The 247669-nt window shown below is 32.4% G+C and overlaps 13 protein-coding genes across 33 annotated transcripts; 5 read left to right on the top strand and 8 right to left on the bottom strand.

Moving 5' to 3' along the window:
* The first annotated feature begins 6452 nt into the window (after positions 1 to 6452).
* On the top strand, positions 6453 to 9451 carry LOC148611956 (uncharacterized). Its single transcript, XM_088592994.1, has 3 exons — positions 6453 to 6611; positions 8330 to 8531; positions 9321 to 9451. The coding sequence occupies exons 1-2, from the start codon at positions 6593 to 6595 to the stop codon at positions 8518 to 8520; spliced, it is 210 nt and encodes a 69-aa protein (XP_088449120.1). The 5' UTR covers positions 6453 to 6592; the 3' UTR covers positions 8521 to 8531; positions 9321 to 9451.
* Positions 9452 to 13848: 4397 nt separating this feature from the next.
* LOC148611955 (uncharacterized) lies at positions 13849 to 19894 on the top strand. Its single transcript, XM_088592993.1, has 5 exons — positions 13849 to 13956; positions 16337 to 16383; positions 16775 to 16917; positions 19020 to 19187; positions 19826 to 19894. The coding sequence occupies exons 2-5, from the start codon at positions 16340 to 16342 to the stop codon at positions 19885 to 19887; spliced, it is 417 nt and encodes a 138-aa protein (XP_088449119.1). The 5' UTR covers positions 13849 to 13956; positions 16337 to 16339; the 3' UTR covers positions 19888 to 19894.
* Positions 19895 to 20590: 696 nt separating this feature from the next.
* On the bottom strand, positions 20591 to 23936 carry LOC148611954 (uncharacterized). Of its 2 annotated transcripts, none has more exons than XM_088592992.1 (5): positions 23804 to 23936; positions 23127 to 23173; positions 21930 to 22075; positions 21209 to 21376; positions 20591 to 20683 (listed from the first exon to the last, which is right to left on the bottom strand). In XM_088592992.1, exons 1-5 carry the CDS (start codon positions 23810 to 23812, stop codon positions 20622 to 20624), a joined length of 432 nt encoding a protein of 143 aa, XP_088449118.1. In that variant the 5' UTR covers positions 23813 to 23936; the 3' UTR covers positions 20591 to 20621. The 2 variants fall into 2 exon arrangements, with proteins under 2 accessions (XP_088449118.1, XP_088449117.1); XM_088592991.1 differs by lacking the exon at positions 23804 to 23936 and adding an exon at positions 23602 to 23729.
* Positions 23937 to 25143: 1207 nt separating this feature from the next.
* On the bottom strand, positions 25144 to 32848 carry LOC148611953 (uncharacterized). The gene is made up of 5 exons (XM_088592990.1): positions 32731 to 32848; positions 32408 to 32448; positions 31401 to 31519; positions 29617 to 29784; positions 25144 to 25341 (listed from the first exon to the last, which is right to left on the bottom strand). Exons 1-5 carry the CDS (start codon positions 32731 to 32733, stop codon positions 25226 to 25228), a joined length of 447 nt encoding a protein of 148 aa, XP_088449116.1. The 5' UTR covers positions 32734 to 32848; the 3' UTR covers positions 25144 to 25225.
* A 1316-nt stretch (positions 32849 to 34164) lies between these two features.
* On the top strand, positions 34165 to 74658 carry LOC148611952 (GTPase-activating protein and VPS9 domain-containing protein 1-like). Of its 4 annotated transcripts, none has more exons than XM_088592986.1 (20): positions 34165 to 34195; positions 41339 to 42491; positions 46665 to 46799; positions 49867 to 50071; positions 50450 to 50692; positions 52531 to 52845; positions 53084 to 53229; positions 53763 to 53867; positions 54763 to 54853; positions 56009 to 57096; positions 57891 to 57987; positions 58554 to 58592; positions 59275 to 59334; positions 59500 to 59920; positions 62515 to 62649; positions 64286 to 64409; positions 66266 to 66332; positions 67770 to 67884; positions 69080 to 69218; positions 71209 to 74658. In XM_088592986.1, exons 2-20 carry the CDS (start codon positions 41379 to 41381, stop codon positions 71479 to 71481), a joined length of 4911 nt encoding a protein of 1636 aa, XP_088449112.1. In that variant the 5' UTR covers positions 34165 to 34195; positions 41339 to 41378; the 3' UTR covers positions 71482 to 74658. The 4 variants fall into 4 exon arrangements, with proteins under 4 accessions (XP_088449112.1, XP_088449115.1, XP_088449111.1 ...); XM_088592989.1 differs by having other exon boundaries at positions 34183 to 34259; positions 57894 to 57987; XM_088592985.1 differs by having other exon boundaries at positions 34183 to 34259.
* Positions 74659 to 84224: 9566 nt separating this feature from the next.
* Positions 84225 to 102451, bottom strand: LOC148611951 (uncharacterized). Its single transcript, XM_088592984.1, has 9 exons — positions 102136 to 102451; positions 93547 to 93855; positions 92709 to 92854; positions 92039 to 92162; positions 91394 to 91504; positions 89183 to 89347; positions 88796 to 88900; positions 87235 to 87307; positions 84225 to 86140 (listed from the first exon to the last, which is right to left on the bottom strand). The coding sequence occupies exons 1-9, from the start codon at positions 102179 to 102181 to the stop codon at positions 85498 to 85500; spliced, it is 1722 nt and encodes a 573-aa protein (XP_088449110.1). The 5' UTR covers positions 102182 to 102451; the 3' UTR covers positions 84225 to 85497.
* A 16042-nt stretch (positions 102452 to 118493) lies between these two features.
* Positions 118494 to 120965, bottom strand: LOC148611950 (uncharacterized). Its single transcript, XM_088595344.1, has one exon. The coding sequence runs from the start codon at positions 120963 to 120965 to the stop codon at positions 118494 to 118496; it is 2472 nt and encodes an 823-aa protein (XP_088451470.1).
* Positions 120966 to 120974: 9 nt separating this feature from the next.
* Positions 120975 to 123218, bottom strand: LOC148611949 (uncharacterized). The gene has a single exon (XM_088595343.1). The coding sequence runs from the start codon at positions 123216 to 123218 to the stop codon at positions 120975 to 120977; it is 2244 nt and encodes a 747-aa protein (XP_088451469.1).
* A 3287-nt stretch (positions 123219 to 126505) lies between these two features.
* Positions 126506 to 130864, top strand: LOC148611948 (uncharacterized). The gene is made up of 2 exons (XM_088592983.1): positions 126506 to 126590; positions 127917 to 130864. Exon 2 carries the CDS (start codon positions 127925 to 127927, stop codon positions 129788 to 129790), a length of 1866 nt encoding a protein of 621 aa, XP_088449109.1. The 5' UTR covers positions 126506 to 126590; positions 127917 to 127924; the 3' UTR covers positions 129791 to 130864.
* A 3640-nt stretch (positions 130865 to 134504) lies between these two features.
* On the bottom strand, positions 134505 to 140086 carry LOC148611947 (uncharacterized). Its single transcript, XM_088592982.1, has 2 exons — positions 139575 to 140086; positions 134505 to 139356 (listed from the first exon to the last, which is right to left on the bottom strand). The coding sequence occupies exons 1-2, from the start codon at positions 139777 to 139779 to the stop codon at positions 137957 to 137959; spliced, it is 1605 nt and encodes a 534-aa protein (XP_088449108.1). The 5' UTR covers positions 139780 to 140086; the 3' UTR covers positions 134505 to 137956.
* Positions 140087 to 143267: 3181 nt separating this feature from the next.
* Positions 143268 to 187579, top strand: LOC148611946 (spectrin alpha chain-like). Of its 16 annotated transcripts, none has more exons than XM_088592971.1 (57): positions 143268 to 143408; positions 148250 to 148507; positions 149014 to 149139; positions 150119 to 150259; positions 150675 to 150758; positions 150954 to 151058; positions 152985 to 153076; positions 153533 to 153677; positions 153909 to 154025; positions 154498 to 154671; positions 155085 to 155186; positions 155486 to 155623; positions 156149 to 156337; positions 156538 to 156693; positions 156980 to 157122; positions 157392 to 157566; positions 159444 to 159461; positions 160918 to 160986; positions 161307 to 161550; positions 162011 to 162201; positions 162529 to 162678; positions 162974 to 163066; positions 163345 to 163362; positions 164120 to 164254; positions 164881 to 165026; positions 165759 to 165957; positions 166207 to 166314; positions 166623 to 166714; positions 167124 to 167268; positions 168179 to 168295; positions 168507 to 168571; positions 168851 to 168950; positions 169924 to 169992; positions 172117 to 172265; positions 172813 to 173002; positions 173291 to 173394; positions 173785 to 173947; positions 174476 to 174560; positions 175590 to 175774; positions 176023 to 176127; positions 176500 to 176609; positions 177113 to 177211; positions 177442 to 177562; positions 178051 to 178172; positions 178543 to 178774; positions 179201 to 179437; positions 180329 to 180465; positions 180787 to 180976; positions 181278 to 181457; positions 182377 to 182489; positions 183048 to 183065; positions 184179 to 184328; positions 184880 to 184981; positions 185455 to 185508; positions 185778 to 185924; positions 186260 to 186407; positions 186960 to 187579. In XM_088592971.1, the coding sequence occupies exons 2-57, from the start codon at positions 148262 to 148264 to the stop codon at positions 187083 to 187085; spliced, it is 7359 nt and encodes a 2452-aa protein (XP_088449097.1). In that variant the 5' UTR covers positions 143268 to 143408; positions 148250 to 148261; the 3' UTR covers positions 187086 to 187579. The 16 variants fall into 16 exon arrangements, with proteins under 16 accessions (XP_088449097.1, XP_088449090.1, XP_088449094.1 ...); XM_088592964.1 differs by having other exon boundaries at positions 169867 to 169992; XM_088592980.1 differs by lacking the exon at positions 143268 to 143408 and adding an exon at positions 147243 to 147405 and having other exon boundaries at positions 148254 to 148507; positions 169867 to 169992; positions 186960 to 187577.
* Positions 187580 to 206522: 18943 nt separating this feature from the next.
* LOC148611945 (uncharacterized) lies at positions 206523 to 207580 on the bottom strand. Its single transcript, XM_088595341.1, has 2 exons — positions 207488 to 207580; positions 206523 to 206926 (listed from the first exon to the last, which is right to left on the bottom strand). Exons 1-2 carry the CDS (start codon positions 207540 to 207542, stop codon positions 206523 to 206525), a joined length of 459 nt encoding a protein of 152 aa, XP_088451467.1. The 5' UTR covers positions 207543 to 207580.
* A 10963-nt stretch (positions 207581 to 218543) lies between these two features.
* LOC148611944 (uncharacterized) lies at positions 218544 to 241582 on the bottom strand. 2 transcript variants are annotated; one of them, XM_088592962.1, is made up of 6 exons: positions 241389 to 241582; positions 225208 to 225290; positions 224372 to 224677; positions 223342 to 223650; positions 221954 to 222211; positions 218544 to 220493 (listed from the first exon to the last, which is right to left on the bottom strand). In XM_088592962.1, exons 2-6 carry the CDS (start codon positions 225254 to 225256, stop codon positions 220150 to 220152), a joined length of 1266 nt encoding a protein of 421 aa, XP_088449088.1. In that variant the 5' UTR covers positions 225257 to 225290; positions 241389 to 241582; the 3' UTR covers positions 218544 to 220149. The 2 variants fall into 2 exon arrangements, with proteins under 2 accessions (XP_088449088.1, XP_088449089.1); XM_088592963.1 differs by lacking the exon at positions 241389 to 241582 and adding an exon at positions 240946 to 241035.
* Positions 241583 to 247669: the final 6087 nt, after the last annotated feature.

The raw sequence follows: 247669 nt of genomic DNA, 5'->3' as shown, positions 1-247669 counted from the left end.
GAGGGGTGTCCAGTGAAATAAAGTAATGTCCTTGGGACGCGAGTGGACATATGAGCCATGACATTACACATACACGATAAGCACTTGTTCCTAAAATCCAAACTTCCACACCGACCCTAGACCTTTATCAAATACCCTATATCACGCCCATAGACCTATACCCTATATCACATCCCTAGACCTGTATCACATACCATATATCACACCCTTGGCCATATATCATATTGTGTATCACACCCCTAGACTTATATTGCATACCATATATCACACCCTAGACATCTCATACTGTATAGCACACCCCTAGACCCATATTAAATTCTATATCACACCCCTAGAACTCAATTGCCATCTGTATATCACCACCCCTAGATTTATATTGCATACTGTATATCCAACCCCTAAACCTATTTCAAGTACCGTACATATCACACCCACAGACATATATTGCATACCTTATATCACACCCTTAGACCTATATCCCATACCTTATATCACACCCTAGACCTATATCGCATACTGTATGGCACACCCATGGACCTATATAGCATTCTCTAAATCATACCCATAGACCTACATATCATGATGGCATACCCTATATCACACCCCTTGAGATATATTGCATACCATATGTCACACCTTGCACAGAACACAACTGAAGTACATTTTGTATTGATAAAATACAAGAAAGAATAAACATGACATGCAAAAATCTGTATGATATGCAGTATCAGCCCTCGACCTATATCACTCCGTGGGACAGTGGACCTTGAGTTGATATAGGAGTGTCTTGTTGATACTGCATGGGATACAGATTTAGGCATGTACTATTCAGTATGGAATTTAAAGAAATAGTAATACAATGTACATGTGTATTATATCCATGTAAGTCATAACTGATTATCTATATGGTTCTTTTTTTGTACATTGTCAAGATATACCAGACACATTTATGTAGAATGCAGATCTTAAAGTAAGAAACAGGATTTTCAAGAAAGACAGAGTCAATTATGTTAGTTATTCTATGTCCATGAAAGTGCATTGAAAATGTGTTGGATATCAAGGCTACCAAAAGTAGACCTTTTCTAAGAGCTGATTTTCATGGACATTCTTACATGTACAATGTACTAGGTAAGTGTTGAAGGTATACATTATTTATTCATATACTTTGTCTGTACACAGTTATTAAAAATTTTCAAAACTGGTGATAGGAATGCTGTATATTGCTAGTGTAGAACAGTGTAGTCATATTTCTTAGCAAAATTTGCAGTTCACATTTGTATGTCTGTGAACAAGAAAGTTACACTGAAAAATATATTTGCATGTACTATGGTTACTGGCATATGCAGTACAATATCAATTAAAGATTTCATACATGAAATTATGATATTTGTAATATAGTAATACATGTATCTAATTTGTTTTCTACTTTACAATGTGACACAGAGATTTTGAAATGGGGGTCCAAACTTCATTATAAATCAGCAGGTAGCTAAAATCATATATGGAAGAAGCCCTAAAGCAATATCCTAACAAGTTTTCCATTTTCTGTATTTAGAAAGTTTTTGTTTGGTAAATGAAATGACTTTAATTTATTGTTCTAGTTCTAAACTCATCACTTAAAAACACTTTTTATGATCTATCTGGTTATGAAGGGATGTTGTTTTAACAATGACAGGTGAAAAGTAACCCGTTCTACTCTTACTTATATTACCTGTTATTAATAGTTATTGAAACATAGATGTGCTCATGAGATACGCTGAACATTTTTTATATACTATATTAACATTTTTAATGTAGGACAAAACTATGAATAATGACAGAAATATTGTTTGCAAAATTTCAATCCACCAGTATTGATCACTGTGGGAATATTGACCAGGTTGTTTAAAAATCAGTAAAAACCTGGGACTGTTATAACCACCCAATCTTTATTTTTGCCTGATTTGCACAAAATTATATGTACATGTAACAATATTTCCCAACAAGAGGAGGTTTCTCCATATCATATGGTTAAAATACATATATATTTTCATGAATTTACATTGTAACATTTTGCACATATCAGACACTTACGATTTTTTCCCTTGATTTCTTTTCAGTGGTTATCACTTGGAAGTTTCACTAGATGATGTGAGAAGAAAGCAAAAGTAAAACACATCATTTCTGTGCTGGGACACTGTTTAGGCATGAAGAAAAGTTCATGATACTCAAGTGCTGGTACATGTAGTGTAGTATGAAGCAGCTGTGAATGTATATGTCAACATCTCTTAATAAAAAACTATAAAAACATTAAGCCTGATTTCTTAGCACTTATATATTTGTAAAACATAAGAGTTACTTGTATTGTAATCTTATACATATTTGTGAAACAATCATGTAGAAAAAAATTCTACTTCAAAGTGAGCACAAACAAGGGAAAGTTTTTGCTCATTTTTCCCTTGACATTAGGCCTTTGTTCAACTTCCTCCAGTCTGCGGGATTCATTTCTACTTCATGCATCTCCAAACTGAAATTTCAAGGTATGGATCCATTCTTTCTTTCAAAATTCATCGAATATTGATAGTCAGTGATTCTCAGGGGAATTCATATTATGCAAGAAATGCTGATTTAAGTGTTAGGAAATTTGAGGACATCAACGTACGTGTATAGCCGGGAATACCAAAAACAATACAAAAGAAGGTCCAAATATATATTGATAAACGAACTGTAAAAATATACACTGCGTTTGAACAAATGATTTTTCTTTAAAAGGACTAAGTTTTGATCGGGTTATTTAGCTTACAATTTGGTTACATGAATATTTTTGATTACTATGAGGTCTTCCTTGACTCAGTGCCTCAGCACTGATTTTTACTGTGTTTGTTTAGTCGTTTGGCTTGCGAAACTCAATCAGACAATTCGCTTTCTAGCTTGGTTGGGATACTGTAAGTTAGAAAAGTTTCTGGCTTAAAAGGTTTATTTACACTGCAAGCGTTCGCCCACGACGCAAAACCCTTTTATACTACCAGAAACTTCGTCTCCTGGGCCACAGTTGACGTTTCTTGCTCTACGGCCTTATGAGGTCCATCTTAAATTACTAGAATTCACCCAAAATAAATGAAACTAATCATAACTAATTTTCCATTTGTTCGCCTCTTTTAGGTCGCCAGGGGCGTAGCTGCCTATATGCAAATACGCAGTTGCGTACTTTCGGAAAAGTAACAAAAATAAAAACACACATTTTAAAGATGAAATAAAGGTTTTATGCAATGACAAATCCTTTTTAATACATAATGATACTCCAATATACACCATAAAGTAATCCGCGATATCAAAACCATCAAATGTTGAAATTTTGTACTTTTCTGCGACCCCCCCCCCCCACAAGACCACTCGCCGTAATTTTGCGTACAACTAAAACAGGCCTAGCTACGCCCCTGGTCGCTGACCCAAATCTGTATTAGTAAAGTATTATTATCGACTATGGTCATAAAACCATGTTTGTCATTCTCCCTCTTATACAATTTTGTTTATTTATCCCCGAGGAATATGATGTCCTGTCACTACATGTTAACCTCTTAAGACCATATAAAGATAATTTAGGTAGATTTTGAATACATACATCTCTCTTGATAAAGAAAGCTACATCCACCCTTATAACTTTAAATCAATAAAATGCAGATAAAAAGCCTAAACTGTTAATAATGTTATTTCACAACTATATTTCCTTTTGTTACAAGTTTAAAGTTTGAGTTAATTATTATTCGGTGATGTCAATTGACCTACGCAGCCAAAATAGTAACGGACTTAATACAGATGAGGAAAAATACGTCCATTCAACATCCGCATTACGTATGTTTTACGGATAAAAAGGTCACATCTGTAATACGTCCGTTTAATAATATCCGTTTTACGGATATAATTTTCAAAGTATTCACGTCCGTAAAACGTCCGTAGTATTACGTCAATGTAACGGGGGAAAAACTCGCATCTGTTCTGTACGGATGCTTTACGGATGTTTTAGAATATAATTCCTTATTATTAGTAAGGACAATAAAACGCGTTAAAAATGCACCATAGCTACCTTATTTCTCACCACTGAATATGTTACTGTTTATTACATACTTACATTTTGTAAATACTTCTAGAAGAATGTGTTTCCAATCAACTCATTCTACCTTTGGTTGTTTTTGAAAAGCGTTTTCTTTCTTTCTTTCTTTTCTTTTCTTTTCTTTTTTTTTTTTTTTTTTTTTTTTTTTGATTTGCCGTTTAATTTTTCATTTTGTTTCTCCAATGACCTAGTGACTTTCTAGATAGGGAATAGAAACAATCCAGAAACTATAGTAAAAAGTTGGTATGCATAATTATAGCATTCTAGAACTGCAGTTCAGTGTGAACCCAGGAGAGACAAACAGGTTACCCTACAACAACTGACAAAGTAACCTTTAAATATATTTAACGTAATATTCCCAGGTTTGAAGACAATCCTTAATTCATTCTCACAAATCTAACGTTTGTCACAAAAATAAGGTACTTTTAAAAGTAGTTTAAAGTGATATTTTATCTAGAAATACCTGTGGTCAAGGTGAAAAAAACACAGGAAATGGGTCAAGATATTTTCTATTGACAATACAGACAATCATTTCAATCAATAACTCCATAGAACGGGAATGTTTTTGACCTATTTGTTCACTCAGGTATAATTGGGGCGTGTGACATTCTTCGTGTTCCGGAATAATTTGGATTGACCAGGAGAATGTAGTGCGATGTGTCATTATCTAATAGGATGCTGATGAGAATTATACATAATCATTGAGACGGAATACGTGCTTGAAACCGATAATGTAGAAGCTTATTAAACATGCTGTGACATAATAACAATTATTTAATTAATTATAGATCAATTCTATTGAAAAAAAAAGTTGGAAAAGGTCATGTCAAACTCTTAGACCTGAACTTTATTTCAAACTCTAGTGCCGAGCTGAGCTGTTGAAAAATGAATTTTGTATTGAGAGTTTTATGCTTATTTATTGATTTTAAAAATATCGGCAAAAAATTAAAAAAATAATGAAGCGTCAGTATTGGGATGATTCAACTTGATACGTCAAAATTCCAAATCATTTCCTCAGTTAACGTGAACACCTTATAATAAACAGAGACCATCTACACACTGAATAAAAAAAAATTCACATAAAAACTGAAGATAAAGGCAACAAGAAGTCACAGAAAAAAGGCCCGTTTATCATTTATTTTTGCTACTTCAAGGAAAATCTTGTCAAAGTAGCCCATTTACACATTCAAAGTAGTTTAAATCCATCAAATGGACGGGAAATGAACCTGCTATTTTTTATCTGCCTTCCGAAAACTATCTAAGTCCGTCAAAGTTTACAGGATAAAAAAAGAAATTTGATGGAAAAACGGGACTTTAATCTAGATTTGATTCAGGAATGAAAAATGCCGTTTTGGGTATATCTTCCATTTATGCGTTTTAAATAATAGAAATATCGGATAATAAGGTTTCTACAAAAAAAAAAACACCCCAAATACACAAAAAACAAACAAACAAAATAACAGATTTGCATTTTTTTTTACATTGCTCAAAGAGATGCAACATTTAAGTTATATCATCACTGAAACAAGACAAATAGTTATATAAAACAAAACAAAACAAAAACAGTACAAAACAAAGAAGTAAAACAAACCAAACACAATTTTTAGAATAAAATCAGAACTACAATGGAAGTTGGAAGGCAATCTAATATTTATTTTCTTTCTTAAGCAGACAATAGACCCTTTTGTGCTAACGTTGGGGTAGTTGACGAGCTCAATATATACTTCCGCGAGGAAAATTCTTTTGTTCTACCCAAGCCCTACCTCGCTGAAGTGTATATTGAGCAATCTCACCAGCTTACCACAAAAGGGTCTATTTTTACCTAAAACGTCTACGTTTTTGACCATTAATATTTATTATGGTAGAATATTGACAGACACGTAGTTGCCGTTAGGCAAAAAAGCTTTTGCCCGCACTTAATTTTGCCATTTTTTGTTTGTTTTTCTTTTTAGATCAAATACATCCAGGAGAGGCATAACTGATGCTCTAAAACGCTATCTCCGCGGAGCTTCGTCGTGATTTTGCCTACACTTCAATTTGGCCTCAGCTACGCGCCTGATTGAGTGGTGTATAGAAAACAATTAATGATGTTGCTCATCTTAACTCAATAAATCAGCTTGACATCGAGTCAGGTGACATATAAATTAAAGATAATGGACTAAGTCAATTCATATGCACACAGTTGTTACCCAACGGTCACATGGCATTGCATTGTTTATATTAAACATATATGGCCTCAAGACACAACCTTAACATATGAATATTAATCTTGGTCGCTTATTTGTCAACAAACCTGTAAGCCAGAAGTTCAAGACCAGTTTGCACACAGTGTTTGCACACGACACTGGTTCATCATGGCGCGAAACAGAAAGGTCCTTAAGTTTTTGCACACGACAGATTTCGATATATTTTAATATAAACGCAGCGTACAACGCCTAATATTCATACATTTGTCTTGAAATCCGCATTGAAACTCTGTTGATATTTTTTACCCATTCAAAGATGTCTTCTACTGCTACTGGTAAGTGATTCATATATCATTTATATGCTTTAATTTCCCTTGTATTTTCCCAGCTGTTTAGAAACGTCGTGTAACATCTTAAAAAATAAAAAAAATCATTACAAAAAGTAGTTTTTGTATAAGTATTCATTAGTTCTAAACGAACAATTTCTGTGTTATTGAATTAATATGCATCTTCGGGGAATCAATTTATAGTCTTAGCTGAAATGTCAATGGCGATAACAGTAAACGCTGAGCAAGTCTGATTATAGGAAGGCTCATTAAGACCTGCTTTCTTTATGAAAGCGGACTCACAATACTTGCCAGACGCGAAACAAAAGTTTTACATCGTTTACACCGTGATGGTTACTTGTTAGTCTTTAAAGTTAAAGAGCAAACACAAACAGTTGGACAATCTTTTTACTTAAGACGGATACTAAACTCTTATCAGGGCACATTAATTAAATTTCCAATGCAAGTTAAGGATAAATCCCTACTCAAATCTCGAAAAAAGTAAAGATTTTAAGTATTAATTCACTTTTAATGGTTTCATAATACATTTTTTTTGTATTTTGTTTTTATGGCGGGAGATATTTTTGGAATTTTGCTTCGGGCGGAACATGTCAGTAATATGTTTATTGGACAGCATCGTGATCATGTGTCTGTATGTTTTCTTACATCTATTAAGGATAATATTTTACTCTTCTAAAGCCTTTAATATTCAGTAAAATTATTTAAGTATATCTACATCCGGAGAATAGTGTTATTGAAGTGTAAGCCTGATTAAGTACTAATTTCTGAAATACGTACACTTTCTATATCAAAGTTTACGTGTTCGCTCTTAAGTGAATGTTTGTAAGAATCAGGCAAAATGGGAAAATTCTGGAACATGCACGCCAAAAGCCCACTGATCTGACAATGTTATGTCACTCAAGGATACCTTCCATATTTGAACAGACCATTATTTAATCTCTGCATCATTTGCCCAGAAATTTCAATAGGATGTTAGAAAAATAAGGTTTTTGACGGAGTTATCTGCTCTTGAAATGTTTATTTTCAGTGCATTTCAATGAAATTGTAACTCAGTGGTCCAGCATGACATTGAAAACCTTGTCTTTTTTCCTTGAATCTGATGGTGCAAACAGTCAAATGACGATATAAAAATGGTGTTTTTTTTCATACCATGTTTCTCCCAATAGCTGATTCTTACAAAGACTGATACTTAAACCTTTTTAAAAATATTTTTTGAATAATGTTCAAATGATAATCTCATCATCTATTCTATTCTTTATATTACCAAATGCTATACGGCCTATATGTTCAGTTGCAATATAGCAGACATGAAATTTTTATCGCATATATGTAAATTAAGCGTAAATACAATATAATAAACTGCCTAGTACTTGGCGTCACAAATAGTGGTCAATTTTTTTAATGAAAATCATTTCCTATTCTAAAGTCTTTATGAATATTTTTAAAGGTTGCACAACTGTCAGTTTTATATACAGCTGCAATAATTTGTGAATTCCACCCCCCCCCAAAAAAAAAAGGTTGATAAGCATCTTTTTATGAAATGGTCGATATGAAGAAATCAACATTGACACTTGCGTAAACCTACACTTTCAATTTGCAAGATCTTGTTGGTTGGTTCATTTTGTTAATCTCGTCCTTTAGTTGCTTTTTGTCATTTCATTTGTTTTTATTTGTTATGTATGCACCATGACATTTCTGCTCCACAGGAACCCCTTGTTGTGAGACTAATGAGACTGGAGGTTGTGGATGTGGTGATAACTGCAAATGTGGAACCAGTTGTACTCAGATGAAGAATCAGGGGTGTAACTGTACATCCGGGGGACAGTGCTCATGTGGATCGAACTGTAACTGTTCCACATCATGTCCATGTGGATCTGGATGCGGAAAAAGGTCGTAGCATCTCAATTGGTACGTTTTATAGAGTACAGAGTCCTTTAATAAAATAACCTTTCGTCTTTCACCATGCACTGAAATTCCAATTTCAGTCTGACAGGAAGTGAGTATGGACCTTTACTGGTTCGTATCTTCGAGACGGACACAATGTATCCGTTTATAGCTGACATCTTGTTAAATTATGACGAAAAATAAATCATAGACTCGCCTGACCAGTGCTGGATAAATTTCCGTAATGTTTTAGTTTCTCCGCAACTATGCCGTTAAGTTAAAGAAGACAGACTTAGTGAGAAGAAAGAGCTAACTTGCTTACGACCTCTGTAAATTACCAAATCAGGTCATCACTTATTCAGTGCTCGATAATAAGGGTAAAATTGAAGACGGTAACGTTAGAAAATTTTACAGTTTGTTATATTTATTTACAATATTCATTTTGATGATAAATAAGCAATGTTTTCACTTTTCACAGTTACTGGTATTTACCTGTTATAGACAAAGAGAGGCTATGTGAAATTAATATTATCTGAGCTTTCAATCATGTTTATATTTGAATATGATAAAAAAAAAAAGCACTAAGATATAAAGACAATTACGCTTCTTTTTAGGAAGTATTTATTATCGAGCACCAGTCGTTATGAACACTGTTCAGGGAAGTCTAGATGATATAAAACTTTAAAGGGCATCAAAATATTTGTTTGAATTTTCCGAGCCCCTTCAAAATTAAATGGCCGTCCCCTTAAATGAATATGCATTTAATACGAATCAATTTGTTCTATTCTTATACGAACCTTTTTTGTTTTTCAGATGAATGTTTAGTGTTTGAGGCAGCTATCGAAGATACATTTTTTCGTGTGAACTACATTATACAGACTGTTAGTATTATTTATAAAGTTATACGAAATCATAAAACAATAAAAACTATAACAAATGAAAAACGTTTTGTTTTCTATGTCGCAAAAACCATTAACGTATTTTGGGCCTGAATTCGTATCATTTCTTTCTGAATAGTGAACATCTATGTTTCTCCTCTGGTCCACCCTTTTCTCTTTGCATTTCATGTACTTGTATATGATGGCAATGCTATCTTTGAAATGGGAATTGGATGCTATCTACCAACGGCCAATTTATGTAGACTACTCTATGGCACAGATAGTGAAGAATTCGCCCCATATAGAATTTTTTTGCAAACTTTTATAGGTTGAAAAATATTTACATTAGAACCAAAAATCCACACATTTTCCAAAAAAAAAAAGGTCAGTGCAGCGTTGTCAAGTAAGGAGGTAGACCTAGAATAAGGGACAACTCTTTAAATCAGTGATTTGCTTGTATCTTATTCAATTTCACCAAAGCCTATCTAGCTTTCATTTGAAACGGAATGAAATCAGTCCAAGTTACTTTGATGCTTACACGAAATTGATGTAAAATGCTGACTAAAAACGTTCCAATGATTTGTATGAGTTGTGTCCCTTACCCGAGGCCTACCTTCTTCATCCAGGGTTTAAAACTAGCGAGATCACTGTTTCTAAGTATTCACTTTTGAGACTTTTTGCTTCCATCGGAGTAAAACACTTTCCCCAGATATTACCTTTTACTATAAAGGCGAAAAAAAAAATTAAATCAAAGACTGAAGTCTTCAAAGTCGCTAATCGTCAAATATTCAATGCCACTGATTTTGGCTTGCTTTCAACATCCGAAATGGCACGCATGCGATGTGCTCTAAAATCTGGTGACTTCCGCTAGAATCTTTATTCCCTTATTATAATTACTCTTTCGTTTTAAACCACGATGACCCGAATGTTTTTTAAACAACTGGTTACTACGAAGTTCGATAACCGATCATTTCATCTTTTAAGTAAACGTCCCGTTCTCATACAAGCAAAAATCAAACGTAGAACACCCGTGTATGATATTTGAGAGGTACATTTTGATCTCATATGAAGCTAGAACTATGAAGCCATGACGGTAAATACAGCACCGATCAGCAGCTTATTGTGCAGTAGTAATATATAATTTTGCTAATGATAGGCGAATGTAAATTATTGAAATGCCGCTAACAATATTAGGGACTCAAAAGCGACATTACTATAAGAAAATAACGTTCCTGATGCATTTACTTGGTCTAAAAAAAACGTTTGAATTACAAATTGCCGTATTTCTGTTAAAAACATTTGTGACTAACTTGAAAAAATGGCAATTTTCAGATTTGAACATTTGGCAATAAAACAGTTTAGTTTCTTTGTCGTGCCGCTAAATAATTATGATATATTTTCTAACAATTATTATATCGCACACAGTACAATACGTACACGTTTCTTAAATTACTTAACATTACATATTTCAGCAGATTTTGTTGATAATGTTGACGATAAATTCGTTTCCGACACACCTACAATGATTCTCATAAATAGGAGTGTAAGCTTTTTCCGAAGGTCTGACTGTTAACATTATTAAAAGCTAAAGTAAGTTTACAATGAAATTATCAAAATAGAGCTATGACTTCCATTCGTTTCTCATGTAATAAGAATCCTTGTGCTATAGACAAATTGTGATATTTTAACAAAAATCAGACTTTTTTCAAATACAGAACGTAAATGACCAACCTGTATATGAACATGTTATCATAGTAAGGTTTTCTTTCCGTTCATGACAACGTAAAAATGAGAGAAGTTTTAAGTAATTGAAGGCGATGGACCTAAGGTAAGGGACACAACCCTTATAAATCATAGGGATGTTTGTATTCAGCATTTTACATCAATCTCATGTAAGCACCAAAGTAAATTGGATTGATTTCATTCTGTTTCAAATGAAAGCTTGACAGGCTTTGGTGATCGAAATTGATTATGATACAAACATATCACTGATTTCAAGAGTTATGTCCCTTACCCTAGGTGTACCTCCTGAGTACATGACCAACAGTTGCGTTTCATATTTGTACAAAACACTGCATAAGACAACCAGGATAAGGCATTATATACACATTCTAACCTATAGGTCTACTTAACTCGGACTTTAGCATATTAGAAGAGAAGAAAAACATTATTATACAATGCCCAAAGCAATGTCCGAAGTTCATTTTACTCCAGTACTACTCTGCAAATTTAGCTTTGCACAATGGCATCATATCCAACAGTTTTTATACAGAGCAGACCCAATGTAACATCAAGAATAAGTATTAGACATTTTCCAATAAAATACTTTTATTTTATATCTAGAGGCTCTAAAGATCCTGAATCGCTCACCTACCTCTGTAAGCAACTTCTATTTTTGTACAAGCAGCAATGATTTTTCTAGAATGAAAATTCAAAATGCCCGTACTTAAGTAACAATCATATCAATTTTTATTATGTTCTGTCCAGAAGTTTCTGAGAATTTTTTTTATTAAAAAGAAACATCATTAAGAATAGCGAAAAAAAGTGGAAAAATTCCAACATGGCTTGACAGACTAACACTAATATATCTCATTATGTTAAACATATTTACCACACGTCAGAATTCGGCTAAACTTACTAACGGTTTTGAAGACATATGCGAAAAACTTCTATATGACCCCATGTTCTATTTTTAGTAATGGCGGCCATGGTTTTTTTACGGATCAAAGATCACTACATCAATTCTGTGCACGATACCGTAAGGAACATTCAAACAAAGTTTGGTTTTAATTGGTCCAATAGTTTCAGAGAAGAAGAGTCCAAAAGAAATAACATTTAAGATAGCGAGAAAGCGTCGAAAAAATCCAACATGGCGCGACAGATTAACACGAAAATTTGATCACAGATAGATCTCATCATGCTGAACAATGATAATTAATTCAGAATAAGGCTGTACCTAACGTTTTTGGTGTACCTAACTTTTTTTTTTTTTTTTTTTTTTTTTTTTTTTTTTAGATATATGGAGAAAAAACCTCTGTCTGACCCTATGTTCTATTTGAAGGAACTGCGGTCATGTTTTTTTCAACAGATCAAAAATGCTAACATCAGTTCTACAGTTCTATAAACAATTCCCTAAGGAACATTCAAACCAAGTTTGGTTCCAATTAGTCCAGTAGTTTTAGGGGAGAAAAGTTTTATAGAAATAACATGAAAAATAGCGGAAAAAAAACACACACACGAAAAAGACCAGATAGATCTCATTATGCTGAACACTCTTACCCATGTCCGAATTTGGCTTAACTCAACCGTTTTTGAAAAATATACGAAAAAAACTTCTGTCTGACTCCTATGATTTATATTTAGTAACAGCGCCCATATTATTGGACGGATAAAAAATCCCCATATCAGTTCTATGCAGAATACCCTAAGGAGCATAAAATACCAAGTTTAATTTCTAATTGGTCGAGTTGTTTCAGAGGAGAAGAGGAAATTTGTTAACGACGACGGACGACGACGACAATCGACGCCAAGTGGCGGCAATAGCTCACCTAGTTTGAATAAACAAATATATTTTAACTTGAATGGATCCGCGAGTTGTCCATGTAGATATATAATACATATAGTTGGCGAATATCTCCTTAAATACAGATCGTTTTTATCATCAGTCGTAATACATCATCGACAAAGCTAAGAAAAATCACTACAGAAACAAATACATTTGCGCATGAGAAAGTTCAAAGGCTGGATGTAGGCTACAATACAGAAAGTAACACGCACAGAAGTTCTCAGTATTTCAATGCATTTAGGATAAACTTGAGAATATTTCAGATAAAGAACAAAGTTAAACAAGTAACCAGTCCTCAAATATCCTAAACATTGTGTTCCATAGTTTGTATATAAAATACTGAAATCTGTTATTTGAAACCCTTATTTGTTTTAAAATTTTGTGAATTTTGTGCATTTTGGAGCTAGATCTGGACTAAACATAGCCTGGAACCAGTTTTTGTGGTCGACATCTCCTTTTAAAAATCTGTGGAACAGCGCTTGCTGCAGTAAAAAGTAGTTAAAATGATGAAAATTCTTAAGCTTTATACTGATGATAAAAAACCTAGCAGAAATCGTAGAAAATTAAACCCTTTGTCTTTATCTTAAAAGAGCTTGGTACACAGTTTACATAAGCAGGCGGAGTTTCGTATTGGCTATAACATGGGTGAACAATAGCGTATGATACCTTTATCCCCGATATTAATATACAACACATAGCAATAAAAACTGGGATTTTACATTTAAAAAAACAAAACAAAACAAAACAAAACAAAACAAAAGCAAAAACAAAAACAAAAACAAAAACAAAAACAAAAACAAAAACAAAAACAAAAACAAAAAACAAAAACAAAAACAAAAACAAAAAAACGCCAATAAGCTCACCCTAACACAAGCATTTTTTTCTGTGATAACATTACTATAATTATGAAATACTAGTTACCGAGTCCCTATAGGCCAGGTTGTCACCATTTTCTTCTTATCTTATCATTGTTAAGGCACTATAAAGTTTGGTTCTACTAGAGAAAGTAAGTGCACATTTCTGTCAATATTGTCATGTTCTGTTTATTTAAAGATAAGAATGTTAGACATTGCACATTGCGACTTAGGGTACGCCCCGTGCATGGAGATTCTTGTTACCGATTTTGTTTCTCGAGTTTTTCTTGTATAGTAGTGAATTAAATTTATAAATATGGAAGAATGTCCAATTTTACTTGTAACGTTACTGAAAAGTCGACAAAGATCACAAGATGCCTCAGGTTTACGAAAGAAAATATTGAACTAAATGAATTATTATGCTGTTTGTTGAAATTCATTTTTAATGATTTTTCGTTATATGGTATAAGGTCGAATACTTCTGTTAGGCAGACTCACGTGGAATATTCATGCTCTCAATATTCGTATCATGCGATGTGCCCATGCTTTAAACTATTGGTGATAAGATTTCAAAAAAGTTTTACGAACTACGCACTGAAAAAAATGCGTTAATTTTGTCACTTATAAGTTGTTTAATGGATTAAAAAAAAATAGTATACTAACAAGACATTAGTATCAACGTAGACAATTAAGTAGCTGTCTTTGGAAGAATCATGTAAAATCAAAAAATGTGATACATCTAAAAAAAAAAGTCTGCATAATATGTACTAATTCATACCAATCTGTCTGTTTTTATGAGATAATCAAAATTGAATATCCAATAGATTCTATTGTATTTAAGTGTCATTTACAGAGTTATCTCCCTTAATTTTGAATTCTACCTTACGTTCTATGTAAACTCAGTAATTTGTCGATGAGTAATTTGGCCACTAATTTTTTAGCTGAAGTGTGATATTTATTCGGCTATTTTACCTCCAATGTTATGTACATGTATAAATCGATTGGCAATTTTATTCCTCATAAGTAAAAAAAAAGCCCTAAAATTAAAAGATAAAATTCTGTTAAAAAATAATAACAACCAGATATACTTTTTCTCAACAAATGTATGCCAAAATAATTTCGAAAAAAGCACAACATCAAGAGCAGGATGTAAACATGTTGAAAGGTATTGGAGAATTGGAAAACTGTGTGTACGATGTGCCCGTGCTTTATAATTGGCAACGACTTTTTTTTAAATACAACTATGCACTAAAGAAATGCGTCAATTTTGTCACATAAAGATTATTTATAAATGTAAAACTTGGTTTTTCCAACAACAGTGCTCCCGTTGAGTCTATGTTGAGGTCCCTCCTTTCATCTTTGAATATGCATTATTGTCTAGGCAGAGGTATTTTAATGCAACGACAATTACATATTGAGAGAAATGAAAGCACTCTTCTAAGCAGAAACCCATAATGCTTCGGCATAACATGAGGACACTCTTACAAGATACTTATTATTAGCTTTTTGGAATTGAATCGATATTTTAAACTGTCGTTTGCTCTTCCTGAAATCATTCCTTCAAACTAAACATCTCTTTGTGCGTGGTAACATTTTTTTTAATATAAAACTTTTTTGTTTGTTTCTGATTTTTTACATGCTTTTTTAAAGAATGACACAGTTCATGTTTTTATCTCGAGATTTTAGAATTGAAATGTACAATTATTTAACTGCCGTTCAGAACAATGTTTGAGGAGATTAATAATTGATAAAATATTAGAACAATACTTTATCACCTTAAATCGAGCTAATTATATTGTAACGGGACTCTTCTGTATGTGCTAGTTTCTCAGTGAAAATGACCAGTTAACACTTTGTAATCTGACTAAGAAAACAGGAATACCAATCTAACCATATAATTAATGTGTGTTATTCTTTTAATAAATAATGGAAAATGTTCGAACATTCACTAGTGTATTCGCTTTCCTAGATTTTACGTGTCTATATCAACTATTTATATTCAGACTAAATAACCTTATTAAGACACCCTGTTGTGTAGTACGTTCGTGCACTGGGCTCTGTAACTGTAACACTGTGTAAATGAAAACTCTTTTTAGAAAAACAGTTTATTTGACCAAGTACAAAGCCTTTGATATAAAACAATGGTGCATATCGCTTATAAATGCATAACGCTTAATAACTTCAAAATTAACCTGTATGACAATGCAACTGGAAGTGACTTACTAACACCCTAAACGTTTGTTCACTGCGCCATAATTGTCGCTAAATACTAAATGTCTACTGAATTGACCAATCATTGCGACGATTTTTACTCATGTGCTATTAACTCAATCTCGTTTTCAAACACATTAAGCATATGTAAATACAGAGACTCAACAGTTAACGGTAAAACACTGAGCTCAGCTCACTACTATTTATATCCATAACGAAATCATATTAATGATAATCACGTGATAATAGCAAAACCACGTGTACATGTAAACAGATTAAAGTCACTTCCATTACATTATATACATTAAAATTGTCTTCCAGGAAATGCTTAAAAGGATCACTATTTTAATGCTGATGGCGGCCTGCACGTAAGTCAATATGTTCTTGCAGTGTAGTTCATGATCATTATACAACTACTGTATATATATTATACAGGATTTTAAGCCAACAAACCGACATCTGAACGGTATTAGATTTTGGTAGCCGAAAAAAATATTGGACACACTACAAGTCGAATGACAATAATAAAACTGGTGTATATTTATTTTTTGGTCAACTGAATATTCATGAGGAACGTTATAATTATTACTTATGTTATTCTTCGACTGTTTTTAGAGTAATTTTGCTGTTTATTCAATATAATGCACTAGTATACAAGTATTAGCTTATTCCAAATCGAATGTGAGGATTGTTATGATGACACTATATTAATTTGAATTTCAAATGTAAAATAAACCACAATTGTTGTCTTTTTGATAGAGGTATAGCCAACTGTAACCTTGGAAGTACCTTGGAGGATAGTGATCAGGCTAGAATCCTATTCCATCTAGCAGACAACAATACAGACTACATATTGAATATGAATGAAATGCATTCTGTATTTCTGGAATTTGACATTAATGGTATATATACTATAGGGTTATTAAATGGTTATTTTCATCTTAATCCTGTATTATGTCCAAGTACAGTCGTATTGGGTTGAGATCACGTGTATTGGCCCGAGGCGAAGCCGAGGGCCAATACAAGTGGTCGAAACCCAATACGACTGTACGAGGACATAATACAGGATTAATATGAAAATAACCATTTTATGATCCCTTTATTAACTGATGACTTAAAATAACAGGAGTTATCTGTACAAACCTTTAAATACAGCTCAGTATGACATATTTCCTAGTGAAGACTGTAACACTCCAGATCTCGTGATGCATTTATTCACCCCAACTGTTCTTTTCTATATAGATCTATATTAATATACCAAGTTTGCTGATACCTTCTCAAATTAGGTTTTTAATGCATTCTTTAGCTTTTCCCACGAATTTTATTAATGTGTAGATCATTATACAGTTTTGATTTTTTGTGTGTTTCGAATAAAAGCGATAGTTATGGTCTATTCCACATAACACTGCAAATTTATAGTCAGTTTTTGGCAAACAAAATTCTATAGTCTGTTTCAAACAAAATGGCGGACAAGTTTAACTTTTATACAGGGCCAGAATTAATACAGGGCATGTGCCCTGTATTAAATTAATACAGGACAATTGCCCTGTAAAAATTATGGTTGCTAAAACCTCCTGTTGTATTAAAGGGGCAATTTACATTGTATTTTAAGTCACCAGTTAATAAAATTAACTAATCAACTTCTTCAATCCCACAAAAAGTACACTTTAAATGAGTAAAGTGGAGATGAATGTTTTTCACTAAGGTTACGTAAAAATAATGCTTTTTAGCTCATTTGGCCCAAGAGAGTTATTGCCATCACTTGGCATCCGTCGTCTTCGTAAAATTTTCTTCAAACATTTTCTTCTCTGAAACTACTTGATAGATCTTAATAAAAATTGACATGATGTTTCTTAAGTAATCCTGCAAAAAAAGTGCTTTTGGATATTTGATCCTTTAAAACATGGCAGCTATATCTATTTATAGAAAGTAGGGGAGGGAGTAAAAGTGTTTATTTCAAAGTACATCTAAAATAAACCATGCCATATATAGCATAAAATGAAAATGACTGTCCGCCTTTAGCTTGAGGACATCTATATAAGTCTACATTGGGTGGAACCTTCTTAGATTTATTGCCCTCGAAAGACGAAAAATTGGCTTTTTTGCAATATTGGGCTCATATCTTGAAAACCAAAAATAGATAGAAAAAAAACTTTCAAAATATTGAATGATCATTACGATAAGGCCTACAAAAGTCGCCATTGGGTCGAATTTGTCATTGCTCTTGAAAAGCGAGAAATTACTTTCTTGCAGTTTTGGCCAATATCTTGAAAACCGTAATAAATAGATAATAAATATAGAAAAAAAATCATTGATTAAATGATCCTTACAAAAGTCTCAATTTGGTTAAAGTTGTTAGACGGTTTTTTTGTTAGAATAATTGCCTGGCAAGAAGAAAAATGTACCCGGTTAGCGATTCTAGCTCACGAGAGCTTTTTGTTATGAGATTGCCATACTTGCATTATATATATTTGTATTTAGTACTTTAGACCTGCGAGGAGGCGATTCCGTGCTCAACAAGTAACATACGTGGTATGATATTGCTTTATTTTAAAGTGGAAGCCAGTCCAGTTAATGCAGAACATTGTTTTCATGTTGCAGTAATACTTTACGTGTAAACATATATTTTAAAGAAATACGCGCATGTAGTATATATGCGCATTGGCGATTCTAAATACTAAACATCGGGCAGATTTTGAGCCTTCACTTGCAAAGGACGAATATAGGACTTAATAATACAACATGGTCATTGAAAAAATACAATAATTCTTAGTAACGCGAGTGTTCATACTTGGAGACAGAATAAAGATGTCATTGTTGTGAAGAGATTGAACATATATTCGTTCTCTTGGTGGGAACCGACACACCATATACCAAATCGTAATTGCAGCCATTTTAAAATTTTGATTTCGAGTGGAACTATTTTATTGACGAGAAACTAAAAGCCAATCCTAAGTTGATACTTCCTAGTTTTTGAACTATATATTTTTTTTCGTTTTTAAAGGAAACGGGCAGATAACAGCAGAAGAGTTTATACAGGATTGGCTAAATGATAAATTAGGATCTGCTTTGGAAGCTTTTACTATCTTTAATCACCTTGATGTGGACCGGAGTGGTTTTATCAGTGAAAATCCAGATGTGCCCTTCATATTCAAGTTTTTCGATAGAGACTGTAAGTTTTGTGCGAATGATTGACCCTCAACAGAGAGTCTGTGATATGCAGATTGTTTCTGTATTTGTGTACGTCCGTCTGTCTCCTCGCTAACATCTTAATTCAAGGTTTGCCTACGTTATTTTTGTAAAAGGATCATACTGCATCGCGAAACTTAATGCACATGCCTCTTCTGCTTATGAACTTTCTTTAACAAACATGTATGGAAATGAACAATGTACATATATCACTACGACATATTACTTTGATCAGCTCTCAGTCTTGATTTTACTTCCTTTATCTTGTATGATCAAAATTTATTTAGTTCGAAATGAAAAATAAACCTCAAACAGGGGCGGGTCCAGCCACTTTGAAAAGGAGGGGTGCTAGCCGGGGTTCCTCAGTAAAGTGGGATGCAAGGACATCATTTGCCATTTTTTGTCAATTTTACACATGTAAATGACAAATTTTCCAAGAAAAGGGGGGGTGTACTACCCCCTCCCCATGGATCCGCCACTGTCGAACAATTATATATGATTGATGAAATTGTCTTCTTCAAATAAGCTATACACTTTTAAAATGTACCTTTCGAATTTATTCACAGTCTATGAATAGTATTTCAATGTCATGTTGATGCTAATATTGTTTTGCTTTTTTAGACAATGGACAAATAAGTCAAGCTGAATTCGTTGTACAGTGGATAAAAATAAAAAGTTCGTAATAAATGACATTTGTAACATTTAACATAATTAAACCAACGAGCATGACTTTAGTCAGACATTAAAACGTTTCTTCATTTATCATCAGGTAGTGGATAAACATAGTATGATGTGCCAACCATCGAAAGTGCAATTTGACTATTTGTACTATCAGAATCAAGACAAGATTTTTCATATTATATTCGTAAGAGTTTTGATATCATTTAAATATTTTACTAGAAGTGAACATTTCTAGGGCAAATTGTCCAAAACTTCAATTTTTTAACTTTCTAACGAAAAGTTTCAAAAAAAAAAAAGTCACATGATGCAGAAATCAAATAGTGGTCACTTTCAATAGAGACGACTTCTATGAGTGAAATGTTTAAGTTTTTTTGCGATTTTGCCTGATTCTTAGAAAGACTTGCACTTAATGGCCAAATCACATGTCCCCATATGCACTGTCCACAAAATACTCGGTTTGTGCCTCTGTATTCTGACAATTTTGTAAAGCTGTTATATTTGCCACATAATTAAAAAGCCGGATAACTCTTGCATTATTGTAAATATGCGTTTGTGAAATAATGTTGTTACATTTTTCGAGACTCTTCATGAAAACAAAAGTTCAGCTTCGGGTCACTTGAAACTTAAATATCTTAATTGAAAGTGACCTAATATTTTATATTAAATTAAAATACACACACACACACAAAAAAGATTGAACCTGTATCCAATTTAGTTTTTATTACACAACAGCACCTCACGAGAGGCCCATACTAATCCATACGATAACAAACTCCATCTGACTTATTCTACCGTCATCTGCAATAAAAAAGATGTTTTAGTGGAAAAATAAAAAAAAAACAATAAAAAAATCTTTACCACGAAAAGTGACATGAGACAGGAAACAGGAAACGTAAGAAGCAAACAAGTAAATTCATGTATATAGACTCATTTTCATTAATTTATAAAAACTCGCATAAAAGACGTCGTTGTGCATGGAAACAAATCTATGCCTAAAGTTTGGAGTTATTTGTTTCTATCCCTCTTGCAAACAAAAAGAAAACTTTTCACGATCGGATGAATTCGGTTTTTTAATCATGTGGCAAATATAACAGCTTTACAAAATTTTATATCATCCAAGAGGCGATATTAAAACTGGTATTGAACATGACATTAAGTATTTAGTAAATACACTGGGCATCCAGTTACAACGACATCTCAGGAACGTTCTCAAAAAATATCTCACACTTAGATCATATTTATAATTTTCAGCAAGATAAGATATATTTGCACAGTAAAACTGTATATCCGCGATTGTACTTTCTTTAAACATATAACACTCACGGTCATTGTCAAAATAGTAGAACACCCGGAACATGTCGGGAACCTCCGTGACAACACCATCTTGGTCAGTATCCAAGTGATGATAGAAATTACCCGCCACTAGTAAGTCTCCGAGTTGTCGGTCCTTCCAGATGTATATAAATTCGTCTTTTTCGATTTCCCCATCGTCTTAAAGCATATAACAGGGACAAATATTGTAAGGTTCGACAAAACGAATTAACAGAAAATAAAACAATATACCTGTCAATGCAACAGACTACAGTGTACAATCAGTAAAACATAGCAACAGAAAGAGTAAGAAAGTATCAGCTTTATGTCCAACTCGAATTCAACTCAGAGGAGACTGGATAAAAGATTTGTAAAATTGTATAAATTGATACCAAGTTGAGTATGTAACAAATTTCACGAGAGAATCGCTCGAGTTAAACAGTTTAGTCGTTTTTTTTTGTTTTTTTGTTTTTGGCAAATATAACAAAGATGGATATGGTGAATAAGTCGAAGAGGCAACAACCCCACTGGGATGAAAAATATCAGTTCAAAGCCACCCATGAGTCTTCAATGAACAATGAGGAAACCATCATACTACAACAAACTATGATCAATTGATCAATTGTATAAAAGGGCTTAACTATCGCAAGCGTCAGTGGCTTCACCAAATGACGAAAAACCTCATTTCCTACAATGGACATCGAGTTCCATTCTATTATAAAGTACTACTCACCGTTTAAATCAAAAGTTGCAACAATGTCTTTCAGTTCATCTGCTGTAATATATCCATCGTTAGTTCGATTCCTCTCTGCCGCCTCAAATATCAATCTTGCTTCCGGGCTATCTTGAAATGCTGGCCTGCCAGGATGACTGATAGTTCTACAAATCAAAACAAGCCTTTAATCGAAATTTTAATAAACATTTCGGAGTTTAAAGTGGAAAGCGTGCAAATTTCAGATAATGAAACTTGAATAACTCGCATAAGCACATAAACAAAGAAACAAACATAAACAGCCCCCCCCCCTCCGAAAAAAAAGAAACTAACAAACAAAACAACCACACCAAACAAACAAAAAAAACAAAAACAAAAACAAAAACAAAAACAAAACAAACAAACAAAAACAAAACAAGTTAAAACAACTGTCTTATTGTTTTATTCTTTTGTCATTTTATCTAGATGTATAAAAACTTCTTTGGAAGTTAAATAGTCATAAACAAGCGCTTACTTCATACAGATAACTTACAAATGATGGAAATATTATGTACACTGGAGAACAGTGTGGAGTAACCTTAATGTAAATAGTTAAAACTTTCATATTCCCACAAGGATGACAGGGATAACCAGAATTGCTGTGACCAAAGCTCACTTGTTTATACCCCACCAACCGAGAAACCATATCTATAGGGAATGTAAAATTCATTGAGATACGGAAACAAACCAAAAAAGAAATAAAACAGAAGAAGCACAATGGAATCAAATGATACAGAATCTGTGAAGTTTAATCAAATTCATCAGAAGATGGTGTCCCTAGGTCGACCAATCACAAAGTCAAAGTTATGCAACAGAAAACCTCAAAAGTCATTTAGACGGAAGAACAAAATAGCAGCTGCACAATTGCATTATGTGATAGAATTTGTGAAAGTTCTATCAAAATCCAGTCACCGGTTTTGGAGAGTTTGCTGAATAGAAGATGCCTTTGGTCGACCAATCACAAAGTCAATGTTATCCATCAGGAAACCCAAAAAGTCATTTAGAAGGAAGAACAAAATAGGAGGTGCACTATATCATCATCATAAAGAATGTGTGAACGTTTTACCAAAGTATGTAGTGGTTTCATAGGAAAGTTTACCTTGGTCGACCATTTACAAACCGCCTTCGCAAGAGGGGGTACTATAACAATGAAGAAGCTTTACATGGCACATTTATTACCTTGTCAACGTCAGACAGAATACAACAGCGCCGAAGAACATGTACCCCTGCAATACATTAAAAAAATAATTAGGTATATCTTATATTTTCATATTAAAGAAATCAGGGGCGGATCCAGACACTGGGAATAGAAGGGGTGCGGTGCCAGCCGGGGTCAGTCAGAAAAAAATGAATGCTAGGACATTCTTTGTCATTTTTTTGCCAATTTTAAACATGAAAATGGCAGATTTTCCAATAAAAAGGAGGAATGCTAACCTCATACACTCTCCCCTGGATCCCTCACTGGAAATTCAAAGTAAGCAATAAAAACATGTAATTTGAATTCTAGAATTAAATATTAGTTTGTATTTAAGATTCTAAAACCACATAATGGTTATCTAACTGAGGTATTTTGAACGACTGTTTATCTTTCATGTCAATAACTAGATGTTTTAAAATCTGAAGCATCACAAAAAACAATGAAAACATTGCGTACATTCAACAAGTTTTTTTTCTTGAAACTTGAAAAGGATTCCCCGCATGAAATAGTGTCAAAGAAACCGAACGGTAGGAAACCGAAAATCATATTGAATTTCGCAATAAATCGCAACAGAATTGACGTAGGAGTTTGACCCTTCAAACAGGTCATAAGTAATTTGTGATGTACAGCACCCTATTGTTTATATCAGTATACTTACAACAGACATCTTTCTCCGATTTGGCACTTTAGGAAGTACTTAAGTTGATAGTCAGATTGTGGGAACGTCACAGTTGTTCGGCATGGTCAGTGTGTAGACATATCCCGTTGTCTGGCAGATAAAATAAATGCACTCTTCACACTTAATAGGGGTTTTCCAGGTTTTCAGTACTTTGCATATTTGTTTTGTTTGATTTAAGTGAAGAACATGCCTGTGAATTCTAAGATTGTAAATTATTCCTTTTTACAGTATATGATGCTTGTCCTTCTTGACGAAACAAACAAAAAGACATTCCAAACCAAAACCACCATCGTTGTTAGGGCACACAAAAATACTACATGCTCGTCGAGCAACTTAAGTCGTGGGAAAGTGCATGCACATGTTAATGTATCCATATAACCAAATTCAACCAAGCTTTAGATAATCATTCATAATTTTCTTTCCTTCTTGAACACTCTAAATATTGTTTAAAATATGATGTATTTTGTATTTCAATAAATGAGGTGTTTGTCAACCACCATACTCTGACATGTTAACAAGGGAGTGTCATACCTATCTCACGAAAGTAGACATGGAGTCGACTCAATATTAAATGGCCTATAACACATTGGAACATTCGGAGCTAGCTCTAAGTACGGCGTGGACGCCCATGATCAACATGATTACTTTTCTCTGTTGTAATGCATAAACTGAATAAAATGTTAAAAAAAGTACAATACAGAAGGCCAAATGCCTTTCCAGTGTGCCTTATTAGCATGGGCCCGACCATTCAAATGTTAGAGAGTAATTGACTTTTGAAAGCTTGATATATCCAGTTTGACTGGTTAGTCAGTCAGGGATGGATCCAGACACGTTGAAAAGGAGAGTTAGCGTGCCAGCCATGGTTTCCTGAGAAAAAGGGGGTGCTAGGACATCATTTGCCATTTTTGGCCAATTTCATCCATGAAAACCGTATTTTCAAATAAACAGGAGGGGTGCCAACCCCTTACAACACTTGGATCAACTTGTAATGGCCTTGTATTGCGTTTAATTTGGAATGCGCTTAGAATAGTATAATGTATGTGTATTCTCTTTATTGGTTTCTTTTGTCTTTAAACAAATAAATTTGGAATATGATAGATCTTGGGAGCACCAGGAAAGGAAATTAATTCGACAAATATCGAAATTGATCATTTGTAGAGCTCAGTCATATATCTAAATTTTTAACACACTATTTCGCCTTAAGTGAACATTAACAGTAGAAGAAAGTCTTTTGGAACACGTCAGATAGACCCATAGTGATGACATGGTCTTAATGAATTATTGGCCTTGATCAGATAAAAATAGTAAGTGAATACGAACAAGTTTGTATTTTTTATTTCACAACTCCATATCGACAATTTCGGCTTTCCTTTTATGTTACACGCAACATTAATGTCATACTCAAAAAGTTGATGTTGCCTGTGTTGAGTTATCGATTTGTACGTTAACAACTTGTCCCTGTAACTTTACTTCTCCCCATCCAGTTAAAAATTCGTTGACGCTTACTTGCCCATCAGCTGAAATAAAAACAGTCTTGAATTTGTGTGTGCCAGCTACATTTGTATCGATCAGAAATTGAAAAAAAAAGTTCTACATATACAAAAATTGTAATAGAATAAATAATCACACACAAAAGAAAATAACAAATGAAAATCAAACAAACGAAATACAAAACAAAACAAACCCACAAACAAAAACAAAAAAAGTGACACTTTACGTTTTTTTTTTTTTTAGAGTAGACAGTTAAACGAAATGTTTCTTTCAGTTCATTTCAACGAAAGTTATATTTGGCGGACAGTTAATTATAGTGCCAGTGGCAGATCACTTTTCATCGTAGCTAAAGTAATTAATGCCTTATCCCGTAATGACCCAAAGGGACAGGACGGGCTTTCAAAAAAAGATCTTTATACATATAAAGGAACATGTTTTGAAGCCCTCATTTCTTTGGTGAAAAGCGGCATATCTATTGTTTAGCAGCACATTGAGTACTGCAAGATGTCTGTTTTTTTCGTAGATTATGTAGTATATATCATAACTTATTTTAATCATTACTAAGTATAATACCATTAGTACGTGTGCTGAGATAACCCCCGTGCACCCCCACACACTCATTTACCATAATATGATTTTCAGGTATCCTATACTGCCCGTAAACGAATAGTTTTTTAGCCCCTTGCAGGTCCGGGTGTTAAAAGAATAGGCCTGCAGCAGCGCTAAGCTTGTCGTAAAAGGGGACTAAATAGTGCTCAGAACCCTAGCCGGGGGCTAGGGCGCTCTGCCCACAGAGCAACTGGGATGTGTGCCCCAGGTGGTGGAATGGGGTACCCCTGGCGTGTTACATGCTGGGGTTGTCAGGGTATAATACGGAAAACCTGACCGCAAACCATAGTGGTGCACTGTGTTGGGAAAGATGCCACGTTCCTCGCACGTTAAAGAACTCTACTGTGGTATTCTCCCGGAGTAGGAACCATAGGGCTCCGCCACAGGAGGCTAAATTGTCCTACCCTATCCAACTCTCCCTATTTCCAGTGGCAATCAAAATTTGTCGACCCCATTGTCCTTGTGTTCCATCCCTTTTCATTTCATCATCATTTCATGTTCATTTTATCATCAATTTCATGGTCATCGTCTGAATATAGCTGAAATATTGCTGCTCGGACGTTAAACCCCAACAAACAAACAAAAACGAATCTTTTTGTCGCCAAAAAAAAAAAATTAAAACAAACTGAAGCATTTTTGTATTTTCTATTTTTTTGGGGGCAAAAATCCATTTTTTAAGTTGATTGTTCGAACTACTTCTTTCTACAAAATAAAGTAAATTAACACATATGTATCATCATGCAGCCAAAGGTCTCAGCTTTAAAATTGTACCAAGAAAGTTGTGTACACTTGGGGTTTTGTTGTGAAATTAAAATAAAAAAACATATACCCCTACCCCACCGAAATATCGCTTGAATTGGCTATTTTCGTAGTCCGAATTTATCAAAAAAGCGAAAAATGGGATTTTCGATTTTTCCGTAAAAAAGTCACATATATTCGACTCTACAAGTTGTTGCTCAACAAACACTTCTCAAATTTGGTATCATTCGATAGATAATTCAATTTTCTACATAAATTAATCACGGAAACTAGTTATCATAAAGAATTTTCAAAAAATGTTAAAAAAATACTATCCCCACCCGTATAAAACTGGTCTCAGTATCAAACAGAATCCTCATTCACAGCATACCGACACCGATAATTAAGATAATGATGCACCAAACATATCTTATTAATTCAGGCGTTTAAATTTTCTTTTTGGGGGTTACAATTTCTGTAAAATCGTAAAGAAAGAAATTTTCAGAATTTCAGAATTTCTTCTATATCCCCGTCATTTCCATTTTTTTCAGAATCCCGTAGTTTAAACAAGCTTGTGTGTGATAAGTATATTGATATAGTTTCTTAGCTTTCAAATGAGCCCAAGTAATAAATATTTGAACTTTTGCAAGTCAAGTGATGTGAATTAGACATGTTGGGTACTTGTGTTTTAATTATCGATATATCCAACATATCTTCTAATTTCAGGGGCGTGTTATTCAGTTTCAATGTGACAATAATGCATTTTTCATAAAAAGAGGAATTTTCAGAATTTAAAATTTTCTCCCATTTCACCTATAGTTGGCAATCTTTTTTATTTAAAATACCGTACTTCAAACAAGATTTTGCATATTCAGATACAATGACAAAGGCGCGTACTTTTCAGTTTCAGTGTGACAATAATGAGATTTTTATAGTAGCAGAATTTTCGGAATTTCATATTTTCTTCCATTTCCCCTGTAATAGGCATTTTTTTCAAGTACCCTACTTCAAACAAGCTTTTGTATATTCAAACACATTTATGTAGCATCTTACCTTTCCAAAAGACAAGGCAAAATGCATAATTAAACATATTCCAGGACATTTGGGCGAAAGAATGGTACCCCTACCAACTTAAATCGGCCCCGAATGTGAAAGGAAATGACCATTTATAGCATACACGAACTGTACACAATGTCTTTCTGGCATTTATTATGGAGATATTCTTGTATCAATCATATTGTCGAGTAAATATGTTTACATTGTCCCGAAGACAACAAAATATTAAATAAGGGAAATGTAAGAAAACAGATTATCACGCATTTTAGTAATACGTAAATTATATATTTTTGTTTAAAATATCAGTTTTAACATGATTTGACTTTATTTGTTTTCGTTATTTTTATACATATAAGGTTTTAAAGAAGAAACTACGATGATGTATCCAACACCATTTTTAAAAAAATGTTTATCTACCACATACGAATTGTGGGTTTTCACTGAAAGTTTAGTGAGTATAGGGTACTATTCTTTCGACTTCATGTCCTGGAATACGTTAAATTATGCATTGTCTTGGGGTTTGGATAGGTGCCAATTACCGGTGAAATGTAAGAAAACATGAAATTCCGAAAATTCCCCTTTTTATGAAAAACTCATTTTTGTCATATTGAAACTGAAAAATACGCGCCTGAAATGAACAGGTACGATGGATACCCCGGTACATCGATAATCAAAACACAAGTACTAAACTTGTTTTTTTAACATCGATTTTATGCTAAAAATTAACATTTGGGTTAATGTTGAGGTACTTTTTTCATGGGTAGGTGGTGGCAATTTTCCACCTATTTTGACTTGGAAAAGTTCAAATATTTATTTCTTAGGCTCATTTGGAAACCAAGATACTATATTAATGTACCATAATGGAAATAACGGGGGATATAGATGAAATTCTGAAATTCTGAAAAATTCCCTCTCTTCGATTTCATAGTATTTGTCAAACAACAAGGAAAATCTAAGCGCCTGAATTGATCAGATATGTTTGAAACATCATTATGTTAATTATGAATGCTTAAAATTTGAGTTCTACGGTGTCAATAGGTTGTGAATGAGAACTATTTGATACTGAGAACAGTTTTCACGGGGTAAGGGTAATATTTTTAACATTTGATGAAAATTCTTTCTTGAATATTAGTTTTTCATGGTTAATTTGAGTGGAAAATTGAATTATCTATCAAATGACATCAAATTTGAGACGTGTTAATTGAGCAATAACTTGTAGAGTCGAATTTATCTGAGTTTTTACGGAAAAAATCGAAAATCCCATTTTGCATTTGTGGATAAATTCTTACTACGAAAATCACTAAAATTCATCAAAAGAACCCCAGAAATATTAATTGTGGTAATACTAAACAGAAAATATCGAATGAGCTTTTTTTTACTGAAGCATTAATATTCTAGGGGTTTTGACATGGTAAAAATATGTCAATTTAAGCGATTTTTCGGTGGGGTATGGGTACATTTTTTCATTTTACCCCAAAATCCTATAAGTGTTACTGCATCTTTCTTGGGGCCACTGTAAAGCTGAGCCATTGGGCTACATAATGATACCTAAATGTGTTTAGTTTGTTCAAACATGCTGTTCCAGGAAGACTTGGACACTCAAACAGTTGAGTCATAAAAATCATGGCTATTTGACCCAGTGGAGTACAAATATAGGCTTATACTGAAAGAATCCGCGAATATTTGTTGGCGACAAATTGATTCGGTAAGGGGAGGTATAAGGTACCTTAAAATCACCATGAAGTTGGTGAGTGGGGGGTGCACGGTGGACCCTCCACGCCCATGGACTACATGTTTTTAAAGATATGGTACGGTGCCAGCGGTACTTGTCGCTACGCCCTAAAATTGCATGTTAACTATGATATTATCAATGGTCACTGTTAATTTACGCTTCTTACAATCCTTATCAAAGAATGTGAATATCCCCGGAAGATCTTTGTCATTTATCACGTTGTCGTCGTTAACGTCTGCACTGAGGAACAAAGCGTTGGCCTCGTTTTGATTACCCAATGAAAATGTTGTCACCCAGTCAGTTGAAAACTCTGTGCTAGTTATGTTCTTGTCATCTGCAATATCATAGCACTAGATAAACTGTTGTAAATAAGAAAGAAAAACAACGTTTCTTTTCTACATAATAAAAGCACAGTCACAAAGGCAAAGGCTTTTTTTCTCGTGTTGCTTTTATGATTGAGTGCTATAAACAAAGTATATATATTTATTCTCAATAATCAAAAGTGCATGATATAGAGATGCATAAAGATAATACGTATATTTACATACAAATTTACAAATGGATTGAAAATATGCGCGGTTATTCCACTCACATTTAAAGTATGACACCAATTTAAAGAAAATTTCAGTTTCTTTATACCGTTTTACTTTAACTGGCAAGGTGTTGTAGAATAATGAACCATTTAATATTTGTTTTTGTTAATTTCCCTCTAATATCTTAAAAACGATGGCTTAGACCATTGCGTTATGTTTGTGTAACATTAACTGGTTGGTGTATTTGATACCATGTACTTGTCTTAAGGCGACCCCATGATTCCTCATTTTTTCAAAATTCTACACGAGATTTAAGTGAACTACAAAAATACCATCTTTAAAAAGAACACATCTAGTACCCAAGGCATTATTACATCGACCTCCGACCTATTTGCTAAAAAATATAAATTATATGTCCTAATAAAGTGCTTATCGGAGTGCAGCATGATACGACCACCACATGTGAACACTGTTCCTTGGGTAAGGGTGGAAACATATATCAATTTTTTTTGCCACAGTTAAGCATCGGGACTAACATTTCAATATGGACACAACAACTAGTTTGGACACAATAAAGCACAAAATTTGAAATTTTAAAAGTGAAATAAAATACTAAAAAAGTTGTCTTTTAGGGCATGCATGGCCCCCTTTGACCTCTTATTACTAAAAAATATTTAGAGGTATCTGAATTTGAAATTTGAAAATAAAAAAAAGTTGTCGATCTTTCCGGACGTGACCCCCTTCGACATTTCCTTACTTAAAAATGATATTAGGTTTCTGAAATGTGATCGAAAGATAAAGGAGACAGCGATTTTCATAAAAAGTTTAAAAAAAAATTTCAAAAATCGTACCCAAATTAATAAGAAATCTATTTTTTTTGTGTGTTACCCTCTTTGATCCCTTATTACTCGAAAACCTGACTCTACTTCAAAAACGCAGTTAGGGATTTTTATACGGAATCAAACATTGTTTTTTCCTTATTTCAAAATCGGACGAAAAATTTAAAAAGCTATTTTTTGTGTTGCTTAAGTTCGTACTCCTTTAACTCAGAAACAGTTATTGTTAAAACTGTTATAACATAATTTCAAAAGGAACACATTGATATCTGAATAATCAAAATCGAATTAATTATTTTTTCTTTTAATTTAATATTTACCCCCCCCCTTCCTCTTTAGCACCTTATTTTCAAAAGGGGTTGACAAAAAAACCCAAAACCGTACAGCCCTCCGTCATTTCAAAAAGATCGAATAAGTTTTACTAAAGTTATATCGTAAATAAACGAAAATTCACTTAAAAAACGACAGGGTGTTACCCATTACATAACCATTATTTTGCGGTCGCACAAAAACCAGTCGTAGAATACAACATATAAACGCTGCCTCAGGGGCTGTAAAACTTTTCTAAAAAAAATACTAGCTATTGATGTCGAACAATAAGTAAACGGCATCCAGTTCTTTCCGTGTCAAGCTCCCGTCATGGTCTTTATCGGCCTTGTCAAATAAAATCACTTCTCTCTGTGGTTCGGAATCTGAAATTCTAGAGAACAAACTGCAATATGCATAGATGAATAACCTCTCAGTGAATGGTATAATTTTTTTTTCAATATTACATGTAACAGTAACTAATGCGTTGGTCCGTAGGACGAAGACAACGTGTAGTGCACGAATATAAATATCTCCATTTTAATATGAAATCAGCACTATTTTAGTTGCTTTAAATCATCAATTCGAACACAATTTATTTTAGCAATTTTCATTTATTTTTTTGATATCCAAAGCCAAGACCGAACAAGTACTGTAGCTTTTTTTTCCGTGTGTTCAATTGTCTATACATATTTATTCAAACAGGCGTGAAGAGGAACGTTTTGCCAATTTAGGGCGATCATCGACTCAATTGTAAAAATATACAAACATGATTGAAATATACGCTTAGTAGATATAATAAGGGTAAGTTATTGACAATTGCAGAAAGAGTTTAACAAAGTTCTGTGGCGGATCCAGAAGGGGTGCAAGGGGTTGGACACCCTTTTTGTTAGAAAAATTGTCATTTTCATGTGTAAAATTGATAAAATTGGCAAATAATGTACTAGCACCCCTTTGTCTGAGGAACCCCGGCTGGCACCCCTCCTTTTCAAAGTGTCTGGATCCGCTCCTGAAATTTTATATTGTGTATGCAAGGAGCAGACCTAATTTAGTCGCTCGCCCGCCAGTCCGTCTTTCTACACATCCTACAAAAACTCATCATTTTTCCCACATATTGTGACATTTTGATTCAATGTAAGTCTTCATTGAAGAAAGATCACTTTCGTTTTTTTCGTTGTTTTCGATTTTTTTCCAAGTATTAGACTTTCAACATCGAACCGAAGGGCGCGAGCGTATTATTCGTTTAATTATTACCGGCTCAGAGGTGTTATTTGTTACTTACACGTCTGATACGAGAAAAATTAACAGAATTGTCAGCTTCATCTGTGAAAAAAAATATCAAAAATTATGATTGAAGTAAAGGATACAATTTAAGGTTTACTTGTCTTTCCTTTAAAGAAAAAAACTAAGCTAATTCAGCCTGCCCTGTGAATTTCCTCGTTGTTCATTGAAAACCAATGGCTAACATTTTCATCCCAGTGAGGTTTTTGTCTCTTTGAAATATACACCATACCTGTTCTCGTTATAATTATGTTAGTTTTTGAATCGGAAGGTGTTCGGCACTTGTAAAAAAATTGCAATTAAATTAAAGAAAAAAAATCTCACCATTAAATACGTCTTATATCTGGAATGCTCGATGTATAAGTATGTGCGAGGTTATCTTTTGAGACCCCAAATTATGTCATAGAGTCCTGATGTTATCAGCTAGACTTGCACGTCAATCTTTATACATGCATGCTTCAAGTAGTTCCCATTGTTTTATACTTGGTTTACTCTACGCGCACCCCCCACCCCCCCCAAAAAAAAAACAATTTAAAGTCCCAAAAACCATATGAAACTAGATAACTTATATACGAAAGCCCATTGCCATTGAGCTCATTTTCGTAGACTAAAACATTTTTTTTAGTCTACGAAAATGAAAATGGGCTTATGTACTTATATGATGGGTTGAGTTTGAGATTCGGAGAAATTGTCGGAAATGAGTGATTATTATGGTTTTTTTTTACTATTTCGCAAAATTGTATTACAAATTGGACATGAAATATAATATTCTAAATCCATGTAGTATTTGTTGATTACGTTATTTCTTCTGGCATTATCAATGTACATGCAGATTAATTTATTCGGTTGAAAGTACATGAATTAAAGGATGATGGTCTAGACCTGTAAAACTTCCGAACTGTTACCAAAGCCAAATTGTTGTTTTTGCATATTGATATTATATTTTCAAGGTGTCTGTTATTTTTCAATCAAATAAATCTGGGACTTTGTATTAAATTCAACAGAAATGTGCTTCGTTTATTGTATGACCTACTATGCTCATGCAGCCTCTTTGGCCCTCTTTATTTTGAAAGAGTTATCAAGGGAACCAAGGTTATAGCGGTAATCAAAAGAATGTAATTCAGGGACAAAGACCAGACATGGAAAACAGACATACACAACAAAGAACAAAAAGTAACTAAGATCATACATACAAAGTAACAAAAGCAAATGAGCAACTCGGACTCCTCTAAAACATGGGAGCATGGATCAGGTGCACCGGTAATAAATTCAACAGAAATGTGCTTCGTTTATTGTATAACCTACTATGCTCATGCAGCCTCTTTGGCCCTCTTTATTTTGAAGGTGTACTTCGTTTAATAATTTAGAATTATTGCTAAGCATGACTTTGCTAGTTAGTGTTATACGCACATTGCTATACATTGTGCTTGAAATTGTCCTCATCATCAACATCAACAAAAGAAACATTTCAAATTTATTAAAGTGTGGTTTTCTGGCTATTTAATGAATAGCAAAACAAATTTAATGCACCACTCATCTGAATCTTGGTCAATATTGTAGTCAATATATTGCTCTTTAGATAGTTAACTATTTTAGCTCTCACGAGGAAATACGCCCACAAACAGTGACACTAGACAGGAATGAGTATTAGACCTTGTAATTTTAATTGAATCATCATTTACTGCAAAATCGGTTCTCCTACAGAGTGGAGGAAACATAGTAAAAATAAGAATGACTTATTCCCCTTCTTATACTTCCGTTCATGCGTAGTTGACTGTAAATAAGAAAGGTAAGGGTGACTTCTGTTGCAGAAGCTCGATAATATTGTTTTATGTCATGCTGAAACATTGTCAGTGAGTAAATTGTTGATTTGCTTGGTCTCACATTTTGACAGAATGATTTGGCGTTGATAGATTAATAGAAAAGCATCACAAACACCAAATATCTGGTAATTAGTGAAGTGTTACGTGTTTTTGGTGTAGTGGGAGTGATTTGTTGAACACAACTGTTCTATGATTCACGTGCACGTTAATTGAATGGTCAGATTTTATTTTTACATATCAAGTTGATAACTTGAATATATATTGATCCTGTTCATAGGTAGATAAAAGGACCATTTATAAAATTAGTTCAATTAATTCTTTTGATTTTTACTAGTCCGAATTTTCTCTGACCCTGCAACCCGACATATCAATATCCAAATAAAAAAGAGGAGGGTTGCCAGGTCAGAGGAAATTCGGACTAGTTTTTTACATATTCAGTGAAGTACTTGAGAGGCCTTTTGGCAAAGTGTTACCCCAACCCTCCCCTTTACCTACATGCAAGGACCACAGGAAAAAGGAAAGGCATTGTGGTTTCAAAGCCCTTCCAAAGTTAATACTGAGACTCTCTGACTCATATTTTTATATAGACATGCCATTTTCCTAGCTACAAAAACAGTTTAAATAGAGGTACAGTACATGTACAATGTACTTTCATTATTACATTTTGATTGTAACTATTTTTTAAAAAATATTAGTAATTATATATGATGGACATGAATTTGACTTAGCATGACCAGCCAGGCAGTGAAGTTATCATGTTAATGAAATTTTCTTGTTAATTTTTCATAATTAAATAATAAATTGAGAGCTGAAACCTGACTATGCTTCCCATATGTTAGAATTGTACTTTAATTATAGCAGTGAATTTGGTGGTGACACTTGTCCAAAAATATACTTCCATGTGCATATGTATCACATTTAATACCATATGACTCATGACGTTACCCTTTTAGAACAAGTTTAATTAAAATTAAAATGTTTATATTTTATGCATGGAAGTTAAAAAATGAGCTACATGTAAATCATAACTTTTTGGGGTTTTTGGTCCTTCTGGATACACATTCTGATGTGTAAGATTGAACTTTTTACATTTTCTGCATACAGTAAAGTAAATGAAATTCACATTCTAAGATTTTGAATTCGTCCAGTCTCAATCTTAAATGAAAATATTGATTTCACAATATTTTACAGAATGTAACTCCTGGCAAGTGTACAAGTATAGAGGATTTGTCAATAAATTTAATATGAACCTGTTTATTTTTATTGGTTTTGGATGATTTTATTTGATTACCTATAAGGGTCTTGTGCTGAAGCTTCCTTGTGTCATAAATCTTTTTGACCTAAAATTACCAGAAAAGCTCCCTTAAACTCACCTAGGGTCACCTATTGTGTACTTTGTATTATGTCAAACTCAATATTTAATTTCAAATTCTGTCAGACAAAAGAAATTCAATTATATATCAACTATTGTCAAAATCATCAAGGTTTTCCATGGATAAAAATTTTAACCGTGGTGGAAAATTTTACAGCACAATTTTTGCTGATGCAGTTGCATACAATTTTCCATTTTACCGTTTTTGAATTTGTAAGAATGATGTTTATTTCATAAGTGCATTCTTCCCCAACCTTTTTCTAGTTATTGTAACTTTCTTTTTTTAGCATTAAAAAAATATCATGTAAATAAATTACTCTGGCCTTAAAAAATATGTTGCCAGAAATACATGTAGTGAGTCAGTATTTGATGGGTTTCTCAGGCAGAAAATTATTTAAGGCAGAGAATGGAAAAAGTTAATCGTGGTTGATGACAATTTAACCATGGCGGCCTGCCATTATGAAACAGCTCATGGAGAACCCTGAGTCATACACCTGCATGTCAATTGCAAGTTTACATTTGTATCACAGGTCACTGAACCCTTTAAAGATATAAGAAGCTGCTAACACTTTCTCTAGGTCATAGTTAAGTCTACTAGACTTGTTAATTAATAATTAATTAACCCAGCAGTGGTGAAAGAGCAGTACACATTGTCAGTATTTTATTTGTACAAATGTACCCTCAAGTTCTAAAAAATAATGTGCAAAACAGTTGTGGTTTCATCATGGGGATTTATGCCTAACAAAAATTAAAAGCTGACAGAAAACAAAAAGAATTTAAGTTTTCTAACTTTCTAAACATGATTATTGCACCCATACACAGATCAGTGGACTACTCTGCATCATAATACAAGCTATAATTTTTTTTAGATTAGCATTTTAATATATATTAATTGAGCGTTACTTAGGATTTTCATTTATGCATTAATTAGGTCATGATGAAAACACTAATAAATAATTCTAACTTTATCTTAGCACTAATCTGATGAGAAAATGTTTGTTACACTTGTAACTAAATGTACTATATTTTTATAATTATTGACATTAATAAATTGATAATGTTTGTGTCATGTCTCCTTTAACCAAAAAAAAAGGACAAAAATTCTAGGGAATAATTCATAAGCTAAATTTTCCAATGAATTAGTTTTCAAAATTTTGTGAAATTGCCCTCTTTTCAAATGACCCACATTGAGATCAAGTAACTTTAAGTGCATTTTGTGCTTAGATTTCAACAAAATTAATTCTTTCTATTCTGTTGATATGCTAATTTTAGTCCATTTTATTTGGTACTACATGTATTTGTATAAAGGTATGACACTGTAAACACTTGGTTTTTGCACACAATAACTTGAATATTAGTTTGTTTTTTATCTTAATAAAATTTTATAACAATGTTCCAAACATCAAAAGGAAGGTCTGAATGTTGTTTTTTTTGTTTTGTTTTGGAAGGGGGTATTGCCCAAAATTTTTTGGAATTATGGGCTAGAAAGGGGACTTATACAACAAGCATTTCATAGAACTTAAGTACTGGTATTACTCCAGTTAAAGCAGTTATTGCTGAATTTGTTGAGAAGTTCCACCATATTATATACTAAAGTGGTCAGACTGGGATTGATTTTGGGGTTATTCCATGGTCCAATTCAAAATTAGGGGACTCAAAGAGGCCAGAAACAAGCATTTTCCTTATTTCTGGATGTTAACTTGGGTAAAAGGGAATTGATCTTTTTTTTAAATTGCACCACAGGGGCTATATTCTTAAAGCAAGGTTGGGATAAATTTGAGGTTGTGACTAGTTATATTGTATTTAGGAATAATGGACCAAAAGGGGCCACTTTGATTCTGGGTAAACTCTTATCCTGTGTCAAATGACTCTTATCCCAATGTGATTCCAAATTCCAAATTCAAAGCTGTATAAAGTTTGAATGCCAAACTGTATAGCGGTCAACCTTTGTGGTTGTATAAAGCTGCACCATTTGAAGCATTTTTTCAGGTTGGTCTAAATCTGAGTTCAAAACATGACAAAATTGTTTGATTTTTTTTTACAATATTGAATCATGGACAGTATTAAGATTTGGACTAACAAATAAAAAAAAATATTACATTATGCATTCTTTGTCAGAAACTGGCTGTGTCAAGTAAATAATCAAATTCAATTTTAGAGATATTTCAAACTTGTGAATGTAGTGCCATAGAATATTTGATTTCTTTTGGTGTAATGATGAAAGTGGTAGACCTCTCTAAATGTTATCACATATTTGGATAATGGATATGGTGAATATGAATACATACATGTTCATGTACATGTATGTATAGATGCCAAGATACTATCAAAAAGAATACACTTGTACAATGTACATGTAGTGTGTTAACAAAATGTGAATTCAACTAATTCAGTGTTTCCTGCAGCTTTTGAAATGGACAGGGTGATCCAGGTACAATGTGAAAAAGGACGCTCTACTGTGTAGCATTTGGAGGTGACTTTGAAAGCACATCTAGCAAGCATAAAGGTATATTTAGGAAAAATTAATAGAAAAAGGGTAGGGCTTATGAAGCATTTAAAGAATGGCAGCAGGGATTGAATTTCAGATTTTTTCCACTAAGCTTAATTTAGCAAGTACTGAAAATTTACACTCGCTAAATTTATTTTTTTTGGGGTTATTTACCTATATTACTAAATAGAATTCCAATGGCAAATTTTAGCAAGTGGAAAAAATTTCTACTAGCAAAATGAAATTTCAACTTGCATTTAGCAAGTATTTCCCCTTAAATTCGATCACTGGGCAGGGTGCCTTTGTCCTCTAAAACCGGTTTGTTGGGAACATTACAATAATGCTATGATGATTTCAGAGTTGGCGAGACTGTCTAAACTGTGGCCAGTCCTACATCTTAAGCTTCATCCCAGGACCCATGTGATTTCTGTTACTTTGCTGTGATACACACGACTTTCAAAATATCTTTTTTTCTCTCCATAAAATTTTGATTTTTCCCTAAAATTTTGAGCATTTTTTTCCTTTTGGCAATTACTTGAAGCCCCAGTTTATTGTACTGATTACAGCATCTTTGACATGTATACTGACATCCTGATTGGGGATATACAAAACATGTTTTACATAAGAGGAAGTCAAATTTTAGAATATTGTGAGGAAATATTTATAGGTTAATCATTGAAAAATGTTTTTGTTTATAATACATATAGTATTACAGAAGAAATGTATTGTAGATGCAGGAAGTGATCATGTCTTGTGAATAGGTCAAAAATACATATATTGCAATAGCGTGCTTTGTGACATGTATAGTAAAGCACATTCTATGATTGCACATTAGTCCTCATGTGTACAGAATTAATTAAGACTTTAATTGGATTTGGCTTATTGATTTCTTTTATTTGAGTATAATTTATTTTGGAATCTTGAACTTCCTACATATTTGATTCTAATGCTGCTGATGAGCGGTTACTCCTTGAAATGTTTACAGCATACAGAAATTTTGTAATGTTTTTGGTTTTTTTATTGAACTGCTAAAGTTTACTTGTATTTTGTTTTTTGATTATGAGGAGTGACTTGTGATTGTCCATTCCTCATTTGTTTTTGTTACTTTGTATGCATTATTTTAGTTACTTGATGTTCTTTGTCGTGTATGTCTGTTTTCTATGTTTGGTCGTAGTCCCTGGATTACTTTTTTTTTGATTTCCGCTAGAACCTTGGTTCCTTTGATTACTCTTTCAGATAAAGAGATCACACATTGTTCTGTTATGCAGTGTACATGTACATGTATAAGGTTCATAATAATGCACTAAATGTCAGGGATAAAGTTTAAGCTTGCTAAAATAAGTGTACATGTATTGTTATGAATATTTTTATATCATTCAAATAAGGAATAAAAGAGAGCACATAATGATACTTTCCTCAATGGAAAATGATCTGATAGTGACAGCTGTGATTCTGTATCATCTTTTGTAGCATTTGATTATAATGTACATGGATGTAGTGTTATAATTATCTCTTAATGGAGGCAATAAAAATGTTATAACCAGATTTTTTTACCAGTATTTATCATGACTTTTTTTATGAGAAAGAATATTAAACAAGTTAGGTGTACTCTGTTATTCTTCTTTACTATTGATATCATTTGCCTTAAATTACCTCCAATGTAATGAAAGTATCCCAGTTTACTTAAAGAATGGGAAAAAATAAACCCGAATAAGATCAGTTATTGTAAACATACTACATGTAATTTTTGCAGTGTACCAGTACTTATTTTTTGCTATTTTTGCGTTGGATGGAAGAAGACAAAAAAAAACAGATTTTTAATACTGTATAATGCTAATCGTTAATTTTATATTGCGAAAATTGATACCCGTGAATATATTTACTTAACAGAATCTGTGAAAATTAGCAACCGTGAAAATTAGTAGGTTTACAGTATTTCTCTGTTGATAAATGTAGTTAAAGAGCTGGATAATATGTTTTTGTTCACAATTACACCGGTTTATGACATGTCTTTTTCTTGTTATCCTCTATAAATATTGATAGTTTTAACTACAAGTAGAAATTCAAAATTTCCCGATTAAAAAAAATTGACTCATACTTTCCTCAAGTAACAGGAGATGGTCCCACCATGAAGTAGTTTTGAAAAAGAGCTAATAATGTCACTGACAAATATAGGTCTTGGTCAATTTATTTTTTGATACATGTACTTGTACTTTGTCCTTATCAAATGTCTTTGTTGTTTTTTTTAAACCACTTGGAATGACACAAAGGTTGTTGTTGTTCGATCTTTCTATTTTAAGAAGAGATCATTTAATGCTCTGTATCTTAGATATTAAATCTTGTACATCGATGATGGGGCTATTACCTTCAGTGGCTTTATCGATCTACCTTTTAATTTGGATGAAAACTAGATTGATACATTGTATCTGACAATATTGATTTTATGAAGGTCAGGTTTTGTTGATTAAAGGCTATCTTACATCAGTGATCATTTAATGATAAGTTTGTTTATTATGTTAAGATTAATCATAAAATGTGCAGATACATGTATCTTTTATAAATGAATTTTCTTGTAAATTTAGATGTGCATGTATATGAAGATGTGCATATATGTGCATTGTCAGGTTTCTTAAGGAGTAAGGGAACAACATGCTTCTGAGATTCTGACCATTGTAAATGCACATCATTTTAGTATTCGGTGAACCTTCCAATGCTCATATTTCATGACCCATTGATATACATTGTAAATCTTGAGAAATATTGACCATTCACTCATTCATTGAAAATGCTACAAAAATATTTTGATATGATTTTGTACAACAAATATACATTGTATGTTGGTCATATAAACAATATACAATGTAGATCCACCTATTACAAGGATTTTAAGGTAACTGTAAAGAGAAGTCTGTTAATGCATTGGCTCTTCTTAGTTGAAGTTTACATTACATTGTAGGAAATTGATTGACGTGGTCTAAGGTGAATGTCAACAGACTGAAGTCTTGGGAGTTTTATATAAAATGTAGCTACATGTATTTAGCAAAAAGTTCATGATCCTGAAGGGTCTATGATAGCATGGACTATTTGGTTGTGGCCAAAAATTATCTTGAAAAAAGCATAGATGAGGTCCATTGAAATTTTTTGGCAACCAGCTGGTTCATACATTGTAATTCTACCTGAAGAATTATAAACTATTTGTGAAAAAAACTAATACTTTACTGTGTACATTAAACTTTTTTTTTTCTTCAGGCATTCAAGATGTAAGAAATCATAACAAAACTTAGTAACAATGACTTTGCCATCAGATCTGGTGGAATTAGCCCACCATTTAAAGCAGGAGAGTCTTTTTGTTAGTGCTCAGAGATTAAATATACACAAAACGTTTGAGGATGTTCGAAAATCTTCTGACGATCTCTTCCATCAGTCATGGATTGCCCGACAACAGCGATCATGTATGTACAAGTTGCTATTTGCTTCCAATATATCACCCAAAGATGTTTGTAGTACCAACAATCATTTAGAATGGACTAGTTTTGTTGATGGATACAAATACTTAGGGTATCAGGATACCAAGTATGGAGAATTCCTCAAGTTTTTACGGGACAATCCTGTTTATTTGGCTAACTGTATGGAAAATGGGGAAAAGTCGGGTGCAGAAAATTCACAAGATGTACTAAAAACAGTAGTGTCTGCTATATTTGGAAATGTGATACTACCAGAGGATGAGCACCTAGCATTGCAGATGCTAAAGTCATTAGCAGAACTACAATTAACAGACACTGATGATCCAAGGCGTATAATCAGGAAAGGGACGTGTGGTTTCCGACTGATGTTTCTGCAATTATTTGACTGTTTGTTTTCTGCACGCTTGTTTCTTACAGCAGCCCTACATGAAGCTGTGATGAAATTGATGATGGAGGACGAATGGTTCTACGATATTGACTCTAGTAAAGCTTTAGTAAGATTCCCTTCAGCTGAACGACTTAAACGTTTTGGAGCCGAGGGAACACAACAATACCAGGAAAAATGTCAAGAGTACAGGAAGTTCATTGTAGATAAACTTGTGATATTAACCAATAGATTCATTGTGGCATTAAAAAACAATATGCACTGTTTTCCTCCAGCCCTGGGGTGGTTGATATCCCAGGTCTACCATATTTTATTGAAGACGGGTAAACTAGACATTGACAAGATACGTGTAATATGTGTAGACTTAGTTTTCACTTTGTTTGTTTGTCCAGCAATTTGTGATCCAGAACCTTATGGTATAACTTCAGACATACATATCAGTCACATAGCTAGACATAACTTAATGCAGATAGCTCAGATTATACAGGTGTTGGCAGTGTCCCAGTGGGAAGAAGATTCTAAAGAAAAAGACTTGTATGAAAGATTTGAAAAGGTAAAAATCACTAACTGACACTTCTTGTTGAACTTTTATAGATTTTCTGCCATATAATGATATGGTGCTCTTGTCCTTGCCTTGTTGTAGTTGTCTGTAGACACTTGATCATAAATATTTTTTCAGGAAGGATCTTAAGGACAAAAAAAGAGGCTGGTATTGTTTTTGTGTTTTTTTTGGCCTCAACTGTTTTGGAATTAAAAGCCAAACAAAGAGCAGACTGGGATCAATCTACATGTATCAGATGTTAATTTTAGAAAATTAACCTTCATTTTTCAATTAGCCAACCAATGTAACTTTGATTGCCAGGGTGCTAGTGCTAGTTTCTTACATGTATGTCTAACTTCAACTTTTAAAGTTCTAGAATCTTGTCAAACATTTAGCCACAATCCAAAATACGAGCTGTGTCAACTTCAAACATTGTTTCCATACTTGTCTAAACTGTTCAATGTTAGAAGTTGCAACTTTTACGGTCCTATCACGATGCACCTTGGGAAACATTTCATTTTTTGTCTTTTCACAATATTACAATGTACATGTATATATCCCCACTCAATAAGTGGTTTATTGGAACTGCCTTGTCTGTCTGTCATTCATTCTGACCATCCAAATTTCATTGCAATTTTCATAGCTTCTAATAGATGGATTAGTTATAAATTTCGTTACAGTTAAATAACTGCAGATAACATGTAACAGTCTTAAATGCAAGAAGGAAAAGGTTAGCCACAGTTAATTGATAATTACCACATAATGTACTTTTAAAACACAAAAAGTTAAACAAATTAAATAGTCCTTTATTATTGACCAACATGCCTTGTTCTGTAGGAAATATATAAATTATAACATCTTTGCCGGGACATGTAGACATGTAGTTTGTGTATGTTAATTGTTTCATTAACTGTTGAAGTACATTTTTGTATAGTTCCACTAAGATTCGTGCAAAAGTAGACAAATAGTGATTCATGCATACTGTTTTTTTTGCACAAAAATATTTTGAACAAGATATTATTTGAATTTGGTATTATTTTGGATGTAAGAAAATAAGAAAAGAAAATATTTATAAAACTAACCCCTACTAAGGGAGTTAGTCTGGTCGTCATAACTACGGAGGTTAGTTAGTTTTCCTTGCATTATGTTATTGGACTAACCCTACCCTTTAGCTATGAAGACATGACTACCCCCTTTAAATAAGGGTTAGTTTTACAAATTATTTTTTTGTCATGTTCTATGGTCCAAAGTAATTCCAGCTTCAAATAATACATGTATCTTGTTTTTGGCAGAATGCATTTTGGAATACTGAATAAGTATTTTTTACAAAAGAAAGTTGGGTTAAATGTAATTTTAGTTTAATTTTACTATTGTACAGAAAGAGACATATCATGAATGATCACTGACATGGTGGTACACCACTCTGTTGGTGGAAACCCACAAATTTTTTATCCAAATTGATACAGTTGTACTTCCTAATTTTTCTTAAAATTTTGACTAAGGTTATGCCCAACAACTTCCAAAAAGAATTTGTAAGAAATCTTAAGAAATGCTAATGTTATTGACTACCACTCTCAGAGTGGTGTACTATTATGTCGGCGATCAGTCACAGTATGTCTCTTTCTGTACTGTACTATATAAACATTGTATGAAATTTTTTACATCATTTTATACTATAATCAGTTAAAATTATCTTACAATATATGTAGAAATTTGAGATAAACATTGTTAAATACATCTAGGCTGCCTAAGATTAAGCTTAAATATATGTAGGTAAAGAAGAACCCTCTGCATAATTTTAGACAGGCTTACATGTTTATTTTAAGTGTAAGTACTTGTAAGAATCAGGCAAAATGGGTAAAATCAGTAACGTGCATGTCAAAACCCCACTGATCTGACAGTTTAATTTCACTCAAAGATGCTTTCTCTATTTGAAAAGACCATTTGATCTGTGCATCACTGGATTTGCTCAGAATTTTTTCAATGGAATTTTAAACTTTTTTATTTCACTAAGAGGCTCCACATGGAGCATAGTAGTACAAAATAAACATATATACAATTATGAACAATGTTGAACATAATGAATGAACACAACAGGAAGGTAATACCATTTGAATAAAGACATCACTATATTAATAAATTTGGCAAGGCCTATTATAGTAAATTTATCTTCACAATTCATTATTTCCCTATAGCTAATAGTATTTGGACTGTCAGTTATGTATTTTGGCAAGAATTTACATCTTTCAGAAAATTGAGGGCTTTGACAGAGTTATCTGCCCTTGAAATGTTCATTTTAAGTGCTTTCCAATGAAAATATAGCTCAATTTACCAAAATGATAGCCCCGTGCAGGTCCGGGTGTTAAAAGAATAGGCCTGCAGCAGCGCTAAGCTTGTCGTATAAGGCGACTAAATAGTGCTCAGAAACCTAGCCGGGGGCTAGGCGCTCTGCCCACAGAGCAACTGGGATGTGTGCCCCAGGTGGTGGAATGGGGTACCCCTGGCGTGTTGCATGCTGGGGTTGTCAGGCTATAATACGGAAAACCTGACCGCAAACCATAGTGGTGCACCGTGTTGGGAAAGATACCACGTTCCTGGCACGTTAAAGAACCCTGCTGTGGTATTCGATAGGAGTAGGAACCTTTGCGCTCCACCACAGGAGGCTAAATTGCCCAACCTTACCCACCACCCCCCCTTTTTCCAGTGGCAATCAAAATTTGTCGACCCTTTTATCCTTGTGACCCATCCTTTTTTTTTTCCATTTCATTTTCATTTTGTCATCCATTTCATGTTCATCGTCTGAATATAGCTGAAATATTGCTGCTCGGACGTTAAAACCCAACAACAAACAACAAACAAACCAAAATGATATGGAAAATCTTGTCTTTTTTCCTTGATGGTGCAAATAGTCATGTGAAACTTTCAAAATGGTAGTTTTTTTCATACCATGTTTCACCTACTGCCTGATTCTTACAAAGACTGGCACTTTGTAATAATATGGAAAGTGACAGAATATATAGGACAGATGTATAAACCAAAATTTCTAGATTATTTAAAATGAGCACTTACACCATATACAGTATACTTATTAATACCATAGCTTGATACTGAAGTGTTACACCGAGAAAATGGTCCGAATAACAGGTCATGTCTATATCTTATAATAGATAGTATTGCTTTACAAGAAAAAAAATTATTCTTATACTTGTACATGTAATGTGTAAGTGCTTATGTACTTGTGCGTTATAAAGAAATTATTATGACCATACAGGAAGTACATGTACGATGAGTAAAGCGAGTGACATTTACAAATATAGACATTTCTAATGTATTTCATTCTATAGATAGGGTCTAAAGAGTGTCTGTAACCATTCTACATGTCAGTGATTTTGTTCCTTGTTTTAAAAGCAGCCCCAACTCTTTATTTTTGGGAAATTTTTGCCGTATTTTCAACACATCGGGAAATAAGGTACAGGGGACAGAAAAGCATCATATGCCTATCTGGAACTGAAAACCGATACTGAACTGACAAATATGTACTCCCAATATTCATTAGGTTACGACTTGCCAAAAAAAAAAAAAAAATCCTCAGAAGTGAACAAAGTACTGGGCCTAGAAATCATCTCTCGAGGAACATTTCACTGGCTTCTTGACCTGGTTTAAAAAAATTATTCCAGACAAATGTCAAATGGGAATTTTCCTCTCTTCCTGAAAAATATTTTTCAACATTTTGAGAAAAGCCTCCAGGGGAAACAGCAGATATTCGGCTGCAATAAAAGGTTAACAAAATCACTGTGTGTACATTTACTTCATTCTTTAACTTTAAAAGTAACAGTTTAAATTATAATTTTAACATTCTTGAAAATTTATTCATGATTTAAATGTGTTGATAAGATTTTTGAAACCTGATGTAGTTCTTTTGTTTCATATGATTTCATTCTTCACAACTAACTTTTTCAGTTCACTGGCCCGAAATACATTTTACAGAAATTTTACTATAATGACTTTTGGCCTGTAGTAGTTAATTTTACAGGCCCACCTCCATTTTACTTCCATTTTGACAAGACTTGGGCCTCGGACTACTGCTTAATAGTGAAGACTGGATTACGTCTTCAGGTAAGATTTACATGACTGTTTTGGACATGTGGTATCTCGCTTATTTTGTTTTGTTCTTTGTATTTTCAGGGTTGTGTTTCGTCATTACTTGACTCCATTTTAGAGACATGTAGTGCTGAGTTACCTAACTATAACCAGGGTAACAGACTGGAAATTTTGTCTCGGTCATCAGCCTTGATTACAGTGTCACAACTTAATACACTGGTAAGTTCTGGAACTATGAAAATATGTCTTTTACATTTTGATTATGAACTGCCAGGAGGAGAGCTGTTTGTTTGTCTGTCTGTTTGTTCATTCTATCTTAGATTTAAATCAAAGCTGTTGTTTCTGAAGTGATAGGATCATGTCATCATAAAAGCTTTCAAAGATATTATGATTTAGAATGGATATTGTGGGACTAAGTCTGATTACACCATCAGAAAAATACACATGCATGTATTCAAGATATCTATCCAGTTAGTTTTGAAGTCTCATACAGTACACCCAGAGAAGAAGGATGAATCTCTTACTTTCATTTCGGTGTCCGGTGGATCAAAGAGTTTTGCAGAGTCCACTCCTAAAATACTCCAAATGATTTCTCCCATCTGGGTGTATTTTATTGCCTTTTTGGGAGTATTTTGGAGTCACTCCAAGTATTTCATTACCTTGTGTATTGTAATAATGTTCACCTGACAGGTTAGACAGGATGTAGGTGGTACTTCGAAGGATAATCAAGGCAATAAAAAACTGCCAACTGGAAGTATTTTATTGCCTTTTGGAAGAAGTATGCCAAGATCACTCTAGGATTTTTATGGCATTTTGGGGAATTTCCAGGAGTCACTTCAAAAAGTGACTCCGAAATGGGAATTTGAGAATCTGTACTCTTTGGGTGTACTGTATTTTCTTAGGCATGTTGGGGGAGGGAAAAAATGGGTTTAATGAACTGATTAAAGATGTTAAATTCATGTCACAAGATTTTGGAGTGCTCCTGTGTTTACAGAACGGGTAAAATTAGGAAATACAAACTGGCAGTCCAGACCATATTTTTGTTCAATAATTTCTGTATGACTAATGTTCAACTAAATTTCATCCAAAATTGTGGTAGCCAAGCTCAAAATCTAGTAGCCATGGGCTAATGGGAAACTACTAATTTTTATTTCTGTTGAAGTATCCGTTAGGTGTCATATATTCTTCAGTTGAACTTAATTGGTCTGCCCAATATGGTATTATAAATAATACTCAGTCATAATGTGTTAATGATAAACCAAGTTTGGAGCTTTCATAGTAATTGACAATTAATCACTTCATTATGTGTATAATTAGAGAGTGAATGGATTTTATCCTGAGTTCAAGGTGATAAATGTAGAAAATTTATGTATGTAAAATTTATAAGGATATGAATATGATAAGTATTGATTCATGACCAGGATGTGAATTCATTTAATTACTCTAACATTATCCTTTGTTTTAAGTAGGATGCTTAATATGTATGTTCTGATTCATTAAATATGTAGTTAATGTGCTTTTTATGACATAATTGTTGTTTTAACTAGAGTATAATGGTACTCCATTATAGTCCAGCAGGTCAAGGTTACTCCAGGAGTGATTTTATAGGGGATATTAATTATCATGATTATAGCATTTCTTTTATCTATTTAGCAGAATAAAAGCAGTCATGTCTTACAAAACTGATTTTTACCTGTGTTACCAAATTTGATTAATTTTTTCCTACTTTGATATCTTAAGGACACTACAGTACTCTAGGAAATTGGTAACTTACTCTGTAGTTTTTTTATTGGCTTAGTGTTTGTCATGTTTATTATATATATATTGAAGACACTGATTGTGACAAATATATGACAGTGACACAGGTCAAGAAATTGTCCATTTGGCAAAAGTCTTTCCTGATATCTTAAGTAATTGTGATCACTTGATTGTCAGTCTGTATAAAACTTTGTTTTGAATTTTGTTTTTAACATAGTTCAGAATGAATTCAAGGCTGTAACTTTTTTGGGTTTTATATTGATATACTCAGAAAGGGAAGTAAAAAACTAAATAATGGTTTAAAAAATAATAAATTTTGAATGATTTCAGCAGTAGAAATTCTGGATAAAAAATTGAAAGAGAACGAGACTTACATTCCCTATTGTAATAAACTGTGTTTGTGGTGTTACTTTTTCATCTTTTTAGATAGACTTGTTATTTGGCATGTGGGTATACAAAATCAATATAATGTATACATAATGCATACTGGTTTAGTGAAATTTAATCTTTATCTTTGACCTTGAGGTCAATTTTTGACTTTTTGATGCACACAATAACATTATACTCTAGTTAAAACAACATCATGTGCTATAAGTAACTCCATCAATGTATTTTAAAAAATAATTTAAATTTCATGTTATACTTAATGACTTTACAATTTTTTCTTGCATGCTATATTGAATTGTTCATAGTTTCCTGTTTGTTGTCTTAAAAACCCCTTTTAAATTTTATTGTCTTAAAAACCCCCTTTTAAAAACCCTTTTTAATCTTATTTCATTATGATGGTGATACAAAATATATTGTTTTATCTAAAAACAGAGGTTCAATTTTACTTCAAGAGATGAAGGTCTTTGATTTTCCAAGTTTCAAATTAATGTTCCATTTTAAGACAATTGTAAGTCCCCACCCCATTAAAGTGACAAGGAAAAGGTTAAAGGTCTTGTTCCTAGGTAGATGTAAATAAAATTTCAATAGTTTCCTGGATCAGAAATTGAGGCTCTCGAACCTTCGACCAACACTAATTTGAATCCTTATCTAAAGTAGACTGTTACAATTTGCTTAAATTAACATGTCAGTGGTAAACTTTTAATTAGAAATTTTATCTTCCCATGGAATCTAGTATCCTTTCAAGGAAGAAAAAAGTCACTTTGAATATTATCTATATTTATTGCAAAACTATATAAATCTGATTAGGCACGGACCGTTTTCTTCTCGAGAGGGGGCCTGGGATTTTTTTTTTTGGCAAGCAGCAGCTGAAGGTAGAATATTTATATTTATTTTAAAACCTTCATTGATAAGTAAAGCGAGGAATCATTTTTTCTGCCCATGGCTGAGTGAAAATTTTTTCTTGCTCAAATTTGGAATAATTTAATATTTTCAAAAAAATCCCAGGTCCCCTCAGTTTAAAAATGGTTGATGCCTTACTTGTGAATATCTCTGGCTTGAGCAATAACTTTAAGATCTAATCTTTGAAGTAACTGGTAGTGCACTCCATCTGTCATTTAAAAATATTTTTTTCCATTTTCAGGTTAATTTCTTTCGGCATATTGTAACCAACAGTGAGGATGACTCTCCTGAGAGGAAACAACTTGAAGAAGTTCTAAGTGGATTACCCTCTACTCTAAGTAATGCATCACAAAATGGTCAGATGGAGAGTCAAATGGGGACTCCTCCAGGGACTCCATCAGGACAGAGAAAAACTGAGAAAAAGAAGGACAAGGATTCCAGCAAAGGTTTGGATATTTTAAATGCAGATATGAAATTTTATCTATAATACTTGTGAACAGTCATGTGAAGCTTCTTTGGTATATTTCAAAAGAGTGTATTACCATAACATGATGGCAGAGACATTGGAGGTTTGAATTATTTTTATACATGTCAGTTTAACCATGAATCGTTTATCAGGTGTTATACGAAATTTAAGCAAGTGCATAAAGTATTGCTATAAAGACCATTGACTGTGTAAAAGAATCCTGACAAGAAGACATCAAAAACTCTTCATTCATGCAGAAAAGAAGAACTGATAATAAACATCTAATGCTATTGTCACATATTTATGATTTACATATATATATACTTTGATGAGTTAAATATTTGTATATTAAATGCAGGGAAGAAATTCAGAGATGAGAGCTCTTCTGGTCCCACTCCAGTAGAAGATGTCATTGTTATCTCACTTGGTAATGATATAGAGTGTCCAGGGATGTTGTCTGAACAGAAAGTGTTGTCATGGGAGCAGGAAAACAAACGAAGGAAAGTGACCTATAATGAGGAGATGGTAAACTATGTGGCAAGTGTGGAGCCAGGGGAGAAAAGGACTAGGTTCTCCTTGTCACATGATCAGGAGTCTATTGGTATGGATTAAAGCAGCTTGTTAACTTGTCATGCAATCTTACTCCTTTTTAGCTCACCTGGCCGTAGGCCATGTGAGCTATTGCCATCACTTGGTGTCAGTCGTCGTCGTTAACAATTTCTTCAAACATCTTCTCTGAAACTACTGAATAGATTTGCATGAAACTTATAATGACTGTTCCTTAGAGTATCCTGCACAAAATGACTGTTTGGATTTTTGATCGGTTAAAAAACATGGCAGCTGTTACTAAAAATAGAACATAGGGGTCAGACAGCAGATTTTTGCATATATCTTCAAAACCGTTAGGTTTAGCTAAATTCTGACACAGGTGAAAGTATTCAGCATGATGAGATCTATCTGTGGTAAAATTTTGGTGAAATCTGTTGGAGTAATTGCCTTTTTGGGCATTTTTTGCAGTTTTTGATGTTATTACTTTCAAACATATTCTCCTCAGAAACTACTCTACAGAATTCAATGAAAGTTGGTATTTTTGTTTTTTTAGGGTATCCTTAACAAAATGACAGTTTGGATTTTTGATGGCTTAAAAAACATTGCCACCTTTACTAAAAATAGAACATAGGGGTTATACAGTAGTTTACTGCATATATCTCCAAAACCGTAAGGTTTGGCCAATATCTTTCAATTGCTGAAATATCCTTATTATAAGGCCTTCAAGTCTCCAGGGATCAAAGTTGTCAGACGACTCCATGTAAGGGTTATTGCCTTTGAGAGGTGAAAAATGACTTTTTCTTATACTGTTTTCAGCCTATATCTTGAAAAGTATGATAGCCAAAAGAAACTTTCAATTGCTGAAATGATTCTTATTATAAGGCCTACAAAGGGCTTCAGGGAACAAAGTTGTCAGTTGATTCCATATGAGAGTTATTGCCCTTGAAAGGCAAAAAAATTATGTTTTTTGCAGTTTTCAATCAATATCTTGAAAACTATAATAGATAAATGAAACTTTCCATTGATGAAATGATCCTCATGATAAGTCCTACCAAGGTCTTCAATGAGTCAAAATTGTAGGACATCTTCTTGTTAGATTTATTGCCCTTGAAAGGCAAAAATTTAACAGATGAGCGATTCAGGCTCCTGGGAGCCTTTTGTATGAAATTCAATTAAATTGAATTCAATTGAAATTAAAACTGACCCTGCATTGCTCCATATGTTATGATATATGGAATATAAGATCACAGAAAGAGTGCTAAGGGTTTGCATGGGTGTTCTTCTCATTTAATTAATTCATAGTTTATATGGCTTTAGTAATTAAATTAAAATTCAAGAGGAACAACTTTACAAATGAATATATATTGCAATGTTCTACCTGAACAGCCTAACTGTATCGCTGTATTATGAAACTGACTATATACAAATTATTATTGTGACTTGAAGTAAGTCATTTGCTGTAATTTGATAAGGTTAAAAAAAACCCATGTTTTTCTGCATCAGTAAATTGAAGTAAATTTATTCAAAATTTGTTGTATAAGGACAATAAATAACTTTACACCGACTTTCCCTGAGATGTGTTTATAGATTGAATACTGTAGAATTGTTAATTTTCACAGTGTACTAATTTCACTATTTTTGCGGTGAACATAAAAAGGCGAAATAAGTACCCATGAAATTGATTTGTAATATATATGAGGCTTATCATTTTTTCAATCTATGAGATTTGATACCCGCAAATATGTTCACTTGACAGAATCTATGAAAATTAGCAACCACAAAAATATATAGGTTTACAGTATATGGGCGATCGCTTGAAAGGGAAGTGCCACAAATTTCTGATAAATATGAAACTTCTGATTTTACAAATGACTTATTTGTTTTCAACAGGTAATACAAGTGACCTAGTTGAAGCAATTTCTGAAGGAGCCTCCAGTCATTCTGTTGGTTCTGTTGATCTGGAGAATGATGACGACCCTGATGATAACTTCTCTGACATGATCTCAGCTAATGTGAGTGGGCGTGGTACCCCTAACATCAGTGGTAGGGACACACCCCCTTCACCGGCTGGTAGTGTAGAAGCCCCTGTTGAGCCTGCAGAGAATATCCAACCAATACAGCTTCCAGTTACTGTACCTAAGACCAATAGAGTGGATGTGACTGAACGGTTTGGGAAGTTTGAAATCAAGAATGATATTGTACCAGGTAAATGGATTAAGTAAGGTTATTCTAGGGCCTGTAACTATCACTTTTATGTTATCTTGTTAATTTTTCTTTAAGTCATGTGAAAAAGCCTATAATGGAATTAAAATACAGATAATTAGCTTTTGTTGTATATACCATGTGAAATGGATGGTTTTAAGAAATGTAATAGGAAATGCTATTATACTAATATGTATCTATATATAATTGAGAAACTATCATAGGCTCTGTCTAATTTAAGGAGATGATTTGAGGTCAATAGTCAGTGATACCTGGAGTACAGATGTACTCGCAAGTGATTCAGAACCTCCTGAACAAAACCAGTACGATAGATTAGAGGAGATAGGGGAAGAAATAGTCAGACAGAGCTTACTGGCCAGGAACGAGGTAAGTCAAGGGGAAGAAATAGTAAGACAGAGCTTAATGGTCGGGATTGAGGTAAGTCAGGGGAAGAAATAGTTAAGATAGAGCTTACTGGCCTGGAGTGAGATAAGTTAAAGAAAGAATCAGTCATACAGAACTTACTGGCTGGGAATGACGTAAGTTAATGACAAAGCTTACTGGCTAAAAATGAGGTAAGTTTATGACAAAACTTACCAGCTAAGAATAAGGTTTGTTAATGACGAAGTTTTCTAGCTAAGAATGAGGTAAGTTAAAGATATAAGAATAATACAGACTTTACTGGCTAGGAATAAGGTAAGTTTGTAAAGACAGGAAAGTAAAGTGTGGTTATACGTAAAAAAAGCTGCCTTTAAAAGTAAAAAAATGTTTTAATAGATGTGATTGTCAAGATATATGGAGTGCTACAATGCTTGTAATCAAAAGTCAAAGTTCGTGCATTGTTTGTTAATCTGTCTCTGTCCAACTGATCAATATGATAATTGTTTACAAAGTAACTATTTCTGATGACTTTTCTATAGCCTCTTTCAGAGCTGTCTGAGACTGCTAGTGATGCATGGAGTACTGATGTCTTAGCTAGCGACATAGATGAGAAACAAACGGAAGAACTATCAGAGTTTGATCAAGTAAGTATCTCATGTATAGAGTAATCAAGGGAACCAAGATTCTAGCTGAAATTAAAAGAATATAATCCATGTACGAATAATAGACATGGAAACAGATACACACAACAAAATATATAAAATAACCAAAATAATGTGTACAAAGCAACAAAAAATAATTAGCACTCCACTAAAACTGGGAGCATGGATCATGTGCACAGGTAGGGTAAGTGTCGTCTGCTTTTCTAGAAACACCTGCCAAGTTGCTTATAAAAAGTCAAGTAAGGGGTAGACAAAAGAGGAAAGGAAAAGTCAAGTAAGGGGTAGACAAAAGAGGAAAACAATAGAAGTTAACAAGATAGATAACACTGCACTGGTTTTACTAACACTGATATATTGATTTGTGTTAGAATTGTTGGAAAATGGGAATTCTAGCCAGTTCTTTCACTGCTTTATAGTAGTTTATGAATGCCTTTCTTTTGTCACTTTAATCTTCAAATAGTGTTGGCTGTCTGTCTTTCCTCTGACCACACATACTACAATAACTGACAGCTGTTTTTTGGGGTGCATGAAGTATCAGTTTTAGCATGTTAAACTACATTCAGCCTCAGCTTCTACTGGGGAATACAATTTTATTTTGGATCCTTCATGATGTTTGTTACTGTGAAAGTACTTTTATTCATGAGTACCAATTCTCATGGTTTAGGGTACAATTTTCTGTTTGTAGATACTTGTGGATTTGTGGATTTGACAACTCTATCATAGAAACAAATGGAAGAAATCCTTAGTTGAAAACTAAATTTTGTGGAATACCAAACCCAATAAAACAATAAAAATTGGTATCGTATGAACAATAATTCTTTTGCAGTATTTAAATTTGATTTGTTTGTTCTGTTTTTATGAAGCAATACTTTTTCAGGATGATATAGGGAGTGTGATTACTGATGTCTCCTCTGTGTCCGGAGATCCTGGTACTGTGGAAGTACATGAAGATACACCACTGGCTTCAGGTGAGTCTATATTAGTGGCTTCAAATTGATACATTATTACATTTTTATTTCAAATTTTCAGTTTAAACAATGTATTTCTAACATACCCATATTTTGCAATATTGCGCAGCTGACTCCAGGTGTTTACATTGAGATAAAATTGTTACATGTAGCGAAATTATCAGAGTGAATATTAGATTGTCAAAAATGTTTGTCTAAATTTGCCATTTTAATAAAAGGGCATCTAAAATCAAATAAATACAAAATAATGGGTTATAATTAAATGTATACAAGGTATTTGTTTTCAAAATTGTGATGAAGAGAAATTCACTCAATGGGAAATTTTTAAAATGCTATAAAACAGTTTTGTAAGCTCGGTGCATGCAGTATCATGTTTTATGGAATACTTTAAAGAAATATCACATGCATTAAACTGCCATAATTATATAGAATAATGGCAGTTTTGAAGTCCAAAAACTGGCGTTATTCTGTTTTATTTTGACCTCATAGTCTATTTGTCATGAGAACTGTTCCAGTAAAACATATGAGGGGCTTGAAAGTAGTTACCTATATTTTTTTGTATATAGGTAGGTGTTCAGGTCTTTTGACAAAATATAGAGTGTAATACAAAACATCAATAGAACTGCTATGGGTGACTCACCTAGTGAAAAAGTGCCTTCCCCAGGAGCATTGATGAAGTTGTCATGACTTTTTTGTACCTATAGTAAAATAATTTGAATATTTCATTTTAGATGCACTTGCTACACTTGATTTTCGAGTCTTGATGTTCCAGAACTTGCTTCCAATTTTCCACAAAAAACACTGGTAGTTACTAAAATGATTTAGTAAAACACTGAAATACATGTACAAATCAATATCAAAATTATGATTTTTGAAGTTCAGCACATTTATGCACATAAAAACAGATCATTTATGGCAATTACAAACTGTAAATCATCATCAGTTTTTCCTGTTATTCCTTCTGTACAAATTAACATGAGCATTTATAGAACTTTGGGAATGTTGAAACATTATTTAATGATCATTTTCATTATGAGCGGCAGTATTGTAACAATTTTCAATAGTTGCAAGCATGTAGGGTAGTATGGTTAAGGAAAGTACTGTTTCATATTTTCTTAGCTTTTTTAATTGTAAGTTACACACATCTTGTTGCAGGAGAAGAAACTCCAGAGAACCAGCTGGAGAGGATAGGTGCTACAGGTGGTCCTAATAATGGTAATCTCTCTGGTCAGAACAAATCAGCACGGGCTAGCACTGATGCAAAATTACCATCAGCAGAGGCGTCTGTGTCTTTTGCTGACTTCCCAAATTACTTCCATGATAATGATAGTTACAGACACGGTCCTGGAGACACTGGTAAGCCTAATAACAGCTCCTCTAGTCGATTCATGAAGAAGAAGAAATCTAAGACTGTGTCAATGAATGTAGACAATGTGTTTGATAGTGATGACAAGTCACACGATGCTAGTGGTGACTCTAATAAACTGAGTCTTCCTTCTATGTCTAAACTTTCAAGGATCCAACCAAAACCTAGAAATTCTCCAGGAAATTTATCTTTCCCAGTTCCAGAAACCAATGTTAGAAATGTCATGTCAGAAAACCTAGGCAATGCCAATGGGGATTTAAGTAAATTAATAGGTCAAGGAGCAAGACCAAAAGGGCCACAGCGAGCTACATTCCCGTTACAAGACAATCAAAATACAGTTGCTGATGTTCTAGTTGAGAGGAGAGTGAAGATTTCTAACATGGAGGCAACTTCTGTGGATTCTGGAATTGGTGGTACGCCTCGTTCAGATTCTGGTGTTGATAGTGCTGCTAAGTCTGAGATTGAAACCATTATAGGGCAAACTGAAAACATTAAAATAAGTGAACAACAAAATACAACATTCGACGCCAATAGACTTTCACTGGCTCTTTCTATGTTCGACCCTATATCTAGCGAGACTGCAGAGGGAGATCAGACACTCATCAGTCTTGATGACACACAAAACTCTGATATTCTTAGAGATGTTTTGAACAAGGAAGAGAATGTTAATAAAACAAAACGAGAGACAGTTATCATTGATGATACAATGTTCCCAATACCACGTAATAGTAGTAGCTCTGTTGACATTCCATCGTCCAATGGACATGATGATGATACAAGTAGTGTAGGATCAGGAAATTCCGGTGATGATGTTCCTTTTGCAAAATCTTCCAGATCAGCTAGTTTTGATAATATATCCCAGAAATCTGAGGGAAAGGTTTGTTTTTATATTTATTATGGTTTAGTTTCTGGAATAGCTTTGTAACAAGCTTGTTGAATAATAATGTGAAAATAATATTATTCGTGGGGAACCAATTTTTGTGCGTTTCTTGGGTAGGCCAAATCACGAAATTTGGTTCCCTGCGAAAAGGAGATTTCCATTAAATTGTATACTGAAAATCTCAAACCCATGATTTCAAGAATCCACGAACTTGTGTTTCTTCTCTAATCCATCAAAATAGGTATACACAAATTAAAGTTCTTTCACAGTGCTAGATATGTGTTTAAGCAGAAAAATGAGATATTACAATATTTTGTTCGTTTATTGTTTTGATAAATAAGCAAATAATCCTCATGCCAAGTAAGTTGGTGAATACTGAATACATATTGAAAGCAAATGCATGATATATGAAAAGAATTATGGATTATGGATATATTATTAGACCCTTTCACTGTAACTACTGAGCTACCAGGTATTGTTTTGGTGGCAACTACTGAGCTACCAGGTATTGTTTTGGTGGCAACTACTGAACTACCAAGTATTGTTTTGGTGGCTATTGATTGGGTACATGCAGTATCCCTATGTTTGACATCAGCCAACAATAAAACAAATATTATGATGTTGTAAACTTTTAGGAAAAAAGCATTTGCTTACTTAATACCTTACCATTCAATAAGGCTTCATGATCTCTTTTGCAATGTAAAGGATAAAGGGTATGTAAATGAAACAAATTTTCTGACAGTTACTCAAATTGATAGTAGTATTTCTTCTAAATAACATTGTAATTGCAGCAGGTTGTTCCAGAGGTAGAGACAGAAGATCCTGGAAGAACTCCTACAAAAACAAGAAGTTTGTTTAAGTCTTTCAAAGAGAAAGTCACCAGAAGTGGTAAGCTTTTTGTTTTTTGATACCCCTCGCTTACAGGAGGTATATATTGATTATAATCGGCCATGATTTTGTTTGGCTTTAAGATGAAATTGTGCTTTTTTTGGGTTTTTTTGCCAACTTCTGCTGTTTTGTTGTTTCTGTAAAATCATGTATGCTTAAAAGTCCATCTTCTTGAGAATTTATTACCATGAAGAATACAATGTGTATACATGTAATAACAAGAATCCTATGTTAAGGAGGTAGACCTGGGTTATGGAACATAACTTTTGAAATCAGTGGTATGTTTGCATCATACTCAATTACACCAAATCCTATCAAGCCTTCATTTGAAATAGAATGGAATCAATCCAAGTTACTTTGATGCTTAGATGAAATTGATGTAAAATGCTCTACACAAATCTTCCAATGATTTGTAAGAGTTATGTCCCTTACTCTAGGTCTACCTCTTTAAATTGTAATCAGATATTAAAATCAAAGTTTTTACTGTATTAAAAAATATTATTATTTTTTATTTTTTGCTATCAAGGACTACCTTGTTATATGACAAATGTATGTTTATGTTATAGGGAAGAAGAAAGATAAACCAGGAAAACAAGAAACCTTTGGTAAGATAATATTTTTCACAATAATGAGATTTTGTAGAGAAGAATTTATGGCAAGATATGTATTACATGCTGTATCAATTTGACATTTTTATATCAACACAAGGGCATTTGGTCTGACGGCTGATATTGAATGAGGGTAATAATGCATGTGATATATATTTTGCCATGTAATATACACTTTATTTTTGAGTAGTAGAGTCTTACAGTATACTAACAGTTTGAGAGACCCGGCAACAAAAATGATGTAGAATTCCAAGTAGTGGTGCAACTTAAGCTCAGCCATGCATTAAATTGTGTGATAATGGGATGTGATAAAGGCTGTGACAACACATGTATGATTAAGATTTTTATCAAGGCAATGTTATATAGATGCATGCATTTAACATTTTAAAAAAGAAGAACCTGGTAACAGGAAATGTTTCAAAGAGTCCCAAACTCTACCAAACTTAAAGAAAAAAAAGACATCAAAGGCAGTCTATGGGCTTTAAACTGTTTTACATGTAATGCTGTGAGAGATAAAATATAAAGAGTAGTGCCTCTTTACTCATAGTAATAGTAACTGTAAAATTTGTCAAGTTATGACATCATAATAGATTAAAGTATTGTGATGTCAGAACTTATGACTTATTTTTTGTAAAATTGATCTTAGGTTCCTGAGACAAACTTGTTTTCTATTAAACAGAATCTAGTGGTGGTATTGGAGCTGAAGAAAATACTCATAAAACCAACCCAGGAAAACAAGGTGAGTTCAAACAAAACAGAATTTTTGCCATTTATTTATCCTGCAACTTTTTCTTAGGTAGATATTTATTTTTGTAAATTATCCACCTGAGATTTCATTTAAAAAGTGTGAATTCTTTTTGTGAGCTTACAGTAGTTGTAGTTTTCATATATTCCTTTATTTCAGAAACCACAGATGATATTTTAGAGAAGTATAGACCAAAACCAGCCCCTAATATTTCTAATCCAATCATAGTTAACCAAGTGGAACCAGCAACGCTGACCAAACGACCTTCAATTAAGGAGGAACACACACAACCATACTATGATCCCAACAACCTGGAAAATTGTGTTCTATTTTTAGATGCCAAGCGTAAATTAAGATTAGTTTTGAGTAATTGTGACTGTGATATAGGACAGAATGTTCTAGATTTCGGTTTCTCGTATGTACCCTCTAGTCCCAAGGAAGTGGAAACGCTGAAGGAAAATAATGAACTCTTACTTTTATTACGGAGTCAGTTAGCCGAGGCTATAAATCTTCAGAACAAAGAGTCTATAGCACAGCTTCATGAGGCTATTAGATGTATCAAATCGTTTGATGCTAAGGGGTAAGTTTAGTTAAGTGCAAGTGTTTGTAAGAATCAGGCAAAGTTGGAAAAATCGGAAAGATGATAGTCAAAACCCCACTGGTCTGACAATGAGATATCACTCAAGGATACTTTCTATTTGAAAAGACCATTATTTGATCTCTTTATCACTGGATTTGCTCAGAAATTTTTCAATAGAATGTTAGAAAATTGAGGGTATGGAGTTATCTGTCCTTGAAATGTACATTTTCAGTGCTTTTCAATGAAATTATAACTCAATGCACCAATATGATATGAGAAATCTAGTCTTTTTTTCCTTGATTCTGATGGTGCAAATAGTCAAATTACACTATCAAAATGATGGGTTTTTTCATACCATGTTTCATCCACTGCCTGATTCTTTCAGGGACTGACACTTAACAAATTGAATAGAAAATATTGTTTATTCAGCTTATGAACTTAAAAAATCTCATAGGTAAGTGACTTTGTTATTTGTCAGTAAGAATAGCATAAATGTCTTGAGAAGAAAAACAAAGAATCCATCTGTTATCAATATTTATTTATACTAGTAAGGACCATGCTTTCTTATTGAATAAAAAATTTTGTCCATTATCTCATAGACCAAATTTTGTATATGATTGAGGTCATCAACCTTTTTCAATGGTTTACTCATTGTATTTTGATACTAAAGTTAAATTAAAAGGAATTACTGTTATATTTTTTCGGTTGATTTGAAATTTTAAACCTCATTGCTCCTGATACACACTTGAAAATAAACTGCTACACAAATTGTTTAGTGTGCACCACATGATTCAGGTTATTTCTTCATTGGCTAATAAATATAACAATCATTCATTAAATAGACAAGATAAATAAGTTTCAAACTATTGGTCTGTAGAATGTTTTTTTTTGTTTTTTTTTTTAATCCCAAGACTCGGAAATGCACTTGAAAACTTGTGTGATTCTTTTTCTTCAGCCAAATATTTCAGATTTTGATCCAGTTTCTTGTATTTATTACTGCTTGGTAACCTTTTTTTTTGCTGTTTAATATTTTAATTTGTCATTGTATCAATATCCTTTCAAAACTACATATGGTTGAACAAATTTTTTATCTATGTTCAATAATGCATAAAACAGATAAAAAATCATCATAATTTCATTGTAAATTGGTTAGTCAATGTAAATTTAAGTAGCACTCCACATGAGAATCATGCAAAATGTGATTCATGGTTGGAAAGTTTACATATTTTTATTTTTTATATTTTGTTTAAAATGTCATAGTTAACAGAAAGTAACATGTGGTTTTTCATATAACCATGTTCATAGAAGATAAAAATAATATAGAATGCACTGTATATTTCAAAATTTAGGGAGATAACTCTGTAAATAACACTCAAATACAATAGAATCTATTGGATTTTCAATGTTGATTATCTTCCAAGAGCAGGCAGAAATGAATGAATACTTACACATTTCACAATATAGACCCATTATACAACTTAATTACAAAAATAAAAATATGTAGTCTTTTTTTAGGGTGTATCATATATTACAGAATTGCATGATTCTTACAAAGACAACTACTTAAAAAGTTGTCAATCTATGGCATGCAAAGCATCTGATAAGTGTGTTGTCACAAACTTGTAAATGCAATTTAGGTACTTGGAAAGAGAATGTTTCTTAATGTTATTGCACTTGACTGGTATTGTGTACGTGTATGTAACAGTAGATCATGATACACTCAACAAAATTTACAGTTGTACCAGCTGGGAATTGAAACCTTGAACCACTTTAACTGTAAGCCTACACTCTAACAACTTAACTAGAGTAGTACTCCACTAGCCCAGCTAATAGAGTCCAATATTTAAGTAGCGGTTTTTACAAAAATCAGACTGGAGGTGATTCATGCATGTCAAAAACCCACAAATTTGATTTTAAGTGGCGGTTTTTACAAAAATCAGACTGGAGGTGATTCATGCATGTCAAAAACCCACAAATTTAATTTTATTTCTAATTCAGTACCAGTTACGCATTACAAAACTTCACATTTGGTTCTTGCATTTTTTAGATAAAAATTATGTAGATTGTGTATGAATTGGCACTTTGCAAGAGTTACTGTTCTGGATTCAGTTTGATTTGGTGGATTTTAGTGGGAGATAAATGTATTTATTTTTTCAAAAATACAAATTTGAATACAGAACAAAACAATTGTTAGGTGAAAATGTAGACTGAAGAAGTATTGTTTGTTCTGGGAGTTTTTCTTCACCATGAATCATCATCATGAATCATGAATTGGACTTGTATTTAAATCTTCTACTTGTAAGAATCCCCTAACTTCCAAGAGTCCATATACAACAGTGATGATATCTAAGTTCTTAGCTCATGTCGTTATTCCTCAGTATATCTCCATAAGTTTTTCAGTTGGGTGCCAAATGTAAAATTAATGCATGATGCACTTGACAAATTCACAACAGTCCCACCTCTCCAAACAGGACTAGAGGAGATCTCCAGCAGAGCAGCTAGTGGAGCATATTACTTAAATTTTGTACCTGTAAGAAGAAACCACCACTACATATATATATTTAACACATTTGTTAATGTTTAAACTTTTACAGGTGTAAAAAGTTAGTGAACACCCTTAAAGATGAATATCAGACTAGGACTGCTTACATATCATACTTAATAAGATGTCATCAAGGTCTGTTAGCCTCCCTTTCCTATGTACAAAGGCTTCTGAGTAGGGTTCAGAGGTTAGTAAATAGTAACATATTTAGTAATAGAATCACTTTAGCCATATTTTATGAGAATTTTTTTGTATCATTTGTTTTATGAAGCATAATCAAGACTCATAATACAGTAATACGTTCCTTCAGGAGGGTTAATGGTTGTATTATTAACTAGGTTCTGCATACTTATGGCCAGAAAAAGAATCAGTGTCTGGTTTGTACTTTCAGTTTCAGATGCTGAAAAAATAGCATCATGGCAGCTTCATTTGCGTATACTTAGTAAACATGGTAAATGCAATTGAAAACCAAACCAATTTTGGAAAATATTTGCTAGTTTCAATGATTAATTACAAATTGAATCAGCTTTTTTAAGACATTGTTGGCCATAACAGTGTGCAGTATAGCGCCCAGATGTTTTAAAAAATGACAATCAATATTACCCACAATTCTTGGGTACTTAAAAATTGCGAAACGATAACAAAACAAAACAAAATGTAAAGAATTGATAAAAAAGAATCAAAATGAAATAATTCAAAACAAAATGAATAAAAATGAAATAAAAACAAAATTAAACGAAACAAAGTGAAAGATAGTTAAACGATACTACATGAAATAAAAGAAATCTTGTAAGAGTTGCACAGATTTAATGAGTGTGTAAAACTTGTCTACGCACGATTTAAGTCTTAGTACATTCTTCGAACGAGTTATTATATTTTAGTTATTTCTGATTACCAATTTATTATACTATTTATTATATACTACTTATTATATAGATATTTCCCATAATTAACTCAATATTTATTTTAAATTTTGTGATTGGCAGATTGATATTATTGTTGTTAAGTTTTGAAGGAGAAAATTCAGACCGTGAATTCACAATGTGAATTATCCAAATTTACTACACAGGGAACATTTGAAAATTCACTGCTATCTATTAAATGAAAATACTTTTCAAAAGATGTATAGTACTGAAGCTTCACAAAAATGAGATCCATATATTGTTAGGTCTAGGATGATGACTTTCGTTGGATCCAAATATCATTAAGTTTAGGATGATGACTTATGAAATCCAAATATCATTAGGTCCAGGATGATGACTTTAGTTGGATCCAAATATCATTAGGTTTAGGATGGTGACTCTCATGGGATCCAAATATTATTAGGTCTGGGATGATGACTCATGAAATCCAAATATCAATATGTCTAAGAAAATTCATCTCATGAGATCAAAATATCATTTGGTCTACTATGATGATTCTGATGGGATCCAAATATCATTAGGTCTGGGATGATGACTTTCATGGGATCCAAATATCATTAGGTCTAGGATGATGACTTTCATGGGATCCAAATATCATTAGGTCTAGGATGATGACTTTCATGGGATCCAAATATCATTAGGTCTAGGATGATGACTTTCATGGGATCCAAATATCATTGGGATATTGACTCTCATGAAAAACAATATCATTGTGACCAGCTACAGAGGTATTCACTCACCTTGTCAGATTCTCCATATTTTCTACAAATTTTAACTGAATTGGTAAAGATATTGCTTTTACATGCAAGTGGAGTTAAATGATGGATGTGGGTAATTTATGTTTTATGAATTTATTCCAGGTGTATATATATTTATTAGAATAACAACCTTCTTTTTCAGGGATAAAAGTGTGTGCAATAAACATCTAGTGAATATTTGTGTGAGGTTATTTATAGAGTCCAAAGAAGGATATGTTGTCAACTTCATTCAGGAATTCCAGAAATTAACTGTCTCAGATGAAAAGGTATGTCAAAACTATCTTTTACTTACTTAGGCCTAATACCCCTTTTTAGGGATCCCCGTGCAGGTCCGGGTGTTAAAAGAATAGGCCTGCAGCAGTGCTAAGCTTGTCATAAAAGGCGACTAAATAGTGCTCAGAAACCTAGCCGGGGGCTAGGCGCTCTGCCCACAGAGCAACTGGGCTGTGTGCCCCAGGTGGTGGAATGGGGTACCCCTGGCGTGTTACATGCTGGGGTTGTCAGGCTATAATACGGAAAATCTGACCGCAAACCATAGTGGTGCACCGTGTTGGGAAAGATGCCACGTTCCGAGCAAGTAAAAGAACCCTGCTGTGGTATTCGATAGGAGTAGGAACCTTTGCGCTCCGCCACAGGAGGCTAAATTGCCCGACCTTACCCATCCCCCTTTTTCCAGTGGCAATCAAAATTTGTCGACCCTATTATCCTTGTGACCCATCCTTTTTTTTTTTCATTTCATGTTCATTATATCATCCATTTCATGTTCATTGTCTGAATATAGCTGAAATATTGCTGCTTGGACGTTAAACCCCAACAAACAAACAAACAAACCTTTTTAGGGAATAGGTTGTTAATAAGCTGCCTCCATGTAACCCTGTCATGTGCTGTTCCTTCTCATTCCAGCTCTTTCAAATCTTTTCATGTCTGTGATTTTCTGTCAAATGAATGTATTCAGGTTCTATTTGCAGTTTGGACAAATAAAAGTGTTTATATTATAGAGTAACATATGCATTTGATAGGTATTATTTTTGTTTGGCACTTAGGCCATACAAAAAAATGCCTAGTTTCTCAGGCCACTTTTTAAAAAAATGGGGAGGCTTTTTTTTTCAGAAGCAAGTTTTCTTCTTTTTTTTTTGAGAAATTTCATTGAATTGAACAATTCTGTAAAGGTACAGGATGTTGAGAAGTTAAATAAAATACTCCATGGCATTAAAACTTTACTGGAATATAAGATGTGGCAAGAAATAAAAGCTTTCTCTCTGTCACAAGACAATTTTTTTTTATGTTTTTAATGATCAATGTTAAAAAACAGTCTCATTTGCATCATACTTAGTGTATTCTTGTCAAGTGGGCAGATCATTCCGTAACTAATTAAAAGTGGATTCTGGACTGGATATGAAAATTTCTGGATGGGATATAAAATGTCTGGATTTTACTGTAATAAAAATCACAGATGCAGGAGGATTTTTAGGGATGGGGCAGTGCCTGAGGATCTAGCATATTTTTTTAGCCTTAGTTGTCCACTGCAAAAAATATTGAAAATTATTCTCATGTGCAAATAACTAAGTTGGTAGAAGTCTAGTAGCTTTTTTGTTTGTATTGTAAAAATCTATTATTTTTTGTGACTATTTAAGAATTGGCTATGATAACATTTTCCATGTGCATATTGGTTATTGCACGAAGTGCAATAAACAAAATATACACATGGAAAATTTGTTATTTTTCAATAGTCAAAATTTTTATCATTGCCAATTCTTAAATTTTAAAACATTTTTTATCTTGAAACATGAAAAAAGTAGCTCTGAATTTAACTTAATAGGGGCGTGTCAATATATTTTTATCCATTGAGATATAACAAAATTGTTTTAACCAATCAGATTACAGTATTTATCTCAAATTAATTTATTATATAACAGATTTGGGAGTATTGGGGCACATGAATCTTTTGTCTCTGCTGCTCTTTTTGTGATTTCTAAAAGCAGAACATTCTGAATGATCACTGATACATCAAGAAGTGCTACGTGATCAATGCGGAAAAAACTGAAGATAGATCATAATTTTCTTGAAGTGTATTTATCTACCATCTATAGTGCTTAAATGTTTGATTGTTTTTTTTTTTTAGACTGACTTAGTTGAGAAGTTTTTAGTATTCTTGTACCAGCATATGAATACTAATGCTATATGGCAAGGTAAGTTAAGGATTGAAATCTTATTTTCCCCATTCCAAGCTAGTGATTTTCTGCGAGAGATTTCCCACCATTTTTCCCCCATCTTGCCATTCAGGCTAGTGGAATATTGATCTTGCTAGCCAAATATAAATTCAACTAGCCACATTTTTTTTTTCTGTACTATCATCTGTTTTCTCTTGGATTTGACTCTCTTCTGCCTTTCTTTTTCTTTCTTAACTATCTTTTCTTTTGTTTTTAAATTTATCAAAAACTTTTCCATTTTCGAATATTCCCTCCCATTTAAGTTTTTCATGTACTTTACAGTAACAAAATAAGTAATCCATTTCTGAACTCATATTTTAAAAATAAAATTATATTTCAACGGATTCATCATTATGAAACAATAAAATCATTTGCTTCTTGTTCATTTTTATTTTGACAATAAACAACTAATTTGCAAGGTAACAAATCTTTAATTACCAAAATAATTTCGTTAGAATACTAATATGAGATCAGGACCGTCGCCTAGGTTTAGGCACATCCCATATACCGGAAATTAAAATGGCAGATCGTTAACAGTGCTTTACAAGTCAATAAAATTGTGCATATCATGCCAAAATTCACTTGACATATTCAAGCTAAACTTCTTAAAATGTAGGGAACATATTTTTAATGTGTGATGTTAAAGAATGTTTAAATAACCTTTTGGCTGGTTAACTTTCCTTGGAACTTGCCAATCAAATGACGGTCGCCAAATTGACGAGTGTAAGGAAATGAGAACTTGCCAAAATACACACCTACTCTTATTTGGCGAGCTGGCGAGCGGTGGTTTCCCACACTGCATCTTCCAACTTTTCTACAGATGTTATGGAAAAAATAGATTCTCCTTCAGCCTATTCTACATTTAAACTATCTCCACTCTCTATGGTAAAATTAAGATTTCAACATGCATGATAAAACTCATGTGTTGAAAAACTTAATTTTACCATCTCAAAAAAAAATTAAAATTCAAAATTAAAAATTGAAAAAAATTTAAACCACTCATTACTGTAGGAGAATCTATATTTAATCATAAAAAAAACCAGAATCTGGCTCCATTTGAAGTAGAATTTGGGCAATATTCTTGATAATTTGTAAATTATGAATAAAATTTATTGGCTATGATTTAATGTTTAGTTATTGAACTTGAAATTTCTTGCTGATTGAAATTCTAATGGGAAGATTCAGTTATCATCAAAAACAAGGTGGTAGTCATTTCTTCTATACTTTTGCACTTTACTTTCGAGACTTTAGGTTCCTATTCAAATTCATTTTCCAAATAAGGGATGTTATTCCTAAAATCCCCCAAAAGTTGTGATCATATTTCAGTTGCAGTTTGATATATTTTCCTTCCCAGTAAACATTTTTTTAAAGACATATAATTGGAAAAATGATATAATTCTACTTTGCATATTTCAGCATCAACTGAAAGTCAGATGGAAGATGCCAAGTTATCAATAGAACGATATATTATGAGCAGGATATACACCCATGCAATGTTTCCCAATGGTGATGGTGATATCATGAGAGACCAGTAAGTATCATTGGAGAAAGAGAAATATGGGGATATCATGAGATGAGAGACAAGTGAGGATCAACTGAGATTAACCTTTGACAAAGAGATTAACCAGTATTTAATACAGAAAGATTAACTGCTGATAAAGAGATGAAAGACTCGTAATTAATAGATTAACCTTTGATCATGAGATGAGAGATCAGTAATTAATAGAGAGAGATTAACCCTTGATAATGAGATGAGAGATCAGTAATTAATAGAGACAGATTAACCCTTGATAATGAGATGAGAGATCAGTAATTAATAGAGAGATTAACCTTTGATCATGAGATGAGAGATCAGTAATTAATAGAGATTAACCCTTGATAATGAGATGAGAAATCAGTAATTAATAGAGACAGATTAACTGTTAATAATGAGATGAGAGACCAGTATTTGATAGAGAGAGGTTAACTGTTGATTAATAGATGAGAGAACTGTATTTGGTAGAGAGAGATTAACCTTTGATATTGAGATGAGAGACCAGTTATTAATAGAAAGAGATGAACCCTTGATAATGAGATGAGAGATTAGTAATTAATAGAGTGAGATTAACCCTTGATAATGAGATGAGAGATCAGTAATTAATAGAGAGATTAACCATTGATAATGAGATGAGAGATCAGTAATTAATAGAAAGAGATTAACCCTTGATAATATGATGATGATGAGAATGAGAGACCAGCTTTAGATGGAGAGAGAGAGTGGGGGAGGAAGATTTACCTTTGAAAATGATTTATTCTACAATCAGGCTATTTTATGTTGTTCTCTTTGGTTCCAGGGCAGGGGATAGAAGTTGACTGACAAATTGTCCCACTACTGGTTGTAGATATATGGTACAATAAATTGGCACAAGTTTTAGTGACCCCCACATTCTTTGTTGAGAATTCTTAATCACTTGCATTCATTTTAATGACATTATTGTAATTAAGATGGTGGTACATGTATTACAAGAGATGCTTTTCATTTTGAATTATTGCCAACAATAATTGACTAGTTTATATTTGCAAAATAAAGTATTCAACACAATAAAGGCAAAATTTTTCATAGTGTCACATAAACTGTAATTGACGTTTGCCCTAAAGTTACAAGATAGAGGAAAATGCTTGTTGACTGTTGAAAAGGAATGTTATTGTTTAATTAAAAATCTTTAATTCATTACGTTCCATTCCAGAATTTTACACCAACACATAAAAAAGTTGGCCCAAGTGATAACCCCAAATCACAAGAATCTACAAATTCCCAAGATTTATCAATTTGAGTGTCCCTGGACTGCTGCCCAGAGAGAAATCTACATGATCAATGCATATAAGGTGGGTATCCTAACATTTTGCAGAAACGATGCCTTATTTGTAACATGACTTAAGTCATTTTCACTTCCTTTCCACTACTGATCAGAGAGAAACTTGGAATGAAGTAGAATTTGAATAATAGCAAAATGTTTGACTTGTAAGATAAGAATTTGTTTACATCTAGAATGCTTTGTCTGAATATAGCTGAAATATTGCTGCTCGGATGTTAAACCCCAACAAACAAACAAACAAATACATCTAGAATGCTGCTACATAAGATAAAATACAGTAGATTCAGAAATTATTATGTGCATTAATTATTTTAATTTTGTCAATATAGTCAAAAGTGCAATTTAAATTTTTTGAATGTTTGAGAAATGCAACATTAGTTATATTGAAAGATCCATAATTGAGTTTTATGTAGATTCTTTCTACATTCAAATTCTGTAATATGTGAAACACCCCTGTATGGATGCTGTGGGTGACTAAGTAACAATACAGTACGAAGATGTAGTTTTAATCTGACATTCAATCTGGGCCAATGTCATTGCGAGAAGTTGTACAGTATATTTCCCAGACAATCCAAACAACTCCAAAAAAGGCTACCCATTTTTATCCTTTTTTTCCCTTTGTAAAAAATTTGATGATTCACATTGAAATAAATTTGGTAATTCCACTCTCACAGTTTCTCCCACCAAAACATCTCAACACAAATGTCAATCTACCCATCACAAAATTCAACAACTTTTGTTGAAAATAGTAAATAATTATACAGCAAATCTGTATAATAATTACGGTATTTTAAAAATTGGTTATTGTGAATAACCAAAGTATAATCACTTGTGCCAAGAACGTATGTGTAGAACAAGTTCCACACACTCCTTAAATCTAAGCATTGTTCAGCACTTGTGATCATGCTTTTGTTTCTCATTCTTTCCATTTAACTATTTTATTGATTTTAGCATGAGTGCCACTTATTCATGGGGATTTTATGTAAATTTATTTTCAGTAATAAAAATTTCACAATGGTTTCTGAATTTATGGTAATTAATTGAGGTCTCACTAACCACTTCTAACGTTTCCATTACTTTACATGTTAAAAAAGTAATTTTCAAAGTCTCACTGTGAATTCCCAGGACAAATGACATCTTAAAGTTGCATACTGTTGCGAAGCTTGGAAAATAAGGCTTCCAAAATCATTATGCTAATGGTACGATGATAGTAGAAATTCTTCACAAAATTTACTTGAATAAATAATACTGAAAATCCACATTTTTACCTGTTCTGCTAACTGACAGCATGGAGGCAAATTACTCACACATGTAAACAATATTCATACACTTTTGTAGTTAATTACATATATGATTTTAAAGTACACATTCTCAGCTTCATTTTGACTACTTTTAATCATAATACACACAAATAATGCACTTACAATGCATATGTCTAGGTTCAGTGTGTTTTTGGTACTACATAGGGGGGTGGCCATTTGACCCAGAAGTGGTTAGTGAGACCTGACATTTGAGAAGATCAGAGTTGTCGCCCTTGGCATAAAGTTTAGTAAGACAATCTTCCTCTTGTCTATTTTTGAATGAATGCCAAGATAAAAGGCTTAAAATTGCATTTTTTTAAGGAGGTAGACCAGAGTTAGGGACTTAACTCTTACAAATCATTGGAAAGATTGTATTCAGCATTTTACATCAATTTCATGTAAGCATCATAGTAACTTCGGCTGATTTCATGCTGTTTCAACTGTAAGCTTGATAGGCTTTGGTGAAATTTAATACGATACTAACATATGAATGATTTCAAAAGTTATGTCCCTTATCCTAGGTCTACCTCCATAAGTAATACCAATTGAGTTGATTACAGTTCATGATGCTTATCATATCTGAATAATGCTGTAGTTTCCTTATTGAGCTATAATATTTAATTTCAGTTTGAGTGTTGCTTCAGTATAAAAAGTTTTATTTTCAGTAGAAGATATTTTAGTCTGATTACTTTTTTTCAGACTCCAAAAGATAAGCTTAAGTGTGTCCATAGATGTTCTACAACTATTATGAACTTACTGAGCATGGCTAATGACAAGAGCGTTCCAGCAGCGGATGAGTTCATGCCTGTTCTTATTTTTGTCATCATCAAAGCTAATCCGCCATGTTTGTTGTCTACAGTCCAGTATGTCAATAGTTTCTATGGTAACCGGTTACAAGGAGAAGAACAGTACTGGTGGATGCAGTTTTCGTCAGTAGTAGAATATATCAAAACCATGGATTACGCAGATTAGATTCATAGATGTTAAACCAGTTACTCAGACATAGTGTGATATTAATACATTTTATTTCAAAATTCAGTATCCTATTTTTGATGCATGTTAAAGCGCTGAGTTTGTTTGCTTCATCAATGTTACTGTGTATTGAATACACCAGATACCTCTGGTGGTATGTAGTCTCTATGAAAAAATATAGTGCTTTCAATTATTGTAAATATTATTTATTTATTGAATTATGGTATGAATTTGGGTTAAATCAGATTATATGGACAGGGTCCAGCTAGATTTGTCAATGTAAGCTTTGGTGATAATTGTAACCTTTTACTGTGAAACCTGTATAAACTGAACACCCTTTGGGCTTTAGAGTTTGTTTTGTTTAGACAGGTGAGGTTTCCAAGGTTTAAATTGCATTTTTAATGATATGAAATGACTTTAATAGTGTATGGTTTAAACAGGTAATCATGTTTCAGTGTATGGTTTAAACAGGTTATTGTGTTTCAGTGTTAGGTTTAGGCAGGTTATCATGTTTCAGTGTTTGGTTTAGACAGGTTATCATATTTCAGTGTATGGTTTAGACTGGATGTCATATTTCAGTATATGGTTTAAACAGGTTATCCTATACCAGTGTTTGATTTAAACAGGTTATCATGTTTCAGTGTTTGGTTTAGACAAGTTTCACTATATTTCAATAATGAAATACATATTATGACCTTATCAAAAATTGTTCTGTTGCAATCAAACATACTGTTAATTTGTTTCTTGTTGCTTCCATAAGTGTTATTGATATTGATGGTATTGCAAAGTTTTCCCTCTCCTGATGTGTTTATTTTCTGGTTTGGGAGATAAAGTTTTATTGTTTCCTTTTTTTCAACTTTCTTTATGTACATGTATTTAAGCTGAAGGCATATTTACATACCTGGTAATGAAGCGAAAGTTTTTTGTGAAAAATTCACAATAAAAAATTAATTTAATTTGATAAAATATTCTGCAACAAGGAATGAAAAACTATTTTCTTGTTTGAAGTTGCTCTGCTTTGAATGTTGTAATTTTTGGTTCTTGTAAGTACCACCTTATATTGTGTATTGGAACTGTTCTTTCGCTTAGAATTTGGAGAGTATAAAAAGCACACATACATTTTGCACTTTTAAGTACATTAAGGAGGTAGACAAAGGGTAGGAGACATAACTCTTGAAATTAGTGATATGTTTGTATCATATTCAATTTCACCAAAGCCTTTCAAGCTTTCCTTTGAAACAGAATGAAGTCAGTCCGTTACTTTGATGCTTATATGAGATCGTTGTAAAATGGTGAATGCAAACGTTCTAATGATTTGTAAGAGTCGTGTCCCTTACCCTAGGTCTACCTCTTTAATTCAATGTTGATTTCTTGGTTCTCAGGCCATTTTGATGAAAATCAAAGGAAGACATTTTTTTACACTTGTATTGACACAAAAATGTCTTAGGGACTAAGAGAGGGCCTGAAGACCAAGACATTATTTTAGCTGGTCTTATACTTCTGGATGTATTGGAAATACAATGTACAGTGCAACATATTTAATTAAAACATGATTAAAATTAATTAAAAGGTTTTTGAATAAATAAGCTCTGGGAACTCATTTTTAAACATTTTTAAAAATATGATGGCAGCTTTTGGAATCTATTTTTATCACAAAATTTATAAAAATTTGGGGAATCATACAGTTTAGTAGCATTTGTAAGAATCATGCAAATTCTGTGATATGTGATACACCCCTAACAGGCTACAAATTTTAATTTTTGTTATTAAGTTACTTTATAGGTCTATATGATGAAATGTATAATGATTCACTCCAATGCACATGGAAAACCCAACAGTTTCTATTGAATTTTAGTGTCATTTACGGAGTTATCTCCCTTAATGTTGAATTCTATAGTGCATTCTATATAATTTTCATCTCCTAAGAACACAGATTCTATGAAAAGCCACATACTATTTTCTTTTTACTTTCAGTGCTTACCAACCATGTATCACATTTTGCATGATTCTTAGCTGGAGTACTACTTAAAAATTTCACAGGAATATCATGTTCTATGTCAGAATTGTGTTTGTTTTGTAGTAATTTACTGATTCTATACCATGGTCATTGTCGTGTAGTATACAGAGGTTTTATCTGTTTGAGGACCTTCTGTTTTAATATGAGGAAGGTGTAACCTGTAACAGGACCAAGTTATTGGCTATGGAGGTCTTATTAATAGATATGTCACCAAAGTTGACTTGTTATTACTCATCTTCAGGCCAAGTCGTCCAATATATTTAGATGCCGTATCAGACACTCGGTGATTGTAAGGTCATAGGTTAAATTTGTTTAGATTACTGTTATGAGGAATCTTCCTCTATTGTTTGCACTTAAAAAAAAGATATATGTATCTTAATATATTGCCCACAAAGTTTGTTATTAAAAAGAAGCTTCACTGATAGGTTTTTATTTGTGTACTAGTTAATTAATTTTTGGGAACATTATTTATCAATTCTTAAAGTTGAACCTGTGAAATCAAGAAAGAGAAATTCCCTTTATCTTTCTTATATGAACAGTTATCTTATGGTCATTAAAATTTTCAGGAACGCATATTTAGACAATAATTTCTATGTTTTTTTTTGTGGCAGTGTTTAGATATAATGCTATTGTTCCATCTACACTTATCTGGCAGTCTACATGTAATACTATTACTCAAAAATCTTTTGAAGGATGTTTTATTTTTATTGGAGAAATCTTCTTTAATTTTCTTTGTGACATTTTTTTTTTCATTTCATGGTTCTGAAACTTTAAATGTGGTTGAGACAGGCATATCATGTGCTTTACTTCACCTGTCTATTTAAACATATGTTTTTTTTTTAAGAAAGTATAAGTGATTAATATTAATCTTATTACTAATGGCATAACTTGTTTTCAACTTTTTAAAGACAATTATCCTCAGATGAATTTTGAATTGCAAACTCAGTATCATTGTAGTAAATACTTCAAATTACCTTGTAATGGTTCTCAAAAGTGAAACTTTTATGTAGAGTACTGAACTTTGATTTTTAGAGAAACTATTATTCAATCTTATTATGTATATTTCTGTATGTTAATCAATACTGCAGTATTTTTAATGATTTAATTATAGAAAGGTGCTGTGATTTCACTTTAAATAAAATTGGCTTGACTATAAGAAATAGTTGGAAGTTCTTGTAGGAAATTTTTATGCTGCCACTACATGGACCAGTTATTGAAGTATATATAATGAAAATTAATAAGTATTTAATGTGTTACATTACTAATTACCCATTTAAGTGTCTGTCCCTGAAAGAATCAAGCAGTAGGTGACGCATGGTATGGAAAAGTCCATCAATTTGATAGTATGATTTGACTACTTGTACCATCAGAATCAAGAAAAAAAGACAAGATTTTCAAATTGTATCCCTTCACTCTTGTGAGGCTTACTTTATAGCTGATCTGATCAGAAAGAAAGAATATCGTTTGGCTAGATCCTTCAATCTCAGTTTCCGCTATATAGATGATGTATTATCTTTAAACAATCCTAATTTCGGGGATTTGATACATCGCATCTACCCAAAGAACTTGAGATAAAGGATACTACAGACACTGTGAAGTTGACCTCATATCTTGACCTACACTTAGAAATCGATGGTAAAGGAAAACTATTGACCAAACTTTTCGACAACTCATACGTTATGCCAGAGCTTGCTGAAACTATGCAGACTTTTTGTATCACGCTGGAACTCTAACAAATAGGCTTCTGAAACAGAGTCATGTTGCTACAAGATTGAAGTCATCACTACAGAAGTCGTCTTCATGAACTCGTTGATCATTATGGTGTATCCATCTGCACCATGAAAACTGATTTATTCAACGGGTCATAGTTTTCCTTTCCTCGTTTGTCTACCCTGGACTTGACTTTTTATGAGCAATTCGGCGGGTGTTTCTAGAAAAGCAGAGGATGCTTACCCTACTGGTACACCCTGGTCCATGCTCCCAGTTTTTAGTGGAGTCCGTGTTGCTCATTTGCTTTTGTTACTTTGTATATATGATTTTAGTTACTTTATGTTCTTTGTTGTGTATGTCTGTTTTCCATGTCTGGTCTTTGTCCCTGGATTACATTCTTTTGATTACCGCTATAACCTTGGTTCCCTTGATTACTCTTTCCATATTATGCTGGACCATTGAGTTAAATTTCATTGAAATGCACTGAAAATGAACATTTCAAGGGCAGATAATTCTGTCAAAAATCTCATTTTTCTAAGATTCTATTGAAAAATTTATGCGCAAAGCCAGTGATGCAGAGATCAAATAATGGTCTTTTCAAATAGAGAAAGTAGTGATATTACATTGTCAGATCGGTGGGGTTTAGACATGCATGTTTCTGATTTTTCCCACTTTGCCTGATTCTTACAAACACTTACACTTAAAAAGTGTTTATTTTTGCTATATATGGGTAATTGAATCATGGATTTACTTGGGAGACTCCCTTTTCGTTTTTCGTTGCATATCTGTGTTATTTTTGAGTAAGTCGAAATGACCCTATGTACTGCAGAAGGTGAATGTGATTTGCATTGAAAGAAAGCTTAGTCTTAATTGAACAAAATTTGGTACAAAGAAATTACAGTGAGCTTGTGTATATTATAAGAATTGGTGAAACTGGAAAATTAATACTTAAATGACCAGAATTTACTTTATTTTTTAGATTTAATGCTATAAACAAGAGGCTCCCAGGAGCCTGAATCGCTCACCTGTTTAAAGTCTGTCTTTCAAAGGCAATGCATTTAAGAAGGAGTTGTCCAACAATTTTGACTCAAGAAGACTTTGGTAGAACTATCATAAGGATCATTTTAGTAATAGAAGTTTCTTTCTATCCATTTTAGTTTTCAAGATATTGTCTGAAAACTGTAAAAATTCATCTTTCAAGGACAATAACTCTTACAAGGAGTCACCTGACAAATTTGATCCCTGAAGACTTTTGAAGGCATTTTAATAAGGGTCATTTCAGCTATAGAAATAATTCTGCTGAACCTAACGGTTTTGCAGATATGTGCAAAAAACTGGTCTGACACCTATGTTCTATTTTTAGTAACGACCGCCATGTTTTTTCAACAGATTATAAATCCCCACATCCATTCTATGCACAATCACCCAAGGAAGGTTCATATCAAGTTTGGTTCCAATTGGTCAAGTAGTGAGAGAGGAGAAGATTCTTGAATTGAAAGAGATAACATTAAAAAAAAAAAAAAAGTCGAAAAAGGGCAATAACTCCAACATGGCTTAACAGATTAAAATGAAAATTTGGCCACAATAGATCTCATCATGTTGAGCACTTTTACCAATGTCAGAATTGGCTAATCCTAACGGTTTTTGAGATAGATGCGAAAAATTACTGTCTGACGAAGAAGAGTTTTGAGAAATTGTTAACGATGACGGACGCCCAGTGATGGCAATAACTCACCTGGACTTAAGCCAGGTGAGCTAATAAAAAGACAATAAAACCTGTAAAATTTCTGTTTTAATATTCTGGAGTGCTACTTAAGCATCTTTATCCTCATATTTTTATTGACACATCTTTGCACCATTTGTATTTCCTTTAATAATTAATGATTTTGATTACTTGATAACGAGAGAATATTTTTTTTTATTTGCTTCATCTAGGCTACATTCTACTGCAAAAGCACTTTTATTCATGGGTACCAATTTTCGTGATTTAGGGAATATGTATCTCTTCGTAGATTCTTGGAAGTCATGGATTTGATAACTCTACCATAAAATCGAATGAGAAATTCCCTTTTCTTTGGTAACCAAATTTTGTGGTTAACCAATCCCACTAAAACCATGAAAATTGGTACCCAATGAACTATAATACTTTCACAGTCTACTTTGTAAAGTGGGCAATCATTAAACTGATACCCTACTTCCCCATTTTGATGACATGCACCGTTTTGACCTCTAATTACTTTGGATCAAAATCTAAAATAAGAGGTGTGCAATGGGAATATCACTAAAGATTTCGCAAAATTCCATTCAGTGCTGTAGAAGGAGTAAGGTACAAGAGATTGACACTCCGTGTCCTTAAGTGACAAAAGGAATAGATTCAGAAAATGTCAAAATCAGCCCAAAAAGTGTTTCAAATTAAATTGAAAATTGCATAATTCACTATAGTTGAATATGTGCTTAAAGTAAAAACTAAGTTTCACTGTGTTGTACTAAAATTTAAGATCAAAATAAAATAACAGTAGAAAATTTAGCTGACTTGTCTTAAAATAGCTTATTTCATTAGAATTTTTATGTCGAAAATATAGAGCACATTGGTCGAACTCTTTGATATTTATATAAAATAGCCTTCTGTACCATCACAACTACTGACAAAATATTTTGTTGTTCGTAGCTTACACTCTATACTTTTGGATTAAAAAACTACCCCTAATCCTGTCATTTTTGTGAAAATTCTTTGAAAACTGTGTAGAAACAGAGTTTTGCGCCCTCCTTATGACTAAATTATGACACAATAACTTATATTTTCTTGTACATTGTATTCAGATGGTATTTTAGGTTTAAAATGGGCAAATAGGAAATTGAAAATAGTAAGTTAAAATTGGCAAAAATGTCAGCCTGAAACTAGTGTTAGTGAGTTTACCCTTTATGTTTTGCCATGTAAAACCTCCAAATTAATATTGGATCTAATGCTAATAATTTGCATACAATGAATTTTCATTAAATTTCATATTGTGATATACAATGTATTCTTTAAATTCCATTCTGTGATGTATGTTGTTGAAGGAGGCCATATTAACAGACAAGAGGTGGGTACCCCCTTATTCTGTATTCATAAATGAGAGTGAAACATCAAAATTTATTAAAACCAATTTTACATAGGATGTGTGCAATGGGAATATGTAATAAAGATATTGTAAAAGTTTGATTAAACCTTGCTCTGTGGTGTCAGAGGAATAGCTTAATTTAAATGGGTACACTTCTATGTAGAAGTGGCAAGAAGTTTGGTAACATTTTTGGAATTAAGAAATTGGAATCAAGATATTACGTGTGAAAAGGAATGGCCTTTTCATGACAGAATTTTATATAACCTTTGACGAAAAACATGCTCACTGTTTTGGCTTAGTTCTTGCTTATCTGGGAGAACGAGTCCCTGTAGTTTTTTCTCATACTGTAGGTACGCCTCGTTTTGATTGAGACGTTTCATGAATTGTGAGTTCATTCCCACTTGGTGTTCTCACATCTTCAGTCTCTTTAAAAATAATATTCTTTTTCAGGACAAGATTTTCTATTTTGTTGCGATTGTCTGCTTCCTCTGCAAAACTTTTTTCAGCATCTAGGACTTTGTGTAAGGCTGGATTGAGTTTCGAAAATTGTTTGAACTGATTTTCTCTAGCATCGATCAAATCTCCAATTGTTCGCATAAGTACTTCTCTTTCATTATCTGCTATTCTTCCTGCAAATAGGTTTCTTTCTGCTATCATATAGCTAGGAAGACATTTCGACTCTATACATGATTTAAGGCGCATCAAGGCGTCTATCAATCTATCTATTAAGTGATTCTGGGCAAATTTCTCAATAGGTCGAGATTCAGCCAACCAAAACAAGATATTTTTTTCATTATGTATGATGTCATAGAAGGACAAATAGGTTTCAACACAGCTTTGACTACTAGTTTCATTATTATGTAGACTTTATTATGATACTAATTAAAGGATTTCATGAGGAGCAATTCGGCTTTTGTAAAGCATATTCTCCACTCTCTAAGTGGATAACGACTGTATTCGCAATAGGGACAACATGACCTTCCAATGCAGATATTGTGTTTTTATCCGGTTTTGGGTTTGGCCATCCATTTATTCGATTTTGCTTTACCCACGTATCAATTATACCTGGACAAATGCATTCAAACGCCAAACTCAGATCATACATAACAAATTCATCCTTATCAAGTTTATTTATTTTTACCCCATTGACATCTACCATCACATGATTCTGGTCTTTTATTGAATAACTGTAGCAAATATAATCGCCTTCTTTTTGCAACACCAATATCTTGTATTTAGGCTCAATCGTATTACTTCCTGGTACCAGTTTAATTCTTGTATAACCAGGAGAACAATTAGTTCTGTCTAATTCATAAACATTTAGTTTTGAACACGTGACACCGGTGTTATACAATAGAAATGAAATGTTAATTATTGTACATGTAACCCATTAGATTTTAAGATTGGATGTGAATATTCAATTCTGCTGTCCATTTGCAAAGGATGTCTCAGTAGATTTTTCTCAAATGTTAACTGAATTCACTTTAAGACACTATAGTGTGATTCAAGCTGTAATATTCACTCTCCTGTCCTAGTCATTGTTGATTCTGCTTTCCTATGTTTGCTGAGTTAATTGTATGCTATATATTAGAATTGTATTAGTTAAATACAACGCTGTTGTCCTGTTTGTAGTTCTTCAGTTGTGCTGTTGTATACTTTTGCTAACCCACCTGTATCAAGTCAGTAACTCCACGACGAAACAAAGTAGCATTGAATGTCTTATAAAACGCCCTACTTATATATCCCCCCGCAAACAAAGTTTGGGGGATATATAGGAATCACCCTGCTCAGGGTTTTTTTTGAATTTTATACGTAGGTTGGGGATCATATGTATATGTGCATGAAGGAAAATAGTTACCCTCGGATAACTTTATACGGCGATAATCTATTTTAAGGATTTTATGTATGTAAACCTCGTAAGCGCAAATCCTAAATCGTTCTACAGGATTTTGATGAAATTTTACCGGAAGGTTATGTATCATATGCAGTTGTTATTGGAATATTTTATCTTTACTGTCAAAGACTCCAATGGGAGATAATCCATTTTAAGGGTTTTTACATGTTCAAACCACGTAAATGCAACTCCTCCTGCTCTAAGGACTTTTTATTGGAATGATAAACATAAAAAAGATGAGCATGAAAGAAAATAATATAGTTAATGTCAGAGGACTCAAAGGGAAATAATTCAACTTAACGTGTTCTAACCTCATGAGCGCAAATCCCCTAAGCCTCTCTAGGGAATGTAATGAAATTTCATAGGATGGCTGGGCATAAAATGTAGATGAAGGAATATTTTTCCCGTCTAGCACTCCAAAGGGAGATACTTAAACTTACGGGTTTTAAGATTTTAAGCTTGCTCACAGTATTTCTAGTACATTTTGTAATAACTCGAAAAGTGATGTTTGTTTTTTTATTATTTTATCGACACAGCGACGACGTAAACGAAAATCACCCTAATTATAACGAAAACAGGGTATCAATGGTTCGGTGACAAAGACTTCATTAAGAAAACAGAAAACAACAATAAATTAGACAAATTAAGTAGCTATCTTTGTAAGAATCATGCAAAATCTGAAAAAAATGTGATACATCTGAAAAAGGCTACATATTTTTATTATTGTAATTAAGTTGTTTTATGGGTCTATACCATGAAATACGTAATTATTCATTCAAATCTGCCTGTTCTTAGGAGATAATCAACATTGAAAATCCAATATTCTATTGTAGTTGAGTGTCATTTACAGTTATCTCCCTTTATTTTGAAATTTACAGTGCATTATATATAATTTTTATCTCTTATGAACACGGGTTATATGAAAAACTGAAAGTTAATTTTTGTTTACTATGGCAATTCAAACAAAATATCAAAAATAAAAATATGTAGGCTTTTTACCCATGAATCACATTTTGCATGATTCTTAGCTGGAGTGCTACTTAATAAAAACGTTGGAATGTTGCCACATACGAACGAAATGTTGATGATTTAGAATAAGGAGTCATCATGTTTGACGGACAGTTTAGTCAAAAGTTTTCCTTATTCGTCTATCTCTAACAGTAGGTAAAGATATTAGGTAGACGTTAGACTTAGTGTCCATGGCGTTCACAATCTTTGTTTACGGTAGATGCAATGTCGGAAATCAATCACCAAATCTTGGATTTTTCAATAGTAGAAATCATTTAGGCAGCAAAATCTAAGGGTAAAGACCCTGTCAAACTCTGTTAGTCTGCCTCATTTGAATGAAGCAAAAAGTCAGCATCTAGATGGACTTAAGTTTACTGAACGTCTGTTTAAAACGTGTCAACCACTTTTGAAAAATATCTTGAGGCACCCTCAAAGAGACAAGGGAGTGTCTAAAAAAAGTATATTTATCGGACCTGAACTATATCAGAGATTATTTACTGAAATTTGCAATATCACAAATCGGCTTTGTTTCTTGTTTTGCACATGATAGAACTTTTCGGTGCTTCATACAATTTATTTTTGGATTTTGTTCATTCCATGTATTTAGTTCTAATAATGCCACTTGACACACGTGCACAGCATATTGGATTTAATATTTATATCATTAGTATTTTTGTATTTTATCTTCTTGGATTTATTTAAAAAAATCTTCAAGTAACCTTATGTGTGATGTGACATATTAAACTAAAGCATAACTAAAACACTTGACATATTTTGAATAGGTTAGTTCAAAGGTCAATTCAATTTCAAATGGTGGAAACAATTGTTTTTCACAAAACCTTTATGGGTAATCATACACACTATAATTAAACCAAGTTTTCTAAAATCAATGATTTCTCTGATATATCATATTCTGAACTATTTAGGTTGTAATAATCTTTAAGTTCCAAACCACTAAAAGTAAAAATATATATTCATTTATCTGCTTGAAGACCTGCAGTTTAATTATTTGCACACTACAAATAAAGAACATTCCTCGCGGAAGTATATATTAAATATGTACACACATGTTCATCGACTATCCAACAGTAACCACGAAACGAAGAGGTCTATAGTTTGCACAGGCATGTCGCATGACTAATTACAGCTGTTTAATTTAAACCTGTTTTTTTAAAAAAAGAACAGTAACTGATTATAACTTTTTTTATTACTTAGATGTAAGTCTTTGTTTTTAATTTTAAAGCTATGCGTGATAAACATCTTGTTGAGTTCAAGTGAGCATATACATGTTCTAGTGTTTTATTCTTGTTGTTGTGATTTTGTACTTTTATTACTAAATTGAATTATGACTGTTTAAGATAGCGTGGGACAGCAATCCTAAATGAAAGTTTAAATTGCCAGTTAAATTTCATTCTGGAAAATACCTTCTACAATTATTTGAGATAAGAAAGTCTTCTTTCAGTATTATAATGTGTGTCTAAAAAAACGATAGAGATTTTTTATAGAAGTCCCCGTGTTACTATTTAAGTGTCTTCGTAACAATCAGACAGTCGATGAAACATGGTATGGAAAAAAAAAACAACACCATTTTGATAATGTAATTTGACTATTTGCACCATCAGAATAAAGGAATAAAGACAAGATTGTTCATATCATGCTGGACCACTGAGTTACAATTTCATTGAAATACACTGAAAATGAACTTTTCAAGAAAAGATAATTACCTCATTTTTCGAAGATTCTATTGAAAAATTTCTGCGCAAATTCAATGATGCAGAGATAAAATAAATCTTTAAAATTGGGAAAGCATCCATGAGTGATATTACATTGTCAGATTAGTGGGGTTTTGACATGTATGTTCCTGATTTTTTTACATTTTGCCTGATTCTTACAACAACTTACACTTAACTGGTATTATGGTTATCAATCTCCTCTGCAGACCAATAATCACTTCCTTATTTACTTTGAATCACCTTGGTTGCTTACATGCTCTGCTTTACAGGGTGTGAACAAAAATAGCAGTACTTATTACATACTGACAACTACTCATTACACATCCGCAAAGCTGTTTCCATTGTACCAAATAGTTTCTATATTTACATTTATAATTATATTATATATTTTTAAAACTATTTTACTTTCTATAAGCGTGATTTCCAAGCACTTGCGTTAAAATAAAATACAAAATTAGTAATACGTTCTCAGTATACAATGAAAACTAAAATAAAAATAAAATATAAATTATTAACAAGCCGGAATTTTTTAATCATGAATGAATAGATATTTAAATACTTACTTTGATAAGTATAATTCCGTGTTGACTTAAGTATTTCCTTTTCAAAATCCTTATTTTTGTTCACGGAGAATGTATTTTTATTTGTTAAGCATGACATATATATAAAGAAGTATTTTATATTAGCTCCTCAGAATAATCTCTTTTTTTTTTTTTTATCAAAAATTATCTTTTCTTATAAGAAACATATTCCACCCAGTAGAATACAAATGCACAACGTGATCTTAAATGTCACACACAATTTCACCTTGCTGTTAAAAATGACAAGAAATGTCTGCCCACCCATTTAAAATTCAGGTACTGAAAATGGTAATTAATTGTACAAAAGAACTCATCGCGAATAAAAAATGGTCTTTCGATCTAAAAACGGCCATATTTTCACTTAACCATAGTCTTCATTTTGAGAAAAAAAAAACAACCCAAAATTAAAAAAAACACAAAACAAACAAAAACAAAAAAACAAACAAACAAACAAAAAAACAAAAACAAAAACAAAAACAAAAACAAAAAACCACATTCATCTACCATTTTAATCAAACAAATCAAGAACGATAACTCTTGCAAAGTGTCCATTTCATGTATAATCAATACAATGTTTAGTTAAAAATGAAACGACCGATTGATTGAAAAACAAAATTTTGCTATTTGATGTGTAACTATTTTTGAATAAGAAATAAAAGTAAATTTGATGGGTTTTTGACCTGAATTAATTAGCCCCTGTTTATAAAATCAAACTGCTACCTTAAACTATGTCAAAACCATATACATTAGAACTTTTTTATTGAATGAAGTGACATACTGAAAGATATGTATGGACACCTAATTGTAAGAACACTGAAAAGAAGTTTATTGTTTACTTAAATTTTAGGCACTAGTAAGGTAAACTAGACCATCCTTTTCCTTATTGTAATGTATAATGCATAACAAAATATATATTGTACTGTTTATCAATGTTAAGTAATAGCAATCCAGGATTAAGATGTAATGACCTTTGTACAGAGAGTATTAAACTTTGATTTTTTAGAAATAAAAACTATTGTATTAACCTTATATAAATATATTACAGAATATTTTAAGAGTTGGAGGTAATCCAACTATGCACAGCTCCCATTCAAGAGAATCAGATACATTTTTTTATAATAAAGATCAAGTATGTATGTAGAAATAATATGAGAATCTCACAGAACTAGAGTAATAAAAAAGATGAATAACTTTTGATATGAAAATGGTAAAGATTGTAAATGAAAATGACACTGTAAAAGCAGTAGTTTTTTTATTTGATTATTTCCAAGTGAAAAATAGATTAATATGTTTTTTCTCCAAAATACAGACATATGTGCAAAAAGGAACATAACTTTCCCCTAAACAAATGACCTGCGTATCGGTAGACCGAAAAAGTGCTGTTTAGTTGGTAGGGTTTACTGCACAATGAATCACCTTTACCATATTCAGTGTCTGAATTTTGGATTCTACATCTGTTTTTTTCAGGTTCAACAGTATTACTTCCTGTTACTAGGTTTATTTGTCTAGCTTATAAAAATTTAGTTTTGAACACGTTAAACCGGGTTTCACATTGATCAACTCACAGAAAGTCTGTCTTTTTCGTTTTTGACATCGCCTTTCAAAAACAATGATGAATGATGCCACATTTGCTTTGTCATAAAGAGGTTCATCGGAATTCCATGTAATTACTCACACCTCTGTATATCTACTAATTATTTCTTCACTACAGATAATGTAGTTAAAATAGTTATTTAAGATGTCGGTGGTATAAGTGCCTGCATAATCTCTTTACTTTACATGTAACGTTTTACCGAATATTCGAGTTAAATTGCCTACAAATAAAACTTAGTCAAACTTTTGTTTAATGTTAAATCTCATTTAGATATGATCCAATGAATTATGAAATTTGAGGCTTAGTGAAAAAAGTTGACGTTTTACATAACGCAATAGATATGAAATGTAAATGATGGCATCATATTTTCTTACTTTTTCAATTTTTTAAGATTTCAATGGAATCATATTCAGTCCCAACGAATCTTTTGCTATCCTCTCCAACCAACGATTTCACAGTTGGTTTTACTCTATCGTAGAAGTTTTTCACTTCACTGTCAGAAACAAGTGTGTGGTTCAAGCTGTTGTACGCATTCTCTGTTTCAGTCATTTCTGTCCTGGTCTTTGTAAGTTCATTTTCTTTATCTCTACTGAGCTCATTGTACTCAGTATCCGTTGTAATTCTTGAAGCAGTTGAATACAGCACGTTAGGTGTTGAACTATCACAAAATGTGTCTTTTAAAGTCAAATCTTGGCTGATATAGCTTCCCTTATCAGTGACAGGAACAACCATGCTATACAAGTTTAGTAGCCCCGCTGACTGTAGAGGTTCCATATTGTCACCAATCTCTTGAGAGATATTCTTTATAAAAGCTTCATTTCCTGTCGGTGTTTTAATTGTTGAAGCATTTGAATACAACACTTTTGGTGTTGATCTGTCACAAAATGTGTCTTGTAAAGTAACACCTGGACCTGTACAGTTTTCTGTATTAGTAATTGGAACAGCCATGCTATATATGTCGATAGGCTCCATATTGATAGCAATCTCCTGAGAGGTATACTTTATAGCGGCTTTCCTACTCCTGTTTGGTGAAAACGATATGTATTTTCTTTAATTGAAATCATAAAGATAATTGAATAATTTTGATTTTTTTAGTATTTTACCCACTGATCATTTTCGTTGTAATGTACTATGATCGAAAACAAATACCACATTTTATAATCATGATCATAATATAATGTTATTTTGGGTTTGGGATTCGATTTTAAGTCTCTTTGTACGTTTAACTAAAATACACGTGCATGATGTCATGTCCATCAGTCAATATACAATGTAAATGTATTTTAACAGTAATTTTCTTATCAACTAAATGACAAAATTCTGTATAGTATAATATGGAGTTCTACCATAGAACATACGTCTACATTTTCACAAATAGGTTCGGTTAATCTATTCACAAGTGTACTCTACCTTTTAGGCGTTTTTTTTCTCTAGATACAATAACAAAAAACGATATTTGCCTGTTCTCTCTTTTTTTGTAGCGCCAATTCATATTGTTGTAGCCCTAAACCTTTTTATCGGTTCCCATCTCATTATCGTCTCCCATAACCCCATAGGCTTGTTTATTTTCCTGTAATTTTTGACCCTATATTTTAAAATTCGGTCTCTTTTGCAGCCCGGAACCAGATTATATACTGTGGATTCTTTTATTTTTGTGGGTATCAATTTTCGTGGTGAGAGGAAAAAGAACATTTCGTCGAATACTTGAATTCGTGGTTTATCGGTCTTTTAACTTAAAAAAAAACAGTATATTTATCTACATTCCCATTAACTTGTCACTGACACAATATCACATCTCTTTCTAGTTACAGGGGTTCAAAGCCTTTAGGAACTCGGTCACTCATATTTTTGTGGGAATTCATATAGCCATTGCTTAAGCTTTTTGTGTGACGTCTTGTTACCCTTATCTTCAGTTTTATGTGTAATCCTTTTTATTCGGTTCGCCACACGGTGTATGTAGATCGTGTCTGTTTCATGTGTTCATGATTAGGCCATGTTTTGGGATTTTCCCGTATTGAATCATCCCACTATTGACGCTTTGGTACTTTTGCCGAGAATCCGAACTAGCATTATAAAAGACATTTGTTAAACACAAGAAATCAATAAAGATTATACCTATAAACACAACAGACAGCCACTACCAACAAGACCACAAATGCTCCTCCAGCAGATGCACCCATAATTATACCTATAAAAAGTTGAATCTAATGATGCGAATAGTCAAATCAAACTTTCAAAATGTAGGGATTTTTCATTTTTCATACCAGATTTCATCCAATGCCTGATTCTTACTGAGATTGACACATAATACGTCATCTTTTTTACGTAAGTATAGCACATTCTGTATTCATACCTACATTTTAGAGGAAAAGACTATGCATTCACGCCCTTCCTTTTGAATCAATCCAATCAAGAATCAGAGGACGCTTACCCTACCGGTGCACCTGGTCCATGCTCCCAGTTTTTAGTGGAGTCCGAGTTGCTTATTTACCTTTGTTACTTTGTATGTATGATTTTAGTTACTTTATGTTCTTTGTTGTGTATGTCTGTTTTCCATATCTGGTCTTTGTCCCTGGATTACATTCTTTTGATTACCGCTATAACCTTGGTTCTCTTGATTACCCTTTCAGAAAAAAACAAATGAAAAACTAAGACTAGATATGTTGTCTGTAGATATTTCTGAATTAAAAAAACAAAACAAAATTGTGCTTTTTATATGCATGAGTCACCTCCTGACTGATTTTTTTTTTATAAAGGCCGCCCTTATCGTGTTGTTATTTCATTCTTCTCAACTGGTTATAACTAGATTATGGTTGCTGGCTCTCTCTTTTCTATGTTTTATGCTCCCCTAACGATGTGAGGATTCTATTGTATTTAGCGTGTTTCAACTTCTTATTTGTGTGATGCAGTGAAAACGAAAGTCCTACATTCATTGCCATTTGACTTCACTTCCGCCCACGTTTATGTTGACAATCAAACAACGTCATTCATGGACTTGTACAAAAAGTGTATCGTTGTATTCCCGGAATAGTCCTAATATAATTCTTTCGGCTAATTCACAGGATGTTAGAGACTGCTAAATGGAATTTAATCGAACTTGGCACAACTATTTGAATTCACGCATGCAACTTTATATTAAGAAATTCAAGATGACAGTCATTGAAAACAAATCATTACAAGAGCTTTTGGTTGGCCATATTGAAATGAAAAAATGGTCGTCAATCGAAAATTCATTTTTTCTTTCTCAAAGATTAGATAAAAATGATCATAGTGTATTGAATCTTATGTATATGCTGCTTTGAAAAAGGGGAAGTTTGTTACGCCTATTGTTCGTCTGGTATCAGTTTTCGTGGTTTTCGTGGTAAGGCCAAACCATAAACTTTGTTTTCCAATGAAAAGAAGGTTCATATTAATGTGTATACAGAAAACCTCAAATCAACGAATTCAAGAATCCACGAACTTGCATATCTACACTTAACCATGAGAAATGGTATCCATAAACAAAAGCACTTTCATAGTACATGCTGTATATGTGTTGACTGTTGTCTAAGATTGTATTCTTCGGTTCGTCTTCATCTCTTGGTTTATTGGTTTTTGGGTATTGATTTTGCCTTCTTTACCCCTACCATTTCATTTTCATTATACATATATAAAATACAAAATTGTGTATACTTGCATTGGTATTTCGAACAGAAAGGTAAGAACGACGTCTGTTCACAAGATAAGAAGCACTTCGTACGGTTAAGAAATAATGACAAGTTTTCCATTGGATAAATGTTACCTACAATTGAAATAGTTGAAATTTTTAAATAGAAATAAACAAAAAAAAAAAAAAAAAGAAAGTGGAAAAAAATCAGAAAAAGGATAAATGAAAAAATGAAATTCGGACATATACTATAAGGTCAAAATATATGTTTTAATCATTGAAACACTAGTCAATAAGTGAGAACGGATTGGGTAACTTTTAATTTCATGTTTTTTTTCTATGATGTAAAATGCCAAAGATATAAATATATTTTTTCATCAAAATAAAAATATTCCCACACTAAAATACAGTTTTTACCTGCAGATCGGATGTACTCCATGTTATACACGGCTAATAGAAATAAAGTATTCTCGCTGTCAAGTATCTTGCCTTCCGTCAAATTTCTGTTGACAATATCGTAACATGTGGATTGCGCGAAAGCCCAGTCCATTGTTCTAACTTTAAAAGTGATTATTCTCCTGTCTTTTAATAAAAAAAAATCATGTTATCCAAACATATAAAGAGAATGGATATGGTGAGTATGTCAAAAACACAAAACCACACCGGGATGAAAATTGTCAGCTTAATGCCACCTATTGGTTTTAAATGGACGACAAAGATATCCTGATAGACGAGGCAGGGTGCAGCTGGTCCCAAAACAACATTATACATATTTACAGCGAAATAGTTGCTCTATAGACTTCAAAAACATAAAAGTAAACTAAAAGTGTTAACGAAACAAGACATACAGAGGCCAGACTTGGGACATGAGCAAAACATGCAGCGGGGTTAAAATGTCTACATCGAGTTTTTAAAAGATGAAATAGTTTTGGTATAATATTTACAGTGAGTTGACTGTGACCTATAACCTTGTTGAAGTAAAATATCCTAAGGTAAAAAAAATATATTTGCTAAATGAATTCATCTATTATATTAGTAACAATGCAGTTCAACTCTGTTGGTCATTCAAACAGACATATTCACACATGCAGTTTAACTGCTTAAGCAGATCTTTCCTTCATATGTAAAAAATTACTGTCAGAAGTTTGAGTATGTGACCATCGGAGTGTGATGTAATTTAAAAAAAAAACCCTCTCCTTTACTTGAAAAATCAATGCTCAAATAAGAGCATTCTGTTATCCCATTTGTTATAGTCCTCTAGTTTATGTAATTATATTTTTTTAGGAAAATATGTCATGACACACTCTGGATAATGCTACCAACCTGTTGCAAATTTGGTCATTTTATATTTTTATGTAATAAATGAAGAGCTGAGTGTTTTTTTCACATCAGATACTAAATGCACATCTCCAAAATCTTTCTGGAGCTCGTCCAAGTTTTTGTATACTTTTAGTATGTTCACTAGTAATACAAATTTTGTCATTTTTTGGTTTAATAGAAGAAGTACTTAGCGTTTTATTCCACATTAGCTAATGCGCATTTCCAAAATCTTTTTGTATTTTATCTTTGTAATTTCAGAAAATTTTATAAGAAGTTAGTCCAAGTATTTGTAAAGGCAAAGTATCTACACGTCCAATAGTAATTAAAATCATACAAAAATGATACAGCTTTATTCATTCACAATTAAGTCAATGTTATTCGCTTTCAATCCCAATACTATAACAATTTCAAGTTTTTGTTTCCTTTGATGTTGATAACCACCAAGTCTTTTTCCTGTAGGTAAAAATCTCCATCCTTGTAGGAAAAAAAAATCTCCTCCTTTCAGTTTTTTAACTTCTTGAATGTAGGTTTCTTTTTAAATAACCACATTGTTAAAGTGCAATTGTTACTAATTCAATGAACGAATTAATTTATCAAAACTGGTATTTACCTTAAAGCAATGTTTAAATTCAGTCAATTGTAAAAATATAGCAAAATTAGTAGGGGTGGAGCGTTAGTGATGAATTCCTATTTATGTAGATGCTCTGATACATAACTGACTCAAGGTGATCTATTACCGCTTCCTGAGTCTTTACGGCTCACCCCCGTAAACTCTGTTATACAGGATGCTAAAAATACTCACGGGGAATGAGTACTACTCATCGATTTTGATACTCTCCTCTGTACCCGTTCACTATTTCTAAAAATTTGATAATTTCGCACGAACTTTAAGAATTAAAATCATGAAAAATGAGCAGAAAAAGGCACATTTATTTTGTTACTTTGTAATAACACCATGTCTGCTTATTTTTCATTTTTCAAATGCCTGTTTTTTTTTTTTTTTTTTAGAAAACATTTAGTTTAAGGGAGGCACGCAAAGTATTTCATTGAAATTGTTTTTTTTTATCATGTTACCATAGCTACACATTTTATTTATGACAAACTATAAAAAAATGTTTATCGTTTTAATGGATTTTAATACAGTAAGTATTTGAAAAATATATACTTTTTATAGTACAAAATTGGAAACACTGGAAAGATCGAAATTTTGTTCATAAGCATTAAGAATGGTATTTTTTCCTCCCTTCATTAAAAATTGTTTTTGTTTGTTAACCTGCCTTACTTTCTAAGACTGATTTTAGTTATTACCTTCAATGCTTGATTCTAAATAGGGCAATTTTTTACAACGAGTTACGTTTCTTTCTTCGTCTATATGTGTCTTCTTTTGGAACACATAACATAAAAATTTGCGTTTAGGTTCTGAAATAGACAAGAATTTTCCGTATAACTATTCTCTTACCTATCGTGAATGTTTGAAGTCTTTTTTTTGCAAAAAAATTGCAGAAAAAAATACAAGAAAAATGCAAATACAGATAAAACAGATTGAACTACAAAAAATATTGACAAGAAACTCATTCTTCAAAAAAAGTAATGTGTTAAGACAAAAAAAGTGTTAAGAACAGCTAAATCGAAGAGGAAGCTACTTTTCCGAAATCATCTGAGTTCTCATTTTTCAAAATAGCAAACTAAGGTCGGTTTTGTATTTACATTAGATTTAGATTACATTAGTGGGAATGCTTTTGTCACGAAGATGTTTCAGACAGATCCCACATAACTAAAGGTGGTTTCATTTTTTGGTGTATTATAAACAAAAACACATGAAATAATCAACAACATCAATAACATCAGAAAACAATACTAGCATTGTTACAAGATTTTGCTGATTTTTCTTTGTTTATTTCTGTTTTACATCGTTTTACTTGTGTTTAACTAAAGGGAAACTTCAATACATGCCTCTAAGGTAAAATGCTATTTCCTGTTTATTTCTTCCAAAATATGTATTGCCATTTTTAGAACAGCTACGTTCATTACTAGACGAAGGCGTTGTTAAAAGATCATTAAAACAGAAACAATCATCCTAAAAAACAAAGTCAAAATTAAATTTCAGTCAGGTTAAAGCTTTGGGCATTATGTTTGTGAAATACATTTTTAGATGTATAAAACTGAAATAATTCCATGTGAATAAAATAAAATATCAACATAGTAAAAACTCATCCAGAAATGTCATCGTTATTTGAGATATCAATTATCCATTAATTTAAACACCATTTAGTCTGACCCGAACTATATATCATAAATCTAGCGAACCAGTAGCACAAAATTCAAAACCCCTAAAACACTGATATTTCATTTATTGTATTAAACATGGGGATATGATAATGTAGCGTCTTTGGAAATATTTGGTAAACCTTATCAGTGCTGGAATTGGCTTCTTATTTCGATAGTTTTAGTTTTGAGTACTTTTTATATACAATTTATTCTGGATCTAGAACTTCCTACGTATTTGATTCTAATGTTTCTGATGAGAGGTTACTCATTGAAAACATATTTTTCATACCAAAATTTTCATATAATAGGTATTTGAGTATGTTGCGCTGAACGTAGTTATGAAATATATACTTACGTTCAATCCGATGTAGGGGTACGGAGCAGCAAATGCCGTGCAATTCTTTATACACTGATGAATGTCAACAGGTGGAGAATAGGTTAGATTTAAAATTTGAGAAGGCATTCTTTTCCTTTCAGCAGTAAAGTTAAAGTCTTTACAACCTGAGAGTAATAAGATTATGTTTAAATTCTTCATTGTTCACTGATTAAGGAGGTAGGCCTAGGGTAAAGGACATTACTCTTGAAATCAGTGTTTTTATCATAATCACTTCACCAAAGCCTTTGAAGCTTTCCTTTGAATCAGCATGAAATCAGTTCATGTTACTTTGATGCTTACATGAGATTGATGTAAAAAGGTGAATAAAAACGTTCCAATGATTTGTTAGAGTTGTGTCCCTTATCCTAGGTCTACCTCCTTAATGTAGGACTTCATGCGTCTATTTTTGTCTTATAATTTATTATTATTATGTATCTTATTTAAGTTGAATAATCAAATTATCATATATATATATATATATATATATATATATATATATATATATATATATATAAACGTCTCAGAATGTGACGACTCTATTCGCTACACTGCTCCATCGGATCAAATTGATACAGGGAAGATAACGTAAACTTATAGAAGGGCCTGAAAAATTCCCAACGATGTTAGAACTGTCAAATTTGCGAAGCAAATTTTTGGTCGTTCCCACCGCGGGACTCGAACTTGTACCGCTGTGACATCTATGGCAACACAGCCTGCACTAAGTCCAGCGCCCTAGACCACTCGACCAGCTAGGCTATATATATATTTGTGTATGTATTAATCCCACACTTAATAAATGCAATCCATAAATCCATACCTAAATAAAGAATCCATTCGGCGCTTGATAAATTCACATAAATTATAGAAGTACCAGAAGGTGTACTAATACTAGTTCCCAAACCTCTGAGTCGCCCTAAACATACATCAGGCTCTTTAGTTGCTATTTGTATATCGTTAGGCTTCTCTGTTATCTTGCTCGCTTCACTTGTCTCGGTTGTGAAGGTAATCGATAATTTGATTGCTTTAGGATTTAGCTTTTCTGTTGTGTTACCATTATTAATTGTTAAATTATCAGCAGTTGTAAGCACGTTGTCTGTTGTAATGTTCGCATGACCTTGTTTTAATGCTGAAAATATAAGTTGGGAGATTTCCATTAAGCAGATAAAACAGGAAAATAAATCTAACTATTTTAGATGAATTAAATATCTAACTAATTAAATTACGCCTAAGTACATTGAAACCTGTATTAATCAAACCCTGTTTTGACTTAAGAAGGTAGACCTATGGTAAGGGACACAACTCTTAGAAATCGTTGGAACGTTTGTATTCACCATTTTACATCAATCTCATGTAAGCATCAAAGTAATCTGGACTGATTTCATTCTGTTTCAAATGGAAGCTTGGTAGGCTTTGGTGAAATTGAATATGATACAAACATATCACTGATTTCAAGAGTAATGGCCCTTACCCCAGGTCTACCTCCTTAAGTAGCAGTCTTTGTAAGAATCATGCAAATTCTGTAATATGAGATACACCGCCATAAAAGGCTACATATTTTTATCTTTATTAATGAGTTGCTTTATAGGTCTATATGATAAAATGTATAATTATTCATTCCTATGTGTATGCTTTAGGAGATAATTCACATTAAATACGACAGTTTCTATTGTATTTTAGTGTCATTTACAGAGTAATCTCCCTTAATTTTGAATTCTTCAGTACATTATCTATAAGTTATATCTCTTATGAACAAGGGTTATATGAAAAGCCACATGTTACTGTCTGTATAATGAAGGATTTTAAATAAAATATAAAAAAGATTAAAATAAAAATTTACGTTTCGCGAAACGTGGGGCAAGTCACCTACCGTACACATTATTGTCTCTAAACCTAACAATTCAGATGCAGCACATTTTCTCACCCTGGAAAATGAATTATACCAAAATCTGAGCATTTTGAAGTTTTGGCGGGAAAATCAGTCACCATTGCAACAGTGACTTTTACGAGGTCTTGAAATCTCAGTATTTAGTTTGAGAATGTCATTTTCACCCAAGAAACCAAATTTCATCGAAACTGGACCATTTTAATTTTTTTTGCGGGAAAATTGATTGCTATAGTAACGGCAACTTTGTTTTACATAATCTTGTGTGGCACATCAAGCTGTACCACTGTACCCAATTTCAAGTTCCTAGGCACCTAGGTTTCCGGATATTACAAAGTTCTATATTTTGACTTTTTCTTAATTTCCATCACAAAAACGTCACCAACAAAATTCCGCTATATTTCAAAGACAAATCCATACCAATTATTTCATATTCCTATACTTCACCCATTGCATCCAAAATTTTAAATAATAAAAAAGCTATTGCAGAACCTCGAGATTGAAGTCTTCAAGGCTAAACCACCTGACTGTTCTTGCAAAACCTCTCCATTCAAATATGGTCCTTCTGGTCACGTCCTTACGGGAGATATAACCATCATTGAAAACGAATCTCTGCGTAATATCCTTTTAAAGGTCCCAAGTACCGTGAACCGCGCTCCATAAATTGGAATTAAAACTTTAAAGTTCTTATGGACGCCGTCGAGGACTATGCAAGAAAATGGATAAAACGAGAACAAGAAGACATTGATTCCCTGTCAGAGTGGTTAAAGGCCGTGAGGTCTTTAATTTTGAAGCAAATGAAAGTTTTAAGTAGGTCAATGAGTGCTAAGGCTACATCAGTTTTCAAAGACCCCGATGTAGCAAAATCATTGTCTACTATACATGACAAATATGTAGTCGTACCAGCAGACAAAGCCCAAAACAACATTGGTTTTGTCTGCAAAACGTTTTACATCCAATATTTATTATCAGAGGTAGACGTAGAAAATAATAGCAGTGATAAGACCTATACTGCTACACACTCTCCAAAGAAGAGATTGTGGAAAATCATAAATCTGTGCTATCCTCTTTTGGTCTCTCTACCAAGGGCGATGATTGTGATTTACCGTCTATATAATGGATTCCTAAACTCCACAAGAATCAATACAAACAACGTTTCATAGCTGGATCTGCAAAATGTACCACCAAATCTCTTTCAAAACTTTTAACTTCTATACTCACAACTGTCAAAGAGGGTCTGCAGTCCTACCACAACACTCGTTACTCCCGTAGTGGTATTAATTCAATGTGGATCCTGACTATTATCTGAATATAATAGCATTAAAACCTATAATTTTTCAACACTGTATACTTCTATTCCCAATACTTAGTTAAAATGCCGACTTAAAAACATTATACATCGTTGTTTTTCCAAAAAAGATGGTACACCTAGATACAAATATGTAGTTCTTGGTAGAGATTCCTCATACTTTGTAAGAAATAATTCCAAATCATCTTCCAAATATACAAAGGAAGATGTTTACAAAATGCTGGAATTTTTAATTGACAACATATTTGTCCAGTGTGGTGGCCGTGTTTTTCAACAAACGGTCGGCATTCCAATGGGAACAAATTGTGCTCCTTTACTTTCTGACCTATTCCTTCACTCTTATGAGGCTGATTTTATAGCTGATCTGATCAGAAAGAAAGAATATCGTTTGGCTAGATCCTTCAATCTCAGTTTCCATTATATAGATGACGTATTATCTTTAAACAATCCTAATTTCGGGGAGTTGATACATCGCATCTACCCAAAACAACTTGAGATAAAGGATACTACAGACACTGTGAACTCAGCCTCATATCTTGACCTACACTTAGAAATCGATGGTAAAGGAAAACTATTGACCAAACTTTACGACAAACGTGATGACTTTTCATTCAGAATTGTCAACTTTCCTTTCATCTGTGGCAACATCCCTTCACCACCTGCGTATGGAGTGTTCATATCACAACTCATACGTTATGCCAGCGCTTGCCGAAACTACGCAGACTTTTTGTATCGCGCTAGAATTCTAACAAATATGCTTCTGGCACAGGGTTATATTGCTACAAAATTGAAGTCATCACTACAGAAGTTTTATGGTCGTCATCATGAACTCGTGGATCATTATGGTGTATCCATCTGCACCATGAAAACTCATTTATTAAACGGGCCATAGTTTTCCTTTCCTCGTTTGTCTACCCCGGACTTGACTTTTTATGAGCAACTCGGCGGGTTTTTCTAGAAAAGCAGAGGACATTTCCCCTACCGGTGCACCTGGTCCATGCTCCCAGTTTTTAGTGGAGTCCGAGATGCTCATTTGCTTTTGTTACTTTGTATGTATGATTTTGGTTACTTTATGTTCTTTGTTGTGTATGTCTGTTTTCCATGTCTGGTCTTTGTCCCTGGATTACATTCTTTTGATTACCCTATAACCTTGGTTCGCTTGATTACTCTTTCAGCAATTTTAAAGTGGTCGCCTTTCTTGGAATTTCGAAAACTTTCGGTAGAAATTCAGTTGGTACTGGATACGTATGAAAAGTTCCGTAAGATTCGGCCATATGATTTTTGAGAATTTCTTTGTTAAAAATCATTGATAGGAAGACGGTAGATGGCGGAAATATAATAATAATTCAACCATGAATCACATTTTGCATGATTCTTAGATGGAGTATTACTTTAAAATTAGACAGGTATTCGGTTAACCAGGGTTAAAAATATTTAAATTGACAATAAAAGTACTTTTAGAAGTGACAGTGTTTCTTGGTTTTAAGGGGTCAGTTTACTCAGGTTTCACTGCATAAACAATCAACTCTTGTCAATAATAAAAAGAGAAGACCTAGCAATGGTTTTTATATTTATTCATAACTAAATGTATAAAGTAGATTTGTGAGTAAAATATAATGACAAATCACTGGTACACTGGAAGGGTCGGCACTTTCTTTCGTCCGCCTTTGTAATATCCGAAATATTAAAAAGGACGAAAATTGTGATAATTAGATAAATGGCACAATTTCGATTGACGGGGATTGAAATTTTAACATACAAATGGAAATTGACGTTACAAAATAAAAATAAATCGCATTGTAAATTCCGACAAATGTCATATAAAAATGAGTTTTGTCCATCATTAAAGATCGTGTGGTGACCTGAATTGTTCATAACTTGGCTTTTGGTGAATTACTCTCATTTGCAATCATACCACATCTCTTATTTTTATATATTTTATTCTTTTATTGGTCCAACATAATGCATAAAAGTTACTATTACATGTATTTACAAATTTTCTGCAAGCTGAAGAATGTGAGCTACCTTTTGATATAAAGAACTTTTATGTTAAAAAACCTCTACAATATCTTCACTTGCCCTTTGTACATTGATGCAAATATGCATAATTATCCTTAAAATCTTTGAAATTTTTTTTTTATGAAACGGATGACTGCTGACTCGCCATAGCAAAAATCTAATAAAATTAAAGGGTTTTTCACTGTCTGGAAGGGTTGTCGTGTATTTTGCATACCCCGTTCCCAATATGTACTGTAAGTAAAGGATATTTGTTTTACAGTTCAATAATCAAGGTGATAATTTTAGGATTTATTAATTTGCCCATATACTACATGCATATAAAATTGAGGAAGTTTTCTTTTTAGAAGAAAGTGTATATACAGAAAATAATAGTTCAGAAACAGAATAAATCTCTCGCTGTTTTAATCTACTTATGAAACTGAAGAACTATCGGATGAAGTGGTTGTAGTCGCAGTTGATCATTTCCCATTATTGTAATTACAAATAATGTTAAAATATATGCATTAAGACATGTTATCAGTTATAAGTTGACTTTCCGTCAACATGTACAGAAAACAGCGAATAAATTGTGAATTATTTTAATTTACCAAAATATTACTAAAAAACTCACCTTACCTTACAAGAAACGATTTAGAGTTACAGAAATGGATATGGGATCACTACAGTACATTGTAGTGATTAGAGTTGCGGATGGGGTCTTTGGGGTAGCTTTTTTGTTAACTGTATGTAACACCAATTAAATAATAATACAAAAACACTTGGCAAGGAAGAGTTAAGTTTATAATATAGATAGCTAGTCTCGCAAAAAGTTTGTCAGTTATTCGTTTTACGAATATTACTTTCTTGAACAGATAACCTTTAGACAGCATATGTTTACTGCAATACATCTTTCACATGGTGTGATTAAATAGGAAATATATATATATATTTTTTAAACATTTTGTATATGAAAAAGATTGCCAAGATAACATTGTAAGCCATATGTGCAGTGTCCACTGAGATAGTTTGTAGTATTGTGGCACTTTAAAGCAGTTTGGAAGGTGATAGAAAAACACTCAATATAAGAACAGGTTCATCATTTATTCTGTTCTGAAGTCTCGAATCCTATAAATGTCTAGCATAGTTTTTTCTGAGCGCCAACGTAATTTTTCTATGTCTGGTCTTTGTCCCTGGATTACATTCGTTTGATTTCCGCTAGAATCTAGGTTCCCTTGATTACTTTTTTAAAAGTAAAAATCATTTATTTCTATATATTTCAAACGTCATTTATTGATAAACATAAAATTTTAGAATTAATAATCGAATACCATCATATATTTCGTGCTATCACATTACGTAAATGGGGGTTTTCAATAATTGTACGTCAACTTATTGATCAACGCTGTAGTAATTGTTTAAAGACGAGTTATGCTCTATTGATATCGCATTACAAAGGGTAATTAAGGGAACCAAGATTCTAGCGAAAAAGAAATGAATGTAATACAGGGACAAAGACCAGATTAGGAAAAAAAGATGCTTACATCAAAGAACATAAAATGACCAAAATGATACGTACAGAGCAACAAAAGTAAATCAGCAACTTGGACTCCACTAAAAACTTGAAGCACGGACCAGGTACACCGGTAGAGTTAGCGTCCTCTAGAATTCAACATAAATCTTGTAAGGAGGGAGTGTTACTTGGCTCTTTGACACTATTTGAAATAATTGTTTTAATGGTTTCTTTTCGCATTTGTATAATGTATTTTTTAAAACTAAGATTAACCGAATGTCGTTTCATCTGTACTCATTCGTTATTTCTAAGCTGGGACTTGACTTATTGCAAGTCAAAAAGGCAGCAATATATTTTTACACAACACTTATGAATTGCCACAGCGTCAATGTAAGATTTTCTACTGAACCGTAAAATATTACACGTTTAATGATAATTTCTTTTTGTACCATTAATGCCACATTTGTATGTCTTTTCTCAAAATATTTATTTGCAATTGACGGGAACTTAAAAATCAAAAGGATTTTACAACATGAGTTTTAAGTGCCAGTCTCTGTAAGAATCAAGTAGTAGATGAAACATGCTTTAAAAAGCCCACTATTTTGAAAAGATTGCTATTTATGGTTGTCAAATAACAGAGGATTAATAAATACAGAGAATGTTGATAGTGATGCTGTAACAATTTTGACGATATGTGTGGTAGTACTCTAAATTCAGATGTTATGATGAAAGAACCTGGAAATGGAACAGATTTTTTTTAAATTCAGAAAAGAAAGAAATAGTAAAGAGTGTATCAAATATAACAAATTAGTAAACATGTAGCATTGTAGTATTTGAGCTCATTTTTTTTAAGTATAAGGACAAAAGATGGTATAAAAGCGTGAGAGCATGTGCCAGAGAGTAATATAGACATAATTTCTTTTTATTTAATTTAAAGCATTTATTTTTTACACAGGGAACGTTCAAAAGTATATAACTTCATGCTCATATACGGCTATTTTTATTAAAACATATCAACTATTGGTGAAATAATGCTAATGTCATTTCCGTCCTTGAAGAACGTCTTGCTTATCTCTCTTTACTTGTTGTTTTAGAGATCGAATGGGACCATTGATTTAATAGGGTGATCCATATCTTAGTTCCCTCCATTATTTTGACGTAATTTTCTAGAAGTATTGACAGTAAATTATCAAAGGAACTTTTACACTGGAACAACGAGATGCTTGCTTCATTTTCTAGAAGAAAATGTCAGCCTCCAGCAGTTCTTTCCTTTGTGAAAGGAGAGGAAAAGTTCATGATTAAACATTCAATTAACAATCATAAATAAAATGACTTGAGAAAACCTTCCAGCCCAAATACCGACTTTCAGAAATTATATACAATTTTAAATAACACAGAATGTAGCACCGTTTTTGGAAACTAGCGAAAACACGCCATGACCTTAAAACTATTATTTTTGAATCAAAATCGTACATGCTCTGCAAATGAATGTGTTTTGGTTCTAACGTTTACGTGTGTTGTATTTATTAATCGACATAAACACTTCACAACCTGTTTTATAGTCAGAAACTTTTCTAGTTTTCTATTTGTCGAATTTTACAAGTATGAATATATCGTACTTTTTGAAATACTTTTAGGAAAACCGTTGGAGTCACGGTAAGTCGATATATACAATTTCGTGAGGCTATGTTACATACGTATGTTGTGCAATGCCTTTTGGCAGTTTATGGTGCTTCTGGGCACCATTGTAAAAAAGTCAATTGTTCTTTTTTCGGTCACACGTGTTGGCAAATTGATTATTTTTCAGTCTGAATTTTCTCCGAAAAGACCCGTTATAACGAGTTCTATATAAGTACGACCTTTTTTATGTAAGTATTCACGCAATAATCCCTAATGTTGATATACATTATGCAACAGGAAACGTAGATAGTTTTCTTCCTCATTTCTTTTCATCCGTTTAAGGAAAATAAAATGACTACTTATTCTACCGACTTGTCTTGAATGTATCATTTTTAAATCTCTGTCAACCCTGAAGACCATCCGAAGAGGACTATCGAGAGATATATGACTTTGTCTAATTTAATTTGACTTTCAACCGAATGTTGCATATAAATTGTAGGAGCGTATAGATTATACTGCAATTTTAAAAAACAAACTTCTTCATTTACTAAACACTGGAATGAAATCGTGTGCTGTTTTCCGCTATAAATGTGGCTTAAATATTGGTGATAAAAACTAATACACCATAGATGTAATTTGTCGTGAATGGGGTTGAATCAATACGACAATTAATGGGAGTATATGTAAAATGCTAAGTGACGGTGATATTGTCTGACTGTAATACAAACAAGTACATTCTAACCTTGTGACTATGATAGATAACAAATATAGAAAGTATAATGACAATTTGTTATTTGAACATCCTTTTGAATATGTAAATAGCTTAGAATATAACAAAGGAAGATTTTAATCACAAAAATACATATCATACTTAAAATTTGTCTTTGTACTATGGAATTAAAGAACAAATGCATATTTAGCATGTAGTGTAAGAATTGAATAAAACAAAATAACAGTTTGTATGAAAAAAGTTTTGTAAATACGTTTTTTTTTGTTTTACGTTACCAAGCCTTATAAAACGATGTCACTTGTAAAGATCTACATCAAACAACTACTCTATATCTAAATAAAAAGAGATCAAACTTACCCAAAAATACGACTAAAATCAAGCAAATTATCATCGAACTAAACATATTTATCAGCGAGTGTCAGAATACGATTTTTATAAATGACTAAGATATTTCCCCTTTTATACATAACATTACTTTCCGGTTGGATTTTGAAGTACCTGTACTCTACGCGGGATACACTTAATGTACATGCTCTGAATGACATGACTACATGGCTTTGTGGTGCATTGTTCAGTAAAACACGTACTTGAAGGTAGATCATACCTTATATTTTCAGTGGATAGATTTTCCTATTTTTTTTCATCAAAGATGTTCTTTAATAAACTAATTGTAAAGGTAGTTAATGTCAAGATCATTGAGCTTATATAAATGCGATTTTACAACATTTTTAAATAGATTCTGTAGGAAATTTTCACAGTTTTGATAACTCTTAATATACCGCCAGGTCCATAGCGATTAGTTAACCAATGGCACGAGTCACATATTGCAGTAAGTAACACTGTATAACCATATAACGTTTATTCACAATTCAAATTGGCATGATGTGTTGAGTTCAATTATGTGGTTTTTGTACAACGTTCTGTGGTAAAAAGCTAAAAGTACAGAAGGAAAATCCATATACTACTTGAAAAAACTCTTTTGGCTCATAAACATATTAAAAATTACCAAAAATTGAACTAATATTATTTGTAAAATGTTTAAGAACGCATGCACTCAAATCTTCAAAAAAAGGTAACAAATTAATGCTCAATTAGCAATATTGATCTATTTATATACATTTTAGCAATGTAAGAAAGGCTAATATACTATAAAAATTCAACTCCTGTGTGATTAATTAACTTTCTCAAAAACCACAAAAAATACTTTTGGGTCAAAAATCATTATACATATGCAAAATGTAACTAGTAAGAATAAAAAAGCCACTTACATTATGTTCTGCCAAATACGGATGACATTGAAAAATAAGGATTGAAACTTTCTAATTATTGTGGTACACAACGTAAAAACAGGAAATTCTAAAAAATGAAACTACAGGTAAGTACAGGAAGTGCCAAATATAGAAATGAAAGTAGCAAAATGAAAGTATAAACAACAAGAGAAAATAAAAGTAATCTCAGGTAAATATATATATAGGTAAGTTCATAAAATAGGACATTCAGTAGAGTGAAATTATTGTTAACAAATCAATAGTACAATAACAATTAAATGTCCACTCAGTAAACAGTTTATAAAACGGCACACTTAAAAAATTATTTAAAATTTCTTAAATATCTGTATAATGGGCACTTATCTGACATTATTTCATAGTTTGAAAAGAAAATAACTAATTTTTGTTTCATGTAATATCAAAAATAAATAATGAAATTCCCATTACATTTCTGTAGAACATTTTCCCACCAATTATATATCCCTCAAGAAAGAGGGTTTATGAAATCAATGTTTGTAACTTTACCATATATATGTTTGTGCCAAAACATCTTTTTGAATAATTCAAAGACAATTTTTTGCATCTTTTCAAATAATATATGCAAACTGAAAATACTTACTTCTGTATGATTTTGCAAGATGGCAGAAAAGAATACTCCGTGTAATAGGTTTGATCAACCTTATGCAACCTTATCCGATGCATTTAAGCCCTCTGTCCTTTTTTGTATTTTTCTTAAAGTAATAACATTGATGATGTAATAGTACAGTTTCCGTCTTAAATTCATAAATTACTAGGTACATTGTTTTTATCTAAAAAAACCGTAATGTTGTAATATTGGGTGGTTGTAGTCACAATTTTCTTTAAAACGACTCGAAGAAAATGTCTTTTATAACCTAGAAATCAAGGAGAGAGACTGTTATTTTTGTTCTTTGATGTCTAAATTGTTTCAGTCAATATTTTCATGAATATTAATATTTGATTACATTCTATATTAACCCTCATAGTAATCCATTGTATGCGTTCGCTATGCAATGAGTTATCATTTTTCACATTTATATTGTCACATTTAGAATCATCTTTCATCTAAATACAAACTAAGAGGTACTAAAATTTTAACGATTGAACATCTTCTAGAGCGGATCCTTGGTCAAAACTTTTATTTATTTGTATACAAGGAAATGTTTATTTTAAAAAAGAAATGTAATTGTATGAGGAGGAAAATAATGCATCATGCATTCTGAATATTCTACGAAAATAGAAAATAAGTGTTAAAAATGTAATTTTCGACCAGCGCTGTGTTAATTTTACACTACTACATCCAAGAATATCGTTTCATTCCGTGTTCTATTAGATTAGCATCTCAATATTACTGAAAATGATGTGTGACTTCCTGTGTTAAATGAAATAAAGTTCTTAAACACGCATTTCTCATATTTACGGAAACAAGCCATTTTTAGCAAGTTTTTTTTTTCAAAGGAATGTAACCCATCCACACCCGACAACCTGATTTGTGGTCTCATTAGGGAAAGGTTAACATGTTTCTTAAATTATTTACATTTCGGTAAGTACCTTTCTGGTTTGATTTTTTTTTAATTCAAAAATAACCAAGTTCTAACCACAGCTACAATAAGTCAATTATTTAAATTAAAAGTCTACTATTGTTCCAATCGGATAGTAAACCAGTCTGTCAGGTTGGACAAAATAAATTTCTCTGCTCAAAATTTTAAAAATGCAATGTCAAAGTCGGGAATTTGAAAAAGGTCTATTGGTGATCATTTTGGTAAATATTAAAAACCAAATATCTAAAATGAATCAAGATTGTGAGTATCACGGATACTAAAGAATGCATCAATGGATTTTAAAATTTGTTATATGAAAGACTTTTTTTGACGTAGACGTTTTTCACAGCTCGTGCAAATTTCAAACTCTTCCGTTGACATTTTTTTAACCTTAATAATTTGTCAATAATAATTTTGCAATAAGTATTCGTTTAAAAATTTGTCTTATAGTAATCCCGAAACCCAGCCTTCTCTTATCTAACGCAATGATTCATTCTATTTTTTCTTTGAATTTTGAGTGGCTAAACTGGAAACGTCCACGAGCAAATGTTTTTTGGTAGAACAGTGCTATTTATAACAAAAAGTATGCTTTTCATGACTGAATTTTCAATCATTAACTTCATTATTTTAACAAAAAATAGAAAGAAAAATGGAAAAGAAAAAATATAAAAAACCTACATCGTGTGATTGGATTCCATGTTCCCCTTCTTCTTTCTATTTATGACACACGATAAAAAAGACATGAAAAATAAAACAATTAAATAGTTGGAAAATAGATAATTTTTTGAAGCACAATCATGTTGATGTCTCATATTTTTCCATCTGCCCAGTCACTGCATTTGGAGTAATTATGTAGGTAAAGTGCAAAAGATTAACTAAATACCAGGAACTAATTTAGTTTTACCTTTTGTCATACGTTTCTTAGTACAGTCGAATATTATATTTCCGAAAAGGTAAATTGTTGATGCAAAACAATGTGTTTTGGGGAATTACATTTTCAACAACTTTTTATCAACTTACTGGTGTTTCTAGAAAAGCAGAGGACGCTTACCCTACCGGTGCACCTGGTCCATGCTCCCAGTTTTTAGTGGAGTCGGAGTTGCTCATTTACTTTTGTTACTTTGTATGTATGATTTTAGTTTTTTAGTTTTAGTATGTCTGTTTTCCACGTCTGGTCTTTGTCCCTGGATTACATTCTTTTGATTACCGCATAACCTTGGTTCCCTTGATTACTCTTTAAAATAAAATTTGACAAAGTTTTATATGACATCGGGACCTGAAGACTGCAAATTGTCGCACAAAAAACTCTTCCTATCTGTAGAATGGTACTATTTATTTCCTATAGGCGACAATAGTAAAACTTTTGAAAAATTCACCCTTTTAAAACAATAGCGGAGCTACAAACTAACTTTTTTTCTAGTCATATCTTCATTTCCCTAACTACATTTGTGATCAAAGTCATATCATAACCGATTCGATTCTTTGGTATTTTAAGCAGATGAAGTTTGGGGTCTAAATTTTTCTGTGAATGGCACATAAGTTTTAAAAAATCATAATATCGATATAAAATGGTTTTAAAAAAATATAATGCATTTTTTTTAAAGTATAATATTGTTTGAGCCTGGAATTAATAAAACATTTTGGGTATCAGCACGATTTGTCCAATCACAGTGTTCGGAAGTATTTATTTAAGTAGGGCACACAAAAAGCCAACCTAAAATAATGAGAAATAGTACCGTTCTACCTATAAGGAAATGCTGTGAAACGTGTCTATACCGAACACGTTTTGGATTTTAAAATTTGTTCGGTGTAGGCAGGCGTGGTTTACCAATGTTCCAAATACTTCAACACTGATTTCTAAATGTTTAGACAGTTTCTATTTGGATTTTTCGGTTTAAACAGATTTCACTATAGCTCGATACGACGGAGAGGATTTAATCTACTAGTAATTACTTTGTACATGAATGACCTTAAAACGAACAGAATATGTTCATTACTGTAAAGTATCGTATTATTTTTTTATTGAATATTTACCTTTATTTTACGCTCTATTTATGAAAGATGACTCATTATTTCCATACTAGAATAAAAGAGTAATCGAGAGAATCATGATTCTACAGAAAATCAAACGTTATATTCCAAGGATAAAGACTAGACAAGGAAAATGGACACACAAAACAAAGAGCATGAAATAACAGAAAACAACAAAAACAAACAAAAAACAAAAAGAAAAAGAAAAAGAAAAACCAAATCAAAAAATCAAAAAAAAAAAAACAAAAAACAAAAAAAACACCAAACAAACAAAAACACGTACAAAGAAACAGAAGTAAATAAGCAACCAGGACTTCACTAAAAAAACTGGGAGCACGGACCATGTGCATCGATAGGGCAAGATTCATGTACCTTTTTAGAAACACCCACCGAGTTGCTCATAATGAGTCCGGGGTAGACGAAGGAGGACAGGACAGTTGTGGCACTAGTGGAATAAGGTATCCGTTTATTTACATTTGCACGAAGACCTTGGTTTATTTAGACATTTTATGATATTTTTTTCACTATACTCTACGTCACATACAACACATTTTCGAATTGAAGCTCTACTTTTTAAACCGTCGGGACTTACCGCTATTACGTACTCTCTTTTATTTAATATGAAGATAGTTCGCATATATGCATGAGGTGTTAGTACCAACGAGTCGCTTATTAGCTTAAATCATGCGTAACAAATTCTTACGGGAAAATCCCATACTAATATCCGCTATATTGGTTTCTACGGGACGATTTGTTTACCAACGAAGTTCGTAAGTTCCCGTCGAATTCCGGTGACAATCGTCTGCTTGATCAACTTCTCGGTATTGTACGTTGTTCGCGTAAAGTAAATCCGAGATATCCGAAATAACGCCGAAATTCATTCTGGGTTCTTCGGTTTTTGGACAAACCATTTAAACGTAAACAACATCTCCTAGCAACCCGATCACTGTAAACATGGCCGACTTTTTACAATGTAAATATTGGCACCGAGAATTAAAATCTGACCAGAATTTAACGATTCAATGAGTAGGGAGAAGCCGTTTGGCTAAACGAATGAGCAAGTCATTTAAGACAATTTAAACGACGGTAGGTGTCAATTAAATCGTAGAAAATATTTTTATTCAAATTTTAACAGTATGTTATTTATGTGACGCCGAGTATAAGTCTTATTGGACGTGTTTTTATTGATATCTTAGAGTAAACAAAGATGTGCTTATCTGCTTCTTCTGTATTTTCAACTAGCTTACAGAAAAAGCGAGGACTCTTTCGAGGTAGATACAGCTTGCTCTCTTTTTTCCTATTTGTTAAGGTGATTGTATTTTGTATCGATCTCAACAGTTGAATCAAAATTCGACAAATTTTATAGTTCGTTTTATTGTCGTATTTTCTCACCGCTATAACCTTGGTTCCCTTGATTACTCTTTTACTGTATATCAATAATTCATTTTGTGGTGAATGTACACATATAATTGTTATTTTTGATAATTTGTTTGTAAATTTGTTTAACTCAAATTTCCTCTCTGCAGTTAATCGAGCTTAACAATAGAACTAGTCCAATGCATAAATATCTTGTCAATTGACTTAAAAGTGTTTTACCTTTTTTTCTGAAATGAAGAGTCATCTTTTCCCCTCTTGCAGCTTTAATATGTGTCAGAATAAAATAATGAGCAAAATATATCAATAAAAACAAGAGGTTTTTGTGAGTGAACAACACTATAATCCAAGTATATTATTTAAGTATCATGTTTAATAATTGGAAGGGAAACGCCCACGTCTACCCCTAATAGGGTTTGTAAGTCTCGTTCTAGTTTCACAATGCTTCACAATGCAAAATCTTCTATTTTATGCTATTCTTAACATTTTTATCCCTTGGAACTAGATATTTGTAAATTGTAATCAGTATTTTTACCCAAAAAGATACTTTGCTTTTAATGCCGAACTCAATGCTATGTTAATGACGAATCTCCATACATTTGAATGGTAGACTAGGACCCATTCTTACGAAACCACAGAGTCACGTGACGAGACTTACATACCCTATGTTCGTGGTTCTTTTTTTTTCAAATACATCCCTTGTGCTCTTGTCATAGATATCGCATTATTTTTTTAACAAAGAACATAAGCAAGGGATACACAAACACAGAAGACACATAACTGTTTGATCATTTTAACGATTCATAAACTACAAAGGTTCACTCATATAACCATCAACCTAAATTTTCAGATTTGATTTCGCCACCATTCATTAAAATCTTCATTAACTGATTATTCATATTCATAGGACCAAACAAACTAGCAGTTGTAGGTGGATAAGGTGTCGTTCCCCAGTTGTTTCGTCTATTCATCATATTCCTATTATTTCTGTTATTTCTGTTGTTGTTTCCATTATTCCACGGGTTATTGTTACCGAAAGAATTCCTAGAATGCTTTGGTGGAATTGGTGCATTCTGGTTTTGCCATGAATTTTGGGCATTATTTTTTCCAGGCTGACTTGCCCATGAATTAATCTGGTTTGGTCCATTATTGTTCCTATTTGGTTTTTGAATCATTTGAAAAGCATTTACAGTCTCACTTTTAGTTGGTTGTTTAGGTTTCTTCATAAGACCCCAAACATTTAACGTGTTTGTTACTTTTTCTTGGGGTTCCTTTGAAGCAATTTTATCTACTGTTTTGCTTGTCATATCCTGTGTTTTCAACAACTTCTTGACACTATCAAGGACTTTGTTAGCTATTGCAGTAGTATCTATTTCTGCTACAGTACTCCTTATCGGTGACTTTTTCTTCAATGTCGTTTTAACCGGATCTCTCTGCACAACAGAGACAGACCCTCTAGTATAAACAGTTTCCTTAGGATTACCTTCAGGTTTGCAGGTACATTCACATTGCAAAGATCCTGCTTTAGTCGATTTTTGTCCAACGACAGTTGAGAAAAACAACATTATCAGGAGCAAGACACCCATGTTTGCCTAGTAATTACAAAACAGAAGGTTAGTTTTTTATCATGTGCACAGGATAATATCAAAAGTTTATTCGTGTAGGGGAAAAAGATGTATTGTTTTGGTTTAAGATAATAAAAAAAGTTGTTAGTGCAAAACTGGACGTAAGGTTATGCCGTTATAATGCGTTGTCAATTATAAAGTCATCACTCACGATCAACTTATTGTGTAATTAGTCACAGGTTTCTGGTACTTAAGGAAAACACTAGTTGTGTCATCAGGTATACACATAATATATATCTATGAAACACAGGTTTGAATTCCCTCTTTTTGTAATTGAAATCGAGATACCATGAAATCATAGGAATGCGGATTTGATCGAAGGATAAAAGTAAAGTAAACAGAGTTATAAATTAATAGCATTCAAAACGAAATAATCCAGGGATAACCACTAGACAAAAATGGATACTCACAACAAAAAAAAACATGAAACAACCACAATAACACGAAGATAGATACAGTAGTAAATAGGCAACCTGCTGGCATCCACTTGAACCTGAGAGCAACACCACAAAGTACTAGTATTCTATAATTAGGACCCAGAGGTTTAGTTTAAATTAAATTCTCTGATGTTTTATTTTAAGAATATTTAGCAATAGTCGAAAGTTCATTCGTAAAATTGAATTTCTAATGTCTATGCAACATCATAGGAAAAATCACTTCTAATGACTTGAGATTAAGAAATATAACAAGAGTATACCTAGGCACTTTTGTGAATCAGTTTCCGGGGTATAAACCTATATTTTAATAATATACACTTTAATATAACTAGCGATAAGTCGTAATTAAAATAAAAAAATAATAAATATACAAATAAATAAATAATAACTTAAATACAAAACCAACAATAATAAGAGATAAATAAACAAACGAGCCATCAAATCAAATTGAAAAAAAAAATACAATAAGCTCTCCCTCAAAAAACACCTACCTCTTCCATCATAAATTTCCCGAAAATGTAAAGAATATACGTCGCTTTGGTCATAAAACTGACATACAAACAAAATTCTTCGATCTTATTAAGTATATATCAATAGAGTGTCATCTTTAATCACTATAATTAAAAGTACAATGTTTCATATATGTACAAGGACAGGTCAAATCCAGGTTACATCACCGTGCTATTCATATCATATCTTTTTTTTTATGATTGGCAAATTTTTTAGGACAATTTTCAACTCAAAATAATCTGACATTGATGAATTTTATACGGCATTGAAATTTTAAACAAACATAGAAATAAAAAGGAAAAAGAAATAATAATTTGAACTTAGCAACCTTGTAAGACCTTTGTTATTGAAATTTAAACAAAAACATTATATCCAACTTATCATATCATTTCTAACCAGAAATGTCCTTTCGTTAATTAAAATAAAAATCGATACATCATGTTTGGTTCTGTTCCTTCAATATACCATTTCTCTCAACAGAAAGTATACAAATTTTAATTGAGATTTATATTAAACAAACCAAATATTCAAGGAGAAATAGAGAAAGGAGAGACGGACGTTGATAAACACAAATTATATTTAGAAAGACTAAAGCACTGTGATTGAATGTACATTTCGAAAACTAATACAAACATTTCAAAGTAGCATTTTGGCTCTCTTATTTTTTATTTTTTTTTACTATCACTCTGGATAATTAAGACAAATTATATAACATCAAATGTGTTAAAAAGCCAAGAATAGGTCAATCAATAGCCAAGTTTTTTTTTTTGTTTTTTTTCCAAAATGCATTTTTCAAGAGAATTAGTAATGCAGTTTGTTGTTTTTATATACTGAAGAATTTCAGCAGTCATATAGTTTTGTTTTAATAATCATGATTTTTATTACCTAACTCTTATGAGGCTGACTTTATAGCTGATCTGATCCGGAAGAATGAATATTTTAGCTAGATCCTTTAATCTCAGATTCCGCTATATATATGACGTATTATCTTTAAACAATCTTAATTTCGGGGAGTTGATACACCGCATCTTCCCCAATAAACTTGAGATAAAGGATACTACGGAAACTGTGAAATCAGTCTCATATCTTGACCTACACTTAGGAATTGATGGTAAAGGAAAACTATTGACCAAACTTTACGACAAACGTGATAACTTTTCATTCGGAATGGTCAACTTTCCTTTCATCTATGGCAACATCCCTTCAGCACCTGCGTATGGAGTGTTCGTATCACAACTCATACGTTATGCCAGAGCTTGCCGAAACAACGGAGACTTTTTGGATCGCGATAGAATTCTAACCAATATGCTTCTGGTACAGGGTTGTGTTTCTATAACATTGAAGTCATTACTACAAAAGTTTTATGGTCGTCATCATGAACTAGTGGATCGTTATGGTGTATCCATCTGCACCATGAAAACTTATTTATTAAACGTGTCATAGTTTTACTTCCCTCTTTCGTCTACACCGGGCTTGACTTTTTATGAGCAACTCGGTGGGTGTTTCTAGAAAAGCAGAGGACGCTTACCCTACCGGTGCACCTGGTCCATGCTCCCAGTTTTTAGTGGAGTCCGAGTTGCTCATTACCTTTTATTACTTTGTTTGTATGATTTTAGTTACTTTATGTTCTTTGTTGTGTATATCTGTTTTCCATGTATGGTCTTTGTCCCTGGATTACATTCTTTTGATTACCGCTATAACCTTAGTTCCCTTTATTATTTTTTTCAATAGATAGATTGCCTCAAGTACATGATATCGTGAAAGTTTGTATCATTACATAGTGAGTAACCCACTAAAAATAAAATTCAACTTTTTGGATACCAAATCTTCAAATGTCCCGCTATCGACCTTAAAATCAAGTGTGAAGAAAGTCATGAATTGTTGAATACAGCAAACAATTACTTAAAAACATATTCTATAAAAGGTGAAATTCACAAAGATGACCATTTTACATCTCTATTATGATAAAAATACAGTTGCAGTTTGATGAGATTTGTGAAGGTTCATGAAGAGAATCGAAATCGTAATTGCGTTAAGGGGGTAGACCTAGGGTAAGGGACATAACTCTTGAAATCAGTGATATGCTTGTACTATATTCAGTTTCACCAACGCCTATTAAGCTTTAATTTGAAACAGATTGAAATCAGTTCAAGTTACTTTGATGCTTACAAAAGATTGATGAAAAATGGTGAATACAGACATTCCAATACATTACAATACAATACAATACAATACAATACAATACAATACAATACATTACATTACAATACAATACAATACAATACATTACTATACATTGCCTTACAATACAATACAATACAATACGATACAATACAATACGATACAATACAATACAATACGTTACAATACAATACATTACAATACAATATAATAGAATACAATACATTACAATACAATACATTACAATACAATACAATACAATACATTGCATTACAATACAATACAATGCATTATATTACAATACAATACAATACAATACAATGCATTGCATTACAATACAATACAATACAATTACATACTTCATTATATAATCACAAACATTTGTACAAGAGATAAAAATACAAAAGTGAATTGAAACATGACACGTACCCAGTAATTAAGAGAACCAAGATTCTAGTGGAAATCAAATGAATGTAATCCAGGGACAAAGACCAGACATGGAAAACAGACAAACACAACAAAGGACATAAATTAAACGAAATGATACATACAAAGTGACAAAAGTAAATGAGCAACTCGGACTCCACTAAACACAGGGAGCATGGACCAAGTGCACCGGTAGGGTAAGCGTGCTCTGCTTTTCAAGAAAATATCAATGCCACATAGTCACAAACACATAAAAAAGTTAAGGATATTGGTTAAATGGTGCATTTAAAAAAAGGGGTATCACCAATATTAAACCCCAAAAAACAAAAAACAAAAAACAAACAAAAAACAAAAAACAAAAAACAAAAAAACAGCTACACTCTATACAGTTTCACACTAAAGAACGACACTATTTCATTAATTAATATAATGCAGGTTTATAATTGTAGTGATGTATATATGAAGAGCATTACAATTTTGTTATTTTAATTCAACCAGTTTACACTAAAACTTTACTGCATATATGTTTTAATGAAATGACCTCTTTTTTCCAACTTCTGGCGTCGACAGCGCAAAAACTGCATTAAGTACTTTTTTGTGTCATGAGATTTCACTTTTTTTTAAGCTTGCCACTAATACCTTTTAGTTGAACTATCAATCAATATGATATGTAAATTTACACCAAACTTAAAACACAATAGTTTATTTGTAAAATTATTAGCACAAAAAAAAAACCAGAATCAAATGACATCGTGTTAAAGTTGATACATCGCACACGTGTAATTTTTAGCAATTTATGTAGCTTCCCTAAATAATAATTAAAACACCGTGAATGAATTAAAACTTCACCTGATCCCTGTAGCAACGGTATTGATGACAATTCTATCAATATTCAATGAGTAATGAACAACGTCGCTTGATTAAAATGATTTATGCATCATTTATTCTATAATAAGTTATGTCGGTTTTATATATGTTTTCTTCCCATTAATGTACTAATAAGTAGCACAACTGTCACATTTAATTTCATTCACCTAAGAAAGTGCTAGAGTATACACATGCAAACCAATAGAGCGTAACAAGTTCGAATGTATTGTATACATTTCCAATTTTGAAATACACGACAAAATCTGGGTCAGAGGTCCTGATATCTCGGGATGATGCGGCCGTAAAGTATACACTTCATCATATATTGAAATATGAGAAAATTACTGTAAAGGTAGAACAATACTATTTCTCATTATTTTAGGTTCGCCCTTCATGTACCGTTTTCCGGTAAATACTTCCGGATGCTGTGCTTGTGCTGATACCCAAAATGTTTTATTAATTCCAGGCTCTAACATTATTATATTTTAAAAAATACATTATATTTTTTGAAAAACATTTTATGTAAATATTATGATTTTCAAAACTTTATTGGCCATTCGCAGAAAAAGGGGGGAACTTTGACCCCAAACTGCTTAAAATACCAAAGAAACGTGACTGTTGTGCTATGACTTTCGTCGCAATTTTTGTTAGAAGATATAACTGGAAAAAAGTCATTTTATAGCTCCGTCATTGTTTTAAAGGCTGAATAAAAAAATGTACTATTGTCGCCTATTTGAAATAAATAGCACCGTTCCACCTAAACAAACTGCCTGAGCGACTCCACAACAAAAACGATAGAGAATTCATGGAAGTGGATCGAGAAAGGTTCAGCCATGCCAATAAAAAGGTGATAAAAGGTGACGTCGAAATGTTTGGTACGAGTCAATCATCGTGACGACATTATAAATATTCAACTCCTGTATTTACTATTAATATAAAATTGTAATTGTTTTCGCTATTTGAAATTTAATGTATCATTTGAGGAAATGGAACAAAATGTATTTTTTGGATATATTTAATACAAAATTTAAAAAGATACATGCTATATATGTAGTAAGCTTTAACATTTACGTAAGTTGATAAATTTACTCATAGTTTATGTACATGTTGTAAGTTGTTAATGTAAAAACTTATATTGTCACTGTTTAGACTTATATTGTCATTGAAAAAGCAAGTATACATCATCTTTAAAAAAAATTGTTGTTAATCAAGAAAAAGATACCGTTTTAAATGTTGGGATTCGAGAAAGACACAATGCAATATCAAAATAAGTATGTTATATTGTTGCAAATCACATGCTGTCGTCATGAAAAAAAATAACACACAAACAAAACAAGAAAACCCCAAAATACTTACAAATACAAAAACAAACAAAGCAACTATCACAACGAAATAGATAATGTAACCTAGAATATCAAAAGTACATACATCAAATATAATACCGTCTAAGTGTTCGTGTAGGGGTGTGTTTCTCTTTTTCATCTTGACTCTCAAAACAAGTTCAAATCACATCAATATTAACTCGTGCTTGGCCAGTCAAACCTTTTGGGATTACTGAAGCTATGAATCATATAACCGATATCAGTTGTACACGGGAATTTGAGTTCTACAACAGTAAATAATATTTTCGCAGTTTTCAAGGATAATTCTGTCGTCCAATTTATCAATCTTATTTTAAGCAAAACAAGGAAAGGATGTAACTTCTATATACACTGCTAGTTTTTAAAATAAATGAATAGATTCACCACAGAATTGGTAAGAAGAAAGAAATAGGTTACTGGCAATGCAATTTCGTAGAGATTGTTGGATTATTTATACGGTGTCATATCTGGATCAATAAAAATCAGCATGCAGAGTACTGCACCAGGAAGTTGGCAAAAGCTAAAAACTGATGTGATTGCCAGCAACATCTTAGTGACGTGAGCTTCGACAGAACTTTTTTTATGCTAGATTTCGAATGGTCAATCATCAAGTCTTTTCTTTTTCTTGCTATTATCAAAAGTAGTGCTACAGTAAGCGCACTTGAAACAGAAACGACAATGACCGGTACATATTGCCATGCTATTTCTAAAAGCATATAAACAATGTTTGTTAATTCTTTATTCCTTCCATAAGTTGTTGGTTGAATATATATGGTATGTGATCCCGTGTTATTGTTATAAACCTCCTCAGTTGTATACAAAAACAAATTTGGTATTCTAGTGACAACAGGCAAGATAAAAGAAAGACTAACGTATACAAATTCTTTACTTGTAGAAATTAGATGGACCTTCAAAGGCTTTAAAACACACAGTAAACGTTCAAGTGAAATAAACATAGTCAGTGTGTTTCCCGTTGCAGAAGGCAAGGCATTCACATATGCGTCGAAATATCGAACAAATAAAAGTCTTTCTTGTCGGGTAATAGGTGAGTTGTATATAACTGCAGCCTGAAGTATGGAATTGATTGCACCATTAAATAGAATAAGAATGTCGGCAACTGTCAATGAAAACAACGTTATATTGGTCGATGTCATTCTTCCAATGCGTTGAAACATGACTAAGCAAATTCCTTTAAAAACCAGTCCTAGGACGACTAGAGCGGGAAACATCCAGATAAAGCAAATTGCTTTTACTAGATCAATGGTTCTTTGTGGAACAATATAGTACGATGTGTCTGTCCCATAACTGACATTATTTGAATATTTTTTATGCAATCATGTTTCCTCTTAAATTTGCCGTCTATTCAACAAGACTAGCCTTTAATTAATATAATAATGTTAAAGACCATTTTAAATGCAAATCATAGATTATAATCCTTCAGTGTGTTTAGACTGGTTAGCTTTCGGACAAATGTATCATGTCAACTTCTGCAAGCGAAGTAAGAAGAGGAAAGCAGAATTCCATCTCTTTCAACAACAATATATATACGTCTGTCACAGGCAGTTTGTGCATTTCATTTAAGGCAATTTCTATGACAATGACACAAAAATCTTTGATAGGATTTCAGAGTATTTCTGCCAATCATCACGCAAATAAATGTAAAATCTAGTTTTGTTTCGTTATAATGTAGACATCTTAACTTATTTGTTCTTAACGGCATTTGACATTTGTCTATGCGTAGCAAGTGCACTTATAACAAGTTTTATTTTGATCGAATTGTAAAGCAAATGAAGCAAAAAAGAACTTAATAAAAATTGAGTAAATTGGCAGTTTTAGTAGTGAATTAACAAATACGTCCATATGATGAAAATTTCACCAGATATTAGCAAAAGAAGTAGTAAGCATTGGTTCAAAAGAAAATGGAGACGAAAATTTACATATTGATAGCTGTAGCATTAGGATTAAAGTAAAGAGCTTAGCAAAAGCTAAATCGCCTTTCAATGAAATGGAAAATAAGAAAGCGCTAATTTTACCAAATACAAAATATTCTTAAGGAAATAGCAAACATGAGTCAAAAACTTTGAAGATGAAACATTTCAGACATGAGAGTTGGCATAAGGATTACATCAATGAACTTACCAAAAGAAAAACTTTTCATTGAAATGGAAAAAAGATAGAGCTTGCTAAGGTCAAACACTTTATAATCTCTCATTACTAATTTAGTCAGCATTCATACACCAAATGTACACTAAAACTGCTTCCAGTCAAAAAGTTCAAACTGAACATTTCTAAAGAAGGTAAAAAAATTTTTGATGCAATTTTACTGAATTGAGTAACACTTGGAGGTTACGAGATGTTTTTTATCTGAATATTTATAGTGGTTACATCTAATAATAACATCGTATTAATAAAAATGTCTACCATAGTTAAGACTCTTGAATCCAGATTGTCTTTCTAGAAAATAACTCAAACAGCAAAAAAATAATATCCATCCTAACCGTTAGTTGATATTATTGAGGAAACATCATTCGTTCGAAATAAAATATACTACAAGTGTAGTACTAGTAATAATCAAATTAAGAAATAGATCACGGAAACTCCATTTTATCATTGATTTACCACGGGCTGGTCGTTTATGTCGCATTGTTTACTATAATGGTGGGCTTGAAGTCATATACTAATTCGTCTCATTCAAGTTTATTCAGTATCAATATAAGAACGATTAACGTATTGCTAGACTCAATAAACCCTCAAAAGTGATCATTCTGATAATTCTTCATCGAAATAGATATGTGACCTTCATTGTTTTCATTTAAGAGTAAGCTTTTTTAAAGGGACATAAACCAATGTAACATATAATTCTATGCAAATTGTGTGAAATCAATCAATCACCAAAATCAAACACTTTGGTCTCAACATTCTGGCCCCTTAATTGTGGTCATAAAACACAATTATCAAAATTATTAATACGAGCCAAAGTGAAAAAGACAATTAAAACAAAAAAAATAAACTCTTAATCAAAGTCAGAAATCAAAACGTTTCTGGTGCATAAACATTCAATAATCTTTATACTGTTCTATTGGTCATTCTCTACCAACATACACAGTTTCGCAATTGGTCTAGTTAATGTCGCCGTAGCTGTCTTCACTTTCGCTGAACGTACGAATCCGTCATTGTTTTTGAACACTTCGATTATTCGACCTAAGTTCCAATAGTTTCTCGGACAATTGTCTTGTATTATTACAACATCGCCTATTTCGACATTTCTTTTCTCATTAATCCACTTTTGCCTTTTCTGTAGGGATGGTATGTATTCTGATGTCCACCTTCTCCAAAATAAATCAGTCAAGTATTGTATTTGTCTCCAACGTCTTCGTACGTAACTGTCTGTTTTACAGAATGTTCCAGGAGGAAAATATTCTCTTGGGCGTAATAAGAGCAGATGATTTGGCGTGAGAACATTGATGTCGTTCCCACTGTCGGATATGTCGGTAAGTGGGCGGTTGTTTAGTATTGATTCAACTTCGCACATAAATGTCATAAGTCCTTCATCGTCTAGTCTGATGTTCTGTTCTTTGATTACTGAATACAGGATCTTTCTCACTGATCGAATTAGCCGCTCCCAAATTCCTCCGAAATGGGAAGCCGATGGTGGATTGAATTCCCATCTTATACAATTTTGAGTCATGAAACTTTCAATCTTGTCAATGTTCCATCTAAGAATTTCCTCTCGCATTTCTCGTTCTGCACCTATCAGATTCGTTCCGTTGTCAGATCGGATAAGTTCGGGTACACCTCTCCGGGCAATAAAACGTCTTATTGCATTGACACATGAACCCGTGTCCATTGAATGTACTATTTCTAGATGTACTGCACGTACAGACATACAAGTGAATATCATTCCATACCTTTTAACAGTACTCCGACGTTGCTTGATGTAGAACGGTCCGAAGAAATCAACGCCAACCATAGAAAACGCAGGTTTATCCGGTTGAAGTCTCTCTGCTGGCAGATCAGCCATCTTTTGTTCGAGTAATGGTCCTTGATATCTCCTGCACGTGACGCACTTCGATAACATTCTTTTTGTAAGTGAACTTGCACCGATTATCCAGTATCGTTTTCTAAGTTCTGATAGAATCGGAATTCTGCCAAGATGTCCTATCGCACGATGAATGTCATTGATAATCAACATCGAAATATTCGAATTCTTTGGCAGTATAATCGGATGTTTCATATCGTAAGGTATTTCCGCTTGGTCTAATCTACCACCTACTCTCAATATGCCGTCATAATCTATATACGGATCCAGTTTGGATAGTTTGGATGTTTTCTTTAAAGTTTTCTTCGAATCACTAGATAGAGAATCTATTTCATCGGCGAAATGTTGTTTCTGGATATATCGGATAATACATTTCTCTGATCGTTTAATTATATCCGTCATGATCAGGTTTCGTTTCGTTTCAGTTTTCGCTTTGTCACATCGTCCTTTCAGAAGATCGAAGAATATCAAAATTCTACACACTCCTCGCTTTAGTTTCATCCAATCTGAATATCGAGTCATCAATTTGTCAAGTATGTCATAATTCGGTTCCGTTATAAGTGTATTAACTGTTTCCTTTATTTCGCAATCGGAATCGGGAATTGAAATATCTATCTCTTGTTTTGGCCACTCACATTCTGTTTTCCAAAGAAAATCCGGACCATTTAGCCATGCCGTGTTTGTCTGAAAGTGTGAGGCTTTCATTCCCCTAGACGCAGTGTCCGCTGGGTTGACTTTCGTGTTGACATATTTCCATTGCTCGGGTTTTGTTACTTCCTGAATAACTTCTAGTCTGTTAGCAACGAAAGTGTGAAATCGTGATTTCAGATTGTGAATATAACGCAAAACGGACATACTGTCTGTCCAGAATAGAATTTTATCGATCGTGTAATTCAATTCATCAACAATAACTTTACTTAACCTGACAGCCTTCGCAGCGGCGGCGAGCTCAAGTCGCGGTATCGTAATTTTCTTGAGGGGATTAACTCTAGATTTTCCAAGTACAAATGCACAATTGATTCTATTCGCATTGTCAACAAGTCTAATATAGAAAACCATTCCATACCCTGTTTCACTAGCATCGGAGAAACAATGCAGTTGACAAGATTCGATCTCTGTTATATCTGTGGATTTGTAACATCTCGGTAGTTGTATATTTTCTAGTTCGCTAAGTTGAGCTAGCCAATCAGTCCATTGTTTAAGCTCGGCTCCAGTGAGCTCTTGATCCCAACTGTAACCCTTCGTACACAATCGTTGTAAAATAGATTTCGCTGTGAGCACAAATGGTGATATTATTCCCATAGGGTCGTAGATTGAACTTGTAATCGATAGAACATTCCGTCTAGTCGTTGGTTTGTCCTTACATTTAACTTTGAATTCAAAACAGTCAGTTTCCATGTTCCATTGTACACCGAGAGCTCGTTCTACAGGTAAGTCATCATCAAGGTTCCAGTGCTGAACATCTTTAGCTCGATCATCTTCAGGTATCGAGTCTATAACGGACGGCATATTACTGATTCATTTAGTCATTTTAAATCCGCCATTTTTGCACATAGAAGTCACATCTCTAATAACATCGATTGCTTTGCCCTCGGATTCCACAGATGCAAGACAGTCATCGACATACATACTGTTTGTCATAATTGTCGATACAGACGGATGATATCTGTGTGCATAATCTTCAACAGTCTGTTTCAACGCAAAGTTACAACATGTTGGCGAGGACGTTGCCCCAAACAGATGGACGGTCATTCTGTACTCAACGGGATTTTCAACTACATTGCCATTCGGCCACCAAAAGAATCTAAGACAATCTCTATCTATCACAGGAACTCTAACCTGATGGAACATCGCTTCAATATCTCCTAGAATAGCCACATGTTCCTCTCTGAATCGTAAAAGAACGCCAAGTAAATTGTTCGTCAGTTTTGGGCCTTGGAGTAACTGTGAATTCAACGAAATGCCCATATAGGTTGCTGAGCAGTCAAAGACTACACTGATCTTATTTTTCTGCGCGTGATATACTCCGTGATGAGGCAGATACCAAACTCGGCCATCATTTCTGTCCAAATCTTCTAGTGGGACGATTTCCATATAACCTTTCTCAATGAGCTTATTCATGAACTCGATATAATCTTCTTTGAATTTCGGATTTGTGGCAAACTTTGTTTTCAGCCCTTTCAAACGTTGCTTTCCCTGATATGCATTATTCGGAAGAGTCATATATGGATCTCGAAATGGTAAACCTATCTCGTAGTGACCATTCTTGTAGTTGAGTGACCTGTTCACTAATTCTAAGAACTTCTTATCTTCGACAGAATTTTCCAATTTATCATCGATGATTCTTTCCGGGAAATCATAGTTCAAAGAATTTCTAAATAATTGTTCAAGCCTCAAATTGTCTTCATCAATAGCTTCAATAGACATCAATTGCGCTCGATTCACAACCTGTTCTGTTTCGTCAAAGTCTCTGATTACATTCCAAATGATCCATCCTAATCTAGTTCTAGTAGCGTGAGGTGATCCACTGCAACCTGTAGCCAAGTCTAATGGCATATATGCATCCGGAACGTTATTTCCAATCATCAGACCTACTTCACAATCCGGTGACTGCCATTTAATGTGCGACAAATGACTCCATTTTGAAATTTCATCTTCTCTAGGAATATGTGTACTTGAGACGGGTATCTTATCTTTGGTGTAGACCTTTGGAAGATTGACAATATCAAAGTCCATGACTTGCATTCCGGATACGGCGTACATTTTTATGTTGAAAGGCTCTCCCATGGTGTTTACTTTCAAGTTCATTTTTTTACCATTTCCACCGAGACGTGTAAGCAAATCTTCAGTACAGAAAGAAACACTACTTCCAGTGTCGAAGAATGCGTACGTTTCAATTACGGCAGGTTTATCTCGAAGTTTGACCTTTACTGGTATTATTGCCATTGCACAAGATGACTCACCGGCCCCTGTATGGGTGGTACTAATAATCGGATTCCAGTTTTCAGTCAATCGATCGGTTTGTGTTGATCCTGTAGACGTATTTTTACTTTCTTGTTGTTGTCTTTCACTATCATGAAGTATGGTTGGGTGTCTTCTTTGACAAATTTTACACGTAAGTCTATTTCTACAATTCGCTGTTCTGTGTCCTATTCTCAGACAACCAAAACAATGAGCTTTTGCTTTTAAGTGTTCATAACGGTCTTTGATGCTGAGCTTCAATATTCCCCTACAGTTTTCAAGACTATGATTTCTTTCACAATATGAACATTTCTGATCATTGACCTGTTTTTGTGTTTCCTGTTTTATCTCAGTAGCAAAACTACTTTTGACATATGTTACCTCTTTCATTTTCGTTGCCTTAGATTTAGAAAACTTCGAGTGTTGTGAGTTTGAGTTCGTCATAGCAGGTTTTCCATAAACAGGATCATTCAGTTTCTTAGCCTCAGTTTTCACAAATTCCACAAAGTTTGAAAATTTCACTTGTTGTTTCTTGTCTCTGATATTCGACACAACGGTTCTCCAACGATCATGTAAATATAGTGGAAGTTTTTTCATTAACGACTTAATGTTTTCCGAGCACTCTAGGATTCTGATAGCATCTATACTTTCAATTGCGTTTAAACATTCTATCAAGAATAGAGAGAATTCATCTAGCCCCTTTGAATCGCCTGATGTAATGTCGGACCATCCTAATGCTTTTTTGATGAAAGCATTGGCTATTACTTCTTCATCTCCATATCGTTCTTGGAGTTGCCTCATTGCTGAGTTATATGCATTTTCTCCTATTAGCTGACCAAAACTTATTCAAAGCTTCCATTTTTGCTTCAAGTTCGGCCCTAGTTTGTTCTTCTATTAATCTCTTAGCATATATACTACTACGCATACCTTGACTTGACGCCTTATTTGATGAAGCACGTGTCCCATTGTGTCTGCTTGACCTTGAGCGTCTTTCATCTTTCTGTAACTCTTGGCTCATGGAACTGAAATACTGCATCATACGAGTTTTGAATAATTGACACATATGATTTCTTTCATCAAACTTTTCAATGTATAAATCTTTATTATCATGAGTTATTCTTGGTAATATGCTTTGGTGGTGTTCGATAAATTGTTCATATTTCTCCATCCATTGATAATGTTTTGATCTTATTGAATCGAAAGAACGTTTTTCATCAATCATGTTAATTATTGAATTCGCTAAAGTCTTCAATGTAGTAAATTGCTTACTTGCATTGTTCATTTCTAATTGTTCTCCTTTCTCAGTGAAAGTTCTTGGACGTGTTCCTCTGTCCTCATAACCATCTAACTTAATACCTTTATCTTCTGATTCTTTGTCGACGTTCGCATATTGCTTTAGCCTCAGCTTCTGTCTCATGAGTAGAAATAGCTTCATGCATCTCAGTATTAGCCACAGCTTTGTCGTCATCCTCTTGTTGATCCATATCTTCTGGTCAATACGTTAATGATATAATGGTGGGCTTGAAGTCATATACTAATTCGTCTCATTCAAGTTTATTCAGTATCAATATGAGAACGATTAACGTATTGGTAGACTCAATAAACCCTCAAAAGTGATCATTCTGATAATTCTTCATCGAAATAGATATGTGACCTTCATTGTTTTCATTTAAGAGTAAGCTTTTTTAAAGGGACATAAACCAATGTAACATATAATTCTATGCAAATTGTGTGAAATCAATCAATCACCAAAATCAAACACTTTGGTCTCAACATTTACCCCGAGCGAATGCAAGAAGTTAAATGGTGACATAAATGGCCCGTCCATGGTAAAACAATAATAAAATGCCGTGGTAAAACAATGATAAAATGAAGTTTCTGAGATTTATTTCGATTCCAATAGGACTTGCTTCTTCATAGTTTTGAGTAAATGTGCAGACTATATGCTGCACGAAATGGCGACTGTTTAAGAGAAAAATTAAGTAAAACTAAATCTTATGTGTTCATTTCAAAAAACAAATATTCGACTACAGCGCAAACATTGCACTTTGATCCTGTATGTTATGAAATACAAAAAATACCAATCATATATATTGCAAATTTCGATATGCTGTACAATTGGTTCAAGGAGTAACCTCTTATCAGCAGCATTAGAATCAAATATATAGGAAGATCTCAATCCCAATAATATTGTCAACAAGAAGTGCTCAATATCAAAATTATCGAAATACTCGTAGGAAGCCAAATTCATTACCGAAAGAAATGAATGAATCCTCAGTAATTTAGGTATTTTCAAATTTGTAATACTGCAATTTTGATAAAAAAATGAGGGCTACTAAACTGCTGGTAGTTTACCCGAATATTGCCTAAATAATTGAAATGCGTATCTCTTTGATCCTGTGTAATTGGTGGATTTTCTTCGAGGATAGTTGATTTGCATTTTCGTAGTTGAAAACTACGAAGTACTACGCATCACGATTTCGAACGAGTTAAAATGTAAGGTCATGGCACATGTTTTGCTCAACTTGATGGGAGACAAAAACTCATCTACCGTAACCGATTTTTTTTCTAGGGAAATACACAATGAAATTATTTAGGATCATAACCACCATTTCTAAGGCAGACACGTGCCATGTCTGATGGGGATAACTTTTTATTTTCGATGTTTTTTTTTAATTAAAAATAAAATAATTTCATCATTGTTTTCAAATTTCTATAATTGTAAGCCGATAATCAAATATTCCGTTGATTTTTTTATCTTCTTAATCATACAGTATTCATTAATAAAGGGTATGCCATTCATACAGCCATATTAATTTATACATGTATCAAAAGCATTCTTAAATAGCTTCAACTGGGGGCATCGACTCTTTTGACATTATTCGTTGGTCTCCTTTGGTGGTCCAATATACGGTCAAATTTCGGCCTCTAATTGAGGTCATTTGACAGTATCCCTCTAAACTTTTACACATAGGCTTTCTTGATGAACTAAAATGTTCAAACGTCAATTTCTGGCTTAGTACTTTTTGTTGTTCCATATTACTTTCGTAAGGTGGTCGTTACTTTACCAAAATAAACTGGCCAAAATATGATTTCCCAAATCGGGTTGAAAAATGTTGCGTTGATATCTTGTGTGTTTGCACAGCCAACAAATGCGATATGTGAGGTCTATGCACCGTTACAATTTGACTCTGTCACTTCTATATGAAAGTTCCCGGAAGGTGACTCGCGTATTCGCAGTTCGTTTTCACCTGACTTGGTACCGTCGTGCCATTTTAAGGCTTATTCTTGGTTTTGTGATTTTCCTTCTTTCCAACGTATCAAGTTTTCTTTTCCTCCTTCGTCTGCTCCGAACGATACACTTTATTAGCAACTCGGTCGCTGTCCTAGAAAAGCAGAGGACGCTTACCCTACCGGTGCATCAGGCCCATGTTCCCTGTTTTTATTTGTGTCCGGGTTGCTTATTTGCTATTGTTTCTTTGTACTTTTAATTTTTGTTATTTCATTTCTTTGCTGTGTATGTACTTGTTTTCCTTGTTTAGTCTTTATCCTTGGGATATTTTTTTTATTTTCCCTCAAATCTTGCTTTTCTTTAGTTCCCCATTGTTAGATCAATGTATAGGTGTTATTATTCCAATTAAAATGTTACGTATTGATTGCTTTAATGTAAACGTTTTACGGATTTAATTTAAAACGTTTTCATAATCGACTAATCATGAAATTCTCAAATTCTGTTTCGGTAGAGTATTGGAAAGGATCGGAAACGAAGCTTACTAAGGAGCCTTCGGTGAGATAGCACAATCTCATATGAATTAAACTGTCATATTAAGGAACGATTTAGAGACACAACACGCATCATATTACAGTGATACTTAGTGTAATTGCAAAGCATGTGTATGTCGTTATATCGTTCCAAAAGATTGCACTTTTTCCCGATCGATTTCCTTTTTATATTAATTTGTATATTAACGTTCCAAATGTGGTTTTCGACTTCTCTTTGAAACAATAAAACACTATGAAATACTAGGCTTTAATGATATGACATGTCATACAATGACACGAACAAATTGTTACCTTGTTTTAAATTAGTCACATGTCTTTTCAAGTTAATTAATTTCACTTGATAAACAAAATATTCTTTTCTCGTGGCTAGTTCTGGAAGAAAGCATTAAGGTAAAAACATATAGAATCTTAGTTTTTGGAAGTTGATTTTTTATATCAATGTAGGTGATTGTAAACGTAAAGGACTAAATGTACATCATACTAATTACAGTATTAATATTAAAATGTGCATGTTATCTGTAATCGGGAAATTGAAAGGTCGTCTTTCTTTTGTTTTTGTTTTGTTTTTGTTTGTTTGGTTTTGTTTGTTGCTTTTTTTTTTGTTTGTTTTTGAAAAGTCAAGTACTTCAAGGCGTAACAATCGTTTAACAATCAAATGTCGATTTTATTTATATTTTTTTTTTTATAATTTTTTAAATATTACAAACTTTCTTAAAGTAAAAGTTAAACTTTAATTTCGGTCATTCAGCACTTGGTTTCTATCTGTTGATTTACTACTTAACACTTAGAATCGACGGAATTTCAAATTAACAAGACCTAAACAATGTTAAAATTTACATTTTTAGAACATGCCTTCACGCAAGACCGTACAAATAAATAATATGTTATGCAAAGTAAATGAAAATTAATTCACTAAACAAACATGTACATATTATAATTAGTATGATTTTCAGACTTATATTAACTGAACACAAACTAACTTCTATTGCAATAAACCGTCTATTTAAATATTTATATCCTTAGCAAAATTCGCTTTGTCTTAAGTAGCTGTTTCGAAGTTGTTGAACACAATTTTTTAACACAACGTGTCATGGTTTTCTTTTCCTCTTTTGTCAACCCCGGACTTGACTTTTTATGAGCAACTAGGCGGGTATTTCTATAAAAGCAAAGGATGTTTACCCTACCGGTGCAACTGGTCCATGCTCCCAGTTTTTAGTGGATTCCGAGATGCTCATTTGCTTTTGTTACATTTTATATATGATTTTAGTTACTTTATGTTCTTTGTTGTGTATGTCTGTTTTCCATGTCTGGTCTTTGTCCCTGGATTACATTCTTTTGATTACCGCTATAACCTTGTTACCCTTGATTACTCTTTCTGGAGTTATACCATCACATTACTACTAGCGCATATTGACAAAAACTATTCCTATTATACAATTTAGTATATAAAATAATTTATTTCACTCTAGATACTTGTCTTGAAATGTTAAACTTAAAGGTACGTGTAAAATTCCAACTATTGGTATAGGCTATTTTTTTTCAAAAGAATTGCATAATGAATCATTAACAGTAATAGCCAAAATAATTTGAACAATAACAATAACTTTTGTGTGGGATACATTAGAAGAGTTTGAAATGATAACATGTTTTGACACCATCGAGGTTAGAGGCGTTTTATAAGTCAACAAATCAACATTTCAAGAATGTCTTTTTCAGAACTCAAGATGACACCCAGCCTTTTAGGGTTCACGATTGCCATCCTGCTTACTCGATCTGCAGCCCTTTTACACAACCCAACAGAGGGAAGTCTACAATGTCAGTGTACCTGTTCTCCAGTTGGTATTCCTGAGAAAACAATTTACACCAGTGGAAACCTAAATATTATTGATAAACATGTTCATTCTGCGCCAATTTCTGTAGAAAAAACAGTAGTGGGAAAAGAAACGAGCATTAAGGATATACACCTTAATCAGGCAACGGAAGAAATAAAACATGTCGAACAGTTCAAGGATATAGCCGCTCCAACAATAAAAAGTTCTTCTGACATAAAAATAAAGGATAAGATAGAGAATGCCGCAATCCAACATACAGATCTGATCAAGCCTCAAATTAAATGGACACATTCTGCCCGTTCTACCATAGCGTCGCCCGATGACAAAAAACCGACAAAAGATGTAAGCTTGGAGAAAGTAGATGTACCTGTTACTAACAGTCTAATGAAAAACATCGACACATTTGTTAGTGATAATACCAAATCAACCAATCCGACGAAGTTATCAAACGAAGGAACAATAAACATTGTTTCAGAACAACAAATAAAACTACCAAAGATCAGTGTTGTCCCAGAGCAGCAAATTAAACAAAAGACATCAAATTTCATTTCTTCAAATCAAGAACAGCAGCAGAAACCGGAAGTAATCAAACCTGAAATGCCTCCTAGTGAAAAACCAAAACAAATATTGTCTATGATGTCATCACATGGTTTAAATACTCAAAACGCTGCTGGGTCTTTAAGCCAAAGTAGTTCTATGGTGTATAATTCTGATCCCAAGAAAGGTGACCAAGTAGCTGCTGATATTGGTTTCGTCATGGATGGCGGTGCTCTCAATCCCATTCTGAGTGGTGTGATGTCAGGAATGGGAGGCACTGGATCAGGATTTATCGTCGAGAGTATAAGTAAGACACCAAATAGAGGTACATTTGTTGATAACATCGAAGCTAAACCTTTGGTCAGTAGTGGTATGATTGGTAGTGGAACTGTTTCTAGTCAACCTACAGGTCTGTCGCCGTCCAATAACGAGGCAAGCTCATCTTCGGTCAAATCATCGTTCTCTTTATCAAGTAGTGATTCCAACCAAGTGATTTCGAAGCAAGCTATATCAAATACTGGCATGATAAGTCAAGTAGCTACTTCAAAGTCAATGGAAAATATGAAAAACAACCAGGGACAGGACGTGAATGCTGCAGATGGAGACTCAAACAAGCAGATGACAATGGCAAATTCTGGGGTCATTGCAAAACCTGACGAAAATATGGCATCAAGCAGAAATATGAACGAAAATAACCAAAACCGAATGAATGGCAACAACAACAACCAAAACAAAATAACAAGCAATAACAACAACAGTGGCAACAACAATAACAAGAACGTTAACACTAATAAAAACAACAATAACCAGAATCGTCATACAAACAACAACAACAACAATAACCAGAACCGTCATACAAACAACAACAACAACCGTAGGAATAATAACAATAATAACAACCGAAACCAAATGTCCAGCAACAACAATCAGCAGAAGTTTAATCAAAATAATCAAAGAAATAATGGAAACAACGGGAATAATAATAACTCTTGGAGAAAACCGCAAAATGGTGGGAATAATCAACAGCAGGGTCAAAACAAAGGTAGAAACAATAATAACTGGAACCCTCAATTATTTAACGAGTTCAATTTGAAGCCGTTCCAAGTCCAAAGAGACCAAAAACCTAACAGTAATCAATGGGGAAATTCTGGAACCTGGGCACCAACGACGGTCATACCTTATGGTATGGATCCTAACATGTTTTTCAGCTTAACAATTTAGGTTAAACAAAGTAAACTCGTATGTTTGGACAAGGAAGTTTGTATTTATATCGTTATACAACATGAATTTTTGTGGAGTATTTCTCACGACAATCAATATCACTGTTATTCAACCAGACAAGTACCGAATATGTGTGTATTGTTTTGTTGAAATAAGTTTGTTTCGACGAAAGAGTTCCTTTCTTGTACACTTGAGCAATTATTTTAAAAAGGGTGTTTACATTTGAGAACAGATTTTAAACAAAACCGCAGTGATGTCTTACGTTGATCAAGTATTGCAGAAAATATCATATTCCGCAATTCTCCACTTCAGCAGTTGTATTGTACAGGTTGACTTTATATTTTATTTGACCAGGGAAACATGAAAACAAAAAAGATTTAAAACATATAAAGAATAAGAATTATAAAATTCAAGTGAATACCGGTGATTATTTTTGGTGCTTAATTTTTGGGGGGTTAAATTTTAGTACATGACGCCAATAACGAATCGCCTGAATCTGCACGAATCAATTCAGTGGAAAAGCGACCGTTTGATTTTTTGGGGTGGGGTGGATGCTAGGATCAAATTTTAAATAACAAGACCGAAATCCAAGTGATAGAAAAAAATTGGGATACAGTTAAAAAAACAGGACAGGACAGGCTAGTATAGTGTAAAAATTAAATAGTCAGGTCAGAAATAAGACTGGATATGATTCAAAGACACACAATTTGACCTTAGCCCTCCCCCTTAGAAATCATATTTACCAATTAGTCCATAACCAAGTATAGTTCAAATATGTATACATTGATTGCATCTTCTTTCCGCTACCAAAGGATTACTAAACTATGGTCTATTATAGTGTATAGTTGTCTTATTGTCTTTTTTTTTAATGTAATACAGATTTTTATTCGCAATACTGTATAGTTAGCTCATCATTATACGGAAAATATATGTAAAACATCCATAAATTGGACTTTTGTACCATGCACATATTAAATTACACACATAAAGGAAATGTAACATGTACTAATATAGTCATATGAAATGAATTGTTAAGTGAAGCGTTTTTAAAAATAAATAAAAACGACATTGCCATTTTTATTTGTTAATAAAACAATAAATTAATTGATTGACTACAAAGTTCCAATTAGCGTTGTTATAAATCTCTACTTCTTAATTAAATAGTGTATTTTGTAAATTGATTGACAGAAGGTTGTTTTGTGCCAAGAAACTGTCAATCATGTTATTTTCTTCCTACACATTTCTACGCATAGTACTTGCATTCAAAAAATACAAAATGTCATGATGGATATGTATCAAATGAAGGTATTTACAAAATACATAATTCTGGGATGTGACGTCCCTGATTGGTCAAGACGTATTTTACGAGTACGTTACGGCAGCGCAACGTTGTTTACGAGGATGGAAGTTGAATTTCTGAACTGGTCCACTACCTACAAATAGAGATACACGTTTTGCACCTCTCACTGACTAGTATGACTGCATTATACATTTAAAGTCAAGAAACGAAGATAAATTCAGGAAAATAAATCAAACCATTCAGAACCAACAACTTTTGACAACCAAAATGAGGTTTACAGATAACAAACAACATTGGACAACTTTTGAAATAGAGAGCAACCGACTCTTAAAAAACGAAAAAATATATCAAAGAAAGCAAACAACACTTCACAGATGAAAAGATTTTACAGAAAACAAACATTTACAAATAAAAGATGCCCACAATGAACAACAACACTTGACAACTAAAAACAATTATAAAAGAACAAACAACACTTAAGTTTCAGTCCCTGTAAGAATTAGGTAGTGGGGGTAACATGGTATGATAAAAAACACCACTTTTTTGAATGTGTAATTTGACTTATTATAAAAAAGACAAGGTTATCCGTATCATTTTAGTAAATTGAGTTATAAAGTTCATTTTAGGGCAAAAACCTTATCTATCTATCATTCTATTGAAATATTTCTGAACAAATACAGTAATGCAGATATCAAATAGTGACCTTTTGAAATGGAGAAGTCATCTTGAGTGAAGTTCGGTGGGTTTTTGATTTGCATGTTTCTGATTTTTCCCATTTTGCATGATTTTTACAAAAACTTAACACTTAACAACTGAAAGATGAAAAGAGATAGCAAACAATTTTGACAACTAAATAATATTACAGAGAACAAAGAACATTTTAAAAATAAAAAGATATTAAAAAAGAACAAGCAGAACTCGATAATTGAAAAGATTAGCAGAGATCAAACAAAATTAAGGTTTCACAGAGAGAAAAAAAACACTTGACAACTAAAATCAATTCAGAAGACAACTAAAACTAAATTCATTCACAACATACAACACGAGACAAATAGATATGTTCACAGAGAAACAGAGAACAAACAATATTTCACATCTAAAATGATAGTCACAAATAAAACTACTTGGCAATTGAAAATATATTACTGTTGATACTTGTCAAACTAGGTTCTTTACCGATTAAGGCAGCGAACTGTTCTTTGTGCAATATTTATTTACTTGATATAATTAAGCACTTAGTCCTAAGTTGTGAGCATTTTCTGAATACTCGAACTAAAACGTTTTATGGAATACTCGCCATTTTAACCGATCAGAGACTCCATCAGTTATTTCAAGATGATGACGAACTTATGATTTCGCTTTTGGGTGGAATGAAGGTGGGGTGGAATGACTTAGAAGTCAATTTTCTTTTCTCTTTTCTTTGAACAATGTGTGTTATAAAGCTGTCTTTTTTTCTGAGCTGAAACCCGTCAAGTGTCGATTGATTGTGGAATATGGAAAAACGTGTCAACCACATAAGAGAGAAAGGTTGACATGAAGGTAGAGGGAAATGGACCTTTGAAATAGAAATTTGGAAATTAGGGTACAGGGAAATGGAACTTTGAAGCAGAAAATTGGACATTTAGCCCATGGGATTCAAGACGAGGTAACATTTGAGGTAGCAATGTCGACAATATAGTGCAAAAAGGACTTCTAGACCGAAATTGGACATTTAAAAGAGTAATAAAATGATTTGTTGTGGGCGGTTTGATACGACTGCATAGTTCGAACCATGAACAGTTTGGACAAGTATAAACACACCATTCTAACTTTACATAGCTTTGAATTTTGAATGCAAGCAGACATTTGACACTGTATAAGAATTTGACCAAAACCAACGTGGTCCCTTTTTGTCCCTCAGTTACTTAATTCTCCAAACTAAATCCCAACTTTCCTTTGGGAATATGGCGCATTGTGGTAGATGCATTATACAATTTTAAAGAGATACATGTGAAAATATTCATGTTCTTATCTAGACATAAAAAAAAATGATTGATCAAGTCACAACTCCCAAAACCATTCCCAAGTCTATTTAAAAGATATCCATTTTAATCATGAAGTTATTCCCTTGCACCAGCAGAACGCTTAACCCCCAAAATCGATCCCATTCTGACCTTGTGGTAAAGAATATTTTGGAACAATGTCGTAGACATTATGTGATTTTACTCGAGTTACAAGGTTAAATTCTATGAAATGCTTATTTTTGGCCCCTAATTCCAAAACGGTCGCGGCTAAAACCCAAAATCAATACAAACCGTCCTCTTGTGGTTTGGATTCTTCTAAAAAAATATGTAAAGATCAACCAAATACATGTATTACTCATTCAAGTTATCGCACGAAAACCAAGTATCTACGAACGGTAAGACCATGCCATTATCCAGCCGCGAAAATGGACATCAGGGTAAATCAAAATGGTCAATTTCAGACACTCTGATGCTAGAAAAGATACTATTTGAACGGTTAAAGGACATTTAAAGGGTACAAGAAATTAAAGATGGGGGACATTTGCATTCAAATAGTATATTTTCCTATTCTAAAATATCTTTTCACATAAATTTAGAATGCTTAAACTTCTGGTCATTATCCATGGAACAAAAAAGTTCTTTCCAGTATTTCATAAGTCAGTCCGGTTGTTTTCTCAAGAAATAAGAAATTAAGCATTTGCTAAGAAAATCAGAAGATGCTTAATTACCCTACATGCCGAACTGGAAATTTTACTTAACTTTGTTGTTCTGCATTCATCCTATTGTAATGCATAACTCAGCCTTTTGTTTCCCCCCTTCTTTGCATGTTGTGTTTATTTTAATTTAAAAAAATGTAACTGTTAATTTCAAATACAAATTAGTATTTAGCTGGTTTAGCCTACCATTCCCATTGGATATCACTGTACCAAGTCTGGATGGTGGTTGTTACCAAAATGGTCTGGTTTTTGCCTTGATATTGCCATTTGTAATATGAACTTTCCTATCTTGCCTGTTGCCTGGAATTTTTCCCAATCACTTTGGTAATTTTGTAATTACCCTTTATTTCACCAACCTGGCATATGAACCTGGCACAAAGACAGCTGATGTGTGACCAGTAAAGAAAGTAATTAAAAATGGCAAAGCTGTATTCAGCCAAGAAAGTGAAATATATATAGTCATTTATTGCAATCTAACTGAATAAAACACCCTTTTGTCATCCCCGTGAACTGTCACTTTATTTGTTACATTAAATGGAATATATAGTAGACGTAATTGTACTGAATCAACTAGAAGTCAATCACCCTGTAAGTAATAGGAAGACCTCAGCAATGCAATTTTGTTTACCATGCCTCCTAACTCTGGATAAAATTTTACTTTGTTAATAAAGACAAAAACAATAGAAACACACAACTATGTAAAAGTGTATTTATTTCATCTAGATATCACAGTTATATTATTCTAGGTAGTTAAATCATAAGAGTATTAAACACAGAGTTTTGAGTCTTTGCATTCTCTAATGTAAAGAAAGGGAGAAAATATTAAGTTGGTGACTTTTGGAGCATTCAAGGTGTTCATAAAAAACATGCTTTAAGTTATTTTCAGTTCAATATACAATGTACATGTATGTAGACTTCCTTTTTATTCTCAAACAAAATGTCTGATCATCATAATACATATCTATCACAGAATATATGCTTAAGAATTGATTTTAATTCAGAAACAAAATCTGAATTAACTATAAATTCATAGCATTTGTTTGAACAAAGATGGAATGTGTTAATATCAACATTTTCCAATCCAATAGTGGCCAAGTTAATGCAAAGAAAGACAACTCTATATATTGACATCTTTACAAGCTAAAAACAATAAATGCAATTTTTTTGTTCAGCACTTTTTTGTCATAAATAAAAAGATGTGTATCAGTGAATGGCATGTTGATCAACTCTTACATGTAAGGAAAAAACCCACATACATAAAAACGGGCTCTTATTCAAAATAGAAGCATTTTTAAATTACAGGAAATATGAAAAGACATGTACACTACAATCATGATAATGTATATATACTGGTATATATTTCATTTTACTAATATTGAACTTATTCAAATTGATGACATTTTTTTCTTCAAGTTTATAGAATAAATTCAAAGCTAATCAATATTCTTTACTAATTTTTCATTTTCATGTAAAAATGATTAAGTGCCTGTGCACAAATTGTGATACAATTATGCATCAATACAGAAATGATTATTCTAAATATAACACAGTGTACCTCAAGTTTATACCATAACACTACTATAAAACATATTACCAGTGTTCTCCCCAGGTCATTTTATAGCACTGCACTCTGCAGTGCTATGATTTCTTGACACTGTGCTATCAGTAATTAATTTTAGTCAGAATGCACTATGGGCACTGAGCTATAATTTTGGAGGAAGACCAAAAGAGCTGTGCTATGCCAGTAAGCACTCTGCTATTTAAAAATTATGGGGAGAACACTGATTATACTGTTATTGTATTAGTTGCCCAACCAAGTGCATTGACAGTATACACGTACAGTACCTGAACCGATCTGTGCAACTAAAATTGCGATCAGTCAAAACCCATCCATTAAAATGGTGATCACATCACTTGACCACAGAATAGTCAATATATTTTACAGATTCCATTGTTTCGCTTGTCAGTTTTTACACATATTTACATAATGCAATAGATCTAAACATCAATTATTTTTTCTTTTACATTTGTTTTATTTTGAATAAAATACAAAATGTGGATTTAATATCTTAAATTTAAGATAAATTTAATAAAGTAATATATTTGATTTGTTTCAATAGAAGTTCGAAGTTTCAAAACTTTGATCAGATCGGCTACCAGTCATCGGTTATCAATCAATCAGTCATATAGTTGGGCGGATCAATTCAGGGACTGTATTTATTGACATGTATGGTCACTTAAAGAATAAAAAAGACTTTCACTCCACCTACTTCCCTGCTTTTGATTGGACTACCTGTGGAATGTAATGTCAACATCTGGGGCTGCCAGTGCAGTAGAAAAGTACTAAAAAAGTTGTTTTAAAAATCAAACCTGACAAAAAAATTATTAAGATTGCATAATGAAGACAATGACAGCATGTTGACTAGATATAAAAGTAATATACATCTACAAATTCAGCACAAATAAGGTCAAATGCTGAGCGAAGCTTGTTCTTTTATTCTGCTAAGAAGCTGCATGAATATATTTTTTTTTAATTTTTAGTCAACACAATGTTATTGTCTATTTATCATGTTTACATTTGTAAATTTTAAAAATGTAACAAAATAAATATCTCTAAAAACTAAAAATCAACTAATAAAGATAACCAAAATATAAAAATAAGTTAACTATGAATATTTACAGTGTAACTAATAGACTTTACATAAAAAAAAATCAACAACTTTGCTGTAATGAGAAATGATATAGTTATCTCCCTTGAAAATGGACTAGTCAAAAATGTATGACACATAAATGATTAACTTATAGAATAATAGAATAATAGAAAGTTTAGATCTCCTTTTAAGTTGTACATTTACTTGACCTAGTAAGTATGTCAAGTAATTGCCATTCAATCATGGGAAAACCAACTCCACAACCTGAAGTTCACTTTTCATGTAATACTCATTGTAGGGTAATGATTACAAATACATTGTATCATCAATTTTGTACATGATGTAATGTGTACCATAAGTAACCTTAAACCCAAGTATAGAACAAGCAAAAGAAGACAAATTTGGTAATGTACTTTTGACATGTACATGTATGTGCACAGTGCTAAATGCCTATACATACATGTATATGTACAAATGTACATATACATGCATCATGTAAAATCTTCTACTTTCACTATCATTTGTACATTTCTACATGTTCTAGTTAATTGTCGAGAAAGTACTTTATAAATTTGATTTTGAACTTCTCATTGATGATAATTAAATTCTATTGTACAATCAAATTCGTAAAAAATCTGTGAATTCAGTACATTTGAAAATGAGGATTTATATCGGATGATTTTGTTTACAAATATTAGTGATTCTGAAAGTGGAAATTGTGTTGTGAGCTTCTATAAATAAATAACCACTAGGAAGGTCTTTTTTGACTGAACCAAACATATACAATAATCCCTCATGAAAACATTAAATTGTATGGATTCAGAAATGATTTGAATATTGAATTAATATGAGATTAAATAAGTAAATGCAATGCTGGGCAATGTACTGCACTACACAGCCATATGTGCCACGTACGACAATCATATGGTGCTCAATTCATATAATAATCATAAGGTAATCATATGACAATCATATTATATTTAACATATGATAGTCATATGATTATCATATGATTCTCTTATGTTAATTTTGGCTTGAAACATATGACAATCATATGTTTGGGAAAAAAAACATGATAATCATATAATAATCATGCGATTATCATATGTATAGCAAATCATATGATTATCATATGGTGCTCGATTCATATGATTTTCATGTGTGGCACATTTTTTTTTCTATACGGGACTAAACAGTCACTTACTACATTTATACATTAATTTGAAAATTAAGAAAAATTTTATACCAAATTAAAAAAAAAAGAACTGATTGATGAAAGATTAAAAAAATCTCATTCTCAATAGAGAACATGTATATAAACTAGTAAAACATCATGCAAATCTAACAAAACACTCATTCAACAAACTGTGTAAAAATTTCTAAAGATGTTACTTTAAAAATATTTAAAAATCCAACAAAAAATCTGTCATTGACAAGAAAAAACAGGTGCACTACGCTCATTCAACAGATCAAAAACCCTAATTTCATAACAATCATCAACTTCTTGGAGGCACTGTAGTAAGGAGGATGGCATTCTTATCAACCCATTGTATAAAATCTGGCGATTTACGCTTCACGCATTGTAACAATGATTTACAATCATCCTCTGCTGTGTGAGACACAGGTGGCTCACAACCAAATGTCCGTTTGTAGATGTTTGTCAAACTGTAAGACACTTTCCCACGGACACTAAAAGGATTTGAACTTCTTGTTGTTGTGTTATAACTGGCAGTTACAAAAGCACTGAAAGAATTTGAAGACAAGTGGTTCTTATTGAAAGAAGCATTAGCACTTAATTGTTTCAATTGTTCATTGATTCTAGTAGATTTTGGTGTATTTAGTTTCACCTTTTCGGTACATCGTGCCAACTGTGTGACCGGTGTATATTTCAGTTCTGACATAACAGGTTGTGTGTTTTTCACTGGCGTCGTCTCATTAGTTGTCTGAATTTCAGCAACTTCTCCTTTCTTAGGTGTTACACAGATAGCACTGCTAGTTGGCACATTTGTAAAAGTTGGACGGTAGGTAGGACTATCTAACCCACTCATCCCAAATGTAGGAACTTTGCACTCAATTTTTTCAACTTCATTCACTAAAACTTCATCCTCTAGACTATCCTGGGTGTCAAAAAATGGAATTGGTCTTGTATTTTTGTTAACATCACATAGTAGCTTAGCGTTATCTTCATTGTTCTTGTCAATCATTTCATAGTCAGTACTACAGTTAAGACTAGAATCACTACTCCCATCATCCTCATCAGAGTCAAAATTCAATCGCTTTTTTACAGTTTCAACCTCCGGTTTAAATCTTTTTGCACTGAATAGTTTTTCCAGAGTTGAAGGTTTGCTTCCAGCAAAGTTTTCTTTCCCACTTCCTGATTTATCTCCTTTAACTTCTTCTGACTGAAAAAGTCGCTTTTTGACAGCTTTTGCTTCACTGGGACACCTGTCGAAAGTGGCATCACATTTCCTTTTCATCTGTCGGACTCTCTCTTTAATGTTAGAACAATCATTTTCAGGAATTGTTTGACCTACTGGAGTTTTTCTACTAAGATTCAATGAACTGGACAAATCTGTTGCTTGAAGCAGTGGATCAAGAGGAGTAGTAACTCTTGATGTCGGCTGAGATGATGATCCTTCAACTTTGGGATGCCCATATAAGTCAATATATCCATCAAGTTCTTTAAATGCACTTATAGAATCAGCACAGAGTAAGTTAGTTGGCAGATATTTACCTGTCCTTTTCAATTCATCAAGTAACACTGGGAAATCAAAGTTAGTACCATTATGAGCCAACAAACAAACTGGAGCAGGAAGCCGATTCAGAAACAAAGTTAAGATATCAACAACACTGGAGTCAAATGGGCTCTGGTCATCAAGATTATCATTGTAAAGACCTTAAACAGAAATATAAATCAATTAAATATTTGGGGTGTGTTGTTTAAGACAATAACAATGACGATGATGTACATGTAACATATCACATTGTTTGCATCAGTATATATAAGATTCTACAAAAACAATTTGTACATAATTTCATTTTCTCCTTTATTTCATCATAAATATCTAGTATAACATTTATTAGAATTAAATTGAAGTTTGATATGAAACATACCTGTCAATTTGCAAGCCTCTGGTTCCATACATTTCTGTGGATTAACACACAGAGTTACTTTGTTAACCACTCTTGGTGTTCCAACGGTTGTCAACAAGTCGTCTCTTTGTACTGATAGTAAACACAATTCTGTAATTCGAGATTTACTCAGCCCAGTAGCTTCTATGTCAAAGAAGACAAGAGACTTTACTTCTCTTCCCTCCATTCTGTTCTGATGTGTTATACACTAGTTTACACACGTCCTTTTAAATGTCCCACATTGATCTTGTTCTAACATGTCCATCTGTCAAAAACAGAAACCACGTGCTAACTGTAAACAAATGCCTGAGGGCGTGTCTCTCTGTATATCACAGTCACCTGTACATCGATAATTAATTATTGGTGATAATTATCTATTAGTCTATTAATCACATTACTGTACCTGCCAATAATTTCACACTATCTCGCTGACATTAACGATGAACATACATTTGTACTTGTTTGTTGTGCAGCATTGATCACGTGGTCCGTGACGACAAACGTGCAAATTATCATAAACCACAAAATCAAAATCGGATTTTTACATAATATTCTTGCATTAGCATAGTTTTTATATCCCATTTATTGTTGATGAGTTTGTGCCATTTATATCACAATAAGTAATGCATATTTGGTTTTACAATTGCAGAGACCTATGTGGCAAGCCAAAGTGGACACAAATGAGTGTTATAAGTATTACAAATTTGATTTCTAATAATACAATATTTAATTTTAAAAATCGTTTTTTTTTTTTATATTAAAAATTCAATTCTAATATTAAAATTAGATTTTTTAATATTAGATATTGATTTTCTAATATGATAAAATGGATTTGTTTTATTCAATTAAGATTTTTTGATATAAGAAAATCATTTTGTACTATTAAAAAATGTGACTGATTTTGCAATTTTGCAAAGTGATTTTTTGATGGTAGAAATTCATTTTCTAATATAGCAAATTCATTTTCTAATATTACAAATTCAATTTGTAATATTGTGTAATATTTTATAATATTGCAAAATCAGGAAATTGTATTAGAAATGACTTTTTAATATTACAATATGAATTTATAATATTAAAAAATATGTTCTGATATTTAAAATGAATTTGTAATATTCAAAAGCATGTTATCTAATATTAAAAAAAAAGATTTTTCAATATTACATATTACAAATTAGATTTCTAATATCACAAAACACTTTTTAATATTAAAAAATCATTTTTAATATCAAAAAGTCAATTCAATTTTCAATATAAAAAAAACCGATTTTTTTAATATTAGAAATTGATTTTCTAATATTATAAAATGGATTTGTTGTATTCAATGAAGATTTTTCTTATTAATAATCATTTTTTTAATATTAAAAAATGAGACTGATTTATCGATATTGCAAAGTAATTTTTATAAAAATGATTTTAATTCATTTTATTCAGCCCCTAAATCTTTATCTGCACATAAAAAAACACACATTCTACCTTCCCTGTGTATATTTTGCCATCTTCTAGTCTCTATAGGCAGTTTGTGATTAATGGTCCTAAATCTAAATGAAGTTTTATATTTCTATCATATAACACATTGAAGTAATGTTCTAGTTCATTTTAATCTTTATATAGATTCTGTAATTTAGAGCTTTTGGAGAAGTTTGCACATTAGAATGCCAATTCTGTTGGAATTATTCAACGAGATTCGGTTAAATTTGATTGAATTGTATATCCATTCAACACAAGTTCTGAGTAAGAAATACATATGAATAACCACATTAATTGACAACGTTTTTTGACAAAGTTTAACCATATAAGTCAATATATCCATCAAGTTACCATGTATTTCATTTAAAGCAAAGTTGTACAGAATTGTCGATTTCTTGTCTTGCTTGGAAGTGATTAAATTTGCCCAAAGAACAAAGGTATTGAAAGGTCATTTAAATTGGTCGATTTCTACATACATGTACAGCAACACATTGAATTAAACATGGATTGAAATGAATATGAGGAGATATTGCAACACCAGAAAAAAAATCTTAGTGAATATGGATTTCCAAAAGGTATTAATGACGGTCATGGTTAAATAATCCCATATCAGATTTTGCTAGTCTGCCATCATATTCTCAATCAAAAATCCCGAGATTTTTTTCACTTATATAGTATCCAAAAAACTAGGTACCGGATATGAAACACTAGAGAATATAATACTAGTGGATTCATTCCGTCACTTAAAATTTTAATTACCACAATCGCTAATCTTCGTTTTAACTGATATCATGTCCCCAAAGAACCATGTCCCACTTTTCATTATTCCCCTTCAGAATCTGGATGTAATTGCTGGATATTTAACGCTTCTTGTATCATTATAACTAGGCAATTTTGTTTGTTGGAATAACTTCGTAAACACTATGGATATTCGTCTCCCGGATGAAAAACACTTTACGGAATCAAGTTGCTGTTTTAGGTTACAGACCACCAATTCAACCAATGAGCATTTGGAACGTACGCTAAAATAGTCCTACGCAGAAATTACCCCTGTTCCTCATAGTGCTGTGAAAAAAGTTCTCATCTTATTTAAAAAATTTAAACAGTTTCTGAAAGGAAAAACATTTCTGTACATTTTATAGGTGCATTTTGCTTCTTGTGATGTGAAGCCTAATCTCCATAATGATTTTTAAATATACCCCTGTCTTGTGAAAACACTGGGATTTCCCATGCTATTTATAGACCCTTCACTTCCGGTGACCAGTACTGCACTGCAAGTCTGCTAACCCCACATGCCATTCTGAGGATTGTGAGCTGACATATGTAGAATCATGCTGATATATAGTCTTCTGCAGGTTAAAGTTAAGGTAAAGTCCAGAGAAGCCATTGAATATTGTGAAATTAGCATAGAAGCCTATGGAAAGTGGAATTAGTGGTTTTTAGCCTATAATATGTGTATCTGCGTTTTCTCGATCAGAATATAGTTTTAATTTAGAAAAAATTGTCACGAAGAAGATTTTGCATTTCACAAATGACTGAAAAAATAGAGAGCGATTTTTTTATATGTTTATTTAAACAAATAACATATACACAGAGACGTGTCAATAGTAATCGGTCCTTCCTAAATTTCCTATTACTTCCTATGCTAAATAATACTTTTTTCGAAAAATTGTCAATGGAATACTTCACCGATTTTGATGATTTATTTACCATTAAAAAAGTATTTAAATGAATTCAAACTTTTGAAGTTTGATAAGGTTCTACAGTATCATTTTCAGAAGTTTCAGAGAATTTAGTACTGTAAAAAATAAGTATACTGTTGGAAATAGTGTAAATACAGATAATAATTAACATAATCAATTATCTGGCAATTAACATATGCCTTCATTCTTTTTCAAAGTAAAAAGTAAAATTTCAGATATCTTTCTCACTTTTTATGAAAGATCATGGAAATTGATTAAGAATTAATTTTCAAATTTGTTTATTTTGAAAAATGTGATCTGGCCGAAGTCTTTTGATTTTCCGGATTTGTGGTATTCGGTTTAGAAATTACTTTTCATGTTTTTGCTGTTCTATGTATCAATTTTACTCCCTCCAATGGAGAATAGATAGTGTAGTTTTTTCTATAAAATATGGGATATAAACCCAAAAGATGTTTTGATTGATCAAATGTAATATTGCAAATTTAAAGTGAATTATGGAAATATGCAAATAAAAAACTAAAAGTTCAAATATATACAAGAATCATTTCGTCAATCAGGACAGAAATATCGAACAGCTGCAATTTGGAATTTTGTTTCGGTGGAGGAAGACGCCTTTGAAAGTTTCAGAAATAACCTGTCTTTGGTAAGATCTTTGCACGTAAGCCTTATATTAGACATTCTTAGTTTGAATTTCGATTCGCTTAAAGGTCGAATGGAAATTTCTGAGCATGCACAGAGAAGTAAAACATTGAATACCGGTAACCGCACCCATGTTCCACCTGCCTTGCAAGTAGCTTTTATTTCACTTCAACTCATGAAACCATGATTTAACGTGCAAAAAACCAGCAACGACTTTACAGTATAATTTAAAAAAAATCAAACTAAATATTTACATACAATGAAGGCAAATGAAGTTAGTTAATATTATACGTGGAATGTGAATAAGTAATGAGGTGACATCATGTCTCACCTTGATTATCTCCCCTTTAAACACTTATTCTTGTTCTGGCAATTAAATCCTAAGAATAAGAAGTTGATGTGCAGATGGTCAAATAAAGATATATTCAATTTTATTAGCATTAATTTTATATATAGAACTTTGAGTCCGTGAGACTACCTGAAACAGGAGAGTCAACACTTTTAGCTTTCTTCTTTTTCATGCAAGCATAGAAACATTAAATATTTCTGTGATTTAAACAATAGAACAATTATGTATAGATGAAAGAATAGGAAAAAAGTTGAAATGGATTACTTTTAGACCATTTTGATTTTTTTTGAGACTCAGTACGGTTTTAGTGGAGCTACTATTTTTCTCCATGTTGTGAACAGAATCACAGCATCTCGTTATATCCCCACTCGCAAAGTGGGGGGATGTAGTGATGGGGGGTGTCTGTACTTCCTTCTGTTACACAGGGGGAACCATTCTCTTACTTGTTGCTCCTATGGCATGCATGAAACTTACACAGAATCTTAATTACATTTTCCAATTGTGCACCTCCTATTTAGATTTTGATCCGAAACAGTTTTGAGGTTTCATATAGAAAAATAGGAGTGCTATTAAATACCCTACAGGGTTTGACATATAACTTTTTTAGCTAGGTAGTCCCAAGGGACTTTCTGATCAATAAATTAGGTAGTCCTCAAAATAATCTTGCAGCCCTGTCTTTAGGTAAAATAAGAATTTAAGGTAGTCCTCTCTCAAATTTGGGTGGCACAGGACTACCAGACTACTGTTAGTGTCAAACCCTGCCCTACCACGATATATCACATGCTTTTGCATGACGATATAATAAAAAATACTAGTGACATCACCTACAATATTGTGGATATTCATTTGTTTTAGAATATACAAAAATGTGCTTTGTCATTTATTCTAACATTGATACATCAATTAATGTTGAATTGGAAAAAAAAACATTGTTTTTATGCTCTTTGTGAAACTCTTGTTCTGAGTTTTTTATTAATGTACATTTGTAAGCGGCTTTAGTTGAAAAAAAAGAAACCAGTGTGGAATTAGAGACCCACCAGGGTATTTGTTCGCAATAGGTATTGTGATAACATATTATTTGTCCACAGTATTGCATTAGGTATTGTTCTTGTTCAGGTGTATCGTTGCAGTTCTATAGCAAAACTTGGACTTGTGAATATGGGGACATTGGGAGACCCATCTCTTATTTGTTTCTTCTCCTATACCACTGAATTGAATTAACATGTAGTGAAGAATCTTCATTATATGTTCCCATCCTGCATCTCCTATTTTAGATTTTCATCCAAATCATTATGGAGGTCAAAGTGTACATGATATCAAATGGGAGAGTGGGGTTATCGAATTAGTGAGCATTACTCAAAATTTTTCTGACACAGTCAGTATAGCTTCGCTTTTTACCCTTTGACCTTAAAGACATTCTTCCATGGAAATGCAAGTCACCTGATTGTAATTCTGTTTATCGATTGGCCAAGTACTGATAACTTAGTGGCGTTTGAAAGAAACTGGAAATTGAAATTGAGTGCCATGTGTTATTTCCTGAATGAAATGTAGAAAATGATAAGTAAAAAGATCAAATTTTACTGCGTTGGTTATCTTTTTTAAACTTGTTTAGTTTTTACTTGTATAACATATACAATGTAGGTTTCACTATAAATTGTAAATAATTGTGGGGTAATGCAGCAGTAGTCTGAAGAAGTTGTTGAACATTCATATTTATAAAAAATGGGAATGTATAAATTTTATTAAAAAAAACTGAGTTTGGGACAAAAGTGTATGAAAAAGAAAACATAAATTACAATGAGACATTCTTTTAAATTCAGTTTACTTTTCATATTCAAGATAGATTTTTAGACATTCAAGACATCCCTTTAGTTTTAAAAATAACTGCAGTAATGAATTCTCTTATTGTTCTTTTATATTCACTCGACAACATACAAATGTGCAATGTATGATCATTTCTGTACGGTGAATTTTTGTTCTTTCCATTCTGCACCCTTCTACTTTTGCACACACACACATTGCCATAGAGCTTTCTGCTCTTCTTGAGGCTTTGCAATACAAGTAGCTTGAGCTTGCTTTAAAATAGGACCCAAAAAAATGATATACCGCCATATATAATACTGATTTACAATTTGAAACCAGTTTATCACTGAACATAAATACAGTAAAACCAGACTTAAGGCTAGAAACCACTAATTCCACTTCCCATAGGCTTCTATGCTAATTTCACGATATTCAATGGCTTCTCTGGACTTTACCTAACTTTAACCTGCAGAGGACTATATATCAGCATGATTCTACATATGTCAGCTCAAAATCTTCAGAATGGCATGTGGAGTTAGTAGACTTGCAGCGCAGTACTGGTCACCGGAAGTGAAGGGTCTATAAATTGCATGGGAAATCCTGGTGTTTTCACAAGATATGGGTATATTTAGAAATCATTATGAAGATTAGGCTTCACATCACAAGAAGCAAAATGCACCTATAAAATGTACAGAAATGTTTTTCCTTTCAGAAACTTTAAATTTTTTAAATAAAATGAGAATTTTTTTCACAGCACTATGAGGAACAGGGGTAATTTCTGCATAGGACTATCTTTGCGTACATTCCAAATTTGGTGGTCTGTAACCTAAAGGGACCTCTCTTGTATAGAACCATTGTCATTTCTGAATTGATTCCCAATGTCAAATTATATTCAACAGGCCGAATTATTTTGTGAATGCAAATTAAAAATTGTGGGAGAGAAAGGGAAAGACAGACAAAATACTGGCTGTTATTCCATATAACATAGATGCCCTCTACTTACCAATTCAATCATAAAAAATTTATTGTAAAAAATTTATTTGCTGCTGAAGTTATCCTGCTAGGTTAGCTTTTTCTGCAGTTTTTATTATGTTTTTTTTATGCAAACTAAACTGCATCAAACTCAACTCTAAATTGTTATATAAAATTAGCTTTGATTCTACATGTTTTCCCTCAAAAGTTTTGATCTAAGTCTGCATTTCAAATTTCAGTTGTTTTCATGTAGGGTTGCTTGCTGTATTGTTTTTGCATTAGTAAAATTTTTGGTATTGTGGGTGAGCACAAATGTTATATTAAATTCTAAGGAAGGTGGGGCTTCCATGTCCCAACCAAAATTTTATTAAGTCCTGCAAGGTTCTTGATCTGTCCCTTGGGATCTGCCTTGCTGATCAGGCAAGTTTTATTGAAGGTTGTAATTAAACCCTGGGAGTTATATTGTCTAGGGAATACATTTAATGATCTTATATAACAGCAGCAGCATTGTTGCCTCTTAGTATTGGATTTTCTGGTGGTATCCATAGTAATGAGACAGTATTGATCAGGATGCTGTATCCTAGCTCAGGAGGCCATGTTCTGTTATCTCTCTCAGTAAACAACATTCCAACACATGCTGGTTATGAATGAAATCAATGGATTAATACATTTTTGATTAAGGGGGAGATTGGGTTGTACCATGTGGAGGGTGTGACTAATTGATAACAAATGCACAAATGTCCATTTTTTGGTGATTATCCAGACATTTTTGTGATAACTGTAATAGTATTAGCATTCGCTTATCTAGTGTACTATGGGATCTACTGCCTGTTTCTGTATCTTTTGTCAATAAGTAGAAATCAATCACCGTTCAGGGGTAAGTCAGAAAAAATAATATTTTTTATTATAAAAGCATTTGCTGCAAGGATAATGTCTTTCATGGAATGAATCAAAAGATTATATCTCAGTCATGTCAGAAATCAATAGAATGCCCCAGGTGTGTTCCGTCTAATTGAATGTAAGTAAAATCTTAAAATTTGTATTAGCAACCATATAATTTAGTTTTATTCACAGACACATGCTTTTTTACATCAATTTTCCATATTAAGTAGAGTTTGTAACTTAACATTTCAATATACATTGTATATCTTTAGTTTATGAGTAACATCTGACATGTCTGTTAGTCAGTAATTGGCAATTCTCCTAGCTACATCATACTGTAAGGCATTTATATATTTTACTCCAGCTTATTGATTGATAATAATTAAATTTTTGTGAATAAGGACTTCTGTACTGAAGTACATGTATTTTTTCATTAAGATAATTTGATTTGTTAATATTCTTTCAGTAAGTCAAATTATATTACACACTGTTTAAAGCTTAAAAAAGAGGTTCAGTATCTCATTTTTTTCTATGGTAGTTTACTAGTTTAATACATTGGCATCAATCATTGTGGTTTGTCAACAGTTATGTAGTTCTCTGAATTTCAAATAATTGAAGTTGCTTCATTGTGATCTTTTTAGTAGAATATTTAGGTTTTGTTAGAAATTCCAATGCATAGATGGACAAAACGATGAAAGCCACCAAAATTGGTACCCCAAAAAATAGTTGCAGAAGACTAAATGATGCCAGATATTCTTAGATGTCTATTTCAAAATTACTTTTATCTAAATCACTCATTTGAAAAGACTCCAAATTTCACAGATAATCTTTCATTTCAGTAAGAAGACAAGATGACAGAGGTTCAGCCTCGAGAGATTAAAATCCTCGAGACTGCTGAGGATATACAGAATCGTAGACAGGAAGTACTGTCTCGATATGAACAGTTTAAAACCATCTGTTCAGACAGACGTCAGAAGCTTGAGGATTCTAGACGTTACCAGTATTTCAAGAGAGATGCTGATGAGCTCGAGAGCTGGATTTATGAGAAATTACAGACAGCTTCAGATGAAAGCTATAAAGATCCTACAAACTTACAGGTAGGAACTTTTAAGTGTTGTGCATACAAAAAATGTAGTTCAACATGCACATTGATTTAGATTATGTATTGAATGCCTTGTTGATTTCAGGATTTTTGGTTGCATACAATGTTCAAATTCTAAATAATTAGTACTCATCAATATTAAAGTAACAGATTCTTGAACAATTATTTACAGGTTCTTAAATGTTTACAAAAAGGAAATACATGTAATTCAATTTGATAAAATAAAAAAACTTCACTACATGTTTAATACCTATGGTAAAAAGTTATTTCATAAAATTTAAAGAAAAAAAATATGTAAAAGACCAACAGTAAATTCTACAAGCATTACTGTAAGGCTGCTTGTTTGTTACAAAAAAGTATAAAAGTAAATCCTATTTAAACCTTAAGCTTGCAAGGTTAAGTTATTGTCAAAATGAAAGTCATGCACCATTTTGAAGCCTGTCTTTTGATTGAATGATAATACCCTTTTATATGTTTAGACTGTACTTTACTATTAAACAGGCCAAGATCCAGAAACATCAGGCCTTTGAAGCAGAAGTAGCTGCCCATGCTAATGCCATTGTTGTCCTTGACAACACAGGAACTGATATGATCAACAAGGAACACTTTGCTTCAGATATCATTAAGGTAATTCTCAAAACCAGTTAAGCTTTTTTGTCTTGAACTTTCAATATGGGATTAATGTGTCCTTGACATCTTCCCAGTATCTTAAGGTGGTTTATCGTAGGTAATGTTGGTTTTGATTTGATTCCATTAAACTTCCACATGAATGTCATAGCCAGCACTCCACAGTTTAGTTTCGCACTTTTGGCTAGGGATGAAAAATGACATTAATGGAAACTGGTGGTTGCTATAGTGATTAAAAATGATGAATCTATTGTTGATAAAACATTTTCTAAAAAGGGACTTTTAAAAAGTTTTTTGCAATGTTTCATATATTTTCAACGTTGATGGGGCTTTTTTTCAGTGACAATTTGACTTCATTGTGAAAGTGAAAGTAAGTCAATTTTTTACCATGCTAAATTTGATAAGTGGATTACAAAGTGAAATAGTGAAAAATCTAACTGGCGATGCCCATATGAGGAAGGGGTTTTCCAAGGAAAAAGTTTTGACAGTTTCAGGGCATGAAATAAAAATTTAAGATATTTTGCAAGAAATTTGATATTTTTAAACCTGATTTTACCAACTTTTTTGCAAGTTTCTGCATATTTTTGCATGGTTTCTATGGTAATTCTATATGCTGTGGGTAATTTTTTTCCACAAAATTTTTACTTCACCCTGAAGGCCTTGGTTTGAGCTATTTCTAGATATATAGATTAACAGATGCTTGACATTTTTTTGAAGTGATAAATGTTACAAAGCATCAGATTACAAGACCGAAATTAGGCAGTTCTACAATACTGTGGAGTGCTGGCATATGAATAAAAGTTCATTTATGTTATTATAGCTTCTAGTCATTTTAATCATCTGAGCTCTTGATAAAAATTACTGAGACAATATACATTGTTGCTTAGTATTTTTAAAATTGGTATGCCTAGATCATCATTTTTTGTGCAAAGAATATGTAATATATATATTTATTGTTGTATGGTTTTTGTTACTATAGGCCAGATTGGAAGAATTACACAGGCTATGGGAACTTCTGTTATCCAAACTTAAGGACAAAGGACTGAGACTTAAGCAGGCACTAAGACTTGTCCAGTTTATGAGGGAATGTGATGAAGTTATGTTCTGGATCAATGATAAGGTCAGTACTGTCACTTCAGTCTGTTGTACGTTAAATCTTATTCAGGTACCACATGACTCCAGCATTAGAACAATTGAAATTAGTAATTAATAAATATTGGCCACATAGGTTATGAAGATGGTTATAATGATGGAATTAAGATAAAGTGGTCAGTAATGTGAAAATTCTGATTAACTTAACAAATCAAGCTTTCATTAAAATTTTAGAGATGGTAATGGTCTGCAAATGTGTAACCAGGTTGTTTCTTTTATGGGAGTCCATTATTATCTAACAAGCAATCTGTTGTGATCATAACTAAACAGGAAACTTAGGGTTGGATTTATTTTTAACTTGAGGACTTCTATTGTCAGTTAACTCATTGTATACATTTGTAATATGCAAGGTGCAATGATAAACATATGTTTTTGTCTTGCAGGAAGCATTTGTATCATCTGAAGAATTTGGACAGGATTTAGAACACGTTGAAGTGTTACAGAAAAAGTTTGACGAGTTTCAAAAAGTAAGCAAAACTTATTTCAAGAGTTTTATTAGTGATAATGTTCTGCTATAGAAATATTCAGAAATATCTTTTGTAACTAAAGAAATTATAAAAAAAACCCCACTTTTAAAGTATTCTGTATGTAGTACAAGCATTCAAAAAATCAGCCTAAAGAAACAAGTGATAGAAGGAATTACATATGTATAAATTTTATAGGATCTACAGAACCATGAAGACAAAGTAACAGAAGTAAACAATTTAGCAGAGCAGTTAGTAACAGATGGACATCCTGAGGAAAACACCATCAGGTCTAGACAAGAGGTAAATTGGTCATTCATTATACCTGTCTATGTATTTCAATATCAAAAAGTCTACTGTTTTTGTTTTCCATCCTACACAGGGAAATATTTTTCACATGAAATTCACTTCAACATGAATTGCATATGAAAAATTTGCATGAATTTCATGTGAAGACTTGATTCATCCAAATTTCATGTGGACTCTGTCACAAAGTTTATTTGCTCAATTTGGGTGAAATTCGTGTGAAAATAATGTGAAACAATTATGCCTGTGTAGTTGTGGTCAGCTTTTTAGCTCACCTGTCCAAAGGCCATGTGAGCTATTGCCATCACTTGGCGTTCGTCATCATCCGTCATCGTCGTTAACAATTTTTCAAAACTCTTCTCCTCTGAAAGTACTTGACCAATTGGAACCAAACTAGGTATGAGTCTTCCTTGGGGTATCCTGAATAGAACTGATGTGGGGATTTTTGATCCTTGAAAGACAAGGCCACCGTTACTAAAAATAGAACATAGGGGTCAGACAGTAGTTTTTAGCATATATCTCCAAAACTGTTGGGTTTAGCCAAATTCTGACATGTAATAAAAGTGTTCAGCATGATGAGATCTATCTGCGGTCAAATTTTCATTATATGTTAAGCCATGTTGGAGTTATTGCCCTTTTTCAACATTTTTTTTGCTATTTTGAATGTTATTTCTTTCAAAAATCTTTTCCTCTGACACCACTTGACCAATTGGAACTTAACTTGGTATGAATATTCCTAGGGGATCGTGCACTGAACTGATGTGGGGATTTTTGATCCGTCGAAAAACATGGCCGCCATTACTAAAAATAGAACATAGGGGTCAGACAGTAGTTTTTCGCATATATCTCCTAAACCATTAGGTTTAGCGAAATTCTGACATCAGTCAAAAGTGTTCAGTATGATCTATCTGTGGTCAAAATTTGGTGAAAATCTGTTGACCCATGTTGGAGTTATTGCTCTTTTTGGATGTTTTTTGCTGTTTTTAATGTTATTACTTTAAAAATCTTCTCCTCAGAAACTACTTTACAGAATTAAATGAGAGTTGGTATTTTGGTTTCAAAGGGTATCCTTAACAAAATGACTGTTTGGATTTTTGATCTGTTATAAAGCATGGCCACTGTTACTTAAAATTGAACATAGGGGTCAGACAGCAGATTTTTGCATATATCTCCAAAATGGTTAGGTTTAACCAAAATCTGACTGGGGCAAAATTATTCAGCATGAAGAGATCTATCTGTGGTCAAATTTTGGTGCAAATTTGTTGATCCATGTTGGAGTTATTGCCCTTTTTTTGAAGTTTTTTGCTGTTTTTAATGTTATTTAAAAAATCTTCTCCTCAGAAACTATTATGCAAAATTCAATGAAAGTTGGCATTTTTGATTTACAAATGTATAGGGTATCCTTAATGAAATAATTTATTTTTGATCGCTGAAAAGACATGGCTGCCGTTTCTTAAAATAGAACAATGGGGTCAGACAGCAGATTTTTGCATACATCTCCAAATCTGTTAGGTTTAGCTAATAGCTTTCAATTGCTGAAATGATCCTTATTATAAGGCTTACAAATGTGTCCAATGAATCAAATGGAGACAAAATTGTCTGACAACTCCTTGTTAGAGTTATTGCCTGTAAAAGGCAAAAATTTAACCAGGTGAGCAATTCAGGCTCCGGGAAGCCTCTTGCATTTATTGTTTTCAGATAATTTACAAACCATGAAAAAAGTGATTTTCATATGGCAGAAAAGGAAGCTTTCAATACATTCCAGTCTTCTGCTTTATAACAATGTTTTATTGTTTTTCACAGCTGATAAATTGTATCAACTCATTTTGGTGAATGAAAACAGTTGTAGAACATTGGAACTAAAATGACTGCAATGTACTCTAGCTTTAAAAGGAAATATGATTGTGACATTATCATTTTTAGGAGGTTAATGAAGCTTGGAAGAGGTTGAAGGATTTGTCTCTCCTCAGACAGGAAAGGCTGTTTGGTGCCCACGAAATTCAAAGATTTAACAGGTAATGAAGATACAGCATATTTACTATCTGGAGTATAGTCCAGTCTCTATAGTGTTAAAAAAGTGTTAACTTACCAAGCATTGGGACTGTCTGGCAGTGGTTTTAACTTACCTAGCTAAACAATGATCTTTTCAAATAGAAAAAACACCCTTGAGTGAAATAATATTGTCAAGTCAGTGGATTTTTGACATGCATGTTTCTGATTCATACCAAAGCTTACACTTAATGCTCTTATACTTTTGGAATTCATTAAGATACATGATTGTATGATTGGTTTGTTAATCAATGATATTATTCTGATTTGATAGTTAAACAACTGTTTTTGTTAAATAACTGATTCAGAACCTATGTTCAGTCTGATGAACTGATGAATTTAATATTTAGGTGGAATAGTCTTATCTGTTGTCTGTTAGGTTGTAAAACACTTTTTAAATAAAAATCAGTCTATATTGACAGAGATGCTGATGAGACGATTGCATGGATTATGGAGAAAGATGTCATCTTGTCTTCAGATGATTATGGTCGTGACTTGGCTAGCGTTCAGGCTCTCCAGAGAAAACATGATGGAGTAGAAAGAGACTTGGCTGCCCTCGAGGAAAAGGTAGATGAACCGTTTTGCAAATTCAATCTGTTGAATACATTGCCTCATTAAAACTTTAGTAAGTACTTAAAAAACAGTACAAAAGTACTGAGATATGAATTGCAAAACTTTGTGAAAATAGGAAGAAAAAAAACCTTTGTTAAGATAAAGCAATTATCCTTTCAGACATGGTTGTATGCATTATTTCCATTTTGCTTCAAAATTAAAGAAAACCATTCTTAAATTTGATAGATATCCACCTTGGGCAAGGAGGCAGAGAGATTGATGGATAGTCATAAAGACCAGGCTGGACAAATCAGTTCTAAACAGACAGAAATTGCTGACAATTGGGAGAAACTCAAGAACAAGGTTAGTTTCAGAAATTAATACTCAGATGATCAAATACAAGAATTTTTCCTAAAGAAAGAAAATAGATCTATGCAATATCATCACAATATACAATCACAATTGATACAGTTTACATATTACATGTCACTATGTATATATACATGTAGTTAACTATACATAATAAAAATTCAAAAAACAAAATTATTTCAGAAGTAATGTATTTCCTGATTTGCTGTGAATAATTTCTTTTATCCTTTCATAAACCTAGTTTTAATAAACAACTATGATGCCATCAATAATTTTTAATGATTTACTGGAGATTTTTGGATATCAGGTTTAGCTATAATATTTTATGTCTTTTGGAAATAACCTCAAGTCTCAAGGTTAACACTTGACATGTCTTGATAGAGGTTATATTTTTATCTACTCGAAAAGAATATAAGTTAGCCTGAAAGAAACAAAATTATGATATGAAATTTCTTTATTATTTAAGGGTGCTGATAGAAAAGCCAGGTTGGATGATTCATACTACCTTCATCGGTTCTTGGCTGATTTCCGTGATTTGATTTCCTGGATTCATGATATGAAAGCCATTATCTCTGCTGATGATCTGGCCAAGGATGTTGCTGGAGCTGAATCTCTTGTTGAGAGAAATCTTGAATGCAAGGTATGTACATATATATGTATATAATGAATTGATATATCAGAAAAGTCTTTTGGATTAAATGACATGTATAGTGAATCCGTTTTAAACACTGAATAGTTAAAAAAAACTTGTTTTAACCAGACACTCTTTGAAGACCTTTATATTAATTTGAATGTATTTTAAATCTCTATAAACCAAACACCTGTCTAAGTGAACAAATTCTAAAGTTCAAAGGTTATTTGGTTTGGATAAGTTTCTATGTTTATGTTATTTGTTGTCTATTTACAAAAAGTTTCAATGTTGATCAATGTCATATTTGTACATGTAAAAAGGTTTTGTGTATTCTCTGAAGATTATGCTTCCATGATGTGTTTTTTATAATTTATATAAGTTTTTTAATTATTTTTAAGAAGAAATGTTATTGCTATTTGTAGGGAGAAATTGATGCCAGAGAAGATACGTTTCGTTCCACTGTTGATGCTGGTCAGAGATTAGTGGATGCTGATCACTATGCGGCTGATGAAGTTAGAGAAAAAGTAAATATATTTGTTCTTGAAATATTAAGCTTGTCAGGTTTTTCTGCTATGATGGTTCTAATGTTTGACTGTCTGCTTCAAAAATACATGTATTTAATCTACTGTTTGAATTTGAGCATGTTTACATGATGTAACAATTTTTAGTTAGTTGTAATTTATTTTTAATATTGGTTATTAGTACAGTGTAATTGACCTGAAAGTTTAGTATCTTTTATTCTACTTATTACCTATTGATTTTAGTTTTTTTTTGTAAGGTATTGTTCAAAATTCTAACACCTAACTTTGTCAATCTCTTTCAGCTCCAAGTTCTATCCTCTGAGAAGTCAAGTTTACTGGAACTTTGGGAAGAAAGAAAGATATTATATGAGCAGTGTATGGATCTACAGTTATTCTACAGGGATACTGAGCATGCTGATGCTGTCATGACCAAACAAGAGGTAGTGTATATATTTCAGGTTCTCTTTGATAAGAAAACTAAAGGTAGTGAAGCAGTTGAAAAGAGAATGGATTTGGTGAAACACAACAAATACACCAATAAATAACCTTAATACAAAATGGTAATTACTTCCAGCAATCATCAAAAGGTCCTCAACAGGTTTAAATACACTGAAAGGTCCTTCAACAAAAGTAATAAAATCCATGGTATCAGAATGATAACATGTTTTCAAAATAAATTAAAAAATAAAATAAATTCACAACGATACATAAATGACCAACGTCTCCAGACTGTAGACAGGCATTTGTCTGTGGAATGTCTTTTTCAAATGTTTTTCACAATTGTATGCAAGTTGAAGGCAATAAACATGGGAAGAAAAATTTGACAATTTTGCAAAATTTACAAGTAGATATCTACATGAAGTTCTGCTATCACAATCATGTTTGTAAATTAAACTGCTCAATTAAAAGGACAATGAATCTGACGATATCCATTTTGCATAATTAACATTATTTTATATTTTCAGGCTTTCTTGGCAAACAAAGACTTAGGTGACTCGTTAGACAGTGTTGAGGCATTAATTAAGAAACATGAGGACTTTGAGAAATCTCTGGCTGCACAGGAAGAGAAGATTAAGTTGTTGGATGACTTTGCTACTAAGTTGATCCAGAATGAACACTATGCCCATGATGATATAGCTGTCAGGAGAGACCAGGTACATCTTATACAGGAACTATGAATAAATTCTGGAAATAAACTGAGTGTGAAAACTTCAGATTTAAACCAGGATAAGTTGTTGATAATAAATCAAATTCCAAATATCTAGGTTTTTACAATTGATTTTTTTTGTGTTGGATAATCATACCTAAAATATTTGGTGTACCTTTTTTTGAATAAACAATTTTTTTATTATAGCTGTTATTGAGAAGGAACAACTTGTACCAGACTTCTACTGAGAGACGACAACTTCTTGAGGAATCCTATAAGTTTCAAACTTTTGAAAGAGATTGTGATGAAACCAAGGGATGGATTAATGAAAAGCTGAAGACAGCCTCTGATGAAAATTATCTGGTGAGAAACTAATAGAAATGATCACACATCTTTATTCCTTTTGGTATTTAATGTGGAAATTGTGATTGGTCTATTAGTCAGGATGTCAGTAAGGGAAATCATTGGATGATGGTCAGGGTGTCAAATGAGGGACTGGTTACTAGATGAGAAAACTGTTAATCTCAAGTGAAAATAAATTATTTACCATAGAAGTAATTATTAGGAATTTTTGATTGGTTTGGCTTTGTGGAAAGTCTTTGCTTTTCTGTCTTTTCACTTTCATTGTGATGAAGTTGTTTCTTTGTAGGATCCTACCAATCTTCAAACCAAAGTACAGAAACATCAGAACTTTGAAGCTGAACTTGAAGCTAACAAGAATCGTATAGAAACCATACAACAAACTGGGGAACAACTCATCAGTGAGAACCATTATGCTTCAGAGGAAATTCAGTAAGTTTTGAACCACTGGAACAGTCTGGGAGATGCAGGTAACCACAGTGAAGACCAGTACTGTATCTCATGTAGTATTCTGTATTGAAAAATCACTGCAAGGATTTCATGGGAAAATTCAGGTTTTTTTTTACAAAATCACATTACATTGTAATTCTAGTTGATAAAAAGAAAGATTGAGTAAAAAATCTTTTAAGTTCATTAATTTATTGGTTATTTGACACTATTGGAGTCTGCTACTGTATTTGTAAAATTCTTTTCCATTCTAGAGCCCATGTTACTGAGATAGTAAACCTATGGAAGACGCTACTGTCACAAACTGACCTGAAAGGAAATAAATTGAAGGAAGCCAGCCAACAACAACAGTTTAACAGGAGTATTGAAGATGTTGAGGCTTGGTTGTATGAGATTGAAGGTCAGCTCAAGTCAGAGGACTATGGAAAGGTAACTTTATTTCTTACTTCATTGTCCTATATCTAAGTAATGCTAAGAAAAATGAATTGTCGCATGTCATTTTTATTCTTTTTAATTTAGATATAGGTTGCATGTTTTGAAATGAAGGGTTCAGAAACTACACATGACTTCAGGTTTTTGAATGTGTAAAAAAATAACATTTGTATAGGGTTATATTTTAATAAATGTATAAATTATAAATATAGGAGTAGATGTAATTATATATATGTAAAAGGAATTTATAACATAACACCTTTAGGAAATTTGGATTATAAAAAAAATGTCCTTTTTGTACTCTGTCATTAATATATTAATATGGCAATATATAGTTTTCAGTTCAGTTTTAATAATATGTTAAAACTTACTATTGATTTAATAGTATTTTTTGAAAATGAATATAAAGTCTACAAGATAACTATGGTAGCTAATTACTAATTTGGAAGAAATTCATAATGCATGGTCTGATATGTAAATATTTATTTAACTTAACTGAATTTCAGATATATATATAATAGTTGACCATTCTTCAAGATGTAATAGGTACAAATGATTTACAGTCGAACCTCGATGTGTTGAACTCGGATTAGTCGAAATTTCGGATAAGTCGAACTAATTACAAAGTCCCAGCAAAACTCCCCTTACTCCAATACAATTTTACCTCAGATGACTCGAAACCTCGGATAACTCCAGGTAATTAATCAGTCCCCCCGATAGGACTTCGAGGTTAATTAACCCTGATGTCTCGAAGTCAACTAATTAGTCAGTAAACTGATTGCTTTATTACAAACCATGATCGAAGTGTGTTTTAACAACAATTAGCGTGGCTTTTAAAATTAATTTGTTGACACTCTTTATGGTTTGATTTGTTTATTTAATTAATTTAAAATTGTGTGTGTTGTTAAAAGAAACGAAATTTATTAATAATGGGAATTTACTCAAACAGTAATATCGGATATTTTGATATTTTGAAAAATTTTATAAAAAATACAGATGAATTGTAATGGTATCTGACTATTTAATGAAACATCAAACAGACAATAGGAAGTGTATTTCAACAACTACATTCGTTTTGCCAGTAAATTTGAAATTTTATCATAATAATGTAGAGCACATGGTTTGACGATACTCCTGATTGTGAAGCAAACAAAGCAGCATGTTATGGACTATGACGTTTTTGATATAGAAAAAATAAAAAGGAAATTTCACTAAAACACTCGGTGCCGTTCAGTATTTCAAACATGATATACAACATACAAAAAATATCTTCCTATATGAAACGCATGACATTACGAAGTACCGTGTAAAGTGAAGTACATGTACATTACAAGCACAACAAATGATGTAACTACAGAAACAATCATGGACCAAACTACTAGTATTTCCGGTTTATCTTCGACCTCGGATTACTCGAACCTCGGATAACTTGAACATTATTGCATGGTCCCTTTGACTTCGACTTAACGAGGTTCGACTGTATATATCAATAATTCCCAAAGGTCATTCAGGTCATTTTGCCTTGTCCAGTAACATTTAGTCTGGTCATTAGATTTTAGTTTTTAAATTCATAGAAGAGGCATTAATGTTTTCTGAATTGTTTTTACTAGACTATATTATTAGTCATTAAGCCCTAAGATATAGATCTATTCTATAAATTTATGTTTTTAATCAAATGAACTTGTTACTGTTAAGTGTAGAAGTTGATTGTGACAACAGATCAGAATTAGAAGTTATTAGCGTTAAGATTGGTCATTTGAAACCATTGTTGTATTTGAAGGATGGTCTTTTAGTTTAAACTTTGTTAAGTGTTTGTATGTACATGTATTATAGATATATGTGTGTATTACATATTACTTTGCTTTTGTTATTAGCATTTTAAAACTCGACTTGTAAGTTTAATTTCTGTTTTTAGCATTTTCTGATTATTTTGCTTGCTAGAGTGATTTTTGATTTTCAGAAGTGTGATTTAATAATCATAGAGTAGAAATATTGCTTTGTTACACTCACTGGGGTTGTTATATGGTTTTTCATTCCTGAAAAATGAGTTATCCCCCTTCTGTTATCATACTTTCCATATGAATCTGAGTTATTTTGAAATCAGCTATCTTGGTTTGGTGACATAATTTTTGTCTGGTAGTCTGCCTATCCATTATTAGTCTTCTTTTACTTTTTTCTTAAGAAATTCTTACCTACTTGACATAAAGTACAGAAAAATCAGCATGAATCTTGTATTTGAAGCCTCTCTCCTCTTTTTCTTACATTATGTCAGAGTGAATCTTTGTAATAAATTAAAACAAAAGTTGATTGATCTTTCTATGACCAGTGTTTTCCGGTTTATTTGATCTGTCTGTAAACATTTGTAATGATTTTGGGGAAGAAATAATTGTAAAAGCTATTGAAATGTATTTACAAAATTCTAAGAATGATGTTTTTGTTTTTTGTTGTCTTTTACAAGAAATTTAATCATTATACAAAACAGGAATCTGCAAGAATGAAATTTCCCCTCATATTGCTATATTTTACATAAGGCAGTGAGTTAAATCAGTAAGTTTGCCCATCAAGTTACTTGTAGCTTGTTTTTTTTTCTGAAACTGATGACAAATGATGCATGTGAATTTTCTCTAAATGGATCCTCACATTGATGAATTAATGATATGGCCACACTTGTACTAGCATGAGTTCATTCTGTGCACTTGACACAAATCACAGGAGGAAGTTTATACCTGTCGAAGATATGTAACAGTTCTCTCAATCTGTTCTCACCCTGTCTATCCATTATTGTTTTTTAAGCTCACCTTGTTTTTATTAAGCCTCTCATATCAGCTGTGTGTATATTATTGAATAGTAGCAAGCTTTCTTCCCCAAATATGTATATTCAGGACTCAGACTAGTAGTGCTTTTAGGTTTATGAATCAATTGCGACAGATCATAGCAGCTTGAGTATTAGATGAAGAAAGCTTTGAGTGTTTACTGTATCATCAGAAAGTATTGTGAAAGTGGGAATTGGTTGTTACAAAACATTTAAAATCAAGACCTTAGAGGATTTAGATTTATAATTAATAATACTCATCATGTAAAAATTTATATTGCATTTGCATTATTGTAAACTTTATTCATAAGTGAAAGGATTTATTTTGTAATTTACAGTATTTACGGAATTGACAGAGGCATTGTGTGTGATTAGACTGGTAGATTTTTTTAATTAATGATAATGATATCGTGCACATAAGCTTTGATTTTGACTTAAATTTGATTTAAAAGTAAATTTCACTTTGATAAAGGTGTCAATAAACAGGTAAAGTTGAAGACAAGACACACAATAATTGTAAGATTGGTTATTTGTAGGATCTAACTGGTGTACAAAACCTACAGAAGAAGCATGCCTTACTTGAGGCTGATGTTGCTGCTCATCAAGTATGATTTCATACACTGTCAAAATAAACACTGTTTTTTTAAATACCTTATTCTTTTCAAATAACTTCGGGAAATCTAGAAATGAAAATATACTTGTACTTGAAGGTGAAACATGTTGATGTGTGCATTCATAAAGAATGTTCTACTGAATGAATTAAAACTTTCTGATCCATTTAGTTTTATTTTTTATTCAAATAATGTTGCATTGTTTTCATGGAAATTTCAAGTGTCATGTTTAATAGTAAAAAAAGAACGTATTTTTCGATGTTTAATTTGTACCAATTATACAATCTGTCTTCAATAATCGAATTTTTTCCCAGGACCGTATTGATGGCATTGTTATCCAGTCCAATCAGTTTGTTGAATCTGGACATTTTGATGCTGATAATATTAGAAAGAAACAAGAGGATGTTGTGAAGCGTTACGAGGCTCTTATGAGTCCCATGTCTGACAGGAAACAAAGATTAGAGGAGGCACTCAAACTACAACAGTTCCTTAGAGATGTAGAGGATGAGGAAGATTGGATCAGAGAGAAAGAACCTATCGCTTCCTCAACAAATAGAGGTATAAACAAATTCCTAATGTTTCTTATAAAAACAGAGGTATGAATTCCATGGTTTTCTCTAGGCCAAAATAAAAAAACATCCTAGATGATCATACCATTCCAACCCAAATTTTTCACCCTCTCTAAAAAATTTTTTAAAAATAAAAAAAAAAAATTTCCGAATGTAGATCAATTTCTTTCAAATTGACATTATTTTTCACTTAAATTAAAATAATAAATAAATAAATAAACCGCTTGCTCACCCCTGATTTTGAAAAATGTTTAATGAGAATCTACTGATTTTGTTATGATGGCCGTACAGACTGAAGTACAATTAATTATATTCCACTACAAACAGGAGTACGTAAATAAATCTATAGCTACTTGTACAATGTGTTACTTACATCAAACCAAACACACACACTAGAAATATATTTGGTATTTTTTATGATGTTAAAATTTTTTTTTATCAATCGGTAGGTCGTGACTTGATTGGTGTGCAGAACTTGATAAAGAAACATCAGGCTTTACAGGCTGAGTTAGCAGGACATGAACCTAGGATCAACAATGTCTGTATAGAAGGAGAGTCTATGATCAAAGACAACCATTTTGCTTCTGTTGATATCAAAACTAAAATTGAAGAATTACAAGCTAGATGGCAAGCTCTCATGGTTTGTACTGTTTATAACATCATCAGTTCATTGTTTCAATGTTCTTTGTCTAGAAGTTGATACTGTTCTTAGAACTGCAAATAAAATATGTTTTGTAAACAAATGCAACAAATTCTTAATAGGAAATGAATGATGGTAAGAGTAGATTTCACAGTATGTTTTAATTTTTTAAATATCTATATTTGTTCATAACCGAGATGGTAATGATTTTTTTTTTAATTAAAAGGAAAGAAATGTTAATAGTAAAACAGATTTTTGTGGTAGTATAGTATAGAAATGTAAAATCAAATTATTATAAAACTTCAAACTTCACTTTGTTCACATCAGGAAAAAGCATCTCAGAGAAAACAGGATTTGGAGGATTCTTTACAAGCCCAGCAGTACTTTGCTGATGCTAATGAAGCTGAATCATGGATGAAAGAGAAAGAGCCTATTGCTGCTAATACTGACTATGGAAAGGATGAAGATTCTGCCGAGGTTAGGGTGATAAATGAAAAATCATGGTATGCTGAGTCACAACAGCATTGCATATAAGGGGATATAACTAATGGTTATAAGACTGGCGATGTTTGTAGTACAAGCTACAATTTTTTATAGCGATTTCCAGGGAAATAATATATGCTTTTATTGAAGATTGTTAATTCTTGCTGGCTACATCAGTTGGATTTTCTAAAGAATTAAATTACTGTAAAGTAGACTGTTGATGGAATAAACATATTCTTATTGAGGATTCTTCAATCAAAACTGTTTCATTTTCTTTTCTGTATTGTAGGCTTTGTTAAAGAAACATGAAGCATTTTTCTCTGATTTGGATGCCTATGGATCTGTTGTGGAAGGACTCCGAGAGCAAGCACAGGCTTGTAAGGTATGAAAAGTGTAGGACAGTAACAGTGTCATTCTTTGTCAAGTCAATACATGCTCAATCAATAGAAAAAAAAAATTATGCTAACAGCATGCAGCATATATAGACTGAAAACAAATGTCCTGTATTTATTTATATTCAAATAAACATCAACACATTTCCTTAAGTGAAAGAACTGCTTACTATTTGTATGAGAAAAATGATTAAAGAATAGTATTGTGTGAATAAATTACAGAAATTAAATTGAATCCAATAAGGCTGACAGTCAGTATTAATTGTAGAGTAGAGGAGTAGATGGGGTAAGGATAGGTTTGACACAATATAGCTCTACCTTCACTTCCTGTTTTTTTTCATCCTTCAGACTTAACTATATGTTTGTACTAATATACTATATATTCAAATGACCATGCAGTCATTCCACTTTCGACTTTAAAAATGTAGGGAAAGAAGCCCAAGAATGATTAAAAATTGTTGCAATACTACAGTTATTCAAACTTGGATAGTACTTTATCTGTATTTGAATATGCATACTCAGTATACAAGTCTTTTGCTTTATGCTTGATAAGTATAAACATGCATTTTACTCAGAAATGACATCATTTATCAGGAGAAGTTTAACACTACTCTTTCATCAAAACAACACATTTATATCATATTCACTAATTATTGTCCTTTCATGAGACTCTCAGGAAAATCAGCAATTTTAAATAATATTAACTAGTGAAATGTTTTTCCTGTTTAACTAACATTTTCTAGCACACAGTACTTAAAATTTAAAGTCTCACATCATTTTAGCACATTTGTTTAGCGCAACACTCTTTCCTTAAAGGAAAAAAACTTTTCTTCCATTTTCTCTTCACATGTTCAAAATAAACAAAAATATAAAATAAAATACTAGTTTTTATGTTCATCTTTAATAAGTTAAACATAACAGAGAGAAAATAACAAGAAGAACGTGTTACCCTCACTGTTTGAAAAATAAAGTGGACATGCTTTAAAAAATCCATTGGAGTAATTTATGTTTTGATAATTTTAAGTGACTGGTTTATATTTAAGCAACAAGAAGCCCCAGTAGTTGATGACTTGGCAACAGAGAAAGTGATGGCCCTTTATGACTACACTGAAACATCACCAAGAGAAGTATCTATGAAGAAAGGAGATGTCCTTACACTACTAAACAGTGCTAATAAGGTAGGTTGGGGTACTACTACTACTAATAGAACGTGAAAGGGAAAATAATCTACATATAATGGTTTAAGAGTTGAAGATACATGTAAACAGTGTATAAGAATAGATGGAATTAATATTAAAATGATAGAGACATCATGAATGTAGGAGTAATAAATGAAGTAAAAGATGGTTTGGTTGAATTTGATATTAAAGATGTTTTAAATACTGAATTACTCTTGGTAGAGAAAAGAATTAGGTTTGAATCAAATGATGCCAACAAATTGAAATGTAAACTTACACATATCACAGCCATATTTGAAGGATGTAAACTTACACATATCACAGCTATGTTTGAAGGATGTAAACTTACACATATCACAGCTATGTTTGAAGGATGTAAACTTACACATATCACATCCATGTTTAAAGGATGTAAACTTGCACATGTCACATCCATGTTTGAAGGATGTAAACTTACACATGTCACAGCCATGTTCCAAGGATGTAAACTTACACATGTCACAGCCATGTTCCAAGGATAAACTTACACACAGCCATGTTCCAAGGATGTAAACTTTCTAAAAAATCTTCAGGATGCATGTACATGTATTAAGTTTATGCATATTGTAATCTATTTATTGTTACAGGACTGGTGGAAGGTAGAAGTCAATGACAGACAAGGCTTTGTTCCTGCTGCTTACTGTAAAAAACTGGATCCCAGTCTGTCAGCCAGTAGAAACAACCTGATGGATGAATTCACCATTTCTGTTAGACAAAACCAGATTGAGACACAGTAAGTTTTTTATAAACATTGGTTGTTATTAGTTGGATTACAATAGTTTCATGGCAAGCTATACTAATAAAAATTAAGATACTTACATTGTACTATATAACTGCAGTCAGATTCATATACAATTATTCAGTACTGATATATCTGAAACTGATGCTTATGGTGCACTATAAATCTTGGCATTAAAATTCCATCAGTAGTTAGTAATTGTACAAATTAGTTCATACATAAGGTTTATAATACTTAGATAATGTACTAATTAAATTTCAACTAATAACATCACAAAATAAAATGCTTGAGTAGATCAGCCTTGACAGTAACTTGTCATGTTTTGACTTCACACCAATTATATACTATAAAAGTTAATTTGATATGTAGTTAATTCATGGTCATTATAGAAAATTTTTTGATTGATGTACTGGTGATTTGTTGATTTTGCATTTACTTGCATTTTCATCATTTTCTTTTACACTACCGGTGCACCTTGTTCATGCTCCTAGTTTTTAGTGGAGTCCAAGTTGCTTATTTATTTTTGTTACATTGTATGTATTTTTTTGGTTATATTATTTTTTTTGTTGTGTGTGTATATTTTCCATGTCTGGTCTTAGTCCCTGGATGACATTATTTTGATTACTGCTAGAATCTTGGTTCCCTTGATTACTCTTTCAACAATGTTTTTTTTTATTACTGTTATTTGTGTGAATTACAGTAAGTATTAATTTTTATTTTGTATAGGTATGCCAACTTGTTGGATCTTGGAAACCAGAGACGTGAGAAATTACAGGAATCGTGTAGAGCCTATCAGTTGGTACGTGAAGCTGCAGAGTTGGCATCATGGATCACAGAAAAGGAAGGCATTATGATTGGTGAGGATGTAGGAGAAGATCTGGAACAAGTTGAGGAATACCAGAAGAAATTTGATGACTTTAGAAAGGTATTCACATTTTATCTGATCAAATTGATGTTGTGATCTCCAAAATGAAGTTGTCTTTTCACTCCTTTGAAAGAGAAGTAAAACAAAAATACAAATTGAAATGTGGAATATCATAGATGGTAAATCCAAGGGCAAAAAATAAAAAAAATGTTTCAGAACTTGAACTGATATAAATGACAAATAATAAGTAAAAGAAAAAGTTTAGATACACACTGAGACAGAGTTCATGAACTGCAATTATTGTTGTAGGACTTGAAATCCAATGAAGCCAGATTACAGGAGCTGAATACTATTGCTGACAAACTTACTGTCCTGGGAAGAACTGAAGCTGCTGAGAAGATTAGAGATCAAATTGCTGTGAGTATCTGTGTAAAGTAATGCATCTTAGCTTATCTAAAATTTACCATGTAGATTGTAGGCATTATTAGGTTTGGTTGGGACATTCGCTTAATATTACCTAACTTATTAAATGTTTTGGTGACAAGAAGCATTTTAAAGTTCTGATTTTAATATATGATGAAAGAAGAAGAAACTAGAAGTAGAGCTGATTTTAATATATGATGAAAGAAGAAGGAACTAGAAGTAGAACTGATTTTAATATATGATGAAAGAAGAAGGAACTAGAAGTAGAGCTGCAATTTCAAATTTATTTTTGCATATTGTAGGTGTTGAACACCAGATGGGCCAACCTACAAACAGTGACAGCGGAGAGAGCCCAGTCTCTAGGCAGTGCTCAAGAAGTACAAAGATTTCACAGGTACACAAATTATTACAGAAATTGTTATTGCTTGATTTTTGAGTGCCTAGTATATTGTAGAAAGTGAAGTGTTTAGAAATATTTTTTTACCAGAGGTGTGGCAATTAGAGTTTTGTTGATAAGTAAGACATAATTATTGGATGGTCATTTTGTGGCACAAGTATAGAATTAATATAATATGGTTTAAATTACACTAAGGCTATTCCAGGAAAAAGTGCATGGGAGGGTTGGACAGCACATTTTTATACCCCACCACCCAAAGAATAAAATTAAATGTTCTTAAAAAGTATTACTGTGTATGTCTAGAAATACCTCCATCCATACACTGTCCAATCCCCTATACATTTTTAGGAATAGCCCTTAAAAACATACACAAAAAACATGTAAATTATCTTTTTATTTTTTACAGAGATATTGATGAAACAAAGGACTGGATAGATGAGAAAGACTTTGCCTTGGCCAATGAGAACTATGGTCATGACTTAGCTAGTGTACAGGCTTTACAGCGTAAACATGATGCTCTTGAGAGAGATTTGTCTGCTCTTGGTGAAAAGGTATATTGTTTGACATTTTGATATTGTTTTCTTATGCTCACATTTCTAAATATTTAATGAGAAGAGTTATGCTCAGGTTATGACACATGCAAGAATAGAAACTTACTATTACACAGCCAAATATGCCACATATGATAATCATATGGTGCTCGATTCATATGATAATCATATGGTAATCATATGACAATCATATGATATTGATATCATATGATTCTTATATGGTAATTTTGGCTTAAAAACATATGACAATCATATGTTTGTGAAAAACATGATTATCATACATAAACCAAAACATATAATAATCATATGGTGCTCGATTTATATGATAATCATATGGTAATCATATGATTCACATGTGTGGCACATTTGCCTGTGTAATTCAGGAACTGTCATATGCAATTTTTTATTGTGATTTGGCCCCATGAAGCAAAAAGTACTATGATGACTAAGATTTAATGATGTATGTTTTAGTTATTGTTAGTATAATCCTGTTGTATTTGTGACAAAAATAATTTCAGTTTTTATAGTTGATATATTCATGTATTAGATTCTTTAATCCAGATTCTGATTTAAATCAAAGGCATGAATTATATCAGATTTTATTTATCTTTTTTAATTGTTTTTAGTATCCTAGATTTCACAAGAAATTGCATAAGGTAGAATCTCTAAGTGATGGACTTAGCTTCCTATTTCGATAGTGTTGGTTTTGAGTACTTTTTGTACACAACTAAGTTTTGGATTATGATCTTCCTACTTATTTGATTCTATTGCTACTGATAAAACATTATTCTTTGAAATGTGTATTGCATCTTGAAATTTACAATATGTATGACTGGTATTTGACAAGTACATATACTCAACAATATTATAATTTACAGAGTAGATTGATTAGTCATTGTGTTATTTATAGGTGAGAGATTTGGATGATTCAGCCAAACGACTGATGCAGACGCATCCAGAACAAGCTGAACAGATCTATGAACATCAGAAACAGATTAATGAACAATGGAACACTCTAACTGCAAAGGTATGGTTAATCAGATACATTAAGTTAAAGAGACCCTTAACAGTATACTTTTCTTATAGATGATTAATTACTTTCTTTGACAGATCTAGTTATCAACCACTTTGTGAAGAGATTCAATTTTTAGATAATTCATAAGAAATTTATATGAAGTTAAAACTTCTGCAGTTTTACATGTAAATCCTGTATTTATGTAGAATTGTTTTTCACTTAGGCTGATGCTCGTAAAGCCAAGCTTTTGGACAGCTATGACCTGCAGCGATTCCTTAGTGACTACAGGTAAATATGGCAGCTGTTATTTATCCTTTAATATAAGTCATTTTTCCGAAATATCAATATTTTTCATGTCTACTATTAATCACAGGTTGCTGATATATTGTTCCAAGCTTTGTAGAAATGATGTATTGTGGGATACGTTTTCATACTCATTTGACATCTATTTCCTGGTATCATGATGGGAAGCCATATTATTATTAGTGAGCCTTTGTTACAAGATTTTTTGTTTTCAAAAGTGAAGTTATTTATTATGAAAATAATTTCAATCTTGATGTTTTACAGAGATTTGACTTCCTGGATCAACAGCATGATGACATTAGTGTCCTCTGATGAACTGGCTAAAGATGTTACAGGTGCTGAGGCCCTGTTAGAACGACACCAGGTAAATCACTTATCTTTCTGTCTAGACGTGCTTCTGCTTTTACTGGGATTCAGTTCTGTTACCTCCACTATTGTCTTGAAGAAAAATATAATCTACTGCTTAAAATTTCAAGATTATTTATGGAAAGTATGTGCTAAAAATTAAGTTTTGAGTTAACCTCAGATTTCTGTTGTTGGTGTATATCACTATATTAGCAATATTTCTGTATGTTTACCCTCATACATGTAGAATGATAATAATGGCAAGTTTCAATACATCTGTTGGCTTTTTACCTATTGAGTTTGTACTAAAAAAAAATTTTGAATTTTTTCTTTAAATGAGTTTTGCTTTTGAGTTTTTGCTTTGAGTAGTGCTTAGTATTTTAGCTTTTGACTTTTTTAAATATTTTTGTACTGTATTGTCAAAATGGCTGCCAGAAAATGTTTGGGAAGCCTTGTTATGACCACAAAATTGATATTGTTTATGTCTTTGTTGAGGTTGATGTCCTCTGAGTTGATATTGTCATGTCCTTGTCAAATTTCTCTTTCTGTGTAACTGCCCTTTTCTATTTGTTGTAGTGAAAAGATTGCTCTGTGTTGCTTCTAATTTTCAGGGAATTTTTGTGAAGTTTGTTTAGAAGTATTTTAAGGCTTATAAACATCACACTTGTACAAAATTGGGTTAAATATGTTATACTTGTTGAAAGAAGACTTTCATTCATTGTCAACAATTTTTCATATTTTTCTGGATTAAATTTCTAGAATGCTTCACTTAGCCTAACTGAATTGATTTACATAGAAACTTGATTTGTAATCAGTACTTAGCTCTTCAGAGTTAAATATGTTGAAGCAGGTCTACATCTGGATCAAATTTGCACGTAACATTTTGGTGTCCTACGATTGGTAACGAATGGCAAGGCTTCCTCTAACATTTACAGGCTGTGCCAGCCATTGTTTGTCAACCTACGTCTACAACATGCCCTGTCGTATTACAGATGTTTAGCTCAGAGATCGTCAGCCATTATGGCATCACAAATCTGCCTGGAGAAGAAGAGATTGAGGAGGTAGATGGCGTGTCTGCATCGTGGATCTATCGAGTGTCTGCATCATGATTTATTAGTTTGTTTTCAGATACAGATTTGTAGATCTCCCAAGTGTGTGTCGAGTAATACCATCAATTGGAATGTTAACATGCCTTCAAAATATTTTTTGGGTCAATTTAAGTTTCTCATATCTTTTTGAACTTTTAAAGTGTATTTTTTTAGATAAATGTAGAACTTATGAAATAGGTAATGAAAAAAAATGACCATCTTGATTGATCCAGAAAATATTAGTCTGTTTGTCAGTTAATATGTAATTGTGTCAATATTTACTCAGTTGTAGCTGATGTTAGTTGTTTATCAAGGCCTGTTTAAATTTGGGTTTTTGCAAGGTTTTCTTTCCAAATTTTAGTAAAAAACATGTGATATACATTTTATGCCATGAAAACATGAATTTTTCATGTGACTTATATATATGTGACTGAATGTTGAATGTCGAGGAATGCTATGAAGTAGAGCTGAGTATAGTGAGAGAGTTCACAAAACAATTCATATCATTATACTTTGTTGCGATACAATAATATCATGATATATATAGTCATATGATAGTCAGAATTGCCTTGCAAAATTTAATAAGTATATCATAATTCAGGACATATGAAACAATACAGGCATAGTTCTGACATACGATCAAAAATGATGATACACTGGTGAATTGTTACTCCTCTACTATCAAGATATAATTTTCCAAGAAACAAGCAAAAACTGGATTTTTAATAACCCAACTCAACAAGTGGGTGGTATAACAGAATCACCTTGTCTATTTGTCTGTCCATCCATCAGTATTTTCCACCATTATCTTGGCTCTCTATTGATGGATTATTATCTAATTTGGTGTGTGGCTGCAATGGAATTTGGGTGCTGTCCTGTATCAACTTTCTTTGTTAGGTTATACTTGTTAATTATTTTGTTGTTTCACAAAAAAATTGAAATGTATATATCTTGCAAGTTACCCAACATGCACACGAAAGACTTGTAATGCATGATAGGCCTCAAACCAAATTGCATGAAGAGTTTTGGACAATGACTTAGTATTATGAATAGTAGATATCCAGTGAATTTGCATGTTGCCACCTTTTAAGGTGGACAGATTTTTGATGAGGTGATTCTTGTAGTTTGTTAGTCTTGTATACATATTATTGATCTCTAGGGAAGTGCATTTTGGGTTTTGCATATTTGGGTTTAAAGGCTGCAGAATATTTAGAACTGACAATCTGAAAGATCTTAACCTCAGTGTGAAATATAAGTATTTAAGGGATTAAAAACACGTTTTGAGGTTTTTTTTCCCTAGCCCGAAATTTTTTGGATACATGTTTTTGAAGAAATACTGAGAAATTTCCTTGATTGACAGTTTTGATAAGTAATATTAGTGTCATTGAATCTTTTTTTAACCTTATTTTGACATTAAGAAATGGATGACATTCTTTAAATTAAATTTATTTAAACCTTGTTTATTTTCTGGAGCCTATAAATCTGTCAGCATTAATTACGCAAGTGTCACTAACAACTGATTTATTATTTACAGGCATAGTGCTGCCAGCATGCTGATTCTAATTAAAGGGCTATTTCAGAATTACTCCAAATGTTGTTTTTTTTGTGGGGAGTGTGGTATTTGTTAATCTTAATTTCTGTTGGATCTGAGTAAGTCCATATGATATGGATATAGAGTTGTCAATATCCTTGTCCTTTTATATGTAGTGATACTTGTATGACTACTTAAGACATTGTTTCTCTGCTGTAAAACAGAACCTTATTTGTCTTATTGCAGATTCAACCTTTACAATTTTTCTTAAATGTATACTGCTTGTACTTTCATTTTGTCAACTTTTGCTTATTGTTTTCATCTTCAAATCATATCGGCTGAGAGATTGTATCAAATGTAACTTTCCATCTCCATCATATGATCCTATTGTATCAGCTACTATCCTATTTAACATCTTCCTACTTTATATCGTATACAAAAATGTATTTCTGTTGAATAGTTGTAGTTGCCATAACTACGTTGTATTAAATGTGTCATAAAAGAAAATTTCATGTATAATTTCTGGATGTTTTTACATTCCTAATTATTAATTGGTTTTATTACAGGAACACCGTACCGAGATAGATGCTAGATCAGGTACTTTCCAAGCCTTTGAGGTGTTCGGACAACAACTATTACAGAATGAACACTATGCTAGTGATGATGTCAAGAACAAACTTGATGAGCTGGCCAATGCCAGAGAAGAGCTGGAAAAGTAAGTTACGTAGGAATTATTTAGAAGATAGTGTTGTTATATGGGTATTAAATCTTGATTGTCAGATTTATAAAACTAATTCAACCCCACTGCAGATTTCATGGGCCTGTCCATAGTCAGGAGATGTTGGTCATTACTGTGTCTTTGTGTTGTTATAATACTTTTTTGTTCAATTTTGAAGAAGTGTAATTGTTCTGTTACCGTGGACCTTATTACTTTCGATTGATATTGGGGTCTTTCAGAACTAACTTAAAGGTGTGTTTATACTTGTTGAAGATATTTTGGTAATCTCTGAAATTTATTTGTATTTAGGTAACATGCTGGTGTGTTTGTTGAGTTTCACCATATTCGTTCTTTTTTATTTTCCTTCTTTATGTTGCTTTGAAGCAAATCAAGACCATGTTCCGCATTTATTCTGGATGTAGCAGTAGTACTGCAAATCGTTACTGTTGATCTTGAGGTTTCTTATAAAGATCTTTGTAATATTGTTCAAGTCCTAAAGGATTGAAAGTATGTTCACAACTTAATTCTTTTAAATACTTTTCAGGGCATGGATTGCTAGACGTATGAAATTAGACCAGTGTCTTGAATTACAGCTGTTTTATCGTGATTGTGAACAGGCTGAGTCATGGATGGAGTCTCGTGAAGCATTCTTATCAGGTGACCAGGTTGATGGTGATAATGTAGAGTCACTCATCAAGAAACATGAAGATTTTGACAGAGCCATTAGTAGTCAGGTTGGTATAGAAACATTAAAGCAGTATTTGAAGCCCCCCTTCCCCCCTCCCCCCCAAAAAAAAAGGAGCTGCACCACTGGATTGCCAGTGTTTTAATAATAAGAACAACATGTTATTGATACATCAGGGTATATCATGTTTCTTTTCATAAAATCATTTTCATTTACCATACCTGTAAATTTTTTTACCATTAGTTTTGAAATTTTTGGAACAGTTTTAGTGCATTTAGTAAGTTACTGAGCAATTTGTGGTTTTTATATTTTATGTGAAATGTTAATTTTTTCACAGCAAGAGAAAATCCAAGCTCTACAGCTGTTTGCTGATCAGTTAGTTGGCGGAGAACACTATGACAGTGGTGCCATCACTGACAAGAGGGATCAAGTCTTGGACAGGTAAACGCTTCACTATGTCATGTAAATATAAGGGCTGTTCAATTTTAAATCTGCATGGGAAGGGGGGATGCCGATTTTTTATTTTTCTCTTGGTGGGGGATAAAACATATTTTTTTTATATGTTGGAGGGGGATGTTTGATCAATTTATGTTTGTAGGGGTGAAATTTCATCTAAAATATTCAATACACCCAGGGTTTGGGAGATTTTGATGCTCTGATTTCCCAAAATTTAGTTCTTCACATGCGTTTTTTGACAGATTGATGATTTTTCTACATTTAATTTTTTCCTTGTGGTGGGCGGTATCTTAAGAATCTATAATATGTTTGGGATGGGGGTTGGCAACATTTTTTTTCACATTGTTTGTACACTTTAATCAACTCTGTTATCAGGTGGTCCCAACTAAAGGATGCTTTGATTGATAACCGGTCCAAATTAGGAGAGGCCCAGACCTTACAACAATTCTCCAGAGATGCTGATGAAATGGAGAACTGGCTTCAGGAGAAACTACAGATTGCTTCTGATGAGTCTTACAAAGATCCCAGTAACATCCAGGTAAGTAGGGGTGTTTGTAGGATCATATTGTAGTTCAGTATGGTCTCTATTGTGTAGTGGAAGTAGTTGTATGTTTTTTGGATTATTGTAGATACAGGTTAAATAGTCAGTCACATAATTGTTTGTCTTCGTTGTTGGGTTGTTGATTTATCAATTCTTACCTAACTTTTTCAAAGCTCGTCTTCTTTTTTTTTAATCATGCCAATATATTGTCAAACTTATGTTCTATGGGATCTATAAAGGTTTTGAATTATAATTCAGTGTTCTTCCTCAAATTTATAGATAACATCTTGGTTACCCCTGAATTTCAATATAGCACTTGCATCTAAAAAATAATAGCATCATATTTGTATCAGACCCTATGGGTAGTTCTTGTTTTGGATAGCTTTCTGGTAAAAATAGAGCACCAGGGCAGCGTATTACTACATGATCATTGGGAAACCACTGATTTAATGAATCTGAATATTCATCAATAAAGATATTTTTGAGATTTAAGTATTTCACCTGCGATGACCTTTCCATTTACAGAGCAAGCACCAGAAACACCAGGCATTTGAGGCTGAATTGGCTGCCAATGCTGATAGACTACAATCTCTATTGGGTGTTGGGCAAGGTATTCATATTTAATCTGATTCAGAAAAATAGAAACATCGGTTTGTGTTGCATACAGTACATAGGAACATGTTTTAGTTAATAATTTCAGCATTAGGTTTATAACTACATTGTATTATCTTTCTTTGTACATGTATATTATCTTCTCTATGGACTTTAGTAAAATAAAATTGTTTGTGGGATACCATTTTTTCATGCTTGGACAAATCAGGAATCTAAAATTTCCATTTAACTTTTTTTTCATTTTGTATTATCAATTAGATGTACGAATAAAACATCCTTACTTTAAGAAAAATAATAAAATTGTGGACCAATCAGTGGTTCTGAGTTCTGGTGTGAAAAAAAAAACATAAATATTTAATAGAATCACAAAACATCTTTGCAGTTGTGCTTTTATTGTGTCTATGACTGTTATCGTTAATAGGCAAAAGAGGTAAGTATATCACCATCCTTCACCTGGATTTATGTCTACTTTTTGCTGGTTTAGAATCTAGATGAACAGATTTCTTATCTTTCATCATGTTCTACTTGTTGCTTTGGTGGGAACCCCTGCAGAATAAAAAAAGATCACCCTGTTAAACTTTATTTTTTAAAATTTTTTATTCCACATTAAAAAAAAACCACTTTTATCCTGAAAAATTTTGACTTGAAGCCGCAGTTAACATTTGATTTCCTACATTGATGCAATGATTTGATCAATGAACAATGTAATTTTTTTTAATAATTTTTGTCAGAAGTAATTTTTTATTACACACAAGCATATAAGTATGAACTAAAAGGGTGTACTAATGTCTTATATAAGTTAGTTATCAAAGTTTAGTTAAAAATATCTTAAATACTTAGTCAGGTAAAGCAAGTGGAAATTAGTTGGTACAGTATTAAAAAGCAAAATATCTGTGAAGGAAGTGTTAACAGTTACTAAATACCAAAAGTAAACACAGGACAAAGATTAAGCATGAAACTGTTTGAAAACTTTTAATACAGACCTAAATGGACCAAAAAGTTTTAATTGCCACGTGATTTATTGTAGCTCTGATTGACCAGAAACAGTGTGCCGGGTCGGAGGATGCTGTACAGGCCAGACTGGAGAGTTTGGCATCACAGTGGGAGACACTAGTATCTAAATCAGCTGAGAAGAGCGACAAACTGAAAGAGGCCAGTAGACAACAGACATACAATGCTGGAGTCAAGGATATGGAGTTCTGGCTTGGCGAGGTTTGTTGATAAGCATTTTAGTTTTCATGCAAGTACTGGTATGAAGTGTATTTACTGGTCAGATATTGAGTGTGTGCTGGTAGAATTTTAGATGTGTAGCTACAAGTATTCTGTAAAATGAGAAAAATGATACTAAACATTCTGATCTGTAATGAAAATTCTGTCAAATGAATTGTAAACTAGGATGTTATTAAACATGAAATGTTTGAATATCCAAATAAAAGTAATCTCACTATTTTGATTTACAGGTTGAACAAATGTTGGCATCTGAAGAATATGGTAAAGATCTAGCTTCCGTACAAAACCTACTAAAGAAACACCAACTATTGGAAGCTGATGTTGCTGCACATGAGGTACACTAATTATGGTTGTTTTTTGTTAGTACTGTGTCTATTCGAAAGAGAAATATGCCAAAGCAAGGCTGGCTGATCCATTTAAATGTTCTTGTCTGCCTGAAACTGTATACAAACATGCATCATGTTGTATGCTAACTAAACAATATGTATAAAACTCTGTTACCTGTTTGATTAGTTTTGAATTATGAATTTATTCAGTGCATACAAGGTGTATTTCAATGTAATAGTCAACTAACAACAAGTATAGTTTCAGAACACTTGTATCTAGAGAAGTGTTGAATAAAAAGATGTTCAATCATTAAATAGACAATATATTATTTATAGAATTATATAAAATTTTTCAAGTTGCCTTCTGTCTTTTCATATCAGGATAGAATAAAGGATCTGAATAGCCAAGCAGATCAGTTTATTGATGGAGGTGTCTGGGATGCTGAGAGTCTGGAGGTCAGAAAGAGAACTATTAATGAGAGATATGACAAGTGAGTAGACCTACAGAGGAACAAAAATATTCATCTGAATGGGATAGCATAGAAATAAGATCTTTTTGTCTTGAAAGTTGCAGAAAAAATTCATGTCAAGGGGGACATCTTTGTGTCTGTCCATAACCCCTTGTAAGCCCTACCATTAATATCTCTCTCAATATCACCGTCTGTTGATAACAGACCTGATTTTCTTCTGCTTTAAAGTGGAATTCCACTTTTTCAAATGTGGAATGTACCATTTCAGTTCTTTTTTTACCGTATGTTAACTTCCAATTTCGTCAATTTCTGTTTCTCGAGTTGGCACTGTTAAAACAAGTCTGTGATAAGTTTTTTACAAGTACATGTATCTTGAGTAATTGAATGTGAGGAAGAAATTTCTAACTTCTGAGGACAAATAAAAAAAAAAAACAAACCCAAAACATTCTTATACATGTATGTACAAAGTCCATGTTTTACATTTGAAATATGTCAGTTATTGAATATATGTGGTTTATATCCAGGATCAAGGAGTGTGCTATTGTAAGAAGAAACAGACTGAATGAGGCCAATACCATGCATCAGTTCCTAAGAGATATTGATGATGAAGAAGCTTGGATCAAGTAAGTTTTATATCCTATTGAATACAGTGCTTTACTACTTGATTATGCAAGACAAAACAAAAAAAAATATAATATTACATATATATACATAGAAGGCTCTTCTTCAACTCACAACTGCTGTCTTATGCGAACGATGTTAACTTTTAAATCCTTTGAACTAAAGGATTAATTACAATAACTAAGAAATCAGAAAATGTAAATGGGGAAAATCTTTATTTATATACCAACAGAGAAAAGAAGTTATTGGTAGGATCTGATGACTATGGTAGAGATTTGACTAGTGTACAAAACCTGAGGAAAAAACACAAACGTTTAGAGGCTGAACTGGCAACTCATGAACCAGCTATACAGGTAATTTTAAATTTGAGTATTCTTTGTTGACTGTGGTCCTTAAAGTCAAGATAAAAGTAACCACAACTGCTTACAATGTATGCTTCATCTATATAAAGCCACATACCAAATTTAAAATCAAACCATCGAGTGTTAGCTGAGATTTTTGTTAGAAAAAAACTTTATCATTCAAGGCAGTGAAAAATGGGAAAGTCACATCAAACAGGGAGTTGATATCGGACAGTAACCACTTACAACATATTTCTTATCTATATAAAGCCACACACTTCAGTAGGGATATAAAGCCACACACTTCAGTGGAGATATAAATGATCATATACCTGGGTAAGTAAAGTGGATCTCCATTTTCTTGTTATATCCTAACAGGCTTTCACACGTGACTTTATATAGTGCATGTCACAATTTTTTTGCCCAATTTATTGTTTCGTAGTGAAATATGGATGTTATATAATTCACAACTATGTATTGTAACATTATATTCTGGTCAGGCTGTACAGGAGACTGGAGCCAAGCTGATTGAAGAATCTGACATCAATACAGCTGATATTAAGGCTAGATTAGACCAGTTAGATAGAAGTTGGGAGGAACTGAAACAAATGTCTAATACTAGGTATGGGACTGAAGTTTTTAAAAAAAAATATTATGCCATTTAGAGTAGTACTATTTAAGTTTTGTACTGCTGATATATATAAAATGTATGTAAAAATGTTAATTTTTTATTCAGTGTTTTTGTATTTAGAGTAATTGATCTTTGATCAGCATTTTATTGTTTCTAAATTAATTTGTTTTGTTTTGATGTCTTTTTTTGCCCTATCTGCCTCCCATTCATTTGAACTCCCAAGTTTTTACCATTTCTTGCTTAAAAATTATTAGAAAAGAGTAAAATCTCCCAAATGGTTCTGTAATATATATTTATATAGAAGGCATGCATTTGGAAACTAATTTTATAAAGTACTAATAAATAAACTGTCTCTTTACAGGGGCCAGAAACTTGATGAATCCTACACCTTCCAACAGTTCTGTGCCAATGTTGAAGAAGAAGAGGCCTGGATCACAGAAAAACAACATCTTCTGACTGGTGGTGACTATGGTGAGACAATGGCTGCTGTTCAGGGACTGCTGAAGAAACATGAAGTGTTTGAGACTGACTTCCAGATCCATAGAGATAGATGTACAGAGATCAAGAATGAAGGAGAAAAACTCATCTCTGAGGTAGATCAACTTGTATACACAGTCAAACCTGTTATAGTGGCCCCCTGTATTTAGCAATAACCTTCCTTTAGGTAGTCCTATGTAGTGCATTCCATGTAAAATTCCTGTTTTATGTAACCTTTATTTTTCTCTCCTTTGGAACATCTTTAAGACAGGTTTCACTGTATTTTATATATGAAAACTACAGATTCTGAATGTGATGAAAAAGAAGACTAGTTTCTTTCAGCCTGTATAAGGCTACACAGGAGTTTCAACATGAACTCATTGAATTGATGTAGAACAATATTCTACCTTGAATGGTTCTTTCTGGAACTAGAAACCTAAATATACAAATCAAGGCTTACAACAATCAGTTTATTTTATAGGGAAGTTAGGACTTAAAGAACATAGTTTTTTTAAAAATAATTTTCTTTCAATTTATTTCAGGGTAATCACAATGCTGATGGTATTGCCCAGCGAATTGCTGGTCTCCAGGATAAACTGAACTCACTATCTGATGCTGCTAACCGTCGTAAGGCAGGTTTGATTGACAACTCAGCTTTCCTACAGTTTATCTGGAAGACTGATGTTGTAGAGAGCTGGATTGCTGACAAGGAAACACAAGTTCGATCAGAGGATTATGGAAGAGACTTGTCATCTGTACAAACCCTTCTCACTAAACAAGTATGTATCATATCTAATATGATGTTAGGTTTTGAAGGACAAAACTATTTGTTTTCTAGGAAAATTTGACTTTGTTAATAATGTGTTGCTATGTTATTATATGACTGATATTTCTACCATCAGGAATATGGTATGGTATGGTAGACTTCCTATAACATGTTAGTGTTAAAAGTTCAATCAAAAATTTCCTAAAAGTACGTCACTTCCAACAGTACTATTTTGGGCCATTCATATTTCAGAGCATCTATGTATATAGAAAATCTCCTAACCTAAATCCCTGTAATAGAAAATTGTGTAATAGAAAATTGTATTTACAATTAATGAATAATTCTACAATTAATGAATAATTCGACACTCATTTATTGAATTACTTCTGGTGAAAAATTTAAGTAGCTGTCTTTGTAAGAATCATGCAAAATCCGAAAAATGTTATACACCCCAAAAAAGGCTGCATATTTTTATTTTTGTAATTAAGTTGTTTTATTGGTCTATATTATGAAATATATGTGTAATTGTTCATTCAAATCTGCCTGTTTTAGGAGATAATCAACATTGAAAATCCAATAGATTCTATTGTATTTGAGTGTCATTTACAGAGTTATCTCCCTTACTTTTGAATTCTACAGTGCATTCTATACAATTTTTATCTCCTATGAGCATAGGTTATATGAAAAACCAATTGTTAATTTCTGTTTACTAAAGCATCTTAAAGAAAATATCGAAAATAAAAATATGTAGGCTTTTTACCCATGAATCACATTTTGCATGATTCTTAGCCGGAGTACTACTTAATATGAAATAAAACAATGAATGTGAAATCCATCAAAACAATGGAAGAAAGATAATTGTAATGAAATCATCTTTCATATTTTTCTTACTTATTGCTATTAGGAAACTTTCGATGCTGGATTACAAGCTTTTGAGAAGGAAGGAATTCAAACCATTACAGCCCTAAAGGACCAACTTGTAGCTGCTAACCATGCCCAAACTCCTGCTATAGAGAAACGTTATAATGATGTCATGGACAGGTAAAAAGTAAACTTGGAACAGAGGGAAATATATGATGTATATATTAAACATTTATCTGAATACTTTTTAAGAATTTAAGCATCTATTCTGTATTCAGGCATGATTTTCTTCTGTTTTTTAGAATCTATTTGAATTTGCTGTATGTTTACTTTCAATTTTGCCAAATTTCTGCTGTTTCGTTGACTTGAAAAAATCATGTATGCAAATTACAAACTTGTCTCAACAGGTTCTATCTCATAACTGCTGTATTATAAGAAAAAGATATATCTTTTTGAATTAGAAGATTAACAAAATTTTATGATTTGAATCTGTTTTTACAGATGGCAGAAGCTTTTGGCCGATTCTGATGCTCGTAAACAGAGATTGTTGCGTTTACAAGACCAGTATCGTCAGATCGAGGACCTGTACCTCACTTTCGCTAAGAAAGCTTCTGGTTTCAACAGCTGGTTTGAGAATGCAGAGGAGGATCTTACAGATTCTGTCAGGTGTAACTCGGTAGAGGAAATTAAGGTATGGATTTACAGTATCTTTTTTCTTTTGTATGTTGAAAGAGGAAGATATATTTTACCTTTTACTGTTTCATTCTTTTGTTCTATTCATTTATCTGAAGAATAAAATGCATTATGATGATATACTGTGTACTATACCATACTTTTTGCAATAGAATTGATTTTTAATACACTGAATATTAATGTCAGCTGTAGCCTATTTTCATGAATAAATGGCAACTATGGCATCTTTATCACTGCTATTCAATGTGCAGCAAGTTTGATGAATATTTCTATGGGGAACTTATTGTTTACATTTTCAGGCATTGATAGAAGCCCATGATGCCTTTAAGGCTTCATTAAGTGCTGCTCAGGCAGACTTTAACCAGCTGGCTGCCCTAGACCAACAGATCAAATCCTTCAATGTTGGAGCTAATCCATACACATGGTTTACAATGGATACGTTGGAGGATACATGGAAGAACTTACAGAAAATCATCAAGGTGTGTTCACTTATTGGGAGGTCTTTTCCAAGCACTCATTGAATTTTATTCACAAGAATAATGTACATATATATTATATAAGAAAGAGTTTTGACACTGATGCTTTGAACCCTTCAGGCTATTAATTCCTAATGGTCTGAGTGTTCCGAGTTGCAGAATCTCAAAGTCCTCACTTAAACTTCTACTTGGTCTGAAGCTTGGTCAATAGGGTCTGACATCAAAACCTTAATATTGTCGTAAATATTTTATATATTATATTTTAATTGACTGAGCAGAATAGATTTTTTCTTATGATTCCTTTGAATTTAGAATAATAGCATGAATAAATAAGAGCAATTGCACATTATATCCACTGAATGCTTTATAATGATAAAAGAAATTCAACAATATAAGCACTTGATATTTCTTGTTCAAATTGATTCAGTTACCACGTATGAAATTCTCTCCCAGCTATTAAAAATAGAAAACACTACTTTCTGTAGTAATGGCTTACAGAAGTATTTCTCATTCGAAGTGTCACTTAGTTGATGTTGTACACCAAGCAAAAATGAACTCTGAAACAGAGGAATTCTCATTCTTTATTCTTAGTTCTTAGTATATTTATCATAAGCAAAGTTTGAGGTATATACATGTAGAAAATACCTTTTCTATCTGTTTACATGCTTGTAAGTGCAACTCCTCCTATACTGCTGAAGGGACTTTGATGAAGTTACAAAACATGCCTAGCAAGGTTGGGCATCTTATGTAGATGTACATGAAGGAGTGTGATTATCGTTAGACTTCCAAGGGAGATAATGTAATTTTAGGGTCTTTACATATCACACATTTCTTCATTTGAAGGGGGTATTCTTATTGTGAGTTTGCTCACAGTATTTCTAGTTACAATAATGTGATGATGTTTATTGTTAATTGTGCATAGGAAAGAGACTATGAATTAGAGGAAGAACAGAAAAGACAGATGGAGAATGACCAATTAAGAAAACAATTTGCCCAAGCTGCCAATGCTTTCCACTCATGGTTAACTGCTACAAGGTATGTTATAGCACTCATCAACTCAGTAGATGGAACCCTCAATGGAAAGAGAAAACTCTTATATTTTTGGTTTTCAGTTCTCAGTTCCTACTATGGGTACATATGTTGTTATTGTCAGCATATTTAATTTGAAGAAAGACTATTGTTAAATTTCAAAATCTAAACTTTTCATCTGGTAGTTACTGCTAGGTGATATTTTATGTGTAGCAAAAGAAAACAAGAGAAATATTCATCTTTTTACCCTTTATGTTTTCAGACTAAGATTTTTACTGCAATGTGGTCCAGTCTGCTATTAAAATACATGCCACATATGATCAGAAGTTTAATTTTAACCCCACTCACAGCTATTAAAAATTACCCTAAAAAGGAACAAGGAAAAAGTACATTGACTGTCAGAGGCAGGATTTACACTAAGTATTACATTACTGGTGTTTCTATTCTAGTAGAAATGATCTCAGGTTGGAAGAAACATGTAGTCTTCTCCACTATTTTGATATTTCATCCATAATTTCTAGTACTTCAATAATTGAGTTATACAATGATGTTTATTTTGAACAGAATGTGGCTGCTGGAAGGGTTATTATTTATCTCTTCTTGGCATGACAGTTTTATTTTGTTGTCCTTTATATTGAAAATCCCTCCAATACACTGCTTCAGTTATCTTTGATAAACCCCTTTTTCTTTCAAAATAAAAAGAAAGTGTTTATGTGAAAGCTTTCTTGTAAAGGCTGGTAAACAAATTAACTTAGCATGATTTGGCTAATATCTGAGCAACCCTGCTCTGTTGGTCTTTACTGTAGTGTGTTGGCTTAATTAAACCAACAAATTTAAGATTCAAAGCATGGCAGTGTGATACATTTGCTGAGCCTCCTGCCAGAGTGAGTAGAGAATATTTGCCTTTACACTAATTATTGTACTTATACAACTGATACTTTCAACCCATTAGTAAGTTACTGTTGTTGTGTCGAATTGCATGGTATTTTAGTTATAAAACATTGACACAATAACTTGTATTATTTAGAGTTATCCACCTCCCATTTGTATCATTGTGTGAATTGATAGGTAGAAAACATGTCATTTTAAGTAGCACTCCAGCTAAGGATCATGCAAAATGTGATTCATGGGTAAAAAGCCTACATATTTTTATTTTTGATATTTTGTTTTAAATGTCATAGTAAACAGAAATTAACATGTGGTTTTTCATATAGCCCGTGCTTTTGGGAGATAAAAATTGTATAGAATGCACTGTAGATTTCAAAATTAAGGGACATAACTCTGTAAATGACGCTCAAATACAATAGAATCTACTGGATTTTCAATGTTGATTATCTCCTAAGAGCAGGCAGATTTGAATGAATAATTACACATTTCATTGTATAGACCCATAAAACAACTTAATTACAAAAATAAAAATTTGTAGCCTTTTTTGGGGTGTATCACATTTTTTTTAGATTTTGCATGATTCTTACATAGACAGCTACTTAAATCTTGGATTCTTATGAGAATTCATGCTATAAAATATTTTACAGGTAACTTTATTTGTAATATTCAGGAATAAATTTGTGAGTTCTCACATGCTTTTTATATTTCTCAAGTTACGGATTTTTAAAGTAATTCTGTAGATAGAATATCAGAATATTTTTTTCAATGTATATCTATTAGCACTATAACAATCCCTTTCCAATTTAGGTCTGCAATGATGGAGGGAACTGGTACCTTAGAGGACCAGTTGGAAGCTACGAAACAGAAATCATCTGAAGTAAGGTCACAGAAGGGTCAACTTAAACAGATAGAAGATATTGGTGCTAGGATGGAGGAAAGACTTATACTTGATAATAGGTAGGTTGTTGTTTGACCTTTACAGGTAATAAGTTGAATTTAGAGTTGTTGGTGATCTTAATGATGCTGTACATGTGCAAGTGACTTTCTGCTTTGTTAATCCATATACAGTTTAGAAAAGATTAATGGAATAATTAGTTGAAAAGAGTGAATAACAAGCGCTGAAAAACGCTCAGATTTAACGAGTGTGCAGAACTTGTTCCATGTACAAGTTCAATCTTGCTGCATTCGTGGCTTGAGTGATCATATTTGGTTGTGAAATTACAGAATTTATTTAACAGTGTGAAGTATTGAAATTTTTACACTGAAAACATTCGGTAAATCACTGCTATCTATATAATAACATGAAAATATTTGATATTACACATTTTATTCTTGATCTTGTAAGTAACAACATGTAGAATGATGGTAATTTTATTGTTCCAACAATACTGAGTTAACACAATCACAACTTAATAGGTCATTATTTGAATGCATGAAATATATTCAAGTAAAGAGTTTCTTCCCAAAAAGAAAATAAAGATTGAATTCTTGACCTATTTATCCTCCAGGTACACAGAACACAGTACAGTAGGATTGGCCCAACAGTGGGATCAGCTTGACCAACTTGGAATGAGAATGCAACACAATTTAGAACAACAGATACAGGCCAGGTAACACATCAACAATTAATTTGAATCTGAATTGACTAACTTCTTACTAAGTTCAAAAAATTTGTTGTCTCAATTACATGTATTGAAAACTTTTTTTTAATTTAGTATTAAAAAAAAAGACAGTTTCCTACCAGAAATAAATTTTTAGTTGTTGCCAGTTATAGACAAAGGTTTCAATTTAGGTATTATAACCTGTCTACATCAACAACTTGAGTTTTTCAAGGAAGATAAGTTGATATCAAAAGACATTGGTAAATGCAGACGTGATTTTTTTTTGCTTTTTGTGGAATTCTGCTATTTCAAATTTGGATTTTACTGCTACGGTTTTTTTTTTACTGTGTATGTACTTCAGATTCTGTCAATTTCCGCTTAGTTTGTAGACTTCGTAAAATCATCTCTGAATGGATCTGTGGGTAATAGTTGATACATAATTTTCCCCGAAATAATTAATGAAATTTGTTTGTCATTTACAGGAACAGAAGTGGTGTATCAGAAGATGCCTTGCGTGAGTTCAGTATGATGTTCAAGTAAGTTTTACCATTTATTCTGTTGAACAGTAAAGGAAAATAAATGTGTCAATAAAATAAAGACAATATGGATAAAGTAAAAATTGCAATAGAACTTTTTGTTTGCATACCTAATGTACATGCATAATGTTTATTTTGAAAGAAAATCGGCATGTTTTGTAATTGTACAATACATCCAGAATGACATGAAGGAAATTAAGTTGTAGCTTTGAAATTGCATTTTTCATTTGCTTCCACTATTAATTTTGTTTTCAATATATCTTTTACAGACACTTTGACAAAGACAAGTCTGGTAAACTTGACCACCAGGAATTCAAGTCCTGTCTCCGTGCCCTTGGATATGATCTTCCTGTGGTTGATGAAGGCCAAGTGGATCCAGAATTCCAGGCCATTCTGGACATGGTAGATCCAAATCGGTGAGATAATTAACTAGGTCGTCCTTGGTCAGAAAATGGTCTTATTTAAAAATGATACATAATATATAAAAGGTGAAGAAAACAATATTGGCATTGATAAAGTTCAGAAAAAAATACCATAACCTAACTCGTAAACAATTTAATTTTAACCATATTTGCAATATTCTGTATGAATAAAATAACTCCTCTACCAAGTTCTGTTTGAAATTGCCAGAAATCACCAGCATTTCACTTTTGCAATTTAATAAACTTTCTGTACCTTAAAATGTGTTGGTATGATATTTGGAATATTCATTTGACATAAGTAATTAAGTAAACTTTATATTTCTGTTTAGGGATGGCCAAGTATCTCTACAAGAGTACATGGCGTTTATGATAAGTAGAGAAACTGAGAATGTCCAATCTAGTTCTGAGGTTGTAGAAGCTTTCCGTGCCCTAACATCTGGAGAGAAACCTTATATTACAGCACAAGAACTTTATGCTGTGAGTATCTTGTCTTCAATGATATTGATATTATGAGGCATTCTCTTCTTGAGATTTAGATTTTCTTTTTGTATGATTATCTGTTCTTAAGGAGGTAGATCTAGGGTAAGGAACATTACTCTCGAAATAAATGATATGTTTGTATCATATTCAATTTCCCCTAAGCCGTTCAAGCTTTTCTTTGAATCAGCATGAAATCAGTCCATGTTACTTTGATGCTTACATGATATTGATGTAAAAAGGTGAATACAAACATTCCAATGATTTGTAAGAGTTGTGTCCCTTACCCTAGGTCTACCTCCTTAACATATCCTCAATATGTAGTGAAGTGATGCTTTGTAAGCGCCTTTAGATAACTTATCTCGAAACCTGATACTTAACTCAAAATCCATGACAGGTATATTCGTATTTTAAAATCCTCCTTAAGAGGATCGTTCAAAAAGCAAATCTTGGGCTTTTGAATTATTCGTTTGTGTAATCGATGGTATATATATATATATATATATATAGAGTTTAATATACACAAACTACATATATAATTTTATTTTCCAGAATCTAACAAAGGAACAAGCTGATTACTGTTTACAGCGGATGAAACCGTTTGTAGACAAGACAGGAAGAACAGTACCAGATGCCTATGATTACACAGAGTTTACAGAATCTATGTTTATAAACTAGTTGTTATATTTGGACATCTTATAGTGTGCAATGTATCATCATCACTTTAAACATTTTTATTAGTATTAATTTCTATTGTATGGTTATAGGTTGTTTATGCTTTTCTGCTTACACTTACTTTAAAAGAGTTATTCGAGCATTAAGATATGGGAACATTAGCAATTAAAGAAAGATGTGTTGTGTTTTGTATTGAGCACATTTTTGAAAAAAAGAAATTGGAAAATTCAAAAATATTTTATGTCCATTATTATGAATTGGGAAAAAATGGGTTTATAAATTTAGATATTCATTACAGAAGCATATATATGGGTTGTAACAAAGAAGTTTTAATAAATTTTGATTGTACTAACTTTAATCACTACAATGATTGTAACTTAATACAGAATCTCTTATAAAGATTTTTATACCAAATTTTAGAATCTTTTTTTATTGATTGTAATCATATTAAGCTTATGTTGTGTCACAAGCTAGATGATTAAACTATAGTCAAGTTATTGGAGTTGCTGCTCTTATTTCATCTTTGCCTTCAAGCTGATTTTTACCAAGTCATACTAACCTTCAATAGTATCACTGTTAGTGCTGTATCTGTATCAGTGGTATTGTAGCAAACACATGTATCATGGCTATACCAACAACAGTGAAAGACAAAATAAGGGATCCAGTAAATTAAAGGTTCTTGTAGAGTTATTAAGAGGTACGAGTTTGAATGGTCACTTGATTCCTACTTAGTCAAACCCATCTTAAGAGACCTTCCAAAACAGGTCACATAATAAATACAATTGTTTTTTATTTTTTTATATCCCCTACTTGTAAGTGGGGGTTTACAGTTAAAGGGGGTCTGTCCATCTGTCCTTTATTTCATACTTTTCATTACACAGAGGGTTTTCATCTGTTCCTACTACACTGAAAGTAATTTAGTAAAAATTTCACACAGTTTTAGTTACATATTCCCATTGTGCACCGCCTATTTAAGATATAGTAACAACTGGTTAGGTTGGAGTCGGAATAATGTGTACAAGTAGGGAGCCATACCTACCTGCAGGCTTCTGTGAGCTCTCATGGTAAAGATCTGGCTCAGTGGTATTGACTAGTTCAAAGCACGGTATGGTCAATTGATCAGTTGTGCATGAAATATCTGCCATAGGGCATTAATAAATCAATCAATTGAATCAATTCAGATTGTCAAAAGGTGTACGACCGGTAATCAATGGGAGGGAGTGCAGGTATCAATTTAGGTAGCATCGCTAAAGAATTTCTAGTATAAAGACTAATTTTAGATACCAGAGGAATGCCCTACATAGGGTTTTTTAAATCTACGTCTTGTAAGACAGGTTATTGCTGGAAACAAACAGTGGCTGCGACATTTTACACAGCTGCAAAAAGACATTTCAGTCATAATGGTATCACCCTGTTGTCATCGTTGTCATTGGTGTCTTCTTACTTTCATTATTTTAGATAATGAGTAAAACTTGTGTGATCTTTTTGAAATTTTACTTATTATTCCCAGGGACATGGCAAAGAGCCCTATAGTTTTTGGAGTTTTTTGCCCCGCCCCTTTTAAAAAATAAGGGGCTAAAAGGGGAGAATTGATAGGAAAATCCATTGTTGATCTAATTTTCATGCTGCTCCTTATGAAACTATGTTTTCAAAGATTTTTACAAAGCAGACTTATCTTTAACCCTTTAGGAGTTAAAATGGTACAAAATTGGGGCACACCCAAATAAATCACCTTTAGCTCACCTGGCCAAGTGAGCTTTTGTCATCATTTTGTGTCCATCGTCCTGTGTTGTCCGTGATAAACTTTTCTTTAAAAATCTTCCTTTGAAACGACTGTGGATTTATACCAAAATTGGTCACAGCATTGTATCAATTTTATAGATCAAGTGCAAAACATGGTGTCATTGTTTTTTTGGTTTTTGATCCTTCAGGATCAAAATACCTCATGTCGCCGGTCTATCACTGGAACTTCCCTACTATCTCTGAACATTACACAAAAATATAGTCCAAATGTAATTCCTTTAATATGATTCAATACCTCTTTTATAACCAGTATACATGTTTCTAGAAAAGCAGAGGACGCTTACCCTACCGGTGCACCTGGTCCATGCCTTCAGTTTTTAGTGGAGTCCGAGTTGCTCATTTGCTTTTGTTGCTTTGTGTGTATGATTTTGGTTACTTTGTGTTCTTTGTTGTGTATGTCTGATTTCCATGCCTGATCTTTGTCCCTGGATTGCATTCTTTTGATTACCGCTATAACCTTGGTTCCCTTGATTACTCTTGCAAATATTCAGCTCCACAATATTCTATTATTTCTGCAAATAGAATTGAGATCTAGTCTTCATATCAACTAAGATTTGAGGGACTCCTTTTAGGTCTTGAAAGATATTTAGTAAAAAATTTGGGATCATCTGTACTTGGCGATCGCAGTACTAGTATACCAGTATTGTACACAATACTGGTATAAAAATATTTCAGTATTGTGACCTTCTCCAAAAATATATTAATTGTGTTTAGTAATGCGAATATTCTAGTATTTTATACCAGTACCGAAACTTTGCATAATAATTTTAAGAGTAAGAGCATTATTTCACACCTAAAGTACAACAGTCAATTAAAGCAATGCACATGATACTGATATAAACAAGACATTCCTACATTTACAATTTACATTAATACAATTACAAAAAGAAACTATATACAGATGTAAATGAAATAAATAACTGCAAAATACAAAATGAAATAATATGAATAAAAATATAACACTTATAACCGTCCATTAGAAATTTTAAGATTATGGATATGCCTGGAATATAAAGTTATTATTTTGTTCTTGTTAAAATTTCTATTGCAATGATAAAATGATCGTAACAATAAACAATCATTTGTTTTACTTTCTGCTTTAATTAGTGATTTAGTCTTAACAGAATCAATCATTACAATAAACTATTTTAATTCATTTAAAATCTAAGTACTTGGATGCTCATCTACATAATTAAGTTATCAGTATCTAATCAAACCTTTTTGATGTCTCTGATCTTCATTTGTTCTTCAATGATAAACAGAAAATATTAATTGTCTTTTACACGTTAAGGTGTTTATACTATATCCACATCACAACTGCAACATGACATGCAAATAAGCAAATTATAGCAACTGGTCAAAATACACAACAGTCAGAAAATTCTACAAAAAGCACTGTCAATTAAATTCACAGCCTGTGTTTACAGAACTATTAAAGACTCAATTACAATAATAGGGTATGTAAGTCTCGTCACGTGACTCCGTGATTTCATGAAAATGGGTCCTCATCTCCCATTCAAATGCATAGAGATTCGTCATTAACATAGCATTGAGTTCAATGTTAAAAGCAAAATATATTTTTGTGAAAAAATGCTGATAAAAAATGACAAATATCTAGTTCTACTGAATAAAAATGTTAAGAAAAGCATAGAAATAGAAGATTTTGCTAAGTGATACAGCGTTTTCATTTCCCGGAAGTGAACAATACGAATTTCAATACGTTCTACATCTAAAATTCCGGAAGGAAAACTGAAACTAGAACGAGACTTACAAACCCTATAATGCCTACAAAGGTCTCTCTTTGGTCAAAGTTACAGGACAAATTCTTGTTAGAGTTACAGCCCTTGACAAGCAAAACAGTTTTTTTGCAGTTTTTAGCATATATCTTGAAAGTTGTAATATCGAGCGGCGCGAAACGGTGTGAGCTCTACCGTTAATGCGTGTACATTCTAAATTTCCCTTAAAGTTCCCCAATATACTAACGATAAAAAAAGTCATGTCCCGGAAGTAACAAAAAGGGACTGTCCTTACGGAGAAAATTCATCATTTATCTTCAGTCAAACAAATAAAAAATTATAGGTTAAGATTACGTTTCAGTAAAAATATATTCATTTTCATGATAGTTTTCAAGACTTTTCTAATTTGTTTTACTCAATTAAAGAAGTGAATGTTACGTTATAAAAACTTCGGGAAAAACCACGTGGATGTACGTACGTGTATCTCCGCTGTTCCACTGTTGCTGTTGTCAAGAATCTAACCCACCTCGGAAAAATATAACTCCGATTATTTTATCAAAAGCATAGCTTTTCTAAGATAGGAAAGGCAATCTTGTTTGGAATTTGCAGCTGTCGTCTGAATTTTGTTTACGTCACATGATATGTGTAAAATATTCCCACCATCCGTTTAGGTTACAGACCACCAATTCAACCAATGAGCATTTGGAACGTACGCAAAAATAGTCCTACGCAGAAATTACCCCTTTCCTCATAGTGCTGTGAAAAAAGTTCTCATCTTATTTAAAAAAATTAAACAGTTTCTGAAAGGAAAAATATTTCTGTAAAGCCTAATCTCCATAATGATTTTTAAATATACCCCTATCTTGTGAAAACACTGGGATTTCCCATGCTATTTATAGACCCTTCACTTCCGGTGACCAGTACTGCACTGCAAGTCTGCTAACCCCACATGCCATTCTGAGGATTGTGAGCTGACATATGTAGAATCATGCTGATATATAGTCCTCTGCAGGTTAAAGTTAAGGTAAAGTCCAGAGAAGCCATTGAATATTGTGAAATTAGCATAGAAGCCTATGGAAAGTGGAATTAGTGGTTTTTAGCCTGGAGAACTGTAATATTTCCGGTATCTGTACAGATTGATCTGACCGGCCAAAACTAAAATGGATGTTGCTGGACATGCCCTCATGGGATAAAAAATGTAAAGCATTGCGAAGTGCTATAAAGTTGTTGACCATTTTGAGAGCGAGGGGAAAGGGGGGTATGGGGTTGAAATTTTGGGGAAAAAATTGTTCAAGTTATTCATTTATTTAAGAAAAACTCCCCCATTAATAACAAGACATATTTCAAATAGAAATATTGACTTTGCTTGCTGGTTAAATATAAATAAAAATATTGTACTTGCGAAGCAAACATTTTTATCCGGGTCGCCCCCCTCTTTGTAATGTCCATTATTATTTTAACGAGTCTCACACAGGCGGTACATATATAGTAAAGTTCACGGTGCTCGCTGATTTAGGCAATGCCTACCCCATATTATAATAGATAGAACAAACTTTCTATTGAAGAATGATCCTTATGATAAATCCCACAAAACTTTAAAAAAGGACAAAGTTGTCGGACAACTCCTTGTTAGAGTTAATGCCCTTAAAAAGCCAAAAAAATAAAAGGTTTATTTGGAGTTTACGGCCAATTATAGATAAAAAACTATTTAATTGATGAAATGATTCTTATGATAAGGCGTACTGAAGGCTTCCTTGGGTCAATATTGTCAGACGACTCCTTGTTAGGGTTTTTGCCCTTGAAAGGCGAAAAATGAAACAGATGAGCAATTCAAGCTCCTGGGAGCTTCTTGTTTATTTTTGGACTGATTTTAATTTTTTATTGGATTCCTTATTAAAATCTCTGCCTGCTATATTCCATCTGATTTCAGATATCTCTTGCGGTTTTCAAGTTATACGGAGTGAAATGGTGTTTCGCCCTCCGAAAATCGCATTTTTTTATACGACCGCAAGAAATATGGTTGTATATGTTATGATGCTGTTGTCGTTGTTGACGTCGCTGTTAATTTCATTTATTAGTTACTGTGAACCAAATGTCATGAAATTTTGATATATATTGCTACTCGCTGCTAGAGAAAGCTTGCTATTGAAAATGAGGTCACAGGCCCCTACCGTTCTGCAAAATGTCCCAAGTGGGGTAAAATATATGTTTTTTTTGTCATTTTTAAACATTTTTGGTCCGATTTTGATTTGTTGTTGTTGTTGTTAGATTCCTTCTTCCGTGCGTTTATCAATCAGATTTGGGATATCTCTAAATGTTTTCCAGTTATATTGGTCAATGGGGACACACCCCAAAAATCACTTTTTATTTCTGGTACAATTTGAATTTGTTCATTGGATTCCTTCTGGAAGTCCACAACTGCATTTTTAAATCAGTATTTGAAGATTTCTCCCCATTTATGATTAACAAGGGTTCAAAGGGAACAAAAACATCTTTTAGGAAGACTGTATTAAAAAACGACCATATATCAATTTTAATTATTTTTTTATATATTGTTCCTCTTTACTAGAGATTTAAGAAGTATACTTGATTGATTGATTAATTGATATTCTTATTATTCCTCCGGTATTGAAGATCATTACAAGCAAGTTTACAACGCAAAGATCATTTCAAAACAAATATATACAGACTATAAACGGAACAATAGTAGCTAAAGTATCAAAGCATTATGCAAGGCATGAGTACTAACCAAAATTATACTTATGACGCGCTAAGACATCTTCAATTCGACCATACATATTATAAATGCGCTCTGCCGAACAGTGCATCAGGCGTAGCCATGTGAACGAGTCAATTGTTTCTATGAAGTCTGTTACACCACCAAGTAATGGAGTTAAGAAGTCCTCATCAGCTTGGTGGAAGAAAATAACAGATTCCTGGACAGGTAATACGTCAACGATATTGTAAAAGAGTTCATTTCTTTGTTCAAGTAGTTCGTAGCAGTTCAAAATTAGATGCTTGACAATGTCGGATAAATGTGTATCACATAAAGTACATAAGCCTTGTTTTACGGCCACAGTTCCAAGGAAGACCAAGGTTATCATCTGTTGACGTATGCGGAAATCGTTTGCTGCCAGTCTTAAAAGTCTATTAGGTTTATAACATTCGGACACATAGTTTTCGATGAATGATAGCATGCCATATTTAACCACAGTTTTTAAAATATCATATGTTATGGATTGCTTGTCTAATTCACCAGTAAGTAGTTGGCTTAAACGGAAATTAAACAGTTTCTTGTGAGTCGTTTCGGAATCGGATCTACATAGTCGTCCGAAGAATAAAAGTTTAAATTTATCAATAGTGCCTTGGATTGTCCAAAGTCCTAAGTTTGTTATGCATGCATCTGTTGGAGATGTTTTCGGTAGTTTGAGTATAAACCGAGCAAAATATCTCTGGGTTTTCTCAAGCATATCGATTTCAGTCTCTGTTAATCTCCCCCACAGTTCACATGTATATAAAGCAGTAGGTAGAACAATTCTTTTCCATATAATACTATTTGAAATCGGACTCATTCCATCGGGGTTGACACCGATGTTATACAATGAGTGTAGATTTTGCTTCAATTTATTACAAGCTTTTTCTGTCCGCTCAATCGTTTTAAAGGAACAGTCTATGATAGTTCCAGCATAAACCACAGTTTGACTTATTGGAACGTGTATATTACAATTCTAAAGTCGTATTCTGGTTCTCTTTTGGAAGATTTCACAGGTTAAAGACGACACAGGTACTTTTTGATGCATTGTACTTATGTCTCCAAGAATATGGATAATTTCAAACAGTATCTAGTAATGTCTGTAGCCCGGTGGCTGTAGCACTAGATAAAGTTGTATCATCAGCTAGAAGAATAGTTGGTATGTGTAGAGAGACAACAATCAATCCACAGTTTGTATTTAATAATTGCACTATGAGATCATTGCGAATAGCCAAACGGACATCACTTCTCCCTGTCCAACGCCATTTTTGATATGAAACGATCGACTCATCAAACCATTAAACTGTATATGAGCGGTATCAGTTTTGTAAGAAGTGAATATAATGTTCCACAATTTTCCCCGTATACCAATCTTCCAGAGTTTGTACATCAATCCATCTTGCCAGATACGATCGAAAGCTTTTTCGTTATCAAGAAAAGCCGAAAATACTTTGGAAGATTGATCAATGTAGTACCTGACCGATTCTTGCAGTGTGTATATTTCCGGAATAGAGCCATGCATTTTCACGAATCCAAATTGAAGTTAATGAGGTAAAACAGTTTTAATGCGTTCCAGATAATTTTGAATACGTGTTAGAAATATCTTTTCTAGGAGTTTGCTGATAACAGATGTAAGAATCACAGCTCTGTAACTGTTTGGCGAACTTTCATCTTTATTCTTGCCTTTGTATATAGGGATCATTATACCGTGTCTAAGAGTCTCCGGAAGATAGTCGTTTTACAGTATCGTGTTGTAAAGTTTATACAAAGTTTAATCACTTGATCGCCGCCGTATTTTAAATGTTCGTTCACTATTCCATCCGGGCCTGGAGATTTTCCGTTTTGTAACGTTTTTACTTGATTCTTAATTTCGTCTACACTTATAGGTTTTTCCAATTGTGGAATAGAAACAGATGCACACATATTACTATATCTTTGAACGGTTTCTGTTGTTTCCTAACAGAAAGTTTTATCAAAGTTTTCAGTTGCGGCAGGTGTATAAAGTTCATCGAAGTATTGTTCCCACAACTGACACGCTTCAGCATCAGTCTCTGCGACCTTATTATCGTATACAAGTTTAGTAGTAGATTGTTTCGGTCGTCTCATTTTCCTGACATGTCTATAACAATCGTTATATCTGTCTCTGCCGACGTTTGAATGTCACCAAATTCATGTTCACGCCACAATTTCTCGGCATTTCGTTTTTGTCTACGAAATTCTCGTTTTTTGTCTTTGTATTCTATATATGTTACGTCATCATTTGATCTTGGTCCATTCTCACTGATCCATTCATGTCTAGCTTTTCGTTGATGATAATGATAGTTATTAAGGTGTTCACTTTTCCAGTACGGTTTAAAAACCGTCGATAACAGCCTGTCGGAATACACGAGTTCGCAGCAATATGGAGTTCATTTGTGAATAGACATGTCATTCTTTCTATTTCATCAGTGCCTTTTCATTCATCAATGTTCACATCAAAGTTCAGTAAGCGATCTATTTCGGTTTTGTACATCATTTTCTCAAACCAATCCGCTTTTGACCATTTTAGAGTTTTTACGCTCACAGAGGAAACACCCTGTGCACTTTTCAGCAGATCGATATTAGTATATACAAAAACAGGTAAATGACCTGAAACATCATATGGACAATCCTTCCTAACCTCGATTAGTTATAAATCATTAGATAAATACTCAGGTATACAGATGTAATCAACAAGAGTTTTTCTACTATTATCTTTTGAATGAAAAGTATACAATGGCCCTTTTCGTTTCTGAAGTAAAGGGCTGGACATAAGTTTCTGTCTTTAAGAAATACACGTAGTGATTTACATTTCATATTATTCTTACTGTTACTCAGATCAACATTAAGATCGCCACCGACGATAGTTACACAGTTATCACATAACCTATCATAATATGTAAATACCTCTTCTAAAGACATTACATAATCATCAGCTCTATAATTCGTTGATGGTAATAGTGTACACAAAATACAAATATCTTGAAAATTGTCTGATGACAGCCTGATACCACATACTCGATCACTTTGTATGTTTAGTTCAGTACATTTGAAATCAATTGTCTTTCTTACTAGAATGGCAGTTCCACCTGAACATTTATTGCTGCTTAAGCAATTTGAGCTAATGCTATACACAACTAAAAAATATTCTGCCAAATTTTCCAAAAAATGAAATATCACTTTCATTAGGCCAATGTTCCGTGAGCAAAAACACATCAGATTCATTTAAAATATACTAAAAATAATGTGTGTCATACATTGCACCTCTCATATTCCATGTTGCAAACCTTAACATGGTGCAAAAAATAAAAAATGTACAGAGATTAACAATAAACGCTATCATTGTGAACAATTTTTTACAGTTTTAGTAGGGGACATAGTCCCTCCAATATACCCCTTCAGGCCAGAAGTACCCATCATTCTCAACAAGGTTTACAAAATCACTTTCAATCAAATTAACAAGCATAATATAAGAAGCTTTTCCTCTATTCTCCCTCCTTTTCAACAGTTTTGTAAAAGTCACGTGCACACCCTTACTCTCGGCATCACTAACTAACTCGTATGATGTATGTGGTACAACATTATACAATACAATTTATTAGTTCTTTTTCTGACCACACTGCGGAATACTGCATTGTCACTAGCTCGTATATGTCTTTCTGATGGTCGTTCTGTTTCTTGTCGTTCTTTGTATTCGAATTGTTCAAAGTGTCTATCATTGTTTGTTTCGAAAATTTGACTAGATTCGTCGTATTCGGATACATCTTCGTACTGTAGATTATCTTGCGTACGTTCAGTTCTTTCAGGAATGGCAGAAGTACACTTTTCTTTAGTCACATCCGAGTAAGTTTTTTCTGGAACAACGGCCGTTTTCTAATTCTTCAATTTATTTTCAATATAGTTCAGTCTATCTTGTCTGTTAATCTGTCCATATTTGTTTTGGACTTGTCTGCATTTCGAAGTTCGTCACCCCGTTCCTTCAATGTTTGATTTTGAATTTTAATATCGGCTTGTAGGCGGATTACTTTCATTTGGGACTGTTTTAACTCTTCTTCGTGAAGATATCACCGAGTCTTTATCCTTAATTTTATTCTTTAGTAATGAAATTTCTTTTTCAAAATTGTCAGTAAGTTTTTTGGACATCTTCAGCCACGGGACGGATTGTTTCTATAATAAAATTCTATATTTCCAATAGCATTGCTACGGACACAGGATTATCAGCACTTTTAGCAGCCGTACTTGTCGAAAGTCGGTTAAATATATCCATCATAATGGCGTCATCACCTGTTGTAGTTGCCGTTCTTTTCGATTTTGATATACACTGTTTGAGTTCTGATATGTTTTCAGCACTTTCCAGATACTGGTAGATTATGAATATATCGTGATCAAGTTTGTCACCTATGGGTTGACCGTTTTCTCGTTGATTGCATCCTATTAGTTTGTTATTATGTAGTGAAGGGTGTCCTTTTCGTACACGATCGAAAATGGACGTCCGGATCGGTTTCAGGTTGTTCACTTCAGTAACATTCAAAAGATTTTGCTTAAATGTCTTTCTAACAAGTTAACCAAAGCTTGATCGTATAAGGTGTAGCATATCAAGGTAATAAAATTGGCTATCGGAAATACCATTCTGTGTATTGTGATTCGACTCGTTAAACGGATCATGACCACTGTGATTACTGAATTCGGAATCAAAGGATTCATTATCATCCATTGTTATAATGCTTGCGGCGCGACAAGGTCCAAAGTCCAACCTGGGCTGTACCGTTAATCTCTGTCATGAAGTATATGAATACTCGAAGTGAATAGTAATGAACAGTTTTTACGATTGTTTTGTAATGCAGAGTTCTTTGTCAAAGTTTGAAAATACAGCACGTAGTAAAAATTCTGTTCAAACTCACATGATGGAATATATATGTTCCACTAAATCACTTTATCATCACAGAATGTAATATCAATGTTGCAAATCGACAAAGTATCAAGATTTTTCTCGGACACCTAACTACCACTTTCGGTCGGCGGCCATGTTTTCAGAAATTTCGATTTAAAAGGGGCCAAAGGGCCACCAAAAAAAAAAAAAACAAAACAAAACAAAACAAAAAAATCGACTTTTTTATTTTTCGTCCAATTTCGAAAATGAATTTGAATTTCAATTATTGTGTCCAAATCAGTTGATGGGTCCATAATGAACTGGAAGTCCATATGCTTAACTGTGTCAAAAACTAATATTGTAACCACAAAAGTGTTAGACATGCTGCGGTCGTTTATGCTGCAGAAAAATCTTATGTGTAATGAGAAAAATATCAATCTTTTACAATTCGAATCACAATTTAAGAGATCAAACTCTCTACTGGAAATTCGCTGTCTTGGGGTATTTCATACCTTCTACTTATTTAAAACTTTTAAATGTCATATTAAAAAAAACATTTCTCATATTGTCATTTTGAACTGAACACTTCTTTTTTTCTTGTATGTTAGGTTGGTGAAGGCAGAGACTTATGTAATGTTGAAATGAAAGAATTTATAATGGAAAACATGATACATGTGTATTAACTGGTATTTAAAACACGATAAAATAAAAAAAACATCTTTATTATGAAAACAAATAAGTAAGAATAAGAAAAGCATCCTTTGTTCGGTGTTTTTTTTTCCCACCATGAAAATGGAATATAATATGGCTAGGAAATAGAAATCACCTAGATACCATTTGCAGCCCTTGAATTACTTTAAAAAAACGTGGATAGAATCCTGTTGCTACTTAATATAAACTCATTGTTTCAAGGCTGCTTCGCTTTTCATTCATTTGATAATGACCCATTTGTCCATTTTTTGAAAACGTACTGTTTAAACGAAATTACATCTGAAATGACCACCAGCGCAATAACTGACACCAGAAATATTATTCCAATGTAACCAATATGTTTAGAAGATGGTCTGTGGTCTTCAGCACTCGCCAGTTTTCTGATGGTCGATGAAAGTTTTGTCTTGTCAACTTTTAATTCCTTCTCAAGTTTGTCCAAAACGGGTCTCAGAATTATTCTCAGTTCTTCCATAGTATAGTTTGTCAAGTTTTGACTTGCCCAATATTCTGGCCTCTGTTTAAACTCACAATCACATGGACATTCAACTGAAAGATATACTAGGCATTCAAAACTTGGCTAGCGTTTTATTCGGTTTCAAAGTTAACCGTAGTACATATGTTTCCCAGTTTTCATAAAGTTCATTCAAGTACTGTAGGTAGCCCATTAGCGTTACGGACGGACGGATAGAGACTAGCGGCTGCAATACCACAATACACCGTTAGTGAAGCAGGTAAAAAAAACGTTTTTTTTTTACAGATTTCATGAAACTTGTTACTTAAAAAGTAGTGTTACGTTTATTTCCTTGATTTTGTTATTGCAGCAAGTATCACGCGTCCAATGTAACACGAGGTTTTAAAACTTAGTATACAAACAAATTGATGAAAGTTTTGATCCATACGCTATGAAAATTACGATGACTTCAACTATTATAGTATAATTTCCTACGCTGTTAACATTCCATATTCACCAGAAAATATAGCAGCACATAATAAGTGCCAATGGAACGAATCAACATTATTACCTGACTGACTAATATAAAGTGACTTTTGTCTTTTTGACAAATAACCTCCATTTGATTTTACTTTTCTTTCTAAGAGTAACCAAGGGAACCAAGGTTAAAGCGCTAATCAAAGAGTAACCAAGGGAACCAAGGTTATAGCGGTAATCAAAGAGTAACCAAGGGAACCAAGGTTAAAGCGCTAATCAAAGAGTAACCAAGGGAACCAAGGTTATAGCGGTAATCAAAGAGTAATCAAGGGAACCAAGGTTATAGCAGTAATCAAAGAGTAATCAAGGGAACCAATGTTATAGCGGTAATCAAAAGAATGTAATCCAGGGACAAAGACCGGACATGGAAAACAGACATACACAACAAAGAACATAAAGTAACTAAAATCAGACATACAAAGTAGCAAAAGCAAATGAGCAACTCGGACTCATTAAAAACTGGGAACATAGACCAGGTGCACCGGTAGGGTAAGCGTCCTCTGCTTTTCTAGAAACACCAGTAGAGTTGCTCATAAAAAGTCAAGTCCGGGGTAGACAAACGAGGAAAAGAAAAATATGACCCGTTGAATAAATCAGTTTTCATGGTGCTGATGGATACACCATAACGATCCACGAGTTGAATCCATAACATTAACAACTTACAAAACATAAGGACTTCTGAAAATTATAGCATTAAAAGGACAAAAGACTTGATTTGTACTAAAATTAAGATATTCTGTCCAACACAACGTGTCATAGTTTTCTTTTCCTCTTTTGTCTACCCCGGACTTGACTTTTTATGAGCAACTAGGCGGGTATTTCTATAAAAGCAGAGGACGCTTACCCTACCGGTGCAACTGGTCCATGCTCCCAGTTTTTAGTGGATTCCGAGATGCTCATTTGCTTTTGTTACATTGTATATATGATTTTAGTTACGTTATGTTCTTTGTTGTGTATGTCTGTTTTCCATGTCTGGTCTTTGTCCCTGGTTTACATTCTTTTGATTACCGCTATAACCTTGGTTCCCTTGATTACTCTTTCAAAATTCACAATAGACATATTTAACACTATGATAAGTGTTCAGTTGTATTTTAGACAAAAGAGCCTTAAATGCCACTTCTCCATAGAGAAATTATGTACATATATGAAGTGAATTTAAATTATCGCCAACATAAAAAAAAATTGAGATACAGAATGGTTCATTTTATAGAAACTTTACATACAAATATAAATGTTATCAAATAGCATTCAACCCAAATTAAGTTTCAATAATGAAAGATGATAACAAAATTACTTAATTGATTAAATCTAGGCAGTAGTTAAAAAGAGTAGTCTAAATGGAAAGTCCGTATAACAAATTGAAATATCAGGGAAAAAACCGGAAAGTTGGAAAACCACCGCAATGGTCCTGATAGCGCGCTAAACCTCCCGCTTCTACAACGGTTCATTACGGTATATTTCAACGCAAGTAGGCAGCATCAAATTGCCGCCAGTCAAAATCGGTAAAACTAGAAGTAAAAAAAGTAGAGACGATATGAACAATAAATAAATGAAAATAAAAAGAACTAAATACAATAAACGTGATGTAAATCATAGCCATGAGTTTCCAAAAGACTAGAACTATGGATGGAAAGTGCGTCAAGTTCAAGATGAAATAATAATATTAATATACAAGTAAAAACTACGAAAAAATTAATTAGTACACATTATGAAAATCAATCATAAATAGATGGTGCTCACCATGCAGGGGTAAAACAGTGTCCAAAGTGCAACTTTCTCAAAGCTTGTACCCTCGGATGGTCATTTAAATAAAAAAATGTTCATTACAGTCGTAAGTGGAAGGTCAGGGGTCCCTAGAGGGATTACTCTTGCGTTTGCGGAAGAAGTGAATCAATATCTCATTTCTTATTACATTGTGATGGATATCGAGAACTTCGCAATGAGACTCTATTTTCCCTAAATTTACCAGTTATGTTAAATACCGATATTTTGCTATTTGGTTCTGATCAGATGACCGATGATCAAAATAAGCAAGTTTTTATCAAGGTGCAGAACTTTATTCTAAAGAGTAAGAGATTTATTAACTGACTTGCAACTTGATTAATTTCATTTTCTTCCGAATTGAATTCTTCACCATTCCTTTTCCACAAATTGTTAACAGTATAAATTATGTTATTAAGCGCATGCGATCTTTGTATTATATTTTTGTCAATATCGCAGGAGATGGACTTGTAAAAGCCTTGCGACTTGTTTCCAGTTCCCGTCAGATATAAAAAAAAAAGTTTTAAAACACACGATTTTTCTACTTTCGATTTAATGGGATTTCTTTTGGTGAATCACGGGATAATTTCTTGACATCTTTCAACTCAACTATAAAATGCTTTGCCCGACCTGTTAATCGCAACCCAATTAGTTACAATTTGACAAGATAAACTTTATTATTGTATTTGTCATAAATTTTGCTGTAAAAAGAAATAATTGTCAGATTAGTCAAGAAAATCATATTAGAAAGGTATTGTGCGGTGAAATATGTTAATCTGTAAAGTCGGCGAATGATTATTTTGTTCCACTATCCCTCAAGATTTTTTGCCTGATACAGATAGATTCCTTATTTCATTCCGATTTTATTGATGTATGACACAAGAGATTTGGTTGAGTGGAACAGGTCGGGCGAAATGAAAAACCGCGATATAGTACGTGTCTAACTTTCGTTTCCTTTTTGATTACAAACGCTCAAATGATCGATCTTTAGATTCAAGATTAAGTGACACAGTGGGTAATACGATTACGATATCCGATATTTCTTTCACTTATGTGCTTTGTTATAACCATGCACATTCGAAACATATCCATTGTATTGCAGTGAATGCTTTAAGTTTGTAATATACGTGTACATAATGCTGCACATTTTGAATTAATTTGCATATCCAAAGGATTCTGTAAACTAATTTGCATACAAAATTGAATTTTTGTGAAACAAAATTGATTTTGATCACAAAAAGATCAAGTCCCATTCGGCGTCCAGTAGCAAGTGCTGAAGGAATGATGAAAGGAAAGTTAAATTGCGGCACAATATTAACAATTCAGATGAATTATATCTACCGCACAATTTTTTTTCTTTAATTTATCACTGAAAACTAAATAAAACAAAAATAAACAGAGAAGATTGTCAGATTAACAATATATCAGTCCGCAGCATTCAGTGCTGCATTAGATAAAAAAAAGTTGTTTTAATGATAATACCTTCAGTCTGTTGAGTGTCTTTGATACTGTGACTCGTTACTTCATTGCCACTTTGTGTTCCATAATCGGTAGAGATACTGTTAGTACGAATAGTGGTATGTTGCTTGGTCTCATTTACTTTAGTAGTCAACTGTAAGGTAAAATCTGTTACACGAGCTCCAGCAGTACTCTGTTCCGGGTCAATCGAACCTGACAAACAAAAAACTAGGTAAACTGACGATTTTCTATAGATATACTGACAAGTATACTCTGTGCAAGGCAGGTTGCATTTATGTATCTTTTACATATCTTAAGTAACAATACAACCATTAAGCTTTTTGCAGTATTGTCTTTTGTAAATGTAAAGTCAGTTCACCTTCGTTTAAAAAAGGCAAAACCACACACACACACACACACCAAAGCAAAACAAGGTAATGAACCCCCCCAAAACACAACAAAACAAAAAAAACAAAAACGATCACTCATCAAGCAAACATAAAAATCTTAACAAAATATTAAACAAGTAACCAAAACTAAGCAACAAACGAACATAAAAAAAAAAAAAAAAAAAAAAAATAATGTGAACAAAGCAAGACATTACCGTAAAAAACTAACATAAAAAATTAACAAAACAAGACAGAAAAATGAAAGACAAGACTAACAATCCAGAAGAGAAATTATATGAAAGAATAAATCAATGAAGTTGATATTTCAAACAGAACCCATAACAATTGAGATAAGAATTATTCAAATAATAAACACACAATGATAGACAATGATTTGATATCGATAGAGTGGATTGTCAGATAAACCATACAGCAATCCACGGAATTATGCGCTGTATAACGGAGGACGGAAGTTATTTAAAGTAATACCACACACACACACACACACACACACACACACACAACAACAAAACACAAACAAAACAAAACAAAATAAAACAAACAAATAGAAAGACAACAAACAAACAAACAAACAAAAAACCAAAACAAAACAAAAAATAAAAATGGTAACAAAAAAGGCCGATAAATAAAAACAAAGCAAAACACATCCGTAAAAAACTAACATGTAATTGAACAAAATTAGACTAAAAATGATAAAAAAGCTAAAAACCTAACAGAGAAATCAAATGAAAGCAAAATCAAGGCAGTTGAAATTAAATACAGAACCCAAAACAATTGAGAACAGAAACCATAAAAACAAACAAACACACAAACACTCTTCGAATTCGAGTAAAAGGATTGTCAGATGAACCATACAGTAATCCGCGACATCAAGCGTTATATTACAGAAGATTAAAGTTGTTTTAATGATTATACCTTCAGTCGAATGCGAATCTTTTTGTTGGTTGGTCTCATTATTAATTTTCGTGGTCATATGCATGGTGGACAACGTTACACTAGCTCCTGGAGTGATCTTATCCTGGTCAATCGAACCTGACAGAAAACTTGACATATTAGTTCTTTCAAAATAAAAAAAAAATAACTGACGAAAATCGAAATTATTTTTCTATAGATGAACGGACAAGTAAATTCTACGCAAATCAGTTTGTCTTTATGTACAAAAGAATTTGTTTCATGAAATATCTTAAGTTCTTATTCACCAGCACGAAAGACCACATTTGTGATGAAGTTGAATAATTTTACGGGAGAAAATGCTAAAAGAATATATAACCGAGAATTTATTGTTTCTTCATGACATCCAGTAAATCACTCACAATAAATTTTGTTTCAGAAAGTAAGGTTCATCACAACGGAACTACTTATCTTAAATAACAGCACCGCCCATGGGCTTTATCCAGTATTTTCATTTGCAAAAGTAAGACAGATCAACACTGGAAAAAAGACACATACACACAAAACCAAAAAAAAAAACAAAAAAACAAAAAACAAAACAAAACAAAACAAAACAAACAAACAAACAAACAAACAAACAAACACAACAAAACAAAACAAAACAAAACGAAATACTGAAGAAACTGAAAAAAAAACTTAAATAAAACAAGGAAACAAAAAAATCCTTGCCATATAGAACAAAACCAAAAGAAATAAGCAACAAACAAACAAAACAAAAACTGAAAATCAAATACCAAAAGAAAACGAAAGAGTGTCAAAAATTTAACAAAATCAGGCTAAAAATGTAAGTAAAAAACTAACAATCTAAAAAAGAAAATCAGTGAAAGCAATGCTGCTGTCCATTGCTCCTATTATATAGTATACCAGCCTATTTGGTTGGACAGTAACTCACCTTTGCACAATTATCTCATAAGTAAGTCAAAGTCGGCGATATGAGAAAGGATTATTTGTTCAGCGACGACAGTTCATTTTTGAATAATATTGGTTAAATCGGCTTCAATGCAATGATTTTAGGGACAATAATATTGAGTTGAGCCGATGAATTATTAATAATGAACCTAATGCAAATCTATGATTTAGATTAACCTAAGTTAAACCAATGATGACATGATGGAGGGGTAGATTAGATTGTTGAACCAATAACAATGCCATAATATAGGTATAGATGAGTAGTAGAAGCAATGACAATTCCATATTAGAGGGGCGCATTAGTAGTTGAACTAAATGTGTTTCCATGTTATTGGGGGCAGATAATTTGCTAAACAAATTGCGATTTCTTGTTATAGGCGTAGATTAGTAGTTGAAACAACGACGATTTAATGTAAGGATGTTGAACCAATGACTATTTTATGTATTGGTGTTGATTAGTAGCTGAATCAATGACAATCCAATGTTATAAGGAAATATTGGTTTATAAATGATGATTCCATGATATAGGGGTAGATTTGTTTGTTGAATAAATGACGATTCCATAACATGGGCTAGATGACTAGTTTAATCAATGTTATAGAAGGCTACACCTGTTATTTTTCCGACTAAAACTTTAAATATCCGTAGCTAACTGTAATGTGATTGCTGGGCTGCCCCAAATGCAATTCTTACTCTGAACCATACAAACATAGGCTGCTAAATCTCCCGTTTGAATATTTCTAATATTTAACGATGTTGGTCTACTATACTATCACTGTATCTTACATCTAAATTCCCATTTATGATTGTTTCCAAAACAGAGACTTTTTTTAATGAACGGTTGACACACACGATCACTTTGGTAGGTAATAAAAAGTCAGTCATTGTTTGACCTAGATAAACTAATTCTGTTGACGTGTTCGTACCTACCTGTGTTGTGGCATATTAAAGACATAAACTGAATACTTAAGTATTCACACACACACACACACAAACACACACATTAAAATGTTAGTAATACACAATCATCATACTTTATAATACCAATATCCGTAATGTAAAACAGTTAAACGTTAGGTTTTGACAACTAAGATGATAATTTCCTTTCCGATAACTGTTATAACTTGGTTTCCCTTGATTACCATTTTATCTCTACCAAATACATACAAACCTTTTACCAAAAAAATAATAGGAGAACTATCTACAGTTTCCAAGTCATCTGTAGCACGGTAGACATAATAACCAGCATCAGAATTCTCTACAGAGTCAATAGTAAGTTTTCTAAAGTCAGCTTTGTCCTTTGAAAAATATTTTTGATTATCTATACGAATAATATGTTCTCTTCCTGTAAAATCTGTCTTGATCCAAAAACCTTCCACTATCCCTGTATACTCTTCTAGGTCAACCTCGAAAAGTTGGGAACCTCCTACAGCTTCGCTCTCTTCTGTACCATGCGTATTAACAACCAGACATCCACCTAAAACCAACTCGTTTGATATGTTCAAGCAATTTTAAATTTGATAAAAATATAAATGCAAGTTTATCAAGGATAAAAATGAAGAAAACTGCAAAAAAGTACCACAAGTGGCAAAGAGATGATAAAAGAAAAACGTTTTTATCACTGAATAAGTCAGAACATAAAGTACCAAATCATTAACTTCAAATACTTGATATCTATTGGTCCTTGCTTTAAGATAAAATACTGAATACCAAGTCAATGAATGCAAAACAACCCTATATCGAAACCGCGTTACAATTCTCCTGTTTAATAATATATATTTGCTTGACTGAAGTGATCTTTTCGTTGAACATTGCAAGTGCAAAGTGATTAAAAAATTAGTTTGGTTCTTGCTATTCGTTATTCTGAGTGCAAAGTTAAGTTATGTAGTGCTGTTCAGCGTCTTTTGTCCTTTACGTCATAGTTTTCTCAATTGATTTCCCCTCATATATCCCTTGAATAGAGCACAATCACATTCAATACAGAGTATATGGAAAATAACAAGCATGTACCTAAATTGATGAGAAATAGTAAACATACCTTTAAGTAGGATGCAGTTAACCAGAAGTAACGGAATATGTAGAAAGTTTTTCATTTCTTTGGCTCGTCTTAATTCAACCTATCGCTTCACCTATAATAGAATAAATTTAATACTACATTTACATTGTACAAACTGTATCTACAAATATAAAGAAGAATATTAAACTATTTTTTAATTTAAAAAAAAAAATTGATGGGTAATTTTAGGGAAATGTAGAAAAAAATCATGATTAGACGTCTAGGAAATAGTCTTAACTAGGTCGTCAACATTTGGAAGCAGAAAACGGAAATTTATTCAATCATCATTATGATCGATAACATTGTAAATGTAAAGTAAATGTAAATAAAACTGAAATTGGGTTCTACTTATTTAAGTCCTAAAGCGGTTTGGTTAGACCAGTTTTTAATGTATATATCTACCTTGTTTTTATTGTTTTAAAAACTGATTACCTTCATCTTTATCTAAATATCAATTAGAATTCCAAATTTTAAATATGAACTTGATCAGGCTTTCGCCATTCATTTACATTGTCATCATACAATGGCTTTGAATATTCTTTACATGTATGAACTGAACAATATATAAATGGTCGTAAGCCAAAACGAAAACACGAGTTTATAGATAAATGTTGTTATATATATATATGAACTTTCAATATCAAGACAAAAACAAAACTTCTATTATCCTGTCTTTTTTTAAGAATTTATTCGTTGATTTTGAGATGAACGTGCTATGTCAAATATTTCGATATTTATTTTGTTCCCGTTTCGCTTCCTTTCACTTCATTTCGTTTCGATTTTGTTTTGCATTTTACAGGTACAAATTCAGAAATACAGACCACACAACACAACCAGTCATTGTCTAATATGGATTGGTACTTTAAAGGAACATTTCATATGAAAATTCAAAATACTGCGGCACATAATAGAAACTGAGAACCTATTATTGTGTTATTTTATATTTATTTCTAACACGTCAGAAAAAAAGTAATAAAGGAAACCAAAATTCTTGCCGAAATAAAAAGAATCTACTATTTTCCACCATATAAAGTACCGTTGTAATTATTTCTATAGCGTTTATGTTATACAAAAATGTATCTATTTATCTTTTAAAACCCCAGAATGGCATTACAAGAACCCTCGACCACAATGGAGGTATTTATGGCGTCCATTTTAGCATATATAGTAGCAGACAATTACAATGGTACTTTATCTGGGGGAAAATAGTAGAAACAGCTGCATTTATTTTTCCGTCAATATTAATTTTTTAAAATTTGTATTTACAAGGATGACTAAAATCAAATCGCAGTACATTTATCACAAGTTTTATATTTCGACAAATAATATATTAGTAGTAAAAATGTAAAATGATAAAAAATTCTCCCTTCAATCAATGTTGTTATATTCTTTAAACATCAACAATATCTGTGTTGAAATAAATGGTTTCTGTTTTTTACATGTATTAATGGTACATTATATTTGATACTACTATTTGAAAAACTTATTAAAGAGCATTGGTATCAAAATTATGAAAATTATTTAACAGATTTACAGCAGAACAAATACAAACGCAGTATCAACTAATATATATATCATTCTCAATAATTTCGAAATATGCAAATAGATAAACATGAAAAAATTCTTAGGGATATTACTGTAGTTTATGTGAGAAATTGGAATAGAAATGTATCCTACCTCATTATAGATATTAATTCTGTTTCTTTGTTGAAAATTGTCTTTAGTGACTCACGCTTAGACTAAAATCTTCAACGTGGTCGTTAATGATTTTTCAAACTAAGAACAATTATTCAGAATTATTTATTATCAATTTGTCTCAAGTCCATATTCCATTAATTAATTATTTTTTGTTTCTAAAATTGAAGCGTCAAACCAAGGAATCACGTGGTTATCATTGGTTTTTGATTATTTGAACAAGAATGTATGATTGAAATCAAGTAAACTTATCCACTGAAAAAGTTGAAAAACAAATGAATCTGTACTAGAATTGTCTTTAAACAACCAGTTTCCATAAATTTTACATAGATGCGATCGATTAAGTTACTAAGAAATGCATTCAGTCTTTCTTTTGATTTTTCATCTATGGCGTAAAAACTTTATTAGTCTTTATTTCTTAACGAAAAAAATCTATCCATATGTTTACGTTTTGTTTTTGACTTTCTTGAAAAAATAAATTTCTCTGAATAAATTGCAAAAAAGGAAAAATAAATAAAGCATAAAAACCACTATTGTCTTGAAACATTCACATTCATCTTTCTATATTAACATAACGAGAAGATGTCAATTTTTATTTTGTTATCGTGTTTTCTTAGTATGGTCAAAAATAAATCGAAGCATCAAAATAAAAGAACACACCAGTGAAAAAACGTTTTGCCACGAAAACATTACATAATGACAATCTACATAATAACATAACAATTCATAGATGTATCTTGGTTTGTGCTTTAATTATTCAAGATTCTAGAGATTGTTTTGACAGCATTTCAATATGCAATTCTTAATTTTCAAATTATTTTTTTTGGGGAAAATTCAATTAACAATTAAAATAAGCAACGTTTCCTTTGTGCAAACTATTATTTCTATAAGTACACAATGGCTTTACAGTAGAACTTTGCATGAAATATAATTAAATGGAATGCATTTCTAAATACATGTACATAATACTCATTTGCATTTATAAAAAAAAAAACATTTACAATGAAAGTATATAAGATATCTGTACAAAAACTTATTACATCACAAAATTCAAAGAAATACATCAACTAAAGATTGATCTAACTCTTACAGGGTTATTCTAATACTAGCTGTAAACGTTGTTTCTGGAAAAAGTCAGATCTAGTTAAAGAATAAAAAAGTGATATTAAAACATAGGTACTGACTACGTTAAATTTTCGAAATAATGAAACAATAGAACCAATTGACTTGCAATATGATATAGCTTAAATATAATAATTTAACTGAATACAATACTATTGAAATTAAATCTGAATCATTATTTTTCTTCGTGTCTACCACCGGTTGGTTTTAGATAAATAATACTTAATGTAATTATAATTTTGTCGGTTTGTTTGTTTGTTGGGGTTTAACGCCCGAGCAGCAATATTTCAGTTATATTCAGGAGATGAACATGAAATGATGATGAAATGAAAAATGGAATGGGACACAAGGATAATGGGGTCGACAAATTTTGATTGCCACTGGAAATAGTGAGAGGTGGGTAGGGTCGAGCAATTTAGTCTTCTGTGGTTCCTATTCCGGGAGAATGCCAGAGTAGGGTTCTTTAACGTGCAAGGAACGTGGCATTTTTCCCAACACAGTGCACCACTATGGTTTGCGGTCAGGTTTTCCGTATTATAGCCTGACAACCCTGGCATGTAACACACCAGGGGTACCCCATTCCACCACCTGGGGAACACAACCCAGTTGCTCTGTGGGCAGAGCGCCCTCGCCCCCGTCTAGGGTTCTGAGCACTATTTAGTCGCCTTTTACGACAAGCTTAGCGCTGCTGCAGGCCTATTCTTTTGCCACCTGGACCTGCACGGGGCTAATCGGAGATAAAATATTGATTGATTTCAAAAGAATATGTATACTAATATATAAATCTATCTATACTTGAAAAAAAGTAAACTAGATGCCATATCCGTTGAGTTCCATTTCCTTGCAGTGTAAAATAATATAAAAAAATAAAATAAAACAAGAGAACCCGCGATTGTTACCCGTACTTGATTGGTATTTGTGAATTAAGAAACGACTGGGACGATACCACTCCATAGGTCCGAGGGTATTCACCAAACAAGTAGTCTGAACACGATCCATGCGTGAAGTATTTTGTGACATTGAAACAAAAAACAACGTTTGAGCCTAAGGAAAACTAATGGCGAAATAATGGAGGCCATATTGTGCGTCAAATATTGAATATACGGTCGATTTTAGATACACGCTAAACGATACGTAAAACTTCAACTGATGACGACTTGCAATTTATCTGTTTATTCGATGGAATAAAGCTCAAAGAAATATCGCATTGATATGGACATGAAATCTTTAAAAGGTGACTACATACAAGAAATTGAAGACATTGATAAATCCGGATTTTTTTATTTGAGCAGTGAAAATAAATAATTGCACAGCATAAAAGAAAATAACAACGTACGGTTCAAGGACTTTCAAATACAATTCTAGTCTCTAAGTAAAGGAAATAGTGTTTTGATCAACGAAATTAATTAGTAATCAAATGCATAAAACAATAAAATCTGAAACGTCGCGAAGCTCATATAAAATTGATCGAGAAAAGTATAAAAGTGTCTAAGAAACGCTAAAATTTCAAGTGTTCGAATTCGAAAACAACACCACACAACTAGCCAGCACAGTCACAAGATATAGCGTGGTTATAAGACCATTATTCATAAAAGAAACGATTTGAGCAAGAGTTTTAAGTGTGAGTCAGTAAGAGTGAATAATATCAGTGGCACTTTGTCATATGGAGTTTGTTATCTCAAGTCAAAAACCATAAACTTAGTGACTAAGTAAATGTAGATAAAATGGATACTGATTTCCAATACAATACTACTTCAATAACAGACTACCCAATACTGAAATAGAGTAAAAAAAACACTTGCGTACAATTTGATATTCCCAAGTACAGGAAAACGGTTATACAACCATCAAAAACTCTTCTTCTTCTATAGAAAGTTCGAAAGTGGAAACAAATATGCCATCTCATAAAGACTGATGGCAAAAAAAATGACTGTCCCCACAAAAAATGAGATCAGCTACAATTCTTTTTACAAGAACTGATCCAGATATCATTTATACAAAGAAAGAACTTGAAATTAACGGTATCTTTGATTACACCTTTGCGCTGTCACAGTATTGATGGTCCGTTAAACTTCTATCTCCAGTTTCTGGGGAGGATATTGTAACAGAAAGTTACAAAGGACGCTATTATCAGAACTCCCTAAGAAGTAAAATGTTGGCTTTTCGTTTTTACCTCCTAAAAAATTTCCTTGATTATTACATAAAGGCACGACCATTGTCTCTGACTTTATACAACGATCCTATAAATAACGTGAAAACTTCAATGCATATCGGAGTTTTATTCAACTCTATTTGCAGATCAATGAAGCATGTAGACTACTATTTCTGTTATGAACCGTTGAACTATAAAATTACTCGTTCAGACAAATATTCTAGTTTTTTTTTAGGAAGGAGAAAACCTTCGAAATTTTAAAGTATCATGGACAAGTGCAAACTTTCATTCTTTGTTAGACTTTTCAGACTTTAGCCTAAAATGATAAATCCCAAAACTGATTTGATACAAACATATGTGATGGTCTGAACAACTTTGCTACATCACTCACGTTCACCTAATCACCCTGAAATTTGGATTAGCAAACTATACTGTAGACTATGTAAACTCTGTTACTTTCTGTAAAATGTATTTTTTTCATTGTCCTGAAAATTAAGATCCGTTTGTTCTATATCTCACAAAAATCCATGAAATTTGATTAAAATATAAGCAAATAGTCAAACGTTTTTTTGTATAAAAATCACATAATACTTAAATTGGTTTGATACCGAAATAATATTTTATGGCGTGATGATTTGAAATCATCGTATTTAAATCTCAAAGAATCGGTTTAAATTTTAAACTAGTTTATGAATGCGTTTAACTTAGTTTAGTATTAAGCCATATTCTCAAAGGCGTTTTAAAATGAACTAAGCGAAAATCTTAGTAGAAAGCTGTTTAATTTGGATACACCGGTTACACATGTAATAGGTAGACCATACCAATAACACGGAATATTCTTTTCTGCCATTTTGCAAATCATTTTCAATTAAATGTTACGTTTAAATCACTTTTTGACACAAAAAATTGTATAGTAAACTTACAAGCATTAATTTACGAAGGCCTCTTTCTACGAGAGATAATTAACGGGTAAAATCTTCAAAGGGGATAAGTTTGGTGGATAAATGTTATATAGAAATGTAATAGGAATATTTGACATTAAATATGACGAGGAAAATAGTTCAGTTACCCCCATTTTCTTTTTGAAATACTGACAATTGTCGCTGAAATGTTTTTTTAAACAATTTATAAGAAACTCTCTATACCAGTGTTTTAATGCATGGTAGTTTGGAAAAAAAGTGAAAATTCCAAACAAAATCTGTATGAAATGTTGTACAATATAGACCAAACTTTCTCAAAATAAGGATTGGTGACCCATTCTGGTGATATGTCAAAAACACAAGTTCTCCTCACAATAGGAGTAAAGACACTGGTTCAAATATATATACGATGTACATCTACGTGTCTATCAAAAAGAGTCTTAAGAATAAATATAAATTAATACCCGATGAGCTCATTTCTAAATTGAACACAAGAATGAAATTTACAAGATGAGTGTATCCTATCCCGCAAGATCATGGAAAGTACTATTACATCTCATTTAGCAATAAGAACACACATGCATAATTAACTGTCTATCAGACTCATATCTAGTTATTTTAGATTACAGACCACCAATTCAACCAGTGGACATTTGGAACGTAAAAAATATTTGCAAAAATAGTCCTACGCAGAAATTACCACCTGTTTCTCATAGCGCTGTGAAAAAAATTCTCATTTTATTTCGAAAATTAAAACTGTTTCTGAAAAAAAATAACAAAAAACATTTCGGTACATTTTATAAGTGCATTTCCTTCATGTGCTGTTAAAACCTAATCTCCATAAAGATATCTAAATATACCCCTATCTTGTGACAACACTGGAGTTTCCCATGCTAATTATAGACTCTTCATTTCCTATGACCTGTACTGCACTGCACATCTGCTAACCCCACATGCCATTCTGAGGATTGTGAGCTGACATATGAAGAATCATGCTGATATATAGTCCTCTGCTGGTTAAGATTAAGGCAAAGTCCAGAGAAGCAGATGAAATCATTCACAGATTCTTTCCGGCATTCAAACATCTATCAATCGGTCGTATTATATGAGGACAAGATACATATAACACATTCAAGGACAAGTGAAAAAAGTATGTTAACTTCGAAATTCAAGATAAGAGTTTTTCAATGCCAATATCAAAAATAAAAGTGAATCCCAAAATGATCTTATTCAAAAGACTTCCTTCCAAAAAGTACATATAACCAAAACAGTCCAATTACAGAGCAAACACAATTGAGAATAAAAAAAAAACACTTAATAATAGACTGCAATGGTTGTGATTTTTTGTATTGTTTGTATACATAAACATCTATATTGTTATCAATTGTTGATAATAATGACATAAATTATTTGGGTGAAAATAGTGAAAATGAAGATGATAAATAAAAATTAATTTGTCCATAACCATGTTGTATATGCTTTATAACATTTCAAATAATTCGATGTAAAATGATAGTGGTAAAGGACAAGGTACAATAAGGGCCGTTTTTGGTCCCCTCTTCAGGATGATAGCAGTGTGGTAAATTTTATAAATTCATATATTATAATGAAAATACAAGTGGTTATCAAACTGATACAGATAATGTTGTATTATTGCGTAAGGTTTTTCATATTGGCGTTATTAATTGTCCTCATCTAACCATACACGACTGAGCCGAGGACCAATACCTCAGACAATATGAAAACCTTACATAATTATTGCTTTATTGACCAACTAGTCCAAAACGTCATAATAGGCCAATATGGATTTTAACCAGGTCAATATGACGTATTGAACGGGTAATTTAAGCCATATTGGTCGGCTAAATCCCGTATAGGCAGTTTTGATCGATCATATTTAGGCTAATATTCGAACTTTAGTCAGTAATACATATTATGACTTCGTTAATATAATACACAATAAGAGGCATCCAAATAAAACAAGAAAACCAAACTTTTGAATGGTTGTAATAAAAAAATTTTGAAACCATAGTTGAAAAGTAAATTGAATTTAAAATGGAATGACACATGTTGAGCAGAGAAGTTTTTGCGCTATACAAACAATAGTCATAAATATGTGATATCTTTATTTGAGTAAGGGAAAGGACTTAGATCAGCTAGTCCTACAGATTTACCGCAATTTTTGGCACCAAATGCAAAGAAGATCTCTTGGATATAAACATTAATACTCTTAACAATTTTGTCAAAGTATTGTCATCATTGGCAAAGGTAATGACAGACCATTTACCATTCCGAATGAAACTGTGTTGTCAGATGGTTATATTACAAACAATATGGAATTTGTACTGAGTGCTTGAACAAACATTGTTTTTTTTTTATAATTTGTTACATCAATATGATCAAAATAGAAACCCAGGTTCTATAGCTATAACTTATAAATTTAAGTTTAGAATGATTCTTTAGATAAGAAAATCTCCATTGATGATGTTTATAAAATTGTTAGGAATTCCGAAATGTTAAATATCCAGTTGTATATAAGCTTTAAACTGAATTGTACAAACATTTTACAGTTATTTGAATTTTAATTAAATCATTTAATTTATCATTACAATTAGGTTAAATACCAAATGTTTGACATGATTGTATAATAACACATATACCAAAGTGTTCAACCTCAAATCCTAGCGAGTCATTACTTTACATGAACTCATGGATCGTTACGATGTATCCATCTGCGTCATCAAAACTGATTTGTTCAACTTCATAGTTTTCCGTTCCTGTTTCGTCTACCCAAGAGTTGACGTTTTATGTACAGCAAGCGGGTGGTTCTCGAAAAGCAAAGGACGCTCTCTCTACCGGTGGACCTGGTCCATGCTCGAAGTTTTTGGTGGAGTTTGAAGTTTCTCATTTACTTTTTTGTCTCTGGATTGCATTCTTTTCATTTTCGCTATAATCTTGGTTCCTCTTAAAGCTAGTGTTCCAAAAGGTCAAAAGTTTTTTTTTATTTTTCTTATTGTATATGAATGACTTTGCTGACTTTACCACAAGTCTATCCAGTTTTTTGCAGATGATGTTTTACTTTCAGATGCCTCCAGAAATATGTAACAAATTGAGAAAAACATTTACTCAGATCTAGATAAAATAAATAACTGGTAAAACTGGTAAAAAACTGGCCGGTAAATTTCAATACACCCTAACCCCACAAATGAACCAAACAAAAAAGCCAACCGGATAGACCAGGTATAAGATTAAATGATTAGTTGATTAGATGTGTTGAAAATCATAAACACTTGTTACATTTCATTCCAATTGTAAATGGAGTCATATTCCAAATATATTGAAAAGCGCTTCGATTGAACTTTCAATGCTGCGTAAACTTAAATTTACACTTAGTGGACAGAACCAGAAAAAAATACTTTGCCTTTATTGTACCCTTGTTGGAATATGCTTGTGAAGTTTGGGATGTTTGTATACAAGATGGTAATAAGAATTGTTAATGTTCTTCTAAAATATGCAAATATAGACTCCCTATATTTGGAAACTGGATGCGAACTCCTGCAATTTAGAAGAAAAAGAAAAAAAAAAACTTAATTTGTTTCATAAAATTCACCATCACGAATGTCCATCTGATCTTAATGACTATGACTATTTATCACCGTATCAACAAGATGTAAGATAAAGAAACTTGCGGTCCGTTTCTAGGTATAGAAAACCATTTACAAGATTACAGTTAAATTCCAAATATTCTTTTCCATCCGTACTTAAACTTTGGGACAATATGAAATCAAATATTCGCAATCTTCCAAATATATCTAGTTTAAAAAAAAGCAAACCGATTTGAAATTTATATTAAACCTTTTTAAATCACAGGTTGTAGACTTTTTAACATTCTATACACAAAAGTTCGACACAGGTGTCGTGCCCTGAATGCAGATCCAGTCCGCATTAGTTTTGTAAATGATCCAGGTTGTGTCTGTGGCTGGGTGGTTGAAGATGCCATACATTACCTTTTTGAAGGCCCATTATATTTAGAAACACGTGAAAAATGACACCGCCTTTTTACAAGCAACAACAATTGAAACTTTGCTTTTTTGGTAATGCGTATTGATTTTTCATATCACAACTCATACGTCATGCTTGTCGTAATTACGCAGAATGTTTGTATCGCGCTAGACTTCTTACAATTAGGCTCCTAGAACTGGGTTAATACAAGGTAAAAGTCATTACAACAGAAGTTTAATGGTCGCTATTATGGATACGTGGATCGTTAAGGTGTGTTCATCTGCACCGTCTGAGAACCGATTTGTTCAATGTGTCATAATTGCACATGGTCCATGCTCCCATTTTTAAATAGTGCTGTGCTAGAGTGAAATCAATGATATTATACGATATCCATGAAACATGTCTACACAGACAATGAAAGAAAAAAATAAGGAAGCGCTCCATTAAATTTTAAAGATTTAATTCGTGGAACTGTGAGATACAGACAATAACTAGTAAATGATTCATATATGTGTTTTTTTTTTGTATACACAAAGTCGCGACGTAATTATGTGATAACCTCCAAAAAGTTGCTTGTCCGTCCGTCGGTGACTTTGTCCGGTGCACCTGGTCCATGCTCCCAGTTTTTAGTGGGGTCCGAGTTGACTCATTTACTTTTGTGACTTGGTATCTATTATTTTGGTTATTTTATGATCTTTGTTATGTATGTTTTTTCCATGTCTGGTCTTCGTCCCTTGATTACATTCTTTTGATTTCAGCGAGAATCTTAGTTCCCTTGATTACTCTTGAATAATTTATAGTCAATTTGTAGGATGTTGGTCAAGGCCATTTACAAAATTAGAACTTTTAAATGTCATGGCTTTTTTCAACGTTCTTCATAATTTCTATTTGAGCTGAATGTGTCTTTTTCTTTCATCTATGTTAGGATGGTAAATTCAGAGATGTATGTAATGTTAAAATAAAAGAATAAACGACAAACGTATATTACATGTGTATAACTGATATACAAAGCACGGTGAAGTGTAAAGACACCTTTATTGTGAAAACAAATAAATGAAATTAGAGGCTTTAAAGACCCTTAATGAATCGCTCACCTTGTTTCGATAAGCAACTTTCTATTTTTTGTAAAAAAAACACCCATATTTTCTTGAATTACAATTCCTAACCCTAATACCTAAGGAACAATCATATTAATTATTATTGAGTTCAGTAGTCTCTAAGGAGAAAATCATTTGAGTAATAGCATTAAAATAGCCAAAAAAAAAAAAAAAAAAAAAAAAAAAAAAATACATGGCTTAACCGATTTTCACGAAAATTTGACCAATGATAGATCTCATCATGCTGATCACTTTACCTATGTCCAAGGTAGCTTAACCTAACGATAGATATATGCAAAAATACTTGTGTCTGACATGGTATTTTTTTTATTTTATATTTTATTTTATATTTTTTTATGTTTTTCAACGGACCACAATCGGCGGATCACTTCTATGCAAAACACCCTAAGAAACATTTATACCAAGTTTGGTTCAAATTGGCATGGTGGTTTCAAAGGAGAAGATATTTGAAAGAAATAACATGGAAAATAGCGACAAATATCGAAAAGGGCAATAACATCAACTTGATTTCACAGATTTACACACAAATTTGACTTTAGATAGATCTCATCACGCTGTACATTTTCATTCATGTCAGACATTGGCTGAACCTAACTGTTTTGGAGATATTTACAAAAAATCTGCCGGACCCATATGCTTTATTTTTAGTAACGACGGTCATGTTTTTCGACGGATCAAAAATTTTCACATCACTTTTATGCCTTCGCCCAGGTGAGCTAAAATGACATTCACTCAGGCGGATCCAGGAAGGAACCTTCCTCTTTAAGGATAATTTCGCGGAACAAAATTTGGAAAAAAGCGAATATGTAATAGCCTGGAACACTCCCATTTCTTTACTTTTTTTTCAAATCTATGTATCCACCACTGACATAGAATATTGCTAGTATATTGATAGTACTACAAGTTTATTAATGCTTTATCACAGGTTAATATTATGAAAGGTATCGAAGTATAAAAAGGTAGTAATTGGTGTTGTGTCAATATGAGAAAAAACGTGAACTAAAAGATTCATAAAAAAATTCATAAAATAATATTCATACAATATTGTAACTTTATAAATGAACACTTGAATAAGTAATGATTAAGACAGATGGTTAGCATTTGCTAACAATGTGCCTACAGTAAGTAGTCACTAGTCATTGTAAGATAAGGGTGAAAATTGTGAAGCTGATGTTAATGGTTCTATTTACATATAAACATAATGAATGGAGGCCATAAGGTATCCACAATCATATATAATTTCCTCTGGTTTTAATGGTAAAGACACAGTCTACATAAAAATCTATTAAACAGCCACCAAATTCACTTTTATTTCTTTTTTTTCAGAAATGGTCACAGATTACATACCAGTGTTAGTTTTTCATATAGTTGTTGACATTTTAAGATAAAAAAAATTGTGCATGAAGTATTTCTTGATTTGGTTGATATGGGTGAAAGTGCTCAAATACTAATCATCTGTATTAAAGGAAAGGAATTTAATTATGTATAATAAGGCAAATGGTATTTTTGGTGCTAAAACACCGTTTGTCCAGAAGATTTTTCTGCACTTCTACCATTGACAATGATTTTTTAACGATCTTACTAATGGGGAGAGAGGAACCCTTTTGCTATAACTTAACATTTAATTTTTCAAAACTACTTCACTTTGTGTTTATTTGATAATGTACCCATTTGTCTAATTTTGTAAATATACTGTTTGAATGAAATTACATCGGAAATAACAACCAGAGAAATAACAAGTACCAAAAATATTATTCCAATAGAACCAATACTTTTAGAAGATGGTCTGTGGTCTTTTGCACTTGTAAGTTTTCTGATGGTCGATGAAAGTCGTGTCTTGTCAACTTTAAGTTCCTTCTCAAGTTTATCCAAAACAGGTCTCAGAATTATTCTCAGTTCTTCAATAGTATAGTTTGTCAAATTTTGACTTGCCCAATATTCTAGCCTATGTTTAAACTCACAATCACAAGGACATGTACCTGAAAGATAAATAAAACTTCAAATACTTGACTAACGGTATATACTGTATTGAAGTTGACAATGTTTGAAGATAATAATTTTGTTTTCAAAACATTCATTACACAAAATAGGTACCCCCTCAGCGTGATGGACGGATTGAGTCGAGCGGCTGCTAGACCTACTGGTTACTCAAAAAATGATGTAAGTAATCTACTTAACTCAAGGAAATATTTTTGTCTCCCTCTGATTAAATTACAATCACCAGATGAAGCTTTTCAGGTAGTTAACTGGACAATAGGCAAGGAGACTTTCACATATTCAGCATACAAAATCACTCCTTGTGTATTTCTGATTTTTAAATTGCCTAAAAAATGATAAGAATTTCAAACAAACTCCTTTTTCATTGTTCAGTTAACTAGCCAAGAGATTTTATCAAGTAATAGTTAACCAAAATCTGTTCCCTAACGTTTAATCGTCTTCACTGTACTTCTAAAGTACAGGTTGCGTAATGTCGTTCCCCTTAATGCTATACATTGTGTATACCTAAAATCAAAAATAAAAATATATTCTAATAAGTCGGTGAAAACCACCACAATGATGCTGACTTTCTAAGGCATTTCAAAATGAAAGGTGGGTTAATGGTCTTAACACCCTATTTTTGTTTATTTGGTTATTTTAGTATACTTAGCTAAGTGACAGGTAGACTTATTTAAGTGGCAAGTTGATACATTTGGCTAATTTAATATATTTAATTAAGCGGCAGGAAGGTGGTGATATATGCCACCATAGTTAATAGCCAGAAAATTATTAATAAAATCTATGTAAATACAAAAATACCAAATTAAATAAATTCCAAATGTTGATATGGTGTGCACGTGATTTAAGGAGTAATCTGTCACCAGCAGCATTAAAATCAAATATTTAGGAAGATCTTAATCCATAAATTATTTGTATACAAGGAGTACTGAGAACCCAAATTATCGTCATAGGAAGCCAAATCGATCACCAAGAGGTTCTACAATGTGCAATACAAGGAATGAAGTCTCAGCTTTGTAGGTATTTTAAAATTTGTAATACTGCTATTTTTAATAATATTATAATGAAATTTGATATAATTCGGAATCAAGCAAGTCAGATTACTTGGTTGGTGAATACACTCGGCGATCTTAGGTCCACCATAAGTGACATCGACCCAGTGGTTATTAAATATAAAAACGCAGTCATGTGAATTACAAATTATGATATGCTGTACACGTTTTTAAGTAGTAACTTTTTAGCAGCGTTATGTTCAAATATGTAGGAATATGTAATCCCATAAGCAGCTTGAATATAATTCCAGATACTCGCTTTACTTTAATTGTTTAGTATTGTATGAATTGTCACAAATTTTGTGTCCAGTGTTTCTTACTGTCTACGGATTTCTCACCCTTTTGACCTAGTTTTTCGACAAGGACAACAAGATATCAACGATAATTCTTACCATTGTTAACTGTTGGCGACTGGGTATTTCCGTTTGATTGGTCTTTTGCTACGTCTGTTGACGCATCTGTTGTTTGTTTAAATGATTTTGTCGTTAAATGCTTTGTTCCTTGAGAAGTAGTTAACAAATCTGCGATGTCGTTTTGACTTCGTTTGGTTGTTTCATAAGCAGTAGATATAATGTCTGTAGATTTTTGGGTATTTTGACTTGTCTCATCATAATCTATAGTGGTCGTCTTTATTTCCTGTTGAGAAGAAACTAACGGAAAACGATATTAATATTTCATTTCCAAACATCAAAATATCCACGTTTTGCTTACGTGAATCTGATTTGCAATATAATCTTAAATAGGAGATGCACAATGGGAACTTGTACATAAGATTATGTGAAAGTTTCACTAAATTTAATTCTACAGTGGTGTAGGAAGAGTAACTGATTAAAAGATGAGTACCCTTCTATATAACGGAAGGGAAGAAAGACTTACACTATTAAGCATGTTCTGTAAACAAGTTTAATTAGGTCGTGTGTAAGATTCAATTCTGTTTTTTTTCTATTATCTATTAAACATATTTCACCGAATGAAGATATTTGTTGACAGTCGGTCAATGTGATTTAAATATTCATTCAAATCTTTTTTTTTTATCAAATCAAAACCGGAATTACAGTAATTGTAAAGATTATCTCATCTTCTTTACCATTTTATAGCAGCTTTCTGATGAACTTGGCATCACCCATTCAAACTTTGAAATTGTAATTGTTTATCTGCATAGGTAATTGATGAATATCGATCAGAGAAGTCCTACCACATTTTTTTCTTTAGATTATTCGTAGTAGTTTATCATTGGATACTTAATAAGAAAGACGCAAACACTAAAATAAGTTGAAAACATTGACAGAATAGTAGTTTAACAGGTGACGATTTCATAAATGAAGGTTAGATAAGTTTGTTGAAACCAATGACGATTCCAAGTTATAGGGGCAGATCAGAAGATGAACTTAGGACGATTCCATTTTATGGGGGAAGATTAAAAATTGGACCGAAAAAGAGTCGATGTCATAGATGTAGATTAGAACTTGAACCAATTACGATTCCATTTATAGGGGCAGGTTAGTAGTTGAACCATTTACGATTCAATGTTATAGGATAGAATAGTAGTTAAACAAATTTCGATTCCTTGGAAAAGGTGAAGATTAGAAGTTGAATCAGACGATTTCAATTTAATGGGGAAAATAATAGTTGAACCAATGAAGATTCCAAGTTATAGATGAGCTTGTTGAATAAAGTCGATTCCATATTTTAGATGATTTTTAAATTAGTAATTGAGACAATGTCATAAGTTATACACACAAGAAAAGACTACACCTGTTATGCTACCGATTTTGAATACCTGCAGCTAACTGCAATGTGATAGTTGTACTGCTCCCAAAACCAATCCTATTTTTTACCATACAAACATAGTCTGCTATATCTCCCGTTTGAATATTTCTAATAATTAGCGATGGTTTGGTTATTGTACTACCGCTGTATCTAACATCTGAATTTCCGTCAATTATTGTGTCCGTACCAGAGACTGTTTTTTTCCATTGAACAATTGACACGCTAGAATCTTTTGGTAGGTAATCGCAAGTTAGATTTACTGTTTGACCTAGTGTAACTAATTCTGTTGACATGGTTGTATCTACCTGTGTAGCGATATCTGAAAACATGATAATAATGCTTAAAGTATTCTCAAACACACAGAAGAACACACACACACACACACACACACACACACACACACACTAAAATGAAAGTAATGAAATATCATCTTAACCAACATCTATAATGTTTAATAGTTAAAGATTAGTTAGTAATGACTTCTTATGATTTTCATGAAAGCTGTTTTTTTCGATTCGTGTATCATCTTTATTTCTAATCAGTATACCGTCATTGTCTTTATACCGCAATTTACATCTCTTTTTAAAATCAAATATAATTTTATACGATGTGATTATATTACATTTCTTTCCCACTAGTGTCACTAAGATAAACTGATAGTTCATACAAAAGTAGGAAAGTAGGCGGAACTAAAATATTGTATACTGTTCTTGACCGTTTATCATAAAAATACACTATCAATGTATTTTGGTTATGATTAACGATTGCAGTATAAAATACCCTCTCTCGAGCTGATATGGTAAGCATTGTATACATTCCTCACTCCCGAGTTGATATGGTAATTATTGTGTGCCGGAATAATAATAAACATATTGTAAATTTTTTGTTCAAAGGAGCAATCTCGCATTGGCCGCATTTGAATAACAGTTTTTTTTCAGTTTAGTTGATGTTTTGTTTCCTGAATACTGTTACAACTGTGGTATCCCTAAATTGTCTTTTTTGTCTCTTAATTCACCGATTTCTACAAAAAATATACAAACCCGATAACGAAAATGTTATAAGAGAACTATCTACAGTTTCCAAATCATCTGTAGCACGGTAGACATAATAACCGACGTCAGACTTCTCTACAGGAAAAATAATTAATTCCCGTGATGCGGTTGCGTCCTGTGAAATATATTTCGAACCATCTATAGTAACAATTCGATTTTTTCCTGTCAAATCTGTCATGTACCAATCACCATTCACATTTCCTGTAAACGCTTCTAGGATAACTTTGAAGGTGACAAAAGTTCCTAAGCCTTCTTGCAGTTGTGAATTGTATGACCTAACAACAAGACATCCACCTTAAAACAAAGACGGAATTGTAAGATATATTTAAGTAGATTTATTGAAATATAACTGACATCCATTCAACGATTTACATAAAGAATATTATCAAAAGTGTGTAAGAAACAACAAAAGAAAAGGTTATTTTTCACTAACTTCACATAAAATACCAGATTTAAACTTATCATTGCAAACTACCAATTATTGCTTTTAACATTTAATATAGATTACCATGTCAGTGAATGCAAAACAACATAATGACGAAATCGCGTTACAATGTCTTATTTATATCATATATTGGATTGACTAAAGGTATTTTATTTAGGTGAAATTAACAATTTCCAAATAATTAAAAAGGCAGGTCATTGTTCATTATTCTGTGCGTTAATTTTAGTTTTTCGTGCTGTTTTCGTTTGTTGTCCTTCCAGGCTTGCTTTTTATCTACGCATTCCCTTCGTATATCCCTTTGATGAAGCCAATATCCTATGCAATACAGTCTATATGAAAGTCAGAAGACATGTACTGAAAATGGTAAAAAATGACATACCTATATTTGTTAGAAGTAGCAAACCATACAGTTGTAGAAGGTTTTCCATTTCTTTGATTTGTCTTAATTCAAATTTTCTTCACCTACAAGAGAAAAAATAAAAAATATATATAATAAGGTAATACAAACTGTATCTACCAGTAAGACGTGATCGTCAATAATGTTAAAAAGTAATCAAGGGAACCAAGATTTATTTTACAATAGATTGGTAAATAAAAATATTACAAAACTATATTTATATATACTTTCTAATATTAAAAAATAATTTTCTGATATTACAAAATATTGATTTTTGTCCACTTTGGCTTTCCATACTGATACCTCGAACCAGCCTATCACGTGGTTTTCATATTGATTCTTGCAATTTTGAGCAAGATGGTATGAATGACAGCAAACTTGTCCACTTATAAGGTGAAAAATCAAAAATCATTTTTCGAATTCATGCTTACGACCCGTCTGTGTTAAATTAAATGATGTTGATTGTAATTTTAAAAAATGAGCTTCGATTTATCATCTTTTTGAAACCTTTATTAGTCTTAATTATTCTTCGAGGAAACAAACGAAACGGGACGATCTATCCATGCGTTTATTGTTTTTGCTTTTGACTTGAATAAAAGATTATGCTTCTCTTCATACATTGTATAAGAAAGTAATACAACATATCAGCTTATATATTTTCTTGACACTTTCACAGTAATCTTTCTAGATTAATAGAACTTAAAAAATATATTTTTTATTCAATTTAACGATTGATATGGGCAAAAACAGAGGGGGTGCAGGTGTTTTCCAACTCCTTTTTATTGAACAATTTGTCATTTTTATGTGTAAAATTGACAAAAACTGACAAATAATGTCCTTGCAACCCCTTTTTCTCAGGCCCTCGACTGACACCCCTTTTTAAAGTGTCTTGATCTGATCTGGCCTTAATACAAAGATGTATCAATGACATCAAAACCTACTTTAGAAGAAGGTGAAACCAAGAAACAGAGAAAATGTACATAATAGCATAATAAATACAAACTTAACTACTCTTTCTGCAAGTTTTAATAAGTCAGGTTTTTTTAAACTGTTTTGGCAGCAGTTACTATGGAACTCTAAACTTTCGAAAAATTTCTTTTAAAGGAAAAGTCGCTGTACAATTTAAAGGAGAACATTTCTTCAGTAATTTTATTTCGTGTGAACTCATTTATCTATGAGAACACAATTACTTTATTGTATATTCATTCATTCATATGTTTATTTCTTCAATCCATTAGAAATATAAATAATATGATAAGTGCAATAAATATCAAACACTAAAGCCTGATGATAGTAAAACGAAGAAATTATAGATATTTAGATATAGTGTCAAAACAAGAAAATAAAGAAAAAGGTTAGATGACTTATATGGGAACAGCACCATGAAAACAGATTTATTCAACGGGTCATAGTTTTCCTTTCCTCGTTTGTCTACCCCGGACTTGACTTTTTATGAGCAACTCGGCGGGTGTTTCTAGAAAAGCAGAGGACGCTTACCCTACCGGTGCACCTGGTCCATGCTCCTAGTTTTTAGTGGAGTCCGAGTTGCTCATTTACTTTTGTTGCTTTGTATGTATGGTTTTGGTTACTTTATGTTTTTCGTTGTGTATGTCTGTTTTCCATGTCTGGTCTTTGTCCCTGGATTACATTCTTTTGATTACCGCTATAACCTTGGTTCCCTTGATTGCTCTTTCAGTCTAACGTAAACTTCTATCATTATGGACATAGTCACTGAATATAATTAAATGGAATATGTTTCTAGTTACGTAATGCTCATTTGTAATAATAAAATTGTATATTGAATAGAAGTAAACAAAAATATCTGTAAAGAAGTTGTCATAAAATTACAACCCCCCCCCCCCCCCCAAAAAAAAAACCAAAAAAAAAAAAAAAAAAACCAAAATCAAAAAACAACCAAACAAAGAAATAAAGCTAATAAAGATCGATCGAACGTTTTACAAATTTACTCATGGACATATACGTTTAAAACATAGTTATTGAATAGGTTGAAAATAAATCGAAACAATTGATTTTAAGTATGATGAAGCTTAAACTAAACCAAAACATTAAAGGAACAATAGTTATATTTCCCTGATTAGGTTGCCAATTGTGTACTCTATTCAGATGAACGGAACTTTTAAAGGACAGGTTGATATAATAACACAGAGTGTAATAATGTTTTTTTTTGTTCTCAGATTAAAAATATTAAAGTTTAAAAAAAATTCCTAGAAAAGACTGCACAAAACAACTGAGTGCGGAACAAAAAAAAAGAGTAAAACTTCCGTTACCTTCAACTTATTGATGGTTGTTAGAAATAAGATGGTCAAACCCTATTCCAGTGGTGACTTTTCGTGAGTTATTTGAGTTCTGGTTTCAACAAGACATTCCCGAAAACCTAACTTAAAAGATTAGTTTTATCGGCTATGGGAAAATAAATAGTACCGTTTCCCCTATATCCTATTCCGATTTAGCTGAATACAAAACTCATAAAATACAATTAGATCATCTGAATCATTTTCCCTTTTCATGCCTATGACCCGTTTGGGTTATATTAAATGATATAAATGTAATTCAAAAGGAAAAGAATTTGAAAGTGAAATAATGATTGATTTTAATAACAGTAAAATTTAAGTATTTTATGTAGCAGTGACTAATTAATATCAAACGAGTCAAAACTATGTAGATCTAATCCAATGTAATAATTATTTATAGTCTTGCTGAATAAAATCATGTTTGTCTCAAAATATCACTTTTTTAGAAACTCGTGGACAGAAATTCAGTTAAGTTCATAAGAACAAAATTATCATTCAAACGTGAGATAAACCTTAAGAGTACTAAAGACCAATATGAATTTGTTATTCAAATTCTAAGGATGTCAGATTTGAATATTTTGTTTTGCTGAAATTCTATAATAAAACACAACAATAGAATCTCACAGTCATTGAAAGGGTTTTTAAAGAATATGTATTCTAATATACTCAATCAATCTATATTTGATATGTTAACTAGATGCCATATCCGATGAGCTCCATCTCTCCTCAGTTAAAATTACATATAAAACAACCCAACCCATGCTTGTTAACCGTTTATGATATCAAATTCATTTCTAACATCAACAAGTTACGTGTTAGGGTTCACCATAAGATGCAACCTTTAGAAATGGAAGTCAAGGGGACTAGTATTCGAACGGCAATGAATATAATATAAAGACAAGTAATGGCATAATAATGAATTATCATGCTATCACCGATAAATTACATATCTAAATGACTGAAATGAATGATCAAATGAAACTAATAAATAACTTTGTCTTCAGTACATTATCATGTCAAAATTCATATTTCATGGGTAAAACAAATGATGATTTCAACATCTTTTGCATTTGTAAAACAAAAGCGCTTCCTCGTGTGCATAAACATAACTATGAAGCTCTGTAAGTTTGGAGGTTTTTGTTTAACTACCGAATAATTGTCAACCTGCCAATACCAATTGAAATGAAAAGTGTTTGAATTAGGCACAGATTGGTGAGCCAGATCTTCTGGACAGCTTTGTGTTACTACTTATATACAATAAGACTAGCAAATGCATGCATAGATAAATGCAAATTTTTCTCTTTCAATTTTTCTGTTTTGAGTTTATCATCTTCGTTAATACTTAATGTTCTGAGTTTGGAGCATACATATTGGCATGTATGTAAGTGTTTATTTAATACGAAATATTTCTTTTCGACTCTGCAATTTTTATGGCTGTTATTTTTCTACATCTTTATGAAGTAGGCTAGATATGCAACCTGTAATTGTCAAATAAAACAAATATTCTATAGAGAAGATATAAAGATTTTTCTTGGAAATTAATATTTGTTTATTGTGTTAGGATTTATCACACAAAAAAGAAATTAACAGTATATTAGTTATATGTACAATCAAAACTTTAATGAATATCCATTTAAAATTTGAATGTTTTTAATACTCATAAGATATTTTTATTGATGTTATGATTTAATGGTTTAATCGAAGTTCTAAGACACTATCACGGTGTGAAACAATATAATGCATAAGTAACGAATAAATCTGACCTTTGTATCACAAAACTTGAAAAAATACCTATGCCGAGAGTACAGTTTGATTGTCATGTGAATTTAATCAAAGTTTTAAATTGATGACGCCACTAAATTGTTTCAGACTTAAGTATGGTTCTGTCTGAAATTTAGAAAGGGGTGATTCATCAAATCAATGAACAATTTCAAATACATTTGTTACATCATAAAACAAACTCTTCTTTCATTGATTTTCTTGAATCTATCAAAATAAAAAATAAATTTTGACTGGTTATACTGTGAAAATTCAGGCGGGAAATTTTCCCGTACTTTTCTTTGAAGAACGTAACCTAAACTTTACGTGTTAATATATCCAGTTACCAACTAACATTAGCACTTTCACTGTCGTATACAGTTCCTATGAGGCTTATGGAAAGATGTCCAATCAAAACATTTTTAGGATTAAAATATCAATGTATCTCTAATCATAATCTTTTGTCTGATTTAAAATCAGAGCTATTCTTACGCAATTTAAGCAGTTTTGTGGCATTGGGACCAGGTTCTTATTTATAATATGTGTGTATGTTTTTATGTGTGACTTCATCTTCCTTTGTTGTCTTTTGAAATTATCTTGTAATAATTTTAATTTCAGAAGTTACATGCTTTCTGATTGTATAAAAATTTGTCTATCATCTCATAGAACAAGTTTTGTATATGCCTGATTTACTCGTTGAATTTTGATACTAAAATTATATTATAAGGAATGACTGTTATATTTCTCGGTCTACTCGAAATAACCCTAATGCCCGCTGTGCACATTTGAAAATAACCTGCTACGCAGATTATTTAATAAGCACCATGTGATCGAGTTTATTTCTTCAAAGACCGAAAAAAATATAACATTTATTCCTTAATAATTGTCCCGTCTTTACTTATTTCCGTAGTTCAAATGCATAATAATATGATAGTTAGAAGGTATAAATACAATTTAACCTGGATATATCAAAATGAAGGTAAATTCATCGACATTTCCGATTAAAGTAAAATTCATTTATGCATCCAATATTATTAAGAATTAAAACTTGCCTGCTCAAATCCAGCCAATGTCAATTTGGGGCTACTGCTTGAAATATATATTTTTTGCATTGAAAGACGGTGCCCATATATTAATGGGTTGGCATGTAAACCAACTGATTGATTGAAAACATCTAATTTGCAAATAATTAGATAATGCGATAAAAATTCTAAATTGTGAATGCCATAATTACTATCACTTGTGGTGAGAAAGCATAGCTCATACTGCTTTCTGTGAAGCCATGAATTCTACTAAAGCACTTATGGAAACGATATATTTGATCAAGTATTCATGATTTATGATAACGAATTTAACCTGGTTATAGAACCTCTTTTACGTAACCGTCTGGAAAGATCAAACGGAATATAAACATTAGTGCCAACAATAATTTTGGACAAAAACAATGCATGACATTATTAAATTCAGGTCCGGTTTGTTTAAATGCCAAACATACAAGAAGGAAAAACACATTAAAGTTTAAAACAAAAACAGAAACAACTAACTTCTGGAGACAAAAGAGACTGGTAAATGAACTACTGCTTTATTGAACACATTATTACATATACAGATTGATATAGATATTTTCATTTTTCATCGTTGCAAATAAATGTAAGAAACCAAGCATACATACAGATACTTTAATAAAACAAACCGAACTCAATTAACACATTGGAAGTATGGAGCAGCTGCCGAAATTAATCACAAAGACCTTTAAACTCAACGGTATTTCGTAATTTTGTTAGTCATACATTTTTTTAGGTTTATGCAAAACCTCAATAAAACCTTTCTTACTAGCTTTTCCTTTTAGGTACTAAATTTGCACTGAGTCACGTTCACTAAGCAAAATAGACTGTAAAATGCTTCATTGGATTCACTATTACACGTACAATATGTTTCATAAACAATACTATTCATAATAATAAAGTCAATAGGTAGGGAAAGTTATATACCTTATATTCATAATTGTCTAATAAAGCACAAAATGGTTATACAAATATTATGAAATATTCACAAGCCAACAACCACTATAATTATGAAAAGTATACACGATTTGAAAACGTAGAACGAACCACTTTTAACCAAAACATAGCAGCATGAACATTCTATAAAACCTTTTTCGATACACTTAAGGTAGAGCCATGTTGTACCACCTAATTTTTTGCTACAATTCAATTGTTTTTTTTACATTTGTACATAATATTACATTACATATTAAGTACATCTTCTGACAATTTCAACATGCAGATTTTGAACAAAATTGCTATTTTTAGAAATTTACATCACCGGCCAAACAAAACCATATCTAGTATTTACAGATCATTTTTACAGAATATTTAGGTAAACAACTGAATATTTAGGTAAACAACTGAATATTTAGTCAAATTCACTTAGAAAAGATTTTTTTTAAAATTTGATTTTTGTTATCCTATTCATGTTTTAGAAGAATAACTGGACATCTATTTTACCATTGATAAGAAAAAGAAGTAAATTTTCAGCTGTCTGCCTATATAAAACTATATCTTTATTTTGCAAAAACCTATAATTCAATTTTTGTTCAAAAATGATATTATATGGATCATTCATGTACAAAACCATGTATAAAGTTTTAGAAAAGTTCACCATCCGTGTTATTTTCAATGTTTAAAAGATCTTGAGGTGAAATATAGGAAAAAATTCTTTATTCGTAAAATCAATGGCTTAAATCATGTAAGTATTCAATATAAATGTTACCTAATACATGTACCAAAATATGATGACTTATAAAAAATAAAGAGCATTGCTGTGCATAGAATGATGCAAACTTACTTATATAATGGACACAGTTATATGCTGGACAAGAGTTATATGCTGAACTGAACACAGCTACATAATAAAAAGAAAGCTTGACATCTCGTAAGGAGTTATAAAACTGGCTATAACTTTTTTAAACTCTGAAAGGTTGAGTAGTTATAAGACTGGTTGTAAACTAGTTATTGGTTAGGTGTACTGCCTCATTCTTGACAGCTAGTTTATATTACATATTTCAATTTGAACATTTTATCTAAAGGAATCTTTTTATACAATAGATGCCATCATTTCAAACAGTTTCCCATCTATTGAAATATATATTCCTTAATGTTGGCTTTTGAAATATTTAATGAATCATACTTCAATTTCCTAGTTTACAAAATGCAAAGTTACTGGAGGTTGACACCTTTGTTCTAGCAGAAGCTGTAGTCATGCTTAGATTATTTCACTTTTACATCAGTGTCACTTTACAGCTTTAATATCAGAAGTCATACAAATGTGTGAAAACTTTTCTATTTTGATTACCTCTCTTATCCCCGGTCTATTTAAAGATATGTATGACTTTATATAGAGAGGCCGGGAATACACAATGTTTGATGAGCTTTCGTTAAGTATGGTATTACTATAGGATTGGACAGCTATTTTCGGTCGTTCATGCATGTATTCACGGATCTTGGGGTTCCCAAACTCAATATCCCTTGGTTACATTATTTTTATTCTCGCTCGAATCTAGGTTCCCATAATTACTCTATCAAAACATCAAGTTCTAGTCAGATTTAAAAAAAATCTGTCAGGTAAAAAAAAGGCATATCTCGTCAAAATGGTATAACCATAGCAGTTGGATCATGATAGTCTACCATGGTCTAAGTTTGTGCAGTATTGGAATTAAAAATACTTTTCTAAATGAATAATATGTAATACTATTATATAGTACCATTATATTCACAATAGAAAGCAACCAAAAGTGAATATGATTTAAATTCCAACACAATCTTTAAATTCGTAGACAACATCGATGACAAAAGGGCAAATTGATCAGAAATAGCTTCGTTGTATAACTAAAGGATTATTGTATGGATAAATCACTTTCAAGCATGCGTTAAATACAATGCTACGCAAGACAATATCAACCAATATTCATAAACGTACACCTTAATATGTCGCTTTATAAAGGAATAAGTTATATTACAATTACCTTCACATGGTTGGAAATCCAGAACAAAAAGGTTGAGTTTACTTAGATATCGAACCATGAAAAGCTACATACTTTCAGCATTAAAGATTAAAGACTGACATACAAATACAAGAAACAAGTCCGTTTAATGAAGTGAAAAACTAGATGAGATAAAAGCCAAGCTAGATGTTGTATTTTTATGAATTATTGCAATTATTGGATATGCTGTATAAATAAACCAATAACAAAGTAGCTAAAGAAGAACAGTAGTATGTTTATGACGATCGTTCTTTTAGGTAAAAAGTAATCTAAAATAAAAACGTCGAACATTTTACAAAGATTGTGAGATAACAAGGTATTGAAATCAATCAACGATTTATTGCTATTATTATTTTACTTTTATGATATCATAAACTTTGTAAACTTGAAACACAAGAGGAATATTGTATTCAACACTTACAATAAAGCTATGATTAAATATTTGATTAAAGGAGAAAGTAAGGCTAATAGAGATAGAAACAAAGTAATAGACACAAACATGGATAAAAACTGGAACTAAGTGTTTACTTTAGGATAAAAGTGTTTGAAAAAAAAACAACCTTGCAGTTATAAAAAGAAATAGTAGCAAAAAACAAAAACAAAAACAAAACAAAATCAAATAATTATGAATCAATTACCCCCTTTCCACAAAAAAGAAACAAAAACAAATTCAAAAACAAAACAAAACAGAAGACCGAAAAAAAAAAAAAAAAAACACCAATTGTTGTGCTCCCCGTTTGTGTTGAACTATACCGGAAATAATAAACCGTAATGGACATCGGACATCCAGCGCGCTATAAACCCCAATTTAACCTACCATTTCTATAGGAAAATGCAGTGGTTTCCAATTTCCGGTTTTTACCTTGATATAAACATTTGTCATACGGACTTTAATTTTGACTTCTCATTTTTACTATTGCCTATAGTTATTCAGTTCTGTAATTTTGTTATTACATGAAAGTAAAACTAGGTATTAACTCATCTCGAATAGTTCATACCCTAAAACATTCATTAATGTGTCTTTTTACATATCTCGTATAATTACGATTATTAAATTTGATTTTGAAGAATTGTTCTATATTCTATTTTATTACTTTTAATGTATTGGCCATTAAGAGCTTATTTGAATGCGGCGTGTACATACACTTGTCCAAGAAATTTTGGTGATCTCTGAATATATTTAATATTTTGGATTTAAGTTATGCACTTATGCATTTGTTGCGAATCACCATATTTGTTCCTTTTTGATTTTGCAATGAAAAGGGAACGCGTTCAACAACAGTTTTGAGACAGATGCATAGATATAAAAAGTCGCTCTTAGCATAAGGATGTGTACTTGACGTTTTCGTGTTTTAATCTATAAAAGTATCATTTAACTCAAGTTGTTCCCAGCCACCCTCCCCCCTAAAAAAATATATTGTTTCAAACGCCATACTCTGATTTTCAAAGTGACCTAAATCTATATGTATGTAAAATATAGAATCATACACATCTTATTCTTGAATTGACAAGATGCCACAGAAGTCCTAAATTGCTCACTTACTGACATCGAATTCAATACTTAGCATTATCAATAAGTGATGCTAGCGATGTAAAAATATTCCATCAAATTAAAAGTTTTCCATATCTGCGATCATAATGATAATTTCATCAATTAAATGTGTTTTTTGTATATACTATGATTTCAAAAACATTTGATAATATCAGCAAAAACATCATTTTCGGCTTTCCAGGGCAGAAACTCTAACTAGGATTCGTCCGACAACCTAAACCCTAAAAAAAATTGCGATAAGCAGCTTTATCTCATACTTATGTTGATAGATTTAATATTGTTCAGGGATCAATAATATGATGCAAATTTTGTTGATGACACCCATAAAGCTGTCAAGTAGTATCAGTAAAGAAGATATTAAAAGAAAAGTTCACAGACGGTGATGGAGTCGACAATGGAGGTAAACTGATGACAATCACATTCCTCTTTGGGCTGTCGTCTATTTCTACATAATCAATTTTTAGATTTTCGTCAAAAATGGTTTGTAGAAGTAGTTTCAGAAATGAAATAAAGATATTGGAATGTATAAATCCAAAGGAATACTTTTTTCTGTCGTTACTTGTTATATCATAGAACTTTGGAATTAGTTGCTGTTGCACTTTTATAATCAACTAAACCCCATTTAAGACCAACATAGAACGATCAAACATTAGTATAATTTCCTGCCCAATCCTCTAGTTAAAAGACCTTTTGATATTTGTCTCCATAATATCCAATTTCTTTTTATTGCAAGTTATCATTAGAAAATCGTATGATCAATCATTGAAAATTACCAGGTTTTGAATAGTGTGTTGTTGATATGGAAATTGAATGCTTCATTATTTTGAAAGGCTTTAACAAAGTAAACACAGTCATCATAATCAATTACGTGAAAAAGACCATCATACTTATAAAACGGATATTCAACTGAGAAAAAAACTCATTCATGCTATAAAAATAATTACACTAAATTGATTCTTGTTTAAGATATCTATTTAATGTTTTCATTAAAGGCGTAAAATAAGTCCACGTGTTATCCATATGTCTGTACCGAAGCAATTGTGTGTTTGGTTAAATACAGACTACGCTTGCTTACTGGACCATAAATGGCTCTAAACGATTGAATCTCAATTCCATTGTTCAATCTTTTATTTGCTCTGTTAATCAGGTGTATATTGTCTAAATTGGAATAGTAAATTTGAAGTTTGAATTCCTTGTACAGTGAAATTTGTCTTAACTAAATCCGTATTTAAACCACTTTTTAGGTCCCTTTATACCAATTGTAATGTAGTTTGAACCTTGGTTAACTAATACCTTGAATGAGCCTATAATGGTGTTTCCATCTGGAACTTGAGAATACAATGGCAAACAATACAGAATCATCAGCAGTAGGATTAACAAAAACGATGTACAAAGACAATTGTGGCAATCCGAATGAAATAGATCACACATAAAAACTGAAGATAACAAAAAGACGTCACACACACACATACACACAAATACAAGAACGGAAGCAAGAGCAATATTTAATCTTGAACTTGATATATCTTAGCAAAAAACTACGTGATAAAAATTATCAAAATTTTGCTGAAAGTTCTATTCAAGATTTCAAAGGAAAAAGCATGTAACTATGTGTATTTCATACACATTAACACGGTTACACGACGCTTCCAAATAAAACATATAATGAGTTGTGTCCGAAATAGTAATATTTATTATAGCCGTATTTGCATATGCTGTTCTTGTCCTCGAATATAGAACTTATTTTCATATCATTTAATTCTGTATATTCTTAAAGTAAAATGCTTAGTCATTATCATATTGAAGTGTGCTTTGATTAAAAAAAATATCAATATAAAACATTCACTTCCAATAAAGGATAAAATATTAGTCTCTCTAGAAATATGGGTATTATAAATCATAATAAAAACATTCAACTATCTTCGTAATTTTTACGCATTCACACAATAGCAGTGGGATTTATAGCTTCTTGTGTCAAAAAAGAGCTACATCATTGCAGTTAGTTAGTGTCAAGTTCGGCAGGCAATCAAACCGGTTAGGCGTTGAATTTTATTGAAGATATCTTGTTTCGCTTCTGACATTGAAATAACATATCAGTAAATCAAATTGTGATAAAGTAATAAAGGGAACAAAGATGATAGCGGAAATCAAAAGAAGCCAATCTAGGGACAAAGACCAAACATGGAAAACAGACATACACAACAAAGAACACAAAATAACCAAAACAGTACATACAAAACAACAAAAGAAAATGAGTAACGCGTTTGTCTACCCCGGACTTGACTTTTTATGAGCAACTCGGCTGGTGTTTCTAGAAAAGCAGAGGACGCTTACCCTTTCGGTGCACCTGGTCCATGCTCCCAGTTTTTAGTGGAGTCCGAGTTGCACATTTGCTTTTGTTACTTTGTGTGTATGATTTTAGTTACTGTATGTTCTTTGTTGTGTATATGTGTTTTCCATGTCTGGTCTTTTTCCCTGGATTACATTCTTTCGATTACCGCTATAACATTGGTTCCCTTGATTACTCTCTACTAAAAACTGGGATCATGATTTCACCTGGTTCATGCTACTAAGACAGGGGGAAATTCATTATTTGGAAGTTAAAATAATGACGTATGTCATAAAGATTTCAAACGTCCTGTATTATCTTTGTGCAAATGAAAGTCTAGTTATGATGCAGGTGCATCAGTTGTCTCTTTAATCTCAAGTTAATTTGGGCAGATTAGATGAAGGTAATCCTTGAAGCTAGCATTTTTTCAGAGATCATGCATCATCTATATTACGGAAATTGAAATCGCTCTTCTCTTTTTTTCTGTAGTAACCCTTGTTTAAAGCTGGCTAAATAGAAATGGAGGAATAGAACGGCTAAGAATGGTGCACAATTTGTTCCTACAGGTATTTGTAATAATTGCCCCATAATTCGTCAAAAATTAACCGATTAGTTCACCGTGTCATAGTTTTCCTTTCCATTTGTCGTCCACTCTTGACGGGACTTTTTATGAGCAACTTAGCGGGTGCTTTCCTACTTGTCCATCTGGTCAATGCTCCCAGTGTTTAGTGTACTATAGTCCAGGATGCCCAAATAAACACAAGAATGAAGGTCAAGTTCCTTGAAGGGTCCAAAAATGAAATTAATTAAATGTTTATTTGAATTGCATATATAATTTTCATTAAAAGATCTCTCAAACATTTATGTTTCGTATGATATTGGTGCCATTCCAATTTCGGTATTTATAACTACTGTGGTTTCTCTCGCTAAAAAATGATTAAAATGCGTTACCAGACACCTATTCAACTTATACATTGTGTTTTATTTCAGATAAAGTTAAAAATATTAAATTCAATATTTGCAAAAAAAATAATAATAATGATAAAATAATAACAAATAAATAAATAAATAAATAAATAAATAAATAAATAAATAATAATAATAATAATAATAATAACCCGGCAATATTGCTTTTTGTAAATATTCTGAAACATACCCAAAGTTTTAATAGGCTAATAATAACTAACTTCATTTTTACACTAATGTCTCAAGACATTGCAAAGTCAGAACGAAAGAATCGCGATAAAAGAAAACTTACATCAAATGTAATACTAAACTATATGTAAACTAAGGTTTTTTTATGTTGTGTCTATAGAAAGAACTTTGGAAAGTAAAGCAGATTTTTTGCTGATTAGAATTTTAGCGTATGCATGTCATAACGTTTAGATACAGTCCTTAAAATTTTAAATCTTTCAAACGCAATTTTAACTTCAAAATATACGGTACAACGAAAATCATAACCCTGGTGTGACGTTAAAATACAGATCCATATTTTCATCAGAAATTTAAACATTTCAGTTCTTTTTCTCTTATTACCATTAAAAGATCGTTTTTTTTTATTTGGCGGAAGACCGACCAGGGAGGCTACAAATTAAACGGTACTTTCGGAGAACTTAAAAAAACAGTTATTGTGTTGGAATAAGCGTCAACAAGGAACTGAAATTATAGTACTTAGGAATTGTAAAAAGATTTAAACCAAATCTTTCTTTTCTCACACATCACATAATAAATATACGAAAATTATTAAATACAGCATATTAACTTGATTATTCTACAAAAGGCAACCTGTTCTCAATTAATATGGGCCAGACTTTCAAGGAAACGCACAACGAAGACAGATTATCCATAGATATTATACGAAGCACGTGAATAGCATATTAAAAAAAGCTTAAAATGTATCATACGAGTACATGCATTTGCATGATTTCTAAGGTATATATGATTTTTATGATATGTATACGTACAGTGTACTCGCAATGATGGTTGAAGTTTTGAAAATGAGCCTAATAAATTATTACTTTTGCGAAGTAAAAGATCTTACATACGGTGTTTTCCCCGAGGAAGAACTCATCGAACATGTCAGAGGTTTCCTACTACAAATTCTACTTATAATGTGTAGACGAAAATGTCTCACAGATATATCTAAATTTATTATTAAATTATAAAGTATACCACTTTGCAATCCGCAGAAATGATATAGGCCTGAAGCCTTGTATATGTTCAGGCTTAAAATTTTTGTTCCAGTTTTTTTCTTTTTGAAATACGTCACAGTGAACATGATTTTAGGTAAAGTTTTCACTATGTTATGCTTTACTAAAACAATCATAGGTATTACGCCGTTCGCTTTCGGAGGGAACCTCCAGATATGTCATAAAATCATATATCTGAATTAATTAAAATACTATGATATATTAATTTTACCGCATGCAATAAAGCAATCACAAGGCACATTTTCATTTCACCTATATCGTTAAATAAACTTACAAAGTCGGAAACAGTTATCAAATTGTGTCCTTTCCTTATTTTGTTAAGTTATTGACCATTAATACCACCAGGGCTTCGGTTTATGATATAGCTCAAACATTTATAACAGAGTCAAGGGAACCAAGGTTATAGCGGCAATCAAAAGAACGTAATCCAGGGACAAAGACCAGACATGGAAAACAGACATACACAACAAAGAACATAAAGTAACTAAAATCATACATACAAAGTAACAAGAAAATACCCCATCCTTATAGTGATTACTGTTGAGGAAAAGGTCTTGATCAATTTTATTCCATAAAAAGTCATACATTGCAAACATTTCAATACTCATTGCTTTTTAAAGGACATACACGAAAACTAAAATTATAGTATTTTATTGTAAACGTACATATTTGTATTAAATCTTGATTGAACTTCTCTCTTTTTATGTTTAGCTCGACAAATTAATTGGGACATTTGTCTGGATTTTTAACACGTATTTGCCCTATTCTATAAAGTGTTTGTGTTTGGTTGTTCCTCAGTATTTTCGTCATTCAAGTTCTTTATAGTGCGTTACATCATGATGTGGTCGTCCTTTTATTTTAGCGTAAAAAAATATGTCTGGGAAACATTTGACGTTTTCAATGACATGTGCGCTCAGTTTGGCAAACGTCGTTATTGCGGTCACATTTGGCAATGTCACGAACGTAACGTTTTCCTGGTTTAAATGTTTGTTTTTATTGGCAGCAAACTAATTATTTATTGCATATCTTGACTGCAAACCTGCCAAAAGCGTGTAGAGTCCTTCTTTCTTGTAAAAATGTATATTATATCAATTCGTTCAACAAATTATTCTAAAGAAACGCTCAATACAGTATTATAGAACATTTAAGCTTTGTAAAATAAAAGATATTTTCTTTTCAAATTAAAGAATAAACAAAAATCAACTTCGCTGATGATCAATTACACAAAAAACAAAACAAAACAAAAACAAACAAACAAACAAACAAAAACAAACAAACAAACAAATGAACAAACAAAGAAAAAACAATATTAAAAAAAACATTAATCAAAAACACTTCCGAGTTATTTCAATGTCAATTTCATTAACTTTGAGTTAACTTTGAGGTAAATAGAAGACGGGTTTGAAGAAGATATTTAAGAAAAAATTAGAAGAAAACATACATTATTATAAATAACAAATCATGAAAATATGGTAATATAAAACAAATAAAAATGAAAATAAAAATTGTAAGCTTACCTTAGAAGAAAGTTCTTCTATTTTTCTAAAAATCTATTTTCCAATCAACTCAAGTGTAGATTTCAACTTTAGAAACTCGGTGGTTGCTTCATTAAAGCAGATACCTATCTTTCTTTTACATGCACTATATATTATTGATCGACAACATTTCGAAAAGAAAAAAAATGAAGAAGCAGATCATGGAATCAATGGAAGACATTAACCTTCAAATGTACTTTATAAAACACGTGCTGAATGGTAGTTAATGACCTAAAGCGATAGCTATGGGAATAGCAGCTATCACTATAGACATTTTCTGAAAGGGGGACTAAAACTTATTACTTGCAATCATTTTAGTGCGAATATCTAACCTTTATTTGTGCAATTATAACTTGTCAAAATTTAGACTTCCCTAATGCTTCTACAACATTAATGTATTTCAGTAAATCGAGTCAGGTACAAACCTTGAAAGAACAACTAAAAATCGCAACTGTATTACACATCGTTATCGTTCCCTCCGAAAGCAATAATTCCTATTTTATTGATTTCACAGTGAATAGATAAACACACATATATAATATATATCTAAAAATAAAAAAAAAATAACACTTCATGTACTTTGTTGATAAATGTGATTAGTCTCTTCTAAATACGGACCTCAAAGGAATTGGTTTTGCTACAGCATGTTATAAAATCTTTACGAATGAACATCATTTTACGTCATCGTTAAAACATCAATTAACAAAAATTGTGAGGCTTGTCTATTGAATTGCACAATATTACGGTTTGCATGTTTTATTTCTATCAATGTTCACTAACGGTGTATTTTATTTAATTTCCAACTCTCTGGTGGCTTCGTGAAAGTCACAATATATTCTTTGCAGAAAGGAAACAATAATCGTATAAAATCAAACATCAATTGATATAATCCGTACCATTGTAATAAAAACAGTACATACCAAGCATAGCCGTAAGATTAAGGAAAGCAGATCATTTGCTGTGTGTAAACAGGCTAGAGTGTTCTGTTTAATATGGATACGGTGACTACGGGTATATTCTCAGTATGGTAATTTAGATAATTTAAAATAGCATACGCTATATCAACAGATAAAAGAAGAAACGCGGAGATTTTATTGCATTATAGGAGTACATGTATTTATACCTCATGACCTCTAGAAATAACCATCAAAGTATTTGTGAAATTTGTTTTCTTTAAATTTTTGATAGGCCAATTTTGGTTTAAATGCACTATGGACAAATGGCGGGAAAATTTTTCAGCACTTTTTCCCTATTTAAGCAAAGCAGTAAAATAATATCTATGTCTAAATGCTTTAAGATAAATTCAATAACCTTTAGGTTGCTTTAAATGTATTTGAGGCATAAACGACGAACTTATTTGTTGCCAAATTCCTACACAGAATGATACTTAACGTTAACATATAAAAGTAAACCCAAAGCATTAAAAAAACTGGGAACATAAAATATCGCTATTGCAAAAACAAAATCATACTCCATGATTATTTTACATATTGTCAACCAAACTGTTCGGGTGGAGGAGACGGAAACCGGGACCCCCTTGAATACGCCTATGCTGTTTTATCTTAGTTGTGTCCTATATGATCTAATACACCTTACACACATACAAAGTTTGGTTACAGCTTAAAATGGCGACAAATATTGGGGGAAATTTTCTTTTTGTCGGATTCAAGAGATTGATTTTATTTTACTATATCCTTTTCATAAATTCATTTTTTTTCTCAAGGACGCTTACCCTACCGGTGCACCTGGTCCATGCTCCTAGTTTTTAGTGGAGTCTGAGTTGCTCATTTGCTTTTGTTACTTTGTATGTATGATTTTAGTTACTTTATGTTCTTTGTAGATTACTCTTTCTATCACTTTTGTATGATATTAAAATCGTTATCGTTTGAAATAGTCGCTATACCGTAGGTTCTATATTTAAAAGAATAGAATAGAATATAACAGATTAGAGTAGAATGGAATAGAATAGAACAGAATAGAACATAACAGATTAGAAAATAAAAGAATAGAATATAATATAACAGAATATAACAGATTAGAATAAAATAGAATATGACTAAATTTTAATTCTGAGTATGTTATTATTACAGCTTTTAATTAACATGTTTCCATAATTATAATCAAAATCAATATTCTATCAAAAATTTAAGTTATATAAAGTACATTGACATTATTTGTTTCTTCTTTGAATTGTTTTTTATATAAATATGTACTACTTGTTAAAATTGATATTCTGTTCTAAGTTGTCCCATGATAATAGACATTTCTCTTGGTATAGAATAATTTTAATCAAGGCGTAAGATATTTTATTGCAATATTTAAAAAAAAAAAAATATTTCACTCTATTCTGCGTTGCATTATCACTGTCATAAATGACATAAGCCGTAAACCTCATTTTTACTTTCAACAGTTATTTTTTTTTACATTTGGTAGACCTTGTCTTAATATGGGTATAATATTCATAACTTTCTCTAGAGGTTAATCAGAATGAAACATTGTTATCACATGTCAGGAATGGATGAGTTCACCAACGTCCTCAAGTGTCGAAAGAAATAGACAGTCATTACTCCCCATCTTACAATTATTTTACTAAAAATTTAGATCGTCTGCTAAAAGATAAAAGGTAGAACATTTCCCCCCATTTTTGTCGCTATTTTAAGCTGTAACCAGTACAAAAGTTTTTTTTATATATAGTATTCATAGAAAAATTTTATATGGCAGGGGACTTTACTTTGATGATGAATGACCAACTGCGTGCTTATGAGACGGAACAAACTTCAGTTTTGTAAGAATCATGCAAATTATGTGATATCTGATACATCTAAAAAGGTTACATCATTATTTAATTTAGGGTTACATAGTACAAAAATACAATCATATATTGCGTATTTCGATATGCTATGCACGCGTTTTAAGTAGTAACCTCTCATCAGCAGCATTATAGTTAAATATATAGAAAGATCTAGATCCAAATATTATTTGTATGAAAGAAATACTCAAAACTCTATATGATGGATTATATAATTATTCATTCCAATATATCTGGTTTTAGAAGATAGATCCATAGACAATTCGATAGTTTCCATTATATCTCAGTTTCTTTAGTAGAGTTACCACCCTTGATTTTGAATTCTGCAATGTATTCTATATGATTATATCTCCAAAGACAAATAGTTGCATGAAAAGCAACATGCTAATGTTTGTTTATCATACGAATTTGATCAAATGCTACTTGAGTGTTATAAAATCAGTAAAAACAAGTTAATCTACTCAAAATAGTTTACTGTGATTGATTTTGGTCATTAGAAAATTGCGTCCTATAATATCTCTTTTTTTTAAATTGAAAAATACACTTGCACTTGCATTGCACTTATCAACCACTTAAGGACACCATATAAAAGATTTTACTATGGGAAGGAAATCTTATACTGTTTATGTCGTTTTTTTCTGATTTTAAACTGAAATGTCCATTATTCTGAATCAAAAGTAGTACGTATAACTGTAATGCTCTTAACTTTTAACAGATAAGATGTATGAGCAAATCCTATGTTTTTTTTCAAACCTGACTAAATACTTGATTGATTATAGTTTGATGTCATACAATGAATATTTCAGGTATTGTAGGATTAAACGATATATCAATCGAACAGACCCTGTTTTGTATTAGTATGATACGATTAGACGGATCATATGAGCTCATTGAAGCAAAAGACCACAGGTAGAAATACCATCCCAATATAAATTCGAAAAGGCTTTGTAAACATTTGTAAACTATGACGCTCAATACGAAAAGAGATCAGCATTAATGAAGAAATGTATGTATAATGGAAATAAAACAAATTGTTTATTATTGCTAAATAATGTAAATAAAAAGATCAAGATGGATATGATACACAGCAAAAAAAGAAAAAAATATGAAGACTACATAATTTTCATATACATTTCCTTGAAGAAACTTACAGAGGAAAATATTTCTCGTCTACATATGGCTAATCCCTCCATTTTTTCTTCAAAAACTATGCACAAATCTTTGTAGTTGCTTTCATCCGAAGGAATATCCTTTGTCATCTAAATTCATTACTAATGTGGTTATCATTTTAACAGACAAACCTTTATTGCCCTAAACATTATACTTATTACAGACTTAACCAAAATTAAGAGAAAAACATTGATTTCGACATTTTAGTAGGCTACTGTTTACAAATGGATTACAAAAAAATCAATATATTGCGCGAGAAAAATGACCACGATAAATAATGATCCAACTTCAACTGACACTATCAGTTAAACAATATTAAAGAGAAGAAAACTTCAAAAGATGTACACCAAAATTTAGTCTCCATTTCTTTGTGAATTATTTCCTCAGATAGTTCAAAGAACTACAAATAAACCCCTACAAATAGCTCAGTTAAGATATCACCCTTCTGTAGACTTTCATCCCTCTTCGATAAAACACCCAAGAGACTAGATCAACAATATCAATAAAAAAAAAGATTTTGGATTCGCTATCAAAATTCAAAGGATAACTAAAATATAGTTTATACCCCTTAAAAGCAGAGGACGCTTACCCTACCGGTGCACCTGGTCCATGCTCCCAGTTTTTAGTGGCGTCCGATTTGCTCATTTACTGTTGTTACTTTATATGTATGATTTTAGTTACTTTATGTTCTTTGTTGTGTATGTCTGTTTTCCATGTCTGGTCTTTGTCCCTGGATTACATTCTTTTGATTACCGCTATAACCTTGGTTCCCTTTTTTACTCTTTGATTACCGCTATAACCTTGGTTCCCTTGATTACTCTTTGATTACCGCTATAACCTTGGTTCCTTTGGTTACTCTTTGATTACCGCTATAACCTCGGTTCCCTTGATTACTCATTGATTACCGCAATAACCTTGGTTCCCTTGGTTACTCTTTGATTACTGCTATAACCTTGGTTCCCTTGATTACTCCTTAACACCATGGTTTTGGAACAAGACTACTTAATATTGTTATGAGACAATTAAAATAGAAATCAGAAATTGGAAATTAAGTGAAATAAACATTACAAGACCTTTGTTAACGTTCATTTTTTATCTACATTAATATTATGTATTGATTTCCAATCAGTTCCCTTTGTCAACTTCAAAGAAGAGATTGTGGAAAACCATAAATATGTGCTATCCCCTTATGGTCTCTCTACCAAAGACGATGATTGTGATTTACCGTCTATGTACTGAATTCCTAAACTTCACAAGAAACCATACAACGTTACATGGCTGGATCTGCAAAATGTACTACCAAACCTCTTTCAAAACTTTTAATGTATATGCTCACAGCTGTCAAAGAGGGTCTGCAATCCTACCACAACACTTGTTACTCCCGTAGTGGTATTAATTCAGTGTGGATCTTGAAAAATTCGAAAGATCTTCTGGAGACCATCAGTTCCAGACTATTATCAGAATATAATAGCATTAAAACCTATGACTTTTCAACACTGTATATTTCTATTCCCAGTACTCAGTTAAAATACCGACTTTGAAACATTATACATCGTTGTTTTTCCAAAAATAGATGGTACACCTAGATATAAACATATAGTTCTTATTAGAGATTCCTCATACTTTGTAAAAACAATTCCAAATCATCTTTTAAATATACAGAAGATGTTTACAAAATGCTGGAATTTTTAATCGACAACATATCTGTGCAGTGTGGTGGATGCGTGTTTCAACAAACGGTCGGCATTCCAATGGGATCAAATTGTGCTCCACTACTTGCTGACCTATTTCCTTCACTCTTATGAGGCTGACTTTATAGCTGATCTGATCCGAAAGAAGGAATATCGTTTAGCTAGATCATTTAATCTCAGTTTTCGCTTTATTGATGACGTATTAAACAATTCTAATTTCGGGGATTTGATACATCGCATCAATTCCAAATAACTTGAGATAAAGGATACTACAGACACTGTGAATTCAGCCTCATATCTTGACCTACACTTAAAAATCGATAGTAAAGGAAAACTATTGACCAAACCTTACAACAAACGTGATGACTTCATTCAGAATCGTCAACATTCCTTTCATCTGTGGCAACATCCCTTCAGCACCTGCGTACGGAGTGTTCATATCACAAATCATACGTTATGCCAGAGCTTGCCGAAACTACGCAGACTTTTTGTACCGCGCTACACTTCTAACAAATAGGCTTTTGGAACAGGGTTATGTTGCTGCAAGATTGAAGTCATCACTACAGAAGTTTTATGGTCGTCAAAATGAACTCGGGGATTATTACGGTGTATCAATCTGAGCCATGGAATCTGATTTGTTCAACGTGTCATAGTTTTCCTTTTCTCTTTCAACTACCCCGGACTTGCCTTTTTATGAGCAACTCGGCGGGTGTTTCTAGAAAAGCAAAGGACGATTACCCTATCAGTGCACCTGGTCCATGCTCCCAGTTGTTAGTGGAGTCCGTGTTGCTCTTTACTTTTGTTACTCTGTATGTATTATTTTAGTTACTTTATGTTCTTTGTTGTGTATATCTGTTTTCAATGTCTGGCACCTGTCCCTTGATTACATTCTTTTGATTACCGCTAGAACCTTGGTTTCCTTGATTACTCCCTTAAACAATGCGTTAAAAGAAATTAAAGTTTATTTTTGATAATATCTTGCTCTTGATATATGTTTAGAAATAAAAGTATTTGAAAGCATGTATCTGAAACAACA

Source organism: Perna viridis, chromosome 7, assembly GCF_037379345.1.
Source record: "Perna viridis isolate PV_CMFRI_1.1 ecotype Kerala chromosome 7, ASM3737934v1, whole genome shotgun sequence".
In the NCBI taxonomy this organism is placed as follows: Eukaryota; Metazoa; Mollusca; class Bivalvia; order Mytilida; family Mytilidae; genus Perna; species Perna viridis.
Note: the sequence above shows the minus strand (reverse complement) of the source record. Positions and strands in the feature narration are given on the sequence as shown.

Bases quoted from the DNA above. Each gene is read 5' to 3' on its own strand.
- LOC148611947 (XM_088592982.1), bottom strand. From the start codon at position 139,779: ATGGAGGGAAGAGAAGTAAAGTCTCTTGTCTTCTTTGACATAGAAGCT. The intron at 139,357-139,574 runs GTATGTTTCATA...TTTCTGTTTAAG, and splicing joins AGAGGCTTGCAAATTGACAG to GTCTTTACAATGATAATCTT.
- LOC148611949 (XM_088595343.1), bottom strand. From the start codon at position 123,218: ATGAGGCAACTCCAAGAACGATATGGAGATGAAGAAGTAATAGCCAAT.
- LOC148611953 (XM_088592990.1), bottom strand. The intron at 31,520-32,407 runs GTAAGTAACAAA...TTTGTTCTCTAG, and splicing joins ATTTTTCTCGTATCAGACGT to AATTTCAGATTCCGAACCAC. The intron at 29,785-31,400 runs GCTAGTATTTTT...ATGATATTGCAG, and splicing joins CTTATTGTTCGACATCAATA to ATGACAAGAACATAACTAGC.
- LOC148611954 (XM_088592991.1), bottom strand. From the start codon at position 23,691: ATGATTTTCGGTTTCCTACCGTTCGGTTTCTTTGACACTATTTCATGC. The intron at 22,076-23,126 runs GTAATAAATGTG...TTTGATTTGTAG, and splicing joins TTCTGTCTGACGTTGACAAG to AACTATCAGTCATCCTGGCA. The intron at 21,377-21,929 runs GTGAGTAGTACT...ATATGCTTTAAG, and splicing joins TGCAACTTTTGATTTAAACG to ACGATGGGGAAATCGAAAAA.
- LOC148611946 (XM_088592980.1), top strand. From the start codon at position 147,258: ATGCACAAATGTCCATTTTTTGGTGATTATCCAGACATTTTTGTGATA. The intron at 161,551-162,010 runs GTATAAACAAAT...ATCAATCGGTAG, and splicing joins CGCTTCCTCAACAAATAGAG to GTCGTGACTTGATTGGTGTG. The intron at 165,958-166,206 runs GTATTCACATTT...TTATTGTTGTAG, and splicing joins AATTTGATGACTTTAGAAAG to GACTTGAAATCCAATGAAGC.
- LOC148611948 (XM_088592983.1), top strand. From the start codon at position 127,925: ATGACACCCAGCCTTTTAGGGTTCACGATTGCCATCCTGCTTACTCGA.
- LOC148611952 (XM_088592986.1), top strand. From the start codon at position 41,379: ATGACTTTGCCATCAGATCTGGTGGAATTAGCCCACCATTTAAAGCAG. The intron at 46,800-49,866 runs GTAAGTTCTGGA...TTCCATTTTCAG, and splicing joins TGTCACAACTTAATACACTG to GTTAATTTCTTTCGGCATAT. The intron at 53,230-53,762 runs GTAAGTCAAGGG...ACTTTTCTATAG, and splicing joins GCTTACTGGCCAGGAACGAG to CCTCTTTCAGAGCTGTCTGA.
- LOC148611955 (XM_088592993.1), top strand. From the start codon at position 16,340: ATGCTTAAAAGGATCACTATTTTAATGCTGATGGCGGCCTGCAC. The intron at 16,384-16,774 runs GTAAGTCAATAT...TCTTTTTGATAG, and splicing joins ATGCTGATGGCGGCCTGCAC to AGGTATAGCCAACTGTAACC. The intron at 16,918-19,019 runs GTATATATACTA...TCGTTTTTAAAG, and splicing joins TCTGGAATTTGACATTAATG to GAAACGGGCAGATAACAGCA.
- LOC148611945 (XM_088595341.1), bottom strand. From the start codon at position 207,542: ATGAAAAACTTTCTACATATTCCGTTACTTCTGGTTAACTGCATCCTA. The intron at 206,927-207,487 runs GTATGTTTACTA...AGTTGGTTTTAG, and splicing joins TAACTGCATCCTACTTAAAG to GTGGATGTCTGGTTGTTAAT.
- LOC148611951 (XM_088592984.1), bottom strand. From the start codon at position 102,181: ATGTTTAGTTCGATGATAATTTGCTTGATTTTAGTCGTATTTTTGG. The intron at 92,855-93,546 runs GTATGGATTTAT...TATTACTCTCAG, and splicing joins CGAATGGATTCTTTATTTAG to GTTGTAAAGACTTTAACTTT. The intron at 86,141-87,234 runs GTATAATCTTTA...TTCACCAAACAG, and splicing joins GCTGTCTGTTGTGTTTATAG to GAGTAGGAAAGCCGCTATAA.
- LOC148611950 (XM_088595344.1), bottom strand. From the start codon at position 120,965: ATGCCGTCCGTTATAGACTCGATACCTGAAGATGATCGAGCTAAAGAT.
- LOC148611944 (XM_088592962.1), bottom strand. From the start codon at position 225,256: ATGGAAAACCTTCTACAACTGTATGGTTTGCTACTTCTAACAAATATA. The intron at 223,651-224,371 runs GTTTGTATATTT...TCATGTTTTCAG, and splicing joins TATAACATTTTCGTTATCGG to ATATCGCTACACAGGTAGAT. The intron at 220,494-221,953 runs GTAAGAATTATC...TTTATCTTTCAG, and splicing joins GTCGCCAACAGTTAACAATG to GTACATGTCCTTGTGATTGT.